This window comes from Eretmochelys imbricata, chromosome 8, assembly GCF_965152235.1.
Source record: "Eretmochelys imbricata isolate rEreImb1 chromosome 8, rEreImb1.hap1, whole genome shotgun sequence".
Classification (NCBI taxonomy): domain Eukaryota; kingdom Metazoa; phylum Chordata; order Testudines; family Cheloniidae; genus Eretmochelys; species Eretmochelys imbricata.
Window position 1 is genome coordinate 18,755,822 of NC_135579.1, and position 258,043 is coordinate 19,013,864.

The 258,043-nt window shown below is 44.1% G+C and overlaps 2 protein-coding genes and 1 long non-coding RNA gene across 3 annotated transcripts; 2 read left to right on the forward strand and 1 right to left on the reverse strand.

The window, feature by feature from the left end:
• Positions 1–5,670: 5,670 nt before the first annotated feature.
• On the forward strand, positions 5,671–9,079 carry LOC144268597 (uncharacterized). Its single transcript, XR_013346801.1, has 3 exons — positions 5,671–5,753; positions 7,439–7,539; positions 8,973–9,079. It is a non-coding gene; the product is annotated as an uncharacterized LOC144268597 (long non-coding RNA).
• Positions 9,080–56,609: 47,530 nt separating this feature from the next.
• Positions 56,610–114,087, forward strand: STK32A (serine/threonine kinase 32A). The gene is made up of 11 exons (XM_077824655.1): positions 56,610–56,660; positions 57,655–57,806; positions 65,296–65,469; positions 81,970–82,007; positions 95,231–95,320; positions 100,997–101,094; positions 103,296–103,412; positions 107,125–107,250; positions 108,156–108,284; positions 112,701–112,765; positions 113,994–114,087. Exons 2-11 carry the CDS (start codon positions 57,688–57,690, stop codon positions 114,085–114,087), a joined length of 1,050 nt encoding a protein of 349 aa, XP_077680781.1. The 5' UTR covers positions 56,610–56,660; positions 57,655–57,687.
• Positions 114,088–121,139: 7,052 nt separating this feature from the next.
• DPYSL3 (dihydropyrimidinase like 3) lies at positions 121,140–191,062 on the reverse strand. The gene is made up of 14 exons (XM_077823808.1): positions 190,832–191,062; positions 145,764–145,852; positions 143,737–143,921; positions 141,170–141,334; positions 140,086–140,147; positions 139,390–139,470; positions 134,913–134,981; positions 130,281–130,401; positions 127,947–128,103; positions 125,265–125,406; positions 123,801–123,971; positions 123,092–123,271; positions 122,136–122,298; positions 121,140–121,576 (listed from the first exon to the last, which is right to left on the reverse strand). The coding sequence occupies exons 1-14, from the start codon at positions 191,045–191,047 to the stop codon at positions 121,488–121,490; spliced, it is 1,890 nt and encodes a 629-aa protein (XP_077679934.1). The 5' UTR covers positions 191,048–191,062; the 3' UTR covers positions 121,140–121,487.
• Between the last annotated feature and the right edge of the window lie 66,981 nt (positions 191,063–258,043).

Genomic DNA, 258,043 nt, shown 5'->3' on the forward strand with positions numbered 1-258,043 from the left:
TCAATCCAGCTGCAGTAGTTTCCTAATGAAATTAGTTTCCTAATGAAAATTCTAATTGAAAATGGCCAACTGGCTGTAGTTAGCCAACTAAGTTTGGGAACAGCACTACTGGTCATACTTCTCCTTCACTTAAAATAGAAACCAGCAGAGACCTGTAGAAAACAAGAGGGACCAGAATTAGAACACCAAAGTCTTAATAGAATTTCCACTAAGGACCTTTACTCTCAGCAAGTCACATCCTGTGTTGAATATGAGAGATCTGTGATCTGCTGTTTTAGACAAACTTGTGTAATTGTGGGTGATGGATGGTGGACTTCTGGCAAGTCATCAAGACAACCCTCAGTTGGGTAAAACTCAGATGCACATGATCTGTCAGGAAAGATATTCCTTGGGACACAGAAATGTTTCATATGTATTTCAGTCAAAGTTTGTGTATGTGCATGTTACATTTAATTATATTTCAAATGCAAAATGTACTTGGGTAGACTTCCTGATAAGTGGTGGCTCTAGGAGTTCTGCTGTCTTAAGCAAACTGGCAAATGTCCATCTCCTACCAACTTGCAGCCTTCCAGACAAAGAGTTACTGAACTTATTCCTGCCCTGGTTTTTGGCATCCTAAAGTGATTCCTGTTGTATCTTTCTGGTATAGCCATTCCTGCTTCTGGCAACTCTTGTGATTCATAGTGTTAATTTTGTAGAGTGCACTGCTTCTTTGCTGATACAATAAAAACGTATAGCAAAGGAGGAAACAAAAAATCAGCCTAGAAAAGCAGATTCGTATCTGGAAATGTTAAAATCTTTTGAGCCCAACTCTGCCCTCAGACATATGCACAGACCTGATAGTAGGATTGGGTTGTACATATATCATATAGAGAAATGTGTTAAATAACATTAGGGGCCAAAGTGTGACTCTCCCCTCCTTACTGACACTGATGAGGAGCTACTCACAGTAGCTCATTTGAGTGGGTTTTTTAAAAGCATTGATGGGAGATAGGTGCTACCCTTAACATGGGAGTTTGGTGCCTAACTCCCATAGGAGTTTTTGAAAACCCAGCCAGCCGATTGACCTCATCTGGATTACTCATCTGAGTAACTACTCATCAGTGTGAGCAATATGGTTACAAACCAGCCCTTTGTGAAACAAATCAAAGGTGAATCAAGGTATCTAACACTGCAGGTTTCTTCTGACACTAGTGTTTCAGAGTGTTCATCTGAGAACTCTGCAATATGCTAGCATAATAGGGCAAGAGAAAAGATGGAGCATGGTAATGTTTTAAGGGCACATTTATTACTGAAAACACTTGGCTAAACTGAAGAGACTGCAATGTATTCTGTAGAAACAAACTCCCCATGTAACCGGGGTGGGAATGCAGTCATGACTTTAGCAATAGCAGCACGGAGGAAATGGTAAGACTAAACCTGGCTATAGTGCTTTTAAGGATAAAGTGTAGACTGGTGGGAAAACCTTGTAACCTTGTATACTTTTGTTTCCTTGAGGTTGTCTGTAAGCAAGTGGGCCATAGGTTCTAAGTGCTGTGTGCAGCTTAATGCTCCCAAAGGCTCTTTGACAGCTGTCAGCTGCTTTCGGAAAGCCCTGTGGATTTGCAAGAGAAAAGAAGAAGGTAGTGTGTGTGTGTGTGTGTGTGTGTGTGTGTGTGTGTGTGTATTGTCAGCTGGCTTACATTAGGAATGAACAAGGCTTCTCAGTACTTGTCTGCATTACAAAATTTAATCATGTTTGAACATGATTGTGAGTTGTTGAATTACATGATGCTAGGATAGGACAGCCATTGCATGTTGAACACAGGGACTGCAGTTAATGCTGGCCCTTGCATTGGGCATGTAAGTGAGAAAGAAGGCATCTTCCTTCCGCTTGTGCATAAACATGGGGGCCAAGAGCAATCTGTCCTGAACTGTTGTCACTATCAAAGATCTCACTATTCTTGATAGCTACAGTTTCAAAGAAGATCATACAGAACACATGGGGGAATCCGTTCACTTACATTGTTTTAGGCTAGAGTCAAATTTTGTTCTCGGTTACACTGTTATAAATCAGCTGAAGTCAGTGGAGTTACTCTGGATTTATACCATTGTAACTAAGAGCATAGATTGTGTTTAATGCCATTGAAGATAGGAGTCATTCCCTGGTTTAGAGTCAAAATGATCTTTGCTTCGAGTGGCATGTCAGCATATTAACCCTGTTGTGATTTCGTTTTTAGGCTTCCAGCTGACATATGTGGACTTTCTATCTTCTTTTAAAAAATTAAATAAGAAAGATGGTTTAAAAAAAAAAGTCCCTCTTCCAAACACACAATGTTTATCTTCTAGGAATTGTGGATTTCCGGGAGTTCCAAGGCTATTACCTGGCTGGCACGTACACGTCAGACTCCACACAGCAGTCATTATGGGAAGCCCTACAGCTCTGTAGATTTCAACGAAGCATTTGCAATGGAGTTGGGATGATCAAAGGAGAGTACAGAACTATATTTGCTACCCGAATTCTACTCATCATTGGAGCCCTTGGAGATGAAAGCACTGCATATTTGAAATCATGTATGCCAGAGTACTGAAGCATGTCCCTTGTGGGTGATGTACATTAACTGTGTGCTCCTTCTTGGATCTCAGGAGAGCTTCTTTTTGCAAGAGCCCTCTTGGGACCACAATATTGGAAGCGAATAATTTGGCTGCAAATGTTTAGCTTGCCCTGAGAAGAGTTACTCAGCCCGTGTCACTAGACCAGGGGTTCTCAAACTTCATTGCACTGTGACCCCCTTCTGACAACAAAAATTACTGCTTGACCCTGGGAGTGCTGGGGAGGAGGGACTGAAGCCTGAGCCTGCCTGAGCTCTGTTATCCTGGGTGTGTGTCAGGGGGGAAGCGAAGCCTGAGCCCTGCCATACAGGACTGAAGCCCAAGGGCTTCAGCTTCAGCCCTGGGTGGTGGGGCTCGGGCTTCAGCTTTGGCTCTGGGCGCTTGGGCTTGGGCTTTGGCCCCGGGCCCCAGCAAGTCTAATGCCAGCCTTTGTCACCCCATTAAAATGGGGTTGCAATCGACTTTGGGGTCCCGACCCACAGTTTGAGAACCGCTACACTAGACAATTACAGCAGCAATAATACATGTCACTGCTGTAAAATCAAACATAATTAAGAATGCCCTGGAATGTAAAGTTCTCATTACACCTAAATAATTCTGTGGTACTTGGTGATCGTTTATAGCCATTTGGAAAGCCAAGTAAATGAAGTGAGTTTTGCAGTTCTTATAAGCACAGCAGCATTGCTTGTGCTGGCAGAGGGCAGGATTCCTGGACCTTTCTCTGCCCGCCAAAATGAAACAGGTGCATGGAGTGGAGAGGGCTCATTGGGGTGGCATACACATGCATATACATGATCACATACATCTATAATAGCAAGATTTTCTAGCCTTGACAGTGTCCTTTAATCTACTGCTGTACCTATGTTTTACTAGCCAGAAATCGGGTTTAGTGTTACCTCATTAGATAGGGAATTGCATACCCTGAGATATGAAATAAATAGCCTGGAAAGAACTATTCTAGGTACATATTGAGTGAGGTACCCCTGGCCTCCGTATCCTGTCTCTTCTGCTTATTATTACAGTGAGCTGTAGGACTTTTACACGGGATTCCCTTGTGTACTATGCCATGGTTTCAATGATAATTTGTATCCTTTCCAAGTAAATAAAGTCTGTGCACATTTTCATGGTTGAGGCACTAATTGGTTTGATTTAGATTCTTGTCTCCATAGTAATATCTAAGTCTCTTTTCACTGACTATTTTTGCAGCTTGTGCCCCAGGGCACTATGGTCCTGAATGCCTGGGCAGTTGCACTTGCAGTAGAATTGAAAACTGCAGCCCCTTCACTGGAGAATGTGCAGAGAATTTACAGTGTTCTCAGGAATATGTGGCACAGCAATGCCAAAAAGGTACGTGATACACAACCCATCACAGTGGAGAAAGGAAAGCAGCTGGCAAAGAGAGCAACAGAGCTTATTGATTTTACTCACACTCCCATCAGAAGACATAGCAGAAAATTCCTTGGCTTCACTATTGTTTTGGTTATCAGCATGTTGGCCATGTATGCTATTAAATGTAGTCTGCTCAGCTATCCCCATAATATTTGTGATTCCCTAAGACTATTAATCATTGTGCCAGCCTTTGAGTAATTTTGCAGTTTCTGTTAGAGAAAGAAGCAGACAAACCCAGGAGAAAATGTGTCTAAAACCTTCTTTCATTCCTGGGTTTCATGCCTCACTGTGCACCAAGACTTGCTCTGACTGGCAGCTTCCAACCCATGTGAATGGTATATAAACAACACAGCAATTGAATGTCATGTGACATTTCAACTTGTGTCCTTGGCTTCAGTGTGTTCTGAATAGTAATCCTTTGTACTTCTGTGCAGCCTCTCATCAGAGGGTCTGAAAACACTTTATGTTCATCAATTAACTCTAACCATGTCTATGAGATAAGTATTAATATCCTCGTGTTACACAACGGGAACAGAAGCATGCAGAGGTTAAGAGAGAGACAAGGTTGGTGTCTCAAAAGGAGCAGAGGTAAAGCCAGGAATAGCATCCAGACCATAGCTCTAACCACTAGATGATACCAATTCCTTCTCTTTTTGTACTGTACTTTTGCAATACATAGCAATATACAGTAAAAGCTATGTTACTCGGCACTTTACCAACCGGAAAGCTCTAGAAATTGGCATTTCTGATATCTCCTAATACAAATCTTCAATCTAGTAACTGGGACCGATGCCGAAGCTACCTGGAATCGATGCTGAAGCTATTCGGAACCCAAGTATTTCCGAGAGTAGTCAGACTACGCTCAAGTTAGCCTAGAAGAGCCGAATGCTGTTCATTCTGTTTGTATCCGCCACTGTGATCCATTGGTTTATTACTCAGTGTATTGTCCTGTGTTTATCGTAAAATATCAATGCCATCCTACCGTTATGGCATCCAAAATACGGTGAAAAGCAAAGGAGAGAAGCATAAAAGAATTGTGTTATTAAAACAGAAAAGAGATATTTGTACATGTTTTGAAAAGGGCGAGAATAGGAATGTTTATTCATTTTATTGTATTCTAATTCTTTTGAAAATTGGTAATCCATTGGTAAGTATAACTCTTAGCTAACCGGAATTTTTGACTAACCAGCACCTCCCATTGTCCCAACAAAGCTTTTACTGTAATGTGAAAATATTGGTTCACTGAAAGCTGTACTGGTTTCAGTGAATTGATATTTGTCAAAGGGATAGTCACATTATAGGCAACTTCCAGTCTTGAGAGATCACCCCACAGCATTCCCAAATACACTGCCTAAACCAAAGCCCATTTGAAGCCAATGGAAAGACTTGCATTAAACTTTGTGAGTTTGGGAATAGGCATGTAGTGAGAACATTTAAGCTTTTATACGAAGAAGCAGTTAATTTCATTAGATTCAGTAATGGTCACTAAAGCCAGGTTTCACTGTGTTGAATAATGGCACTTCTTTAACAAAGCTCTGGGCTACTGTTTCCAAAAGTGAGATTTTATGAGTGTTCCGGTTGTTTAAAATATCTCTGTTTGTTCCTCAGGAGTGATCAATATGAAATGCCCAGAGGATCCTGGATGGTGGTACTGGAATGGCAGCTGTTATTATATGGAAGAGACTAATAGTTTGACCTGGCTGGAAGCTAAGAATTACTGCACTGCCTATAATGGCACTGACCTACTATTGCTGGATAGCGCAGAAGAAAAGGTAAAGTTTTTCAGTTTATGCATTGTTGAAAAGGTGGTTATTGATGGACAAATGTCACCTTGCACCTTCAGAGAGCTGCTCCCTATCTGTCTTCAAAGTTATCGATGCCTGGTTTACAGGGATAGCCAGGCTTCCATAGCTGTTAGCACAGCAGATGTAATTTACTCTAGCTCCATTAGAGCGAGAGCTGCCAACTGAGCTGTATTCTGCAAGTCGAGCTTCAGTGAATCAGTCTTTATTGATGATCGGGGTGTGTGAACTTGTGAAAATATTGTCACAGTTTCGTGTCAGGTTCTCTGCTGGAGCGAAATATTACTGTTTGTCAGAAAAGGGCTTTGTGCATTGAAACATAAGACAAATTCCAACTTCGCTAAGGGCGATCCAAACATTGATGTTCTTTTGAACATATCTGTGAAAAGTGAGGTTTCTCCGTTTTAACTCCAAAACAGTTCTACAAAACACAGCGACAACACTTAGCATGCCTGAAAGGATGATTCCTCCCTGTTACACCTTGTGTGCTGCCCGGTGCCTGGCTGGAATATAAGTAGTGACTGGGCTTTAGAGTTTGGCCTGACTGCACATACCAGTCTGTTATGGTGGGGCCATACAGCAGCAAATGGCTTTTTAACACTGCGACTACTGGTGAAAAGACACTGAGCCAGGTCTCACTTAAATAGTTTTACACCATGCACATCATTACAGTTACTCCTGACTTACAACAGTGTAACATACAGAAACCAGTCAATACACACGCTCTGTTTGAGACCCAATGCTACAAGTTCAAGCGTCGGGTCAGGTGTGTATATCCAGCCCAGTTACATAGCCTTATGGGGCAAGCTAATAAAAAATCTGACTCTTACCATCCCAGTGTCCTGCACTCCCCTGTCTCTGACCGTCACAGCATGAGCACATCAGCTAATCGCTGTATAAAAGAGGGTGCTGGACTATGCTGACAGTGGCTCTTTTTATGGTGCTGCTGCAGCACAGTACTGGAATACACCTAGAAAACGTTTCTGTTGTATGTTGTAAGAGTAAAATCTCCTCACAAGTATCACTCACTCTCCCACCCTTGGACTCTCGTAACTCTTTTATCCAGGCTCTTTGTGTTTCAGACAGCAAACTCCTGAATTGTCCGTTCCCAACATTCTACATCCTTGGTCTAATTGCCAGGGTCATGCTTCTCAGCTATAAAACACATTATTGTGCAGCACATGCAAAAAGCACATCATAAACCAAGCGTGGTGTGAAACGGCCTCCGTACAAAAAGATTAGTGAATGACTTGTGCACACCCTTCTCAGTTTGCCTAAAAAAATCTTTTAACCAGCTGCTGTCGTAAATTGTACTAAAGTGGTGATGTCATTGCTGTCTTATCATCTCTTTGTGGTACCCACATCTTTTCTGCAAAGTCTTTCGCTACAGGAGTGTTCTGTGTATTGCACAGATAAGAGCTGTTTGCCAAATTCAGATCTCGATTTGACTTTTGATTTTGAACCCCTCTCAAAAGTCAGAAGCTGTTCGGATGGTTTGCATAATTGGATACCAATACTAGTACCAGGACAAATGTTTACGACTGGAAATCCTGCCCTAGGATCCATCAAATAAACCTCTGCCATTTACCTGTTAATGGGCATGTCCTTCTTTATATACCTTAGTTCTCTAACATAAGTGTGCTTCTAACTTGCAGGCCTGGGTAACCTCTGTGTTACAGAAACCTGTTTGGATTTTCTCGTTGGGTGCCTCACAAAGCGATGCAGAGAAATCAAGCAGGAAGAATCAACATGTTACGTAAGGCGACCTTGCTGATTTCATAAAAATGGGGTTTAAACAGACTACGCATCTAATGGGGTTTTTAAAACACTTTTCACCCCAAGGGTCAGATCCTCAGCTGATGTAAATTGTCGTAACTCCATTGACTTAAATGAAACTGTGCCAGTTTACACCAGCTGGGGATTGCAGGGAGGTTTGCAAAGACACATATGCCATTTAGGCTCCTGACCACCAATGACTTTCAGTGGGAGTTGGCTGCCTAAAAGCCATTTGTGCCTTTGGAAATCGGCCTCTGTCCAGAAATTTCTACTGGCTTCTTTGTGAAGTGGTTTTCTGCACATGTCCCTTATGAGCACAGTTCCTCCCTTCATCCACAGAATAGGCCCAGCAGCGGCAGCAGCAGGGACCATGGAGAGACCACCTTTAGATGTAAGAGATAATGTAGTTTCCATGATAATTCAGGGCCAGGAGCCTTCCTTCCACACGGGGGCCAATTACAATTGCCATCCCTGTGCTTAGGGACCATGGCTTCATTGGGGACCATATTCTTGCCCCCTTTCTCCTTCCTGCACCGCCTCCTGGAGCATGCTGCTCTATCTCTCCACCTGAAATATGGGGAGCTCCCTCTGGGGCAGGACAGCTCCAGACAACTTGGCCCACAGTGTCTCTTCTTTCTCTCCACTGAGGCTACCAGGAATGGCTGGTTGCAAGGATGTATTTTTGTGACATGGATCATTGTCTACCACTGATAGCCACCTCCACTGGAAATCAGCTTCACAACATGGGAACTGCCTCTAGCCTTGATCTTGGGCCTGCTTATTTGCCTTGATCTTGGGCCTGCTTATTTGCCTTGATCTTGGGCCTGCTTATTTGTATGAGGAGTCCATAGCCATCACAGCTTTCATATTGGCTTTGTGTCTTGGTTAAGGCTCTGCTTTCTGGATCCCAAAATGTATATGGAGTTGGGTATCTAGAGAGTGGTTTGGAGGCTAAGGGCTAAGCTAGAGGGAGCTGCAAAAGTGGGTCTAGTATGACGGAGTGAAAAGAATAAGGGGTATAGGAACATCCTGGGGGAAATGTACTTGGAGTCATTGGGAAGTAAGTAAGATATCTTGGAAACTGAAATAATAAGAAAAAACATTGTGTGAGTATCACTCAGGAGAAAGAAATGGAAGGCTAAAAAGGCCTATAGAGGATACACATTGCTAAGGCAGGACCCTAAATCCTGTATGAGTGCCTAAAACAGACATTTGGGCCCTACTTGATGCTTTGAGTGCTCAAATGACAGACTGAAAATTTGTCTTGCATGGATTTGTTATGAGTCTTTTCATGAGGTTTAGTATAACTACAGTGTTTCTGAAATCATTTATTTTTCTTAGAGCCAAAACCCTGGCTCTCTTTCATCTGATGTGATGTTTAACATCCAGTACTGTGTGCTTTTGATTGTTCAGGCTAAGCCCCACCAAGAGTACTGCTCCAGACAGTTGTGATCAGCTGAATGCGAATGGGAGCTTGAACCAAATTAACTGTTCTTCTCTGGCTTTCTGGGTTTGTGAAAGAAGGGAAGGTAAGAGAGAATTCGGTGGGATAACCATTTGGGAGGTGTTCATCTTACTCTTCCAGGACAAAAAGCTCTGGCTGAACCGACTATACCATATATACTGTAGGTTCACATCTGTGTATGGCAAATATATAGGGCCTGATTCTGCCATTTACAAAGGTTGATCTGCTCACAGAGTGGGTACTTGGCACTGTGAGTAAGGGTGACAGAATTGGGTCAAAAGTGAAATTGATGAGTTTAGCTACCGTGTATAAAACGTGCCTGCGGCCATAGACAGCTAGTGCTGTGAACTGCACAGCCCTTAAAAGCTAAGCGGAGTCATCCTGGGTCAGTTCTGAAAATGGGAAATCTCTTTACAGCAACAAAACCAAAAGTCGAGGACATGGAGTTGGTGACTCAGTATGAACAGCCTTCTCGAGAAGGGCCAGATTGCACGTTTTATGCTCAGTACTGATGCATAGCTGCACTGCCACCAGAAGCTCCCTGGGAAGCAGCGTTCTGCAGAGAAGGAATTCTTTCCAGGGCTCCCTGTCCATGCCAGTGGAGGAGGAGAAATGTACTACAGTCCTTTTCAGGGTGCACCTAACTCCCTCCTCCCCCGTGCAATCAGACAGCTCCCCAGAGCACTGAAAGCTAAGACCTGGGTAGCCTTAACTCGAACCACTAAACAGTAGTGGTGGATATCCTTACTCTTCCACGTGACTGTGTGGGTCTAGTCACAATTAGAGTTGAGAAAATAATTGATAACATTGGTTTGGTGGCTGAACTGAAAATCAAATTCAGGTAATTTTGGACTGATATTAAGTGTGGTTTCTTCTTCGAGTAGTGTCCCTGTGAGTGCTCCATGTTAGGTGTCGGTGCGTCCCTGTGCCGGAGATCGGAGATTTTAGGTAGCAGTACTTGGTCGGGGCGTGCGCAGCAGCTGTCTCGCGGTGTCGTTGGCGCTTCTTGTAGTGCGCGCGACCTGACCCCTCCATTCCTTCTCTACGTCCTCGGCTGCAGCCACAGCTCAGTGGCCGTGCTGCCTCTTCGAACAGCTCTCGAAAAGAAAATAGTTTACGTCGTAGTTTTAGCGGAGACAGTTTGATTAGACTCTACTTAGCCAGTTATTTTTTACAAAAAGTTTTTTTTTTAATTTCCCTTCAGTTTTAGTTTCTTAGATTAGCAGTAGAAATAGAGTTTTCTTCTAACCAATTTCTACATTTTTCTTCACATTTCCCATCCCAGTTGTGGGAAAAATCATTGGACACAATGCCGGGCTCACCTGGGTTTAAGAGATGTGACTTTTTTTTCTGCCATTTTTTTTCAGTCAAAACTATTCACAAAATTCAACTTAAATTTGCAGCTTGTTTCAGGGTCTTGAAAAATGCATTTTCTTTGCTGAATTTCTGATTCGCCAAAAAAATGTCGAGAAGTTCTAGTCACAATCTAACACTAAGTTGGTACCAAAGCCTAGTACTAAGCCTAGTACTAAGTGACTATTCAGAATTGTCAAGCAGCGTCTGATTTGCAGCTCTTATTATCCGCACACACAAAACAGAAAAGCAAAGATCATGCTCTGGTAATTATATTTTAGGGCCATTTCTTACAGAAAAGCTTCTGAACTCGAAGTGTTGAATTCAAGGAAATGTCAGACTTGTTTAAGTCAGTCCCCGACTGACTTTATTTTACAGATCTTGCCACATTTAAATGAGAATGCTGAGCCTGGAGCAAACGAGGCTAATAGTATCCGTTTGTATTAAATTTAATAGTCTCACATTTGATTTATTTACCAAAAGGAGAAACATGACAGCAGTCTAGGAGAATTTAATGCATCCAGTCCTATGAACATGAACTAGACAGACAAGGTCACTTCAGTCTGGATTTTCGATTGTTAAAGGGAATGATGCCAAAGAACCTGTTTGTTTGTTTTTTTCCAAGGTAGAAGTGTAAAAAGTCAACAGGTGTGGCTGGCTTTGAAAAATGGTTTGCAGTGATTGCCTGTGATCCAGCAAACAAGCTGCATCTAATTATAAAACACCATTTCAGAGTGTTGTGCTTTGCACTGCTCAGGAAGACCATTGTCAGCTGCTGTAGTTCAGCAGGTCTCTGAGCTGATGGAGGAGCATGTGACATTGATCATGTAATTTGAAATGTTCAAAATTTGTGCCCATTTTTGAGCAACGTTGTTTCTATTTCAAAAACATGCAAACAAGTTTGGTTTTTGCAGCTAAATTTTTGATTTTGTGAACACAAGAAATGTGAAGGTGGGAATGGGGGTATGGAAATGGCAAAATGAAATTGCAGAATAGCTTATTAAAAAAAATTGTTCAGGGGATTTTTGTATAGTCCTAGAAAATGAATTGCACTTATTTGAATTGTATTGTTACATGTGCCCCGTCTTCCTTTCTTCGAGATGCATATGTTAACACTGCTAGATAGAATGGCAGACCTGCTTGAGTTTGTGTTGATCACATTGTTAAACACTGTCACACAACCTACAGCACTGTGTGCATGTGAAATTGTGATGCCATCTTGGGGTAATCATTTATTTTATTGCAAGTGTCACTGTTTCTCAGGTTATTATTGGTGGAATATTGTCCTGGTTCCTATGTGGACATAAGCTCTGAGGGGCTGAGATTTTTTATGAATTGACTGTTCATTGGTGTGAAAGCTGGATACATATATGGAAATAACACAGACCAGCAGTGTGTGTGTTCTTGGTTCCTGGATTTTCAGCTGACCCATCAGGTCACCCAGTGTGTCACTCTCATTCTTTTCCATATATTTATATTGCCATTAAGATATTTGTTACAAAAGAACAGAGAAATGAGAGCAGGAACTGGTGTCAAATAGTACTCTAAGTCTCAGGTTTGAAACCCCTAGACTCCTAGGAACCACAAGTTTGAATCCCAGCAAGCTTGGCTCAGCCCTTCATCCTTCTCAGGTAGGTAAATGGAGATCCATGGGTTTACTGCAGGGGTAGTCAATTATTTCTTGTCAAGGTCCAAATTTCTTGGTCAAGGTATAGTCAAGGTCCAGACTCCAGAGAAAAAAAATAAACAATAATAATGAGAAGTAAATCAAAAGATTTTGGGGTCTGTTCAAAAGCGTATGGTAGTCCAGATTTGGCTCACTGTCCTGCTATTGACTACCCTTGGTTTACTGAGTGTCTGTTTTTTAGATGAAGTATTTAAAGCAAAGGTCCTGTCTGATGTGCATTGACATGAAGGGCTGCACTTTCCATGTGCAGAAAATGTGAGAGCCATTGCTTGCTGTTCCTCAGCGCCCCCATCTTGCACAGTGAAGGAAAGTGTAGTACAGGGATTGGCTCTGTAAAATGCAAAGAGAAAGTTATGGATGCTTTTCTAAAAATCTTTCAGGTGACAGCATGTTTTGGAAATACTCCAGAAGGCTGCTCACTAAGCCTTCAGGGAGAGATACATATTCATCCTTGGAGTTTGCTCTGTCAGCCTGTATTTTAAAAGCAGATTGCACTGGAGTCACCTACTGGGGAAAGCGTTACATACCAGTCACTGGTAAAGAACTGATCTTCAGCAAAAACAGACAGGATGCTGTGTACCTGAGGAGTGGTAATTGTCGTCTTGTTTGTGCTATATATTAAGAAAAGGATAATGCTGTAGCATTGTAAATTTGTGCATAGAAAAGGAAATGAAGGCATTGCTGATTGATTACTTTTTAGTTGTTTATTTATTTTTCTGTGTTCCTTGGAAGTTTGAAACTGAAATGGAAAAAAATAAAATAATTCCTATAAAGCATGTTCACAGTATAAGTTTAAAGTTTAATATATCAAGCAAGTTTACTATATTATATTTCAAGGTAACCTGGCATTTTGTCTTTGTTTTTCTTTTTAAAAAACAATTCAAATTTTCAAGAGATGCCAAAAATGGAAGCTAAATTTAGAGGTGTGGGTTTTTTTTTTTTAAAATTACTTTCAGCTTGCAGCAAAGGACATTATGGTGCCTATTGTCAAAAGAAATGCCCCGCCTGTCTCAATCATACCGTGTGTAATAGACTCACAGGGCTGTGTGATGGCACAGTGACATGTCAAGAAAGGAAAAAATTAGAACTCTGTGAATACCGTAAGTACTGCAGCTGAGGAAAAATCAGCAATTGTTTTAAGTATTTTTAAAGAGTCAACTACTATCTAACAAGATACAAAAGGGCACCTTTTAGTGGCCTGCTAATAAAACACCAGAATGACTAAAGCACACCACAACTAATGGGCTACTAAAATAGACTTTGCCCTGTATTATGGTATACTACAAGCATACTACAGTTATATAGGAAATCAGGTGCAATATGTCTTTAAGTTGCAAACAACTATATAATATCTTTGCCTGCCTAATAGGGCATAGTGTGTGTTGCACCTTTAATTTGTGTGTCTGTATGTTTCAAAAAGGCCTTACAAGCAAGTTCTGTTTTGCCTCTTGGAAGTACTGGAATGGAAATTGTTACTATGTTCCTCCCTATGGGGTGCTGAATAAGAGCGAAGCAGAGTTCATGTGCAGTCGGTTCCCAGGGGCACAACTGATCAAATTAAACAACACTGAAGAACAGGTCAGTCATATGAATGTCAGATTGTTAATAGGTTTCAGAGTCGCAGCCGTGTTAGTCTGTATTCGCAAAAAGAAAAGGAGGACTTGTGGCACCTTAGAGACTAACCAATTTATTTGAGCATGAGCTTTCGTGAGCTACAGTGCTGTTGAGGTTTTTGCTAGTCTTTAAATTTGTATTGTTTTGCATTCCATTGTGTCTGAAATGTTGAAATAATATTCTCAGCTTATTGGATCCCTTTTATCTTCTTAAAGGAAAAACTAATCAGTGTTTTTATGTATTTTATGGATCACATGAGCCTCGTTCTTTCACTCATTTATCTGTGTGCCAACATCAGCTTCCATTTCTTTTTCACTTAAGGGAGCACCCCCATCCATAGTTCGGTGATGCCAGGATTTCTGGAGATAGGGTTTGTAGTTATCTTGTAATCCATCAGCCAACTGGCTGGATATGAAGTAACAGAACACAAACTGTACTTAAATTGTAAGCTTTCTGGGGCAGAGACCATCTTCTTGTTCTGTTTGGACAGTGCCTACGCACAATGGAGTCCTACTTCATGACGGTCTCCTACATGCTAACATAATATAAATAATAATAATAATACTGAGCTAAAGCTAGAGGTCCTTATTCAGGTAAAGTCCCGCTTGATGTCAGTGGGAGTTTTGCCTGAGTAGGGACTGAATAAAAACTAAACAAGGATCTCAAGATTTAGCTATGTAGGTCCTACATCAGAAGTGGTTATTTTTTAATTTGTCTTCAATTTCTCAACAATTGAATGGTGGATTTTTGCAAAAGTTCGTCCCTGGAGATAGAACCAAGTCAGGGAGAGCAGAAGACACCATGAAGTTCTCTAGAAACCTCACCAGTCATCTGGTAGTGGTTAGATGATACTATGGGGATGGGCAGTATAGACAGAGAAGTTAGATCATGCTGCAATCTGGAGAACATTCATACCCAACTAGAGCCATTATAAAGTAAATCAAAATTGGCCCTCAACTGCTTGACAGCACCCTTTTAACAATAGATACCAGGTTTAATACTTCATTATGTACTTGTAACTAATGTTTGCTTTGGTCACTGGTGAACTGTTACACAAAGTTAAACCTACTCCCATTTAAAACCAATAGCAAAACTACTTGATTTCAATAGGAACAGAATTGGGCCCTTAATATGTTAAGCTAGTTCTCAATACCAGTTAAAAAGAGAATCCAAGAGTAATGGGCCAAATCCTCAGCTGGAAATATGTCCACATATATGCCGTTCATCCAAAGAAATGAGGCTGTGCTTGATGGTTACCGATTGCATTTATTAATGTATTTTAGCCACAGTGTATGTCCCAACACTGCTTCTGCTAATTCTTTGCAGAGATGGATAGCTAAAGTCATCGCTAGAAAAAGCTGGCTTGGCAGCCTGAGCTATAAACTCCAGTCAAACTCCTGGATCATGCCTGATGGAGATAGAGCAGCCCCTCGTTGGTAAAAATAAGCAGTTCCCCTTTCTCATTCTGTTCACCTTTCCTTTATTTAAGGGTGATAAGATCATGGGGGAGTTTGTCTTGGCCATATTTCAGTTATTTAAATATATTCACCCGATACAGAGAAATAGATGTCTGCTCTTTGAGGGCTCAGTCCTGCAGTCCTAATGCAGATTGTCCCAAAACTCAGGCTGTGTACTCTGCCCTTCAGTGCTGCTGGCATGAATAGATACCTCTCTAAATCAGTAATTTTGTGGTCCAGGGTATTAGTTTCGTGGCTGCTGGGTCTGCGAGATACTAAGCAACGTGTCAAACTGCAACTGCATTGTTTGGTTTTATTGCTGTGGGTTGAGCAAATACCTTAGAAAGGATCCCATCAGGAACACATGGCTGCAGAATGATCTCCCATGAGGAGGTGAGATTACGAATTGCCTTTTGACCTGACTAAGCGCACCTGGATTTATTGTGTCTTTTCCAAAAGGCATTGTCGAATATTTTGATCAGAGTGGACTGAAAGTTCTGTGGAAATCGCAGCTATGGTCTAAGGTACCAGCTGCTTTTGGAAAAGGAAATCCTTCATATTGACACCACTCTGGATGCATTTGTCTTGAGATGGTGACAGTATTCAGCTGGGAAAGGACAGTATGGTAACAAATGAATGAAACTGATCTCATAGTCTCTGTTCAAGCATTTCAGAAAGTTATAGGGCCATATGGAGCTATGTCAACTTACTCCAACTGAGGAGCTGACCTGTCTTTTTATATAAGGTGATGGTGGTGGCTATTCTAAGAGCAGTCAGTGGAGAATGATGGGGATTTAATACAGCTGTCTTGTTTTTCACACATGACCTTTGTACCCTGAAATCTTGGGGGACTCTGATTCTCAGAAGGATTTGGAAAAATCATTTTCTGCACCTTCCTGTGCAAGCACAGAAAGTAAAATTTTGAAAGGTATATGAAGCTGATACAAGTGTGAACCTGCGGGCATGATCAAGGCCATGACAGCTAATGTATTTAATTAACTAACTAAGGGTGGTCATTGATTTAGATTTCTTTCTAATTGTGCATATTAAAAGTGCTCTAGGCCTAGTCCATGAGTTAAAAAGTGACAGTGGAAACACACTCCACCCATTTTCCCCCCCGAACCTCTTCCCAACACCCAACCAACTCTACCTCCTTTATCTCTTACCCTTTTCCTCCCCCCTCCCCTAGGAGCGCCATGGGGAATACAGATGAGATGTGTGTTTGCAGTGACTTTTGCTCATGAGTTGGAAATGCAGACTCATGTAAAAGTGAGTTCCGTTGCTTTGTTTTGCTTTGCAGGGGTTTCAGAGCAGTTCAAGATTTGTGTGTGCAGATTGAACCTGTATCTGGAACCTTAATTTCCTTTGCCTGCTCTGAACGGGCTTCGTGGATCTGCAAGGGAGCCCCAGGTGAGAGTGCGCCCTGCATACGATTCACAGTGTTTTTAACAGCTCTCCCCGTGCAGTGACATGTCAGAGGGGTGCCTGAGGTGCAGCTTTCCAAAGCTCGTCTGCTGCTCCACGCCCTGAGCAGGATTCCTCTCCCTCTGCAGGAGCTGCCTGCACCCAGCCAGAGTCTTGGGTTGGTATAGAGAGGAGTCCCAATGTGTTTTACAAGACACACCAGCCTCTACGCACCCTTGATCCTGGTCTGTGGGCATCTCTACAGTGCAGGTGGAGGTGGGATCACACTTGTTAGTGCTGGTACAGCTACACCTAGCTAGCGTGGCTGAAAAGAAGCAGTAGCACAGGCTAGACAAGCCCACTGAGAACTGTGGATATGTTCTAGTGTTGCTCGTCCGTGCTACCACACCTTCCCTGATATTTTGAGCTTTGCTAGCTACATTAAAGCTAGTGAAGGTGTACCTACTCAAGCCGCATTCGCCCCTCTGAGAGCACTGTAGACGTAGCTTTAGCCTAGCATAAATTACACGACTGCCAACATTCCCAAGAAGCTGGGATCGGTGAGGTGTAGGGAACCCTTGGCCGCACTTTGTACAATGGAGATGAGCTGTGTAGGACCAGCTACGCTGCTCTTATGCCAAAAGCAGCCTCACATCATCCTACAGTCTGGGCCACTAATTTACAAATTCAGGCCCAATCAGTGGGGCTAAATTCTGTGCTGACTTAGATCCTGAGTAGTGCCATTATAGCCAGTGGGGCTGGAGGGGAGTAGGGGAAACCAGTGCAGAGTTGGTCCAGAACCACGTCCTAGGTTTAACATCTTTGCTCTTTTTCCCTGTTTGTTTTGCCAGTTCCTGGAGCGCTGGATTCCACGTATAAGTGGTGGACAACGTTGACCTCGTCCCTTTTCGTTTCAGTTTTCGTAGTTGTTGTGAGTGCGTTTGTTACATTTAAAGCTGCCCAGTGGAGAAGACAAGTGCTGGTAGAAAAGACTGATGGGAAAGAGCAGAGAAGTAAAGTGGGGATGGAGATGACACAGCACCCCTTTCAGCAAAGCAGAACATCCCTAGAACATGACTAGTTAAACACATTTCCTTAAATCATCTTGCATTTCACTCAGAGACGTTTTCATCAGTGTTATTTCTTTTTTAAGCAGTTCAATAAACTCTCAAATAGAAAATATGGCTTTGCTTGCTAGATGATTTTACAGCTGTTCAGGGTTTTTTTAAGCTGTAGGAAGGGGTTAATGGACTCTAATACATTCAGCCTTTTGCATCATTTTATCAGATACTATAAGGCCAGATTCAGAGCAGGTGATGTAGCTCCACTGAATTCTTCTCTGTGTGTCTTGGTGCTTCACTTCTCCAGTTTACACAGCTAAGGACTTGGTCCTCAGCATTAAACACACTTGGTCAATGGTACAATATTTGTGAACCAAATTCTGCTGTCAGTTACAGGCATTTAACTCAGTTATGAACACGGTTGTGAGCAGAATTTGAGCCCTTGTATTATTTATGCAGTATGGATTGAAAGCTGAAGTCCCTTAATCAGGAAGAGCTAATTGATACGAGCAGACGTTTTCCCTGACTAAGGGCTTCAAGACTGTTTTAAATACACTGGGGCCAGTTCCCCTCCCGCTCCAGGTTTATGCAGCTGTAACTCTGGTGCTGTTACTTCTGACTACCAGCAGCATGAGGGGAGAATCAGTCCCACTCTGCGTAAGTAACAGAAAGACTGACAAAGTCATCAAGAGCCAAAGCAGCAGAGAGGCTGAAACTGGATAATAGTAACAACAGTAGGAAAGTGAGCACAAACTGTCAGATTTAAGGATATGCTGACCATTATCATAGAAACGAGGTGATACCGAGGACAAAAGCTCATGCTTACGTAAGGATATTTACCTAAGGGATCTCTGTGTTCTGTTATATAATTACCTATTTAATATTTTGCTGATCTGAACCACAGAGCATGACCAAGTTAATATGAATGTGCATAGTGTAAAATAAAGCTACTGGACATCTGCAGTTTCCACTTCTCAAACATTAATTAACTGAAAAGTCCAAACAAGCCTAAATCCATATTATCAGCTCATTGGTATCCATAGCACTGACAAAATGTCACTCAGCCCATTAGCACGACTTTGATAGCATCTATAAATATACTTCTGAGAACACCTTGCACGTATAATGCATAAAGAGTCAAGTTTGGAAGAAGAAGAGTAGGGAAGCAACTACTGTTGCCTCTTTCTGCTATGGCTTCCAAAAACAAGTGAAGAGTTTTCTGGTAAAGTGCCTGGACGGTAGAGATGTCACATTTGCTTGCAATGAGGACACTAAACAATGGACTTTCCTAAGTGAAATCAAAAGGAAAATTCCTAAACTGTAAAGGAAGATGCATAAAACTTTATGGAAAATGGATCTTAAAAAAAAAACCAAAAAACGTCCAATCAGAAATACGGGCCAGCATGGGAGTCTGCTCCATGCTGTTCCGAGGAAGAGCATTCGGATGATTATTCACTTTGAAAGTGCAGCTTTCTCATCTTAAAGGGGACATTTATGTGCAAATTTAGAATTGTGCGGAGTACTGTCTAACTAGAGGCCCTTGATCCATGCTACAATCAGCAGGAGATGGTTCAGCACTAAAGCATTGTCTTTTTCATGTCAGTGGGAATACTTAAGTGCCTCTTTTCTAGTCTTCCATTCTCTATTTAAAGACCCAGAAAAGAAATCTGCATAGTTTTTCAAAGAGTAAGATTGAGCTGTATAAATGGTGAAAGGAAAGTAGGAAAATGGTAGATTTCCTAGAGGCTAGAAATGTAAAAGTTACCTTGTCCCCTGAGCCTCTGGTTTCCTTGTAAATGTTAATACAGGATTTCATTTGTGCAGAGCTTTATTTTTGTGAGTTGGGTCTGCAAGACTGGGCCCTGGATCAAGTCTGTGAACACAGCAGACTGGCAACCTGGAAAATGAGACTTTTTGGTGAAATCTTTGCCCTTTTTTTTTGGTCAGAGGCAAGCAAAATTTGCGGTGAGTTCACTGGAGCCAGGATTTCAAAGCTCAATGTTTTTTTCCCTGAAATTAATAGACAGCAGGTTTAAAACAAACAAAAGGAAGTATTTTTTCACACAACGCACGTCAGTCTGTGGAACTCCTTGCTAGAGGATATTGTGAAGGCCAAGACTATAACAGGGTTCAAAAAAGAACTAGATAAGTTCATGGAGGATAGGTCCATCAATGGCTATCAGTCAGGATGGGCAGGGATGATGTCCCTTGCTTCTGTGTGCCAGAAACTGGGAATGGGTGACAGGGGATGGATCACTTTATGATTACCTGTTCTGTTCATTCCCTCTGGGGCAGCTGGCATAGGCCACTGTCAGAAGACAGGATAGTGGGCTAGCTGGACCTTTGTCTGACCCAGTATGGTTGCTCCTATGTTTTTGTTATGTTTCTGACAAAGCTCAATCCCACAAGATGGCCTCAGCTCCCAAGCCCTATTGGCTTCAGTAGGAATCAGTCACAGAATTGGGTCCTTTTAACAATTTGGTATAAATGTATTGTAATAATTGCAGCAAAAAACCAACCAACCATAGTTTTAAATTGTTTATATTCAAAACAGCCATGTTCACTGAAACTCACTGCCAAAAGCTTTGAAAGGCCTTTATTCAGACCAAAGATCGGAGTGTTTGTTTTTGACATTGGCAGCATTTCACATGATCTGCTGAAGACAATGACTCCCTTATATCTTTTCAAACTGAGCCCTGTAGCCTCGGAGAAGGAAACTTCTTTCATGATTCAGGTTTTAAACAAATCTCATGTCTTGTGACTTTGAGGGCTCTTCAGAGAGAGAATAGATTATCCCTTTGTTTTTTCTGCATTGTTCAGTAACAGATGAGCATCTATAATGGCCCAGATCACTCAGCAGCGGATAAACATTTTTATTTTTATTTTTTTGAAATACTGGGCTGGAGTAAATGGACATATCTCCATTGGAGTCAGCAGAGTTACACCAGCTGAGGAGTTGGCCCACTGAGGGACCCCGGTCCCTGCTGTGGAATAACATACCCATGAGGATCAATCAGAGGCATTTGCAAGCAGATCTGCTGCTGTCTGAAGCTCACCAAAGTCGAGCTCTGTGGGACCAGCAAAGGGAAGATTTCAGAGGCTTAAACCACAAGGAGCAGACACTGGAGTGATCAGTCACCACACGAGGTGGCAATGCTACTACTTGATTGAGATACCAGGTGTGTGTCGAGGGAAGGGTGTGGCTGGGAGCCTGGGAGCACTGGAATCGACTCCTGGATCTTGTCTTGTTCTTCAGACAGCACAGGGTGACAAGTATAGCTTTGGACAACATTGACCCCTTGTGGCCAGTGAGAGAATAGCATTGTCAGTTTCTGAAAGGAGGCTGGATGAGATCTCCAGGAGTGGAAGAATAACAAAAGCAACATAGGGTGGGACTTTTGTTCATAGGTGCACCCATGAGAAAAAAATGGGTGCACCCACCGGCAGCCCCAAGGATCAGCTCCTCCCCCTCCCCCACAGTCCTGCCCACCACAATCAGCTGTTCAGTGGTGTGCCAGAGGCGCTGGGGGGAAGGGAGAGGAGCAGGGGCAGGAAGGGAGGTGGAGATCAGGAAGGGGTAGAGGTGGGATCTTGGGGGAAGTGGTGAAGTGGGGGTGGGGCTTGGGGCGGAGTAGCGGGTGTTGAGCACCCCTCAGGAACTCAATAAGTTGGCACCTCTGCCTTTGTTACTCAGGGAGGAGCATTAAGAGGGGCTAAATGAAGGACTTATCTAGACACAGGTTAACATTCTTAAAATTGGTTAGGTAAATCTATCTCTATGCTCTTCATGTCAGAGATGGGGAGCATTCAAAACTCCAACTTCATTGGAAGTTGAAAATGCTGAGCATGTCTGAAAAATCAGGCCTTTGGGGCAGTAGGAAGGGTTGGCAGGTTTTCAGCAATACATTTAACCCCCCCCCCCCCAGATATTTGGAAGAAATATCACACTAAACATCCATGACCCAACAATTGTGCTAAATGGGTTCAGTCTTGCAGGACCTGGAATTCCAGGATCGTCTTGTTTTACAGCATCTGGAATTTTTTAAACATCAAGATTTTAATAGGACAGCAACTTAATTTTGGACCCAGTCCTGCAAATCTTTAGGGTCATGTCTACACTGCAGGCAGTATGACAGCACAGCTGCAGCTATGCCACTGTAGTTCCACAGCATAGATGCTTCCATGGCAACAGAAGGGGTTTTTCCATCGATGTAGGTAATCCACTGAAGGGTCAAAATCCATTGCTGCTTATGTAATAACCTGATATATGCATTGTGTCAGCTCTTTTTACAAGGCCCAAAGTCCAGAGTTTGGTCAAGAGGTCAGAGGTCTAGCAAATAGTGATCAGCTAAGAGAAGCAGAATAAACAAAAGATAACCTTGCTTTTGCGAAGATAAGCCTGGTCAGCAAAACGCCAGATGCTGAGAGCAATAATTGACTTATTTAAAGTTGCAAACAGAACAAGGAGGCCCTGTTTTTGTTGTGTTCGTTTCTTCTGTAGGGAGATATTCTTCTCACACACCAACCTTGCGTGTATGAAAGGGTTCAAGCAGGATATGGCCTTCTCCCTTTCCCAGAGACCAATGCCTGCCTTAAAAACACAAATAAGCAACTTGAAAGACAATCTTTATTGCCATATACTTTTCAATGTTTCTTTGCTTTTACCCCTAGATATGTACCTGTTGGACAAGCAGAGGAGTTGCTTCATTCCTTTGGACCCCAAATTGAATTCAACATACATATATTTTATACTAATACATTTTATTGAAGTACTAATTAAATGTTACTTGTTAACCTGAAAACCATGGGCGGAGACATTATGTAACCTTTGACCATTGGCTACTGTGCTTATCTTGTCTTGCCGCTAGACCTATCCGGGGTTTGGGACTACTTACCCAGTCACTTTCCCCCACCCATGGAGAATCCATATAATCCGTTGTAATGAATTCATTGACAGTGTCTCTGAGCCTGATAAGCAAGGTGACACTCCACCGGCGCTGTGCATAATAAACTCCTGTGCTTGACTTCTACACGGTGTGGATTTATGTTCCTTTTTCCACCTCCCTGAGAGGTGGTAGCTAGGTTGATGGCATATTTTTTCCATTGATCTAGCTGTGTCTATGCTGGGGGTTTTTCAGATTAATTATGGCGCTTCAGTGATTTAGCCAGGTTGATCTAAATTTTAAGGCTAGGCCAGGCCTTAAACTTTCCGATCATTTGAAACCCAAAATGTAGTTGCAGTTCTGTTAAAATCAAAGTACTAGCACGACATTACCAATAGTTTTAAAATAATCCTCTACAGCAGCAGCGTGATCCTGAATGTTCAGCCCCTACACAGGGCCTGCAGGATTCATTTCACTAATCATTCTAACAGCCACTTTTCAGATGAAATGTGCCACCGTTTAACAGCACGGAGCAACTGTTACGCAAGCAGTTAGGGCAGGAGTACTGTATCCCACTGAATCTGCACAGATGGTTTGACATGGGATAGTTGCCCGATTTGAGCAAGACACTGAAGTTGATACCCCTTCCCATTGCAAAAGAGTCATGGGATCTTTAATGACCACTGGGGTCAAGACCTTATTTTTGCTCTCTTTTCCCTCTGGACTCTATTCCTTGTGTCCAGCGTTTCCTCCGTGGAGAAGGAAAGAGATCATGTGGCATACAATGTTGATCTGTTTTTTAAATAACTGATCAAAATATAGGAGTAAGACAGAGACTATTTTAAAGATAAAGTTTTCTGAAATTTATTTCGTTTGCATCACTGCCTTGTCTCCACTAGGGGGCCCCAGAGATCTCCAGAATGGCTTCAACGTCGCTCCTTCTTCCTTTAAATTATTTGAAATAAGGTAAGAACTTAAAAGCAAATTTCTATTTTCTTTTTAGTGGTCGGTGCTCTCGTTAGTACTGTTCCCTTCCTTACAGTATTGCTTTCTCTTTGTAGGGAGTTTTAAATAGAGCCAATGTGGTCCAATGGCTATGGGGCATTGCTGCTCAGGGGACTTGGGTTCCATTCCCAGCTCTGCCACTGACCTGCTGTGGGGCCTTGAGCAAGTCACTTCACCTCTTGGTGTCTTTGCTTTGTCTATAGAGGCAGTAAGCTCTTTGAGGCAGGGACTATCGTTGACACAGTGCCAAGCACGATGGGCCTGTAGGTGCTACTGTAGGTCAGATGTTACTGTTTCTGCCTGCATTTTCTTACCACTTTTGGGGCACGTTTTACAAGTACCATTGGATTTGTATTTTGAGGTCAATGGGAGTTTGGGCAGGGCCCGGACTGCGGCTCAGGCACCATGGGTAGCAGTGCCATTATAAAACACCTACTGAGAGGCCTCTTCCATCAGCAGCTTATTTACCAGAGCCCAGGCTGTGACAGGATTAGGGGCCAGTTCTGAGTGGTATCCGCTACATGTGAAAGACCAGAGCCTGTCTCCACTGCCTGGCCAAATAGCCAAGTTGGGCAAATGTGTGGCAGGGGGAGTGGGGTAGGATAGGAGGATCACTGAGGATAATGGAGGATACAGATCATTACCCTGGCCTGTCCGTGCCCTAAACCCAACTCATCACACCCCTAACACACTGTCAGCAGAGGGTGCTTGATGGTAACAGTGAGTTAAGTAACTGAGCTCTAGTGTTGGGGCTAGTCTTTTCGTGCAGAAAGTCCTGGGTTCTATTCCCACTGATGAGTTCCTCCAGATGGGATCTGTCTAGTACATCGAATTAACTACTTTGGTGTAGAACCAATCAAAGAAATTTGAATTTTGATTTTTTTCAATAAGCAATAAAAATACAGTATTCATGAATGTTTTTGTGCAATAGGAGACTCTGTTTTCAGTCAAGGGGAAAGATTTCCAAAAGCACCTAATGACTCAGGTGCCTAAGTCCCTTACGGTATGTCTACACTGCAGCAGGAACATGCCTCCCAGCCCAGGTAGACAGACTTGGGCTGTCAGGGCTCATGCTAACATGCTGAAAATAGCGGTGGAGACATGGCCGCTCAGGCTGCCGCTCCGGCTCTCAAGCCCATCTGGCCTCCTAGAGAGCCTGGCCTGCAGCATCTACACAGGTACTTTTAGCATGCTAGCTCAAGCCCCGTTAGCATGTGTCTGTCTGGGCGGCTCATCCCAGCTGCAGTGTAGACAAACCCTTAGGCAGTTTTCAAAATGTCACTCTACCTCTACTTTGGAGCCTTTGAACACGGTGGGATGAGTCTGGTGTATCCCTGTAGACAGGCATCCTTGTCTCTGGGGTGCCCTGTGTGCCCAGACACAGCATTGCAGGGGACTTGGCCTCCAGTATTCTCTCTGACAGCCATCTGCTCTGCCGGTCCCTTCTCTGGACTCCCTTCCCGTGCTGTGGCTTAGCCCTCTGACCAAGTCATGTACAATTCAGTCCCCTTCCAGGGTTAATTAAAGGTCCAGCTCCAAGTCCAAAATCAAATACTCAAAACTAACAAACTAGTGGTTCTTCTGCCCCTCAGACTCCATCATATCTTCTGTTTCTTCTCCGGCTGGATTCCTCTGCAGCCTCCCTTCCCCAGGGATTCTGACAGCTGATGGATACCCTGCTGGAGTTCTTCTCGTAACTGCCAGTTCTTCTAGCCCATCTGGGCTTTTCTTCTCCTCATAGGTCCTGGTTACTCACACAGGAACCTACTCTGCTCCCTATGGGTCTCAGTCTGTCTCTTCCCGGAGGGGCCCTCCCCTTTTTCCTCCCTGCAGGGGCTCCTCCTCTCTGCTTGCTTCTCAGCTCTATTTAAAGTCTAACTCCACCTCTTCTTACCAGGAGGCAGTTAATCAATCACACTGGGGGTGGGGAGCATGACTGATTGGGGTCAGTTTCTAATTAAGCCCCATTACATGCAGCTGGGGTCACTAATTAGCTCTTAGTTATCAGCTCATGAGAGAAGCTGAGGGTTAGTTGCTAGGTCATGGGCAAGGCCGAGCCCAGCTTGCCTAAAAGGGCCATGACAGTCCAGTCCATGACAGTCCCGTTCCCTAGTTGAACAGAGCTGTGTCTGGTAAATGTGCCCGCTGCCCACATAGGATGGGCTGGGAGAAGTTGCATGGGGTTGCGGAAATATATCAGGAGAGCTGCCTTTTCTGGTATCCTGACTTCTGGCTGCAGGCCTGGCCAGTGGCCTTGTTTTAATATAGTTGATTGATGTTGTTTCACTGGACCACGAGAGCTGCAGTGAACAAACCTGGATCAATATTTATTTATTTTTGATTTACGAGAACAAACAAAACTCCATCCTGGTGTGGCCTTACGCCCCATATTCTTCATAGTAATATTATTATGATATAATTATGGCAAAACGATTATGTATTTTATGTAAGATAGGCCATGTGAGATATCATTGAATAGGTTATGATTCACTGAATATAATTATCCTATTTGTATACATGTATCGTTTTGATATCTGAAGTTAGGAATGTTGTCTGTGCATCTATTACAAATACCTGGGGAACTCCCACGAGGCAGAATGCGATCAGTCTAGATGGCTGGCTGGGAAGGGCTGTTAGGGAAAACAATAGGTCTTAGAAGATGCTAATATCCAACCAGGGAGCCTTCCTGAGGACATTACAAACAGCCTCTGACTCATGGTTGCTATGGCCCTACAGAGACATGTGACCCAGTCACCTGGTACTAGACTCCATCATAGAATATCAGTGTTTTTCCACTGAAAGGCGTGGGAACTAAAAAGCTGGAGACAAAAGGTTCCTGCCATATGCAAAAGCTATTTAAGGCGGGAGTGACATCATTGAGGTTCTTCACTGACTCCCCTGCCAAAGGAGACGCTTGGAAACACCTGAGAAACAAAAAGAAAAGGAGTACTTGTGGCACCTTAGAGACTAACCAATTTATTTGAGCATGAGCTCACTTCATCGGAGCTGTAGCTCACGAAAGCTCATGCTCAAATAAATTGGTTAGTCTCTAAGGTGCCACAAGTACTCCTTTTCTTTTTGTGAATACAGACTAACACGGCTGTTACTCTGAAAGCTGAGAAACAAGGACTGAACTGGGGGGAGAAGGGTTGAACCCCAGCTAGAGGAATTTCTAGCCTGGGAAAGGTTTAGCTGGGTTTTTTGCAGCTTGGCCTCAAGAATCTCTGCAAACTGTCTAAACCAACAATTAGGGTGAGAATTTGCGGGGGAGCAGAGCCACAGTTCCACCTTCTGTTCCTTTCTCCCTGCCCTGTTGGTGGTGAGCTGCCCCGGTGGGTGGAGGGGGGACAAAGTGGTAGCAGGAGTGCAGGGGGCTGCAGTTTTGGCTTGCCCATGTGCAGTCTCTTACTCCCTTTCCCCCCATTGCACAGTTGTGTAAAGTGTGTGTGTGGGGGGCATGATGATTCCTGTTGTGAAAAAATCTGCACCATATGCCGTCAGTGGGATCTCATTTTGGCTTCAGTAGTGGGCGGAGCTTGCTTGGACTGGGTTGGATTTGAGACTGTACCAGCACATGCCGTCTGACCCCTGAGAGGAAGGATAAGCCACTGGCTAGGGCATTAGCCAGAAACCTGGGTTCAATTCTCTGCTCTGCCAGAGACGTCTGTGTGACCTTGGGCAAGCCACTTTGCCTTTCTGTGCCTCTGTTTCCATCTGTAAGATGGGGATAATAGCACTGCCCTACCTCATGGGGGTTTTGTGGGGAAAGTATGTTAAAGGTTGTGAGGTGCTCAGAGACTAGGATGATGGGGGCCATATAAGTACCTAGGAGAGATTACAACAGCCATAGTGGAGACAGGCATTCTCATTTCGCTTCAAAGATAGGAGGGCAACCCAGCCCTTCTTCTGCAAGGCGAAAGGCACTATATTATTAGTGGAACAATTTATTATTTATTATTTGTATTCATGAGTGTTGGAAGCCCCATGGTGTGTCTGCTTCTTGACAGGAGTCTTGAACACAGGGATTTAGCTGGATAGTTAGGAAGAAGATGAGTATACTGGGCTTGATCCTGCAAGGTGCTGAACACTTTGGCCCTGATCCAGCAAAGCACTTAAGCATCTGCTTAACTCTAAATTTATAAATCATCCCTTTGACGGCAATGGGGATTACCCACATCCTTGAAGTTAAGCATGTATTTAAGAGCTTTGCTGGGTTGAAGCCATGGTGCTCAGCATCTTGCAGGATCAAGCCCTTTCTGCAGAGAGGAAGGCAGGGGGCAATTACCTGTTTTGCAAAGAGAAAGAGTGCATGGGTCAGGAAAATTCAGCCTAAGTCAGTGATCCTGACCACCCCTCCCTCCATGTGATTTTAAATCAGTAGCAGAATGTATAACCTCACATCTCTTAAATAATAATTTTCTAAAGCACTGTTCCAAACAAAGACAGTCCTGTTTCCATCACAAGTTGGGGGTGGGGGAATCCTGCCTAGAAGTAGCAGAGTGATCAGAAAAGATTGTCTTTGCCCTTGACCTGTGAAATGTCTCATTATGGGATCTCTGAAAAGTGCTGATCTGTTAAGTGTTTAAGCGACACAATGTGCCTTCGATGCTTCTGCAGTTGGAGAACCGGTGCCAATCTGATCAGCATTAACTACAGTTGCAGAGGTTTGCCACATCTTAGAGCTATCACTTTGCCTTACCTCACTAATAACACTCCCCATTTATTCCATTCTCCCCCCTCCCACCTTACTTCCTCCCTTGTGTCAGTGTGTGCATGCATTTGCATGTCTTTCTATCCGCTCTCTGGTGTATTTTACCTCTTGTGACAGCTGCAGGCTCCTCCTGCAGTCTGCAAAGGGAAACTTCCCTGCAATAGGCTTGGCTCTTCCGCTCTGATCCCAAGTCCACTTGCCTCAAACTAAGACTCCCCAGAAAGGAAACTTGTCTCCCTCCCTTCCCCCCGTCTGTCCAAACTGCATAGCAGTGCAGTGCCCACAGCTGCTATTTTTCCTGAGCTGCAGCTTCAGGTTGTTGCTGCCCTACTCCTGGCTACTGTTTCAGTCTCTTTGCTGCTTTCTCCCCTCTCTCAAGGTAGGTGGTTTCTTTTTTTTGACTCCCTAAGATCTCTCATCAGTAACTGCATCATCCCCTTACTGATCTGCTTTCAGCATGATTTTAAATCCTCGGGGGGGGGGGGGGGGACGACAGTGTAATAGTTGGCTAGTGCTTTGAATGTTTACATTTTGCAGCAGTATCTTAGTCACTTTCTGGAATATTGCAGATGTCTCAAAGCGTGGAAGCTGCAAAGGAAGAATGCTAAAGGAGCAACAGCTCAGGATCAGAAGCAAAGGTGCTTCAAAGTAAAGTCTGCTCCCTTCTGAACTTTCTTCTCTGTGACTAAGTGTTTGCAAGGGGGCTCAGAATACTGTGTAATTTCTTTGGGGGAAGCAACTTAGGGTAGTCAGTGGTCCATGTAGTCCTGTATCACAGCTGTGGTAGTGTCCAGTACCGGATGCTTCAGAGGAACATGTAAAAAACCCCTAATTAGTAATTAGATGATAATATACCCCTGGGGAAGTTTTCTTCTACTCCCATACACAGTGGTTGGCTTATGTTCTGGTGGATGTGTGTTTATAACCTTTTTTGAATGACTGTTCTAGGTAGTGTAACTGTGGCTATTCTCATTATTCATATACATCTGTAAACCTGTTCTTAATCCTACGGGGCTCTTGCTCCATTGTAGAGGAAGTGCTACTTGCACTGTGAGATTAAACCCCTTGAGGCAATTGTTAAATAGCTGTGCCTTTTCTTTTTCTTTTAATGGCTGTGGATAAAATAGCTGGTCTTAAAGAAAACAAAGGAGACAGGACAATGAGTCTGCAGGTGCTTTGGTGTCAACCGTCCCCTGTCCCCCCTCCCGCAATCCAAGTGATGCCTTCCCATCTGTATAAACATGCTGATGACCAGTGCTACTTTTAACAAGGCATAGGGCGCACTGGTCATTAGAGCCTTTGCCATTCTGTTAATGGAACAGTGAATGATTCGATCATGAAGGCTAATGCTAACCTAAAGCTATTAGCATAGCTCTAGGTCTAGGGAAAGATCAGTGGCTGATTTTCACGGTTAAGCAATGCTTGGTGAATTTAAAAAGGGAAACAGCAAAAAGTGTAGAAGGATTATCCTCTCATAGGATGGCTTTATTTTAAATAAATTACAGCCAAGTCTCCCATTTTACCCCAAACATCCTCTCTGAAGCCAGCTTAACTGAAAGCAAGACCTGTGTCCCTCTGGATAGGTCCTGCGGAGGTACTGCCAAGATGTAAATGAAAAAGCTATGAACTCCAGTACAACAAGGACTCATAAAGGATATGGCAACAGACCTCTAACAGTTGCTGGTGGTGGCTTTGCTATAATGTGAGGGCATCGCTATGGGATCCTGTTTTATGGCCATTATCACAACATAATGTCATATAGGCTGTGTTTTGAGTTTATTAGTAGATGTGAAGTACCTATCCTCACTGCAGCCTTTTACTGTAGTAAGAGCAAAGCATCCTTCTGATGTGTTCTTGTTTGCTCAGAGAGTAAGTTCTGTAGGTGGAAAAGAGTTGCCCTTGGGGATATGTTAAAGGTCTGGAGTGATTCCTCAGCCTGTTCAGTTTAAAGACAGCAGCAGAAATCATGCTCTGATTTGTTTTATTATTGGAGATGTTTTCAGCCCTGTGAAATGAGCACTTGGGGTTCAGAGTTTTTTTTAATAGTTTGCATCATTTTTAGCGTTTTGTGAAAAGCAAACTTTCTCACTCTTTGCTAATGAAAGTGAGCTCTGAGCGAGAGCTCAATTGCAGCAGTTCAAATGAATTGCCATTAGCTTGAATTTATAAAATGCTATGGAGATGGGATGCATTGTGGGCCTGATCCTGCATGGTGTGGGCATCCCCTGTGAGGTACTGAATGCTTTCAACTCCTGTTAACATCATGGGGAAGTGAGGATGCTGAACCTCTCGTACTGGTACTCAGCACCTCACAGGATCAGCCTCTCCTAAATTGCTGATGGTGATTAGTTCGTAGTAGTACAGGATCAGTGATGAATACATGTCCTATGCTGTAATAATTTTACTTCAGAAAGGGAAATAAAATATATTTTAGAAAAAGTACTATTAACTGCCAGATTTTGTTACCGTTACTGACATTAAATGGTACCTTTCTCGGCAAGTCATCCTGTGGAGGCCAGTGAGATTACTCATGGAGTAAAGCACTCTTTGACATGAGTAAGGTTATTGGAATCTGGCTTTAAGGTCAAAGATGAACCCAAATCAAATCTCCTGCTACAAAGGGGAGGAGTGGTTGTAATCCAATTGCAGATCCAGGTCTGAATTGCACAAATCGCCAGTTTCTTTAGAATGGGTTGAATCCATCCCCTAGAACTGACACTTCCAACTCCGAAATTCAGAATGTTAGAAATCCCAAACTAAAATGAGTGGCTTGGGCCCATTTAAGTCAGCTCTCAAGTCGGGAGAGACTTAAACACTTGCTTAACTTTTGACTTCAAGGGGACTTCCACACATTCTTAGCGTTAATCTTTCCTGACTCAGGGTCTGAGGCTGGCTGAGAGTTTGTGCTATTGCATCGCTAAGCTTTGGAAAGAAAAACAAAAGTTAGTGAGAAGAAGCTGGAGTGTGAAGCTGCGGGGAAAATGGAATCGGGCAGGAAAGAGGATGGGTTGGTGAGAGGTGAGCTAGTGTGTTTGTTTATGTGAGAGAGAACTCACAGCCAGGAGGGAGTCAAAAGCTTAGTCAGAGGAGACAAACCACATGGGTCAAGGTCATAGGAGCTGGTTGCCCTTCTTTCTCTGTTTCAAATATCTTTATTGATTGAAGATGAATAAAACAAGCCCCACTCCCACAATCAAGCCCCACTCATGAAGCCAGTCTCGGAAAGAAACCTCCTCTGTGTTTCTCTTTCTCTGTTTGCTGTAGCGTTCATCTCACTTTGTTCTGTAGTCTCCTTTCCAAGCTGCGTATGATCAGCACCCTCTTCCCACCTTGTTGGGTCTGCTCCTGCACCACAGCGCTGCCTGGCTCTGCTCCGTTTTCTGCCATGATCCCTGGATAATGAAGATGTCACAATTTTCCAGAGTTCCACATTCCATTTGGCCTTGTATGCGTTTCATTCTACGATGGGCATTTTTGGCCAACTTTATCTTTTTTTATTTTAAGCAGCGTTTGCAACCAATCCGTTTTGCTGCCCCATCTGTCTTCTTTCCCCCCATCATTCTCTCCCCACATGACTTCCTTTCTAACTTCATAGTGATTTACATCTGTCCAAAGAAGACCACATGAATAAAATGTTAACCATTTTAGCATCTGATCCAGCAGTCCTTACTCGGATACAAGTCCCATTGACCTACCATGGCAGTTTTGACTGAGTAAGGACTTCAGGTTCATATCCATAATCTTTCCTTCGACCTCCATGTATTGTGTTTTAATGATCCTTTCTTTTTTATGTTGCAATACTGAGAGTTTTGCCACTTTTAATTAAAGCATGTTGCTTGCTGAATCAACCTGTTAGTTCTGCTTATAAAGGGTAGTTCCCATTTTTTTAATTAGCTTGCGTTCTACCCTTAAATGGTCACAGAAAAATCTGAATTGCCTGCAAAGCCTCCCTTGCAGGGTTGAAGCCCTCCCACCCATGGATGGACCTGTACACTGTTATTCTCTCATTTTAATCTCTGTACAGTATCTACCTACGACAGGGAATAAGCGGTGTGTGTGTGTGTGTGTGTGTGTGTGTGTGTAGCTTGAGGTGCTTATATAAAAATAAGCCTATATTAATGGTCTATATGTAAACACATAAAGGATGAGCTGTCCAGTAGGTGAATTATAACATCATCTGCGGCTCATCCTGTCACCCTAGAACTCTCATTATCTGCAGTGGGAACTCTGGCTACCAAAAGAATAATGAATTGAGTTCCTAATGATTACAGTAGAGGGTCTGAGACTCAGGACTTGAGGGTTTTGTTCCTGGCCCTGCATCTAGCTTGCTGTGTGATTTTTAAGCAAATGGCCTAAATGTTCTGTGCCTCAGTTTCCCATCTGTAAAATACATAGAGAGGTTTATGATGAACAATTAATATTTGCAAAGAATGTTGAGGTCAGGGTGTGAAGTTCTGTGAAGATTTAAAGTGGGATTAGTCATTAAGATAGTGTTTTCTAGTTACCCCCGCCCCTCCCACATACACACACTCATACCCTTAAGTAACAGACATAATGGAATTGAAGCTACAGAAGATAAATATGAATAAGTTAAAATATTTCTGTGAAGGAAGTTGAAAGAATAATTTCTTTGGCATTCGTAAATAGTCAGTAATGGATGACCATGCCCACAGTAAATTTATTTGACATTCGTAATTAGTCAGTAATGGATAACCATGCCCACTGTAATTGAAAATCAAATTTTACAGTGGATTTATTAAGGGTAAAGAAAAATCTGTAACCTTATGTAATTCCTAAACTGAGTATATCATTTGCCATGAGCTAATTTGCAATTTCCTCTAATTTATTCATTAATTGAAGGAATTTTATTATTTTTTAGGAGGTTCTTTTAACTCTGACTTGACACAGACAGCTGTGAGTATTTGCTATCTGAGCTGTGTTGGCTAGTTGGGACTGGTCAGACAGGTGAGATGGTATTATTTCTGTTCCCGTGGTTGAATTGAGAATGTCAGTACTTCCAGTTTGTCTTCTCACTCCTGGTAACTTAAAACGCGTGACTTTGAAATTCAGTTCCCATGAACTTTCACGCAGTACAACTTGATTGCATGAAGGTGTGTGGGAAGCAAATACTTGAGGCATGGCTGAAGCAAATTCATTGAGGGCCAGATTCTGATTCCCTACTCACATTACTCAAAGCCCTAAAAATGCACAGTGATTATTTGTGGAATTGTTTTTAGTGTTCACTCAGCCCCACCCAGTCTTTCATGTGCCATAAAGTTCTTTATTTCATTCTCTTTCACACATGCTATTAGATTGCATTTTCAGTAAACACTATATAGAGGCAAGGATCTTACATTTTTTGTATGTAAGAACCCAGTGTTACAACTTATCTCCCTGGCATAGTAACATATGCAGCCAGCAGACTTAGAATAATGTTAAAGAGACTGTGGGCCTGATCCTACGCTCCCAGTGCACTGTCAAATCCTACTGTAGTCAATGGAAATTTGAGGTACATTGGGCGTATGGCATGAAGCCTGTGTAACATGTTTATTAAGGTTTATATGCAAACTTAACTTTCGTTTGGGGCCCAGCTGTCAACCCTTACTCATGGTGATGAGCATCTACCCTTGTGAGGAGACTAACTGAAGTCAATGGAACTACCCCTTGGAGTGAGGGCTCTGCAGTAGAAGGGACGCACAGTTGGATCCTTGACGTCTATTCCTCTGGGTTTGTACAGCACTTAGCACAATGGGGCCCTGATATTGATTAGTTGTGAGGGGCTGCTGATCAAGAATAATAATGATGTTCTTCTCTTTTCTGAGACTCACTTGGTTTTGACATCATACATTAACAGCCTGGCAAACGTGTGGCGATGAATTTGCAATGTTCCTTTGTCTGTGACAATGATGGCGAGTTGCTTCTTTTCTCTTTCCCCAGGTTCTACACATAGAAAGTTCCACAGATCTTCTGAGGGAGTACTAGATGGTAATGCTAACTTCAGCGCTATGCGTCCCAGGCTGGTGATGTAACTGCACGAGAGAACTTCGGGCAAACTTCACCATGGGCGCAAACACCTCCAGCAAGCCACCGGTCTTCGATGAAAATGAAGAGGGTAAGAGCACTTTTTTACTGTTCTGTTTAAACATGTGGAATACGCATGTTCACCAGGCACCGCACTTTCTTGTGAGCAGTGTCCATTGTCCTGCACCTGCATTGCAGCTCTCCTTGGGCTTCCACCCCTGGGCATAAAGGGCAGTGTGGGCCGACATCCCTCGAGTTCCTTCTTACCACCGCATGGTCTGGGTTGGAATCTTCAGTGTCCTCTGCTCCGTTTTGTTGTGTCATTCCTGTAAGAATTGCATAGAGTTCATTTTTTTTAGTAGTTTATCTACGGTATGCTATACTACAAGTTATATAGCGTATTTTCCCCTTCCCAGGGACTTCCCCCCCCAAGAAGTCTGGCATTATGCCCAGAGTCCTCGGGTTCAAAAACTGTGTCTCCTGCCCTCAAACCTTATCTGTGAGTGACTAACATGCCTGGGTGATGCTCACATTTCTGCCAAATGCAGCATCTGTCTCTCTTCTCCCCCCAGAACTCTTGAAGGTCAGGAACTGAGACTCAGAAAACACCTCATAGAGAAGGCAATGAAGCCCGGTCAGATCTGGGCTGGGGACCCTCCCCTATAGATTAGCCTCAACAAGCAGGCAGTGCCCTCTGTGCATGAGCTCAGGAATGGAGGCTAATCCTGTTAAGCCTGAAAAGATGGCTTCAGAGGAGAGAAAGGGGCACTCTCATAGACATAAGGACAAGTTATCTATGTCGAAGATTGCCCGGAAAAGAAGGGATCCTTCCCTGACCCTGTCAGACTCAGGAAAGCCAGCACACCTGGGTGCTAAGGTCTTAGGCCCAACTAATTCTTTACAACAAGAGAAGGAGGCGCCCAAGGGTATGTATTGAACAGTTCCAAAACCGGCTCTGGTGGTGAAGATTCAGGATAGACAGCTCCTGGTGCTTCCATCCACTTTGGGTACCTAGGCTGTACTAATAGCAACATGGCCCTGGTGGGAGCTGACTGCCATGGTGACCAGAGAGTCTCTGGCTCAGCCAGCTCCACCAGTGGACTCTCCTCATACTCCAGGACAGTCAGAGACATACATCTCCCCGGAAGACATATTTACCCTCCTCATTCGCATTCACAGATCCTGTTGGGTCCATGTATATTCTGGGATGTTGTTACACCAGAGGAGGAGTCTGCCACAAGGAGACAGAGTCAGTCTCCCATTCCACCCACCAGCCTTGAAACACAGTCCTCAGTACTCTTGATCCTGCTGGTGATGATCTGGCCTTTGCTTCCAATCAGTCAGCAGCTCCACAGGATTCTTTGCAGCACTGAGGAGAGGTGGCCCCAGACAGAAGCACTAGAAGATGAGGGTTCCAACCTCCAACCAGACACAACTGGCCAAGGGACAGGTGGTACCCTATACTGTGGGGTCCCCTCTCCATTAGTGGATCCATCTTATTGCCAGTATTGGGGATCATGGGAACCCTACCCCAGACACCCAGGCTCAATGCACAAATCCTGCTTGCCATTGCCTGGCCATATGCAACCATGGAGTATTTGGAGGAGGAAGAAGGATCTGACAGTTCCGATGGTTCCAGGATCAATCCCATCATTATCACTGGATGAGGCAGCTTCTCCATCTTCTCCATCTCTGCTGGATGACTTTAAACAATACCAAGAGCTCATGCAAAGGGTAATGGCAGAGCTACAAATCCAGCTGGAGGAAACTCAGGATCCTCAGCACAGCTTACTAGACATTCTGCAGCCCTCCCGTCCCACAGTGTCCTTCCCCATCAACAAGATCATCATGGATCTAGCAAAGGCGGTCTGGCACAGCCCTGCTTCTTGTGCTCCCACTCCTCAGAGGGCTAAGAAGTGCTACTTTGTCCCATCCCAGGGGGAACAGTTTTTGTTTTCTCACCCTCTGTCAAACTCCCTGGTGGTGCAGGGGGCTACAAAGCAAGAGCACTCAAAGGCTACTTCCTCTGATAAGGGATACAAGAGACTCAACCTTCTAGGAAGAAAGGTCTTCTCTTCCACCTTCCTCCAGTTCAGGCTCTTTAATTATCAGGCTGTCAGTAACCTCAATTTTCAATGGGATAGAAAAGTTCAACATGAACAAGATACCTAGAGTGAAATGTGACTCTGAGATCTACAGAACATCCCCTGTTCTGTAATCGCTGATCACCCAAACTTATTGGATAAGCAAAGGCCATTCATGCCTTCTGACTGCACACACCAGCTATGACTTCACTTGCCTTTCCCAACTACCAAATGGCTTATAATGTCCACCTGAGGGTGGCATTTGAAGAGTGATCCTCCCCTTGGGAGCCAGTGCTTTTGAGAAGTGCCAGGAGAATCCCCTGGTGATTTGAGGGTGAGAACTGCAGGGTTTTGGAAATGGTAAGAGAGCTTCTTGTGGGGTTGGCAATCACGAGAAGTGCTGGAGTCGCCAATCGTGAGCAGTGCTGGTTTGAAGGGTGGTGAGAAAACTGTTATACCAATAAAATAAAAACCAGCAGGATCTTATTAAAGGGAAAAAAGGCAAAATACCACATTTATTGTGAATACAGAAAGAATCATAGTAAGCAGTTAGTTATAGCTATAACATTCCATTCAATCTCATATTTATTCACACATTCATTCATACAAGCACACACACACAGGTTCTGCAAGGTTGTTACCATAGTTACCAGCCTTAGAGTTGCTCATGCCAAGCCACTGGCCAGGTGGCCTGGACATGAGGAGGGAGCAGGGCCTTGTCAGATGCTCATCTGATGCTCCTGGAAGTTCGTTTGCAAAATCAGACCCCAAAGTTCTCACTTTTTAGAGTCTATTTTTATAGGAATTTCTTCCTATGCCAGTCTATGGGAATTGCTTCATCATGCTGTTGCTGAATCAATCAGGAGATAGCACATTCCTGACGGCTCCAAGATGTTATCTTGTTCTTTGGTTCTCCCATTCTTGAGGCTGTTGGGTGGATTCCAGTCTGCCCTCCGGGGGGGGTCCTCTGGTTATTTCCACTTGACGCCTTCTTCAGCCGATGGACACTGGATTCTTAGGCTGGCACCTCCCTGATCATTCAGTTATTATCCACTCCAAGCATCCATCCACAGACATCCTCTATCTCTATTTTAATCACAATTGTTAATACAACAAAAGGGCGGGGAGTCTCTGGGTGCTGTTTCTGTTGTTAGAGTATTGCTTTGAGTCTCTCTCTCTGTGAATTGCTTTGAGAACAGACTGTCTTAGAATGTACTAACACAATTAGCAGCTTGCAAGTTTCACACACAGAGGGAGAGAAACAGTACCAAAAACCAAGAGACCTCTTAATTAGTAATACCCTGGAATTTAAACTATGGGGAATCAAACTCATTTGTGATTTTAATACAGAACTTCTTTAATATGATCCAACAAAACAACTTGAGGACGGGGCGTTTCCCTGCCTGCCTGCTTTGGACTTGGTGGGAAAGCTGCTTCAGGGGTGTCAGCATCCTCGTTGGAGGTTCTTGATAACTTTGCACTTCCAGGCCACTGTACTAGTTGTCACCATGAAACTAGAGCTCAGGGCTGGTGTTACAGAACATGAGCACGCATTATCCCAATATTAGCGCTGAGAGACAGTTGCCTTGGTGCTGCTATGATTATAGATGCAGCCTTTCAAATATTGTCCCATAAACTTCCTGATGCACAGCGAGAGTCAGTTTATTAACTGCCCTATATGCTTTCACATGGCTGCATTAAATGCAATACATAAATAAATACAATTCATAAAATACTGGTGATGCGTCATATAAGCTACTGGCCTAGACCGATAAATACTGGTCAAATACTGAAAGATCACAAAAAGAAAAGGAGGACTTGTGGCACCTTAGAGACTAACCAATTTATTTGAGCATAAGCTTTTGTGAGCTACAGCTCACTTCATCGGATGCATGGTGCCACAAGTACTCCTTTTCTTTTTGTGAATACAGACTAACACGGCTGCTACTCTGAAACCTGAAAGATCACAGTACTTAATCATTAAAATGCTCAGTTTATCCTAGCAAACTTTGACTTCAACAGGAAGTTTTCAGTTTGGTTCAGCATCTTATGAAATATATTTGATATTTATCAGTTGCAAAATGAAATCTTTGAAGTGCCTTTTCGATAACACTCACAATAACCTTTCATATTCTTTATGCATGATGAAAGACAGCAAAATATTAAAAATACTGGAATGGTTGGAACAATTTTGTTTACTAGTTGCTCAGACAAGGGGTAGAGAAGGAACAGGAAATTACATACAAACTGGTGTCCAATCAGCAGCCTGCTGCTAGTCCTCTGATCCCACTGAGTCAGGAGGTACAGCATCTGGTTGCAGCCGTAGTTGCAATTCCCTTATCTGCTTTCACAGTGTGGTGGCAGCTCTCGCTCTGTAACCCTATGGGCCTGGGTTGGAGCTCTGTGGAGGCTGGCAAAGGATGGAAGTGTTATGGGGGTTGCATGCCCTGGTCTCGGGTGAAGGGAGCTCCTGCAGCTAGAACTCCCTTTTCTGGTTATCAGGAATGGTGTTGATGGGCTGTACTGTATGCTCAGATGGGCATTCCTTAGCTAGCTAGAGAAATAGGGTGCAGGGGTGTGTGCTGGAGCCCAAGCAGAAACCAGTGCCACCCCCAAGTCTATTTCAGGCCTGTGCCTCAGAGCACAATCTACCATTCAAACACCAAATTCACGAAGTAACAGAAAACAGGTCTGGGCCCTGGGCACTGCAGGGCTCTGAGAGTCTCTCTTCACCTCCCTGAAAAGGATACAGCCCTTCCTTTAGTCCCCTGCTGAACCTGTCAGGCAAGCAGTCCTTAGCCGTTTCCAGCTGTTTCACCCTGCCACAGTGTGGAAATGGGGGAGCTGGGGAATACTGGCCTGCCTTGCTGCACAGCAATAGGGCAGAATGCCTGCCTGGCTCTCCGGAGAGCACTAGGAGAGGAACGTTGGTTGTACACCAGCTAACACGCCCTGGACTCAAGGACATAGAGCTGCCTGGGGCCTGCCAGCTCCTAAGTGTGCTCGTTGCAGTGCACAATGCACCCCAAGTGCTGACAGGCTGTTCCTTTTTAAAGCAAGAGCAATTACACCCAGCAGTGTATTCCCCTCCACTAACCTGAGCCATCCTTCCCTGATTCTGCAGCCCCAGTTTATGGCTGCTACCATGCCATTCCCCTACCCTCTGTTTGCTGTGTCTAAGACAGGATTTCACTCTCTGAGCTCGCTCAGGGAATGGATTTATGATGATGTTCTCCAAATGTTATGAAGTCTGATACATGACTTCCATTATTGCTTACCGGATTGCTGGTGTCATAATAAATGCTGTGTAAGTACACGGACAACAGTAACCTGTACTTGGGCTAAACTGGCTGCTGGCCTCACTCCCTGATTATTATTAAACTGCTGTTGGTTATTTTGCATTAAAGTAATTGGAAAAAATGGAAGACAAACTCCATTTTGAGATTCTCCTGGAGGTTGCACCTCTTATTGCTGTACATTCGAACGCTCAGTATTGGCTTCAGTCATAAATAACTGCCAGCACTGACTCTGCAGTATATATAGGTGGCTGATTTTCACTTTTCCCCTGGCCTTCCTTGGAGTGGCATGGCTGGGAGATTGTTGGTGACAAAGAGACCTATTGCATTAGCTGGGTCTCATTCATTTCCCATGGATTTGACACGCCTTGCACAACATCAGAGCCATTTGGCTTTGCTGATGGACACTTTTATTAACTGAAAATTAAATACATTAGTAAGAGACGCAGTACCCTCTGTAAAGCAACTGTCCTAGCTGCCATTAATCTTTCAGGACAGGTGCTTTCCTGTGAGAGGAGCATCAGTGTTTGTCTGGAATGTGGCTGGTTGTAATGGATGAAAGCTGACAGGGCATTCAGCTTAGATGTGTAGATCCATTATATGGCAAATGGAGTTGGGTTTTTCCAGATGTGAAGCACTGTTGCCACATGCCATGCAAGGGTCAAAAAGTTCAGTGAATTTGATTTGTATGTTAGTAATTACTTTCTTTTCATCTGTGGACAAGAGAAAAGCATTTTCAATTGTTAATGTCACATCTCAAAGGGTTAAATCAGTGTTCTCAAACTTTTATACTGGTAACCCCTTTCACATAGCAAGCCTCTGAGTGTGACCCCCCCCCCTTATAAAGTAAAAACACTTTTTTATGTATTTAATTCCATTATAAATGCTGGAGGCAAAGCGGGGTTTGTGGTGGAGGCTGACAGCTCGCGACCCCCAATGTAATATCCTTGATACCCCCCTGAGGGGTCCTGACCCCCAGTTTGAGAACCCCTAGGTTAAATATACTAGAACTATTCATAAACTGTGAGGGGTGGGAGACATGGCAGAAAGCTAAGGATTTCCCTGTTTAGGGGAGGATTCTCCAGGCATAGGCCCCAATTCAGGAAAACACTTAAGTATGTGCTAAAATCTTTCCCTCTTCAGGAAAAACATTTAAAGTATGTGCTTAAGTCCCATTGAACTCAATGGGATTGAAGCAGTTGCTGAAAGTTAAGTATGTGAGTAAATGCTTTCCTGATCAGGGAAGCTTTCACAGCTTTAATTCACACTGGAATGGCAAATCAAAAGTACTACTGCTATGGTGTGAGTTGAGGAGCGTAACTTAAAAAATAACATTATACTCTTTGCAGGCAGATTCTGATCATGCTACAACCTGCACAGCATCGTCATCATAAATGTGCATGTGCATAACCATTCATCCAAAGCTCTCAAAGCACTTTACATGTGATATTATTTCCATTATACAGTCAGTAAAAATGAAGCACAAAGAAGATAAATGATTTGCCCAATTTTACATAATATCTGATCCTGTGCCCACTGGAGTCAGTGACAATGATTCCATTGACTTCAGCAAGTGCAAGTCCATAATGAGCCAATGGCAGATTCAGAAATAGAGCCAAGGTGCCCTTCCTGTCTCCTAGCCAGCTGTCATGTCCAGAGCATCTCACTGCCTCTCTTAAAGTGAACTGAAAATTCCTCCTCCAGATGTGGACTCTAATAGGGACTGTGGCATGGACACTTTTAAAATCATTATCCCTATATGGGATGGTCTGTCCTAAACAGCAGATTGTAAAAACCTGTGCTTTTATTTCCCCCCAAGTAAAACTGGTTGGATGTTTTGTGCTGGGCAGTGTCTTTTATTACATTTTCTAGTTAAATCTATTTTTTTACAATCATAAGCTCTTTGGGGGGAGCAACAATCTCTTCCATTCCATTTGTGCAGTGCCAAGGACAATGGTGTCCTGATCCTGATTGTGATCTATGGGCACTATCACAATACAAATAGATGATAATGGTAATACTTAATGCCAAGTGCAGATAGTTGTTTGACAATCTGCATGAATCCCATAAGTCTAATGTTCATATAAAATAAGCATTCAAAACTATCTTTAAATGAACAGACTATCAGAGCTACTAGTTGTCAGGTTAACTCATGCTTGATAATGTTATTTAAAAGGAGTTTATTAGTTCTTGTTTAGTTGGTTCTTGTTTTCACTAAGTCTCATTGAGGATCTGATCTTCAGCCTACTGAAGCCAATAGAAAGACAATATGGCTTTGGATTGCCTCATTGCTGTAACCTTTGTTCTACCTCCTCCCATCCTCTCTGTGCTGTTTGTTAACCTTAACATCATGGAGATGTAGCATCACCACTTCTGTGTTGTAAGTCCTTTTTGGCAGGCACTGTGTGTTTGTGCTGTAAAGGGCCCAGCAACTTTGGGGCACTATAAAAAAAATATTCCTTGAAGTCATTAGGAGCTCAAGGTGCGGAGGAACTCAGCATCTCACAGTATTGGGTCCTAATTGCATCTGCACATCAGGTAATTGCTTGCTCAGATATATTCTCCTGCAAATGTTGTTGGGCTCAGTTAACAGGAGAGCTGTTGAAAGACCCTGAATGTCAATTGCGTGATAAATTACTCTTGGCAAATACTTAAATCCAATGACTTGCCTATAAATTGTATTTATTTAAGGACAGATTCTGTCACCCTTACTCACACACCAGAGTAGTACATTACTCTGTGAGTAATTACCTTGATTTCAGTAGGTCTGTTTCTGGAGTAATGTACTACTCAGCATGAGTATGAGTGGCAGAATCTAGCTCTCAGCGATTTGTCTGGCACCTATCACAACTGTAGGAAAGTGATTCTTATAACACAGAGGTTCTCAAACTTTCATTGTGTGGCCCATGCCTTAATACAGACATCTCATGGACACTTACCCTCTCATTTCTGATCTTATGGACTGTCTCTTCCCTATTTCCAATCCCTGGGTTAGCTATGGCCTTTACTGACATGGACAAGTGATATTAGGAAAGCATTTAATATATGCTTTGGGACTCTTAATGCGAAGTAGCAGCTGCAAACAATGAAAGCCAGCATCACATACCTGCCAAACTCTGTGGACAAACAGTAAGTGTTTCATGGACCAGGGGTTGACAGTCCTTGCCATAAACTGGTCCTCAGATCCCACCTTCCATTAAGGACTCACCTGCCATAAAATTGAAGCTGAGGCATGGAAAATGTGATGGGCCACAAAATGTCAATGTCATTTTTTGCAATAATATACACCCCATTAAAATGCATGTTGAATTGCATGGCTAACTGGGATATGCAGTGGTTCTGATTGCATACATAGATTGAGAAACTGAGTATGCAGATGGACCCTTAGGTATGCTGCTGGCTGTATGTTCAAGCAGGTTGAATTGCATGGCTAACTGGGATATGCAGTGGTTCTGATTGCATACATAGATTGAGAAACTGAGTATGCAGATGGACCCTTAGGTATGCTGCTGGCTGTATGTTCAAGCAGGTACCCGACATATTCATTGCTAGCACAAATAAGGTGCACAATTATGCATGCATTTTTCCCATGCACCTAATTTTGAAAATCACTCTGTAAATGTTCAGTCCAAGGCATGGCTGAACCAAAAAATAGGTACACTGAATGCAGTTTCATAGAGTAGGAGATCGTGGAGATGTAGGATAATCCCAAGCAAATCAGGTTAGAGATGAGGAATAAGGAGAAACACTGAATTCAGGGCAAAAACTCAAACTAATGGATTTAAGGGTGAATCATTCATCATTTTACAACATTGACTTTTCATGTGGTTAGCAAACGATGGCCTGATATCCAGCCCTGCACCCTAGGAAGATTAAAAATGGATAGTATGACACTATGCCCCATATTCTTCATAGAGATAGTGTTATGATATGAATATAGCATAATTAAGATGTGTTTTATGCCAGTTGGGTCTTGTGAGATATCATTGGAAAGGTTATGATTTACTGAATATGATTATCCTATTTCTGTGCTCTGACAAATGACCGATGTTAGGCTGGTGGGTCCTCGCTTTTCTTGGTGGGAAGCTAAAATACCACCCCTTTGCCTCTGTTCTTGGGGCATAAATGGCCTCACTAGTGGCCCAGGAAGCTGGTAAAGGAGGGAAGGGGTCTGGGTTTGCTCCTCACTCTGAGCCCCAGCCCCTTTCAACCCCTGTGGGTTCTTACTCTCTTCCCCCTTGGGTAGGGTACTTGCAGTCCTTAGATGCTGGGGAAGGAAGTCTGTCTCCCTCCCCTACTGGGCAGGATCCCCCTTATTTTGGGTCTCTGATTTTCCAAGTCTCACAGCACACCTCTAAGCTCCAGTCCTCTCCTCTTCCTCTGTATACCTGAAGCAGGGGGTTTTATTAGGTTCCTAACAGGGCCTTAATTGACTGCAGGTGCTCCAATTAACCTGCAAGCCACCTTCCCTAGTCTACAGGGAACCACACCTTAATTAGCCTTGATTTTATGTATTTGCCCTCTAGCACTCTCCCACTGCTCCCTGGCCTGCCTGTATCACAATGCATGTATCATTCTTGTATCCAAAGTTAGGAATATTGACTGTGTATCGATTACAAAAGTGTTTGCATCTGGGGAACGCCCACCAGACAAAATGCAATCAGCCTGGATGGGCTGTTAGGGAGAACAACAGGACTTTGAATTTACTAATCTCCCACCTTTCTGAGAAGCTTCCTGGGATACTGCTTTCTCTCTGCAGGGTCATGTGATCATGTCACCTGGTACTGGATCCCATCTTGGCCTACTAGTACTTTTCCACTAATAGGGGGCGGGGACCAAACTGGGAAACAAAGTATTCCTGCCATAAGGGAAATGAGTTAATCTTGGTCGTCCATTCTTCACTGAATCCCTGCCCAGGATGACTGCGGAGAACATCTAAGGCAGTGGCTCTCACTTTTGTACTGGTGACCCCTTTCACATAGCAAGCCTCTGAGTGTGACACCCCCCCCCCCTTATAAATTAAAAACACTTTTTTATATATTTAACAGCATTATAAATGCTGGAGGCAAAGTGGGGTTTAGGGTGGAGGTTGACAGCTCGCAACCCCCCAAGTAATAACCTCGCAGCCCTCTGAGGGGTCCCAACCCCAGTTTGAGAACCCGTGATCTAAGGCCTTGTCTACACTGCCACTTTACAGCTCTGAAACTTTCTCACTCTGGGGTGTGAAAAAACAACCCCCTGAGTGATGCAAGTTTCAGCACTGTAAAGTGGCAGTGTAGACAGCACTACAGCACTGGTAGCCGTGTTCCCAGTGCTGGTAGCTTCTCCCCTCGTGGGGGTGGGTTTCTTCCAGCGCTTTAACGTTGGTAGTGAAGACATACCCTAAGAAACAAGGACTTGGGGGGGGAGAAGAGCTGAGCCCAAGCTAGAAAAGGTGTCCTGCTTGTGAAAGAAATGCCTAAAAGAGCATTTAAGGTGAGAAATTACTACTTGTAACCAGTTTCTTTAATATATTGAGATTCGTGTGTGTGTTTGTTTTATTTGCTCTGTAATCTGCTTTGATCTGTTTGCTAACCCTTATAATCACTTAAAATCTATTATTTGTAGTGAATAAACTTGTTTTTGTTTTCTGTAAACCTGTTAGTGCAATTCATAACTGGGGAGCAGAAAGCTGTGCATATCTTCCTCCACATTGAGGGAGGGGGTGATTTTCATGAGTATACTCTGTACAGATTTCTGTGCAGTGCAAGACAATACAATTTTGAGGGCTTTGGTTTAGCAGGACAGGGTGAAGGAGCCCAGGCTGGTGGAGCAGGTGGGCTCAGTGGTACCCCAATATATCAGGTGGCACCCTGAAAGGGGGGGCAGCCCATCACAGATGGATGGATAATTACTGGTACCTAGATTGATCACTCCTGTAGTCCCTGGGGAGATTTGGAAAAGCATGTTGTTGGGAGTGGACAAGAAGTCAGCAGAGAGCTAGAGGAAAGGATTTGGCTGGGAGACTGTTCCATAGCGTAGGGAACCCTTAGTGAAGATCATTAACTACTGTTCAGTCACTATTGGAGAGAGGAATGTTACATACTTCTGGAGAGAGGAGCGTTACGGACTTTGACCTGAAATCAGGCACTGATTGTTGGACAAATATTATATTCCTGGATCATCATCATTCCAAAAGCATCAAGTAACTGTAGAGGCAGATGATAAAGAGTCAAGTATTTGAAAGGTTTCTGGATGGAGTTCTTTTAAAACAAGGTCATTTTTTATTGAGCTCGTGGGTGGAGGGAAGGGGGTTTGATTTGTTTGTGTTTTGTGGTGTTTAACTAATGGACTCATTCAGAAGAAACCCGTCTGTTTGTTTCTATCTCTAGAAATAGCTCATTCTGTACATTGGCCTAAATAGCATTAATAATGTATCCCTTGGTACTGCTAGCCTGACAACATCAGTGATAAATGTCAATTAGTACCCGGTGCCAGATGCCAAGACGTTTAAAGAAGAAAGGTGCTGGTGACCCCATGAATACATTAAAATGGTGGTTTGAAAGACTTTTACGAGGACGTTCATTGTGTGTGCTCAGTAGCCTGGCAAGTTCCATGTTTGTTGATCAGCAATTAGCGCAGGACTTGGAGTACATATTTCTGGGACTTGTTTGGGGGAAGGCACTGTCTCTTGTTTTTTTGCACCTAGCACAACAGGATTCTGATCCTGACCAAGCCTCCTGGGGCTAATGTAATATAAATATTGTACATATGTAACAGATCTGAATCTGACTCTACAGTCTCATCACTTTCTGTGCTGCACCAAGCACACTCACTGCTCAGCTGATGATAAAATAATGTGAATTGTTCCTTACCTGGGTCTGTTGTACAGTAAGAGTCCCACTGTCAAGCCACAGTGACAAACCAGTATTGTGTATGACTTTTACTCACTCCAGCAACCCGTACCATTTTGTTATTGTAATATCCTCATGGGTTTTTTATTTTGCTTTTAACAGCACCCAGGGATCCATTGTGCTGGGAAGGGCATTCTGTAAATAACTTGGTTGATAAAGGGGAGGATTTTCCATTCTGATAATTCCTAACGAGTAACCAGAATTCCTTAATGGCGTCTCTCTTCTGGGGTTTCATTCACAAAGGGATCTTTTTAATATTTCCTGTATGATGGAATGTACATTTGTCAAACGGTGACACATAACAATACATCGTTACTCCTGTTGTTCAGGAAATAAACATCTATTTGTAAGAAAGATGTGGGTATAAATAACATGCATCCAAATGCGTGCACCTATAGAGTTGTATCTACTTGTGCAGTCATTTAGCAGAGTTTCTGTATTGTGATAGTTCAGTATTTAATTATTCTAAAAGGTCTTCAGTTTTGCTAAGAATACGAGTGGCTTGAGAATACCCACCCAGTCAAAATGATGAATTTTGCAGAACAGAGACGTGAAGTCACTAGACTGGGGCTCTGGAGAGCTGGGTGTAGTTCCCTGCTCTGCTACAACCTTCCTATGTGACCTTGAACAAGTCACTTAGGGCATGTCTATACTGCAGCTGGGAGTCTCTAGCTCTCAGCCTAGGTCCACAGGCTTGTGGTAGCGGGGCTCACACCCGACCCCCCAGGCTTGAGAGCCTGAGCTCCAGCCCAAGTCGCAATGTCTACACAGCTATTTTTAGCATGCTAGTGCAAGCCCCACTAACACAAGACTGTGTACCTGTGTGGACTGTATTGTATTATGTGTATGTATAGTACCTAGCACAATGGGCCCTTATCTCAGTTGGGGTCTCTAGGCACTACCGTATTACACGTAAATAATGAAAATCCCTCCCTGTTTCCAAGCCCACCCATTCCTTGGCCTCTCTGCTAAAACTTCGAACACATAGGTTGGTTATTTCCAATTGTAGGGGTGTTTTTTGTGATGTGTGTCATGGGTTGGATCACAGAAACTCCCTTGGGAACTGCCAACTGATGTGCCAAGACTACTTCTGCCCCTGCTTTCCCTGCCAACTTGGGACTCCAGCACCCTGTCTTGCTGAGCCAGACACTCCAGTCTGCTCCAGCACAGACCCAGGGTCTGAACCACATGCCCCAAAGCTGCAGACATAACTGAAAGCAATTTAAGAAGTGTGCCTGTCTTTAACACTCAGATGCCCAACTCCCAATGGGGCCCAAACCCCAAATAAATCTGTTTTACCCTGTATAAAGCTTATAAGGGTAAACTCATAAATTGTTCGCCCTCTATAACACTGATAGAGGTGCACAGCTGTTTCTGCCCCCCCAACCCCCCCAGGTATTAATATATACTCTGAGTTAGTTAGTAAGTAAAAAGTGATTTTATTAAATACAGAAAGTAGGATTTAAGTGGTTCCAAGTAGTAACAGACAGAACAAAGTGAATTACCAAGCAAAATAAAATAAAACACTCAAGTCTAAGTCTAGTACAGTAATAAAACTCAATACAGATAAAATCCTCACCCAGTAAGCTTCCTTTTACAGACTAGTTTCCTTCTAGTCTGAGTCCAGCAATCACTCACAACCCTGTAGTTACAGGTTTCAGAGTAACAGCCGTGTTAGTCTGTATTTGCAAAAAGAAAAGGAGTACTTGTGGCACCTTAGAGACTAACCAATTTATTTGAGCATAAGCTTTCGTGAGCTACAGCTCACTTCATCGGATGCATACTGTGGAAAGTGTAGAAGATCTTTTTATATACACACAAAGCATGAAAAAATACCTCCTCTCACCCCACTCTCCTGCTGGTAATAGCTTATCTAAAGTGACCACTCTCCTTACAATGTGTATGATAATCAAGTTGGGCCATTTCCAGTACAAATCCAGGTGTTCTCACCCCCCCTCCCACACACACACACAAACCCACTCTCCTGCTGGTAATAGCTTATCTAAAGTGACCACTCTCCTTACAATGTGTATGATAATCAAGGTGGGCCATTTCCAGCACAAATCCAGGGTTTAACAAGAACGTTTAACAAGAACAGGGGGGTAGGAAAAAACAAGGGGAAATAGGTTACCTTGCATAATGACTTAGCCACTCCCAGTCTCTATTCAAGCCTAAGATAATTGTATCCAATTTGCAAATGAATTCCAATTCAACAGTTTCTCGCTGGAGTCTGGATTTGAAGTTTTTTTGTTGTAATATAGCAACTTTCATGCCTGTAATCGCGTGACCAGAGAGATTGAAGTGTTCTCCGACTGGTTTATGAATGTTATAATTCTTGACATCTGATTTGTGTCCATTTGTTCTTTTACGTAGAGACTGTCCAGTTTGACCAGTGTACATGGCAGAGGGGCATTGCTGGCACATGATGGCATATATCACATTGGTGGATGTGCAGGTGAACGAGCCTCTGATAGCGTGGCTGATGTTATTAGGCCCTGTGATGGTGTCCCCTGAATAGATATGTGGGCACAGTTGGCAGTGGGCTTTGTTGCAAGGATAGGTTCCTGGGTTAGTGGTTCTGTTGTGTGGTATGTGGTTGCTGGTGAGTATTTGCTTCAGGTTGGGGGGCTGTCTGAAGGCAAGGACTGGCCTGTCTCCCAAAATTTGTGAGAGTGTTGGGTCATCCTTCAGGATAGGTTGTAGATCCTTAATAATGCGTTGGAGGGGTTTTAGTTGGGGGCTGAAGTTGACGGCTAGTGGCATTCTATTATTTTCTTTGTTAGGCCTGTCCTGTAGTAGGTGACTTCTGGGAACTCTTCTGGCTCTATCAATCTGTTTCTTCACTTCCGCAGGTGGGTATTGTAGTTGTAAGAATGCTTGATAGAGATCTTGTAGGTGTTTGTCTCTGTCTGAGGGGTTGGAGCAAATGCGGTTGTATCGCAGAGCTTGGCTGTAGACAATGGATCGTGTGGTGTGGTCAGGGTGAAAGCTGGAGGCATGTATGTAGGAATAGTGGTCAGTAGGTTTCCGGTATAGGGTGGTGTTTATGTGACCATCGTTTATTAGCACTGTAGTGTCCAGAAAGTGGATCTCTTGTGTGGACTGGACCAGGCTGAGGTTGATGGTGGGATGGAAATTGTAGTCACAAAGTTCAGCCACCAGGTTAGCCGTGACATTATCAGGGATAGTGTTCTTGACGGCTTGTAGTCCATCTTTGTGTGGAATGTTGTTGTAGAGGGCTTCTACATCCATAGTGGTAGTGTCCTTTGTTCCAGTTTCTTTCGGGTATCCTTGGGGGTGGAGAGGCTCACTCTTCAGCCAGACCAAATGGAGGGGTCTCCCAGGGGTCTAAATAGATTTTCTCCTGTGGGTGGACACCTCATCCTCCCCCTGTGTAAAATCCAGCTACAAAATGGAGTTTTGGAGTCACATGGGCAAGTCACATGTCCATGTATGACTGAGTTTTTTTACCAGCCAAGCCACATTCCTGGGAAAGCTCAGATGTGGATTGGCGTCTTCAAGATCCATTGTCCGTTAAGTGCTTCTTGATTAGGCATTAAACTTGCACATTCCTTTCTCAAGAAGCTGACCAAATGCTTACTAAGGCTACTTAGAAATCAAGCAAGTCTGCAGCCAGTATTCATATCTTTGAATACAAAAGTGATACATGCATACAAATAGGATGAATAGATTCAGTAGATCATAACCTTCACAGAGATATCTTACATGGCATATGTATCATACAACATATTCTAGTTATGTCATAAGCATATTTCCATAAAGCCTTATGGGGGCACCATCACAATGTGAACCTCTTTCCAATAGTAACTGGGGTTAATCTGGTCCAAGTCATTCTACAAAGGCCACCAAACAGCCATCAGATGGTAACAGCCTTCTGTCACCTATCACTTGGGGCTGGGTTCAAGCCAACAGCCAGGAATTGGAGGAACTTTCCAAAGAAATGCAGTACTGTATTAGTATTATAAAATGCACATACATGAATGTGAGAGGTGTATGTGTATATACTGTACTCTAGATACACGGCTTAAATCTATTCTCCCATTGGTGCATGCACAAAACTCCCGTTAATGGAAATTATGAGTATATTTTGATGGAAGGAATGGAAGCCATTATATAGCATATGTTTCTGCTTCTCTAGCTGTACTGGGATGGGTGATAAGTATCTTTAAATCCTTGACTGCTGCTTAACAGATGGGGTTTTAACGAGGCTTTTGAGGGATGACGTGTCCTTCGTGAGGACATTTCTTATGCTTTATTAGTTTGCCCATGTTTTATCTAAACATTGGTCCTGGACTTCGGGTTCAGTTATGAAATACCACCACTTCTGACATTAAAGTGGCATTTCCTGCACATTCTTCAGCAGACACTTTAGAGCTATAGCAGTGTACACACTGTTCCCTGTCTCGAACTTAGTCCGTTTGTCTGACACTACGTTATAACCAGGAGTCAGTTTAAATCGTTAGTTGTCGCTAAACGTCCAGTTTACCCGACACACTGAAATAATGAAAAAAGAACCCATTAATAATTTTTGGCAAGTGCAGCATCCCCTGCACCTTGCACCTGCAGGGGTCCTGTGCTACCGGCTCCACAGCTGTGCAGAGAGCCATGTGGAGCCCTGCTGTCACTGTCCCAGTCACTCACCGGCTGGGAGTACAGGGACCATCCCCCTGCAGAAGTCATTCAGCAGTGGTCTGGCCTCCCCTGTACCTGGGCCCTCGTGTGCCTCTGCAGTGCTGGTCAGGGGTCTCTGCTCTGCTGGGCCAAGGCCGTAGCCTCCTCTGCTGGGTGCCTGGGTGTCTCAGAGCCCTCAGCTGGGCAAGGAGCCCCCTGCAGCCCCGTTGTCAGCACTGACCTACCCCCACCCTCCCCCTTAATTTCCCACAAGTGTGAAAATTAAAATTGCTTAAAACTGTTTAAAATAAAAATTGATATTAATTGTGGAAATTGAAAAAAAAAAAATCAACTTCTGCCAAGCCTAATTATAATATGAATTCTGTCTCCAACGTGGGAATGATTGAAATAGTTCCTTGTCTGATGGCATCTAAAATGAATTAAGATTTTTGATTATGTAGACAAGGGTCCAGACTAAAAGATTTGGATTTAGTTCCAGATTTTGGTTGCTAGTGTTTGCACCTAAGATTTTTGGATTAGCCCAGTGTGAGAGGCTAGAATGATAGGTAAGAAACAATGATCATCCCTAATGAAATCAGAAGTGTCATGTTACTTAGCGACAGGTTTCAGAGTAGCAGCTGTCTTAGTCTGTATTCGCAAAAAGAAAAGGAGGACTTCTGGCACGTTAGAGACTAACAAATTTATTTGAGCATACGCTTTCGTGCGCTACAGCTCACTTCATCGGATGCATTCAGTGGAAAATACAGTGGGGAGATTTATACACATAGAGAACATGAAACAATGGGTGTTACCGTACACACTGTAACCAGAGTGATCACTTAAGGTGAGCTATTACCAGCAGGAGGGCGGGGTGGGGGGGGAAGGGGGAAGCTTTTTTAGTGATAATCAAGGTGGGTCATTTCCAGCAGTTGACAAGAACTCTTGTCAACTGCTGGAAATGACCCACCTTGATTATCACTAAAAAAGATTCCCCCTTCCCCCCCCACCCCGCCCTCCTGCTGGTAATAGCTCACCTTAAGTGATCACTCTGGTTACAGTGTGTAAGGTAACACCCATTGTTTCATGTTCTCTATGTGTATAAATCTCCCCACTGTATTTTCCACTGAATGCATCCGATGAAGTGAGCTGTAGCTCACGAAAGCTTATGCTCAAATAAATTTGTTAGTCTCTAACATGCCACAAGTACTCCTTTTCATGTTACCTAGCGTTCACTCAGCTGGGTTAGCCGTATAGTTTGTGTTAAAAGTGTTAGTTGAAAATCTTAATACAAAAAATGGAGCTAGAGAATGCAAGTTTGTGAAAACTGGCTTCTGGTTTAGATTTTTAGTTTTTACGGACAGAAGGAACCTTATGATCATGTAGTCTATCCAGAGATGGATTATGGTTTTGTGGGACCCTGGGCCAGAGCAAGTGGGGGCCCATCCTCACCCCTTCCGCCCACAGTCATCCCCCCGTGGTGCTCCTGCTGGGGAGTGGGGTTTGGGCATGGGGGCTTGCCCCACTCCACCCGTCTGGAGCTCCTGCCAGGGAAGGGGTTGAAGGCACAGGGGCTTCCCCATTAGGAACGCCAGGCGGACAGAGTGCTTGGGATGCAGGGGCACCCATTTTTCTGGGACCCCCCCGCCCCCAATTGGTTGGGGCCCCTGTGCACGGGCTCCATTAGCCCAGTGGCTAATTCGTTACTGAATCTATCCTCCTGTGTAACATAGGCTGTGGAGTTCCACTGTAAACCATAGACGTTTCCAAAGCTTGTATGCGTTTGGGTCAAAGTGTTTGATTTAGATCCATCTCTGTTAAGTAAGCAACAAAAGAAGAGTGTGCAGTTAGATCAAGATAGCCTAGAAGAAGAAGCAGTAGCAATGAAAAAGGTCTCTTTGTTCATCTACCTTATAGATTGTTCTCTGTGTAGATACTCATTTAGCGTAAGTGCATTCAGTCTCTTGAGAGAAGAAGAAATTTACCGCCACCAACACTTCTAGTTTCACACTTCTGGCCAGATGTGTTATGGGTGTTTTCACCCTTTCTCTGGAGTATCATATATTGAACAATGCTGGAAGCCAATACCTGACCTGATGTCTGATATATGGTGAATTCTATGTAACATGTTGTTTGTTGTGAAAGAGGCCCAGTTTACATTACTGCCGTGTTAGTTTCTGTCTTTGGAAAACATGTTCATTTCTATATGAACAATGTTTTAAAAGTATGACGTTAAGCTGGGACCTAAATTTTGATGGCGTTCTGAGTTCTTTGTACTGTTGTGTACAGCAAAGCTGTAGCTTCATGTCAGTCTGTGTCTGTCCTGTTACCATAGTGAGATTCCCTTGTTTCAACTCTGAGACAGTGTATCCTGGAGAAAATGAATTTATTTCTGGCTGTTATCATGTGTGAACCCTTGGTGGGAGAGAATGTGTCTGTTGCTGGGGAAGAGTGATTTACAGCAGCATTCTTGCTGAAAATCTCCGCTGATAAAATGCTTTGGGGACAAATGGCTCTTGGTTTCTGTGCAATTCAGTTCAGCTAATGAATAAGGCAGCAGATGGCAATTAGAGGCAGCTGGGCTTTCCAAGGGAGCCTTTGGTCTAAGATACAAAGAAGAAGAGAGTTTAGTAGGGGTTGAAGCAGAAGGTGCTCACACACCAATGGTGCCGTGAAAACGAGATTTCCAAACTCACTACACTTATTTAGCCTTCAGACTAAGGGAGGGTAACTTAGAATCTCTTCTTGGGCCTTAGAAGCCAGTGCCAGTAGCATATTATGGAATCTACTAGGAAGGAGTTTTCACGTGAGAGGTGTGGTTGGAACCTGGGGCTGGAGAATGAAAGGATTAGGGGGTGTCGTCAGCATGGTGAACCTGGGCACCTAGGGAGCCTGGGATGGTTTCCTTGGTTGCACTTAAACCTGCTGTAAATCCTCTGAAATTGGGGTGGTTGGAGCTTTGATTGTGGATGGAGCCTGAGAATACCCCCACTCTGTCTTCCCAAATTAACTCTGGAATATGGGGTTTGGTTTTGTGCTCCTCTCTAGCTCTGATGAGACATCTAGGCAGTGATTTTCAAAGGGACCTTAGGGAGCTGGACTCCCAACTCCCTTAGGACAAATCCTATTGTAAGCAGTTAATGAAGCTTAACCTTCCTGGACCAGACGTACTTTAGTTGTAAGCCAGGTGCAATTTATTTTGGTTTTTAAGGCAAGCTCTTTCACTTTGATTTCACTTAAAATTCAAAATGGAATTCAGGTGGAGTGCCATTATAGAGGAGAGAAGCCTTCAGACTATGAAATGGCAATGTGTATTTAGACTGAAAGCCTTTCAGGTGCGGACTGTTTCTCGTAGAGCGATTAGGTGTGCCCGGTAAATGATGAGGACCATACTGGTTTGATCCCTGTATGGTGGCAGCAGAATGCAACTCTTTGTTGAGTGCTGGTCCCTGTGGGTACTCACTGTGCATGAGTTGGTGCACCATGAGCATGAAACCAGAAGACTTTTCAGTGTCCATTGGTTCATGCCTATGCCTTTATCCCTCCCTCTGTTGATCAGCTCTGAACTGGGAATAGAAGAGGCTGCACGGAGCAGCTGTCTCTCCAATTTCTTCCTATTGCTCATGGTCAAGCCTCCATATGTACGCTCCCAGAGCACAGTGCTGAGCAGTATGGGGCCAGTTGTCTTCAAAAGTAATTAATAAAACGCCCACCATCACAACAGGTGCTTTTGCTGGCAGGCCCACTACATCTGATACTAATTGGCTCCCTTGCTGTCAACCTCAGCAGCGAGGCCATTGATTAAATGGGGCATGGAGACTAAACTGTCCTCTCAGCCTCTAGGAAAGGCTCATGTTGATAGAGCTGTGTGGGGAAAGCTTGCAGTGCTGCTGTTGCCTATGTTGTCCTTGTTCTGTGGATAAACAATGGACGTTGGCATCTAGGGCTGTCAACCCAGCAAAACTAACTCTCTGTATAATATACAGAAATGACTCTTTTTTATAAACATGTCATTGTCTGACCCCAGTGCTGCAGTTTTATTATTAAAGCAATGAACAGTTTAGAATGTAACCTGCTGCCCAGCTAGTGGTGCAACTGTAAGGAAAAAGCTGGCACGAAGGAGTAATATGGTGTCTCGCTCTCTGTCACTTTCAATCCATCAAGGACGTTCTCACTGGCCTTTATTGTTCCACTCAGAACGGGTTTTCAGCAAAGCAGGTCAGACACGTGGTCCCCTCACATCCACTCACTAATTGACTGGAAATAAAGCAATGGACGAGACAAATTAACTCTGATTTCAAGCCCATCACTTCGGTGGTGCCTGATGGTTCTGGGGTCACAGTAATTAAGGCTAATGTGTTATTAGAAATCTACCAGTAGCTTTGATTTGGTGCCTCAAATTAACCACATAGTGAGGTTTAAGTTGCTTTAAAGCAGTGGCTGGTATAAGGAATGGATTCCCAATTATGATCTTTTCTGGCTAATGGCTGTATGGTATAGTGCTGTGGGACCTCGGGGTGTTGCTTCATACAGGTCTTGACGTGGCACTAGTTGAATTCAAATTCTGCAACTTAGAAATTACAATTATGGTGCCTTGTCTTGACTGCTGATCACACTCAATTTCCAATTGAAGGACCTGGGTGGCAGGGTTTGAACCCAAAACAGTTAATCTGCCTCTTTGCTTTGATCTGCTGTTCATGTGCAAATCCCTTTCTTGCTTCAGCTGGGACATAGCCTAGCACACTGGTTGATCACAAATGCTTGATGTGAACAGATCGTTCCAGTTAGTGTGAATGAGAGTCACCTGCCCAGCATTCACAGAAGGGAGAGAATATCCCAGGAACCCATCTCTGTTCAGAGGTCCCAATAGAGAATGAAATAGTTTCCTTCTTTTAACTAGAGTTCACATTCCATAAAGCTGCATGAACGGGGCTGGGCTTTCCCCTACTTTGCAGAGACCAAACAGTCTTGATTCTGGGTGACAGAAGATTTTCCAGCTTTTGGGGTTGGTGGTTTTTATTAGTAGTTCAACAGAATAGTAATCTAAAGCACAAGAAGAACCTTCTGTACCTAGGCTCCTGAGCCAGGTGGTGCTTATTTCACAACCATCAAAGTGCGTAGATCTTTGATGGAGTGGACTCAGTGGATGTTTTTGCAGTTGACTTCAGCAGGAGCAAGATCAGGCTCCCATAGCTCAATAGTTGAGGTGATGTGAAAGCATTTTTTTGATGGTTTCCTGCCTGTACGCCATTGAAGAATGGACATTTCCTGCCCCAGGAACTTGCTTTTACAGCCAAATGGGGAATAACATGAATAGCATAACTACTGTGGGTGGTGCCCCTACTGTCCATCAGCAACCGGAGCAGCATATCGCTTGGAAATCCTCCATTTTTATTAACAGTCTCGGTTCGGGGAGGGGGAAATTACATAATCAAATTGCAGCTCAAACACTGAACTTATGAACATATGTTGTTTCCTGCAGTGACCTTCGACCACTTTGAAATTTTGCGAGCCATTGGGAAAGGCAGCTTTGGAAAGGTAAGCTCCTCAAGAGTAAAACTACTGTGTTCTCAACAGAGACTGTAGCTAGCCAAGTAATGGGCACATTAGAGAGCTTAAATTTCAGAGCTTATTGCAGAGTAATGGAATATTGCTTGTCGATGAGATTTGACCTGAACTTCAGCTCCTAATAATCCAGGAAGAGTCTCTAAGTTTGACTTGTCATCCATTTGGAATCCACAAATCCTATTACAAGATATTAAACTGACGTTAATGATAAACCCAATCAGCTGAATTTCATTATGTTAGATGGGTAAACATCCTCTGAAGGGAGACTCCCCCACCAAAGCCCACTTGAGCATCCTGGTGTCTCTTTGACAAAGCACTATGATTCTCCGAGAGCAGCACTGCAGGGAGCAGAGAAACATCTGTGTTTGAAGTCCCACTTTTGGGAATTAAACATCCTGTTAGGGCTGTGGGTTTTTTCAGTATGGTGAGTTCTGTGACAAAACCCATGTCTGGAAGATGCCAAAAGCCCAGAGGTTTGATGGATCAGCTGTGCTACACTAGAAAGATTGTGCTGGTCCTTATAGATAGGAGATGCTGTCACACTAGTACTCACAAGTCCTGCCTGCAGGGAGTGAGGCTGTCTCGGTGAATGCCCTCAGCTCTTATCCTACAGTCCTGCTTGGCGAAAGGGAGGGTCAGGAAGCAGCATGCAACACATGAATGGTGGATAATTATGGGAAAAAAGAGATTTGTCAGTTACTTAATAAATCTGCGATACCCCAACTTTGCTGTGACAAACTCTGTACTCTAACTGTCATTCTTCTTAGCATGAATATTGACTGCAGCACTTACTGGTGATGTGCAGGGTTAAATCATAAGTGCATGAGGCTGTGACCTAGTGACTTGAATCTGATTGAAGTTAACAGTAGAGTGCTCATCAGGGCACATTTCACCTGCACAAACTTGCTTTCGAGATGTCACCCAGCTACTCTGCCCAAGCTAACATCTTGGTTTGCTCACTTAGGTCTGCATTGTACAGAAGAATGACACCAAGAAAATGTACGCCATGAAATACATGAACAAACAGAAGTGTGTGGAGCGTAATGAAGTGAGAAATGTGTTCAAAGAGCTGCAGATTATGCAGGGCCTGGAACACCCCTTCCTGGTTAATTTGTGGTAAGTCATTAGTACTTTATTTATACCTTTTTCCATTTATTAGGAGCCTGCCTCTCATGGGGGCTGAGCTCTGATCGATGTCAGTTGCAGCTGGGACTGCTCAGCAACTCCGAAAACCAAGGAGGTTTGTTTCTTTTTAAATCCCTGTTTATAAAAAAAGCTATGTTTCTATAAGATGTATTTTTGTTTCTTTTGTGGCTATTCTCCAGGGGTATCTCTGACTGCCCGTAACCCAGTTTTATTTGACCCAGCTCCTTGATAAAAACAACAGCTTCCATTTCTAGCTCGAAATACAGTTGGACTCGGATTCAAATGGTGCTCCCATAATGGGGCCCCCTTCCAGCTCCTATTTAATTGAATAGATACCCACTGGCCTGAGGCAGCAGGTGCCCACTCCTTCCAGTTTTATTCCTTTCACAGTGGAGGCTGCCATGTCTTGCCTGGCAAAGTACAAATGCAATAGATTTTGCCCTGAGCTTTCTTTTTGCTGTGAAACAATCACCTTTTGTGCCAAAGGGCCTTGGTGGATACCAAATGGGTTAGACAGTCACTGACTTCCCAGACATACAAAGGCTGAATATAGTCTTTAGAAAATTGACACGATTTGCTTCCTCTGTGGCATTTATAATGCACCAGTTTACAATAAATGAAACTTGATCCTGCGAGGTGCAGAGCACCGATAACTCCCACTGATTTCAACTCTGCAGGATTGGGCCTCTCAAGCTATTAAACAAGCACCAGCCCCATGGCTGGAAGAAAGAAACATTGCTGGCTTTTAATGCAGTGTGCGTTAACTTCCTGCACTAATGTGATTGATAGCCTTGGTGAAAGGATTGGATGTTATTCAAACTGGCTCCCTCTTGGCAGCAGATAACCAGAAATCTAATATTAAAGAGTGGGGTAGAAGTATGCATCGCCCACTAAGTACCTCGGTAGATCAATCTTAATCTCGATCAATGTTGGTCTCCATCTCTCCTGTCCTTCCCTTTGCTCCCCACTGCCTCCCAGTTGCTATTTTGTGGTTTATTCTGTGCCATCAAAAGTCTGTCTTAAAACCTTATTGATATTTGCTGAACTAATGCTATTCAGCAAAGATAAAAGCCTTTGTTTGGTGGATTTAGTGACAGAAAAAAAAATCCACCACAATTCAGATTTTATTTCAGAAACTCAGATCTCTCCTTGGAAAATGTGCGCATAAAGCAGTCTCTTTCCTTTAAGCATACTTGATCAATGCAGCCTACACAGTCTGTTTTCAGTGGTTTGCCAGCCATCAGCACTGGGATTGGTCAACACAATGATAAAAGACATCTTAATCCCTCCATCTTCGTTTGATTCAGCGTGTTTTCCTGCAGTAGCACAGTGGAACGAAGATTTAAATAAGGCTCTGTTACTGTTAAAGCCAGGTAATAATTTTATTAGGACATCAGTAACATTTCCAATTGTCAGGGGCTTAGATATCATGTGACTTTCCTTTAATTACATAGCAACTTAATAGAGTCCACTGGTAAATAACATACAACTAGAAGGTCCCTGCAGGATACTGGGTAATTACACTTATTAGCTGTAAAGGTAATTTTCGAATGGGGTAAAACATTCAAAACAAAACCCAAACCCACAGGAATCTTGCCTGGTTACTTGGAGTTTTGAGTTCAAAACTCAAAACCCACTGAGATCACACATTTTTGGAATGATTCTGAGTTTATTTATGGTTTCTTATTGAAATCCTCTGAGATATGTCGTTTCAGTGCTAAAGCAGGTGAAATGTAATAATTTTGATGGATAGAGAACTCAAAGCAGAACTCAGCCATGCAAACCCAAGTAGCTCAACATGAAAGGTGATGTTTATGCATAGACCACTCCAAAGCAAAACCTCGGAGTTTCCCATTTCTCTTGTAATTATGGTTACCTCCAGCTCCCATGTGGCCACATCCCCAAAATGTGACTGCTAAGCTTTGCTTGTGAACCATGGACCACATTTTTCACTGGATTATTTTGGTTGCTTGGTTTTGGTGATGCTTGCTATTCTATCAAATTGATGAGATGCCAGCATGAATAGCCAATAGAAGGATGCTGCCCACAGCTGATCAATAGAGTTGTCTTGTGGGATACTTGGGAAACCTTATGCGATAAATGAAGACATCCAGTGGAGCTACTTAAACTGGAGCAGTAAATAACATCTGCATCCCCTAACTATCTGAGCAACTGGTACTGCACTATTAACAAGGTCTTGGGAACCAGTCTCAGAAAATACATGTGAATTAATCATTCCTATACAAACCCAAACCTTACTTGTTGTGTTAATTGTGATTTTGAGTGCAGCCTTGTACACCACCTTATGGCTTCATGCTGTGTCATCTTCCTGATTTTGATAGGATTTTTTGGGTCTACATAGGAGGAGACAGGGTAGCCCATCATAATTGGCAGAGAGAAGCCAAAAGCAGGTACACTGCCAGTTCAGAGCTCAGGCCATATTGCTAATGACATGCTGCTTTTCCAGTAAACCAACCAGCTGGGGCTTAACACCGTTATCTGGGGAAATGGCATCCCTTTCCCCCCCTCAGGCTTCCAAGATATAGGAGTATTTGGGGTCCAGACAGCCTGGCTTTTACTGTCACTTTTTACCTAGCACCATCAAAGTAACTGCATTGGTGACTTGTTACAACTGCACCAGGGTATAGTGATCAGCAGTAGCCTGTTTACAGGTTTTTGTGTTATTCCCTAGTGCCTCCTGAGTGTACGTGCAGAATAATAACAGTAAAGTTCTCCAGAATGGATTTCATAAATAGAAACATTTTATTAGCTGATATAGATTTGCTGGCATCAATTCCTGATTACTGGAAAGAGGGAACAAATGCCTGTTGTATCCTGCATGGGGCTGTAGGAAAGGTTTGTAGGCCAAGCCTCCCAAAATAAGGGTGAGTTTAGGGTTCTACTCTGAACCTAAAACAACTGCACAGGTCCACAAATATGCAGCGGATCTAGTCAGACCAGCCCCACTACCTGCGCGATACGCACGCCCTGAGCTGCCAAATCAGTTTGCTCCTTCTCCCCTTGACTATGTTGCCTGGTTGGGAAGCGAGGCCATGCCTACGTCCTGGTGGCCTCCTCACTTGCCCTCACTGGACACTGGGTGGCCACTCCCTCTGTTACATAGTTCAACCTCCTCCCACCCCTCCCCAAAGGGAGTAAAAACATTTGGAATGTTGCTGTTCTTACTACTACTGACAGCTACACTGAGATAGGGACATATATAACCCACCCCACCTGGGCTGAAAGCAGGGTTTGAACCAAGGAACTACTTGTCTAAAAGCACGAGCCTCTAGCACATGAGCTAAAGGACTTGTGTCCCATAGCTAGCAGCAGTAGCAGTGGCCTGGTCAGCAGAAGGGGACAAAGAAAAACTCTTCCCTGATGGGAGAGAGGCAGATACTCCTAGTATGATGGCTAGTGGCTCTGGGCATCCTAACACAGTTCCTAGGGAATGCCCAGTACTCCCCACATACCATAAAAATTACAATGTGTCTATGTTTTATTACTCACTGTGTTGCAGCCCACATGACCCAAATTCTACAGGATTTACCTACCTCCTATTATGTACTGAATAGCAAAAAGGAGATGGATCACAAGCATCTGCATCTCATGCAGGAGTGCTGGAACAATTCGTATAGTGGGGATGCTGAGAGCCATTGAACCAAACTGCAAACCCTATGTATGATAGAAACCACTTCAGGCCAGAGGGTGCACCCCCAACACCCTTAGTTCCAGCACCTCTGATCTAATGACCATGTTCTTTAAGCTAATGCTGTCAGAGCAGGGAAGATAGAAAAGGATTGATCCAATTTCATAACACGCTGAGGACTTTGTCGAGGATTTGGAGAGAGATTACCTAAAGTAGACACAGACAAGAGAAATATCCGACTTCCCAACCTAAATAAACTTGGCTGAGAGCCCTGCTGACAAATAAGGCCTGAAGGGCTTTCAAGATCAGTGGGTGGAAAGATGACTTTTGGGGCTGATTGGTTAGTGAGGAGCCATTGGCTCTCTTTTTTAGCATAGACACCCAGGTTGTCCTGTACTGTTGCACAGACTGAAGAACCCTGTATGGAGCAGCATTGACAAGCACCAACTGAATTGCTCACTGGACTTCTCTCTTACAGACCTTTTTCCCAACAGAATTTTTTTTGTCCTCCGTAAAGCTAATCTGAGTCACACTCCAGATATGGTAATAATGCCACGTTGCTAGTGGATAAGTAGATACACCACAAAACTGCCCTAACTGGAACCCTCATTGGCAGTCCCAGCAGAGCCAAAGACTGAAACCTCCTCTCCACAGAGGTAGCGCCATCAAAACAGCTTTCGGGCAGGCTCTGAGGAAAGTTTGCACTGCTACTGCCTGTTCTGTACTTGTTCTGTGGCCCAACACTGGACTGCCTTGTCCAGCTGCAATTTCTTGCAAGCATAACATTCACTTAAAAACCCCTTCTTTTAAAAGGAAAAAAGTGACCATGATCAGCCACTCTTAGAGGCACACATGTGTGTTACAGAGCTTTTTGTGACACACAGTTTTACAGTGATTTAAGCCTTCCAATATGATGAAGATTTACACCACTCTGCTGCCTGGTTTGGTTGCTGAAGTTTGTGCAATCTGCTTTGCTTTTTAAGCAAGACAGAACCTGATTCAGCATCCTATTTGCTCATGCTGTTTCCTGGGGGGGACTCTCTTGGCACGAGAGCAGGCATTTTTCATCTCTCTATTCAGGAGCCTGCTCTGAGCACTGGCTGCTCAGCATCTGGAAAGTATTGGTGACTTGAGCCATCATTTTTACTCCCCGTATTGTAGGCAGACTAACAATACCCGTAGTTAAGGTTGCCTGTCACTTTCATTCTAAAACTTTGTTTTCAGTTACTTTTAACTTTGCCCAACTTCAACAGTTTGGGCTGAAATTCCCCATGCTGGACGTCTGCCTCATGCTGAATTTTTTAGGAAAACTTCAGGAAAAATGGTCCAGACTTTTCTGAGAATGAGGTTGGGGGACAAATACGTTGTTTGGTGCATTCTGGTTTTTTTAACTGCTTTAGCTGAGAAACTCTAATGCCTGCATGCTTTGGAGCAGGGTCTTGACATTTGGCAGGGTGTGGCCTTTGTGTCAGTGAGCTGCCTTTTGCCATCCCTGTGCCAGTTTGTCCAAATTTGCCCATGTTATAAGACTTTGAAAAATATCAGTGCATGCATGTTTAGTCAAGGCTGGCTAGAGTTTATCAATGAAATTCTCTGAAGACTGCTTCAGCCCCGAGGGACAATGACTGAGCAGGATTTTCTCTGCAATTGCTGTTCCTGGCTAATGTGAGCCATGTTAGGAATTAAGAGGCTGAGATTTTCAGGGAAAGGTTGATGTTGATGGTGGAGCTAGCAATATAAAATCAATGTGTTGTGCATTTATCCCCTCATAGTTAGATGATGAGCTGCAGTTCATTAACAAAGTCAGTACAACAGTCCTGCTGACTTCAGCATTGATGCTGTTGCACAAACTAAATAGAGTAGACAAATAAGGACAGGCTGATGTCAAATCCCATGGTTTGGAAGCACAACTGAGGCTGAGGTGGGGTTGAGAGTTTAGAGGCAAATGGGACGGGACATTGACAAAACAGGGAATCCGTGTTTGCCAAATGGAAAAGCACAAATTGTTAAGAAAAAATGTCAATTTCCTAAGCCCCTAGGGCACTATGGAGAAACTACCCAAAGCATTTAGCTATGTCCAGTCAAACATGCAGAAGTTTTGCATTTGAGCTTTCTTTCCTGTCTGTAAGGACAATGGGCTGATGACCTGATCTTAAGCAGAATAATTACTGTTCACTCCCACTGCTTTTAAAAGAGACAGAACTTTACCCAAATGAAATGCCTACTTTTTACTATGTAAAAAAAGTATCCTTCTACTTCAATGTTTGAAACACCTTTTCATCTAGAAAAATGGCTTTTTAGTACTTTTCAGTCACAACTTTACGCCGCACTTCATAACTATTAAATGTCCTCACAACACCACTATGAAGTAGGTAGTAATTTAAAAGATGGAGGAATCAGGCAGCTAATTTAGGTAACTTGTTCAAGGCTACGGGGGAAGTTAGTATTAGAACAGGGATGGCTTTCATTCCCAGGGCCAGACATCTCCTTCTCCTATTAAAATTAGATGGCACCTTTCTGTTTAAGAAAAAAATGGGCACGTTGTTGCCTTTTAGACTATCACCTTTGATGGCATCTGTAACAAGTAGCTAGTCTATGTTTTTCAGATGTATGTACACAGCACAATGATGTGGCACTCTCTGTATTCTTCTGCCAGTATTAACTCAGGGGCACCTGCACAGTATGAACTGCTGCTGTGTCTCTCTCTCACTGGGTGTAGTTAATTGGATAACCAAACAGATGTGCCCAGATCAATCCAGTCATGAAATTGCCACAGAAATGTAAATAGAAGTGTGTGTAATTCAGCCATAATTACATATACCGGTATGCATTGTGCCTTATTGAAATTAAAGAACACACTTTGAAAAATAACAGTATTGTCAAGGTCTCTTTTCAATTTGTTAAAAATATTTTTCCCTTCTTCCCTAAAATAACTCTTTGGAAGCTTGAAAACAAAATCTGCTTCTCTGTTGATCTTCCCTCCCTTCCGACATTTGTGAATGAACCAGCACAAGGCTGATTTATTATTTTACGGTTGCTCATAAGCACTGGATTGTTGACCCTGAGTATTACTTTCTTATTTAGAAATAATGACAGCTGTGAACCAATTCCTTTTTCAAAAATACATGTATAAAGATGTGTAAAGATGTACAGAGATATTTAGAGAGAGACAAAGTCTTCATCAGTAATCAGTACATTTATCTCAAATCTGATTAGTGTTAATACTATGAACTTACATACAGTATCAGACACAGACATTGATCTAATTTGAAAAATTAGGGACCCAGTCTCATGAGATGCTGAATGCCCTCAGCTCAGCAGGATTGCAAGAGTTCCCAGCACCATTCTGGATTGGGCCCATAGGCTAAGTCTACACTGCAATTAGACACCCTCCGCTGGCCTGTGCCAGCTGACTCGGGTTTGGGCTGCAGGGTTGTTCCATTGCAGTGTAGACCTCCGGGCTCTGGGAGCCTTCCAGGTCAGAGTACTAGAGCCTGGGCTCCAGCCTGAGCCCAGAAGTTGACACTGCAGTGAAACAGCCCCGCAGCCCGAGCCCTGCGAGCCCGAGTCCGCTGGCACGGGCCAGCCACGGGTGTCTAATTGCAGTATAGACATACCATGTGTGTCTGTAAAATGTAGTCTAGTCCACACATATGAGTGGGAGTGACAAAATCCCATATAAGTATGTAGCAGTATAATAATTTTGGTCAGATGTGGCGGTTGAGGGCAGCACTTTTGATCCCTTTTTCTTTGAACGTTACCTCTCCTGAGTCAAGACTTGGCTGTAGCATGGTGTTTTTGCTCTCTCAGGTACTCATTCCAAGACGAGGAGGACATGTTCATGGTGGTGGATCTTCTTCTTGGAGGGGACCTGCGTTATCATCTACAGCAAAATGTCCGATTTCAAGAAGGCACTGTGAAACTCTTCATCTGTGAACTGGCATTGGCACTAGACTATCTCCAGGGTAGACACATCATCCACAGGTCAGTCAGGGGCTTCAAAGGTGGGTTGATGTTGACATTCTGTTGTTGTGTCTTGTTACGCATTACCTTATGGCTGAGGCAGAACCAATGGAGGTAATTTGTTTTAAACTGTAGCTATGAGAAAAAGACGTCAGCTTGTTACTGAATATCTCTGAGTCACAGCTGCCAACTTTACTCATTTTTGATGCCATCCCCTAAGTGGAGCAAGGTGCATTCCATTCTGCCTCATGCATGATTGCTACAAAGTTAATCACATTTTGATTAATAATTTTTATGGCTGATGATATACGAAGCAGAAAGAACACAGCTTGATTTTCTGTTAGCAGGGGAGCCTGCTCTGTTAGTTGTAAGAAAAACGTTTTAATTTGTAAACTGAGGTAATTTGATAGGGAAATCATTGTTGGAAAGTAAATGGGATCATGGTCAGAAAATAATACCTACCCACATGTATGGTGACTTTTACTTGACAACCTCCGAGTGCCTTACAAAGGAAGTATTTTTATCTCTTTTTTACACAAAGGGAAATTGAAGCCTAGTGAGGTTAAGCACCTTGCCCTTTATCCTACAGAAGTCAGTAGCAGAATCAGGAGTCCTGACAAAGGTTTCAAGTTCTAACCACTTGTCCATGTATGGGTCCAAGTTGCATTGTTTTGAACTGTTCTTTGGCCAACTTTTCTTGGTTCAGGTCTTTCCCAGCGCTCAGGTTTGGGAAGCACTTTGGAGGCAATGTATATCTATAGGAATTAGAAGTGAAAAAGGTATGTTAAGTCATCTGCTTCATTCCTCCCAGGTCAGTGTGGGATACATAGCTTCTAAAACGTCTCCCATCGTTCAACAGTGAAACTTGTAGGAGCATGGACACTGTGAAAGAAGTCTTTTCCAGGCTGCCTTGGCTGGGAGGAGGGTGCCCATGATGTGGAGCATCAGGATGAGGTAGAGAGTCCAAGCGAGAGGAAATGTTCTAGTAAGGGATATAATAACAATATTCGTCTGTCTTGTCCCTCACTGATGTGGAAGGAGAAGCAGAAGCTTAGGGACAGGGCAGAAAACTCACATTTGTGTCTTCCTGAAATCTTTTCTTAGGGAAGTTTTAAGGTTTTACATATTTCTAATGCGTAGAGCACGTTATTTCCCTCCCTTGGGCAGATACCATAGAATATTTTTCCACTCACCCTGCAAGAAGATATGACTACTAGATTTAATTAGCTCCAGCTCCTCAATGTCAGACCTATCCATTGAAGGAAATGCAGTGGAGAAAAGACATCTCTATTGGGATCTCTGTTGCATTTGAAGTTGTAGACAGCAGGGCTAACTCTGTGTAACAAACAGAAGGAATAGGAATGGAAATAGATGCCCCTTCTCCTATATATGAATTAAATGCCTCTCTCAATGTTGGGAATTTCTCACTAGAGTTTGTGCATGGCCAATGAAGCACAATTTGTGTTCCTCCGACCAATGAAAGACCTTCTGCTATCTTATATCTTATATCTTATAGGTGGTATGTCCATTAGCATGAATGGTAGCTCCAGTAGGATATGGGGTGGTAGTATATGGCAGAAGGAAACTGCCCCTGCGGTTCACAGGATACCACCTGCTCTGCAAGGTATCTATCACAAGGGGGGAAAAGAGAACTTTGATAACAGGTGATTTTTGAAGGGGACCTTGAATTTCCACATCTCTTGTTCTGATCCTTTCCTTTGCTTGCTTTATTCAGCTATGTTGGATGACAGAGAATGTTCAAAATTTGGAGGAAGTGATTACTTGCTTTTAAAAATACCCATAAGAATAACAAAACTAATTACAATCAGCCCTCAGGACCTAATTGCAACCATCCCTCAGAAGAATAATTTCATGGAAACTAATTATTACAACTGAACACTACCAAAGACGAATTTATATTTGTCTTTTAAAGTCTGATTTTAAAAAAAATGTATTCTTGACTGAATTACTAATGTGAGATTAAAAGATAGTTTATGCAATACAGGGAAGTGATAGGTCACCTTCCATCACAATCCCATTATGATTGATATTTGGTATCTTTAAGCCCAAAGAGGCAGTAATGTCAGGTTCCAAATGCAGACATTACTGGTGGGGTTTTTTTTTTAACTTCTGGAACAATGGTACAGCTTAATTAGACAACTAGTTATAAAAATACAGTAAATGTGATGCCAGAGGGTGAATCTGATGCCTTCCTTTTCTATATAAAACTCACTGTTTTAAGCAAAATAATAGGAATTGGCCAATATGCTGCATTTGTACATCATGGCCATAGTCTCTGCTGGTATAAATGGATGAAACTCCGTTTAAGTCAATAGAGCTATGTCCATTTCTATGAGCAGAGAATTTTTCTCTGTTTCAGTTTATAACAACATCATACTTCTATTACCTCTCATCCTGAATGATCACAAATATCTTTACAAACCTAATAATCTGATATACAAACTGTGCACAGGGTTCAAGTCATTCTACATTGAAATGCATCCACCACAGGGGAGAAGCACAGCCGCTGTTTGTTTTTTCAGTGCACAGCAAATAACGTGCAACAATTTAAGTCAGGAAGTAAAGGATCCACCCTGTGCAATTACAATTGCTTTGGGAGCTTATGTAGATGCCTAGATGCTACAGTGATCGGTGGAGGGGGGGAAGGCATAGAAGTACCAAGAGAGAGAAGTGAAAATGACCTAAAGTAAAATGTAGCTAGGATCTCGGGTAGCACCCTACTCTTGAGAACAGTGCTATGGAATCTTTAATAGCCACACGTTATCCAGACATCGTTTTTACAATTTATCTCACAGATGCCACCTCCATCAACACACAGCTGCCTAATATCATGTTAGGACATTGGTTTGGTACTGACTGAGAGGAACGAGTGTCATCTACTGAATCACTAATGCCAGCCCCTGTGGTGCTCTGTGTTCCTTGGAGCTTTCAATAACTTTAATACAGGGATAGACCACCCTAATGATATCTTACATAAGAACGGCCATACTGGGTCAGACCAATCATCCATCTAATCCAGTATCCTGTCTTCCAACAGTGGACCGTGACAGATGCTTCAGAGGGAATGCACAGGACAGGGTAATTATCGAGTGATCCATCTCATCATCCAGTTCCAGCTTCTATCAGTGAGAAATTTAAGACCCCCAGAGCATGTGGTTGCATTCCTGGCCACCTGGGCTAATAGCTATTGAAAGAGCTATCCTCCATGAAGTTATCTAATTCCTCTTTGAACCCAGTTATACTTTTGGCCTTCACAACATCCCCTGGCAATGAGTTCCACAGGTTGACTGTGCATTGTGTGCAGAAGTACATCCTTATGTTAGTTTTTACCCTGCTGTCTATTAATTTCATTGGGTAACCCCTGGTGCTTGTGTTATGTGATACGGTAAATAACACTCCCTTATTCACTTTCTCCACGACATTCGTGATTTTATGAACTTCTATCATATCCCTGCTTAGTCATCTCTCTTCTAAGCTGATCAGTCCCTGTCTTTTAATTTATTCTCATAGAGAAGCTGTTCCATACCCCTCATCATTTGTTGCCCATCACTGTACCTTTTCCAATTCAAATATATCTTTTTTTGGATGGAGTGACCAGAACTACATGCAGAATTCAAGGTGTGAGTGTACCGTAGATTTATATAGTGGCATTATGGTATATTCTGTCTTATTATCTATCGCTTTCCTGGTGGTTCCTAATATTCCGCTAGCTTTTTTTGATTGCTGCTGCATGTTGAGGAGATGTTTTCAGAGAACTATCCACAATGGCGCCAATATCTCTTTCTTGAATGGTAACAGCTGATTTAGACTCCATAATTTTGTATGTACAGCTGGGATTATGTTTTCCAATGTGCATTACTTTGCACTTATCAACACTGAATTTCATCTGCCATTTTGATGCTGAGTCACCCAGTTTTATGAGATCCCTTTGTAACTCTTTGCAGTCAGTTTTGGACTTACCTATCTTGAGTAATTTTGTATCATTAGCAAATTTTGCTACCTCACTGTTCACCCCCTTTTCCAGATCATTTATGAATATGTTTAACACTTTCACTGGTGCCTCTTAATTTGTTTGACCATATAAATTAATTTGCCTCTCCAAGGCATTGTGATGGCAAAGAATGCAGGGAGGTTTTAATCAGTTAGTTGTAAATGATCATTTGGAATCGCTAGAGGCATAGGTTCCCCTTGTTCTTCCACATGACCTTCTGTTCTGGCAAGAGGCCTGCAACACTAATCATATGTTCCATTCAGTGGAATCTCACTGTTTGTGTATTGTTTTCAAATGACCAGCAGGTGCCTTCTGATTCTTTTGGTTGGCCTTGATAGCACATGAGTTTCTGGTGCAGTGTGTTATTCCAATGACCAGTTCAATAGAAATCCATTAAAGACTTGCAGTCTTTACTCAGGCAAAAAAACCCAATTAATCCAGTGGAATTTTGTTTGAGTAAGGACTGTAGGATTTGGCTTTAAAGGGATAAATTGGTTGCATCAAAGTGTTGTTACTTCCTGCTTCTGCTACTGTATGCATTACCAACATAACACACCAGAGGCCTTTGGAATGAATATCTGTTAATAGGCAACACAGCTAAGGAATATAAAAAAGGGAAGAAGAGAATGAATTTAAATATTGCTACAATAAGATTTATATCATAATAATTCCATGAAATCAGCTCAGCAAGAAACTCTGAGGTGTGAAGCTGTAGAAACAAGGCACTGCACAAAATTTGAATACGATATGATTAAGAACACAATATAGTAACAAAAAAACCCCAACCCAATATGTTAATGATCGTTAAAGTGAGTCAGCGTCACTAGAAAGGGAAGGAGCATCCTACACAGGAGCCAGTGAAGCTTAAAATACCTTTGAGTCTGATGTTTTACAAATGTGACAAACAGAAAAAGGCCTGACTTTCAATATTCTCATAGGAATAATTCATCCCTCAATTAAGAAGAATCCCAGCCCTGTTGAAGAGTTCAGCTCTTTCAGCTTGAGACTGGCTCTGGCATGTTAGAGCTCCTGTTTTGTCAGCAGTTTTATTTTTTTTCTTTCTTTTTCTTTTGTTTGAACACATGCCTGGATTTCTGCTTTGTGATGCGTGGATCTCTCTGCAACCAGGCACAGTTTAGCTGCCCCTTTCAAACTACTTGCCCACAGACACCACTTTGCTCTGGGAAACAAAACTGTAGAGTGGTAATGAGGGTATTGGGTTAACATCTCTACCCGGCAGCTGCTCACCAGCCAACAAATAATGGATGAGTATGAATTACACATTGTGAAGTAGGGGATAAGGTTTCTTTGGTGTGGACGCAGCGGCGAGATGAGGACAGACACATGGATGGATTTTAGTGGCAGCCGGCAACTTTTATTAAACATTAACCAGGGGAGGTGCACAACTTGCCTATTGCCCATAGAGCCAAAAGATGCTCCACATGGCTGCCGTTCCACGTTAAATCCTGGGAGCTGGGGAATGCTGGCCAATTAACAACCCTCCTCACTATCTCCCTCCCTCACTGCTGGGATTGCCCCCTTTCACCGCTGGCCCCAGCAAGTTCCCTCATCTGCTGGTAGGTAGCGTTGCATTTGTACTAGGGACGAAGTGCCAAAGCCTCAGGCCAGTGCCTGGTTTGAGTAGCTGGGCTGGGCATGTGCATAAGGGAGCAGTGGGGAGAAATCCTAACTCCCAGGTTGACGTTGTGACTATAATTTTTGATGTTATTAATTTATTTCTTTATGGTCATTCCGAGAGGCCCCAGTCAAGTGCTAGGGAGTGAACACGTTAGACCAAGAAGATGGGCCTGTCCCAAAGAGTTTACAGTATAAAACAAAAGGTGACAGGCAACAAAGAGACAGTTCACGATTTGTGTGATAAGCAGCGGTCACAGCAGCTGCCCCTTGACTTAACCACTGCTGAGGGCCGTGCATCCAGGTATGGGGCGTTTTAAGAAATTTAAAGGAAGACAATGTAGTGGCCTTGTGGATTTTTTCAGAGAGCTCCTCCCGTACACAAGTGGTAGCATGGGAGAAAGCAAGAAGCAACCCTCTGCTCCCATACATGCTTCCCACTATAGGGTTAGGGGCAGAGGATCCTTGGCTCACTCCTGCAGCGCCCTCACAAGTTGACAAAGCTGTGCTGTGCTCCTCATGAAGGGTTCGCATCACCCTGTGTGCTGCCCAGCACAAAAGAACCACACCAGTCCAACTTTCACAGGAGCCTCCATGGCCATTTTTTGTGGTTAACTTATATCAACAGCTGCTATTGGGACTCAACCCACCTTCTAATGACAATAGAAAAAAACAAAACTAAACCAGTCTGGCCTTGTTTTATCATTCCATCTCTATGAAAATCCACAGTTCATTGGAGGATGGCTAAACACTGCACACATACATGCACTAACTAGGAGTTCCTTGCCTATGGGGGGGAGTTTGCTTACTACCCTACATCAGACCTTTAGCAGAGAGGATATACTCTGGGACAGAAAACATATGCAGCAAAACTATGTCTCTCTTCCCAGTGACAGTTTCCACACACTTTTTTTTCAAATAGACTGCAGAATGCAATGTGTCATTCTGTCTTTCCAGTAGACACTGTTTAGGAATACAGAGATCTAATCCCTAAAATGTGCATTGTAAAAGGAAGAAATACTCACAGAAAACAGGCCTTAATCTAACGTAACTGAAACTTGTGAAGACTAAAGTCCAACAAGTATTTGATTTATTTGCTTCAGGTTTTTCGTATAAATTGCAGTGATGTGCCGACATCTGACCTTGGCTTACACTAGGTCAAGAACTAGCCCGCAGTCAGAAAAGTGACTGCAGGAAATACCATCTCAGGTTCCATATTTGTTCTTTTCAAGTGTCTTCAGAGCAAACACGTGCCATTTACAGATCAAAAGATTATATGTCTATGATCAGCCATCTTGGAGCATGGTCAGCATCCCAGCACATGTGCTGAAGAACTTTCTGCTATCCAGAGGCACTCTCTGCCTCTTTTTAAAGGAAAACAGCAGCGTACATTCCAGCCCATGTTTCCCCACCTGGGCCAGCACAGGATGACTTTTCAAATATATATGAGGCTCTGAACAAATATGTGTCCTGTGTAGCTCCCAAGGTTTAGGGCAAGATGTGGCTCTAAATTAGAAGAAAATTCCCATTTGCCTTCCTTTGCTATCCACTTTCTGCGCTCGCAGTTGAAAGTTACATTACAGTCAGAATTCCAGTGGCATGACCACACCATCTCCAAAGGGCTGGGAATGGCCATCCAGCTGAGCAATAGTGCAGTTGAGCCAGGGCTCCTTAATGCCTTAGAACAAATGCACTAAGCCCTGAAAAAAACAGCCTTTCTGCTCCAGAAACTTTCACAAGAAGCGGAAGCTACCCTTAAGGAGCGTGACATGCAATCAGAGCTGCAGCTGGGGCTGTTAGAGGTACATGTAATACGATGAAACATAGTTGGCCAGTTGCAAGATTTTGCAGGTCATATAATTATCACTGTACCCCGAGGGGATGACATTAAATTGATAGAGTGACTGAGCAGAGGAGTACTGCATCTGTAATTGGGAACCTCAGGAGATGTGCAGATAATTGTTTACTTTGTATGAGCAAAGCTGTGCCAAGGCAGCAAAGACAAAGACTGATGGCTTGAAATGTTGGTGCACGTATTTTTAAGGGAAGTGGAAAATATTAATTAATGCGGAGACATTAGGGACTGATTCTGATCTCACTGACGCTGGTGGGACCCCACAGATTGCATACCAGAGTGAGTGAGATCAGAACTGGACCCAATGGTAATACATCATATTTAACCCTAAATAATTAGTAAAGCTGGTCCAAAAAAAGAAAAACAAATTTTAATTAAATATTTCAAAATTTTGAAGGGGTTTTCATTCAAAGGGGTAGAAAAGGGCCCAGATTATAAAAAACCTTATTGAAAACATGATAGCAGTGGTTATTAAAATTTTTCATTTACCAAGAATCTACACTTTTGACAATCTGGCGTTTATGTTTTAAACTGTGGAGTAGTAGGTACTGTGCACCGTTGCATTGTTTAAGAAAAGAAAAAACCCACCTGCTGCATTTGACCCCAGAAGTGGCATTTCAGTGATGGCGAAGTGATCTTTATAGATCTCTTACCCATCTCACAGGGAGTAGCAACACGTAGTCAGTTGGTGTTTGTGAATCCATGTGAGTTGCTCAGATGAAAGATGCTGTGCTAGTGCAAATGATTAGTATTATGATTATATACATTTTCTTTTTCCCAGATACAGACGACTCTGTGAATCATACTTTTTTTTTAATAGATTACATTTTTAAAAGGCTAAATCCTAGCCCTGTAGATTGTTCTCATTGAAACCGCGGGCCTGGTTGAAAGCACCTGGCAGTTAAAGGGTTAGTTTCATTGTGGCTGAATGGTATTCCTCATGATTTCCATATGCTGTATTAAATTTCAAGGTGCATGGCTCAGTCCCAGAGCAAGTGAGGGATGTGGTGTAATTAGCCTATGAAAACCAGGTAATGTCTTGTAAAGTCAATCAAGTGCATACAGCAGGAATATCAGTTGTGAGTTTTCTCTTGCAGTAGGGAGTATTCCCTTTCTTCACTGGTTATGGAAATAGCTTTTCCCATTGACGAAACAAAATGGAATGTATTTTTTTTAAACAAAGATATTAAACAAACTGTTAAGAGATCACATCTGTAGGGGCACTTCTTTAATGGTGTTTTGTTTTGTTTTGAATGGAAGCAAATTAAAAAAGAAATCCACATATTACAGCAGCCTGTGTATTTTTCATTGGCAAACCAACCTTTACTAAGGACCTTATTTTTGCTCCGTCTATGCAGTGTTGACTTCTCAAATGTTTTATTTTCCTGCTGAAATTCTGTCTTCCACCAGGTGCAGATATTTTCTACTCAGATTCTTTTGTAATTTAACTCTACACTGAGTTTTGTGCATCTCCTTTTCTTCCCTCCTTGTATTTCTCTTATCAGCTCCACTAGAGCTCAGGTGAGATGCATTCAGTAATATGGCCAGGATTGGCAAATGACATAAACTAGGTCTGTCGATTTAATCACAGTTAACTCACATGATTAACTCAAAAAATTAATTGCGATTAATTACAGTTTTAATTGCACCATTAAACAATAGAATACCAATTGAAATTTACTAAAGATTTTGGATGTTTTTCTACATTTTCAAATATATTGATTTCAATTACAACACAGAATACGAAGTGTATAGTGCTCACTGTATATTTATTTTTTATTATAAATATTTGCACTGTAAAAATAAAAAGTATTTTTCAATTCCCTTAATACAAGTACTATACTGCAATCTCTTCTTCATGAAAGTTGACCTTACAAAAGTAGAGTTATGTACAAAAAATAACTGCATTCAAAAATAAAACAATGTAAAACTTTAGAGTCTACAAGTCCACTCAGTCCTACTTCTTGCGCAGCCAATCGCTAAGAGAAACAAGTTTGTTTACATTTATGGGAGATAATGCATGGCGTGATATAAGGGGCACCGCTGGCTCCCCCGACCCTCAGTTCCTCCTTGCCTTTAGTGATGGTGCTAGAATGCCTGCTGCTTCGGCTACCATTGTTTCATTCTCTGTTGTTGCGAACTTTGAAAACCTATATATAGTTAGTAGTTTATTAGTTACCCTTAGTAGTAGTTCTCAATTCTTCGTTAGTCCAGAACGGACTCAGCCAGGGGACGGGGCATACCACGTTTGCCAGGGTTGAAGCCCTGTGATCACTGCAAACAGCCTATGCCCATCAGCCATCCACATACCAGATGCCTAAGGTGTTTAGGCAAAGGGCACATAAGCGACAAGTGCCATATCTGCAAGTCCTTTAAACCTAGGACAAAGAAGGAGCGCGATATCCATCTAAAAGCACGCCTAATGGAGTTGGCACTCACTCAGACACCGGGGCAGCAGTCCAACTCCGCACTGAGCACCGTGACCTCTGTGCGCAGTGTTCCCCCGGCGCCGTCCACGAGCTGGCATTGGTCACCCTCCACGGCTCCGGTCACAAAGCCGAAAAAGACTGTGGGGGAAGATCTCCTACCTCCTGTAAGGGAAAGGAGAGGGCTGGGGGTGAGCCAAGACCCGTACCAGGCAAGGCCCCCTTTGGGAAGTTGGGCCTCAGCTCAAGTCAAGCGGTGCAGCCCATCCCATACTTCGCCTGCGACTCTGGATAGCAGTGCAGGCCCCAGCCAGCTTCCAGTACTGTCGATGCCTGAAGCCCTTCAAGTAGCTCAGGAGATCCTGACGCTCCCAGTGCTGCCCACACTGGCTCCAGCAATACCCTGGGGAGCAAGCTGCTGGACCACCAGTGGAAGTGGAGGTTCCATGGCACTGGCATCGTCCTAGTTATCGCCAGACGAGGCTATCATGGGGCCCCCTTACCCAGTTCCTCAGGACATAGCTGCAGACTTCTTCTGGCGCTGGTGGGTGCTCGACCCCCCTCTGCTCTTGGCCCCGCCCCGACTCCACCCCTGACCCACCCCCACCCCCATTCCAACCCCTTCCCCAAAGTCCCCGCCCCAACTCCGCCCCCTCCCTGCCCCATTAGACTCCTTCCCCAAATCCCCGCCCCGGCCCCGCCTCTTCCCCACCTCCTTCCCTGAGTGCGCCACGTTCCCGCTCCTCCCCCTCCCTCCCGGAGCTTGCTACAGCTATATGGTGGCGGCAAGTGCTGGGAGGGAGGGAGAAGTGGAGACGCGGTGCACTGGGAGGAGACATTGGAGGAGGTGAGGCGGGGGGGCAGGGCGGGGAGCTTGGCTGCCGGTGGATGCAGAGCACCCACTAATTTTTCCCTGTGGGTGCTCTAGCCCCGGAGCACCCACGGAGTCTGCGCCTATGCCTCAGGATGTCACAACAGCGCACCAGGAACTTTTGAAGAGGGTCGCTTCCAACCTGGGGCTTCAGGCAGAGGAATTGGAAGAGCCCTCGGACTCTCTGTTTGATATTCTCTGCTCCTCGACTCCTGCCAGGGTGGCTCTACCCCTTCATGAAGGGGTTTCCAAGATCACTAATGCCCTGTGGCAGACTCCCCTCTTCCCTGGCCCCTGTCTCTAAGAGGGCCGAGCACAACTACCTTGTGCTGACCAAGGGGCATGATATATACTCCCACCCTGCCCTCAATTCCTTTGTGGTCGAGGCAGTTAACCACAAGGAGAGGCAAGGACAACCCAGAGCCACCTCCAAAAATAAAGACTCAAGGAGGCTGGATCTTTTTTGATATAAGATTTATTGGTCTTCCAGCCTTCAGCTCTGAGTGGCCAAACCCTCCTTGGCCAATATGACTTCAATATGTAGCAAACCATGGTCAAGTTCGAAGGGTCGCTCCCCGAGGCTTCCAAGAATGAGTTATGAGCGATCCTTGATGAGGGCACGACCACGGCCGGGGGGCCCTCCAGGCAGCATCAGACCATGGTTTCCGCTAACTCCATATGGCAAGCCTTCTGCTGCTCTTCTCTGGGTTGTCCTCCGAGACCCAACCGTCAATGCAGGACTTGCCCTTCGACGTCTGAGCCCTATTTGTGGAGCAAACGCACAGCAAGTTGCATGGCCTTAAGGACTCCCGCACCACCCCAAAAACCCTGGGTCTCTACATCCCAGCCCCGGTGCGTAAGTGGTTCAAACCACAGCAGCCTCAGGGCCAGGAGAGCCAGACTCGGCAGTACTAGCCCCACAAATGAGCCATGGGCTACAAGCGCTGTCCGAGCCACCCGCCTCCACCCTCTGCCCGGTCAGGCTTGACCCGTACCAAGTAAGGGGCCAAATGGTCATTTTGAGGGTGTGCTCAAAGGCAACCTACCAGACTGTTCCCTGGATCCCTCTGTCCCAGTGTTCTCCAACTGCCTTTCCCTTTTCCTCCATGCCCGGACAGTTATAACCTTGGAATGTTGGGTCCTCAGCACAGTGGAGCAGGATTATACCCTCCAGTTCCTTTATACCCCCCTTCCCACCCGCCTTCCCCGTTCCTCTGAACGTGGCATCTCTCCCTCGCGTTTTTCCATACAGGCTGTCCTGTCTAGACTACCTGGTCCGTTTGAGGAACCAGGGCCTGGCACTCTCTTCCATTAGAGTGCATCTTATGGCCATCTCTGCTTTTCACCCACTGATCCAAGGACAGATGGTGTTTTCCCATGACAGGATGGTCAGATTCTTGAGAGGGTTCGAGAGACTCTTCCCGCAGGTACAGACTTCTGTCCCGCAGTGGGATCTTAACTTTGTCCTCTCTAGGCTCACCGGCTTGCCCTTTGAGCCACTGGGTTCCTGCTCCCTTTCCCACCTGTCATGGAAGGCTGCGTTCCTGGTGGTGGCAATGTTGGTGAGACGAGTCTCTGAGATTAAAGCCTTGACATCAGAACCACCATACACGGCCTTCTACAAAGATAAGGTTCAGTTGCGGCCCCACCCGGCCTTCCTGCCAAAGATGGTTCTATATTCCATGTTAACCAGGACATCTCGCTCCTGGTGCTCTGCCCCAAACTGCACCGGGCCAGTGAAGAAAGGCGTCTTCATGCCCTGGATGTCCAGAGGGCCTCGTCTTTTTACTTTGAACGTACCAAGCCTTTCTGTAAATCAACTCAGCTCTTCATCGCTACAGCGGATAGGATGAAGGGTCTTCCGGTGTCTACGTAGAAGATTTCCAATGGATCACCTCGTGCATAAGGACCGGTTATGACCTGGCAGAGGTTCTGCTGCCGCTGATGGTTAGAGCCCACTCAATGAGAGCGCGGGCGTCTATAGCGGCTTTCCTGGTGCACATCCCAATCCAGGACATCTGTAGAGTTGCAACGTGGTCCTCTGTCCATATGTTCATGGCTCATTATGCCATCAGTCAGCAGGCCTGGGACGACGCTGGGTTCGGCAGAGCTGTGTTGCAATCTACATGTCCATTAACTCCTACTCACTTCCAGGAGTACTGCTTGGGAGTCACCTAATATGGAATGGACATGAGCAATCACTTGAAGGAGAAAAGACAGTTACATTTTCCGTAACTGGTGTTCTTCGAGATGTGTTGCTCATGTCCATTCCACAACCCTCCCTCCTTCCCCACTGTTGGAGTTTCCGGCAAGAAGGAACTGAGGGTGTGGGGAGCCAGTGGTGCCCCTTATACTGCGCCGTACAGGCACCACTCCAGAGGGTGCCAGAGCTGGTCCCCTACGGATACTGTTAAGGGAAAAACTTCCGGCACCAGTGCGTGTGTTGAGCGCACACACCTAATACGGAGTGGACATAAGAAACACATCTCGAAGAACACTGGAAAAGGTAACTGTCTTTTATCTGTGTAGGTTCAGGTTATTTTATTGTTATTTCACCCTTCATCAACCATAATTGCATTGGTTTCATAAAATTAAAAGCAATGAAATAAAAACCACCACTTGAAGAAATTTACATTGCTCTTCAAGAGCCATTAAGTACGTCGTGAAATTCGATTCATCCTTTTGTGTGGGGTAAAAGTCTTTAGCTCCTGCCCCCTGTCATTTTTTGCTTTGCAGTTTTCATAGCTGCCATATTAGAGAATATCACACGGTTACTAGCAACTATTTCCCTACTTCTGGGAAACTCTTACACCATCTGGCTGGGAATTCCCTTTTGGCCATTCCTCCTGATAAACATATTTATGAATAGTCAACCTTCTGAGCAATCGAAAAAGCCATAACACAGCTAGAAAATTCAGGCTTTGAAACAATTACAAAAACTCTTATGATTAGAGAAGTAATTAACCCAGTTTCATGAGGATAAACACTGTCCTATGGTTCTTGAAACTTTGTAAAGTGCATGGACCACTGTGTTCCCTTCTAACTCTTCCCTTGATATCAAGGGCTTCTTCTGTTCTCCTCTCTTTCTCCTCTGAAAGTATAGCTGCTGTTGATTTTATTCACGGCGTAGTGTTGTCAAGAATATTCCAGGCTTAGTGATTAGCTGTATTCTCCTCCTTATGGGTTGAAATTCCCCCCTGTGCGAAGGGCCAGTATAAATCCTGTGTCTGATTTAAGCCTTGTTTTGGAGGATTAACAGGGCATATGCATCAATTAAATTCCATTTCTGGGCCTCTCAACGGGTGATTTTTACCCATGGACAGGGATGGAGTGTGGAACTAGTTCCAGGTGGTACATATCTGTCCCTTTTTTAGATTTGGGCCTAGAGCACTAAGTTCAGATTCAAATCCACTGAAAGTTTGGACTTGTGTTATCCAGGGTTTTGGTTTGGGCCATTCTTTTTTTCCCATCAGTAAAATATTTATTCCAAAAATTAACTACTTTTAGGATATATATTCCTTATGATTGCAATATAATTAATGTTAAACCAAAATGGGCTTACATAACTAGGCACTCACTTCTAAAATGTAATGGATGAAAGCAGAAACGATTCCAGTGCATTTTCTAACCTGTTTTGCCCTCTGCAGCTCAGCTTTTAAAATGTCTGCCAAAGTGTGACAGGGCATGTTTTAAAATGTTTCATATTTTTCATTTCATCATTTGAAAACTTTGAATAAATGTAGGTCTTCCTGAATAACTACACTGTCATACTGCAGTGTAGTTTTCTATTGCAAACTCTTGGTGGGTACTGTCTGGCCAGAGAGGGGTAACTGGTTCAGAGTTTATGGGCGGATAGTGTCTAAAGTATCACCCTACTAAAACCTGTTGAACAGCCATAAACCTCTGAAAAACTGGTGAACATTTCTTGGCAAAATTTTACAAGGAAACATTTGTTCTTACATTTCAGGAAATTTTGCACTCTGCTTTTTAGTTTGTGAAATTCAATCAAAGGGTTATTTTTACATCAAAACATGAAAAAATGTTGAATTTGGGATGTCAGATTTTGAATTCACCAATTGATTTGAATGCTCTAATTTTTGTTTGGAATGGGCTCATTTTAAAGGGGGACACTTTTAAGCAAAGCAGTGCAATTTTTACACCAATTTTCAAATTCATAATGAAATTTTCATAGTGAAAAAAGTCATTTAAGAGATCACTGAGAAAGTTGTGCAGCAGCTTAGTTACTCGTTTTAAAACCTCGCCAAGATATCCCACAAATAAAACATGCATCTGCCATGAAGAGTGGTTATTTTTAAGGAAGAGGGCATTGGTTTCAGATATGAAAACCGCGGTGTGAAAACTGAATATGAAGCAGAAAGCTGTACATCCTGACTCTGCTTGATTAGCGTCTCCTGTTCGGGTCTGCTTTATGCCAATCAGAATGTTCTGAAGTAAACAGAGCTTTTGCACTTTTAGAGCCTTCCTATGATTACACCTGACAGAAAGGGGAAAACTTCTGCTTTTCTTTTTTTGTTCCAAAATATGATTCTATAATGTGATTGAATGCTTCTTAGTACAATACTGTGACACACTGGGGAATAGGTCTGTGTCTAATTATGAATTCTGTTTGGTTTCATGAACACTATTTGTAATTGTAACAATCATTGTGAATTAGACCATCCATTTTGTAGTAAGGACTTGACATTTAGTGGGGAAATTATGTCTGGAAAGCATGGGTAATGGAGTGGAAAATTTGTGGATGACACCAAGCTGGGAGGAATTGCAAGCACTTTGGAGGGCAGGATTAGAATTCAAAATGACCTTGACAAATGGGAGAATCAGTCTGAATATCAGTAAGATGAAACTCAATAAAGACGAGTAAAACAGTTAGAACGGAAAAATCAAATGCACAGCTACAAAATGGGGAATAACTGGCTAGGTGATAGAACTGCTGAAAAAGATCTGAGGGTTGTAGTGGATCCCAAATTGAATATGAGTCAACAATGTGATGCAGTTGCAAAAAAAAGGCTAATAGCATTTTGGGGTGTATTAGCAGGAGTGTCGTATGTCTATGGTAAAAATGTTGAAGCAAGTAGAAGGCTGTGGCACTGGTTTCAGGGTCTAGGTGGCTGGACTGTAAGGTCACACTGAATGTGTGGCAGACATGGGGTCTGCACCTGGAGAGTGCACCTGAGAGACCCAGAGCTAGGAATAGTGATCAGTCGCTGTCCAGACCCAGGAAGCTTAGCAGCACGTGAGATTCAGCAGTTGGATTCCCCTCACAACAGACTGGTGTCCGTTCTGAGAGCAGGACTGGACTAGAATCTAGCAAATACTACTTCCGATGAAAACAAAGCTAATAGTAAAAAGAACCACTCACATCTAGCTGGACTATCAAGAACCAGACACTGCAAACCAAAGCAGCCACATGATCATATCATAGGAACTCTAGTCCTCCCTTTCCTTCTTTATCATCATTAATCTAATTATGTCTAAATTAAGGATCACCGGCTCACAGAGGAAGAAATACAGAATAATCCCACCCCAGAAGGTTTCTGGGATACCAGGCCTCTTACTCCTGCCTGTAAAATGCCAGTAAACTTGGGTGCTTTATAAATGATAATAATATATCTTGCACAAACCTTTCCCTAGGCTTGTACAGTCACATTATGTATCACCATTCTATGCTGATATCCCTTTTTCCCTTCTCTGTCATTTCTAGGGACATGAAGCCTGACAACATCTTACTGGATGAGCATGGTAAGTGCCAGTTGTTTTGCGGTAACTGGAACATGTGCACGTACAGAGCAGCACAGAGCGGGTGACTTGAAATGGGTACCTTCCAGCCTGGATTTGGAGCCTGGTATTATGCAATGTGTTGTGTTGTTCCTGTCCCAAACTGCTTACAATCTAACAAGACTGTCTTTTGTATTTTGTTTGTCTTCACCTGCTTTCTGTAAAGTAACATCATGTAATCTTCTGGTGCTATACAATTCTATGCTGTTGAACTATATGGCTTTCTTCTACATTAATGTCCCATAATTTACCTAGTCTATTCTTAAATACTTCCAGTTATTGTAATTCAGTGACATTTCTAGAAGTCATTATTATAGGTGACATAATTAGTGCTGCCTAGAGTTGATTGACTGACACTTCTCCTTAGAAGATCCTGTTTTCAGCTGCTTATAACTTTATCAAACTTCAACCATTTGGGCTGAAATTTTCCATGCCAGATCATGTAATAATAGACTGTATCATAATACAGACACACAAAGAGGGGATGATGGGTTGCACAGGCAACCTTAATTCTGTCATTTCCTAACTTTTGAGTGCTTAACTTTGCAACCTTAATGTTCTTTTAATGTAGTTTTTTGTTTATATTGTAGATACAGATTTTAATCCTGGAATCTTTACTTAAGCCTCTCTCAGGCAAAACTTCACATGAACTCCTGTATTACTCTCTACACTTTTTTTTACTCTGACAAAAGTCCCATTGAAAATGTCTGATATTTTTCTGCTTTTAAAATGTCAAATATCTGCTGAAAATCCTTGTAACCGGCTCATTTGTGAGAAATCTTTATTCGCACTTGCGTAAGCTACTTGTATAGTAAAAAGTTGTTGCAGAGAGCCTAGAATATATGAACGTCATTATCACTTCACAGGTTTGATGGGTTTTGGTGCAGATGCTGAAATTCCTAGAGAACTGCCATTGTTTTAGCTTGTAACTAGCTTTGCCTGGCATTACCACCTGTCCCCAGACTGTACGTGTTTTGCATATGACCTCTAATTTCAAAGTGCTGGATAATTATTTATTTAAGAACTGTCAGGAAAGCTTTCCCTGCCTTCCTTTACAAATACACATCTCTCCCTGTCTCACTCAGGGATTTCCTTCTGCCTCCTCAGACACAGGTGACATAAATAAACGGGCCATATTCTCTCTCTCTCTCTGCCCCGCATTCCAATCCAGCCCATTTGGATTCCTCAGACGGCACAAGTGGTCACCTATTGGCAATATCTAAGAATGCTTCTGGTGGTGGGGAGCTGCCAGCTAGCATTGGAGCTGGCTCCTACATCACCCTCTCCTCCTTGTCCTAGAGCGGGGAAGCCAGGTCCAGAAGAGACAGTATTGGAGGGGGGAAGGCAAGTTGACTGCTCCATTCTGGCAGTTCTTATCTAGTTGACTGTCCCTTGGTGACTGTTGCGAATGGTCAAAAGTGCTACTCTGGCCTATATTGAGACCACGGTTTGAGCTGTGAAGGGTAGATATGTGCTGCCTAATGTGTGCACTTTAATTGAATTCTTGTGGTACATCAAATTAGAACTGGTCAGGAAATGTCATTTTTATTCCCTTGAATTTCAAATTCTGTTGAAATTTTCCATCAAAAGTCCGTTTTCCTTAAACCCCCCCCCCCCCCCCCAAGTTGGTCAAAATTGAACATTTCCTATGGAAATTACTGCTTTGACGACAAAAAGCCATTTTTCACTGACAAATGTTTCAAATGACAAATTTCAATTATCTCTACATAAAATATTAAAATTAATCCATTGATATGTGCACAGAAATTTGATTCAATAGCTTTGTGCACTTAAGGGCTCTTTAATCAAGCGGAGGAAGGCATAACAAGAACTAATGTCTGGAAGTTAAAACCAGACAAACCTCAGATTAGAAAAATTTGTGCCGTCTTTAACATTGAGGGTGATTAACCAGTGCAACAAACTAGCAAGGGAAGGGTGGATTCTTTGTTTCTTGATGTCTTCAAATCAAGACTTGGATGCCTTTCCGGAAGACATGTTTTATCTCAATACAAGAGTAACTGGGTGAAGTTCTATGGCCTGTGTTATACAGGAGGTCAGACTAGATGTAATTGTTCCATCTGTTCTTAAAATATATGAACAATCAACATTTCATCTTTGGCTTTGGGACTGCTGAGGGATATCTTTGGGGGATATTTTATCAGCTTCCTTTTGTCTTTGCAAACGGTCAGCCCAGTAGAACACCTGTTTCTGTTCATTTTCTTGTATGATTGTAGGTAGGGGGTGAAGTTCACTTCCGAGGAGCTGATGCTGTTATCCCCGATTGCAAGAGTGATGGAGTATTTTGACAGTCTGACCCAGTAGGTGTCAGTCAGAGATGGCGTTCGACTCTAAGTGGTGCCTTTGTTCTCATGTTCCTCTTGTTGTCCATATGCAGCCCAGCGCATTGGGGTTTTTACTTCTTTCAGTGGGTAAGCTTCTGAGTTCCCACCTCTCCCAATGAAATTGGTGGCAATTAAAAGTGCTCATCACCTCGCAGGATTGGGTTTTACAGGGTCAAATTACAGAGAGGCCTGAGCACTAAATTCAGATCCAAAGCTGGGTTAAATATTTCCCAGTACAAAGTGGTGCATGGATCTGGGATTGTGTTCTGCTTGGTATCATAACTGCTAACTTCCTTAATGTCTGTGCATTTGGGGTTGTTTTTTTTGGCCCCATCTCTCATTCACTCTGAAATTTTAATTGGTTTCAGGTTGATGTTGGGTTTGTTTCAGCGTGTTCTTTTCTGGAGTTGTGCCCTTAACTCCAGTGCCCTCCTGACTGTGACTTTCTGCTCTGTGGTTTCTCTCGCTGTGTTTGCTTCGCCATGGCAGTAGAGGTGTGTAATTCTATTCATGCGTGCAAAAAGCTTTTTACCTGCAGTTCACATTTGTTTTCCCCTGAGCAATTGTTCTTGCAGCATCTGCATCTATATTTAGACTGGTAGATCATGCTTGTTTTCCAGTGGCTCTTCCCCTTTGGGACCGAGCTGCACACTTCAGTTCCATCTTACGTGTTTGCCAGGTTTGTGCCCGCACTACATGGGTACAGTCAGAGAAAGCTCTGTCTTCGGTTCACAGATGTTCTTTCAATTTTTTGTTGTTTTGGTTCTTCCTGTAGGTGTAAGGGTCAGATTCTGAAAGGCATTTAAGTGCTTAAAGATGCAAATAGGTGCTTCTGAAAGTCCCACTAGTCACCTAGCTGCTTCTTTAGGCACCTAAATACCTTTAAAAAATCTGGCCTTAAGTGTATTAATTTAGATTCTGCTTGCCATCTGTCTAGCTTTGGGCATCCATTCAGTGCAATGCAGGCCTTTGGCCAAACTGCACATCTGTGAAATATATTTCAACTACTAAGCTCTTCTTCCACGTGGAAAGAGATTAGTGTTTGGGTTACAAAGGGCACAGACATTTTTATTGATTTTGACCTTTAACTGGGCCAAGAATCCCTGACTATTCTGTAATCATCATTTTGTCTTTGTAGATAGGGCTTTCTTTTGTAGATTTTACTTATTCCTGATCAATGGACATACCTATTATCACATTACACATTAAAATAATTGTATTGCCTTGACTTGAATAAACTGAATATACATACGCAATATTTTTGCAACTACTGTAATTTGGTTCACTGTCTGTAAGGAGATGTTATGCATTGGAGATGAAATTCAGCCCAGTGCAGAGGGCTGGGTGAAGCTCTATGTAGCACTGAAGTTCCAGCCAAGGACCTATGTTGGGGCTTAAATGGCATAGGCTTTTTGCACAGGGACCTGTGTAGTCCCTAGAAGGGCCAATTCATCTCCCACTCAGGTCAGTGGACTTCAGTAAGAGTTGGATTGAGCCCTAGGAAAGAAGCCTCTTTCAACACCTGGTGATCATTAAATAATGATTCCAAGCTTAAGGTGATAGCTCTTGGATCAAAGAAACAGCAGGTTCATCTGAGAATGAAAGAATCCAACTAATGTAAATTTGCAGGAATCATGATGGTTTAAAAGGATTTGCTTAGTTTTACTACACTAACAAAACGAAGACAGAAGTGTCTCGTAATGGCCTCCGCTCACTTCTGTTTCCTCTGTTGCAGCCAGGAATTTCTGCTTCTCACATGGTTTGACACTGAATTATACTAGTTCATCCTATCTCATATATAAAATCAGGAGATCCTAGCATGTAGCCAAGATCCTTCCCTGGTAACACCAGTCTGGGATTTACCCGTAACTGTCCACGGTGAACTGTGCTAGCAAGCCATGAATACTAATTTGAACTTTTAGTTTTTAGACTTAAAACATCCTGTTCACACTCCTGGGGTTTCTTAACTCTTAAATTCCAGCAACAGCCATAGATGGCATGAACAGACTGCTTTCCTTCCAAATATTAGGCTGTAGCTACATCTCCAGCCTCAAATATTGAGGATTGAATGACATAGTTTATTACGTCAGGTGACGCTGCAACATTTTTGGCTTTTAGAACCCTGCTTCCAGCTTAGTATTCCAATCGATCTGAGCTCTTGAGAGGCTAAAAGTTTAGGAAACTTGATGTGTTTAAATTAATCCCTTCAAATAAATGATATATCCAGAGGAGCATGGATTTTGGCTCAGAATATCAATGTCTGAATAATAATTAATAATAGCATATATAATTCATATATATGTGATTTCCTGCAAAGAGGAGATGAGAGTGGGAAAGAGAATGAAAGCTGACACAACCAAGCATTTGTCTCATCTCTACACAGCTCCTCCTTCAAGTGCTCTCCAAGAATTCAGTGCTGGGGTTTTCTTTTTGGAGTGGGAAAGGTGGTCTGGCTGATCTTGGAAGGCTGTTGAATTGGTAAAGGCAACACATATTCTGTCTGCTAATTAGTTGGTGGCTGAAAAATGCACTCTGACATCTCAGTCATGTTCTTCCAGCATTGCAGATGGCAGGCCAGAGGGACAATGGCTCCTCAAGCTTTACTTTCTTCCGTCAAAATCAAGCCAGACTGAAGCCTCACAACATCCAGAAGGAAGCCTGTGTTTCTGTCAGCACTAACCCTACCTACAGAGCACTCAGGCACTGAGCGGGGTGTGGCCTTAATAGTGCTCTTAGCAGACAAGCAGTTATAGCAATCAGTGCAGAGAATCACGTTTCCCAGTTTCAGGCCAGGCAGACTGTCCGAGGAATATGAAACTGCTGAAACTCCAGAAAGTGACTTTTTTGGAGTTATTCAGCATTGTCCTCTCCCGATGAAGGGGGCTATATTAACCAATGAACTGCGACCCCATGGCCTTTATACTCAGACACTGTTTGGAATAAGACTTACCTACCTTTCATGCCTAATCTATTATTTGTATTACAGTAGTACCTAGAGTTATTCTAGTTGAGGGTGCATAGTGCCAGGTGCTGTTCACATACATCACAAAGAGACAGTCCCATCCCAAGGGGCTTACAATCTAAGCACTGTACAGTTAAATTTGCTTAGTGTTACCTATTTAGGACTTCATACTGGATATTCATCTTCACCTCCCTCTGTTGAAGCTCTGATTATTTTCTATTTTCATAGATTCTAAGTCCAGAAGGGACTGTTGTGATCTAGTCTGACCTCCTGTATAAAACACAGGCCATAGAACTTCCCCAAAATAATTCCTAGAGCAGATTTTTTAGAATAATGTCCAGACTTGATTTTAATAGTCAGTGATGGAGAACCCATCATGATTAATTAATTGCAGTGGTTAATTACTCTAACTTTTAAAAAAAAAATTAGACCTCATTTCCAGTCTGAACTCTAGCTTCAATTTCCAGCAATTGGATCATATTATGCCTTTCTCTGCTAGACAGAAGAACCTATCATCAAATATTTGTTCCACATGTAGGCACTTGTAGACTGTAATCAAGTTGCCCTTACCTTTTCTGTGTTAATATAACTAGACTGAGATCCTTGAGTCTATCACTATAAGGCTGGCTTTCTAATTTTTTAAAAATTCTGGCTCTTTTCTGAATAATTTTTTTAAACATCCATCTTGACTTGTGGACACCAGAACTGGCCACAGTATTCCAGTAGTGGTGACACCAGTGCCAAATACGGAGGTAGATTAACCTCTCTACCGCTACCCAAGATTCCCCTGTCTATGCATCCAAGGATTGCATTAACCCTTTTGATGACAGCTTTACTCTGGTAGTTTCTGTTCAGCTGATTATCCACCACAACCCTCAAGTCTTTTTCAGAGTCACTGAATCCCAGGGGAGAGTAGCCCATCCTGTAAGTATGGCCTACATTTTTTGTTCCTAGATGCATACATTTACATTTAGTTGTATTAAAACACATATTGTTTGCTTGCACCCAGCTTACCAAAACAGTCTAGATCGCTCTGTATTAGTTACCTGTCCTCTTTATTATTTACCACTCCCACATTGTTTTTGCCATCTGCACACTTTATCAGTGATGATTTTATGTTTTCTTCCAGTCATTGATAAATGTGTTAAATAGCAGAGGGCCAAGAACCAAGGGCAGTGAGAGCACTACAAACCCACCCACTCAGTGAGGATTCCCCGTTTATAATTATATCTTGAGATCTATCAGTAATGAGCTTTAATCCATTTAATTTGTGCCATGTTAATTTTATATAGTCTAGTTTTTTAATCAAAATATCGTGTGGTGCCCCATAAAACACCATACAGAAGTCTTAAGTACATGAACACTATTAACTTTATCAACCAAGCTTGTAATCTCATAAAAAAATTCACGTTAGTTTGGCTGGCTCTATTTTTCATAAATCCATGTTGATTAGCATTAATTACCTAACCCTCCATTAATTCTTTATTAATCGAATCCCATGTCAACCACTCCATTATCTTGCCCAGGTTCGTTATCAGACTGACAGACCTATAATACCTGGGTCATCCAGTTTACCCTTTTTAAATATTAGCACAACATTACCTTCTTTCCTGTTTTCTAGAATTTCCCCAGTGTTCCAAGACTTATTGAAAATCAACATTAATGGTCCAGCCAGTTCCGCAGCCAGCTCTTTCAAAACTCGTGGATGGAAGTTACTTGAATTTGCTGATTTTAAAATGTCTCACTTTACTAGCTGCTGTTTCTGACTCATGAGCCTGTTAATCTCCCATTGCAACAGACCCTGGGAGAGACCAAAATGGACACTAAGACTTCAGTAGATGATAGACAGATGTTGATATAAATGGGCCCTTCCTAGGGTCTCGGCCAAAGATGGTACTTAAAATCCTCACCTCCAGTGTGGAGGGATTCTCTGCAGAGAAGGCTGACGTTGTTTGGCCTGAAAGCAAATATCATATGCCTGCAAGATACACTCAGAGGGACAGTAGCACCAAACATCCTTTGCACTCATATTGCTGCGAACATTGAAAGCAACATTTATGGCAGTATCATGGTGCCAGTGGGCCTTCAGGAAGGATCATGGCCTAATGGGCCCATGACGACTCTGTCGGGAATACCTGGGAGCAAACAGGTGGGAACCTTCCCCCCCACCCCAGCTAATTAGAAATAGAGCAACTGAGTTAGAGGGAGACTGCTAGAATGCTATAAAGAGAAAGTTGCCCAGCAGAGAGGGGAAGCTCTCTCTAGAAAAGCTCTGTGGCAGGCTAGAGGAAGACACAGGAGGTGGAATAGGCCTCTTTGGGGACAAGCCCTGAATGAGGGTGTAGAGTTGACAGTAAGAGCACCCAGAGAACTATCGGGGTCCCTGGCGATGGGAGACAGTGGGGAGCTTCTGTCAGGAAAGCTCCAGAAGGAGAGCTGAAGACTGCCCCTAGACCAGAGAGCTACAGTCAGAGCCTGGCTCCTGGGAATGGAGTAGGAAGATTAAGAGACCCAGAGACCCCCTGGAGAAGAAGCAAGTAATTTAGAGATTAGCTCTCCAAGGAGAAATAGCAGGACAGGGACTGAACCCCAGCATGGGCAAGGGTGGAGCAGCTGAGTCTGGGAGGCAAGCAGGACTGCTGGTGATTTACTGGATCCTGCAACAAGGGGTGGCAACATTAGGGCAACTGAAGAGGGCATCTGTAAGGGAAATGGATACCTCAACTGAGCTACTGCTAGTGATCAAAGTGATAAAGTGACAACAGGACAGAGTTTGGCAAGAGCTCCAAAACACGCAGACGTGGTCTCCCCATCATGATTTTTCTGTGCAGTGTAGAGAACCATGGAGCCTTGAGGACTATGGAAGCTGGATGAGAGGAGAAACCCATGAAGGAGGTGTCTGCCTGGGGAGATGGGGCAGACTACCCCTGGGTGTAATCAGACTAAGGAACAGGGGGGTGCCTGTTAGAAAATGAGATTAGAGGGGTCTTGCGGGAAGAACCTCAGAGCCTACCAAAGAGGAATGCCCTCACAACTGCTGGGGGGAACTCTCCCACTGTGATGAAAGGGTGGATGATTCAGGGTCTTGGAGACAGCACCCATTAGGAGAGGCTCTGCTAGTAGGCAGCACTATAATAGGGAAAGGAGACAGGTTCCCAAATGGAGATTGTGATGGAGGGTGGGTATGGAGGAAGATGGCCTCCTGGTTCAGTCCTAAAGACTAAAGGGGATCTATATTGACTGTGCCTTGGTGAGGGTATGGAGTGTAGTGTGGGCCACACTGCACAGGATCTGAAATGGCATGGACTAAGGACTTATTCCCTCCAGGACTGGGTTTAGGGATTATGGGGAACTTGTGGGGAGCAGGGCCAGTGCATCTGTGCCTGGTCCGCTGACCCCAATTGATACTGAGCTCATTCAATCCTATAGGATCATCACAGTGCGGAGGCAATATATGGGGGGAGGGCATGGCGGGTTAAGTGCTCCCCCCAGATTGGCGGGGCAGGGAGGGAGAGAGGCTCTGTCCTTCTCTCCCTGCATTACTATTGATAAATTATTTTCCCCATCTAGTAAAGGACCAATATGATTGTTGGGATTCTTTTTGTTCCCAATATATTTTTTAAAAACTTCTTATTGTCCTTAACTCTGCTAGCCATAGAGTTCTCCTTGTGTCTCTTTGCTTTCCTTATCAATTTTCTATTGTTTCTACTTCTGATTTATATTAATTACTATCAACTTTCCCTTTCTTCCATTTGTTATATATTACTTTTTTATAGCTGCTTTCATTTCCCCTCTAAACCAAAAAATTTTTTTTAAACTAATATGGCCTTCTTCCTCGATTGTAGCTTTTTGGGCATCTATTAAAGTGTTCTTAAACAGTTGCCAATTATCACTCACATTTTTCTGACTAAATTCTTCCTCCCAGCTGATTTGGCTCATAATTATTTTCAGCTTTGTGAGCTTGACCCTTTTAAATTTCAAAGTTATATTGATTAGTGATCTGGACTTTATTCTATGTTGTTTCCTCTCTACCTGTGTGTTTCTGAGAGATATTTGTATAGAGCTTTATATCCTGATCACTACATGATCTTGTGAAAGTCTCATAGGCCCTAATTTTGGTTTTTAATTTAGCCTGTAAGCCACAGAATACCTGTATCAAGTAGCTCTATTCTTGCTTCACAAGAAATATTTAGCCAGGATTGTGGAGAGGCACATAAAACCCTCTTGCATCATTCAGGCCAGAAACTCATAAGTAGAGTCTTTGTTCTTGCTCTTCAGAAAAGCTGATCTTATTTTACTTATATGGCTTTAACACCGGACATAAAGTTGGCAATGAATTCCTAGCTATGCATAAGCAATAAGATTTGATTTCATGAGCCCGTAATAACTCAGTGAGGTGGAGGTTCTTACTGGTGTGGGCTTGATCTCTGTGGCAAAGGAAGAAGAAGCACTTCAACGATGTTCCAGTGTTTCAGAAAATAGGCTGAGGAGTCTGAAACATCAACATGCACAGTTCCTCTCTATGAAGCTTGCCATTCCTGATACAGACTCTGTTCCTGTCAAGCTCGGCACTCTGCATTCCCAGTGAAGTCTTTGGGGACTGAGAGGCTCAGGAGATGCTTGAACTCAGTGGGAGTTGAGGGCACCCAGCACTTCACTGGCAGCCCTCAGCACCTTGCAGGGTTGTGCCCACGCAGCCTACAGGGGTTCAAAAGGTAAAATTCACTGCAGTGCAGAGGGTCTTGCGTGGGTGTTCGCACCACTTTGTATGGGAGGTCTGCCAACTGAACGGCTGCCTGACTGTCCCTTGTATGCTACAGGAAGGGTCTTGGCTCAGGCTCCACATGGAGTGCCATGAAAGGCCACATTGGGGGAAGGCTGGGGGAGGGGGGCACAGGGGAGAAGTTACAAAGCCATATTTAAGGCCACTGGATCAGCATACCACCACCTTCAGTGGGTGCAGAGGAACTGTGCCTGCTAATCCAAGTCTCAGCAGACGCTGTGGATTTCACCTCCCTAACTGCCCTGTGCTCCTTGCACATAGAGCCCAAATACTCAGGTTCCACGTGGTTGCAGTGATTTCACCCTTAATGCACCTGCTTTCCTTACGCCATGTTGGCATTTAGGTTTGCAAACATGTTTGAGCTGTAGCTCATGAAAGCTTATGCTCAAATAAATTTGTTAGTCTCTAAGGTGCCACAAGTACTCCTTTTCTTTATACATGTTTTTGTTGCCATTTTGGGGAGTAATATTACCTTAAAAGTGTCCTCCTTTGGATTGAAGCAGCACTGCAGAAAGGTGCCAGATTGATTTGCCTGCTCCATAATTGTGGTTCTGAATTTAGCCAGGAAGCAGTAACGTACAAAGTGTATGCAAGAAAATGCATGTATTAAAGAGAGTAGATGAAACAAAAGGAAGGGAAAAGCCAGACGAACACATTCTTAGCAAGTGGCAAAACCCATGCGTCAGGCTGCCTGAAATTTTATACAACAAACTTTGCGTGCCTTCTGCTGGGAAGTCTGTATCTTTAAAGCCAATGTTTTCAGGGTTAGAATGTTGAGATAAAAGATTGAGGTTGGTACAGAATGAATTTTTCAGTAACAATTACCCAGACGCCAGTTTTAATCCGATGGATCAAATATAATCAACATAATTTTAACATATGAATTGTTTCTTACCGAAGAGCTATGTGTACCTGCCTCTTTGGGCCAGGTACAGCTGCCCTCACTGAGTGGCCCATCAACCCCTTATGGAAAAATTTCTCCCATTTGAGAGGAGCGGTCTGGTTTACTTACCTAAGATAGAAGTTGGTGATTCTCTCCCTTTAATCTACAGGTCCCTGTGGTCTGCTCACCAGCTATTGAGTTCACTCACCTATAATTTTTTTTACCTTTGGGAAGGGAATCATATTTGCCACTTGCCTGTATATAGCCCTTCTGAACACTCAGGAATAAGACAATTACAACCAACCACCTGCCTTCCCATCCCTCCAGAAATTTACTGCCCTCCCTCTTTATTTACTTTTGTATTTTGAAGGGGATGACTGTGGCTATTTCCAGAGAAATAGTAATGAAACTGGCAAATTATCAAAGAGGATAAAAACTTGGGAAATATTTTCCCGTGTGGTTCCTCACCCCCTTACCCCAAGAGTGGATTTCACCACATTTAACAAACTTCCCATGCCAAACATCCCAGTTTTGCTGCTAAGGTTTCATGAATATAGAAACATTTGGTGCAGATCTCGCTATGTTCTGCTGGAGGAAGATTGCAAGACATTAAAAGCATGAGGTTATAAATGGGCAAGATTTTAGCTAGGCTAGAAGGTCTGTGCTCAAAAACCTGAAAGCAGTGCAACTTTAAATGAATGTTCACTTGGAATGGGCTGAAGACCTTAGAAATGAGCTACAATTCTGGCCATGCCAGTTGAAGGTCACTAAGATAGTTGAAATCAGCATTGCTGTAACAAGGTCTGGATTACTGGTTCTTTCTCAATAGCGCAAAACATCATCTTGGGTGTCTTTGAGTGGGTAACAGTATTCCGAGCCCACGTGTTACAATATGGTTGTGACATTAACAAGGTGAACAGAATCAAGGCCAGAAGGGACCACCAGATTCTCTAGTCTGACCTCCTGCACATCACAGGCCACTAAACTCCACCCAGTTACCCCTGTATATGAAATATGCCAAGAAATGAATTTACCTTGAACCAGGTCTTTTATTTATAATGATCCAAGACAAAATGAAAAGGGGAGACAGTAAAGGGAAATGTGTGCTCTTATTGCCGTTTGTTCTCCCATTTTTGGGAGTTACCTATATGCATCAAGGAATAAAATCCATTCCTGTTAATCATTAAGGGACTATATTTATTTAGATGAGATTTGTAAGAGCATTAATAATTTCACAATCGAAGGTGCTTCCCATGTGAATTTCTTAAGAAGTGGGCTGCCGCATTCTGCCCTAGCTTTAGTTTTTGAGTGGTCTTAATGAGGAGCGTCATGCACAGCACATTATGGTAATCTAATGTTCCGGACATTAAACTGAGTGGAGTCATGTACTTGCAGTTTACCCCAATTATGAATAAGAGAGCGTTGTGCGCCTCCTGTTTACCAAAGCTTTGGGGGCCTTGGTCTCACTTGGAAGAGTTATGTTCCCAATGGGTTACATTCCCAATGAGTTGGATCCCCTTCTATACAGGCACCTTCCGTGTCTCCAAGAAGGGTCCTGGTTAGTTGAATGGGATGATTAGACTATTTAAACACTAGTTGATTGTCAAAGACTTGTTTCTTGATAAGTGATAATTCAGTCATCTATAACACTACTACCATGATCTTAATGAATGAATTTTATTCTATGAAATATAAATTAATTGCAGGGCTTAAGTGTAATTTGGACCTTTTAGGTGTAATTGCTTGGATTCTTAGCAGGTTCCCAGTATTATTATTTATTTGTTTGTTTACATGTATTGTGGTAGCACATAGGAGCCCCAGTCATGGCCCAAGGCCCCATTGTGGTAAACACTGTACAAACAGAGAACAAAAAAAAGGCAGCCCTTGCTCCAAAGAAAGCTTTATACTTTGTTGTCCAGACAGCAGCAATTAGCTGTTTCCATGAGCCATTTATAGTAAATTGGAGGGGTGAGCCTTATAGTTAACTAGCAGAAAAAGTATTGTTTCCTTTTCAAAAACGGTTTTGCACTGAATGCCGAAAGGGATGTTATGAAGAAGGTTATGTTGCCTATGAAACCCCCTTTCCGCTCCAAACCTTCATACCATTTAAGAATGTATAAAGCAGATTAGGTCTGGGTTTAAAAATCTACTGGCAGCACCAGAATTGAACACCAAATAGAAATGAATTATTTATTAACTCTAATTTCTTTCTTTCAGGACATGTGCACATCACAGATTTCAACATTGCCACAATACTGACTAAAGGGATGCAGGTTACCACTGTTGCTGGCACAAAGCCATATATGGGTAAGAATTCATAAAGATCTAGGCTACTTAAATGGCCATTCTTTGTTTAATACCTTCCCTTAATTCAAGGGATATATGAGGATAGAAGTGAAATCCTTTCAGGAAGTTTTAACTCTTTCCACTCCTGCCAGATAGGAATGCTATGGTTTTAAGTGAGACAAGCCACAGATGGAAAAAAGAAGATTCTTTTTGCCAGGAATTTTGTGTCTCCTATCTGTGAAATATTTTCTCATACTGATTTAGAATTGGGACCCATGCAGTGATTAACTAACAAAAAAGGTGGGGAGCCAGGAAAGATCTAATGGAGGCACTAATTTCAGTTACAATATTGTCATGCTACAAAGCGTTGTGCAAATTTATTGTGCTCATGTCAGATAAGTGTTAAATAAAATGTTTCTTTTTTGAGGCTCTAAGCATTTTACAAATTTTAGTTAAGCTTCATATCATCTCTATGAGGTAGGTACTATATTATCCTCATTTCATAGATGGTTAAACTGAGAGCTGTAATAGGCTGTCTGTTACACCAGTGTAATGACTCAATCCTGCAGAGGGCTGAACATCACCTGTGAGTTGAGAATGGACTGAGTACTTTGCAGAAGTTGCTCAGAGGCACCTCTCATGATTAAGGTCTCAGTCTGAACTAACTACACTGAAGTCCATAGTGTTACTCTGGATTTAGACCAGCTGTAATGGCAAGCAGAATTTGGCGTGTAGAACTTGCATGAGCTGCATAGATGAAATAGCGTGCCAGGAGAAAGAATACAGGGTCTCACATTGTAAGTTACATTGGGATATCAACCCATGGAAGGAAAGGATGAATCAGGCTCCAGGAGTCCTAGTTACTAACCCAGTGCTTTACCACTAGCCCAATATCCTCTGTTTAATATTGCAGTCCTTTGCAAATATAAAATTAAAAGGACAGAGGAAAGCCAGTGTGGCTGCACAGTGGTATATAGGCATTAAGATAAAAAATGCACTACACTTATATACTGGGAGCATTAGATAGATGCAAACATCACAGCCACAACAGGCAGGAAAGTAATGAGAACAGTTTTCAATCTCATTTTGAAGATGCCTTTTAAAATTATTTACCCTGTTGATATGAATGGATTTGTGCCCATCTGTACCAAACAATCAGCCCAGCTGCAGTCTAGAAACTGAGGTGCACGAGGGAAAAAAGCTTGAAAATAAGCCGGAGGGAAATAAGGGCCGGCAGGATGAGTCAGTTCCCTAGTGCATGGCACATTTGTGCACTGACCTTCTGCACTTCCATGTGTTAAGTGTTACGCTCTTGCTAGGAAAATGTGATGCGAATCTTTGGGTTCCCATTGTGCTGGTAGCAGGGTCAGTTGCCATGGTGACAAAGGGAGTAGGGACACCATTTTTTTTTCTTGTCCTTGGTTAGGAGAAAGAACAAACGTACACAAATATTGTATTATGTGCTCTCTATAGGGCAAAGGCACCAATTTGGTCCCAAGCTAAGTAAAATAGCAGGGCTACTGTGTGTATGAGTGAGGAATGTTGCTGTTGAGTGGTGGCGCCACAAAGTAGAGCAGTGGTTCTCAACCAGGGCTCCAGGGCCCTCTGGGGCCTACAAGCAGGTTTCAGGGGGTCCGTCAAGCAGGGCTAGCATCAGACTCATTCAGGCCCAAGGCAGAAGGCTGAAGCCCCACTGCATGGGGCTGAAGCCCAAAGCCCTGAGCCCCACCACCTGGGGCTGAAGCCGAAGCCCGAGCAGCTTAGCTTCATGGGTCTCCCTGTGGCATAGGGTCCCAAGCAGTTGCCCTGTTTACTACCCCCCCAATGCCAACTCTGGCTTTTATATGCAGAAAGTCAGTTGTTGAGATCAGGTGGGCATTGGGGGTTTTATAGCTTGCTGGAGGGGGGGGTGGGCCTCAGAAAGAAAAAGTTTGAGAACCCCGAAGTAGATAACAGACTTTCTGCTGCTACTACCACCAACTATAGGAGCTACTTTAGATCAAGCAGAAGTGCCCTCAGTTTTTGAAATTGAAACCAGGGTTCTAGTCCTGGTTCCCTGGATACATGTGACATTGCTACAATAATGGTATCAACAACATATGGTTTTACTACATTGGAGGCACACACTAGAATCAGTTTGTTTATCTTTTAAGTCACTAAGTATTAAAAAAAAGGAGTACTTGTGGCACCTTAGAGACTAACCAATTTATTTGAGCATGAGCCCATCCAAAGTGACCACTCTCCCTTCTCCCTAGGGAGAGCAGTCGCTTTGGATAAGCTATTACCAGCAGGAGAGTGAGTTTGTGTGTGTGGTTTTTGGATGGGGGTGGGGGGGGTGAGAAAACCTGGATTTGTGCTGGAAATGGCCCACCTTGATTATCATACACACATTTTAAAGAGAGTGGTCACTTTGGATGGGCTATTACCAGCAGGAGAGTGAGTTTCTGGGGGGAGGGGGGGAGTGGAGGGTGAGAAAACCTGGATTTGTGCTGGAAATGGCCCAACTTGATGATCACTTTAGATAAGCTATTACCAGCAGGAGAGTGGGGTGGGAGGAGGTATTGTTTCATGGTCTCTGTGTATATAATGTCTTCTGCAGTTTCCACAGTATGCATCCGATGAAGTGAGCTATAGCTCACGAAAGCTCATGCTCAAATAAATTGGTTAGTCTCTAAGGTGCCACAAGTCCTCCTTTTCTTTTTGCGAAGACAGACTAACACGGCTGCTGCTCTGAAACCTAAGTATTTAAAATGCAGCATGCAGGGCTGGAGGTGGGTATTCCCCCTCACTGATGGGATTCAGTTTCATGTCTGGATATTGCTAAACTATCACTGCCACAGATGCTGTTTCGTTCTTCCTCCTAATGCTGTTCAGAACAAACTTTTATGGTCTTTGGAATGTACCATATCACACCAGTAGCAAATGGAGAAAAATGTGTAATGTTCTATGTGGAATGACATTCTAGCTGTCACTAAAAAGGCTGCATCTATAACCTCCCTCCAAATCTCCTCCATCTACCCACCCACCCAAGTTTGTGTGTTTGGAGCAAAAATACCCAGTCTGTTTTTCAGACAGAGCTTGCTTACTATTCTTGCTGCTAGAGAAGTTTCATCTATTGATTTTCCCCTGCCACTAATGCAGAAAATTCTTACTTATGCCCCTTTCGTTGCCAAACGAGCAAAATACCTGGTTATTCAGAGACAAGAGGAACCTGGTTTTGACCTCACTTTTACGTAGGGTTGCCAACATTGTATTTCAAAAATAAGGAACTGTTTTCTTAGCACCCCTGTCCCAACTCTCCTCCCAATATTATCATCATCAATAAATAATAATAATACTAAGCAGTACTCACCTACATTCACCAGAGGTATTGCTCGCTGCTTTTTGCGGCACTCAGCAATGCCCAATCTTGTTGTACAGAGATGAAAAATAAGGGACATCCCTTGAAATAAGGGACTGTTGGGAATCCTCTTTGTATGGGTGAAGTCAGAGGGGTTACACTAGGGTAACCCCAGTGTAAGTAAGAGGAGAGTCTGACCAACAGTGCACAGCAAATGGCTGACAAAAGAAGGTGCCAGAACTAGGGCTGTTAGAACTGAGAGGTTATTTAAAGTTAAGAAGTGTCCATCTGTAAAATAGGCTATAAATCTAACCAACCGTAACAGTCATGAAAGTATTTCACTGCAGATAGCACAAGGACCCTCACCTCACACAGCAGGGATGGTCTGTACAGGAAAGTTAAAGCGTTATCTAAGGTTTTCCCCTTACTGCTGCCATCCCATCATAATTATTCCTTCCCTCCATGGAAGGCTCCTTTTATTGGCATAACAGAGCTGACCTTTCACCCTTCAGATCACCTGATTCAACCCTGTAGTATAAAAAGAAACACACAAACAAATGCCCCCCACCCCTGCCAGATTTGCCCCTCTGTTTTGTTTTATTCCTTTGACAATGATCCTCACCCTCCACCCCTAAAAATCACTGCTTTTCCTTCATCTTTCACATGGAGCTAAGAAGGTCAGGTCATCTTCTGACCCTGCCCTATTTCCTGTCAGGCTGGCAGCTTTCAACTATAAAAGCAAGGGCTGTTGGGCCCACACCCAGCTAGAAGTCACTCCCTGCTTTCCAGAAATATAGCTAGTATAAGGTCTATGTTTGTAAGTTCCAAATGCCGTGTTCACAATTTACCCTCTTCAGTTCTGCTAGACAGAAAGTGTTTTTGGCTTCAGATAAAGGAAGGAGGATATGAAGGAGGAAATTAGCTGACCTCTCAAATAAAAAAGCTTTAACTTGAGAGTGAGGACATTTCCTGCAGGATATTAGCTTTGGACTTGATAGAGCAGGGTTCAGTTCCCTGCTCTGACACAGACTTGCTTGGGGAAGACACAGAGCCTCTTTATGCCTCAGTTCCGCATATGTGAAATGGGGATAATAGCACTGCCCTGCCTCACAGGGGCTTGGCGTGTTGGGAGGACAAATATATTAAAGATTGTGACGTGATCAAATATTATGGTGATAGAGGCTATATAAGAACCTAAGATAGATTGAATTCCCAACCCCTAGTCAGTTATGTAATATTAGAAAACTAGTTTACCCAATGAGTGGCATAATTCTTAGGAGACATACAAACACTTTGTAACACCAAATTAATTAAATTATTTATCTATTATACATTGAGTGTTTAAGTAATACTTCAATTTCTCCATCCAAGGCTCTCAAAACTCTTACATCCATTAATGGATTAAATCTCACAACACCCCTTTAGGGTAAGAAAATAGTAATAGTCCTATTTCCCACATGGGGGAAACTGAGGCAGAGAGGAGTTAAAAGTCTTGTCTCGGATCACAGAGCAAGTCAGTGACCGAGAATACTTCACACTGATTATACTGTCCATATCATAAGACTGCAAAGTCCACATATCAATCTGTGTTCAATTCTCAGTGCAGACATATATGAAAAGTTGGGTCACACTATTAAATGAGTCAGATGCTGGTTCCACACCAAAGTGCAGTAATTTCCTAATGGATGGGAATTGGCCTCAAGTAACCATCCCACTGAAATTACAAATAGTAGTTATACATTATATAGAGCTTGTCATGTAATGACCCCAAAGCATTGTATAAACATCAGCATTTAACTTCACTTCCCACCTTGATTTTTGAAGTAGCTGAATGTTACTAAAAAGAAAAGGAGGACTTGTGGCACCTTAGAGACTAACCAATTTATTTGAGCATAAGCTTTCATCCGATGAAGTGAGCTGTAGCTCACGAAAGCTCATGCTCAAATAAATTGGTTAGTCTCTAAGGTGCCACAAGTCCTCCTTTTCTTTTTGCGAATACAGATTAACACGGCTCCTACTCTGAAACCTAAATATTACTGTAGATTATGAAACTGAGGCCAAGAGGTTAAGTGACTTCCCCAAGGTTAATAAGCATAGCAATGGCAGAGCTGGGAAAAGAACAGTATTTAGGTGATGGGAATCCCAACCAGCCTGTTACTGTCATCACTTGATAAAAACCCAAAAATAATCAAGTGAAAGACTGGGCAAAGGGGAACAAATTAAATATATGGTAACTAGAACAGTCTGGAATGCTTTTCACACCTTAGGACCGAAACATTATATACTGCTGAAAATAGTCAATGATTACTGTTTGAGACTCTGAAATAAAGCAAACAAAATTTTTCTGTATTTTTCAGCACCTGAGATGTTTAACTCAACAAAATCTACTGGCTATTCCTTTGCTGTTGACTGGTGGTCTTTAGGAATTACTGCCTATGAGCTACTTAGAGGCCGGGTATTGTATATACAGCTGCATTCATTTGTTTGGGGTAGTGTTTTTTTTTTTTTACTCTTTACTGTTTTCAATACTGTATTGAAATTATAAGTGCTTTTTAACAGCGATGAAAAAAAGACGAGTAGGAATCTGGGCTTCAAAATCTATTATAAAACGGGCAGCAGAAATCAAATCTCCATCAAGATTCTTATGATGGTCTCATAAGAATTTCAAAAAGAAACCACTGCAGTGCAGAATAACTCAGGGTGACAGGTTCTTGGAGTGTCCAAAGCTCTGTCAGTTAACATAAGTTAGGCGGTAAAAACTGAGCCATCTAACTGATGGCTAAGAATTCCAAAAGCAGGGACTGTAATAGAATTTAATCTGAGCTCAGAACACGCAAGAAAAAAAATTTAAATCGTTTTACTATTGCATTAAGGCTCTGCAGTCTGAGAAAACATGAACCACTGTGTGTGAATTATTAATACAACACTATTCATGCCCTGTCATGCCTCAGTCTTTGGCTGTAACTTACTTGCAAAATTTGGTGCATCTTGGATAAGTCCCTTTAAACAATTTTGTAAAAATAGGTGAGCAAAATGGAAAGTTGCTTAGCATGAAATAAACGGTATTTTCCAAGCAAAAAGATTACATAACAATTTGTGAAATTAAAAAAATACTCTTCAAATACTATTTACATTTCCAGGATATAGAACTTTTTATCTTTTAAGGAGCTGTGTGGGCAGAATGTATTTTAATTTATATCTATATATAAACTGGTCTAAATTTTAAAGTGAATTTTGGGTGGCTCAAGTTTCGGGGTCCAATTTGGACAGGTTAAAAGGATATCGTTCTCAGATGTGAAGTGCACCCTTCCTGCAGCTGAGCACTCAAAACCAAAATCTCTAAACACTTTTGAAAATGTAAATAATAAATACTTACTTTATAATTAGAAAATAAAATGGATTGCAACACTGTTGCACTTACTATTCCAAGGCTTTTGACTTTGTGTTATTTCCAAATCTAGTGTAGAAAATACTGCAGTATTTCAAATATCATATCACAGCAAATTGATGGTATTAGTGGTGACCACAGTATAATGTGACAAACTTTTAGAGGAAGACTTGAGTTCCCCTGCATTGTTTGCAGATATTCAGTGTAATGCATCCATTTCCATATATTAATTTGTATCTGCTCGCATATATTTTTAAAATGAACACTTATTGTCAAAATATTTTAATAAAAATCTGGGAATTAAAAACAACTTCAAAAACAAAATTATACAGCAATCCTTCCCTTGTATACACAAACATCTTGTATTAATTTCAAGTTAAATGTTGAGATGCATGCAGTTGGACGTACCAGTCAGATGTGCAGTTGGTCATCTACATGCATCGTTACTATGATTGGTTTTTGCCTGCTTGGTTGCACATTTTATTCTGGAAAAATTTAGACTTGGTACGCTCCAAATGCAGTGATCTGTCAAGGATGTTAAGAGGGGCAACGTCCTCTCCATCTTGCATCTGTATCCTAAAGTTCTCTGGCCAGAATTCAGGCTGGCATCTAAAATGAAAGTGAAGGGTTCATTTATTCCTACCTCTAGGACATTCTTCATACATAAATGAACAGCCCTTCTGCACCCTGAGCCGTACCTATGAAACTCTGTTCAACTACCTCTGCTGTGAGGTGTTATTTTTCATATTGTTCTTTTTTCCCTTTGCTGATGTTGTTATCTTTCCAAAGGAAAGAAGAAGCAGAGAGAAAAACCACTAGCCTCTACTTTGTCAATATCATCTCAAACTTGAGAAGCGAACAGAAAATATCATTTACTTTTAACAGAGAATGTTGAGAAAGTACTGGCCTTTGCAGTACCACTAAATTAATTTCACTTTAGTGGCCTTTTTAAGTACAAATACTGGCTTTGCCAACGGAATACCAGCAGGGTGACAGCTCTACCCTTTGCTTTTCCCTCCTATTCATCTTGCCATTTAAATGTTTCATTATTATTACTTGTCATTATTCAGTCCTGTAGTAATCTATTTACTTCAATTGAGTTAGCCTCTGCAGTGACTGACTTTCAGTGGTTCAATCTAGAGCAGCAATGCGGGGGCTTGGAGAATGGCACAAAGAGACTCTGTTTGGAGACTTCTTGCCCTAGGAAGATTTCCAAAAGACTTTTTTTTTTTTTTTAAAATGAAATGGTTTCCTTGTGTTTTTCACAGAGGCCCTATCACATTCGCTCCAACACATCTACAAACGAAATTGCTCACGTGTTCAGGACAGCTACTGTAATGTATCCTGCTGCTTGGTCTAAAGAAATGATGTCGCTACTCAAAAAGGTGAGGGCAGGTGGAGAAATGGGATAACTCAGGGGAATGGATATATTCGCATCTAAGAGTGCATTGTGCTCACTGGCCCTTGGATTGCTCCTTAGGCATCCAGTGAAAATCCTGTCCAGGTCAGGTCCAGTGTTAGTGACCTTATTATGGCTCTTGGTGCGCTCTTTAAAATGACTAAAGGTATCCACACCGATGTAATCACTATCTGGAAGCCTTACTGACAGTGTCACATCCAGGTCAGGCCCAGTAACAGGGAAGCTTGCATTGGTGTTGCCCCTGTTCTCAGGATATACGCAGGATCAGCGTCCTTCAGACTTGCCCAGTAGCCTTCTTTGTCCCTCTGAAATCATCGTTGGGAATTAGAGAGAGATAAATAGAGATAGTCAAAATTTTTCACACAAAACTTTCTATTTTGTTGAAAAAAACATTTTTTCCAAAATGCAAACTTTTCACAAAAAATGCTGATATTCTCACATTGTTCCATTTCCCATATCATTTTCTGAAACCGTTTTTCCTCGATACTTTCACTGACATTTTTATCAACGTTGTTTTCAAAATTGTTATAAATACTGTTTGTTAACCTGAACCCATGATTTCTTACTGAAGGCAGGTTTTCAGGAAGCAAAACATTTGATAAGGATTTCAGAAACAATTTGAATAACAGTCTTAGCGGAAGATATCATGAAAAAGGGTAACTAGTCCATTTTGAACCCTGCTAAATGGGAACGTCAAGATTTTGAAATTTTGTGAGAAATATTTTTGGGGGTATTTTTTTCAGACTAGCCCTACATCTGAATAGTAAAAGAATCCCTAGCATTTAGGACAATTTTTCTTCCTAAAGACTCTGAGTACAGTTATCCCCACCACTGAAAAAGACATGGGCTAGGCTACAGACATGGGAACAATTCTTCATTGGTAATGCAGCACAGCAGTGTTTTTAGGAGGAAGATTGAAAAATACCCATTTAATTAATATTAAATGGGGGAATTTAAGAAAGAGGAATAGTTAATACCTGAGCTAGAGTTTAACCAGGCCAAATAGCGACATAGGGATCTTCATGCAGACATCCTTTGTATTTCTATATATTTTTACCTTTGCTAGAAGTTTTATCCTGAACCACAACATGCTGTAAATCCCACGGGCTTGAATTAATAATGCAATATCACAATTTATTTAAATTTCTGTGTGCCCCTTTGCATCTGGTTTAGCAGCAATATTTATTATATATGAGGCCAACTGGGATGTTAAGTTTTGTCCCGTTCAAATATCTCAAGTGAATTTCATATTAAGGTTCAATGCGTTTGATCATTGGTAACAGAGCCACATTACTTGCATTTTGTGTTTAAGCACAGTACTTGGAATGGGGAAAATGAACTGTGAGTGATGTTTACACTCAGCCTGCATATCATTCACACGCTGACAGTATAGATTTTGCGCCTCCACTTAATATCATTCACACTCTGGTTGCAAGCACTAACACTAAAATGGTGTTTCAAGTTGTCAGCGTATTCATTACATTTGAGGAAGTGTTTTTCTGGGGTTATTTTAGAATGTGCTACCAGAAGTTCTTGCAATCTTGAACCACAGAACTTGAAAGACAGAATTCAATCGCTAATTTGTATTATAGCTAATATGAAAAATCCCCACTGGATTCATTGAAAAACATGAAGACAAGTAGGACCACTGCCATGGTTTTAGACTCATAGATGTTAGAAAGGGAAGATGGTCCAGCAGGTAGGGTATTAACCTGGAAATTGAGAGACCTGAATTCAGTTTCCTGCTCCATCACAAATGACTTTAGGCGAGTCATTTAATCTCTCTGCGCCTCAGTTCCCCATCTCTAACGTGGGGGTAATGGCCCTTGCCTACCTCCCAGGGGTGTGTTGTGAGGATAAAGCCACTGACAGTTGTGGGGTGCCCAGATACAATAGTAAAAGGAAGCATCAGCATTCCTCAGTTAAATAAATATTAAAACAGCCAGTTGTTTCCTAACAATATAGAGCACTATCCATTGTGACATTCACTGGTGTCCTTGGAAGACTATGATACAGCCTAATAGAGCTCACAATTAAAAACTTCTTAATATCCATACCTTGCATTTTTTTTTGCATCCCATTTCTCTTAATTATACCCCCTTATTAACACTTTAGCCAGTCCCTCTGCCTCCCTCGTGTTAACTGAGTTTTCTGTGCTGTGATTAGATATGTCTTCTTTGGAAAGATGCCTTTTTAATCTGCAGTTTCCAATTTCACTGTTGTGTTGGAGACAGGAGACTAAAATGCCAAATACATATACATTTTCAGTAGAGTTTGGTGGGGAAGTGGAGTGAGGAAATCAGATCCAAATACTGAGAAAGTGAAGATGAAGCTGGCCCCGCTGGGATTTTATTTAAATTGGAGAGAGGGGGGAAGAAACACTGTAGAACGTGTTCCATTTTTCTTAGTCTCCCTGTGAAAGAAAAGAACCTGTTAAAACAGACCATTTTGGATGACTTGTTCACACTCAAGGACATCTGGTGACATCTCAGTGGATGCACTGCTTAACTTGCTAATAAGAAAGAACTCAGTGAGTCGTTACTAAAGGAAAATCTTCAGTTGTAGCCAAGTAAGCAGCCCAGTTGAAAAATCATTAGCAATGAGATTACTTTGGCTCTGATGCCGGAGTTTGTGTGTTGCACCCTGGACTGAGTGATATGTGGGACCAGAGATCTCTGTGCTCTGAGCTTCAGGCCAGCACAGATTAAACCACTTGGCTTCTGACCAAGATTAAAAAAAGACCCTGCACTAATGTGTACTGACCTGTAATGCCAGGTTGCTAACACAACCCTCTGGAGTGGTGCTGGTGACTCTTCCTGCTTGTACAGGAGGGTGGACGCCTGGAGCCATAGTCGGGCTGTTTAACTCCTGCAATATACTCTCAATGGGAGGGTTAAGGTTAACTCCACCCATCCAGGCACTGCAGTCAGTTACAACTGCCCGAAAGCTAATGGAGAATGGAATCTTAACTAAGAGAGGGGGGAGAGAGTGGACAGATATAGACAAGGGGCTACACATTGTGCCAGTAGGCACCACTCTTAAGAGACGGTGGTACATAAACTGCCAAATCAAGAGTAACCCTCTTTGAGGCACCACTCCCTCCCTGCTTCCCTTGTGCTCTGGGAATGGAGGAAATTTGCCATTGGCCTACAGCATAACAAATTACATCACCACCCACACCAACTCACCTCTGCTGGCTGCTGTGTTGGGGAGCAGGAGAAGAAAGACTGCCCATTGCCCTCTCTCCCTACCCACTTTATTGTGTGGTCTATAGTCAATAACAATGTAGCCTAAATTCTGTCTTCTTCCTACGCACTGATAGATAGCAAATAACATTGATATTCCTGGTATAACTATAGGCTTCAGGGTGTGCGTGTGTGTATATATTCCTGTATAAACACAGATTGTTGCTCTTCAGAACTTTTCAATTTCCTTTGTAACTACATAGCATTACTACTGTAGTATTGGAAGCATTCCCTAGGTATAAAGAGAATAGGGTGAATATCATGGGATCGGTATCAAGTTATCAAAGGCAAAATTGGTACATTTTAAAAAGGCAACTGGTGTACATATAGACAGATATAGATTCACAACTGTGTGATATATATACCCTTTTTCTCCTGATTGTCTTCCCGTGGCCTGGCGTCTAAACTATTGTGTTTAATTCCCATTGCCAGTTGCTTGAGCCAAATCCCGAGGCACGGTTTTCTCAGTTGAAAGATATTCAGGACTTTCCGTATCTCGCTGATATTAACTGGGATGCAGTCCTACAGAAGAGGATAATGCCAGGATTCATTCCCACTGTAAGGCAATTTTTTTAAAAAAACCATCATTTAGAATGTGTCACGATCAGAGTACCCTCCTATACACTGCACCTGATTCTCCACTACTTTGCACTAGATCAGAAAAGTAATGTACTTTTGCACATACTTTGCACAGGTATATATTACTATACAAGGTGCAAGGCAAGGGAAAATCCAGGTGAGAATTTTCATTTTATGATTAAGACTATTAAAGGGATCATTACAAATGGTCGATGCTCACGATTTGTATTATTGTTAGTTTTGTAATGTCGTCATTAATTCTCTGTGTATTCAGAAGAAGTGCTCTAATGCACTTACAAGAACCTTTGTATTTTCAAAACTATGTGCAGAGGATTCAATGCTCGTAACCAACCCTATCATAACAAACTAGCGTACCTAGCCACTGTGCTCATGAGCAATCCTGCAGTAGCAAACGGCTGTGAGCAACCGTGCTTGTGATCATTCTACAATTTAAAAAAAACATGCACAGCCCAGAACTCTCAGATAACCCTATGTGTATAACTTGGTTCTTGCCAGCCACTTTAGAATAACTGCTTATCCTGACAAATGACCCTTAATAACAAACCAATGCATATATACCTAAGGGAGAAGATCATAATTATGGAAAGGAATATTCTAGATTTCTCCTTGAAGCATTCAAGGTTTCAGTATAAACAACAATGAATAAATGAGAAAGTGATTTTTAAAATGATGCAATGTACCTTGACAGTGTCCTTCTAACCGAGGGGAGTGATAAAATATGTAAAAGGTTCAGCAGGAGCTCTGGCTAGGTTATTGTTATTGGTTTATTCATTAGAGAGTTATTTCCCAGGTTCTTTCCTGTTTGTGAGAGCCTCTTCAATGCAGGGTCGATTCAGCTAAGGTGACCTTTCTCTCCCCTATAGAAAGGTAGACTGAATTGTGACCCAACCTTCGAACTTGAAGAAATGATCCTGGAGTCCAAACCGCTTCATAAGAAAAAGAAGCGCTTAGCTAAGAAGGAGAAAGATACCAACAAAAGCTATTCTTCACAGGTGAGAGAGAAAGAGAGGCAGGCTCCTAGAGTCCTGGAAATCTCTTTCTTTACACAAAAATTCACTTGATATTTCATATGGATGCAGCAAAATGCAAACTTGTAAATAGTCTGATTGTTGCTGTTGGGATGGCTTTGTTCACAAAACCTCTCTGTACTAGTGACAGAGCGTACACCAGGGACAGCATGATATTGTAATATGAACATTAACTCATGCATTTCCCAAATTGCTATCTAGGTTATGTAATTTTTATGTTTTATAACATGAATTTTGCATTTAATTTCCTTCTTTAAAAGTCAGAGGTGGGTGGGGGGGAAGGAATTGCCCATGGTGGCTAATGTTGGGATTTAAACAGTCCCAGATGGCTTTGAATTTCAGGGAATGGAGTACGGGAAGGACTAGTTTCTGACTTTGCTGTTGATAATGTTTTGCTGGAGATAATTTACTGCAAGATTGGGTCAGAGTGGTAGGAAATGGTGCCGCTCCAGTTTCTCACACCTGGGCACAAGTCACGAAGGTGTTTTGCAAGCTTCTCCCAAGCAGTGCTTCCAAGGTACCAGCAAACTCTTATGACTCCCCCAGTATTCCAGACCTTGGCCTCTCTGCAGCCAACATGGCTAATCATGCTCCATTATGCTAAGCTTGCAGCAGGATTTGCAATCTGGGCAAATCTTCATTATGGGCTAGGATCAGACCATCCACAACCTCATTTTCAGTTGTGATCAAACTAAACCAGGCGTTGAATCTAGGTCTCAGGAAGTGGAAAGCCAGTTTTTAAGGCACACAATGCACCACCCAGTTTATTTGTAAAATGCTGAAGGCCAATTTGGGGTAGGAGCCTGTCCTCCCTTTCAGTTCAGTCATCTAAAAGGTGAAGTGTTTCCAAGGCCATGTTTAGACTAGGAAAATCAGTTGTGTTTAAAACATGTTGGCAGGTCATGATAACATTAGGAGGGAGCCTAACGAAGTCCTAGAGTGAAATCCTGCCCACTGAAGTCAATGTCAAAACTCCCATCGACTTCTGTGTGGCCGGAATTTCTCCCCTGCGTTGATGCCATAGGGCTTTGTTAATACTGAAGTCTCCCTCATCCCTCTTCTATGATAAAGATCCTCTAATTAAATAGAATTGGATTCTTTAAAAATTAAGTTATTTTGAAGGTCAGCTGAATCTCTGAGCATGTTAAATATTTTATCATGGCCTGGGATAAGAGTTCTTTCATTTACAAAACTGATCCTTTTTAATACTCTTCATCAGTGGAAGCAAAAGCAGCCTGATCCCCACCCCTTCCCAATCAGCTGTGCAGAATGAATGTTGCCAGCAGGTCGAGTGCCGCCAAGAGGCAGCAGAAGCCTGTAGAATGCGTTGGGTTTTGTGAAAGCACTAGGAATTTGGAAAGTTTATTCCAAAAAACATGTTTTTTAAGTAAAATTTCTCAAGAAACAAAATAAAACAGTGTTTTCTAAGGAGGTTTGACTGACAACCCATGGCATTAAACATCAATGGTCTCCCTAGATGTGATAGTGGGTCATGCTTTGGTCTTAACTGCACCCTTCCCCTCTCTTTTCGTCTTTGGCACCCATCTCTTTCTTTGCTGTTAGGACTCTTTGTGTGCTTCTCCTCTCTGCCTACATATTACCTCCCTGCTATAAAAGGCCTTTCTTTCCTCCCTCCAGCCCCACTACCTGTTTCCTCCTTTTAAAGGTTCAGGTTCCCCTGCACACACTTTCCCTTGCTGTAGGCCTCATTCTTTTAGTACCTTGAAAAGTAGGAGGTGTGAGGTGGAAGGGTCTGCAGCGATCATCTTTTTGGCTCCCATTCCTTTTTGTTGGGAGGACTCTTTGAGATCAGAGGTTGAGGAGGAATGTACTGTCTGGCCAGTTCTCTCAGAAGCATCTTTAAATAAATTTAGTTTATAGTAGTTCAAAACCTTGTGTGTGAGGTCAACATTACAATATTCTCCGTGTAGACCAGGGATGAAAGTAAAATTGAACTCTTACTGGTATGGGGTCAGCTCTGTGCCCCGCCTCCAAAGGGGCATGGCTTCAGATGGAAGGGGGGGGGTCAGTGTCCCCCAGCCAGGCAATCCGCACTGCTTGGCCTGCGCCTCCCAAGGCTTCAGTGGTGATTGAAAGGGTCCGGAGCCCCAGGCCCCTTTTAATTGCCAGCCCCAGGGCAACTGCTCCTTTTGCGCCCCCCCCCCCCCCACCCTCATCGGCAGCCAGGCGGAGAGGGGGGCAAAAGGGGCAGTGACGTTAAAACGCTGCCGTGGCAGCCACTTCTTACCAGGACGCAGTACCGGCCTGTACCGCCTTACTTTCACCCCTGATGTAGACCATGGCTATAGGGTTTTATAGGACATTTTATGTCTGCTGTATTGATTTTCTTTGTGCATTTAGGTCAGGAGTTTACTCTCACTAGTTTTCATTCAGGGAGACCCTCAGGGTAAAGTTCGTTCTCAGCAGGCAGTCACAAAGCCAGAGATATCTCTACTGTTCAAATCACTGCCACTTTGTGTGTGTGTGTGAACGATGGCTCTGAGGACAGCAGCTGTACGAAGGAAGCAACAGCTGAGCATAATGCTCAGAGGAAATTAAAAGTGAAATACAAGGTTATGAATTCTTGGGATCGCATTAAACCGGAGCCTGTGTCATACATAGCAAGGAGAGGTGCACTGTTGCTCACGGCTTTGGGGAGTACTATGCTGTGACAGCTAAATTGTGCTAGAGCTGTGTCTCTTTAAGGAATCCTGTCAGTGACTGACTTGTACAAACGGTTTAAAGAAGGCATCTGTCACTTCTTTTCCTTTTACCATGCGCTGGTGACTGGAATGCAGGTGGTGTCTGGTACCCCAGTGAAACGTCTCTGTGGTGAATGAAGCAGCCAAACTCAAGAGCTATCAGAACCGATCTTGCCAGTCAGAGTTAGGGCTTGTAAATAGAAAAGGAGTACTTGTGGCACCTTAGAGACTAACCAATTTATTTGAGCATGAGCTTTCGTGAGCTACAGCTCATGTTTTATTTGCCTTCAGGCAGGCTTTTTCCCCCCTTTGTTGTTTGTAGGCTGTGTGTATGGCTGCTGATAGACAGTGATAGAATGGAGTATGTGTAACACTGATCCTGGCCTGAGGCTTGCCCACCTCTTCCATCAAGCTTCACTGAGCCCAAATGAGGCAGGCTCTCGACAGAGCTCTGTCACCTGGCCGCAGCATAAGGAAATCTGTCTTTCCATACTGATGCTTTGCCATCCATCCTAGGTGCTAAAAGCACCTGACCAGCACTCTTGGAGAGTGGGTATCATTCTCCCCACTTTACAGCTGGGGAAACCACAACCCAGAGCTGGGAACAAAACAGTTTTGAGACAAGGCATGCACATAACTAACTGCATGAATCTATTTCCATTGCTCCTTTCCCCCCACCTACTGCTTGTAGCTCTCACATGTTGTGCCCTACCTACCCTTAAGCTGTAAGCTCTTCAGGGCAGGGAAAAGTGTGTCTCTGTATATTTTGTAAGGTGTGTAATGCCCTGTGATTAAATGGTCATCACAATAACGTGAACCCCCTAATTCTGTGCTTTAGACACAAGACTGCTCCTCCTTCCATCTCTCTTTATCTAATGAAAGAGGAGAGAGAAGAAGGTAGAGCTTTCTGTACATTTTCAGCTCGCTCCCACTCCGCAAATTCTCTCTTTCAGACAAGAGGTAAAACTGAGGCCTCAGTCGCTTGTCGTTATGAAAGATACTAATGGCACATTTGGGACTATTGAGGAATATCAACCTGTCTGCCTTGGAGAAATTCTAGTTTGGGGATTTAACCTTTTGTCAACTTCAAATGCCTCCTGTAGAATCAACTGCTGAAATAGTTATTCCCAACTTCCTGCCCAAAGCAGTTGTGTGAACCGCATCAGCAAAACCAATCATGCACCTTATTTCCCTTCCCTAAAAGTGTGTGGGAGGTATTTCAGGAATGGATGGAGGAATCCCTCTATACATTCTGCAAGGCACTTTGGGTTCATCACAGCATTAACTGAAGCAATTTACACTTAACTTGCTTCTTTCATATTTGCCTAGCACGAGTGAGAAGAGCCAGCCTGCACAATAATTCTCTAGTTGTAATACCCTGCATCCACATTGGTGCTGCTCTCACTCGTGTGTGGTGCTAAGACTTCTGGGCTCACATCCCATGCTTTGTACAGCTACGGTAAACTGAACTCTTCTATGACTCCTTTCTCAAAATTGGAGACCTTCTGTGATGGAATAAGTGCTATTGAATATAATACGTTACCCTGATTGCCATTCTTCAACCTGTAGGGGCAAACCCATTTATGCCTAATGGATGGGAACACCTCAGATACTGTCCTGTGTCAGTTGTGAACTCTAACTGTCCTCTCCTCTGCTTTTCCCTATTTCAACATGGAAGGGCTGCCGTCTTCAGAAGCACCTGGAGTCACTGCAAAGGGACTTCATTGTTTTCAACAGAGAAAAGTAAGTAGTAACATAGGAGAAGTGGACCACTCTGGCAGGTTTTTCAGTGTGTTAGTAAGACCTTTGACAGGACTAACTCTCCATCTGCTCAAACCGCTATAGGGTTCTATTATATTTTTAAAAAAACAGTTGAAATAGCAATGGAGAGAAGCAGATGTTAGTGAATGTTATTTAATCCAGGATCTGAAGGGGAACGGAGTGGCATTTTTACTCATGAGATAAAGAGTAAAGCCCACAGTACTGAAAACTGGAACCCATACTGCCTTAAATTCCAAATGAATTTGGATAAAATATTGTCAGAGATTGCATGGGATGTTCCCTGATGTTTTCAATGGAATTTATTCTGCATCCATGTATGTTGAATCATATAAACATCTCCAAATAGGGGACAAGGCTGAGGAGGCGATAACCAGTAAATCAATAAAAGAAAACCAAATACCCGGAAGTGTGCTTCAGCTTCATAAACCCCGGAGTGGGGACTGCCTCCCTGTTCTATGCATTAGCCATAGAACACAGCAGGACCAGTTCTACCACATCTAACCAAATCTCTGCCATTACAAATAACCCCTCATCATCTGCTACAGAGCTGAATCTCGAGCCTAGTTAGTATATCTTAAATGAATGAGAAGTGAAGTTGGAATAAATTCCCTTGAAATGCACTGAACATTAGATGAAATTAACATACCAATCCTATGATATTTCATGCAAATTCATATGGATTTAAGAGTACATGCCTGTAACACTTGCTCATACAAGTAGAACCCATGGAAATCAGAGTCTACTCCTGTAAGTAAGTATTGTTCATGTGAGCAGGGATTGCTGGAGTGGGCCCAAAGTTTGTAATGATCCCCCTGAAGTAGAGCCTCCTTTTGGGGGGATGAAAAGAGCACTCACTCTGAAATGGCCAGACTCGGCCCACCCAGGACCAGGGAAGAGAATATGGTAGGTGTACTCAGAAAATGGGTGGGGAAGAGTGCTGATAAGGGTGTGCTCAAGACAAGGGCTCAGGAGGCATGGCTGTTGCACTGTGCTAGCAGAAATAATGTAGCTAGCCGAAATGCTGTAGCACTCACTTAGAGGAGAAATCGGCTGAAATCAAGCTTGTGTATGGGTTAAGAATTGACCGGTAAAATACACACTGAGCTGGCGGTGAAACAGTCATAGGCTGCTGCCTCATGCTGGCTTTCTCCCTGGGGTTTTGACTCTTCATTTCTTTTCTTTTTTTAAGGATGAGGAGACACCACAATGAAATCCAAGAGAATATAACACTGGCACAAACCAAAGACCCGGAAGAAGAAGACAACCAGAACAACAACCTTTGAGCTCACTTAGCCTCTGCCCTGGTGTGTTCCCCAAGGGTTCACTGCACACCTACACATGTTCACGGAGCTTGGTGAATAGAATTACCCACTGATAAAAGGACAATGCACATACCCCAGCACAGGGCGTCTAAGCCAGAAATGTGTGCACCTTTCTTTTCCTCCTTCCACCTTAAGTCAGGTGGATACAGGGGGCCAGGGAGAGGTCTTTAGTACTGCCCCTGCAAATAGCCTGCCAAAATAAACAAGAGTCAGATCCTCCTCTTCTGCCAGAGATGGTTACAGGAATTTGAGCACAAGAAGATGTGGTCTCTTTTTCAGAAGAGACCCTGAGTGCAGGAAGGAGGAGCTTATCCTTGTGGGGCAGGATGCCTGCTGGCACAACATTTAGGTATTGAGTGCCTAGTGTAAATCTGGGCGAGGGATCAGTTGATTGCCAGTGGGAAGCAACAGAAGGGTATTTAATGCATAATTAGGTCTGTCACATAGACTCAATATTAGAGATGAGCCGGCAGCAGAATCAGAGACCCAAACTCTTTGGAAGTTTGGATTTTGACATGAGCCTCATAGCTTAGACTCATCTCTAATTGTTAGAGGCAGAAGGGGCTGCTCTCAACTGCCGGGCTTGTATTTAATCTGCAGCATACAGAAGACAGGACCTTTGGTTCCAGCAGGGTCTCTTTCTAATATTTCTTTAGTCTGTGGTAGGGAAATGATCTAGTTCCTCAATATGGGGAAAAGGCAAAAATGGTTTCTTATGTTTCTATTTTGCTGTCGCTGATGAAATTCCCTAGCTTCCCTGACTTTATGCTATTGGGCAGGGCTGGCTCAGCAATGGCTAAGAACATATGAACAATGGGGACTGGGATGGAGCCTACTAATTTGGGTCAGAAAAGGAAGAGGTAGCAGTTCTCTATTGCTGGATAACACGCTAGGGTGGATGCTTCACTAGCAGATAAAGTTCACCACTGGCATAAGCAGATGCAACTCCATTGAATCCAATGGGATTGTGGCCCCCTTTGGTCCCCTTACACCAGAGGTAAATTTGGTTATGCATCTTTAAGTGTGATAGAACATCAACTTTGTAGTCTCAATTTCCCTTTCGCTAAGGTGTTAGACGTGAACATTATGGACCAAATTCAACCCTGGTCTAAGCAGCCACAATACCCAATGGTAACTGCACCATTTTACACCAAGGCTGAAATTGGCCAAAGCACCTGGTTTATAGTCATGCTGTGATTGACACTATCTTTTTAAAGCATTAGGGCCCTGAGTTCTCACCTTCTTGTTTTGCTTGTCTTACTCTCACTGTGTGTTAAACTGTCTCCCATCTGCCCAAAGCCGTTCTTTGTATCCCCCTGTGACTTCCTTTCTCTCCCTGTCTGAATCTGGTCAAGTAGAGGTCTGAATAAAAACAAGATATGAGACTTCTTCCCAGACAATCAAAAGCCAGTGTAGTTTCTGAGGTCACTTGCATTGCAAGCCAAAGTGTGAGTTTCCACTGTTCTGAGCCAACTGGAAATCTCCTTGACTTTTATTTTAAATGTGTTTTTCCCCTTCGCGAAGCTGTTTTAAAAATCCTTCGCAGAACAGCATCTGCACACTGCAACCTGGAAGGAGGCTTTGGTTCCATTCTCTGATGCATTCAGAAAACTTAAGAAAAGAGCCATCCTTGCTTTACATATTTAGACCACCTCGGGCAGGATGGATGCCTTCTCACAGATGCAAATGATTTATTAGTATTATGAGTAAGCCATATTCTCTTGATTAAACAGTGGCTGTGTGGTTTGGTTTTGGAGGATGTAGTTTATCCTTACACATTAGCAAGCAGCTGCCTCAAGGAGTGCTCAGAATGGCCTGTCTCCAGACCCTGTGAGCATGCTTGAGGCTGAGTTGAGGTAGCTGTCATCAGAGTGAGCAAATAGAAAATAAAGCCCTTGTCTCAGTCCTGCTGACTGAATCACTCCCATTCCTTTGCATGGCGCCCCAGGTCTCAGCACCAGGAGTGGCTGGTCCACTATTCCTTTTTAAAAATTGTTTAGGTCTCTTGAAATAAAATAGTCCCAGGTAGGTGGCAGTGATTCAGCTCTGCGGATCAGGAAAGGACTAGAAGCCAGTAGCTCACTCGGGCTGCAGCATGGCTGTAGGAATAGATTACTTTGTCAGATACCTTTCACCCACAGCTCTCCCATAGCAGCAACCAGTTGGGAGGCTGCTGAGCTCCAGGGAGTGTGATCAGTGTATGCAACATTAGAAGTAGCAGCAGTTATTGCACCAGTGCACAATCCCTTTCTGAAAATCTTGGACCCCGCCAGACCCAAACTCCAGATCTGAATGTCCCTGAACTGTGGGTGTGTTTGGAATCCGAATGCAGCGCTGTAGCCTACAATTAGTCCCCATCTTCATAAAGAGGAACTTTAGGGGGAGGAATGAATGATCTGAATGCTGAGGCTTGAGCACATCACTGCTTTTAGCAGACAGTCTCATAGCGGAAAGATCTAGTGAGAATGGCCCCATCCTCACAGTGGGGTGTTTTGAGTTTGCTTTATTTTCCCCTATTTCATAAATCTTCTATGCAGTAGCCCTGGCCCTCTTTCCTTCACAAGAAGTTGGATACCATTCAAGAAGAATAATCACCAAATGATTAAAAACAGGCAATGGTATGAATTGAAGTCAAATGAAGCTAGTAAGCATCTTCTGCCCTCTCAAATGGTCACCCAATGCTCTCTCAAAAGTGGTAATTCTCCAGATTCCCTACCACCTTCCCCATGGAATCAGCTTCAACATTGATCCAATGAAAGCAGGATGAAAAAGACCCCCAGGAAACCTAGAACATGATGGCTGGATGGCATCAACAGACACCTGTCCCTCACAGGCATCCTACCCCATAACATGCTCAGACACAGCATTGGGTTTTCAATCAAGTCCTTACTTTGACCCAGTTTGGATTGACTGATGGAATTACAGGGGGATCAAGTGACCACCCACCCACCACATTCAACCACACTATCGATTAAAAAGTCCTGGCTCCCAGGCCCTTGCTCTGACCAATCTCAGTATTAGTACTTACCTTAAAGTGCTGTACAAGCATTAAGTAATGAATCCTTACAACACCCCATCACAGAGGTCCTGACACCCTTTTACAGATAAGAAAACTGAAGCAGACAAACTATGACTTACAGCGGGCCTTTTGCTTACAGGAACTGGACACGGCTTCAGGAGCTCCAGATTCTATTCCTGGCTCTACCAAACTTCCAGTGTGACCTAGCCCAAACTGCTTCATATCTCAGTGGATCAGTTTGTCATCTGTAAAACAGGGATACACCTACCTCAGAGGGGTGTGGTGAGGCTAAAATGTGCTCTTTGTGGTGTACTCAGATACTATGCTAATAGGTGTCCATATAAGTACCTAGTTGAAATGCCACAGGAAGACTGTTGGAGAGCTACGACGAGTATACCAAGCTACTTGTTTTATGTAGCACCCTGGTATTTCAAGCCTTGCTACAGACTTTATTAGCAAACACAGGTCAGCGTTTGTGCTTACCCCCACCCCCAGTGTTTTGTCAAATCTGTTTTTTTGACAATGGGAGACTCCTAACAGAGAACCTTCTAAATGCCCCATAGACTAGCACTCTAAGTACTTTTGGACAGAACAAGCATGCATTGATTCAGCCCGCAGCTGCCAAAAGCCCCACGTAACCTGAGTGATAGGAATAAATGTCTCTTTCAACCCAGATGCCCACTTTTCATCCCTGACAGTGGGATCAGCTTGAGTTTTGGTTCTCACACAATTGGTTGCATTCATCTTTCATCTACAGGTGTTAGCCCCAACCAGAGCTAATGCTATTACTGGTCACTGCTCTGGCACCAGAAAGGAGCTGCTTTGTTTTGCAATGGGCCACGCACATGGATGATGCTAAATAATTAAATCATAATCCCAGCGTTCCTGCTATCTCTGATGGGGTTTTATTTGAGTAAATTAGTCTGCCATGAATGATTTCTGCCTTCAGCACACAGTATCAGCTGTCTAGGTATTTTTACCACCTGTATCACAGCAGTATTTGAGCACCCTACCACATACCAACAAGAACTTTCCCTCACCCACTGATTCCAACACATGAAGTGGAAGGAGTTTTTTCCCCATTGTAATGGATTATAAAGGAAGCCTTTGGAAGCCTTTGACCTGTGGGTGTGTTTAACATTTCATGGCAACTTTGCTCGTGACCATTCCAAGTTCCACAGTCAGTGGCCCGATCCCAAGAAAGCGTTGTCCCCCTCATATTAGTTCCATTGTTTCTGCTGAGGGCAGGTCATCCTTTCAGAGGTAAGGGAGGATCTAAGTTCCTCGGGCCCCACACCAGTGGACTTTGTCCAGGATCAGGAAGGAGTGTGAAGGGGAGTCAACGTGGAGTCTGAAATACATGTAGATAGAGTAGGTGGATTGCTGAGGTCTTTCAGCCTTTTAGAACTACAGCTTCTACCCTCATTCTAGATGAGGCTCCTGGATTTTGAACTGAGAGGGTTGGGATCCATCTTGCCCATTTACACAGCCTAATCAGCTAGCTGACTCCCACTCCTCAAACTGGCCTGCAAGATTTCTGTTGACCACTGAAAAGACCAGCAGAAGGATCTGCAGACCGCGACCCTGAGGCACTGTACACCGTGTGTGGACGTTAACAAAACCAGGCAGCTCTCACGAGCTGAAAAATCTAATTGCAGATTGAATTAGTGTTGAAAGCTCACCCAACAAGTAATTTGATATAGCATCTAATTCAGTATAGGTGCAAGGGGCAGACAAGCACACGTTAAAGGTAAGTTGCCATTTCTTCAAGCCTGTGGATGCTGGCACATTCACAACTATCAGCCAAATGAAGGATTAAGACAACTTTTATACATGGTCTCCAAAAAGGACAACTGTGTGAACAGCTGCAGCGCCTCAAGGTGGATGAGAGAGATCATTTCACTGGGTGATTTGTCCATCCCTCTGGGCCATCCACCTTTTCCTTTTCTTCCAGAAGAGCCCAGTTTCTATTAGTACTAAGAAAATCTCAATGATATTTTTCTCTACACATCCTAAAAAAACAACACTAAATTCAACAAAAAAAACTCCAAACAAACCCCTGAAGGTTTTACATTTTGACTCAACACCTGAGCCACTTCAATAACTACTGTCCCTTACATAGTGGGGAGCTGAAAGTTTTACTATGTTGCCAACTTTCTCAATATCTTTTTTTAAAGACCCAGCTGTTGAAATCATATGAATACACAACACTGTCAGTTTTCATTTAAAATTAAATACAATTTCTAGCCCTTAGAGCTGTGGAGGAAAGCTTGAAACCATAAAGCAGGTGCCACCTAATGGTTCAGAAACCATAAAACAAACAAGAACCAATTTAAAAAAAATTAAGTCAATCTCAATTTTGGGGGGCCTGGCTCATGATTTTGGAATGCTTATGGTTGGAAATACTGCATTGCTCTTAATTCTCCCTCAACTCTATAATTAAGATGACAGAGTTTATTATGAGAGAGGAATGGAAACTGGAACTTTCATTGCCCCAAACAGTAGCAGCTAAGTTTTCAAAGTGAGTCCTTGATTTTGAAATGTCTCAGTTCTTGTTGCCCAGTGTGAATGATGGTAGCCAGGGCCTTCTTTTTAGAAGTGTTGTATATAACTCCCATTGATTCCAACTGGAGCCGTAGGGGCTCGTTTATCTGAAATATCAAGCCCACAATGTTTAAAGTTGAGCACTCAAAACCAAAGAACTCAAAGTCAGTGGTTATTTTTGAAAATTTGGGCCTAGAAATGTATCCAAGTTGAGTTGGTTCTTCTTTCTCCCGGCATTGGTAACTGCAGGGTTACCAAGTAGTGGGAGAGGTCTAACCTGCTGCTACTGACCCAGCTCTGCAGTGCGATGGTGGAGACAGGCTGGTAAACACCACAACATTTTAACTTAGTCCATTTTGAGTGTTTGCAACAGGTGTCAGCTTGGCAGCCCTGAAGGTAGAGATTGAAGTCCTCTGTTTATCCCTGGCTTGGGCAGTAGCAAGACAGGCTTCTCCCACATCTCACTGCCAAACCTGTTCTGGAGAGGCCATATCTCAACAAGACGGGATAGTTCAGTTTTCAAATCCATTTGGTTCCTGGCCTCTCTGAGACTGGCAAGAAATGTATCTCATTGTGGTATATTTAAAAAACTTGAAACGATCACTTTTCAGGGTCACTCTCCATTGGATTTCTCGCTCCCTTCCAAATACAGGAAAGCCGCTGAGGAGCTAAGTAACCTGCAGTTCTTCATTTCTGATATCCCAGCACCACCTTGTGGGGACAAGTTAGTATTAAAAATATAAAAAACAGAATCCACTCCCTAACATTCAGCAGGATCCAGGAGCTTCATGTGATCGTGACTGTTTGCTGAAGAGGGCGGAAGGAGGCACCACCATCTCTCAGGCTCCCTGTTGTGAAAGGGGAAGCATTAAGGTCACCTGCAATGAGCACCTTTAGTAGTGCATATAAATGTGTCTAACATGTCACGCAGGGTTCATGGCAAAGTCTTCAAAAGGAGACAGGAGCGTCAGTGCTGGGTCTTAAGAGAGTAAAGGGAGCAGGGAGAGGACCAAACAAGGATAAGGCTGTCTCAGGAGGCGCCAGAGTATTAGCAGGGACTTTTTCACGACTCCCTCACCTCCCAATCCCTATGCACCCCCCCTCCCCCGCATGGGAATCTGCAGCCAACAGAGTTTCCCCTTTTACGGCAGAGGAGAAAAAACAAACTGGTGCAGCAAGTTATTTGGAAGGAACAGTTGCTTTCTGTTTTTTAATAAAATGTACAAAGTAATAAAGTCTTACATGAGGCGATACAATAGAGCTGTTACAGAGATGACTCTGAGCTTCCCGAGGGGCCTCACAACACAAGACGGAGGCAACCATGTCTGACCAGCATTGAGTGGAAACAGATGAACATTGACACAACACACAGACCCACCTTGCCCCTATTCACCTCCCACGATCCCTCCCCACAACCCACCCTCCCCGCCCCCACACCGATTCCTTCTGAATAACCTGCCTAGCTAGTTCGTTCATGTCACTGTCATCCCAGCTTTCTCTGCCCCCTCCTTACAATGCAGCATCACACAAGCACTCAACACGTATATTACAGACTCTTAACTTAGTGACCTGTCAGATTTGCATGCATGTAAAAATGAAAGAAAAAAATTAAGGCTATGCATAAACAGAAACCAAAGCAATATTTTTAAAGCTAGGTAGCAAATAGCGTTTGTGAAACATAAGGCTTGAGGCTTATTGATTCTTCAGCTCTTAACGGTTTTTAATTGCTTTTCCTTCTTAAATACCAATGTACCATTTTCCCCCTTGAATATTGGTGTTTCCTTCGCTGCTTAGGTGCTTAACTCAGGGAGGTTATATTGGAGCGGCCTCCAGGGGGCGCTACAATGCGCTTGCTGGCTGAACGAACACCTTCGTCGACCTGGGTACCTGAAATTAGGACATGACCACAAACAAAGGGAGGGGAGAAAGGGAAATTAGACAGTTGTGGCTCACAGGCCAACCAGTCAGGAGGTCTGTGGTCTCTGAGAAGGTCCCTACACGCCTCACTGGGGGCAGATTGTTCTTAAGAGACCTACCCTGCTGCTTCTTCACTTCCCTGTTCCTCCTTTCAGTCCAATAGTACCTCAGTGCCCTCAGGCAGCCAGCAGCTGCAAAGACCTCCCTGTGGAGCCTCCCCACTGGAGCTGCGCTGTCAGGAGTGAGGGACTAGGAGGCAGTAGCAGGTCTCTGGCATTTAATCCCCTTTTAAGTCTGCACGGGAAAAGGGGCTCGGGCAAGCTCCAGCCATCCCCCATCTAGAGGCCCCTCCGTGCAGCAAGCCCCACAGACTGGCAGGGTCAGCTCTCCCCAAGTCATCACCACAACTGTTTGTATGAAATCTAACCCCAGTCCCACCCTGTGCCCAGCCCTCTGGGACCTGGTACCACTGGGTTCTTCAGTCCATGAGTACGCAGCACTTTGCTGCGCAGAGGCGGCTCCCACTCACCTGACAGGCTGAATCCAGACTGATGGAGATTCCTGACGGGAGGCGTCTGCCGGGTAGGGGATCCCCTGGTGGAGCCTGCAGGGGTTCCGCCTTTAGGCGTGGCTGTCAAATCGAACACGGGCCCATCATACATGCCTCTGGGCACGGCATGCATCTCGGCCATCTGTTGTGAGAGAGAGGGCAGGGGAAGCAATGACGCTGCTTCTCTTAGTTACTGAGAGCACTGGCACTGGGAAACCGGGATTCCCTGAACAGCACAGGAAGCCCCTCGATCTTCCACAGCCCTCATCTGATTCAAGGCCACCATGCCTACTGCTGAGGTCTGCAGTGCTCTCCCCCACCTCACAGGGCTTGCCGTGCACCAGACCTCCCCAGCACAGATGCCCACATTCCTGCTCCCTCACACTTCCTGTGTGACCTTGGGCAAATCCCTTAGCCTCTCCATGCCTCAGTTCCCACCTGTAAAAGAGCCCTAGGTCCAGTGCAACAGGCAAATCCTTCACTGTGGATTACTGCCCCCCTTGATGGGGAGAAAGGTGTTTGCCCACTCCCCAGCCTCGTAGCCTTCACTTTCTTCAGTTGCCTCCAGACTGGCCTTCCCACCATGTACAGCAACTTACAAGCTGCTGTGCAAACAGCCCAACATGCTACCTCTGCTGGTTGCATATACCAAACATGCAAGTCTACACCCTTCAATGAGGCACCAGGGCCCAGCTCCTCCCCCATTGATTTCTGATTTGAAATACACTAACCGGGCAGCACTCAAGGGGCACAGTGACCAAAGCAGGAGAGTCCACTACTGGGGAAGAGGGCGACTCAGGCATGCAGCCTCATTGGCGGTACCATTTCAACGATGGGAGTACAGCACGTGCACACACTATGCCCCTAAGGAAGTTGCAGTGTTTTCCCACACCTACGGGACTCATTCTCCTAGCCGGGTCTCCTCAACGCCTTACCTTCCTCCTGGCTTTAATGCGCTTGTAGACATAGTCTGCAAAAGGACTGCAGGGAATGAAGCGCCCAGCTCCCTGTGTCACATGAAGGTTGCCATCCTCCAGCATGATCTTCCCCTGGCATATGACAACCAGCGGAGCCCCACGCAACTCCATTCCTTCAAAGATGTTGTATTCAGCTGCCTGAAGCACACAGGGAAGGGCAACAGGAGCATGAAGCCAGGCATTCTGCACCAGAGCCTGGCCAATTGAGATGATGTCCAGACTCTGTCACTAACCAATATTCACACTGTGTACGGCCAGAGACTGGAAAAGCCAGGGGTGTGAACAAGGACTGTGGCTAAGGACTAGAGCTCCAAATTGGCATCTTCCCGTGCTATTCAGGTGAGCATAGAGGTGCACCAGTAGAGCCCTGTGGTGAGCCCAGGCCTGGAATACTAACTAGGGGAGTTACAGGTCAGGACAGAGGGGTGTTCGATGCTGTATTCAGGCTCAGAACTAGAAGAGCAAGAGGTGCTGCCACTCAGCATTCAGGAGAAGCATGCTCATCTCCTAGAGCCAGGGGCTGAGTGGTCTAACTCTGCAATCCAGGACCGAGTTACTGTCTTACATCCAAGTCTCCTACCTGGCAGTAACAGAGCAGATAACCTTATCATGCTGGCCAGTTACGCCAACCACCTCCCAACACTCCCCAGGCCAGCAGCTGACTTACCGACTGGTGGCTTTTGGCTGAGACAATCTTCACTGCATCAGGATCCCATATGACCAGGTCACTGTCCGACCCCACCGCTATTCTCCCTTTCCGTGGATACATGTTGAAGATCTTGGCAGCATTGGTGCTCGTCACTGCCACGAACTGGTTTTCGTCCATCTTCCCTGTGGCCTGTTCAGATATAAAATGGGCGGGTCCTCAATCTAACTGCATTCATAGCTCCACAGTTCAGTGGGATCATGGGGAGGGAGAGGATGGTATCCAGGGAAACAGTATGCCCCTTGTGTGAACTGTGAGATCAGAAATTTAACGAGTCCAGACTAAAATGTCCACCTCCCTCTAAAGCTGGTAGGATCGACTAAAGGTCAGCCGCTGAAGCCGAAGGGGAAAAACCACTCACTGGAATTTGTTTAGAAAGGAATATCCCTGCATTAAAAATTACCTGGCTTTTGAAAACTGATATAAGGGGAACAAACAAGCTAGGTGAAACCTGGAGTCTAGCAAGCCTTGGGTATATTTCCCTTACACAGATAACAGTAATACCCAGCTCTTATACAGAGCTTTTTATCAGACACTCTCAAAGCCCTTTACAAAGGAGGTCAGTAGCATTATCTCCATTTTACAGATGGGGAAACTGAGGTACAGTGCCTTGCCCAAAGTCAGCCAGCAGTCCACTGACCAAGACAGGACTAGAACCCAGCTCTCCTTGATCCCAGTCCAGTGCTCTATCCATTAGGTCACACTACCTCTCAGCACCGCTGCATAGTTCACAGGTCCTGGCTCCTCACCCTCAATAGGGTGCAGTGGGAGCAAAAGACATATCTGTCTTCAAGACTAAGCTTGACAAGTTTATGGAGGGGATGGTATGATGGGATAGCCTAATTTTGGCAATTAATTGATCTTTGACTACTAGCAGTAAATATGCCCAATGGACTGTGATGGGATGTTAGATGGGGTGGGATCTGAGTTACTACAGAGAATTCTTTCCTGGGTGTCTGGCTGGTAAGTCTTGCCCACATGCTCAGGGTTTAGCGGATCGCTATATTTGGGGTCAGGAAGGAATTTTCCTCCAGGGCAGATTGGCAGAGGCCCTGAGGGTTTTCTGCCTTCTTCTGCAGCGTGGGGCCCGGGTCACTTGCTGGAGGATTCTCTTGAAGTCTTTAAGCCATGATTTGAGGACTTCAATAGCTCAGACATAGGTTAGGGGTTTGTTACAGGAGTGGGTGGGAGAGATACTGTGGCCTGCGTTGTGCAGGAGGTCAGACTAGACGATCATAATGGTCCCTTCTGATCGTAAAGTCTATGAATGTGCTCCACTCCCCCCACAATTCGCTCTCTCATTCCTGCCTCCTTGGCTTATGCAAACCTGTCATTGAGAAAGATGTCACCATGCTCAGGACCATGCCCCCCTCCTCTAGGGGGCCTGGATGAATTACCCTCCCCTGACCCCAATCCATTTCTTACCACTGCCTTGTCCCAGATGACGGACATCCGCTCCTCGATGCCATTGGTCCCTTCTGGGATTGCTGTGAAGTTGTCCTTCCCAATTGCTTTCTGTGCGGTGCTGAATGTGCAGTGAGCACTCCCCGAAAGCTGCAGGTCGCCACTGGTCGAGTGGGGACAAAAGGGTTAATGTAAGATGTTTTGTTGGCCTCAGGCACTATGTGCTCCAGTGTAAATGGAGAAGAGGGTTAGGGGTGACCTCTATGCATGGGAAGACCCTGATTTTGTCTGTTTCCTTTCCCCAAGTCCTGTATCTATGGCCTTTCTACTTTGGGGATATCCCTGTATTTTCCTATGTAGCCACAGCCAAAGCCACTCAATGGACCAGCCTTTGGTGCAGTGCAGAGTCTTGTGGCCCGAGCACACCCGCTGCAGAGGGTGGAAGCCACACTGGGTGGCTTGTAACAGACAGGATGGAAAACTGAGCTCAGACATTGCAATTAACCCAAAATGTGGCCAGGACACTGAGGTTAGTAGCCCAGCCCATGGGGAAAGTGCCATGGGATCTTTAATATCCACAAGTGGCCAGGAGCTTAGTTTTATGGTACATCTGAAAGAGCCAACCCTGAAAGATGCTCACCCCCTTAGTGGATCATCAGCACTATACTGGGGCACAGACCTCACTGGAAGAGTCAAGTCTGACTGCCTGCCGAAAACAGCCTCATCCTAGGCCTTACCCCCTTGTCTCTGGCGTCTCGGGCAGCAGGCACAAAAGCGCCCTCCTCTTGGACATGCCAAGATTATCTCCATTCTTGTAAATGTGCCGTATCGCTGCACATGTGACATCTCCAGCAAAAGTAACCAAGCCAGGAGGCTTGCTTCAAGCCCATTTCATCTCAGCTGTTCACAGAAGCGTCATTATTATTAGATTCCATGTCCCTAAGCCTGTTTAAAAAGCACCCCCAAAGAGCTTGCAGGGAATGAGCTGCGTGCTCTAGTCTGGTATATTTATGTGTAAAGACACCAGAGGGCAGCAGCAAGCACCTCCAGTGACTGAACCAGCAACTGCATATAGTTCTCTGGAAACTTCCTGTCTGCTGGGTATTCAGGGAGTGGAGAGGGTGCAGGATAATAATGAAGTCATCCTAGTGGGGTGGGGGACAAGGTGGAAGGAAACAATCCTCAAAGCCATGTCTAATGATAAGGAGGAAAAGTACAGGGATTGCTGGGTTTCCAGATGGACTGGCCGTGAATCTGAAAAGCACAGAGACACAAATACGCTGAGCCTTGTGCCCTTGGTCTGGGCCTAGGAACCTCAGTTCTAATCCACTGATAATCTCTATCTCCCCTTCACAATTTCTGCCATATGTCTGACCTACTGCCCACACAGAAACCCAACCAGACGACAAAACATGCTTCCTAATTGCCACCAGCTTTGTACCAGGAGAAGAAAACAAGCCAAAGAGCCCAGCTGGGATGGGAGCGGAGATTCCTTTCATCTCTGGTTGAAGAATCCTACAGAAGAATATAAGGGGCTGCACACAGAGGAAATCAGTGCAGTTTGGGACAGGCACATGTGGGTCCCAAGGCTCTTCATACAGTTCTCCTTTTGGTCAGAGGCAGGTAAATGCAGTGCTCTTGTGAAGGGAGCGGTTGATAAGTCTATACAATGGGCTCTGCACACTTTTCCACAACCCACTCAGCAAATGCACCTTAAATCTTGATCTGCAGCTATTTCATTTCTGGGACCTCAACGCAGCTCTGCCAGTGCACCTCAGTGCTGACCTTGGGCACATGCTGCTAACCCAGTCTTGGAGCTGCCCAGGCATCACGAAGTAGCCACTTCCACTCCTGAACTGCAGCAGCACCCCATTATTTCAGACATGCCCCTCCATACAATGCTAGCAATGCAACTCAATCCTGGCCTGCAGTCTCCTGTTAACCCAGTTTTGTGCCAATACACAACTCTATCTACACACCTCATTCCTGTTCTGCAGCCCTGCTTATCCAGTCCAAGGTTTTTCTTCAGTTAACACAGGAATCAATACCATTGCTTTGAATGGTAAATATCCTCCACTGGCTAACAAGGACCAGCCACCATGTATATCGTTAAATATACAAACACTGGGGTAAAGCCTTTAACTTCCTACATGATGGACAGATCTGGGTAGCAAATGCCCAGTGTCCGTGTGCACTGTGTGTTGTAGCAGCAGCAGTCACTCCAAGTTGATAATTTTGGCACCATCCTTCATGTAAAGTGTTCTTTTCAACGGGGCCCATGTGAAAACAAGGGGACTCGGATTGTTATTATTTGCTCAGTATTTTCAACATGGCAGAACAGGAGTTGGAGAATCAGTTCATTCTGCATCCTACAAAGCCTCTCCCTTTTACTTTTAGAACTGTTAATCCCCTGGATCCAGATACCCCAGAACTTTGGGGCATTTCGAATATCAACCCCAGTTTTGCAACTTACAACTCAACAAATAGTCCAGTGCTTCCACTCTTCCTGCTGTGCCTCGCTGCTGAGTCCACAGCCCCCTCAGTCACTGGCCCATTCAGAGTCAAGGTCCCCCTAAACAACCCCAGACCCACAGCAGTCTCAGGTTCCTGGGATGGAACTTCACTGGCACAGCCCCAGCAATTTCTTCAGTGCAATTCTTGTGGGGAAAAGGGAGAGGTTTTCTCCCACTGCAAATCACGCACCTGGCCAGTAAGGAGTTGATGTAGTCGGGGGTTGTTGGGTCTGGACTCAAAGGTGGAGAGGTCACAAATGCAGCAGCCTTGGCCCAATTCTTGCTCCAATAGTGTGTCCCATCTGTGCCAAGACTGGCTGTGATAGGCTCACCAAACACCACATTCCCTGTAGAGAAGAGAAGAGGATTATGAAATTGGACCTTTAATGGACAGATCACTTGGTTCATCTATTTTGATTTAGGATATTGGCCTGTGTGGATCAGACTGGGTGTGACCCCAAGTGGGAATGTACGGGGGCAGGGAGAGCAAGCAGTATCTAGTCTTTGCCTGTGGCACAGGTGCCAGGCATGATCCTGGTCCTGCCACTCAAGGACCTGGGGTCTCAAGTTGCTGGGGTGAAACCCCTGTGGGGTCAGTGACAGGAAAGGAAAGAACTTTGGGGACAGGCGATGCCGGGAACACCCACTGAGACAGCAGAAATCACGCTACTCAGGTTTATTGAGTCCCAACTTCGTCTGCGTATTTTCAGCTCTTTGGTACAGAGGCCGCATTTTCCCTTCATTTGTACTCAACACACTGGCGCCACTCAGCGACCAACAGCATAAGTGTAGGAATCCTGTTAGCTGGATGCATACCCTTTGTGCCTGTTGCCTTCATATCTAGCCCCAAGAACAACAGCCACACAGCTACCAGAGTGATTGGCACCCTAGAAATACCTGACAGGAGTCAGGAATCCCAGTGGACGGCAGCAGGGTGCTCTATCCAGAACAGATCTTTCAATGCAAGCTTCCAACCTGAGTCAGGTACACACAGTGCAGCTTGACACACCAGGCGAAGGGTCAGACCTCTCAGGGTCTGTTCAGTTTCATCTGCCTCATGTTCTCTCTCCCCCACTCCTCCCTCTCTGCACATTTCAGACAGGTAAATATTTACCAAACACCATCAAAGTTCTGGCCACCTCTGCACTCCACAGATCCAGTTTCGTCACACTGATAACAAGCCGGAGTGGGGGCAGCCAAAGTTTTCTTCTCTTCCCAACCTCTCTAGACCTGTGTAAAGGCCCCAGACAGCTCAGACACATGGAGATCTGCCTGCTAGTGTGAGGGGCTGGCTCAAGCGAGCCAAGCTTTTCAAGTGTGTGTGTGTCTGTGACTCTCTCTCTACTCCCTGTCAAAGGCAGTGCTGAGGAAGGTGAGATATGGGTGCCAAACTTGGACAGACAAAAGGACAATGGATACAGATATTGTATTTAGCATCTCTAGGGAAGGAGTTTTCCTCCAGGGCAGATTGGAAGAGGCCCTGGAGGTTTTTCGCCTTCCTCTGTAGCATGGGGCACAGGTCACTTGCTGGAGGATTCTCTGCTCCTTGAAGTCTTTAAACCACGATTTGAGGACTTCAATAGCTCAGACATAGGTGAGAGGTTTTTCACAGGAGTGGGTGGGTGAGATTCTGTGGCCTGTGTTGTGCAGGAGGTCAGACTAGAGGATCATAATGGTCCCTTCTGACCTTAGTATCTATGAATCTATGAAAACAAGGGAATGGTGAGATTACTAATGCACGTGTGTGTATACCCCTCTGTGGGGTGGGGGAGTCACCTCTATCTGCCAGGAGCATCCAGCCTGCCAGACGGGGCTCCCCACACATCTAAAAGGCCTGATACCTGAATACAGACACCCACTGAAAGCGCCAGCACATCAAAAGGCAGCCAGGGGATATTTTTAGCAACGCAAATCACTTGCACATGGACGATACGCCTCTGCTTGGCAGAGAGAGCATTTTATGGTCGGAGATAAACTCTGGTATTTAAACCAAACCTTCCAGCCCTGATGTGCTAGCAGCTGGCACGCAACCAGAGTCAGCTCCAGCTGGGCCTGGTACAGAGGGGCATGCATCAAACTAGCCCCATATTAGCCAGAAAAACGCGCAAGCCAGAGATTCATCCCATGATGGATTTCAAGTTCTGAGTCAAACTTGGTCTCTCACTCATATGCACACTCTAGAGCAGCAGCTGGCCAGCTAAGTGCACAGAGACCATGGTGAGGGGCCCAGTTCAAGACCATGGGCAGGCTGGATGTAAGTAAGCAGGGATGCAGTCGATTTTTTTCTACCCCAATTGTTTCCTGCTAAACCCAGTTTCACGCAAGGGGCAAGAGGACTCCAGGATACCCCACTTAACAAAAGTCATGAAAAACCTCACAGTGGCTGGGTGACACTTGGGGAAGCAGGAGGCATTAATTTAAATTAGCTCAAGGGTTGTGTCTCCTTGCTAGCAACAAACATAGGCCCTCTGCAGAAGGTGTTCCAGCTACACACACTCGGGGCAAGGAGGGTGCAGCCACTCACCTTTCTTCCTGGCTTGCGAGATGAGGTCAGCAGCACTCTTGCTCATCACTTTCGTCACATACAGAGGGCAGTTGGTCTGGCTAGCAATGGTGATGGCGCGGAAGACGGCTTCTGCCTCCAGCTGAAACATAGCAGCGACACAAAGGTTGCAAACAACACATAGGGAGGAGTTGTTACCAACCACCCCACGATGTGGTGAATCCCACCATGCTGTGTCATTTCACTGGTCACGGGTGCCCTCTCTCTTAACCTCACCATAAGATCACCCTCTCCCATCAGGTTTCAACAGGAAATTCCAAGGTCTCCATATAATGGGGACAAGTGCCTATGAAGATGTCCAATTCTGTCTCATTGTTTCCTTGTGCTCCCTGGCTGGTCACTCTGTATCCACCTTCTATCTCTTATCTCATACTCAGAATGTAAGATCTTTGGGACAGTGATTGTCTTTTTGTTCTGTGTTTGTACCGCACCTAACACAATGGGGCCCTGGTCCACAATGTGCTCCTACTACCACAGTGCAAATGATAAACAACAAGACGATCAGAATGAGATCATCTGAGGCTGAAGTCTTGTAAAAAAAGCTTGATAGATCTGAGTGCTACAGAATCAGATGCCCAGCCCTGAGTCACAAACCCCAGCTTGCGTTTAATCTAGATCCAGATATTTTGCTGCTCTCCATCCAAATTCACCAGCTTCTCAGCCCATCTAAGCTTTTAATATTTTCAAGCAGGCTTTTAATAATATTTTGCACTTATTATGGTATTTCTTATCCATATAGCTGAAAGAGATTCCTATAGGGAGTATGCATCATTATCCTCATTTTACAAAAGTGGAAACAGAAGCAGAGACCGGTTAGCTGACTTGCTCAAGGTCATAGAGCAAATCAGCAGCAGGATCGTGATTCCTGGCTTCCAGTCCAGTTCCCTCTCCACAGGGCTGAGTTGCTACCACAGGCTTCATCATGCATTTATTTTAATATTAAAGCTTGGTTGTCTGTGTGGGCAATTCGCAGCTGGTTATTTTGCAGGTAGTTCTGCTCCTGTCTGAGTCTGTTTGTGCTGTTACTCTGCTATTGGCTACTTCAGCCTCCAAGATTATCAGCCCTGGACTTTTATATCTTGTTTGCTGTTGTAACGGTGAATTTTCAGTATTTCAGCATGAGGGATATCTTTAAAGAATTACATCATCCCCCTTTCAGCCCGACTTCATTCCAAAAAGCCTTCCAAGATCTTGGTCAACAGTTTGGCTTAAGGCTTCAGTATTAAAAAAAAAAAAAAATTATGGAAAAGAAAAAGAAACCCCAAACCTTAAAAAGGCAAGGGTACCAATAAGCATATAATACAAATTCCCCTGGGGAACTAGAGGCTGCCTTCTGCAGACAGCACTTCTTGCTGAATCACCCATTTATGCAAACCTGATTTCTCCCACAACTGGAAAACTGAGCAATGCACACAAACCCATTACGCTATTGTCCTTATGGTTACTGGATTCAACAAAAATGTTTCATATGGGTGGTAAAATGGTCCTTGGGGGCATAGAATGAAAAATGTGAGGAAGAAAATGTTATACAGTATACAAACTTCTAAGTGTGTGTAAGTCCTTATGCAGAGATGGGTCAACCTCAGCCATTACAAAATATTCTTACCCACCGGATATTGCAAACCACTGGGATGACATTTTGGAGCAGTTCACTGTGTAGTATCAAATGATCACTGACATGACACCCTTACATTTCAACCCTCTTCCCCTCACTGGTGATTATGGTGAACATTCCACACACACAGCTTGTCGCACTCTAGATTGACCTTTCAAACTGCAATGACACAGGACAAGCAACAACAAGCTCCAAGGAGTCCCCTGGTTAACTATTCCTAGGAGCAATGGTTCCAGAACAGTAGGATGCCTTCACAAACCACAGCCACAAACAATGGGTCTAGAGCACTTTAAGTGGGTATTATGGGTCAGGCGGCAAGGGATATTTGTTCCGAGAACCCTTGTGTCTATTTTTATTTCCAGCCTAACAAATGCTTACTAGCTTGTCATGAGGTTGTACTTCTGCATGTAACATGTTTGCACATGCTAAATGGAGCTCTAAGAGCAGAGATACCTGAAACCCTGTCACAGAGGAGCTGTGCTTGCAAACAAGTATAACTTGGTCTGTGTATATATTTTCTAGGTACACAATCAGCTTCATCACCTACTCCCTCTTCCCCTCCATCTTGCAAAATGATACTAAGAGTGCTACTTCTGCTCCTATATCATCTGGCTATAAGATCAGATGTGTCCTGAACATCCATTTGCTTATGCTAACCTCAGCCAAATACTCAACCCTTTCCCAGTGGGTCTGGATGCATGAACTATTTCTGAGTATTGGTTCCCATGATGAAGGCAGCAAGGGAAAGACCTTGAGAACTAAACCTTCAAAGCAGCGAGGAGAGGAATATTTAGCTTCATGAGTCCCATTTAGGTCAAGGGGAGCCATGCAGTTAAACCCCGGCACAACAGATACTCATTGGTATTGGGGGCTTTTTAAATGACTTACTTAGTTCTAACTGTATCCCTCATTCTCCAGATTTTTGCAGGGTTCTATAGCGTTAACCACCCCACTCAATTCCTAAAAGCCACAAAGTGGCACATCTGTAATATGGCTGCAAACTTTAAGGACCAGACGGGCTATGCTGAGTGAGTTCAGGCCACACGTGCCATCTGGACTCATGGTGAGGAGACCATGTTGGTGGTTGGTGTGTAATCCCAGCAGACAGCTCTGTGACAGAAAGGATGAGATTGTCTGTGTGGCTCTGTGTCACTGAAACAGCGGAGGCACCTGAGAGACACAGATCACGTGGACATTGGAGAGTATGCAGCCTGGGCTTCCAAACTTTGTGGATTTGGGGGGTGGAAATAGAAAGCATAGGAAGTGTACAACAATATGATTTTCAGCTGATAGTGGCAGTTAGGTCACAGGGAATAGAAGAGAACTTCCTCCAAACAACTGGGAGACACGTTAGCATTTAGAATTCTGTGGCCAACCTTTCCCTCCCATTTAAGGTGTAATTATAGTAATTAAAGCGATGATGTACAATGGCAGCTCATTACTCAACATCTCTGCTCCCTGCAGGGATCCAAATCTCATGTGAAAAGGGAGTTTTCACTCGTTAGAGCTGCACACCCTATACAGCTGTGCTGGGGTTACTTGTAGCCGGGGGATTCATTACTGCGTCATGCAGCCCTCCAATTTCCATTCACTCTATGTTCTGACTGGGGAATCTTTGTGCCTGGCAAGGATGGAGGAGGCAGGAAGACCCCAACTGACTTTCAGGTCCCAGGCTGAATTTGATGAGCCAGCAATTTGTTCTGTGTTTGTATAATGCCGAGCACAATGGGGTCATCGTTCAGGACTAGGGCTCTTAGGCCCTACCACAGGACAAACAGTAAATAATAATTAAATAGAAAAAAAGTATGAGTGTGTATTTGCTGAACCAATGAGATCTGGAGCCAGCTGGAGGGAATATGGAGCCTTCCAGTGCTATTTTTAGTCATATTTCCAGCCAATCACCCTTCAGGAACAAAACATTCCACAGCCCTTAACCAGCCTTGGACAATGAAAGCCACAACATTTGCCTTCTGATAACAAAGAACCAGATCCCCAGATGGTGTACATCAGCCTGGCTCCACTGAAGTCAATGCAACCATGTCAATTTTCACCAGCTGAGGATCTGTTCCAGTGTAGTTAACATTGGGCCTTTTTTCTGGGGAGACATTTTAATGTCCCACATCTCAAAGTGAATAAACTATACATTATATAAACCTCGTCGGTATACCATTAATTTAAGCAGATTTATTTTATTTCTGATCGTAAGTCTGAAGTACAAATCTTCTCATCTACTCCCCTCTCCTCCCTGTGACTGCAGCAGATTTCAGTTATATTTTCTCTCGCTTGCTTCCATGTGTTGTAGAAAGTTAAAAACAGTTCTGAGCACACCGCTACCGCAATCTGACATTTATAAAATAATCTAAAATTAGACTGAGCTCAGAATAATGGGCAAATAAAAAGAGTAGACATAATCCAGTTAAATGTCTTGACAGTGATTCACAATTGGGAAATCCCCCATTCCGACCACCAGAGGCTTTGTGTGTCTCATTTTAACACATTCTAGACCTTAAGTAGAGATTAGATGAGGGAGAAGCTGGAGGTACAGTCTGCACTATTTTCCTTTACAATATGAATGCACTTTGAGGTCAATGGATGATGCCCTTTTTTAAAGGTACTCTCATTTTCAGTGCACTGATTCTCTGATCTCAGGCTTCTTTCACCACTGGAATCACCTATCAAATGTGAATGCATCAGAAGTAGCACTAACTGCAGCCTGACAGCACTGATTTTCTATGGCTACTGTATTTCAGGAAGACCCATGGACTCCTGTCAATGCTAGGAAACTGAATCATTATTGAACATGCTTTATCACCAAAGGCCCCTTCCCTGAACGGATGAGGAGTATGGTTGAACTGCCAGTATAGATAAAATAGAACTGTTAGACACCAGTATGTTAAGTATGGCTGAAACTCGCGAGGAAAGAGCCTCAGTGTAACAAGAATGGTGCACTGTTTATCTTTTTTTCTTTTGTCATTTACCTCCTCTGGTCTACTCAGCACATGGCCCTCTGGGCCAGTTATTCCCATCTCCAGCATCCTGGTTTGTTCCTAGAAGAATTAAAAGACATGGGGAAGTTCAGAGACTGAATTTGATCCGCCAGTTATGTCAAAAAACAAATGCCACCTTACTCAGCATTTCGTAAGGATTTCGATTATCAAATAGCACAGCAGATCTCTGTGGATTTGCTGCAAGTGGTTCACAAGACTACCAAGACACACAGAGAATACAATGGGGAAGATACGTAAATACATAGGTTGAGAGTAAAATAATCTTCCTTTGGAAGTGATAATTCAGAATAAACAGGTCTGAAATAATTGTAGAACAGGTGAAAAACAACAAATACAATTCAGGGGAAGACATGTGTCTAATTTTCTCTGCCTTTGCTATTCCCACAAACATCCAAGCACTACTGAGGAAGAGATCAAGAAAATTAAAAGAAATCCATTTTGGGCCAAATTCTCTTCTCAGTCACACCCATGCAGCTCCATTAACATCAATAGAGTTCACTGGCGTCAATGAGAGCAGAATCTGGCTCTATATGAGAATGTTTTAAAATGTGTGATTGCTTCTCCCACCCCCCCCATCAGCAACACATTTTACTGCTATAATGAGGGACCACAACCACATACAGTACAATCAGACAGGTATGTACATGAACTTAATGGTATGCCTGATCCTTGGCATTCAGAAATTGTTCAGCTCAGTGGAAGATCAATCCTATCTGACATCCTTATCAGTGTGCTATCATCAGCCCACAAGGGGCTTGCAATCCGTTACATGGGGGATACCGAGCTTGGGACTTGAGCACCAATCTGTCAGACACCCTCAAAAATTGACCATGTCATGAATGAGTCTGTTACTGCAATGTGCACATCTGTTGCATTTTGAAATATTATCCTGTAAATGTCTTTCAGCTTTTAAGCTCTTTGGGGCACGGATTGTCCTAATTTTTGTGTCTCTCAGAGCACTGAGCATGCTGTTGGCACTACAAAATAAAAAATCACATCTAGATGAATAGTGAAGGTGGGCTTCCAGCAGCGACAGTTAATATCTGTATAACACTTGAAGAGGTAAATTGCCATATATATAATTGCCACACATTTTCGCCTCCTACACCTACCTTCTCAGCCACAACACAAAGAGCTGACAAAATAATGACTCAACAATGTTCCTTTCATTTCTCAATCTTCACCAACAACAAGGAACATACTCCACATCCCCGTTTCAGTTTCCACTGCTTGGTGCATCCCCCTTACTCTGCTCTATGTACCCCCTCTCCTCTCTCTTATGTGGATCAAACTCATACGAAACACGGGTGACCTTAGGATAGTAAAGAGAAAACAATTCATGACCCGGAATAGAGGGGTTGGGGAAAGTCCCCTAACCTTCCTCCTAGGAACAGAAGCAGGATCATTGACCAGCATCCTCACTTGTACAGCCTAATCTAATCCCATTCTGGATCAGTCACCAGTTTCTGACATTTTGTATCAATTAGTTTGGAAGGCAGAAGTAATTTTCAAGGCTGCACAGCACCAGTAAACCTTGCACACAGCTCTGGAGCTTTTGGTGGTTAGGGTGGGACTGAAGTAGCAAGAACTCCTAGTCAACACTGATTCTTCGATCTCTCCATTTTCGTAGGAAAACAGACATTGACTAACTTTGGGGATCTTTAAATCTGTGAAGAGAAATTGATTCTTGCAGTCTGCAGGGTACTTCGGAGCTTAGTTTAGAGACTTTCCTCCTAATCCACCCCCTCCAAAGAAAGGGGAAAGAAAAAACTGAGGATGTGCTACTGAGTAAAATTGAGCAAATTTGTCCCTGGTTCTTCAAAATCACAGAGGTACTATTCTCTGTATCCACGACACAAACTACAAGGCACTGTAATAGTTCAATCCATCCATTTAAAATAAAACAGTATTTTCCCCATTCTATACCCCCTCAAATCCCATGAATCCAGCTCCATAAGCTGATTGCTTCCTTGTATTGGGCAGAAATTCCCCCTTCCCCTTTGGCTCTGGTATTTTGCACACCATATTATAACATAACTGGTCTTGCGCATTGTGAGGGTCTTTTCCTTTTGCTGCAGCTTTTCAGCATTGGCTGCTGTTAGAGTGAACATACTGGACTCAATGGACTGTTCTGTTCCATTAGGATAATTTCTGATTCACTGCGTATCCATTTCTCTAACAGTGAACGGAAATGTCTTCTACTGACTCCTGGGTTTAGCAAGGAAGATAAATTAGTCTTGTTTCCACATAAGAGTGACATGCACAGGGTACTGTGTACCTTTATTTCTGCTCTTCAACCCAAGAGAAGTCAATATAAAACACGAGAAGCTCATCCAGTTGGAAAATATTAATCTTTTCCCGATAGGGGTTAGCTTTTCTATTGCTGGCCACAGCATGTCTGGAAAAACCAAACAACCTCCATCCAACACTCTAGCACAAAGGAGTCTATAGAGAGGAAAGCAGCTTCCATATAGGAAGAGCCCAGGTAGAAGCCATTTTCCCAGACATGTTTGGTTCCAATGAAGCAGACATACAATCTAAAAGCGGCAGACTCCGGGAAACATGACCAGCAAATTCCCTTCTCAGTGCCGTTCGGCTTTCTTCCTCAGGAGCAAAAGGTACCAAAGCATTTCTGAGAAACTGTCTCACTTCCTCTAATGAGAGGAGGAGGCAGACTATAGTCCAGGGTATCAAATTACACAGAGCAAATGAATAAATTCTCTGCAGCATTAGCCCCAGTACTGCTGAAAATGAAGCTAGGGACTCTGCATCATCCACCACCAGGGTGACAGGCTGGTACCCACTGATAACAAAACTTCAGAGGTAACACTATTTGGAGAACCTTCATGTTACGATACTACTAAGCTTCCTGGGCCTAAATCTGAAGATACGTTTGGAGGCATGGGAGGAATAACATCAGTTAGTCTCTAAGGTGCCACAAATACTCCTTTTCTTTTATCAGTTTCCAAAGTGCATGAGAATAAAAAGTAAAAAAACCCCACAAAAGTACAAAATTGGCTGGTGCCATGGTGTCTTATCAGGAATCACACTGTAATCGGATAGGAATTGCTGTATCAAACCATTAGTCCATTCCTCCTACAGTGACCAACACATACCGTTTCAAGAGAAGATAAAACCCTCCATAATGCACACTGCCAATTGGGCAATTCTATACAGGGGGAACACCCACCCCTTCCCCATAGTACAAGATTTCATTATCCCGCCTATCAGTACCTTAATTTACATAGTTGCAAAAGTTTTTAACAGTCAAATAATTAACCAGTCCTCTTTTTAAACCCAGCTTGTAAGATGTTTTTAAACCCAATTTGGTAAACTCCCCTGACTGCAACTCTACATTGCATAAGGAAGCAATTCCTTTAGCTAGTTTTAAAAAGACTGCCCACTAATTTCAACAAGTATTCCAGTCAATGTTTCACCAAAAAGAATTTTTATTCCGAGCATGAAATGCTGCAAAAAATTTTCATAAAAGGGCATTGACAGGCCAAAATTAAAAACAAAACAAAACCCATTTAAAAATAAACAAACAAAAACTTCATCTATTCTAGAAGTTATTGCTTCAGATTAAGTGAAAGAACAATGCAAAATCTCACTTTTCACTGTTTAATTTCATTCAGTTTGAAGAACAAAAATTGATTAGTTAGTTTGTAGGGCTGGACTGCCAACACTGCAGAGAAATGGCTATTTGTTAAGAAAATTATTACCAGGGGAATTTTCATGGAAACACTCTCATTGTTCTTCAGTTTTATAGTACAATGATGGATGGATTTTTTTGATTTTTTTTTTTAAACAAAGCCTAAATGTTCAGCTGTGTCTGAAATGGCAGTCTCCCTTAAGTAATATATATATATTCTAGACAGTAATCTTTTTGGGTCATTTAGTATGTATTTGTACAGTTCCTAGCACAATGGGGCCCTAACTTGGCTGGTCTCTAGGAACCAGATTTACGAAGGCATTTAGGAACCCTAAACACTCAAATAGGTATCCAGTGAGATTGACTTCAATGGGAGTTAGGCACCTAACCTGCTTAGGCACTTATGCAAATCCAACAAGGCATCTCTCTGCATCTTTAGATGCCTAAATACTTCTGAAAATCTGGCGCTAGGTGCCATCACAGTATAAAATATTAAATAATAATAATATATTAAGAACATAACATAAGAATGGCCCTACTGGGTCTGACCAAGGGTCCATCTAGCCCAGTACCCTGTCTTCTGACAGTGGCCAGTGCCAGGTGCCCCAGAGGGAATGAACAGAACAGGTCATCATCAAGTGATCCATCCCCTGTCACCCATTCCCAGCTTCTGGCATTCCTGCCAGAAGATGTCTGCACAGCTTCAATGCAGTATCTTTCCTCTAATGTACAGCATCAAAATCTTTCTGTCTATACCACACTTTTCAGTGGCAGCATAGGTAGAATAGTATTTACCTGTTCAATGATATCCCCATTTTCGGCATGAACTTGAGCTATTGCACCTAGATCTCCCAGGCAGCTAAATATCTCATACAGCTGAAACAGAGTGAAAGAGGAAACATTATTCTACTCAACCATTTTCACTTTGTCTGTGCTTGACCTTTAAAAAGTTCCCACGCTGTATCTTTCAACCGAAAACTAGACAGGCCTTCAGGTAAGAACAATAGAAGGTTGGAGAGAAAGAATTTGGTGTCAGCACTACACTGACCTCATTCACAGTCAGAACAAGGTGTGTGAACATCCCATGTCGCCCCTTTCAGAATGCCTCTCTGCCATCCACTGAAGCACTCAAAGATTTCGCCAAACCTTTGGAACTTGTATCTACCACCTCTGCAGGTCCTCCCAGCCACATCATCACATCTTTAAAATGGAAGTGCAGTCTGCAAAGACTATGCACCCCAGCAAGCTGCTGACAGCAAACTGAAACACTGCATTTCGGGATTGATAGAAATAGACTCCAAGGGCCATGCCTCTGGATTAAAACCAAGTGTGGCTGCAAGCTGCACTGTAAAATTTAGCAACTTGAATCATGATCATCCTTGCCCTGCTCTGATCACTCAGTACACTGCTTTGTTTCCAGCTACTGTTCTAACAAAATAAAAGGGACCCAACAATGATTGCACACAAACAAAGCAGTAATGTAGCTCTTACCTCTGTGTTTGACATCTGGTACAAATCCTTGTAGGCCATGTAAACCATGAAGGCATTAACTCCTAGGTGGAGAAGCGGGAAAAAGAAGAAAGAGTAATGATTCTATTCCAGCTCTCTCCCCCTTATACATTCACAAGGCATGTGATAATTACACAGACCCAATGGAATGGGAGCCTTTGGCAGTAGCTAGAGGTAAAGCAGACAGTTTTCTGGTTTTCTTCTTGTTTGTTTATTTTCGGGGCATTCTAATTCTCCATCTACGGCTACACCGGATCCCAAGAGATGTTAGAAAACAAGGGGACGCAGAAGGCAGTTCGCCAAAACTATACCTGCCACTCATTTTAACCCCTTCAGCACGGTCTAAAAAGGTCTAATAAAGATGGTGGAGGGAGTGTGCTCAAAGCCACAGCGAACCACTGGTCTGGAAGCACATGTGCAGAATGTGCATGAGACAGCAGACTGACGGGTGCATGCACAGCTGACTTTCCCACTGACTAGCATAAGCATAAATGCTGTTATCGTACCTTCATGTTAGGAAATTCTGTGCCCAAGTCATTTAAGGGCAAGATTTTCAAAAGCATGTGAGTGTCTCAGGCCCTTTGTGAGACCTACTCAAAAAATCCAATGACTGATGTGTTGTAATGATGAATGGACTGTAATCTGAGAATCTCATGGTGCTTTATAAATATAAGTGAAATAACTCTCATAACTTCCCTCCCCACACGAAGTATTATCTCCCTATTTTACAGATGTGAAAAACTGAGAAACAGAGCCTTGCGTAAACTCAGAGTGAATTGGTTGCAAAGGCCTAGATAGAACCCAGGAGTCCCGAATCTCAGTTCTTTAATCACACTTCATGCTCTTTCCTATGCCACACACACAATGGCCCAGATCCTCAAAGCTAATTTTCATTGACTTCAATGAGCACTAGGTGCTTAAACAATTTTGCAGATCTGGGTCTATGTGCTAACTGAGTCACCAGAGCTGTGGGTGATGGGAACATTCCCTGGAAAAAGGAGATTAATGTAAAGAGACTTGAGGAATAAAGGGCAAAGACCAGGAAGCCCCCCATCTCTCCACAAACCTTTTTCTTTGATGAGCATCTGTACTTCCTGTTTGACACTGTCGTTCCAGTGGGTGATGTCCACATGCAGGGAGTAGTCACAGCAGGTCTTCCCATCGGCCCACTCTCGCCATTTCTCATACGCTTCTGTCAGGCTAGCCTCTGGCTCAGGGATCACATGGTCAACTGGATGTGGACAAGAGAGGCTAGCAGAACTGAGGGTGTGAAAGAAGGGCTCTTCCTCCCCACGCTATGTGCCTACCATCCCATTGGTTCCTCATGTGCTCAGCAACCCAGTGACTGCTGGCTTCTCGCTGCACCCTTTACTGGGTCCTTCTCTTAATCTGCCTCAGGTCTCTGCTACCTTAGCGCCTTACTGCCCTCCCACATCCCAACCAGATGAAATCAAAACACCCTGATGGGTCCAAACTGCTCTCCCCAGCTCCCACAGAGCACAAGGGGAAATGAAAACAGCAAGCAGCTCTTCAGAACTTCCCCCTCCATCATTTTCTCAGATACATCCAAAGTGCATTTACCACAACGGAAATGCACTGAGCCTTGGCTTAATAGCCTTTGGCATTGCACCAAGGGCTTTTACAGGCTTCTGCTGAGAAATCAGCTGGAAGCAGTAGGACCCTCCTCTATCCCCACCCCTACTTCCACCCCATTAAAACTTAGTCTCCTGCTAAGATGCAGTCCTAATGCACCTTTTATTGCCACTGACGTAATCTGCTGCCGCAGTCCATTTTACACAACAGATGCTGCGACGAAGACCATTATTCCATCGGGAAGGAGAGCAGAAAGAAAACCCAAACTTTTCCAAATTTTTCTTAAATCTTAAGAAGCTATCCAAAGCACAGACAGCTGTGACCGCTGCAGTAAAAGCCCAAGTTATAAACCAGAGCACATCTCTAGCATCCTCGAGGGCACAAATCACCAATTCTGATTCCTTTTTCATTAGCGCTGTTTATTTCTTTGGACTGCATGGGATACTGGGGTATCATTCTGTCCCTGTGCTTGAGTTCATCTGGGCATGCTGCCCTATTTGTGAAGAATATTGTGTTTGTAGTTGTTCTGTTAAGTTGCCCAGAGGCCCTGGCTGTGGGCACTGGAGCTGTGCAAACTTCATGATGTGGATTTGGATTTCAGTATGTTTAAATGACCCTCACCTGAGTTCTGGGTTCAAATGAATTTACCTCCCTGATGTAAGTGAACCTCAATCAAAACAGCATGAAAACAGGAGTAAGTGCTCATTTCACCTACTGTTGGACTGAAATGATAACCCTACCTATGTCTGCTCCAAGCTGGGCCAGGGATCACTCAGAAGATTCATGCACCATGGTGATCTTTCAAAATCACTTGGCTCAGTTGCAAGATGGTAACAAAACTTCAAAGCAGGAAGTTTCACCTGGTTTGGGGTTTCACCTGCAGTGGGGCACCTAAATATTAACATGGCTAATATGTGACACTTAAGAGCAATCAGGATGAGGGCCAACAAAAATAATACTCAGCATTTAGAATGTGTATTATGGGCCAAATTTTGCTCTCAGCTACACAAATGCATGCTCACTGGCGCTGCATACCTGTAACACAGCAGAATTTAACCCCACATTCTTCAAAGCATTGTACTTTCATCAATCCTCTAGGAGAGTTTGAGGTGCAATATGTTAGGTGCTGTGGTTTATTGGTAATCTAGGGCAGAAGTGTTTCTGTGGCACTCAAGTGAGCCTCTTCTGAGCAAGGTAGGGTTGATGCACTAATAAGCCTCACATTTCAATATCCAAAGGCATATTCTGTCCATTGATCAAGGAAATTTATCTTCACAACACTCCCCAATCAATAGATTAAAAAAAATTACTACTGCTAAACTCTATCAAACAGTCTGATGACCCTGTCTGCTGGTAGCAAATGCTAGAGTTCAGGCTTGGTTCCACTTTCCATTCTAAACCCCTTTTTAATTGAAGATGTCAGCAAGACAGGCCGAGAGGTGGGATTGCATGGCAGGAGTCAATTCAGTCGTGGAGAGAGAGCGAGAGATGTGTTTCTCCCTCTGTTAGATAGCAGGTTACTACTACTGGCTGCATGGGCATGGATGCTGACAATTTGTTGATTTTAGCTGCTCAGGTGGCAAGTTTTCTGTTAGGATCTCCTAGTCCACCTAGATCCTGCTATGGTTCTCCTTCTATTCAACCATTCTTTCCTATTTTCCTTAGGTCTCCCCCATATCTACTGATGCTCCCCATTACCCCTCTTTGACACCAGTCCTTTTCCCTCAGTTCCTCCTAGGGTCTCCTCCAGCTGCCCAGCTCCTTTCCCCTATGCCCACATAGCTCCCACACATTTCTCCCCAAATCCCATTCCAACAGCTGCCTTCTCCTAATTCATCCCTCACCCTTCTTGCTGCATAACAATACCCCCTTTCCATTCTCTCTCTCGCCAAAGCTTCTTCTGCCAAAAAAACAAAACCTCCAAACCCCAACCACAACACACACCTCTTCTCAGGAACCAAGAGAGCCAAGACAGTAAACAAGCTAGTCTTTGGCAAGTATAGGATGCTGAATGTGGCAGGAACTACTCAATGGACTTACTGATCATGGTGGTTCCGCCAGCCAGGGCTGCTTTCGTTCCCTGGAAGAAGTCATCCACAGCAGTCATCCCCTTGTATGGCATCTGCAAGTGAGTGTGGACATCGATTCCTCCAGGGATCACCATCTTCCCATTGGCTTCTATGGTTTTAACTCCGCCAGGGACGATTAGATTGTCTCCAATTTGCCTGATGAGATAGTAATCAGGATGGTGAGCCACACACATATGAAACTTGACTAGAACGTACTCTACCAATAACCTACCAAAGTAGGGAAAACCCCATATCAGTACAAGACAGCAGTGGACTTGAGACAATCTGAACACAGAAGACAGCAAAAACCTAAATCATGTGAACAAGCTCTGCAGAAACCACCACACAAGGAGTTAATTCAACAGGACCACTTTACTGTATGAGTGACTGGGAAGGGCTAGAAGGGGTGAATGGTTTCAAAATCCCTAAATGCCAGCCCTGCCCCCAGTAAATATTTACCTCCCCACCCCACCCCTTAAGGCTCAAGTCTGAGGCTTACTTCTTACAAAGAATGAGAACTCTTAAGAGCAATGATACAGTTGCTGGGCCAGCCCTGGGTTTGCAGGGTTTTGCCATTCCACTCACATCATAAGGTCCCTAAAGTAAACAAAGGCCTCTCTCACAGACACGGCTGGCTGCAGCTTTTGTGAACTCAAGTGTGGTTTTCAAGCCCAAGTGTGTTCACCATGCTTCAGTGTAATTAGGGAAGATGCCTTCCCACTCAGGGACATTCCCTTTAGGCCCTGTCCTTCTTGGAGAGGAAGGACACCTTTGCTAACTGCAGTACTGCATTGTGGGCAAGCCAGCTAAAATCCCAGTTCACTAAAAATCCCCTCTAAGACCCTGTGCACCTAAACCCCTCCACTGTGTATGTACCTAGAACCTAAAACGCCCCTTCACTTCTAATCCCTACAATCCTGGAACTCCGTATCCTAGATCCACATAACATTCCCCTCCCTAAATGCACCCGAAGTATAAAATCCTCCTCCCCACGGCCATAAAAGACGGGCTGGCCTCATCAGGGAACTTTCAATCTCTTTGGTGTATCTGGAAAGGAAGTAAAATAGAACTATATCCCTGCATTTCAGCGTCAGCCAGCCTAGAACACCTCTCACACACCAGTACTGAATATTCGGTAAACACTACTTCTTTCTATGACTCCTTCATGGCACCAAACCAGTGGTTAATAGGCTGCCTTTATCTTCAGGCTTAAAACAGACATAAAAAAATGACTCTTAAAAATTATTTTCCTACTGCAGGTTTTAAAAATACATTTCCATCAAGGGAAGGCTGAATATTTTCTTTGTACCACAGGGCAAGGAATGCTTTTTTTGAAAGTGTTTAAGTTCCCTTGCTATGAACTATCCCAGGGCCTGCAATCCACCAAACTGGGATTTAGTCCCATTTCATATACTTTACACATTAGAACAATTTCAGCCTTTAAACAGTGGAGTCATTATTGCGCTCCATAACACACCCAGAAGCCAGATGAAAAGCTGAGTTCCACAGTTTTGCCTGAAATCTCTGAGAATTTTAAAGACGTAGCTTCTCAAAAGCACATATCCATCCTCTTTAGCTCTAACAAATGGGATCTTGTATAATTAGGGAAAGTGTCGTTCATGTGACATATAATCCTGCTGGATACTGGACAAAACAGAAACTAAAAGATAATATCTAACTGCGGTGGGAACAGGAATTATCTCAGCATACAATGGATACTGTGTCATAACCTATCAGTTTAACTGAATTCTATTCACTGGAGTTATTGTGCGAACATGTCATGAGATTACACACACACACACACACACATATACACGCTCCACCGAAAAAGGGGAAGGAATTCAGTGTTCCACCGGATGGGCAAGCAAACTACAGACTCCACCCAACCTGGACTGGCATACAATAGCCCACAGACCCACAACTCCTGCAGTCAAGAGGTAAAAAGACTCCTGCCTCAAAAGAAGAGTAGATAAGATAATATGGGAATCCTGTACATACTTTATGAGACCATCCTCCATGTAAATGTCAGCATAGAACGACTGGTCATCATTGACGATTCTGCCTCCTTTAATAAGAAGACGATCACTCTGTGGATGGAGAAATAAAGCAGTCATGAGTGTTAGAAAATATATACTTGTTACTGCAAGGAGCCTTCTTACTGCAATACAGCTGTGCTTAGCAAATATATTATCTTCTATACAACATATGCAGTGTGAATTAGTTTAGATAATAAATTCTGACTATTTAGTGATGTGCTGAGGTGAAGTAATGCCAAAGACTCGAAAATTCAGGTTGTATTAAGCTATTTCTGTATAAAACAGGTTTAACAGTGGCAAATAGCTTAATGCAACCTGAATTTTCGAGTCTTTGGCATTACTTCACCTAACATATAGGACAGGGGTTGGCAACCTTTCAGAAGTGGTGTGCCGAGTCTTCATTTATTCACTTTAATTTAAGGTTTCACGTGCCAGTAATACATTTTAATGTCTTTTAGAAGATCTCTCTCCCTATAAAAAAGTCTATTATATAACTAAACTATTGTTGTATTGTAAAATAAACAAGGTTTTCAAAATGTTTAAGAAGCTTCATTTAAAATTAAATTAAAATGTTGATCTTATGCTGCTGGCCTGCTCAGCCCGCTGCTGGTCTGGGGTTTCGTTGGCTGAGCGGGGCCTGCGGCCGGGATCCCAGACCGGCAGTGGGCTTAGCGGCTCAGCCCGCTGCCGCTCAGGGGTTCCATCCGCCGGCTTCTGCCAGCTGGGATCCCGGCTGCTGGACCCGCTCAGCCTGCTGCCGGTCTGGGGTCCCAGCCCTGCCCATATAGAGTGGGTACCTACCTTCTCCCTGGTTCTGGCCCATTCTCGTCCTCTCTCTCTGCACTGAGCTGAGGGTGGGAGTGCACTGAGCACAGGACTGGGGGTGAAGGAGCAGGCTGGGGGCTGGGGTATAGGGTCTGGCCAGGAGCTAGAATGAGGGAGGGGGCTCAGGGTTGGGGCAGGAGTGCTTACCTGGGCAGCTCCCATTTGGTGGGAGGGGTGCAGGTGGGAATATGGGGGGGGTGGGTACAGGAGCTCCTGTTTGGTGCTCAGGGTGGGGGAGGGAATGTGGGGGTACAGGAGTCAGGATGTGGGGGGGCTGGGAACGTGGGGGTTGCAAGAGTCAGGGCAGAGGGCTGGGGGCCTGTGAGGCGGGTGCAGGTGTCAGGGCATGGGGTGTAGGGGGCCTGTGTATGTGTGGGGGTGCCAGAGTCAGGGCTGGGCTTGTGGGGGGCTGAAGGAGTCAAGCAGAGGGCCGGGTGTGTGTGACAGGGGTACAGGGCTCAGGGCTGGGGCCTGGGGGGTGTGCGGGGCTGCAGGGCTCAGGCCTCCTGCTTCTCTGCCTCCGCCTGGAGCTGCGAGCACACTGACCCCACCCTCGCAAGGGCCATCAGCTGATCTGCCAGCAGGGAAGACAGAGAGGAGGAGGAGGGGCAGCAACCCAGCACACTGCGGGAAGAGGCAGGGGAGCCAGCAGGACCAAGCTTCTGCCCCTTGCCCCCTGCTCCCACGGGAGGGGGCTGGGGGCAGAGAAGAGTGGGCCGGGCCGGATTTTTAATGGCACGCTGCTGCTGCCCCAGAAGGCAGCAGCGTGCCATTAAAAATGGGCTTGCGTGCTGTCTTTGGCACACGTGCCATAGGTTGCCAACCCCTGATATAGGACATAACAGATGAGTTACACAAAGCACAGGTGTTTTTTCAATTGTTGAGAAAGAACTCAATGCTTCCTAAACATAGTATGCAAATGATAAATATGCCTATACTGTCCATACCACATACCAATATCTAATGTGAATTCAGCAGTAGTGATGAAGTATTGGCCTGATCTAATGCCCAACAAAAATCAATGGGCGTTTTTCCACTGAATTCACTGGGCTTTAGATCAGGCTCTGTGTCAGTAATTGGCATAAAGTTATAAGAAACACATTCCCATTTCTTTGGATATTTGTATATTATTAGACAAAGATTAGAAAGTTACCAAGATTGTGAAATAAACCCCAAAGCTCAAGGATGAAAGGTTTCTCTCTCTAGCATAATCAAGCTCACTTTTTTGTCCTTAGAGTGATATTTTGCACAAGGGGAAAAAATCACCCTTCCAAAAAGTCATACTTTTCTCTAGTTTTTCTTTTTAATATATAAGTAAAATTCAGGACTAGTGAAAAGTACAAGATAAGGTACAAGGTAAAAGCTCTAGATGCGGAAGTTCTGCACTATTTACAGTACCTCTATGGGTAGCTCAAGTCTCCATAATCCATTCAATCCTGGGTTTCTATTAACACTTCAAGACTGCCAAGAAGCTCCAGCTGTGCTGGTGGTTTTTGTGATGTGAATATGTGTGTCCAGTGGAAATGGGAGTGGGGTCCACCACACCCATTTTATATTCCATATAAGTAGAGTGACCAGACGTCCCGTTTTTAAAGGGACAGTCCCGTATTTAAGCCCTCCTGCTTTTTCTTTAAAATGGGCAAATTGTTCCGTATTTTCTGTCTCTCCCTCTCTCCCCCCAGATAAGGTTGTGGTTGATCCTTATCTCAAATGTCAGAGGTCACCCAGAGTATTAGCTTTTGAGGTTCATGGTCTTGAGAACTACTTGCCCTTTCTGTACGACCCATTAATATTTTGTTTTTTCAACGGTTTTCCCCTTACTACTGTTGTGGACATACTTCCCCAGAAGAAAAAAACTAACGCCACCAAGCCAAAAGCGACCCTTGTGTAATGTCAGGTCACATGAGCTTGTGTTGCCAGCATGGATAGTATCCTTTCAGGTGCAGATGGAAGTGGAAATGTAGGCCACCAGCTATACAAGCCCCCCTCCTCAGATTTCTGCCAAGGTTCACACCAGAATGTGGCCAGCAGCAGCCTTTCTGCACTGTGCGGGAGGGAAGGGTGGGGGAAAGGGATGACCTGGCCCTTGTCTTTGCAGAGCTCATCTCTTCTCTCCCGCCCCTGTGTGTCTGGAAGCAGCTTATCCCTTCTTGCTCGCACAGTGTCGAAAGGCAGCTAACACCTCCAGGCTGCTACTGGCCATAACCCAGCTGCCTCCGGTTACAGCACAGGCAGGAAAGGGTTAAGCCCTACGGATGATTGTGCACCAGGGCCCAGGGAATCTGACTGCAGGGGCTTTGTGGAACCTGGCCAAAGAGGTGGCTCAGCATGGTAGGGTGCCTAGGGGATGGAGCAACCCCGCGCTCCCTGGGGGTAAGACCCGAGGGGGGAGGTGAAGAGGGTGCTAAGCCCCTGTCCCGGGGGCTGCTGTAGAGCCTGCAGGTTTAGGGTGGGAACAGGCTGGAAATCACTTCCCCCCACTCTTGCCTCCAGAGCTTAGCTGACAGTTGAGTCTAACCAGCCCAGCTCCAGGGACAATCAACATGGACAACTTCTAACGGTCTTTTCTGGGGATGCCATACAAGATTTAGTCTTCTCAAAAGAAGATACATGGGATCTAAACAGTCCCCTTCAATCATCAGATTTTTTTTTAAAACTAATCTCCAACCCTGGCAATGTTCTTATCTGCCCCATCACTTTTCAAAACCAATCCCTCCCTTACTGTACTCTCAACCACTCAGTACCAACAGCAGCATCTTCCTCTATTTCCACTGGTAGGAAAGTAGCATTTTAGTATCAGACCCCCCCAGCCAACACTGACTGAAGGTTCCATCCGCACTCACCAGCCAAGGTCATTCTCAACTCTCGCTCACAGCCCTTCCTTCTACAGCAAGTTCAGAGTGTCCCCCCTATATCTCCCCACCCCCATCCTCTTCTTCAGTTAGTGAACTCTGGAAAGATCACCATAGTGATTGCAACTGGCAATCTAGCGTAAAATGAAAGAAATATCCTCCTGGGGGCCTCTTCTGCATGCAACAGCCAAATCACCTGAGAGCTGCTTGTTTGTACATTCTCAATCACATGCAAACAAGACAAAGAAACAGGATGAGGAAGGGGTTTTAATGAACAACGCTCGGAACTCTGACTGCACCTTGGCTCTGGGTCCTGGAGAGAAAAATCTTGGAAATTAGTCAAGGTTTTACCTTGCAAAGGCTCTCCATTATTGTATTGCCTAAATCCTTGATTACCAGCAGCTGAAATAGCCTCACCCCTCTCTGCACCCTAAATATGGGGCATTAAAATAGGCCTTGAACTCACATCCCACATGGAAAGTCAAACAGACACAGACTGAAGGTGTACCAGCCCCCCGCACCAAAATGGCCTTGCAGTGAGAGGCCTTGCAGCTTCCCCTGCTCCCTTTCATGATTGACTTAAAGTTCAGACAGCAGAACTAGGCATTTTAAAAGGTTCACCTGCTAGAGAAAGTATTTGGGAACTGGGGTGTGTCCACCGGTTATATATCTAGCTGTACAGGTTAGCCCAAGGGGAGTGTCTAAAGGGGCTAAACAAAAGATGGAAATGCAGCAGTGCTGAGAGGGCAAGAGACCGACTATGTTACCTCTCTTCAAAAGCAGCAGGAGGTTAAGGCAGTGGTTACAGCACTGGGATGGAGTCAGGAGACCGGCTGTTACTGACTCTCTCTGCAACCTTGAGAAAGTCACAACCTGACTTGGTGTGTCAGTATCTTTATCTGTATAGTAAGGATATTAAAGCTTCCCTCACCTCTGCAAACACTTAGAGATCTCTGGATAGACCAACTAAATATTTAGTAACCGACACTGATTTTGGTGAATAGCATCAGGAAAGCCCAACATGGAGATTACTACTGTTATTATAAACATACATTAACCAAATGTTTATTTCCCATCTCTGCTGAGTCCCGAGTTCCGTGCTGCTGCTCTGCTTATATTGCATTCTGTACAGTCCTAGCAGTTAGTGACTGAGTGTAGTAATTAGTGGGAAAGCAGAACTTCAACCTGATCTAATGGGTTCAGAATTTATCCTAAATGTAGAAAAAAATGAATGTCTGTCCCTAGGGACCGCAAGGCTCTGGCAGACACTGACATGGCAAGGAAATTCCCACCAAAAGCTCTGCCTCCTACACTTCAGTCCCCACCAGCTTGTGCCTAGGGATGCACACAATGCAGTGGAAGAGCACACACCAACACACATCCCTGGTACCCTTAGACAGGGAGTTCGGGAAGCCCCAGCTACTGCTCAGAATTGCTTGGCTAGAAGTTCAGAGAATCTGGAATAACTGAAGTTATTAAAGAAATAAAATAGTTGTAAAAATCACCTATTTTAATTGCCAAAAAAACATGCAAAAATAAACCAATCAACTGGAAAAAAAAAATCTGGTCTCCTTCCCCCTGACCCCTCCAGGACAGTTCTCCCCTACTTGCATACACTAGCAGCTTGTCTACACGAACAAGCTAGGGTTGCCAGTTTTGGTTGGACATATTTCTGGAGATTTCATCACATGACAGTCTTTAATTAAAGAAAATTAATCTTTAATTTCTGGAGATTCCAGGACAATCCTGGAGGGTTGACAACCCTTCAGCAAGCTGGGGTGTGAATCTATCCCGTATTAGCCTGTCGTGGACTAACTGTCCATGGGCACCTTCCTGATGCGTGCAAACAGTTTGTTAAAGCACTCTGATCTAGTCCTCTGAAAACAGGACTAGCTCAAAGTGCTCTAACAAACTGTAAACACGTGTCAGCACAGTACACACAGAGGGTTAGACCATGGCAGGCTAGTAGAGGGCAGATTCACACTCTTGCCACAAACTAGTCATTTATGTAGATAAGCCCTATGGTTTCTCTCCCTTCGCTACCTGTTATGGCCTGTTCCTTTCTTTTAAATGTTCCAAATCTGTTCTAGATTGCAGGAATGTTCTTTCTTTACCTGCTTGCCAAGCACACCCATGTACCTACCCAATCAGCTGTAGCTCACGAAAGCTTATGCTCTAATAAATTTGTTAGGCTCTAAGGTGCCACAAGTACTCCTTTTCTTTCAGTGAATGCTAGTGACTGTTTATATCCTGTCTGAAGCTGAATTTCCTATGAATTTCTCCTGTCCTTGCTAAATGACAGGACAAAATAAAATACTGATTGATCAGCATGTCTCTTCCAAATGCCACCACTTAATACATACACATCACGGTGCTGCTAAGATTTGTTGCAGCTGAGAGTATCACAGCTGTGGTCCTGAACCTGCAGAGTTTTACTTGGACAAAACTCCCATTAAAGCAGAGAGTCGGAGTTTTGCCTGACTCTGATCCACAGGATCAAATCCCGCCCTAAGTGCTGTGACTTGGATGTGAGCACACACAAAGCCTGAGCCCCAGTGAAGTCAATGGGAGTTTTTTGACTGGCTTGTATGGGTTTTGGACCAGTCCCATGAATGGAGAGTGTGCTGAGTGCAGAGAGCACAAGCCTGTGTATTGAACACACATGCTGACCATTGTTCAGATTTGGTAGGGTTTTCTGAAGGATACCGAACCCCCATTTCAACAGCTGCTGTGGGCAAGAAGCTACTCTGTGCTCAGCACAGTATGCCTGGTAGCTCCTCCCTACTGGAGCTGCATAATGTCACTAATATAGGTTAAAAAAAAACTACAGCATGATATGGACCAGCCTTCTCAGGCCTGCAAACCAAATGCAACTTCCATAGTCATCCTAAGGAAACCTCAGCTGTGGGTGGCAGCCAGCTGAACTGATTACAGGCAAGTGAGGAGGGAAGCAAAACACCAAGGCCCAAGGATAATACATTTTGAATCCAGATCCAAACTTTACCAGCATTTTTTCACTATTTGAAAAAATATTAAGTGGTCCCCCTCCGCTATAGGCAGTTCTCTGATGAACTCTCTTCCCTCTTCTATCCCCCATATCCATGCTCAGTTTTGGTGCTTGAGAGGCAGGGGGCTATGGAAAAGCAGAGGATTATAATTAAGGCCCTTCATTTCTGGTTTTTACTGAAAAAAATTCCAGGTTTTACAAAAGCTATTATTTGGTTTTAACCAACTTTCATCCCAATTTTGGACCACTCAAGTACATGAAAATCCTGATTATGTAAAGAAAATCCAATTCATTATATCAGGCAGACGAGTTTATATCAATGATAAATCAGTCTAAGTGTAAATGCGAAGCTGCCTACTAAAGGAAGAGAATGTCATGGAAGATACTGACATGCATACACATGCAGGTGTATATGTATACATACTGTTAAGATTCAGTTCGTGAAATAAAGCACAGCATCAAACTGCTTTTACTTTCCAGACTCTTACAATTCTCTATTTGTTGCTTTTTCTTCTGTCCTCCAATATTAGAAAAATGGTTAAGTTAATTTTTTGCACAAATTTTCACTTGATTATTTTTGTAACAAACACCAATACATTTCCAGGAAATTTTAAATAAAATAAAAAACAAAAATAAAGAGCCCCAGTAATAATGCAGGGTAAGAAGATGGAGATTAGATAAGTACATAGCTGCTTAGAAAGAGCTCAAGGGCATCCAGGAATCACCTGTTCTCTATCATTAGCAAGAGGAGGAAAAATCCTTCAACCAAATCTGAAAGGTGGCCAAGCTACAGTCCCCAGAGACAAGGGATCTGGACTTTGGAATGTGTCAGTGGGAAATTCAAAATTGCAGGCAATTGTTCATCATCTATTTGTGGAGGCAGCCCGTTCCAAAGCTGACCTTATACTTTCAAGCTGGCAGCCAGCGTTGGGGATTGTGGCTTTAGGCACATAACCACCAAATTATGCAACATTCTAATTCAGACCAGCCAGGGTGTGTTTTGAGGGGCTCTGTGCCTGAGCTGTTCTTCAGTTTACACCATGTTTACAGGCATCTGTACAAGATGCAGGGGGATGGTCCCTTTGAGTTAGCAGGTGAAAGGCCAGACTACTTTGCCTTTCGGTTCTAAGCACTTGGAAAGACTTTGCATTTTACATAAAATAAGCCAAACGCCGATGAATTGCTCAACAGGCACAGGCAGAATCTAGGGCTTTCCCTGCTTCTAATGGTTTGGGCTGAAACAATGATTTCCAGGTCTTCCTAGATATTCAATGGCATTAAATACATTCAGCTCATTTTGTTTTGCAGTGTTCGCTCTCTCATTGCCTGTAGTGCTCAAGCTGTGGTCTGAGACCCAGACTGCGAGGCAGGGACTCTGGAGTTTGAATCCAGGCTCTGACACTGGCTCCCTGTGTGGCCTTGGGCAACCTGCTTAACATCACTATGCCTCGCATCTGCACCCTGAGAAATTACAGACTAGGGCCCAAGGGTAATACATTTTGAATCCAGATCCAAACTTTACCAGCATTCAAAGACTGTTTGGATTAGAGGTTTTGAATCATGCTTATCTCTACTTATTTGCCTGTCTAACCAGAGTGTTGTGACGAGGCATTAGTGTTAAGCTCCATATATACGTGTACATGTATCAGTGTACCAGCCCAAGCTGAGGTTACTTTGACTTTACTGGAATACATGCCTAATTTTCACCCTCCTCTTCCTTGTTCCTTGAGCTCATCAAATTTCCTTAGCTGTCTGCTTTATCCACACATTCCTTATAGCTAGTCACCTCGATGCTAGCTATGCTAGACAATATCGTTAGGCTGTAGGATCCAGCTACTGCTGTTGTCAAGCCCAGAGAAAAAAATCATCAAATGCTTCTGATCTTGAGGACTTCTTGGTCATCACCTTTCCTCCCCCACATAGTGAATGCAAACACAGGTTAACAGCACACACTCCATTATAAGCAGAGCAGGCCTGGCAGCACCTCATCATACAGAGCTCATGTACAGCAGGTCTTGCAGACTGAAGCCTCTTTAGAATGGATTCTTTAAAAAAAAATAAAAATATATTTGACACCACCTGCCCAATGGCACCTTAAATAAATAAGGCATCAATGTTTTATGGGGACAATGACAATCTGGTCGGGTGATACGTTGCCTAGTGCACTCATCCTATACTGCTGGGTACCAGAGAGAAAATAAGAGAAAGAAGCGAGTGAGACACAACTGAAAAGAGAGAAACCACAACTGGAGAAGTCTTAGGGCAGACAGAAATGGGACACTCCAAAAGAGACAGTCGGATCAGTCACAGACACTAAGGGCCAAGTTCTCAAAAGTGCTCCACCCCCAGCAGCACTCACTGTGACACTAAGAGCCAGATTTCCCAGAGAGCTCAGTGGCCAAGGTGCTGAGCTCTCTTTTGAAAGCGTGTCTCCAACTGCGAGTGTTGAGCTCTTGGGACAATCTGGCTGTAAGTGCTGTCTCCTGAAAGGCAAGAGGAACATTGGAACAAGGCCAGAGAAGGGGATAAGTCAATGGGTCTACCAAAGAGGTCAGAGGAGATGTGACTCTGTAATGTATGACAGCATTTACACAGCATTGTAATAAATGCAGGTGACAATTTAGAAGAGTCAGCATCAGACACAGTCCCTGTTCCAGAGAACTTGCAGTTGCTAACCTGCTCTGATAATAAGTCTATTACATGAACTTCATAGTCTTAAGTGTATGGTTGCTCTTCTCTCATCCATACCCTTAAAACCAACAATAAAAAATAAAAATAAATACCTCACATGCTGATTAGGGGCATCATCCTAATGAGTCCCCCTCCAGAGGAGAATTTATCATTTAAAACTAACAGATCTGGTCAGTAACAAGACTCAGTTTTGTGGCAAGTAACTTATCAGCGTTTATCCTGTCCAGCTAAAAGGGACTCTGTCCAGATCCTCTGGGGCCAAAGTTTGATCTATATTTAGAATTTGATGGGGAAATATAAATGTCAATTCCACTGCTAAGAATCTGAATAAAAGCTTCGTGGCCACCATTTGTGTGTGAAATACAAAAATACCATCCCCACCCTGTTACTCCTGCAGCACCAATTCACTAACACCACACGATTAACTGCTCCAGAGCCCATTGACAATGCTCCCAGTGATTTCAGGAGCAGAGTCACTTGTTCTCTTACTCTGAGCAGGTAGTTTATCACTGCAGCACAAATATGCTACATGAACTGACGTGCTTTTTAGACACATTCATCTCAGCAACATTCAAGACGCTGGGAGGTGGAGGGAGGAATCAGCGTTTTCAGAATTGAAGAAGTATGTCCGTTATGGGAAAGGGAGCAGAGTGTTTACTTCTTAGCTTCAAACAGAAGACAGTAAACAAAAAATAAGAAGTAAAAAAACGATCTGACAGCATCATTCTCTTGAGCTATTTGGGCTCCAGTTTTGAACATTTGTTACCGTAAAAAAAAAAAAAAGGAATCCCTACAAAATACAATAACATTAATGGAAACATTTGGCATTATTTGCCAAGAAAGGCAAAAGAAAGGAAACAAAGGTTAAGTGGGAAAAAGGAATTAGAATTTTAAAACTCAGATTTGCAACCTAAGGGTCAGTCCTGTTAACACTTGCTACCAAACCTACCAAACGTTCACTAATCAGGACCTGGGCTAACGACACAGAAAAGGACATTATTTTTAAAAAATCCCAAACATGTGTCCCAATCCTGAAATCACATCCACACAGGTAGACCTATGCGGAACCCCACTGACTTCAAGAGGACTTCATTGCAAGGACATAAGGATAAACCTGCCAAGAGCAGATTGCAGGACTGGATCTGCGATTTTTATCTTAACCACATCCTTATAAATTTAATCTGACTTGTTTTCTCAGCAGGCCCCTGGGATTCATTCCTTCTAGAAAGGGGAGGGACAGTCAATCAGTGACAGCTGAAGACAAGGCAGCTGAGGTGGAAGAAAAATGATTCTACATGCCTTACTCCACTGACTTGAAAATATAAAGAGAGACAAATGACTGTTACTCAAATAAGGAGACGAAAACACTTAAACCATTAAGGGGGGATTTTATTACAATTACTGGATAAAATGATGACATAATCTGGGGAACTCTACATATTTTTTTATTTAAATGGCCATTTTGTTGCAGCTGTGAAGGGCTGCTCATTGCTAATAACTGCTAATGACCCTAATGACTTTATTTGTATATTATATGCTAGAGGATGAATGAAGCCTCAATTAAAAGGATATAGCTTTATCTGGGGTTCATCCTGGGCATTGGTGCCAGACACGCTCCCCATATGAATGAGAAAGAGGAAGATCTGCATTAGCTCCTATCCATTAGTTTCAAGAAAAAAAATGACCTCATGTCTATGGGCTCTGGAATCTGTTTAGGAGGTGTCCAGATGTAAGGGGACTTGGGGGGAACGGACTGAAACACTTTTGAGGAAATGGGCCTGAGTAATGGCCGGGCTTCTAAAGCATGTTCACTCAGAGCAGCCTCAGATTACAATAAAGACACTGTTCGCCCTGCCAAAGCTCATTTGTGCTTTTCCACACCCACCGAGTCTCCTTGCCAGCCAGCGTCAGGCTGCTACATTAGCCATTGTTGGCCAAGGGACATTTATCTGTAACGTGCAGAGAACTGTGGAGAGAGTATGGTCATAGGGTTACATGGAGAAGACCAAGAGTCTGGATTCCTGGGCTCTCTTTCAGGCTCTGCTAGACTTGCCACGTAACCTGGGACAAAAATGCACTTCTCTGCTCTGTAACCTCAGTTTAGTACCCTGTGAAATGGGGATATGGCTAGATCTGTGGAGAGGTGTGGAGAGACTTGCTATTTGTAAGGCACCATTAGATCCTCAGATGGTACGGGCTCTGCAGGTCATGTTGTCAGCCCTCTCGTCACAGATACAACTCTTAGCTGTTGCACATCTCGCTACCTCATTGCAGGCACAAGTATGTGGCCTAATTTTCAGGAGTTGCTGCACACTCATACATCCCAAAGAAAGTCAGCGACAGAATCTCTGAAAACCAATCCTATAACAAGCTTTGCACAATCAGTTCCAAGTGCATTTCTTTTGCAGGCACAGACTATGTGCCGAAACCCTAGTTGAATCTAAGCTTGGCTCAAAGTTTCCTCCTAGTGCAACTTTGCCAGAATCCTTGGTGAGACAGCAGACATCTCACTCCTCAACTCCTTTATCCTTTTCCTGCATTCTTGACATTAGCATTTTTGATTGAGGGAATACATTTTTTTTAAATAGTTACATTCTATCATGTCCATACTCAGCTCACATCCCAAAATATTGGGTATGATCGTAATGCTTCACAGCATGATGCTTCACAGCATGACCAGAGGCAGCAATTCCAGAAAGGCACGCAACCTCTAGGCAGGGGCAGCGGCGCTCACCCTGTTTACAAGACACAAAAGCATAGGTAAGCATTCCATGGAAGCAGATGTGTGGCTTTAAAATCTCCTCTCATTAAAGGAACAAATGGTCTTGCACCAGTGGTTTGATGTCCCCCTCTCATAGGCGTAAGTCCCAATTTTGTCCCCTCCTACCTATACAAGAGCCCAGTGGGTGCCATGATTTGGAATTGTAGGGGTGGTAAATATCTATCTACCTCTATCTATCTATTTTCTATGGGTCATGGGTGGTGTATGTTTCAGAGTAGCAGCCATGTTAGTCTGTATCCGCAAAAAGAAAAGGAGGACTTGTGGCACCTTAGAGACTAACAAATTTATTTGAGCATAAGCTTTCATGAGCTACAGCTCACTTCATTGTAGCGGCTGGGGGTCTGCAGAGACCTGGCTGGCCACATGGTGGTGGCCCTTCTGCTCGTTTCCACCTGCTAAATCACAGTAAAGAGGCTAAACACAGGTTTTCCACATAAGCAATTGCTGTAGTTGCCATAAAAGGTGTTAACGCAATCATGAGTGGGAGGCGGAGGATGAGTGGTACCTGCAGTTGTGAATGGAACAGGACTGGCCACAAGACAAGCTATCTAGTACAACATGGTCCATAGTATGAAAAAGTTTGAGAACCCCAATCTATGCTATCTGGAGAGGAGGATGGATCTAGCCGTCAAAGCACAAGACTGAGAATCATAACATCTGGATTCTATCCATTGCTCTGCCAAATACTTACTGCATGATTTCAGGCGAGTCACTTCACTTCTCTGAGCCTCAGTTTCTCATTATGCAAAATGGGGATAATCATGCTTATCTACCTCCTAATGGGAAGAGGAGTGAATTATCTTTCTTATATCTAAAGATAAATTTGGGGGAAGGAGGTGACCAGGAGCATCTCTGCTCATAGAAATTGAGGGGCTGAAATGACTTTCTCCTGACATAGGGTCCAAGAATTATTACTGACATGAACTATTAGTTCCTCATGGCAGGGATCATGTCATTTATTGATTTCTAAAGTGCCCTCAACTTCTATGGCATTGTATAAGCAGCAGCACTTACAGTCCTGAAGAAGGAAGTAATATTTCTGGATGAGCCAAGAATTATCTGATGAACCTCTCCAGCTGCTCAATGTTTGTCCCCACATCCTATAAAACAGACTCTCTGGGCACAACCAAATCAACTGCCCCAGGTCTCCCTCTGGTCCCCCTTCAGAGTTCATCACACTTTAGCCATCTCTAACCTCTCTACAATCCTTTACTATGCTGTCCTTCCAGCCCATGCTGACATGTACTGTACACACACACTTCACTAACCATCTACCACTCAAATGCTTGGCTCCTCCTTTGCACTGGATTCCTTGCCTATCACCAGTAGCCCTTGGAAACAGATTCACGAGGAAAACTCTGGGCCTCCTAGAAACAGTCGCTAACAATAATAAGATGGTCAATCCAAGAGACAGTTTATGCTGCAATTTTGCTGTTTGACATGGGGGAGGAACCAAAGGGCTGAGGAAGAACACGGAGTCCCACAACTAGATCCCTTTGATTTCCAAATGCTTGTAATTCCGAAGCACTGTATATCCTCTAAATCCCAACACATCCTTCTGGAAAAAACCCACTAAACCAAATTTCCTCCTGCCAATTGCTAGTGGTTCATGAGGGAACAGCTGAAGCCACTGCTCTCTTGAGAGTGAGAGATACAGTGTTATGCCCATTATTCTCTCTCTCAACAGACCACATTTCTCATGCGCAAGACTTCAAGTGAGCTACCTTGGAGCACTGACCAAGAGCTGCCTTTGCCTTCACAGCCACAGCATTCATGTGATCTTAACTGTGATGCAAGAAGGTACTTTGAGATACTTCATTTCCAAATGGTGTTATACAGCACCAAATTCTATTCTGATAAGATGTATAGCTCCACTGGTGACCACTTACCCATAGATGCTGCTATGCGCCCTGGTGGGGACAAAACAGATGCTGGGATGAGACAAATTTGGACTCTTAAAAAAAAAACAAAAGGAACTTGTAAAGTGATTGAAAGATGATATGCAGGGCCACAGCCCTCAACAGCTAACAGAATGACTGAACAGGCTCATTTCTCCCTGGGAACAGAAGCAGTTGAAAGTGGAACTACCAACCAGAGATACAAAATATGCCTACATTCATTCCTTCATTGCTTCCTCTGGAGCTCAAGGAATTTTCCCTGGTACAAGGGCCATCTGAAATCAAGAACTTCAGAAATAGTGCCTCACTCCCCTCCACCCCAATTAAAGCTGGGGCTGGCTTTCAAGAGAGGGCAAAAAAGCAGAGTCCTGGAGAGCAAAAATACTGCAGTAATTACAGAGCTTTAAAAGTGGCCAAGAGGGTTACTAGGAAAAGAAAGTCAAATGGTGCACTCACAATTGACCATAGCCTTTAAAGCTTCAGTAGTTTGATGTCAGGATTTAGTGGAGGGAAAAATGTAGCACTGTGAGATTTATTAATAATGAGTGAGACCCTGCTCTCAGTAGCAAAAATTCCTACTGAATTCAGGAGGAGCAGGCCCACCATTTGTAAAGTACTTTGAGATCCTCATATAAAAGGTTGCAGAAAAGAGCAATGGGTTGTTTTAAAATAAAGACAAATTCCCTTTGTGCCACTTTTTTTAATGTCATTCAGACAGGATTTTGTTTGCATTTGGATGTTGAAGAAAATATTTTAGCTCTCAAATGGAATTCTCCTCTTTCATCTTACAGCCAGAATCACTCCCAGGAGGAAAGCAGAGTTATACACAATTCAGGAGGAAAACAAAACATCAACTAGGTAGCCAGCTGTGGAGCCCAGGATCACCTTCACAGGAAGAACATCCACACAGCCTCTCATTTTCCTGTAGTCCAGAAACAAATGAACCTACAACAGAGATAGAGGCTGTGTCCCAAAAAGGAAGTAGCAGGACAGATCAGAACATGAAAAATCCCATAGAAAGCCCGGCATCTGGAAGTGTTGACAGGACTCCCGTGCAGCAGGCTTCCTGTGGCTTCTGAGAAAACATGTCGTCCAAGCCTCTTTCTCTTTCCTGAGAAGTGGCATGATGAAGGCACTCTGAGAGTAGGTGTGGTCACCCTGTGCTACTGCACAGCGCTTCAGACAGTGAAAGTGCTGCACCTGATGCAGCAGATAAAGGAGCAGTATAGCGAGTAATTTAGTTGATAATATTTTACATTTAGATAATACCTTGTAGTCTATGGATGAAGAAAAGCCACTGTGACTGTAAAACACACTCTGTTGTTTAAACCTTGCCTGTCTAATATACAGAACCCTTAACTGCATTGATCTTTAAAACCATTTCAAGACAATAAGAATTGGATTACGTACAAAGACATTTACACACACACACCAAAAGTGTTTTAATACATTAAATAATCTAAATTATTCTGTAACACTCAGGAATCATAGCAGTATAGACTACGAGTATCAAACAGACACCATCTCTATATTAAGTCTCCATATCATTATCTCCTGCAGCCCTAGACAGATTTCATAATAGACGACATTTAAAATTATAGAAAGGCTTAATGTGATGAGAGTCTGTCCCTGTGTTTAGAACTGTACCCTTCAGTGAAACTGCTTTGGAGACTATAACACCTTAGTGAAATAGTTGGGTTTCTCCCAGTGAAATTTACAAGCTTGCTCCTTTGAGAGGCTCAAAGGTACTAAAATGTACTTGCTCACACACCATAGATGTCATTAAAATTTATATACGGACACAAAAATAGATAAAGAAGATGTTCTAAATCCAAGGATCTCTCAGGTAGGCTAACAAAACAAAAGGCTCTGATCAATAAAATGTTCTGAAACAGTGTAATTTATGAACAAATAAAAAGGTAGTTTAGAGAATTAATTATCATTTAAACAAGTATATTTAAAGGCCAGGCATCTGCAAAGACTTTTTTTCATCTGCTTATGCTTCCTTTGTCTGCCTTACAAAGATGGAGTAACCTCCCATTTCCCCAATACACCCCCCATACCACAAAGGTTTAATTAAATTCACTGGAGACAAAGCACAGCTGCACTCCTTGCATGCATTTAAACCAGCAACAATAAACCCCAGCCAAGGCCTACTAGAGACCAAGAGAGTACCCTTACCACAATGCATTTCATTGCACAGACAATAAATCAGGGTAGGATATTTAACCACTGGAAAGGCACTGGCAGGGCACAGCAAGAGGGATGCAGCTACTGGGTCTGATGATTACATTTCATTGCATTTTTCCTCCCACCCTGCCCATCTGACACCTACCCCATCTCCCCCAACACAAAAGATTTGTAGTGCATCTGTTTAGTTGCAAAGGAGGGGGGAAATTGCTGCTTTTATTCTTGATCAGTTTGGCGATGTTCCTTATTTTTAAATCATGACTTTCGCTTCTGCAGATGAATCAGTTCCTATTTTCACCTCATTTGCACCAGCAAAGCACATGACGCACCCATATATGCAGTAATGAAAAGAAACTGCAAAAGAGCAAGACAGAAAATCCTGTCTCTGCTCAAGATAAGGAGTGACATAATCACAAAATAGCGATCAAGTTGTTTCCTCACTTAAAAATCCAGCCCGATCTCTGAAGTGAAAGGTCAATTCCCCCCCCCCCCTTCTTTTCCCCTCGTCCAAAAAGACAGCGGCTGTCCAAAGAGGAAGGAAAACACTGCAAAAGCCTCTTGCTGTTATGCAGTGGGTGTGTGAGGAGGGGGACATACACATGTTCCATTAACTGAACGTCAGTTAATCCACCGCACACAGATGCACAACCAGGCACAAACACACAATCCCTTTTGCTAATCACAGGGGAGTCGACTGCAACACAGTTTGCAAAGCGACCATCGGTTTATGCCATGCCTGACAACAGCATTCAGTCCAACCAACGGGAGGTGGTGGGCACCGCGCACCACAAATGGGTTTCACTCCAAGGAAAATCGGTTGCCCCCGAAAAGAAACTGCAGGATTTTAAATTCTCTCCCCAACCCTTTGCAAGCTGCAAGATTTACTGCCCCCAGGAAAACCCAACAAGTAAAGATCACATTTTACACTGGGTTCTTTCGAGCAATACGGGGACAGGGAGGAAGACAGTGGAGAGCTGATACAAAACATACAAGAGGAGGAATAAGGGAGGCGTAGGGTGGAGAGGGGTAAGGCACTCACTGTTATCCTGGGGATGTTCTTCTTGCCTTGGTAGGACATGGTGATGATCTGCTGCAGGGACAGAGCCGGCTCCTACCCTCCAACCTGAGCCCCTTTTGCAAGCTGGCGTCTGTCTAGACTGGTGCTTTACCCAAGATCAGGTGGAACAAATGATGCTTCGTGCCCCCCCCTTCCCCTCTCTCCCCCCTTTCCTTTCTCCTTCTGTCTTTCCCCCCTCCCTCCTGTTTTACACAATAGTCAGTCCTCACACACACCCCTTTTCCCCCGTGCCAGCTGGGACCCTGTGAGAGACGAATGGCTGATCAGGCGGCTCCTCCCTCCCTGAGTCTCTCCCTCTATTGATTTTTTCCCTCTCTCTGCTTGTTTCACTTGCCTCACCCACTTTGCGCGGCTGCTGCGGTGGGACGCGGCGGCCGCCAGGGGGAGCAGCGAGAGGCATGAGCCCTGAGCTGCAAAGGAGGGCGGGGGCAGTCACACAAAATCCCCAGGGATGTAGCTGCAGAGGGCGCGCAGGCGCCGGAAGAAAGAGAACTAGCCCTCTGATCCCTAACAGCAACGCATGGAGTATTAAAGACAGACCAGAGAGCAGCAGTAGCGGCTGGATTCTCATCTGTTATGCTCACCCCTCCCTTTGCAGGGGAAGATGCATCTTTCCCTCTCACCTAGACCTAGCAAAATTCCTCGTGTTCCCATTAGCAGACGGCTGGCTGCACCCTCTCTGCTGGTCCTTGACTCTCCATGCACAGGATTTGAATCCGTTTGCAATGCTAAAATAAAGTATGTTGGGGGGGAGGGGGGTCATATGTCCTTGATATTAATGCAGCAGGAATTGTTTTGCTCCAATTTGTTAAGAATCCTGTACACTGTGTGTGGATAGCTTTCTTTCTCCCTTCCCAGTACCTCTGTCCCTTGAGCATTTAATCCTGTTCTTTAGGCGCCTTCCCAAATATATATTTATTAACTGAACATTAGGGCATGTCTACACGGAATCTGAAAGTGAGCCTCGCAGCCTAGTTCTGTGATCTCACCGTATGGGGCTCGCATGCTAGCTGGCTACAAATAGCTGTGTAGACATTGCAGCTCCAGATCTCCAGCCTGAGCAGCAAATTCTACACATCTATTTTTAGTGCAAGCCCCCTTAGCACAAATCTGTGGAGCAATGCTCACTCCCAGCTGTAGTGTAGACACACCCTAAGGGCCTGGTCCGAAGCCCACTGAAGTCAATGGAAAGGCTCCCATTTACAGTAGAACCTGAGAGTTATGAACACCTCGGGAATGGAGGTTTTTCGTAACTGAAATGTTCGTAATTCTGAACAAAACGTTATGGTTGTTTTTCAGAAGTTTACAACTGAACATTACCTTAATAAAGCTTTGAAACTTTACTATGCAGAAGAAAAATGCTGCTTTCCCCTTTTTTAAAGTAGTTTACATTTAACACAGTACTGTATTTCCTTTTTTTTTTTTAGTCTCGGCTGCTGCTTGATTGTGTACTTCTGGTTCCAAATGAGGTGTATGCTTGACTGGTCAGTTCATACCCCTAGTGTTAAAAACTCTGAGGGTTCTACTGTACTTCAATAGGCTTTGGAACAGGCCTGAAATTTTTCCCCTCTGCTGACAGTCCCTAGCTCTGTGCTCTGAGGGCTGCCCAAGGCAGGGCATTTCCTGTGGAGGGTTCCACCTGTACAGCTTATCATGCCCTAGCCCAGCGGTTCTCAAACTGGGTCCTGACCCCTTTGAGGTCACCAGGGCTGGCTTAGACTTGCTGGGGCCTGAGGCTGAAGCCCAAGCCCCACTGCCAATGGCTGAAGCCAAAGCTCTAGGGCTTAAGCCCTGGGTGGCAGTACTCAGGTTGCAGGCCCCCTACCTGGGCCTGAAGCCCTTGAGCTTCAGCTATTGCCCCCCTGCCCAGAGCGGTGGGTCTCGGTCTTTGGCCCCCGACCCACCCAGGGCAGTGGGGCTTGGGTGGACTCAGGCTTTGGTCCCCCCTTCTGTGGTCATGTAGTAATTTTTGTTTGTCAGAAGGGGGTCATGGTGCAATGAAGTTTGAGAACCCCTGCCCTAGCCAGTCACTGGGATGCTTGTTGTGATTGGTTGGATCAGCACAGGGAAAGGCTGTGGGGCTGTTTGTGTTAGCTACTGCAGACAGTTCCATATTGGCAAGCTCTCTGTGGGGTGAACTCTACTGACTGCAATGGCAAAGGCTTCGAGGATCAGACCTTTGAAAACTTTGTTGCACTTCATTTTTCCCTCACGTGCCCAGCCACCATGGGGATGGTAGGGTTACCACCTTTAAAATGCAAAAAAAAAAAAGGGCACCCACCCGCAGCACAAGACAAGCCCACTGCAACCCCAACCACAAGGCAACTACCCGCTCTCTTCAAAAGCCACTTGTAGTATCTAGAAAGATAACACATAGAGATAAGATTGATAACATCGCAGGTCCTCACTCTCATGTGACTCAAACCCTCTCTCACACACACCCATGGTGCGCTTGAGTATTGGTTTTTCAACAGTTTTGATCTGTTATTGCTTGAAGTGTGGAAGTGGGAACACTGCAGCATCTTTAGCTGGACACAGAAACTTTAACATTAGATATCCCAGTGTCTTCTGATAACAATGCAAATCTTTAGACCTACGTAAAAAACTTGGCATATTAAATTATTTTTCTGGCAAATCCATAAAAAAACCAGCCATGCTCGTCAAATACCAGCCAGGTGGTAACCCTAGGGGATGGGCAAGTAAAAACAAATAAAGATTCTATATGCAGATTCTAAGAAAACAGAGACAGTGAACAACTTGCCTAACCCTATTTACATGATGAGGCATTACTCAAAAGAGAATCTCTATTTGTGAGAGTTAGGACTAATCATGCGCAGAAGTATTCAAGGGGTCAGGGTCCTGTATAAATACAGAGACCACATAAATGCAGCTAATCCTGAGATAGAAGAATGGCAATGGACCCACATATTGTAGGGTATAAAGAGAATTTCCAACCAAGCACACTAAAGGCAAACCAGGCTTCCTCCAAAAGATCTACATACACCATGACCAATGAGTACAAAGAGATCAACCAGCCCTCCAGGGTTTAAACTCAGTGTTCTAAGGAGTTTAGGCATTTCAAAACCCACTGCTAAGAGCATCTCCTCCTAGGTATACTGTAAACATACATGCACATGACAGGTATTGTCAACTGTAAACATTCAAAAATCATGAGTCAGACCCCTACAAATCATGAGATTGGCTTAAAAATCCCAAGATTTTAAAAAATAATAAATGTGGGTTCTTTTTACTTAAATTCTGTTTTTAGAGCTGTTAGGGTGTGCTTGGGTCACATTTGCAAAATTTTCTGTGCAGCGACAAGAACTACAAACTTACTTTGTCTAAAAAAACTCCAAAAGATGAGATTCTCATAAATTCACCCATCTCTTTATGTAAAACCCCAAATATCACAAGAACTGGCAGAACCAAAAGCATTTGCACTTTCTCAGCTGGCTGCAGGATCTTGGTTTATTCATTAAAAAGAAAAGGAGTACTTGTGGCACCTTAGAGACTAACCAATTTATTTGAGCATAAGCTTTCGTGAGCTACAGCTCACTTCATCGGATGCATACTGTGGAAAGTGTAGAAGATCTTTTATACACACATTAATATTTGTATTATGATAGTGGCTAGGAGCCCCCTAGTGCTAGGCACTGTACAAACACAGAACAAAAAGGCAGTCTTGCGCCAAAGAAGATGGCTGGTTTAACTCTGTGCACTGGAAAATTATTCAGTTTGTGCATTCAACCACTAGGGTAAATGTCTGAGATAAGCTATCCTGGGCCCATGATCCCAACGAAAGCGAGCCAGAATTTTTCTCTGTCAGGCCAAATGCACAATTCTTGCCTTTGCTAGTGCTCTGGATGTGCAGAACAATTTCCTATAGTTCATGTGACCTGATGACATGAGGAGGTGTCTAAAGAGAGAGAGAGAGGTGTCATCTGGGTGTTTCATCCATTAGCTTCCACACAGCTAAAAGTGGGGAAAGCCCAGTGCAAATTTCAGGCTCAAAGCTCAGAGAATAGAACATGCATTGCATAGATAAGCATCAACCTCCACCCCATCCTCTCTCATCTTTTGTTTTGTTTTCAAAGCTGGAACCACTATAAAATAGCTGAGCATATCCAAAAAGTGTTCTAGGTATTGGCATACAAATGATCAGAGAGATCCTTGTAACAGACCCCCTGATCTAACCCGTTAGGCCCCACTGAGGCCTAACCCGTATCTGCAGCCTCCTTTATCATGTTAAAATCCTGCCTGGGGGGGGCAAAGTAGAGAAAATATAGCTATGAACTGTTTGGTGTGTATGAATACCATTGGAGGGAATCAGTTGTTCAACTGTGTACCACAAACCCGCTAGTGCTAACTGATTCTCTTCTTGCTCGAGTCTCAGATACCTGGGTTTTTAACCAGACCGATCAGCCTCCTAGCCCCATTCTCACTGCAATCTGTGTTGGCGTCAAGGAGCTAGGGTCTAACCCAAATATTTTAATCATATTTTGTTCTTCTATGGGGCCCTTTGTCTGATGCTCGCAAAATGTTTTACTACACACATTAATTAATGACAAGTCAAAACATCCTTCAATGACTTAGAATAAAGGTCAACAGATGACAAAACTATTACAAGATCTACAGTCCAAGAAAGTTGCAGTTAATCAGTCAATAAAGAAGTATTCAAAAATGTAAACAATTGCTTAGATGGAAACTGATGATCTGAACACTGTCGACAGTTAAAACAAAAACAAAAATAGCATGGGGTACCCTGTGTCTCCTTGCCAAATATTGTGGTTGTACAAGCAAGTTTTCATATTTTCAATATTTTTTCTCTCCCTGTTACTATGTGACACCCACACAAACAACAAGCACAAAGTGCTGTAATATGGTGCACAGAGTAAACAATATGAAAAGAATGAAGAGTTTTTTTCCCTGTCATCTCTTTCAGTTACTGTCATCTAACCTGGTTTCAGAGTAACAGCCGTGTTAGTCTGTATTCACAAAAAGAAAAGGAGTACTTGTGGCACCTTAGAGACTAACCAATTTATTTGAGCATAAGCTTTCGTGAGCTACAGCTCACTTCATCGGATGCATACTGTGGAAACTGCAGAAGACATTATATACACAGAGACCATGAAACAATACCTCCTCCCACCCCACTCTCCTGCTGGTAATAGCTTATCTAAAGTGATCACTCTCCTTACAATGTGTATGATAATCAAGGTTGGGCCATTTCCAGCACAAATCCAGGTTTTCTCACCCTCCCCTCCCCCCCCCCCAAACTCACTCTCCTGAGTGAGTGAGTTTGTGTGTGTGTGTTTTGGGTCTCTGGATCCCGATTGGATCTCTGCTGAGATATTCATGGGGTCACTAGAGGTGGTCCCTGGGGAACCACTGGTGCCCAGCTCCCAGCACCTCCAGGAGCCCCAATATCCATAAAGGTCCCACAGAAGAGCTTCTGTGGGGTCCCTTGGAGAAGAGGGTTGATGCCAAAGAACTGTGAGGCCCCTTCTTTTGCAGCCTCCAACAGGAATCCACAGGGTCAGGAATTTCTGTGGAATTGCTTGTGGAAGCAGAGGGGACAAGCCAGCCCTAAATGATTAGCACTTCCCACCAATGTTTTTGATCATTTAGGGCCCATTGAAGTCAGCAGCTAACCTCAGATCTCTCTGCTGCCATTTTGAAATTTAGGGCCTGATCCAGACTAAGTGTGTGAGGTGGGAGTGAGGCTATTGTGTCCCACCTTCATAACACAACTGCCTAATGATCAGGCTGGCTTCCACACCATCTCCATAGTACAGGCCATCTCCCAGAGGCAACATAGAGTATGCACAGGCATCACAACCTTTACAAATCAGACTTCAGAGCAAATGCGAATGGGGAGGAACTTGAGATGCAGCCATTCATGCTCAATGCACGTGAACTCCGACAAAAGAAGGAAGGGGGGACAGGAAGGGGGAGAAATGACCCATGTTTTCCTCGGTGGACAGGCTCTGCACAGTTCTCTCCTGACTGGAAAACACTTGTATTTGCTTTGGCAGTGAAAACAAGGAGAAAGAGCAACCAATGTAATACTTTGAGCAAACTCTCCTCGTATGTCGGACTTACTGTTTTAAAGGAAATATCACCCATTTAAAAGCACTAGGGCTTTACCACTGCTAAACTCCAACTTGGTTAATATATTTTTCAGGCCAGGAGATACATGTAGATTTTGCCTGACTGCCCAATTCATTGCTCTGCAATAACTACTCCTGAGGGCATTCTGCGCCAAAAAAATTAAAATTCTGCCCAAAAAAATTAAAATTATGCGCACACTATTTTAAAATTCTGCAAATTTTATTTATCAAATAAATGTGGAGTCTCCAGCATGGCACTGGGGGACACTGGCCACTAGCTGCACAGAGGTGAGAGATCACTGTGCAGCCTCCCCCCCCAGGACACAGACTCAGCGGTGAGGCTGCACCCAACCCTGACACAGTGCAAGGACCAGGCCTGCCCCTCCATGCCAGGTGCATCAGGTGTGGGCAGGCAGGCTCAGCAAGGCAGGATCCAAGTGTGGAGGGGCTTAGTGTGGGTGAATCCAGGTGTGGGTTGAGAGGGTTCTGTGTGGGGCAATCTGGGTGTGGGAGACTCAGTGGGGGATTCGGGTGTGGAGGGGATCTGGATGCACAGGGGTTTGTTTGGGGGGGTTTGTTTGGGTGCAATGGTAATGGGACTCTGCAGGGGGCTCCAGATGAAGGTGGTTGGGGCTCAGCGGGAGGGGGGGCATCTGGGTGTGGGGGGGATAGAGTTCAGCAGGGGGTTCTGGGTGTGGGGGACTCAGTGGGGCATCCAGATGCTGGGGGAGTGGGGCTCAGTGGGTTGGGGACCGAGGTGCAACTGGCTGGGGCTCAGTGGGGTGGGGATCTGGGTGCAACTGGCTCATCAGGGTGGTCCAGGTGCAGAGGGGTGGGGTTCATGAGGCGGGGTTCTGAGTATGGGTGGGTGAGGCTCAGTGGGAGGGTCTAGGTATGAGGGGGTCTGGATGCACGGGGGTTGGATCCCTCCCCCTGCAGCTGAGGAGTAATGGGTGCAGGAAGCAGGGGCGGGGAGTTTGCAGAACTTCCTGCAGCTGGGGGAGAAATCTGTGTCATGCAGGGGAAGAGGAAGTCCTGTCCTCCACAGCCCAGACTAGCAGCTGAGCCCAGAGCAGGGTAGGAGCCACCAGCCAGGTCTTCCCCAGTCCTGCCTCCTGTCCCATAGTGATTTACCTCTCTGCCGGCTGCCCTGGGCATCCAAAACATACTGCTGGGGAGGGTTGCATGACCGCTCTTGTGGTTTCCCTTTGCTTCCTCGTCAGAAAGTCATTTTTCTGCAGGAATGCAAAGAAATCTGCGGGCGGGGAGTGGGGAGGGGGATATAAATTCTGTGTATGTGCAGTGGCACAGAATTCCCCCAGGAGTAAATAACAGACTTGATAATTGCTAAAAGCAAGGGCTTATCCACAGCTGATTTGGGGTAACTGCCAGGGAGGACAGAGGGACATGGGCGTGAACAGACCCATCAAGAGAAATTTGGGGCTCTGGTACATCATGTCTGCAGGGGCCCCACCCCTGTCCAATTCACTTTATTTATGCAGATTCTACAGATGTTTTGGGGGAGGCCCCTGATGGTGGGGCCCCAGTACAACTGTCACCCTTTCCCCCCCTCTTGTCAGCTCTGAGTGTGAATATCTTTTCCCTGCACCAGAGACAAATGAGAGTGAAACTGAACGTGACAAATGGAACAAGCTTGTGTGTGAATGAGCTAACGCTGCTTAAAGGCTTAATTCACATAGGGCTTAATCCTACAAGGTGCCAAGTACCCTTGTCTCCTATTGACTTCCCCAGCAGTTGGGAAATGCTCATCATCTCTCTCAGGATTGGGGCTCTGTCACCTCAGGGGCTCTTGCAGGCAGCGGTAGCGGGCACCTGCCGGTGCAGCAACTTACACAAGTCCGCATTAGGGCTGCGAAAAGCCATTCTCACTGTTCAGTGATACTGTTAATTTCAGTAGCGTCTGGATGAGAAATTTCACCCCTGCTGGCTTTGGAGAATAATCATCATCTCTCTCTCCAGCCCCTCCCTTTAAAAACAAGTTTGCAACAAGGAGAGTGCAGTAGATCTGAACATATGCCTTGATTTTATTAGTGACTATGTATATTAATGATTCCTGCCTTTCCCTCTCCCCCTCAAGCTCCCTGGCTTCCTTTCCCTCCCTCCTCCCCCAATTCTTTTTTCTATATGCTGTTTGCCTGGCAAGCCTCAGAGAAGGCAATCCAGTTTAAAGATTAAAACCTAGCTGAGGACATCCATCAAAATTCCCAGGGGAGCAGCTTATGGCGAGACACTGCAGATGCTCAGAGGAAGCAGAATTCCCCCTCCTCTCCCAGAGCAGGTGGCCAGCTCATCAGACTTGACACAGCTTCTAATCACAGCGGGAGGCTGACATTAACCTGCAGTTGTGGGGAGCTGCACTAAACCCCTGTTGGAAAGGGCTTGGCTGTGCAGGTGGAGCACGAGCACAACCCAAGACTGGTACAAGAGAACAACTATCACTAATGCATCCTACTAATTAGTACTATTCATTATTTCTGTAGTGTCACAGCATTCAAATCCCAGCCTCCCTGCAGCAGGTTGGCCCTGTGGGGTGAATTCCATTGAAGAACACTGAGTTCCTCCTGCAAAGACACCCTTCCTGCAGGAGGGTGTTGAGGAGGGATTGGAGAGGTGGCATGGCATACAGGAGTTTGAATGTGATGTGGAAGTGGCTCCAGAGCCAGCACAGGGATTCAGGGGAAGGCAGGAAGCTGGAGGACGCAGTCAGCACGTCAGGCAAAAAATGGAAAAAACTAAGATTGTATATTGACATTTCCTTTAGTTTGAGGGGGACCTGCTGTTCCCTCCCCTTCCTGAGAGTCCTCTAGGATCACTCAGTTCTCACACCCTTAATAGCCACCCCACCCCATGTCAAAGCACCACCAGCATTCAGCTGGAGATGTTGTGGCGGCTGTCACTAGAGAGCAGAGTGAGAGAACTCCTATCACCCGTTCCCCCAGAGGTTGAGCATGCTGAGAATGCTGCCAACCCTTGTCCCCCACTGCCATGGGATTTGATCTCAGGACCCCCACACAGTGGTGCTGTTAGACAGCCCAGGCACACTCTTACTACAGGCTTATTTCTGGAATATTCCTATCAGCAGTGACTGGACCTGAATCAGAAAGGAGCTGAACTCACAGTTCCCACTAATAGTTGTGGGATCACAGGCCCTCAGGATCAGGCCCTACATTTTAGATAGCTGGGCTTGAGCGTGCACACTATCCCTATACCTTTAAAATTAGACTACCCAGGATGACTCTTGTCCAATCAAAATATAAAGTTGCTATCATATGATCCCTCAATGAAACCACTGCGCTCGTGAATGAGTAAAGACATCACCACAATTCTCCCTCCCCATGCCCCTTGTTCTATTTTAGTCAATAACTAGCAGTTTCCCCAGGCTCAGTCCCCAGGTCCCACCAGAAACCCCAACTGTCTCTCAGTTCCCCTCTCCTCTGTAGTACCCTTCATAGTAAAGAGGAGACAGGACTCACTTATACCTAGGCTTGGAAGGATTAGATTTTTATCAGTAAATGTTGGTAAACATCAATGATGTCACCAGACTCACAAACTGACTGTCACCATGATAGTCGAAATTTACAAATAGGCAAAGTAAGAAACATGCCCCTTGATAACTTATTAGAGTCTAAGTCCCATGACTTAGACTTATGAATTAGGTTTGTTATGAATGGACTAGCAAATGAATAGTAAAAACAGGCATGATTTTTTGATTTAAGGAGATCTATTTTGTATATTTTGACAGGTGATGTTGACAATTTGTGTTTTAATGTTTTATAAAGCTTTAAGTTTTTGAATTGCAACATCTACTGTCATTAAGAAATTCTCAACCTCCCAATGTTATGCAAATGTGAAAATTTAAATAAATAAAAACCAAAAAAAATTTCTTAAATAAACATTGTATCTGCCAATTATCAAAAAATAAAAAAATGAATTCTGCCAAACTGACTTATACTGGACACAACAAGGATTTTCCCCATAATACTAGAAAACAAGGAGCCTTAGCTAAACTGAAAGATAATTTCTTTAAAACAGATCAAAAGAAACACTTAAAAAAAGATACAACACATCGTTAACACATGGAACTCACTGCTCCAGGATAATATACAATCATAGCAAATAGCTTACAAAAGACCCAAAGTAAGGAATAAGAACAGAATCAGAAGTGACACTAAGATACAGATTAAATGATACCAGTGCTTCTTCCTGTATCCCAAAGGATTTCCAAAAAATTGGTCTTGTGCCACCTTGCTGGCCTCTCCACAATATACAATGGCAGCTGAAAAGGATGTTGCAAAACCCTCCTGACAACTTTCTTCTGCTTGCTTTCTACCCCAGAAAAATATATTCCAGTTTCATCCTCCTGGCCCCACTCTACTGGCCCCCCTACCAATTCTCCAAACACTAGTGTTACCCCAAGGCAGACAAGACAAGACTTTTCAATAAAAAAAACAAATCCCAGGCAAAATAAAAAATTGCTTCTGGGAAAATAAGTCCCCACCTATCACAAAGCAGGGCACAAGCCCGTATTCTTTTCCTTGCATGTCTCCTTTGAATGCAACAAGTTGTATGTAACAACTTGGGCAGTAAATATGTCCTGAGCCAACGTTTTCATAATGCCTCATTAATTTTGGGTGCTCGACCCAAGATATTCAAGGACCTGATTTTCAAAGGTGCTGAACAGCCGTAGCTACCATCTATTTCAGCTGGAGCTGTAGGTGCTCCAGGCTGCTGTAAATTAGGTCCTTAGGGGGCATATTTTTGGTCCACGGGTCTCCATCAACGGGATCAGGTACCTAACTGCTATTTGTGCCTTTGCAAATCTCACAGGTTTGCTGTGAAGGTGCTTCGCAGTGGGCACCCCAAATTAGTGAGGCACTTGTGAACATTTGGTTGTAAAGTCTTCTAGGCAAAGGACTGCTTCGATTCACAAAAACACCATTTAAAAACTAGAGTTCCTTGCATGTTAAATCATCAGTAGACCAAAATTCTGCCACACGACTAGGAAATTCAATGCCAAATTCAGTTCATCCATTGCTTCCTTAGTGCTTATGTTCAGAGCCAGGCTTTTCACTAGCTCAGCACTCTGAGGAAGATTATGGTTTACATAGATTTCTCATTCTCGTCCACTAAAAATTCTCCATTCTGTTTTGGATCATTTCTGAAGGGTTGTTGCACTGCTCGGACTCCCCATGCCTCACACACGCAGCATGCTAGGAGTCAGGCCCCAAAAACCATAAGACTGGTGTAAAAATCTTTGGGATTCTTCTTTGCCTTCCGGTTTCTGAGCCTTTAGGAAGCACTCATGTCCTATTTTCAAGCTTTTCTCTAAAAACCCAAGGACTAGAGAATTACTCTTTAAGCTGAAATTCTCAGGTAATCATGTGACTCCATTAGCTGGGGCTTTATGAAAAGTACCAAAGAGCATGAATGATGGCAACACTGGCCTATATGCTAAGCCCAATCCATTAACATGACCTCCAAACACTTCCCCTGTATTGGCATGTGCTGCTTTTAGTTCTTTCTGGGCCTGTTCATACTCCTTTCACCCCCATCCCATTCCAAGCTTTCCATGTATGTCACTAGCACTGAGTTTGTTTGTCTTGTTTCTAACAAATATCACTCCAAGCACTCTCTGTGTTCTCTGCGTCAACTCAACGCTGCTGATGGCTTCTTCCTGTTTGGTGCAGACTCTGACTACGTGCACCTTGCCAGAGGCTCTCCAATTTGGGATAGCTCTCCGGGGACGTCCCTGAAGTCAGTGCTGATTCTTCACTTGCTTGACGTTTCATTATATTTTTGGCCAGTAATGCTACCTGTCTTCCTTCTCAAGTTAGAGGAAGCTATTACGTTTTCTACTGTAGAGTACAACAGCCCCCGGTCCTGATAATCCTGTTTTATCTGAGCCATCAGCACAAGATGTGCGGGGACCAGTGTTTCAATGGATGCTTGCTTCCTCCAACCATTCGGGGGGTGGGAGAGGAGACAGATGCCAGAGGTGGGAGGGATGGCAGTAGTGATAATAAGAGCTGTGGGAAGGTTACATGGGATCAGAAGCTAGGGCAGCAGGAGCTGGGCTGGTGATACAGAGGATCAGGAGTTGAGTGTAGGGGACAAGGATCTTGGGGGGATGGGAAGGAGAAAGATTCCACAGATGCAAGACATGGGTTGTAGTAGGGGAGCAGGAGCACAGCTGAAAGTGAAGGAGTTGGGTTGATGGATGTAGCAGGGCTGGTACAATGGGACAGCAGACGGTGGGTGTGGGAGGACCAGGATAGTACATGTCCTAAGGGACTCGTGTGTGTGTGTGTGTGCGTATGTGTGTGCACATGCAAGTGTGCTTGTGGACTCTAGAGATTTACAAACTGGCATTATAGTCGGGGGGCGGGAGAGGGATGTATGTCAGGGATGGTGCTGGAAGGAGGTATTTCAATGATTGATTCTGCCCAGAAAGTGGCACCCCTAGGTATTTCTTGCACTGAGAAGATTGGTAAGCGCAGCTCTGCTAATCCAGAGTATGTAAAAGCCTTTCTCAGCTGGGATGGCAGTTCCTAGTATTGTCAACTTTTGTGATTTCATCAGGGTCTCACCATATTTTTTCTTAAAGCCCCAGCTCTTGGAGTCATGTGACTGCATGAGGACCTCCTCAGCATTCATTTAAGAAAGTAACAAACAAGTACATTTCTAGTGTTCACGATTATGAATAAAAACTGGAAAACATGAACCTTAAAAGTTCAGAAACCAGAAGGCAAATAAAAAGAACCCAATATTTATTATTTTTTTAAATCTCATTATTTTTATTCCAATCTCATGATTTTAGGGCCTGACACATGCTCTTTGAATGCTTGGAATTGGCAGTACTGGGTTCCCAATGTTCCAGGGCATAAGCCGACCACCACATTCCCCCACTATGATATCTTTCAGCACATCCAGGTGCATTCTGGAGCTTTTACACCTCTCTCTGCAGCCTTTAGCCATGGGCAAAATTAGAGGCACAATATCAACCTAGATGGACAGGTTGCAAAATACCTTAATGTTCTGGTAAGGCAAGTGGTGCAATAAGGGGCCTGTCAGACCTCAGCTCACTTCTGACTGGTGTCCTGCCAGCTGCTGTGACTAAACAGACTAAACATGGGACTTCAGTCGGCTAATATGGGTGCTTCTGGATTTCCACTACAATAGCTCAACTTCCTCACAGAGCTAAAGGGTGACGCCAAACTGATAAGGCATCTGTCAATTCCCCCTTAATTACATGCACAATGGAGAATGTAAAGAGAGGCTGAGTTTTCTGCTCAGCGTCATGTCTTTTCCCCCTTCAGCTGAATGGAAACACATGTTATTGGATGCAAATCTATCTGTGTAAAAGAATCATGGCTATTTCCCAACTGAAGGATAGGAAAGTCACTGCTGGACACTGACTCACAGCAGCAAGGCAGCCTGGCCTTAAGAGCCAAGCGCTCCAGTTATATTTTCCAGCCTCTCAGTCCCGTCTCCAGGAAGGGAGCCTGGATGTTTGGTTTTTGTTTCTTCCTCCCATTTCCTCCATCCATCCACAGCAACTGCTCCTTAGCTGAGGAAGTTTAACAGGCTCCATCTCCCATCTCTTAAGCAGGGGTAACAGCGGAGGAACTCTGTCCAGATTCCACAATAGGTCGTCACCCTTAGCAAAGCACACTCAGGAGATGCAGGCTGAGAAGTCAGACGGTCAGTGTGTTTCTGAGGCTGCAGAACGGGAACATGGCACTCTGTTAAGAACTAAGCCTTCCTTGTCAGATAGATTCATGCCTTAGACTTTTCACTTCTGGAAACTTAGCTGCAAAACCTTGGCTAGGCCATAAGTGAAATGAGTTTGCCAGGTCTTACACCATTCCTATTGTGTGTTTGTCTGCATCACAAAACCCTTTTGTGCTTTGATACAATTCGTAATGATCAGATATTTCTGCTCAAGCAGAGCCCAGGGTGAAACAGCAGAGGTGTGCATTAGCAGAGCAGTTGGGTTGTCAGGCCTGAGTGGCGATGACAAAGTTCTTTTGTGGGCCCTGGATAAGAATAGGAGCAATGCTGCTGGTCAGGATTGAGATGCATTGGCAGAACTATACATGGGAAGCTTGCAGTGCACCTCCTTGCAGCATTTCTGGCTCTAACCAGCATTTTTAGCTTGCCACAAAAACACCAAACCCACCCATAAAATTAAAAAAGGAATCAGTCAATGCTACTCGGCATCACCCTTTACAAAGCAGATGAAGCACAGTTTAATTTAAAAAAGAAATCTTTTTGCAGATACAGATTAACACAGCTGCTACTCTGAAACCAGTTTAATTTCAGATTCTCTCAGCTGATACTATCCATTAGTGCATTGACTGCTCAGATATGCAGCCCTTTGCCATGCTGACGGGCACATGATAAGACCCTAAAGGGAAATTTGCCAGTCTCCTTCAATATTTCACACCTGTAAGGTCTCCCTTTAGCCCTGTGATACGTGCACTGGGGTCTCTTGTCACTGGTTGGGGAATCTCTTCTCTTATAAACCAACTGCAATGGAGGGCAGACAGGACAACATTTTAACTTAGGCTTGAATAGAGACTGGGAGTGGTTGAGTCATTATAAAAAATAACCTATTTCCCCTTGTTTATTCCCCCCCCCCCCTCAGACGTTCTTGTTAAACCCTGGATTTGTGCTGGAAATGGCCCACCTTGATTATCATACACATTGTAAGGAGAGTGATCACTTTAGATAAGCTATTACCAGCAGGAGAGTGGGGAGGCGGGGGGGGGGGGGGAGGAGAGAAAAACTTTTGTAGTGTTAAACACCCATTTTTTCATGGTCTGTGTGTATAAAAACATCCTCACTGTATTTTCCACTTTATGCATCCGATGAAGTGAGCTGTAGCTCACGAAAGCTTATGCTCAAATAAATTGGTTAGTCTCTAAGGTGTCAAAAGTACTCCTTTTCTTTTTGCGAATACAGACTAACACGGCTGTTACTCTGAAACCATTTTATCTTCAGACATTCAAAATACATAGTGACACCCCCCGCCCTCCCAGGCATGATTTGATGGAAACACCAATGGGAAAGCTTTTACAGTGTGGTCATGGTGGGTGAGGTGGGTGCATCTGAGGATAAAGTCCAAAGCTCTTAGGAGTGCAGAAAAAAAGTATTTGAAAAGCAATGGCAACTGCAGAAAGAATGATACTATAAATAGGGAATTCTGTTACCATGATGATGTAAAGGCCAAGAGATGACACACAGAACTGCAAGAACTTGGAGACCTTGGAGAAAAATCACCTTTTGTTTCCTTCAAATGTGACCAGACTTTGAGGAGAGTCACTCGTAGCTTCTGTTTGTTGTGGGATTAAATCCATAGTGTGTACTGAATACCCTCACTGAAATGGTACAGTTGGATTATAGCTACCTATTTTGTATTGTTTTTATGTTTTGTAGTCTCTCTGAAATTAGACGTGGGCAAGACCAATTGGGTCACTAGCCCATTCTCCAGCTAGAGAAGGATTGTTCCCTTCACTGTATTCTCAAGTGCTTTGTCTAGTCTGTCCCAGGCAATCAGGTTTGCTCCTCTTTCTTTAGGAGATGATTCCACAGCTCAACTTCATTTTTAAGATATTAACCCTCATATTCAGGGCTTGATTCTTCAACCACTTATACATTGCAACTCCACTGACTTCAGTGGAGTTGTTCCTGATTTATTACAAGGTACAGAAGGTTAAAAACAGGCTCCCAGCTCAGACCACATTTTCATGTACTCTGTTTCACTCTGCTACTCTGTTATATCTTCTTGTATCTGCCACGCCTAAACAAATCTTTTCCATCACGCTGATAATTATTCCTTTTTATGGGTCAATTAGCTCCACTCCACCTAATGAGCTGAATTCATGCCTGTTATCATGCCTCTGAAACGTATGGAGTGACATCAGGGATAAATTTGTCCCATTAAATTCTTTTAGTCTTTCCTCAGATCAATATCTCTAACCCTTTAATCACATTTGCTGCTCTTCTTGGAATTCTCTGCAATTTGTCAAGATCTCTCTAGTACTGAGGCACTCACAACTGAATGCATGTTGTAGGTTTAGTCCCAAAAGTGCCATACCAAAAGGAAAACCATATCCCCACTTTGGCTTGAAGCCCAAAATCTCACTGGACTTTTTGCACACCATATCACTGCGGAAGGTTGTAAGCAGTTTGCTCTCCACCATCATCCATAGGATTTCCTTGGCATTAGTGTCTTCTACATACACAACATCTGTATTTTGGATTATTTTCCCCTGTTGTCCTTGCATTTTTCCAAGTTGAATCTCATTTTGCTGTTTCTTGCCCATATTTCTTACCTCTCTATATCCCTCTGTATCATTACCCTCCTTTCTTGGTGTTCATAACACATCCCAGTTTACTGTCATCTGCAAATGTAATTAATGTACTATTTATCTCTCTTCCAGCTCATTAATAACAGTTTAAAACAAAACTGCCTCTAGCACTGATGCCTGCAGTTTTCCACTGGACACCTCCCCTAGCTCATTACATCGTCATGTTGTTATTCTTTTCAGCCAGTTCTCACTGAGCCACGTATCCAAGCCAATGTCACCGTGCTAGTATTCAAGCCAATATGATCCAACTTTTCCAGTAAGATTTCCTGAGGCACTGCACACACCTCTCCTGACCTTCGCTTGAGGTAAATCAAACCACACTACAATTATGTGAAAGACAATGGAAATTTAGGATGGCAGTGGGGTTGGAGCAAAGGGCCAGGAGTTTCTCCCAGCAGCTAGGACACCCCATTCAAGTCTAGGCAATGCTGGGGTCGTTCCCTTTTAATGTTTTGGGTTTGTCCCAGTCAAAGGAAAATGTCGTGGCAGCATTGTACAGTGGGTAATGCATGGAACTAGACATCAGGAGATTGGGTTCCATTCTGACTCTGCCACTTACTTCCTGTGATTTTGGGGAATTTGCTTAGCCAGCCATGCCTCGGTTTAGCCTTCTGTAAAATGGGCAATAATGGCACCTTTGTACAGTGTTCTGAGATCTAGAAATTATAGGTGCTAACATGTTTTCTCACTCCATGCCCCTTTTGCGTTCTCCTCTTCCCCTAAATTAAACCCCTTCCAACTCTGTTGTATTTCTGAACAGGGTATGTGAGTAGAAACCCCAGCATCACCAATTTTAGATCTGATATGATTGCACAGGGGGATAGCAACTGCCACAAGAACGCTCTGTGGGTTCCCAAGAGGTTTGGGTATATTCAAGATGATTCCCTTGGTGGTGTGGGACTGAAACCAAACAGTAAAGGGGAAACTCCACTAATGGGAAAAACATAGGAGCCAAACCCCAAGGCCAGTTCTCCAGGAAACCAAACCCCCACCCAGATAATCAACTTGGTGGTGTCTCTGTGTGCAACACTGACCTCTACTGGAGGCAGACTGGAGCTGACTTTACAGTTAATGGAGGGCTGGTTCCCTCCCTTCTGTCTTGCTCTTCCTACTCTGCTCTCAGCTCACCTAAGCTGCATGTGATCCTCCAATCAATGCCCCAATCTGTGAATCCTCAGTGCAGGGCCAGGAACCGCTCAGTTCTGCTTCTACAAGGCTGAGTCTGCCCCTGTGACACATCTAATCTGTGCCCTGCCTGCAGTACATGTATCAGTGCAAAGAGGAGAGTGGAATAGTGTTGATCAGAGGCCCTGCAGTTGTGGGAGCTGCGTTGCCTCAAGGCAGGCAGCTGTACAGGAACATGGACATTTTGGGGCAGGGAGCATACTCTTACTGTCCCAGAAAACAGGCCAGAACACCACTCCAGACATTGCCTTGCAGGAAGAGAGAGACTGAGTGGAGCTGGCATGGGACAGGTAGGAAGGCAGCCATTATAGGACTGGCTCTGCAAGAGGAGAAAAGTGTTGTTAGTCAGTGGGGAAAGGAAGATCCTGAGCAACTAACTAGGGCTCCTCTGTATCTTGTCACAAGGCCTGGCTCTTGACAGATGCTTGCCTGCCGGCAAGACCAAGTGTGCAGAGGGAACTTAAGCCCTCCCCAAGCCCTGATCAGCACTGCCAGACTGTATCAGCTATCCACAAACAGGGGAGTTCCATCTACTAGCTGCATCAGGAGAGCTGCTCAGAAAGCTCAGTAGGTATCTCCCTCTGGGCCGTAAGTGCTATCCCTGATTCTCCAAGCAGTTTGACAATCCTGGTGTCTGTCTGAATGGTATTGCACATGCTGCCCAATCTCACCTGGGCACTTGAAGTAACTTCAATTGCAAGCAGTAAGCCCAGCAAGAGAGAGGCCAGGGATGGGCCTAAGGAACTGCCCCTTGTGCATGGGAAAGGTTCCATCGTGGGATTTGCACTGCAGCTTCCTAACACATCCCATCTTCCTCTAGTAAAGCAAAATGACAGCGGGCGCAGAGAGCTGGTACTTCAGAACCCATCCAGCTCTCTCCTGCTGACAGCTCTCCTCCCACTTGCCTCTTGCTGTTTCTAATGCTCCCTGGTGTTGTGTGATAGATCATTGGACCCTGGGAGGGTCCGATTAATGGGCTCAGTGAGAAACTGTGAGATGTGCGGGATTTCTCCAATTTCTAATTAAAAGCATCCAGGATTGGGAGTCCCAAATGCAGATGTGGAGGGAGTCAGTCTTAGTAAGGGACTCTTCTGTGCATTCCTCAACCATCTGGGCACAATGAAACTGAAATATTGGAGTGGTTTTGCTTAGAGATTGACTGGTTGCCTCAGTGGATGTTTAGCGAAAACGAAGGCCAACGTTGGATGCATCTGCCTTTCTGAAAGATGATCTCATCCCCATCCCACAGACAAGGAATCTTGAACTGGGTGGTAGCTGGTTCCTGAAACAGCTTTGCAGATTTCTGTAAGGTTTCTTCGCTTTCCCAGGCTATAGGTCAAGAAGCACCATTTGCCCATCCTAAACCATTTGCTTCATGTTTAACCTAATGTACACAAGGGACACATCTAGCAACTGGAAATCCATCCATTGGCAGACCATCCCTTTGCACCCATGCCTTTCCTGCCCTCTGTAAAGTGATCACCTCCCTGGGTGTTGAATTTTTTGGGCACGTTTTGGCTTTCATGGAACTTTTTACTGTTCCACAGAATATTTCCCTTGCTGCCTTCTCCTACTTAATTAAAACCATTGTTTTTCTGGGGAAATGTAATTGAAAGAACATGTATTTCTACCTCTTCTTTGGAAGAAATAAAGAGCCTTCATACTTGTGCTGTTCTAGTACAACTAGGGGAATACAATAAAATCACAGCAGGACCCAAAATAAAGCCTTATATTCAGACACTGATGTACATATAGCCAAAACGTTGTGATGCTTGAAATCCAGCTCCATAGTTTGCACTTGATTCTAATCTCTAAGTCAACAATTGCAGACACTCTTTCTTTGTAACTGCAGGGCAAGGACATAGTCAGCTGCAGGTTTTTTATAGCTGGTGAAATCAGTACAAACAGCAAGAAATTTGTTTATCAAGGAAGATACAAGTATGGGAGATGGCAGAATGTATAAATGGGTTTGGATTTCAAATACCCACAAAGTTCTGGGGTATTCAGAGTATTCTGGGTTTTAGTTCAAAGCCTATCTTTAACAAGCATTTGCAAATACTTTGACTTTGTTCAGGTTTCAGAGTAACAGCCGTGTTAGTCTGTATTCGCAAAAAGTAAAGGAGTACTTGTGGCACCTTAGAGACTAACCAATTTATTTGAGCATGAGCTTTCGTGAGCCACAGCTCACTTCATCAGATGCATACCGTGGAAACTGCAGCAGACTTTATATATACACAGAGAATATGAAACAATACCTCCTCCCACCCCACTGTCCTGCTGGTAATAGCTTATCTAAAGTAATCGTCAGGTTAGGCCATTTCCAGCACAAATCCAGGTTTTCTCACCCTCCACCCCCCCACACAAATTCACTCTCCTGCTGGTGATAGCCCATCCAAAGTGACAACTCTTTACACAATGTGCATGATAATGAAGTTAGGCCATTTCCTGCACAAATCCAGGTTCTCTCACTCCCTCACCCCCCTCCAAAAACCACCCCCATACACACACAAACTCACTCTCAGTTATTTTTCAGTAACAAAATGTATGTTCAACACTGTCCTCTACTGGATGCAATCAGAATTGCTCAACTATGTGTCATAACCCTACACTGTTAACAATGACTCACCTCTAGCTCAAGTGGCTAGGGCCTGCAATTTTGGAGCAGGAGAATTTTAGTTTCTTTCTACTGCTGCTGTGAAGTTCTGAATCATGAATCGCCAAGTTCCTAGATTACATGGATTTGATCTTTCAGCTCTAAGGATTGCACTTCAAGATACTTTACAGACTGTGTAATGTACACCAATATATTGAGGGCTGGTGGGCTCTTTCGGAGATGCAGCTGTCTCTGCAGTGTCAACACAACACAATGGTTTAGATCAGGAACTGAATGATGATTTATCCAGTTCAGACAACAAGTGAGAATTTAGGTGGGAAGAGTGCATTAATCTGAGTTGGACTTTAGCCCAGACATCAGACACCAAGACTAATTCCTAGTGGAAAGAGCACTGGACTAGGACTCAAGAGACCTCAGGACTTTTACTTATATAGGTGCCTATTACCCCCCGTTCCCCGTCCTGATTTTTCACACTTGCTATCTGGTCACTCTAGAGCTAGGTGTCCATTATTCTTATCACTGAAATGTACCACGAGATCTTGAATAACCACAAATGATTAGGAGTCAGTCCTGGTTTATCATCTCACCCAATACCCAGCATCTTGGCAGCAGCACAGCACACCCTAACACCATATTGGGATATTGATTCAGTACTGACTCAGAGGAAACAGCAGACCTATTTCAGACCTATTGATTCACTGAAGCCACTTCCTGGTGTAGCTGGGTTTCTGATAACTTTCATCCAACTACTGATTCAGATTACACCTGCTCCAAGGCCAAGAGAGGAACAATCACAGGTTGGTGTGTAAACTGTTGGCAGAACATAGAGAACTTTCTTTAAGCAGCAGCCGCACATATAATGTGTGCGCACATTGGTGCACTTTATAATAACCTACAAAAATGTTGTTACAATTGGACTTGTTGTTTTAAAATAAATGTCACCTCATTTACTATTCCTATTCTTTTAACTCCCCGCTGGAACTGGTGTTATTGGAAAAGGCCATTTCTTTCTCTGTCCTCAGACTCTCTCTATGGGATTATTCTCCCCAAAGTTGCTATGTGATATGTATAAGATTGAGATGAGAGCTGTTCACAGGACAAAGAAAAGATCTGAGTGGTAGAAAAAGTGAGAATATGTGAGGGACTGAGTACAAGAAACCGTCCAAGCGAGTTATAGTTTAGGTGCCGGGCTCCCACATTGTACTACATCTCCTACGATGCACAACAGCCTCCTCCCACTTGGGTGAGTAGAGGTGGTCACATCATGGGAGTTCCTGGCCCTGGTGTATCTTGGGTGAAGTAGTTCGAGTAGGGAGCTGAGTCCATAAAGAAGAATGGCGACATGAGGAAGCTGAACTACAACTCTCATGAGGTGTCACAGCAGCATATCGAAATCAAAATATTTCAGTTTTCTGCTGAACTATTTTAGTTTTGGGACATCTCGATTTTTTGATGAGAAAAGAAAATTTGTCTATGCAAAGCAGACACTTTTTGAGAAAAACTTTGTTTAGTTAAAATCCAAGTTTCCACCAATACATTTTAGATGAAAACTTTCCTATCAGCCCTAGTATTTATACCATGCTCATCATTATGGTATCCAAATGCCCAGTGAGTGATATTTACCAGCCTTCATATTCATCCTGGACAGGGGACTGTTGGAAAGAACTTGCACCCTGGCATGGATAGCTCGGGCACTGACTTCTGCTAACTATGCTTCAGGTTTTAGCTCTCTTTAGAATGTGATTGCAGGATTCTCTGAGGCAAACACAGGCTGTATGCAGCAAAATCAGAAAATTAACTTTTGTTTTACAATCAAAATCTATGATTTAACAAGACAGATTTTTCTGTCACACCTGTGTCACATAGGCAACCTTTTCTATGGCCTTCCTGCAGGAGAAAGGGCCTGATTCTGCTCCCATTGTCTTCAGGCTGAGAAGACCCTAACTGGTTTCTCTGAAGCACTACCAATTTCTCAGAATACTGTAGAATAGGTAAAGCTGGGCCAACCCAATCCCCCTCTGTAAAATGAAGAAAATAATACTCCCTACTGTATGGGGTGTTGCCAGGGTTTACTTACTTACATAATTAATTAAATAAATAAATAATGGTATTAAAGTGCTTTGAGACCCCCAATGAAAGGCCCTATATTAGTAGAGATGTGCAAATAACAGATTTTCCAGTTCACTGGCAATTATGAAAAATTGTGGACAATAATTAATTTCAGGTCAAACCAAAAATTAATTTTTTTTGAAATTTTCAATGAATTGAAAAGTCAGAAAAAAATGTGTTTTGGGTCAAATAAAACAATGTTTTGGTTTGGTTTCAATCTCAAAATGAAAAGTCATTTTGAACAGAAAAGTTTCATCTAGAAAATGTTGAAACAAAATATTTCAACTTTTTGCAGAATTTTCTTTGTTTTTTCTACATGAACAAGTCATCCAAACCGACATGAATTCACAAACTGTTTCAGTGTATGCAAATCTGCATTTTTCAGTAGAAAAAAGTTTTGGTTTAAAAATTTTGTCCAGCTCCGTGTTTAAGTGCAAAAATGTCATGATTATCATGCTAAACCCACAGGTAAAAATCTGCTGTGGTCTCAGTGAGTCTTCTTGTAAATTATTGACAATGGAAATACAAAAACTTGAAACTGAAGTTATAAAATACTTGTGACAAAAAAAAATAGCCTCATTTTCTTTCAAGCTACCTCCTTTCTTCGGGTCTATCTGATAGTTGAGTTTGGGATTTTATCACATATTAAACATGTGTGGTGGCACACAATTGGGTTTTCTAAAAGGAATAATTACAGCAAGACTTTACTTTGTTGGTAGTCTTTGTCAGCCCCTACTAAAGAGTTGGAGCCTTCTCCCTTGCAGCCCCAGTGATCTTCCTGCCTGAGCCTTCAGTGAAGTTGTTGTTATCCTCCATTTATGGACATTACAACCAGTCGCCAAGGAAATCATGACTTCACGGCAGAACCGTGTAACAGGATGGGATGAGAATCCTGGAATAAATATAATTGGGCCAAATGTTTCTTCTCTTCTTCCTCTAACAGCAGGGAGCAGAAATTAGTGGAGCCTCAGTGTTGGGTAAGGAAGAGATACATGAAAGAGGTGACTCTCATACAAACCCATGAGCTGAGAGGGGAAGCACACTGCCGTACAAATGGAACATCACTTCCAATTGCACCTCTCCATTTCTTCTTCCCTCCTTCCTGCCCTCCCCAATGCAACTCTGTCTCTGCAGAGGCAAAACTGAAAGTCAACAGTGAAGTAGTGTACCATGTGAGAGCTGGATACGATGCACCACTGTTATTTCCTTTGGCTAAAGCGGAGTCCAGTTTACAAGGTAATAATCTCAGCGAGCATCACCAGGACATAATTTCAGAGGGCGTTGTCAGAAAAGTCAGGGGTTAGAAAGAGATGCTATTTCACTTTGTTATGGTAAATTAAATGGCTTATTACAATTCCATTAGCTGAAAAGCAGGGCTGAACTTGGAACAAACGATGGAGGCTCTGATCTCAAGGGACATTATTTATAAGGACCAGTGTTGAGCAAGATGTGTGCTCAAATTTATTGTCAATCGAAAACAAAAAGCCAATGGCAGGCTTCGGGTTGTGTGTACACCTGAAAATTCTCAGCCAAGAGGGGAACCATGGACCTGATCTGGGCTCCCCCAAATCACATTAAATTCTATAGATGTTCTATGAGGGCTCTGCATGCTGGACCATGATGGCATGTCCCTGCATCAGGGAGTGTGGTCACCGTATTTATAATATGCCTTAAACACACCTCTCTGGCTTGGATTGCTCATGCAGTAGGACAACAGTGTAACAGCAGCAATTTAATGTGGCAGATTTCTCAGGCCCTGTAGTTCGACTACACTTTATTAAAACGTGATGGGGAAGGAAGAGGAGTTCCTCTTGTTAAACCTTTATCTGGAAGCCAGAACTGTAACAGCCAGGTGATATGCAGTAAGATGTAATTTCATGATGCAGTTCTAATGCAGTTATTTCACTAGTGAAGTGGTGGTATTACTAATGCTTAGTACAGCAACTCTCATGGTGTGTTGTTAAAAAAAAGCAGCCATTTGTTGACATTGTGCGTCCAAGAATCTGTTCACAACAACTAAACGTAAGTGAGAGCATTAAAAGCAGTACACTTGCACAGGGTCTCCATCTTTGCCCTCACCCCCTCTGACCACCAGGAAAAAGAAAAGAAAAGAAAACTGACAGGTTGCAATTCTGTTCAGGGGCCCCCAATTTCCATAGTGCAGAGTGCCCCAAAATTCTTTATCTGGCCCTGATTAGGAGAAGCAATTTGGCCTAGGGTCTTGTGACCAGGACTATGAACTGGGAACTTCTGTAATCCAGTTCTGTTTGTGATTGCCTATATGGCCTTGGGCAAGTCACTTAATGTCTGTCTGATTTCTTACATGTAAAATCATTATTAGAAAAAAATCAATTTGTACTGAGAAATAACCATGTTAGGTGCTGATCTTGAAATGAGCTCTACATAAGCAACCCCTTGTGGCTCCAAAGACAGGACTGGGGCCATGTTGCGACCTTGTGCCCTTTAAAAGTGGGAGATGTAGTTGTAGGTCGCATGCTGGCTCCTAGTCATGTGCTCCACAGGAAACTGTATATAAGGCTTCCTGCCTCCTTAGGCAGAGATGCAGATAGGAGAGACCCAGGCTTAGGGAACAGACTCAAATGTGTGTGCCTGCCAGGTGGAATGCCTGAGAAGAAGAAACCTGCCGTGAGCAGGAGCCAGCTGGAGAGGGTGGGGAAGCCCTGGGACAAGGACCTAGACAAGACCCTGAGGGATAGTGAGGCTCTTTTGAATCTTTGTTTCTATATTAATAAAGAAAAGAATTGAGGAAAGTCTGCAGACAGGCTGCTCCAGCATCTCAACTGCTGCTCAGAGTTTCCCAGAGCAGGGGCAGCTTGAAATTAACAATACACTGGCCAGTTTCACTGTCACTATTCAGAATCTTATGGGCAACTGTGAAACTGACAAGAATAATGTTAATTTTATTCCTGCCTTGATAAAGCTATGAGCAGCAGCTGTAGCAGACACTTGGGAAGAGACAGAGGAACCAAAAAACAAAGGCTAAAGGACTTGGGATAGAGTAGTGGAGATATCTCAGAACATGCTCTCTGCAGGGAAGGAAGAAGAGAGCAAACGCTCCTTTCCAGCAAAAAGGAAGAGGTGGTTCAAATGTATTGGATACCTGCTAGGAAGAGATTGATATGAACAATGGAGTCAATCAGCAGAGACTAAGGATAGTGCCCCTGAAAGAATGCCCAGCACCTTCCCAACAGCTAGGGCTGTGGGGCGGGCTGGGCTTCTCACTAGGGCCCCTCCTTTCATTTTGCTGGGGAGCCTCTCAACCTAGTCAGCCTTCGGTCACTTTAAGTTCTCTGGTTCATAAATATATGTTGAATACATCAAGCCTGGCATTCCATGTTCCAACTTGAGCATATGTAAACTTCCCAAATACCAATTGTACTTCTTAATTCTTAAAGATTTATTGTGCAGCAAAATGAATTTTCCCCATTTTCTTTAAAAGCACACTTTACTTTTTCTGCCCATGTTGCAAAGAATCGTTACTGACTGGCCCAGCCCAGAGTATAAAAAGGTAAACACTTCTGGCTATTATAATAATTTATTATAAGATTCAACCCCAAGTGTTGTCACTGACCTACAGGAATAATAATAGTCAGTCTCATGATCAAATCACTTTACAAAAGAGGAGCCTGATTATGATAACATTTGCATCAAGTGTAAATTAGCAGTAAGCCCATTGAAGTTAATGAAGGTGAACTGGTGTTCAGTGATCTTACTGCCAATTTACATAGGATCAAAGCCAAGGAAGTGAACATTTTTCAACCTCTGACAAAATCTCTATGTTGCTGAGCCTAGAGGAAATTCTATTTAATACTATATAGGGCAATATTTGAGTTTAGACCCAGTCTGGAAACTTTGGGCCCAATGCCAATCTCATTGACAGCTCTTTTACACCAGTGTTACATCACTAGTTTGAGTGGAATTACTCTTCATTACACCAGTATAAGTGAGAAGAATGAAGCTCTTTTGCTTTAGATAACACTCAAACTTAGATTTGAATTTAATCCCTTTTGAAAAAGCAAGTGATTTCCTTTCATGACCAGCCCTGGTAAAAGTTGGCAGCTTTTCTTCTGATGTGCAACTTTACCATCCTTGGTAACTTAGTGGACCTTTTAAGTCAATAACTCCAAGAAATGCTGACATCCTGTTTCTTAGACAGGAGCTTTGTACTGTACAAACTGACAGCAAAAGGCTTTTCTTTCTCTCCCTCTTTTTCTAAAGAAACACAGGAGAATGCTGTAGATCCTCCTCTTGGTTAACCACAGATTCCATGAAAAAGATTAAAGTTACAGTATGCACTGTCTGCAGTTCCTCTGAGTAAGAGATTTCCATTGCAAATTATTATCCATCATACTGGTGCATAATAATTATACTATATCCATTTGGTCTCTGCAGTCAAGACCTGGAGAGGAACAAATGTCTGAGGAGTAACAGTATTTATCTACTGCTCTTCTTGGCTCCCAGTCTGAGCATCTTTTTTGAACTCTGAACCCTCCGACTTCCAAGAACTACAAAGGCACCATCAGAAACACAAAACAAAACAGGGTTTAACTTCTGTCAGTCTTCTAAAAGCCAGAAATTTCAGAAAAGAGCAAATACAGAACTGATCTGCTTAGCTTGTGCTAAAAAGTAGACTATGTTTTTTTTCAGTATTTATTATTTTTAAAATACTACAGTAATTCCAGCAAAGAACCCAAGTCCTGCAGTAACTCTAGAGTAAGCTGTAAAGGTTTGGGCCAAGTACGAGAGTACGCCTTTCAGTAAAAGTAAAAAGTTTAACACTTTGCAGCAACTCTAGGCAACAGTTCATTAGGGCAGGATAATTGCAGCTATGTAACACACACTCTTTATTTAAGATCACATGAAAGCCCTAAAGTGCCTCTAGGTAGCAATTAGCAAAGGGTCATTCGGGTGTTTATATAAGCGTTTCTGTAACGAGGATGGTGGAGTCCTGCCTCTCTTCCCTGCATCCCCGTGATGCCTGCAGCCCAGCATGTCAGTTTCAGAGGCTCCAGGCAGAGACACGGCTGTGGGACAGGAGGGATGGCTCAGCCCCAGCCGCGGGATGCCTGCAGCACTCCCGGTGCCCAGCTTTTCGGATGCCCGCTGGCTGCTGGCACCTTCACGGCGGAGAGGGGCGGACCCAGCCCAGGGAGCTCACCTCACACTCAGCATTTCACATCGCCCAGGATGGCCCCTCCAGGCTGGCTCTGAGGGGGCCCCACCCCATCCCCTGTGCAGAGTAGCCTGGGGTGGCGCGGACCCCCCCCCCCTTACCTTGTCCGGCTGGTGGCCGAGGTTCTGCAGCCGCTCCTTGTCCGAGCCGCTCCGGATCTCCACCCCGGGGGCGGCGGCGGGGGGCTCCCGCGGGGGCTCGGGCTCGGGCGCCGCCGGCTGCGGCTGCCGGCTGCCCCGGGCTCCGCGCTGCCCCACGCTCAGGGCCCCGAAGTCCAGCGTCTTGCTCTCGAAGGCGCCCTCCACGCTGCAGAACATGCCGCCGTACTTCTGCCGGGGGACCTGGGCCGTGGTGCCCGGCCGCGCCAGGTACACGGGCAGCTCGTCCTCCTCCCGGCCCCGCCGGCCGCCGCCGCCGCCGCCGCCCGAGGCCATGGCCGGGATCCGGAGCGGGGAGCCGAGCGCCGCGTCCTGAGGCAGGGGCAGCAGCGAGCGCCGCGCGCGGAGCTGGGGGGGGGAGGGGGGGTCTGAGGCGCGGGGGGGGGGCTCTGCTGCTGCGGCGCCTCCGCCCCGGCTGGGAGCGGGACACGCGGGCTCAGCAGGGGGCTGGGCAGGGCGCGGGGATTCGGAGCCGCTCGCGGCGGGCTGGGCACGGGGCCGGACACTCACACGAGAAAGGGGCCGGGCCCCTGGCGCGCTCTGGGCACTAGCACTGGCCGGGGCTCCCGCTCGGCAGGCCGGCCGGGCACTAGTGCTCACAAGTGCTGCCCCTCAGGGCGGAGGGCTGTGCGCTTGCACTCCCCCCACGCTCGCTCTGGCAAAGAGCAGCTCTGTGCACACACTCCCTCGCACGGAGCAAGGGGCTGCACGCTCCCTCGGATCTCCCCGGGCACCCGCCCTCTGTGCACACAGCACACGTATCAAGACGCATGGATGCACGCGGGGAATGGGGCTGGATCCTGCGATTTCACTGAGACTAGAGTTCTCTGGTTCTCAGTGTGAATGCTCGTGCCCCTAGGCTGCACTGGTGACAGCCCCACTCACTGAGTTTGGGGGCTCGTGGGCAGCTGTGTTCCCTGGCTGTGCTCCTGCACAGCCCCCTTTCTCAGCGTGGCTGCTGGGGAGTGCTAGAGGACTGCCCCACCACTGCGAGTGGGAATGCGAGTGCCCAGCTCTGCAGCCTGTGACACATTGCTAGAGCAGCTTTCCCCTTCCTGAGTGTTCACACGGGTGAATAGAGAGCTGATCCGAACCCAACTACCGGTATGGTTTCTGCTCACCTCCTCCTGCCCGCGGGCCAGGGTCCGCCGGGCGGTGGCTGTGGGCCCAGCTCATGCTGGTCACTGCCACCTTGCTGCACTCTGTGTGTGCAGCAGAGTGAGTGTCCTGATGAGTTGCAGCGTCTCCCACTCCAAGCACACTCAGCACTGCCAGGTGGTGGTCACCGCCATGCTGATCCCACTGGTAGGAGGCAGCTTGAGGTGGATTTCAGGCATGGGGAATGGGAAGGTCCCACTAGGCCGAGCTCCAAGGAAGTCGGGGGAAGTATTGGGTTTGGGTCTGGTCAGTCATGAAAATGACTCAACAGTCTCAGGGCAGGTCCAGATCGAGGTTGGGCTTTAAAATTAGGCTCCAGTAGACCTCTGCTGAGGAATATTAGTAGTGCCCAGCCCTACTCTCTAGGAAATGCTAATGTGCAGTCCTCACTCTGGAATGAATACTGGAACTACTCATAGACTATACTCACTGAGCGGAATAATACTTAGTTCTTACACTGAACTTTTCATCCATAGATCTCAAAGCACTTTACAAAGGAGGTCAGTATCCTTATCCTCATTTTACAGATTGAGAAGCTGAGGCACAATGAGGTGAAGCGACTTGCCAAAGATCACCCAGCAAGGCCAATGGCAGACCTTAGTCCCAATCCAGTGTTCTGTCCGCTAAAGTGGCAGAATCTAGCCTTGATTGGGGCAATCCACTGTTTTTATACTGAGTGGGCTGTGCATAAGCACTTGTTTGCACACTCAGGAAGTGGTCTTGTGCACTTGTACACACTCACAAGCACTCACCCACACAACGATCATACCTGTGCACTCATAAGTCACTTCGTCACACTATTGCATAGTCACACACACAGGCGTAGTCATGCACATAAAAACACTTTCACACTCGTCAGCTACATAGAGACTTACAATAGACTTGTATTCACGCTACAATTGCACATAGGCACAAGCTCATAAACACACCTTCAGCCCCATTCGTACCATCTCACTCGTGCACGGGCACATACGTGCTTGTTTACATTGCATTTTGATGATCACAGTGAGGCTTTTGTTTAAAAGCATAGAACTTAAGGACAGTTGTATGGCCAGGATTGGGGTTTACATATTTCAGGCGAGTATTTAACAGAGTAAAGCAATAATCTGCCAAGTCTCTCAAATTCTAGCAATTGTGGTCAAACTTGGTTTTTTTCATTCTTTTTCTGATCAGTGATCACTCTATCAGGTATGTTAATGTCTATACACAGTACCAGGGCTTTACATCAGATCAGCTGACTTCAGACATACTGAGAATACACCTATATGTGTTGCCAGTTATCATTTCTCCAATTTTTCACCACAAAACCCAATAGTTTTATCTCTCTAAATTCATAAAATGAGCCCCAGGTCTCAAGGACCAGGATGTAGGGTCCTTAGTAGCAAAACATCCACCTCGAGGGGGAGTGCTGTGATGCAAAGCACCTGCAAACCCCACTTGGTTGCAGGACCCAAGTCTGATGACACAGCCCTAAAAGTGGAGGAATGTTGATTCAACACGTCCCCTGTGCATCCTTCCCTGTGCTATCCACCTTCCTCCAGGATAACACCTTCCCCTGGACAGACAGGGCTTGACCTCCCTTGAGGATGAACACATCTTAAGGTGCAGCAGTTCCCATTAATGGAAGTGCAATTTATAACACCGCCCTCTGGCTTGCGTGCCAGCAGGGGTGACAGGAGCCCACTGAATGCAGAACCATTTCCTTATGGAGATGTCTGCAGCTCCAACAAATGCTGCTTAGGAGAATGGGGGCGGGGAGAGTGGGGAAATGTTTTTAGTTCCTGGTGTTGAACAGGCTACTGGAAAACTCGGCAAAGCCATAGTGTCCGTGTGATCAGTAATGCAAGAGCCGAGGGTGAAATCGCTAGGGACAATCCAAAATACTACAGGATCAAAGAGATGCTAAAAACAAATATGAAGCCAAAAGGTTTTGGTGAGCTTAGGTGAGCTATGCTCTCAGGTTCACATTTCTCACTCAGTAGTATGCACTATTGGCACAATTCTACCCTCAGTTACACTAGTGCAGCCCTGCAGAAGGTTGAATTTGGTCTTATTTGTTTCCTGATCATAGCTACCTTTGAAATCAAGCTACATCTAGCTTTGTAACTCTGTGGAAGGTTATCCATGTCTCTTTCATCTGTGCAGCTTGGTTAAACATATACATGCTCTTTTGATGGCAGGAACAGCTCCCTGGGAAAAGCATTCTGTGGTGCTTTTGCACATATTGTGCTATCCATCACATTATAGATAAGGTGACAGCAACAGTGCCTAAAAGTCTGCAAGTGACTGAGAATGAAGGATTGGTTCTGGGAAGCAGCATGAAGAACTTCAGGATTTTGCTTTATAGCTAATATCCATAACAAGCACATGACCTTGGAAGGCACTGTGGTCCACATAAGGGGTTCTCAACCTTTTTCTGAGGCCCCCCAACATGCTATAAAAACTCCATGGCCCACCTGTGCCACAACAGCTGGTTTTCTGCATATAAAAGCCAGGGCCAGCTTTAGGGGTTAGCAAGCAGGGCAGTTGCCTGGGGACCCATGCCAGAAGGGCCCCTATGTAGCTACATTGCTCAGGTTTCAGCTTCAGCCCTGGGTGATGAGGCTCAGGGCCCTGGGCTTCAGCCCCATGCAGTGGGGCTTCTGCCCTGGGCCCCAGCGAGTGTAATCCTGGCCCTGCTTGAGGCCCCCTAACGGGCCCTGACCCCTGGTTGGGAACTACTGGTCCACAGGACTAGGAACCAGGAGAGCTGGATTTTATTTCTGTCTCTGCTACTGATTTTCTGTGTGCCCTTGGGTGCATCATTTCACCTGTCTCTGTTTCCTCATCTGTAATAATGGGGCTACAATACTTACTTACTTACAGTGTTGTGAGACTTAACCCACTAACATTTGCAATGTGCTTTGAGATACTCAGCTGCAAGGCACTATGAAGGGCACTAAACCGTTGTTATTACTATGATACTTAAAGTGTTGTTACTACTATTTTACTCCTGTTCCTCAAAAAAGTTTTCAGTAATGTCATAGCCCATCTGTGGCTACCATGCAGCCAATGCACTTTGAGGTCTTACTAACCCTTAAATAATATGTGCTTATGATCAGTCTGACAGAGGGACCTCTGAGTCCCAGTGTGCAAAGACTTCTGAGTCCCAGTGTGCATCTCATTGCAATAGTTCAGACCAGTATAATTGGAAATACTGATCGTCCCAGGAATGGTCATGAGAAGATGGGAGACAGGGCCTTTTCTGTTGAAGGGCTGTGACTTTGGGGTGCTCTTCCCAGCACACAGGCCAAGCACGAGAGACTAAAGAGGATTTAGGTTCCGTTTCAGATTTATTTGCTTTGGGATTGTTTTATATTCTGTCAGCTGAGATCTGACCTGGCCTTTCACAGGAATCAGGGATGGATGTAGGAACCCTTTACTCTTGCGTATGGGATGCTGTATTGGCTTGGCTAGCACAGAAGGGGCTGAAGAGCAGCTCTGCTGCAGCCTAATAGTTGGGATCAAGGATGTGGGCACAGAACGTTCCCCCGTGAGAGATGGGGTGGTTGGAGGTGATTACAGAGTTGTGCTGTTCTTTTCACCTCCTGATTGCTCAGGGTTGGGGAGCTCTTCAGCCCCAATAAGCTCATCTACTCCGTGCTCCATTCTGGATCTGCTTACTGGTAAGAGTAAGCCATCTCAGCCAGCCAGCTGGGGAGACCAGCTTCCACCTCTGTGGAATTGGAGCAGCTTTGAGCATATGCAGAGCATCTCTGGCATCAGCCCCCAAAGGCCAGGAGTGGGGTGGGGGGGTTGGATGGCAGGGGGGTAATGGCAGTGGATACTGCCCCCCTGCCATCCGACCCCCCCACCCCCTGGCCCCACCCCACCCCGCATACTCTGGCTCCCTGGCAGTGGGCTGGACGCATTGCCATGCAGTCATCATATAGCAGCGTCTGGGGAGGGGAACCTTTCTCAGGATTGAAACTGATCCACAGCCACACACCTCCAGGCAGTTCTGCTGTTGACAGTAAAGTCAAGATTTGCCTCTAAATTTGGGCTGGGTGTGTAGCATCACCTAGCCCTAGAATGTAAGTTCTTCAGAGCAAGAGAGCCATGTTGTTATGAGTCTTAACAGAACCAGACACATTTTCAGTATTGTATATACATTAATTAAAAACTATCTAGTCCAGATTCTAATGTTCTTACATATATTGAGTAGTTCCTTACTCCATGAATGGGCTCATTGAAGTCACTGGGACATCCATGGAATAAGGTGCTATTCAGTCAGAGAAAGGGCATCAAAACATCTCTTGTATATTGCTCAATACCGTGTGGGGGACAATTCTTGGTTTTGTTTCTATACCTTCTTTAGTATTAGTTCAAGTTGCCATTCACTTTTAAGATGTATTTTTGTAACATTGATAATAGGTGCCCTGAGGCTTTTAATTAGAAGATGCCATGGAAATTAAAGTTTATTATGATTAATATTTAGTATTATATGTACATCAGGGTACTTTTTATTGAGCCCAGCAAAGAGTGCTGTCTAAAGTGCTGTATATGTATACTCCAGACCTGGTTAAAGGCTTTTAATTACACAGTTGTAAAATTACCATATTAATTAATTAAATGGATTTAATTTTATTTAAATAATGTATTGCATGCTTACTGCCAGAAACAGATAGTTAAAATCATGAGTCAGGCACAGTGGCCAGGCTACAAAGCCCTATCACCAACCCTATCTCCCCTGTGTCATCTGCACAGGATAGTTGGAAACAAGGGAAGTGAAATGATCATGGATATAAATGACCAGTCCCAACATGTTTTGACAACAGTCATGGGGGGATACTTACCAGTTTCTATGGGGAGAGAATTCCTCTGAAAAAGCCTTGTTTCCAACTTGAAGCCAAATGAATCTTGACATGGCAAGGAAGGACTACTCAGGTGATCTCAGTTGTCTTTGAGTTCATAAGGTTGCACAGTTTAGGCACCTTAGTCCTAGAGTATAGTTTCTTAGTCCAATAAATGAACAATTCCTTGGTCCTAGAACAATAGTGCCTTTGTCCTAGTGGACAGGAGTCTAGGTCTCAGCCTGCTAGTTGGGCCATTTTGGTCATCCATTGAAACAAATAAATGCAGGGAACAACATTATTTTATGGGAAATGATCCCCTGTATTGACATGCATATATCTGATTTTATAATTGATAATAAGTAGCCCTTTTAACTGGGTAAGAATAATATTTTCATTAAGCCAGACACTCAAAGAAGGAAACTAGTCACCAGTTGTGTTACAGGGCTAACGCGATAATTATGAATGAGGGATGAGGTGCAGCCTTCTTAGAAATGCCCTTTAGGTAAATCCCTTTCAGATGCAGGATTAGTTAATGAGATAGGACATAATCACCCTGCCTGGTGTGAATATTTTCTAATTTTGCATACTGGGCCCCTTTGTTTGTTTCCTTTGTTGTTCTTGTCCTCTGCTGTCAAAGCAGCAGTTAGTACCGAGTTAGGGAAATCTCTGAGTCATAATGATTACTAACCAATATGCTGAAAAGGTCACTGTGATCCACAAAACACAGTGCAACATTCATGTGTATTTTTCATTTGCACTAACCTGTTTGTAGAGTGCAATCTTTTAAATAACTATTTGAAGGGGGGATACAGCTGCTTAGTGAATCATACAAACTGAGAAGTTATTCATAAAGAAGTTTTATTAGGTCATCTAGTCCATCTGCCTGCCAAGACAGATTCGTTCCCTGACCCTGCTGTATATTTTCTAGTGTTTTGTCTAATCCATTTTTCAATGTTTCACGCTGTTGGATGATTAGCTGATTCATTAAACTATGCACTATCAATCAACAAACTTTTTTTTTTTGGTAGCCCTTTTTCCCAAATGCTCTATTGAAATGAAATCATCTATAATAAAAGTGGAATGGCACTTTAAAAAAAGACATTTCCAAATCATTAGCTTCCTCTTTCCATTACCATGGTCTCTTGTCTATTGGAAATTGCTAAATGCACCTGGAGGTTAGGATCTGATTTTCTTTTCCATTGTCTCATTAACAAAATGAAATACATGTCAGCCCTTGTTCTTGTTTTAAGGTACAAGCACATTTCTGTACTGAGAAACAAAAGCACTTCATTAAACTATAGTGCTGAGCACTATAGCCAGATTTTATAAAGGGAGGGGTCATTTTATGACCTATGAGACCATCGGTAGTTCTTTAATGAGATGATTTTCTCTGTTATACCGTGATCAAGTCACCCCTTACATTTCTCTTTAATAAGCTAAATAGATTGTGCTCCTGGAGTTTCTCACTACAAAACATGTTTTTCAGTCCTATACTCATTCTCACAGTTCTGTTTTGAACTCTCTCCAGTTTATCAACATCCTTCTTGAAGTGTGGATACCAGAACTGGACACAATACTCCAGTGGCAATTGCACCAACAAGTATAGCGGTAATATAAGTTTCCTACTTCTACTTGATACACTCCTATTAAGCCCTTTTAGCCACAGCATCACTGTGCCATGCTGGCACTGAAAGAATTAACTAGATCTGGAGAGCTCAATTAGGGCACCTTGTTGCACCTGGAGGGTGGGCCAAGTCCAATTAAAGATGAGTCACAGCTGGTGGGGTCACAGCTGCTGGAGGGAGGGGACAAAGATGAGTCACAGTTGCTGTCTTCTTCATTATTTACTACTTCTCCAATCTGTGTCACTTACAAACTTGATCAGTAATGATTTTATGTTGTAGTTTTTTTTAAATAATTGATAAAGGTCATTGATAAAAATATTAAATAATGTAGGACCAAGAACCTAACCTTGTGGGTTCCCATTAAAAATACAGGTTTCAGAGTAACAGCCGTGTTAGTCTGTATTGGCAAAAAGAAAAGGAGTATTTGTGTCACCTTAGAGACTAACCAATTTATTTGAGCATGAGCTTTCATGAGCTACAGCTCATGCTCAAATAAATTGGTTAGTCTCTAAGGTGCCACAAGTACTCCTTTTCTTTTTGCGAATACAGACTAACATGGCTGCTACTCTGAAACCTGTTATTATGCAAGGCACTGCATTTAGCCGTATGGAGTGGAAATCTATCAACTGCATCCGATGAAGTGAGCTGTAGCTCACGAAAGCTCATGCTCAAATAAATTAAAAATACACTTACTTGATGATAATTCCCTGTTTACAGCTACCTTTAGAGACCTATTAATTAGCCAGTTTTTAATCCATTTTAGTATGTGTCATGTTGATTTTGTATCATTCTAGTTTCTTAATCAAATGTGGGTATCAAGTCAAATATCTTATGAAGTCTTAGGTATATTACATTAACATTATTATCTTTAGCCACCAAACTTGTAATCTTATTTAAAAAAAAAGTTAGTTTGACAAAATGAAGTTTCCCCCATGTCGATTGGCATCAATTATATTACCCTCCTTAATTCATTATTAATCGAGTCCTGTGTCAACTACGTATCTTGTGGCTCAGAGTGCTATATTTCTGCTTCTAACAAGAAGAGTGATTTTTGATAAAATGTCTACTAAATTGCTCCCTTCCACAGCATCATTGCTTCAGCCAGTTGCAGACTTTGCCCTCTGCTTCTCCCCACAACAAACTCTTCCTTGGGCTGTGTATACCCATGGGGGAAGGAATGTGGGTACAAGCAGTGGCTCACCATGCTGAGCATAAGGTGCATATCACGATTGCATATCACAAACTACGTAATTGTATGTGTATGACATTTTGCAGGTGCACATCTCCCAAAGACACCATTTAAGCATCTATAAGGTTACATTTATTTTCATGGTAATTTTTTAATTGTTCTGGGGAGGAGAAGGAAATGAGGCAGCTGGGCCATGAAGTAACTCTCCCACAAGAAAGTGGCATGGTTTTCTAAGAGGAACTTGAAGCACCTTGGTTCCAGTTCTGGAAATGCATGAAAATATGCATTGAAGAAGCTACTAGACTATGGGAAAGGCTGCTTCTCCAGCTGTGCTGTAGAGGCATATGTGAGGAGGAAATACTTCCCCACTGTAATGATTCCCAAGATGATTTGACATCTAAAAAGACGCTGCACTGGTCATGTTCACTGCAGGCTCCAAAATCTGTATTGAATTCAGTGGGAGAAGGAGCAGGCCCGTTATTGTTTAGTTGTATTGTTGTAGACATGCCAAATATGGCTAGATATATAGTACACACATAGAATGGAAAAATGGTCCCTGCCCCAAGGAGCTTTCATCTGGTTCCTGTGTTTATATCAGGAATGTCTCATTTCTTTTTACCATCCCTGCTATGCAGGGCCGGCTCCTGGCACCAGCGTTCCAAGCAGGTGCTTGGGGCGGCAGTTCGAAAGGGGTGGCAGTTCCTCCGGCCATGGTGGCAATTCGGCAGCAGCTTCTCTGTGCCGCCCACTGTGGTGGCAAATCGGCGGCAGCTTCTCCCCTTTGCGGCCGCAGTGGCAAATTGGTGGCAGGTTCTTCCTTTTGCCGTCCACGGCGGCAGTTTTTTTCACTGCTTAGGGTGGCCAAAACTGTAGAGCCGGCCCTGCTGCTATGTCTGATACTCTCAGAGCTGGTCAAAGTGGGGCTCAGAACATGTTCCACCATTAGAGGTCTCCTCCCTTCAGTGCTAGGGAAGCGCTGCCAGAAGCAGCTTGCTAGTGTAGAGTTAAGTCTGCTTATCTTTGTTGTTTCATTCAACACCTGGGCAAAGCACTGTAGAGGAATCCACCAGCTGGTAACTATTGTACTGAATCATATTAGCATCTGTTCTGACTCAATCATCCTCTAGATTATTTTCTGCATAAATGTTCTTTGATGTTAATAATGCTACAGTATTTGAAAGCAATGACCCAAACTCTGTTGCCCAACGATGTTACTACAGGGCTTTGGTTCATTACTGTAGAACAGTGTGCTGGGTATGCTTTTTTTTTTTTTCAAATAAGGTAATGTCTTGCTCAGTTATTAAGGTTCAATCCTGCAAGACTTTGATGTTAAAGGGAGTTCTTGCATGAGTATGAATTATTCCTGTGAAAGTATTACCCATGAGGTTACGAGTCTGCAGGATCTGGCCCTTGATTTGTAAATTAGGTTAGTTAATGCTATGAATTTCAGCAGCAGACCCTGCTAGTGTTGTTGTGTTCATTATATTGTTATTACAGAAAGGTCTGAGATGCCCTGAACCAGAGTTTGGGGAAGTTTGAATTCAGACTTCCAGTTCAGGCTTGTTATACTGGTTGGAACTGTACATCAAGCCAAACTCCCTCAAAGTCCAGGGCACTTGATACAGGTTTCATAATTGTCATTCCTTTTACTGGTTTCAGAGTAGCAGCTGTGTTAGTCTGTATTCGCAAAAAGAAAAAGAGTACTTGTGGCACCTTAGAGACGAACCAATTTATTTGAGCATAAGCTTTCATGAGCTACAGCTCACTTCATCGGATGCATTTACTATTACTACTTCTAATACTGAACACTTATGCTGAGGCAAAAATGTCCTCAGGCTATACAAAACAGAAATTAGTAGACCTTCCCTGCCCAAAGATCTTATACTCTAAGAGCCTCTTTTACCTGCAGCTGAAGTCAATGACAGTTTTGCCTTTGACTTCAGTGGCTACAATGGACAACACGCAATAACTTTGGCTTACTAATAGTAGCTGCTGTGTGACTAAGGCCTGACTTTTTCTCACAGCTGTCATATGAGTCTTTTTTACAGAGATCCCATGCTTTTCATATCCATGGCTTTAGCTATTTCTAAGTTGCTTCATGCTGGCTTGCAATATTTGGATCCACCCTAGCATTTCCTAGCTCCCTGTTATCACAGAATATCGGCTGAGCTTGTCCTTTACATCAAAATGAGAAAAATAAAGGTTCTGGCAGGTAGCAAGTCATGCCTATGACATGTAACTCTTTATTTTTGAGTTTTAAGTGTCTTTCTGCAGTTACTCCCTTCTTTAGAGGGTTTAGGACAGTGGTAGGCAACCTGCGGCCCGCGGGCTGCACGTGGCCCATCGGGGTTAGCTGATTGCGGGCCGCAAGATGTTTTGCGGACGTTGCCTGTTTGCAGGCATGGCCCCCTGCAGCTTCCAGTGGCTGCGGTTCGCCGTTCCTGGCCAATGGTAGCCGCAGGTTGCCCACCACTGAGTTAGGAAGTTACATGGATGCACTTTACAGGCACCATAACTGTTTTTTCACAATGATCATTTGACTCAAAGAATCTTGTATTATTTAAGGGAAATAGGCTGTTGACATTAGTTGAGATTTGACCCCTCCCTCACCCAGTCCCCCAAGCCTGAGCTCCTGACAGTCAAGTCCTGAGTGAGGATGTTTTCCTTGATGCCAAATCAATGTAAAATGGTTTTACCCTGGTTTTCCTGTAGGCCTGGAGACAGCAGACCTTTGTAATTGTGCATGGAAGGAACATAATGATGACATAACCTTGTTAGCATGGTTGTTATACATCTGGCTTCATAGATCATTTGCTGCAGCAGTTTATTTGAAAATGCAATAAAAAGAAATTGGGGTAGGTAGGAGGAAGAACCATCTCCTCTTCCATAACTAGTATGGGACTATTTCTAAAAATGCCATGGAAAACTGTACCCTACCTGTCAGTGTCACTATTAACCATAATAAAAAAGAGAGTTATTTCATCCAATTCTAATTTGGAACCTTCTTTGCAGTGATGCATCCCTCACCATATTATTTTGTGCAACTGGGTGTCAGGTTCTAGGAAACTGCTTAGATAAACAGTACTGTTCTGCTGACTCACTCTAGCAGCCAGACAGAAGACCCTTCAGCACTGGGTTTTGTGTGTCTTAGAAATCAGAACTAGGGAGAGAGACAGGAGTCCTCTAGGGAGCAACTCTAAAAAAAAACCCAAACAAACAAACCAACAAGCAGCTAGGAAGTCTGTTTGCTGTTATTTAAGTTAAAAGTAAAGCAAATCCCTGGAAAGGGGTAAATTTTGACCCTATCCAGGCTAAGTGTGAGTCCATCTGTCCTGTGTTAGGAGCAGGGTGGGAATGCCACTTACTTAAAGGCCTCTTGCCAGATCCTTAACAAGTGTAAATCAGCATCACTTCACTGCCTTCAATGGGGCTACTCTTTGTAGCTGAGGGTATGTCTACACTACGAAATTAGGTCTATTTTATAGAAGTCGATTTTTAGAAATCAATTTTTATACAGTTGATTGTATATGTCCTCACTAAGCGCATTAAGTCGGCGGAGTGTGTTCTCAATACTGTAGGTAGCATCGACTTATGGAGAGGTGCACTGTGGGTAGCTATTACACAGTTCCCGCAGTCTCCACTGCCATTTGGAATTCTGGGTTAAGCTCCCAATGGGCAAAAACATTGTCGAGGGTGGTTTTGGGTACATGTCATCAGTCACCGCTCCCTCCCTCCATGAAAGCAACAGCAGACAATTGTTTCACGCCTTTTTTCCTGGGTTACCTGTGTGGATGCCATACCATGGCAAGCATGGAGCCTGCTCAGCTCACCACTGCTGTTGTGAGCATTTTAAACACCTCGCACACTATCCTAGAGTATGTGCAAAATCGGGCTAAGAGCACAAGAACAATTGTGATGAGGACATGGACACAGACATTCCTGAAAGCATGGGCTGTGGCATTTGGGACATCATGGTGGCAGTGGGGCTGGTTGATACAGTGGAACTCCAATTCTGGGCCCGGCAAACAAGCACAAACTAGTAGGACCTCATAGTGTTGCAGGTATGGGATGATTCACAGTGGCTGCAAAACTTTTGCATGTGTAAGGCCACTTTCCATGAACTTTCTGAGTTGCTTTCCCCCCCCCTGAAGTGCAGGAATACCAAGATGAGAGCTGCCCTGGCAGTTGAGAAGCGAGTGGCGATAGCCCTGTGGAAGCTTGCAATGTCTGACTGCTACCGGTCAGTCGGGAATCAATTTGGAGTGGACAAGTCTACTGTGGGGACTGCTGTGATCCAAGTAGCCAATGCAATCACTCAAGTTCTGCTATTCACCGACATCAACGTGGGATGGCTGGGAAAGGTGCATGACACTCGCATCTTTAGGAACTGTTCGAGCAGTTGCAAGAAGGGACTTACTTCCCAGACCAGAAAATTACCATACGGGATGTTGAAATGCCAATAGTTATCTGTGGGGACCCAGCCTACCTCTTGGTCCCATGGCTCATGAAGCCGTACACAGGCAGCCTGGACAGTAGTAAGGAGCAGTTCAACTATAGGCTGAGCAAGTGCAGAATGGTGGTAGAATGTGCCTTTGGACTTTTAAAAGCTCGCTGGTGCTGTTTGCTGACTAGGTTAGACCTCAGTGCAACCAATATTCCCATGGTTATTGTTGCTTGCTGTGTGCTCAACAATATCTGTGAGAGTAAGGGGGAGACGTTTATGGCGGGATGGGAGGTTGAGACAAATCGCCTGGTGGCCGATTTTGAGCAGCCAGACACCAGGGCGATTAGAAGAGCACAGCTAGGCATGCTGCGCACCAGAGAGGCTTTGAAAACCAGTTTCATGACTGGCCAGGCTACGGTGTGACAGTTGTGTGTTTCTCCTTGCTGCAAACCCGCCCCCTTTGTCGATTTTAATTCCCTGTAAGCCAACCACCCTTCCCCCTTCAACCACAGCTGGCAAAGGAAAGAAAGTAACTATAGTTTTGAAACCATGCATTCTTTCTTTATTAATTAAAAAAAAAAGTGAAATAACTGACAAGGTAGCCTGGGTGGGGTGGGGTGTGGGAGGAGGGAAGGACAAGGCCACATTGCTTATTGTAGCCACACTACAAATCAAAACTGTTTGAATGACAGCCTTCTGTTGCTTGGGCCATCCTCTGGAGTGGAGTGGCTGTGTGCCCGGATCCTCCTCCCCCGCCCGCCGCGTTCTTGGGCATCTGGGTGAGGAGGATATGGAACTTGGGGAGGAGGGCAGGCAGTTATACAATGGATGCAGCGGGGTTCTGTGCTCTTGTTGGCTTTCCTGCAGCTCCAACAGATGCTTCATCATGTCCGTTTGCTCCCCCATTAGCCTCAGCATTGCCTCCTGCCTCTGCTCTTCATGTTCACTTAATGCTTTCCTGGCCTCTGCCACTGAATGCCTCCATGCATTAAGCTGTGCCCTATCAGTGCGGGAGGACTGCATGAGCTCAGAAATCATGTAATCGCGAGTGCGTTTTTTTCGCCTTCTAATCTGTGATAACCTCAGGGATGGAGATGATAGGGGGAGCATAGAAACATTTGCACCTGGGGGGAGATAAAAAGGGAGATTAAAATTTAAGATGATACATTTTTGAGAACAAAAGGGAGACTCTTTCACAGTGAATCAAGCAATTCACAGCAGACAGCACATGTGCTTTAGGTACAAGGTCGCATTTTTCCTTTTATATTGAGTGCCTGCCGGTATGGTGACACATCACAAATGGTGGGCAACAGAATTTGGTTTCCAGGCAGCCATGGTAAGCCTTTTGGTACACATGGTTGGCTTCTTATGCCTTCATAACATGTGGGAATGGTTTCAAACTGCAGTGCCATCCTTTCCCATAGCAAGCAATGCCGGTTGAGTTTCACATTTAAAAGAAGGGGCTGCGGTTTTCAGGTGGATGTGCAGCACACACCTCCCCCCACCCCGCCATGTGGCTATTCTCTGGGATGATCCCTTTTAGCCAAGCACAAACAGCCAAGCATGAATGGGGTCCTTTTACTGTTCCCTTACAAAAATTCCCCTATTTCAACCAGGTGACCATGAATGATATCACTCTCCTGAGGCTAACACAGAAAGATAAAGACCGAATGTTGCTTGACTGCAACCAAAATCCAGGACCATTCGCTGCCATGCTTTGTGCTGCAATGATTCCAGACTACTTGCTACTGACTTGGCGTGGTAAAGTGTCCTACCATGGAGGATGAAATAAGGCAGCTCTCCCCAGGTACCTTCTGCAAAGGCTTTCAGAGTACCTCCAGGAGAGTGTCATGGAGATGTTCCAGTAGGATTCCTGCTCCATCCCAGACACGTTAACAGAATTTTCCAGTAGCTATCCTGGCCGCGAACGCATCCCAATTCTTCAGGACAAATCAAACATTAAACACTGTCGCTGTTAAACCCTGTATTGTAGTTACAAATGTGCACTCACCAGAGCTGCCTTCTCTGGCTTCAGGGTCGGGGATCCCGCCTTGGGAGGATATTGGCTCCAGGTTGAAGAAAAGGTCCTGGCTGCCGGGGAGAGCGGATTCACCGCTTGCCTGCTGCGTATTCTCCTCCTCCTCCTCCTCCTCTTCCTCATCCACAAAATCCTCCTCCCTGTTGTGTGAGACTCCCCCCTTGCAGGTGTCCACGGACAGTGGTGGGGTAGTGGTAGGGTCCCTCCCTAGAATGCCATGCAGCTGATCATAGAAGTGGCATGTATAGGACTCTGACCCAGAGCGACCATTTGCCTCCTTTGTCTTTTGGTAGGCTTGCTTGAGCTCCTTGACTTTCATGCGGCACTGCTGTGTGTCCCTGTTGTAGCCTCTCGCCACCATGCCCTGTGAGATTTTGGCATATATATTAGCATTTCTTCTTTTTGATTGGCCTGTACAGATTCTTCTCCCCATACAGCAATTGGATCCAGTGTCTCCCTTTCTGTCCATGCTGGAGCTCATTTGTGATTCTGGGGAGACTACATGGTCACCTGTGCTGCTGAGCTCGCCACGTTGACCAAACAGGAAATGAAATTCAAAATTTCCCAGGGCTTTTCCTGTGTACCTGGCTAGTGCATCGGAGTTCAAAGTGCTGTCCAGAGTGATCACATTGGAGCACTCTGGGATAGCTCCTGGAGGCCAATACCATCAAATTGTGTCTGCACTACCCCAAATTTGATCCAGCAAGGTTGATTTCCGTGCTACTCCCCTCGTCGGGGAGGAGTACAGAAGTTTGACTCCAAGAGGAGATTCTACCATCTTTGCTATATGCATACCAGTTTTCTTCCAATAATAACTCTTCAACTCAAATACTAAAGGATGTGGGGGGCTTCATTTCCAGTGTGTGCTGACCTTTGGCTTAACTTCATTATTAGGTTTACTTGCTTAAGAAATGTCATGCTCACAAAAGGCAATGGACTAATAACCCCAGAAACTGTAACCTTCTCTTTATCCATGAAAAAGCAGCGGTGTAAGTTTTCTCCAGCATGCTCCAGACTTCACTTCTGACTTGAAGGAATCTCTTTTTGAGATGACAAGAGAAGTTCATTCTCCATAGTCGATCCAACCTTCTGCCCTCTGGATGAGATTGCCAACTAAAGGCGGTCAAAGTGTCTCATCTAACCTTTTTTAAGCTAAAAGTGGCTTTTTTTAATTAAATGGAAATTTGTGGGGAAAAAAATCAACTTTGGAATTTTTCGTCAAACTGAAATTTCAACATCCAATACCTGCAAATGTTCCCGTTTTCAAAACTGAAAAAAACAATAATGGTTTTGGTGTTTTCATCAAATTCCTCAAAAATTTTAATGGAAAATCAAATGGGCCTTTGGAACAACTCTTTTGCTAGCTGTCATTCTTGTATCTGTCAGTTTCTTCAAATTATGGCCAGAGTCATTTGATAGTACAGCAGATGCCATTCAGGCTATTTTATAGCATTAGGACACATAATTGAAACAAATTCACTAGGATTAACACAGTTGTTAGGGGTGTAAACAGTGTCTGATTGCTAGGTGGGAAAGAAAATTAAGGACCTCTAGGCTACAGTATGGTTGCCTCAATCTGAGTCAGTATTTATTACTTTCTTAACAGAGTTCAATAACTGAGTCAATATATTATGTACGTTATTGTAGTCAGATAACACATGCATTGGTATATGCCAATTTTATGTCATTTTAAAGTTTTGCTTGAAAATACTTTAAAAGAGTCTATATGGTATTACAAAGACTTGTCTTGAGGCTAGAACACTAGATTTGAGACAAAAGTAGAGGCATCTGCCTGGCTTTCCAGATTCCAGTTCAGAGGCCCCAATCCTGCAGTGGGATTATTCCCATGAGTTAGAACAATTTGCATAATTGAGGATTGCTGGATTGAGCTATCTCATGACTGTGATGAATTTGATTCAACATCTGTGTAGAAAATGTACCTAAAATCTATTGCATATGTATAGCACATGAGTTTAAAATACATATGATTCATTCAAATCAAAACCATTGGAATGCTCAAAGGCATGTCTCAGTGAGGAGTATTTCCATGCCAAATTTCAGTTTTCTACCGCCAGCCATTCAACAGTTCAAAAAAAAAAATCACAATTTTTTACATTGGAGGAAGCTTTTTGGAGTTATTCCAGATTTACACGGAGAATCGTAAGAACTCCCATTCAACTGTGTCAAATGCTTTATTCAGCATCTAGTGTCAAAACCACAGGGGAATGTGCGTTGTTAGCATGTTGGCTTATGTAGCAAAATGTTGCTGGGCTAGCCACATCTAACATTTTTTCTCTTCAATTCTATTTTATCACATTGTACTCTTTGAGTATTTAATACTGACACATTTGCATAGATTATACAGACTTGATGGGCAGTAAGTTAGATCTGTGACAGGTTGGTCCAAGAAAACTCTATTGGTGTTTCAGAAATGGAGCAATGACTCTTCTTCTTTCCAATGGGAAATTCTGTCATTTTAACATTTGTTCCCAAACTGGATGAAATGTTGAAATTTTCTGTGGAATGGAAATTTTGAAGAATTTTCTATTTAGAAATGTTGAAACGTTTAATAGATATAGATTTGAGGCCAAAATGGACATTGTGAGCATCTAGTCTGACCTCCTGTATAATACAGGCCATAAAACTTCTTCAAAATAATTCCTAGAGCATGTTTTTGAAAAACATCCAGTCTCTGGTGCATTGCCTTGTGGAACTTGTATTGTGGCCCCCATTCTCTTATAAGCCAGGCTTCCTGGTTAGACTAAATCTCCCATAATGCACTGAGAGTCATGTAACTCCTCAGAGCTCAGTCAGATGGAAATCAACACATTACTTTGAGCTGTTGGCCTCCAGGGAGCCCAGCCCATAAGAGAAAATATGGACCTCAACTACAACTCCTATAAGGTAATGTGTGCAAGGAAATGCAGTTTAATGGTTTTTTGGAGCTGATTCAAAACAAAACTCTCTGGGTCAGTTAAAAACAAATGAAATAACCTGTTTCAGATCAAACCTACCAAAAATGAAATATTTAATTTCAATTTTCCCAATAGAAAATCAAAAAATTTCAGCAAAATCAAAATTTTGGAAAATTTTAATCTTGTGGAAACTGCATTTTATGTCAGAAAATCTTTGCAACAGGAAATTCTGGACTAACTCTAAGTGCTAAATAGTAATTTATAAAGCTAAGGGGTCATAATGTAGGGGAATTAGTCACTTGAAACTCAAATTGAAGAAACTTTTGTAAAGCTTAATCAGAAGGCTGATTTCTCCTATAAAAAAAGCCCAAGTTATTTGACATTCTGTATAGCCTAAGATAAAGGACTCAAGACTCTGCCCATGTTGTTAACTAAATTCTACTTTAAGAAAGCAAGAAATCAAAAAGCAGATTATATTACAACACAGTGCACTTTTATGCTTCATACATTGCCCTGCCAGGCCTCCAAAATTCATTTTAGGGAGCATTTCACGTTTCATTCATTTACAGCATTCATTGTAGGTACAGAAATAACAAGTTCCACTTATGTAAAAGTTCCTTACTGTATTACTCAAATGAGACTTAAAAGTTGTTTATTTTTTAAGTTTCTCATGCAGGCTGCAATGGCTTTCAGATTACAGCTCTATATGTTTTAAAGGATTATTAGCTGGAAAATCTTAGCTGTTACTTCAGGTAGGCTTTTAATATTTAGTCTGTGTCCAGGTGTAGTCCCAGGTACAAGGTGAGGCAAGTGGCTGAAGATGTCAGACTGTGTCTTAAATTTGGCTAGACTAAACTTTCCTCCCCCAGCTAGTCTCAGGAACTAAGTGTACAACTTTCCCCCTCTGGATTTAGTCCTGGACTCAGTAAGAACTATTGGACACCCTCAGATGCTCAGATAAATTTGCCAAGGTGCCACAAGTACTCCTGTTCTTTTTGCGGATACAGACTAACACGGCTGCTACTCTGAAACTAGAGACAAGGAGGGTGAGGTAATATTTTTTATTGGACCAACTTCTGTTGGTGAAAGAGACAAGCTTTTGAGCTACAGAAGAAGAGCTTCTGTTTCAGTCCTCTCAGAACTAGCTCTTTGCTCTTTTCCTCTTCCCCATGAAACACTGAGTTATTCAAAACTGATAAGGTCTTATTTCCTGTGGGAAAGGTGCAAATGGCCTTGTTTTAATCTAGGAACATTCCATCCACTATACGCCTTAAATTTTGCAGGATAAACTCATGCTCCTTGTTCTCTGCTAAAACCAGTTTATACTAAACCTAGGGTCACACCGATTTCATTCAACCCAGCTAAAATTATTTTAAATTATCATTTTGCTAGTTTTGATACTTTTTTCATTAGTGTTATTCACCACCTATAATAATTACATTTTATGTCATACTAACTAGAAGGTCCAGATGACTCAAGATTAGTAATGGGTTACAGAACCTTTCACCCCGGATTTTTGGTTTGAATTTATCCCAAGTCTGTAGCAATCAAAAGTGTGACTGACTTTATATTAAGGTTTCACTAGCAAATAGTTTATCAAGGATAAAAAATTATTAATAGGTATTATAAACATGCTACAGATACAAGCAGCACATGTTATAGGTACCTATATGCACATCAGTATAGGGTGCTTTACATGGTTATAGGCAACCTGTTGACTTCTATAATCTATAACAATTATCCATTTTTAACACATCAGCTAATTATGTATTAACCCTTTATAAATTGTTTATAAATGGAGCCTTAATGTCAAGTTTGATCCAGAAGGCATTACCAATTGCTGGTCTACGTAGAATCAATGGGCAATCTACATAATAAAATCCCAAATGGCACCCTTTTGCAGTCTCAACAGAGTGGCCAAGGGATGAACTCATGGACCCTTTCACCAATGCAGGGCAGCATGTTGATGGTTGCAATGCCACTCCCTTTGGTATACATTTTTGGCCCAGCCTTGCATTCCTCAGGCACTGAAAACTACAACTAAATTCAACAGGTATATTGGGTGTGTAAGGAATGTAGGATCAGGCTGTAAATCCTGCATTAAATTCACTTCCAAATAGTTTAGAGGAAAACCATTTTCTATAAAATAGAAGGATACATGTCACAATGGGGTTAGACTCTGTGTCTGCAAGGAACAAGATTCCTTGTTAATTAGCCAGTAATTCAAATGAGAAATTACTGGAATGGGAAATAAATAAAGGGATGTTATCTGATAACATCCAAAGCCAGACTACACTTACTTAACAACACAGTACCCATTGTGCCAACAGAGATTAATCCACTGTCCGTCTGCATTGCAGTGGTATAAATTTCAAGGTGGAATAAGAACAGTCTGCCTGCCCTGGAGTCTTCAAGCCTGGCTCAGTGTTCATGACATGTGAAGTCACTGAGAACAGCTGAGAAAAGCCAATCCATTTGAGAGGAGCAACAGTCCACACTACTGTTCCCCGGTGCTGAGCATTTGTTATGATTAACTTTAATTGAAAACATAAATGAATGGCTAGCGGTTGGCATAGCACATGCAGCAAGCAGGCTTGTCATAGTAACAACTCTCTTCAGAACAATCAGCAGATTAGAGCCAGTTCTTTACTGAATAGAGTGACTCAGAAGACTTCTTGAATGTCAATACAATATCACTTCCTTTCAGTGAATGTCCTATGCCTTAAAAGGAGTTCATGTTATCAGGGAAACTCTTGTAGCAGGAGGAAGCAATGTTCCTCACAATCTGGGTTTGATATAGGACGAAGCCATAACAGACTGTATAGTGCATTCCATAGAAAACATGCTGGTGAATTTCAATCACTTATAAAGAGTGGGGTATGGGAGTGCTGTTTAATGGTTAAAGCACAGGACTGGAGTCAGGGTTTCTCAGGTGAAATCCTGACTCTTTTGAGTCTATGGAAGAACTCCCATATTTTAGTGGGGCCAGGAATTCATCACTGGGCTGCATTTTTAGCTCTGCTGCTGACCCACTGTTTGAATTTGTGCAATTCTTTCAATCACTCTGTGCCTCAGTTTCCAAATCTCTAAAATGGGATTAATTATAATGACCTTCCTTGCAAGAGAGGTTTAAGCAATAAATAATTATTTGTAGAGATGAGTTATTATTAACTTGAACTATTAATTTATTACTAACTTATGAAAATTATTAACTTTTTTGAAGGGCAGGTTCCTCCAGGATTCGCTCTTTCTTTCTTCCATTCTTTCTCTTAGGCTTCATATTATAATCAAACCCCTGTCCTGCTCAGGAGGGTCAGTGACAGCTGTTTCAAAAGCAAACATAAAGGATGGCTCAAGTATGAATCACTCCCTCCTAAACGGGCCAGCTACACGCTGGCCCAACCAGTGAGCGTCCAATCTCAAGACTGGAATTTATCCACATGACACATATTATGCTGTCTCTGGACAACCAATCTTGCCCCATCATGTACTATGTTGTGACATATTGATTTGCCATACTGCTGTCTAAGCTTGTGTCTCAACTCTGCGATAACTCAGCTGAGGAGCTCAGTCAACCCCTCTGGAACACTACATAGCAATGTTAAGGCCATGATTTCCAATGACAACTGCTCACGAGTATTGTGCAGTGTATCAGGAACGAACAAAATACCCAGTTCTCTATTTTAATTTGCTTTTTTAAATTAAATGATAACAGCAAGCTGCAGTATTCCCTATGGCAGGCCACTTATGGCAATTGCCTGTTACATCTCTAGTCACCTCTTCTCAGGCCATAAGCCTCTCTCTGTCTTAGTGGAACAAACTACAGGGCAGGGGGAAAGAAGATTGATAGGAAATGAGAAATATGGGCCCTGTCACATCACCAATAATATGTGTGCATTCCTTGAGGCAGCAACTGTAAGGGGGTAAAACAATGCCTGCACCACTCTGACTATGTATATGAGGGTCAACATATTCTTTATGGGTTATTTGCTTTTACTAATGACTTAGGGTTAGGTCCTGAGTGGTGTCCAAGCTATGCTTGGTATTACTCAGGAATGGAAGACAGTGGAGCAAAGGTGGCTTTAAGGATCGTCATGGCTCCTGATCCTGGAGCTGGACCTCTCCCTGGTGAAGATAGAGCAGCATTCAGACTGCTCTTACTAGTTGCCCACTATTTCAAGGGGTGTCCTAGCTGCAAAGAATTGCCTTGGCATAGGAATGCCCCGCTACACCACTTTTCCTTTGGGAATGGTCCCTGCAACAAGGACATGGCAGGAATTGGCATAGGGGCATACGCAAAAGTCTCTTTGATTTTGGGGGTAGTTGGTTTTTAAAAGAAACCTAAGATTTTCTTAGGATTTGTGGAGTTTACTTCCACCTACCTGGTGGTGGTAGGTGGAATGTGAGGAATATTTTGCCAACAAGCATTATTACCAAAATAAAACCCTATGTGACGTGCAATATGAGGCCCTTAGGACTGGGATGTAGAGGATTCAATACAACCAGAGGTAATAAAAGCAAAGCCTGTCCCAGCTTTAAAACTTGCTACTGGATCCAAACTGGCAAGAATTAAGATACTTCAGTCTCTTTCCAAACCCTGCAAGGGAATCATATACTTAGCACTCTGGTTTTGTCTTCTAGCCATATGAAAGCAAAAAGAAAAGCAAACACAAGAGATGTTTATACTTGCTTGGCCAGAGAATGAACCTAAATACTGGCTGAAATTGCTGTTTGCTGAGATAAAACATTGCAGGACAGAGTCATCACACATGAAAAGAAAACCTTTTGGTGTTGTTATTTTAAAGGAAAGCAGAGTCTTTGGGAGATTTATGTATTAAGGAAAGCAGAAGAAAAAGAGAAAAAAACAGAAGTGATCCTCCTTTTAGAACCTTAAATCTCAGAAATGTTAATCTCTGATCAGTGGGAAGTGCTACAGAATTTTTCCATAGTGTTTTGTTTCATGTAGCTAGCTGGCTGAGGGAACTTAGTAATAACATACAGATGCTTTCACCTTTAAATCACTGGTTCAAATCTAACCAGCTCCGTAATGATCACAAGACCCTATAAAAATATTTTGCACTCATTTACTGAGCATCTCTCATCTGAAGATCTGAAGTCTTTTGCATATGTTGTTTGTTAAGCTTCATGAGACCCATGTGTGGCAGGTAAGTCTTATTATTGCCTTTTTTATGGATGTGGAAACGTGGACACACTGGCCCAGTTCCTCAAAGGTATTTAGGTATCTAATTCTCATTGTTGTAGATGGGAATTAGTTGCCTACATAGCTCTGAGGAAGTGGGTCAGTGTGACTAAAACTATGTCTACACTGCAATTAAAAACTTGCGGTTGGCCCATGCCAGCTGACTGGGGCTTGCAAGGCTCGGGCTAAGGGGCTGTTTAATTGCTTTGTAGACGTTCAGGCTCAGGCTGGAGGTCGGGCTCTAGGACCCTGCGAGGTGGGAAGGTCCCAGAGCTCTGTTTGCAGCTGGTCTATGTGGCAATTAAACAGTCCCTGAGCCCAAGTCTTGCAAGCCTGAGTCAGTCTGGGCCAGTTGCGGGTGTTTAATGGCAGTGTAGATATACTCTAAGTGATTTGTCCAAGGTCACATGATGAGACACTGGCAGAGCTGAGAAAAGGACCCAGGAGCCCTCACATGCTGCCTCCAACTTTGGTCACTAAGGGCATAGCTCCACCTAAAACACTACATGGCACAGTCACAGTGCTGCAGCTGCACCTCTGTAGGGCTTCAGTGTAGACTCACTCAACAGCGATGGGAGGGGCTCTCCTGTCATTGTAGTTTATCCACCTCCCCAAGAGGTGGTAGCGAGGTGAATGCATAGGCGCTGATTCCGTGGGTACTCCGGGGCTGGAGCACCCATGGGAAAAAATTAGTGGGCACTCTGCACCCACCGGCATCCAAGCTTCCCCTTCCACACCTCCTTCTCCCCCCAAAATGTGCTGCATCCCCGCTTCTCCCCCTCTCTCCCAGCGCTTCCTGCCCTCCCCCCCCCCGCTGTATAACAGCTGTTTGGTGGCACTTAGCATTTTTCTGGAGAGCGGGGGAGGAGTGGGGATGTGGTGCGCTCAGGGGAGCAGGCGGAGAAGGGGCAGGGACAGGGACTTGGGGGAAGGGGGTGGAATGGGGGTGAGGCTGGGGTGGGAAAAGGCAGGGTGGGGACTTTGGGAAAGGGGTGGAATGGAGGTGGGGCGAAGGCAGGGCAGGGGCGGGGCTAGGGTGGGGTGGGGGTCGAGCACCCACTGGGCAGAGGGGAAGTCGGCGCCTATGGGTGAATGGAAGAATTCTTCCGTCAACCTAGCACTGTCTACACTGGGGGTTAGGTCAACATAGCTATGTCTCTGAGCGGTGTGGATTTTTCATACCCTGAGGGACGTTGCTATGCCAACGTGAGTTTTCAGTGTCGACAAACCCTAAACAACATCTGTTGATGCTGATGGCTGGTAGGTGGAATGTGTGGAATGAGCTCATAGGTCTTAGTCCAGTTCTTAGAGGGCAAGTGTTCATATCAGAGAGCCCACCATTGCATTTGGCACCTTTCTTGTCAATCTGACCAAAATGGCCAATTATTTAATGAACCCTGGAGGCAGGGCTGGTGCAAAGATATTTTGCGCCCTAAGCGAAACTTCCACCGTGCGCCCCCACTATATATCAAAATCTACTACATTTTATTCTACTTTTAGAATATCCAATTATTGTTATTAATAACATTTATAAAATTAGAATGGCAGATACTCCATCATACAACAACTGACAATATCAATATGACAAATTTCAACAACCTACACACGCATATTCACACATGATAAACATGTACATTCAAATACTGAACATACACATGCAATTGACACAAAGTATTAGTGAAATGATGCAGCAGCAACTGCCAGAGTCTTAGATCTGAAACAACTCAACAAAAATAGTTAGCCTCAGTCGACAACCTCTGAAAACTAGTAAATTTAGCCCTATAAACAGCCTGTCAGAACGGGTAATTTCTGCTCGCGACGAGAAAAACGACGCCCTTGCTATACCATAGTGAAGCAGTACGCTTGTGCCCGCAACGCAGAGCTGGCGTAGGCTATAGCTATAATGTATGAGAGAACGACAAGTTAAAATGCAAGTTCAATGACGTTTCTCTTTTCTTTATTAATTTGTTTTCCAGCAAAAAATTTTGGGGCACTGCTTTTTGGCACCCCCAAATCTTGGCACCCTAGGTCGCCGCCGAATTCACCTAGTGTTACATCAGCCCTGCCTGCCTTAGACTTGCTCTAAGGCAGGGGCGGGCAAACGTTTTGGCCTGAGGGCCGCATCAGGTTTCGGAAATTGTATGGAGGGCCCGTTAGGGAATGCTGTGCCTCCCCAAACAGCGGGGCGGTGGCCTGGCCCTCTGCCTCTTATCCCCCCCTTCTTCTTGCCCCCTGATGGGCCCCTCCCCAGGACCCCGCCCCATCCACACACCCCCGCTCACTGTCCCCTGACCGCCCCTGGAACCCCCACCCCTGACTACCCCCTGCTGCCCCATCCAACCCCTCCTCTCATTCCTGACTGCCCCCCCGGGACTCCTGCCCCCATTCAACCCTCCCTTCTCCCTGTCCCCTGACTGCTCCCAGAACCCCTGCTCCTGACTGCCCCCCGCTGCCCCATCCAACCCCCCCCCTTCCTGACTGCCCCCCCGAAACCCCTACCCCCATTCAACCCCCCTGTTCCCTGCCCTCTAACCATCCTGACCCCTATCCACACCCCCACTCCCTGACAACCACCACAAACTCCCCTGCCCTCTATTCAACGGCCCCTGCTCCCCTGCCCCCTTACCGCGCTGCCTGGAGCACCAGTGGCTGGTGGCATTACAGCCGTGCCGTCTGGCCGGAGCCAGCCATGCCACCGCGCCGCACAGAGCACCGGGTCAGGCCGGGCTCTGCAATGTGCTGCTCCAGGAACTCGCAGCCCCCCCTCCCCGAGCATGGCGCCGGCGGCGCAGTGAGCTGAAGCTGCGAGGGAGGGGAAACAGCAGGGGAGGGGCTGAGGGCTAACCTCCCGGGCCAGGAGCTCAGGGGCCGGCAGGAGGGTCCCGCGGACCATAGTTTGCCCACCTCTGCTCTAAGGGATGGTCCCTTCACATCAAATCAGAGGTACAACGCTGTAGGAATGCAGCGCTCAGGCAGCTGTCACTGCCTCTGCCCATGTTATACTTGCTTCTTGATTAAATACAAGACCTCGTTCTCAAATCCTGGCCCTTTGACACTTTTCACCCCAAACTAAATTCACTTAAAACCGCACTTTGAAATTTTAAAAAGCCTTTGATTAAGAGAAAGGAAAATACTGGGAAATGTAAGTGGACTTTGACACTTTAACCAAATCATATCCTGTTTTTGTTTTTTGAAAACTCACAAATGTACTTGGTGCTCCACGGAAACCATACAAAAGACTGGTCTCTGCCCTGGGGAGTTTACAGTCTCAGGTCCCAATCCTGCAATGGGATGTGTGCCGGGGTAGGAGTCCAGCTGTGCAGATTACATCACAGGATAAGGGCCTCCCTCCTGTAGAAGCTAATGACAGTGATTCCCAGAATGAAATGACAGTCTCCTTTTGAGGCACCAGGACAACAATTTGTCTTGGTTAGTAGGTGTGATCTCTACCTGAGAGAGGTGACAGTTCTGTAGTCTGACAAAAAACAATGGCTCTAATTTCGTTAGCAGGACACAAAGAACCAAAGCAGAACTGTTGGATTTATTCTGATTGGATAGTGGCGGTTTTTTACTCCCACTGCCACCATTTCCTAATGGCTTCTTAATGAAGTCCCTCAACAACCAGCCGCCTGTTTCTCTTGTGGCAGGACCAAGTTGGAAGAGGATGCTGCTATCTCTGAAGGAGCTGACTTTTAAAATTCATGCTGAGTTGTAAGACTTACCAGCCAATGTTTTACTTCCATTTTGCAGCTTAATGATTTACTGTCAAAAGAATACATAATCAGAATGCAGCCTGGGTAGGAGAGTGACAGTCTTGTAGTTCGCTGACCTGAGGAGGGGGAATTCTGATCTTATTTACCTACTGGAATGAAGTAAGAGTTTGGGGAAGATTCTGATTTCACTGGGGTAAATCAGGAATAACCCCTTGAAATCCCCATTCATTGAGCTCATTCCTTTCCAAGGAGTCACTCCAGATTTATACCAGTGAAAGTGAGATCAGAATCTGTCCCACTGGAATTACACCAGCGTAAAATTGGTGTACATGAACTCACAATCAGCCCCTCTATGTTTTATGGGAAGCTATGGTAACATTCACTGGCTTCTGATTATAGCAGCGGATGAAAGCTGTTTGACTTCATCAGTCAAGCACAGCAAGGAGGCTCTGAGATGCAGTGAGAAAGCACACAGGGAAGAAGTGAATGAGCTCAAGGTTCCTGGGCATCTAGGGTCCTCCCTTTGTGTTGTACCACTCGATGCTGGGCACAAAAGCTTGAAAGATTTTACGCAGTATAAAAAGCAAAGAAATAAAGCAGAAAAACAAGAGTTCACCCAGCCGATCCATTCACAGCAAGCAGCAGCTCTGTGTTAAGTTTGTCCTTGTTTTACTTGTGTTAGTGTTCTTATTTATTCTGTACTCACTTTCCATTGGCGTCTTCTTTTGAAATGGTTACCAAAGGAGTGCTAAGGACATAGATCAGTGGGTCATCCCTTCAGAGACGTTCAAATCAGGACAAACATAGACAATTCCCCTTACTTTACCTGCAAGACAGGTAGTGGAAAGAAGTGAACTCACGTCCATCCAACTTATGGAGTCTGCTTTTCAGGGAACACTGGAAATAGGTGTCTCTGATGCCAAAAAACCCCCCTAGTGGGAGCATGTCTTTCCCAGTCTCTTCTTTATAAGTTCCTTCTGGAAGGATTTTGTTCCCCCAATTACTTCTTCTACCTCCCACACAAAACTCAGGCCTTTCTCACATTGTCAAATTCTAGTCTCAGTGGCAGTGGAGTGAACCTGGACTAACTCCACAGAATTCAGTGGAGCCACTGCAGATTTCCTCTAGGGTAACTGAGTCCAGTATCAACAGTGTATGTTGGGAGCAGGTGGAGTAGAACAGGCTCTGCCAGCTTTATGCCACCAGGGGATTCCCACATGCCAGGGAAATCCTCAACTGTTTCTTTAGGAAAGCTTTCCAGCTGCTTTGTGCCACTCACAGTGGCTAAGGATTTGGCCCAATGTGTATGAAAATAAGATCTGAACAATACATTAGAAAAGAAGCAGGACAAATGCATAGGATCATACACCTAAGATCTGTTGTTTTGGGGGCCAGCAAGGAGCAATATACTATTATATTCAGCCAGGTGGCCCTCTTTTTGCTTTTCACCAGTCTCTGTTCAGTTAAGCTGTCACTCAGTTGCTTTGCCTGTGATTGCAATATCCACTCCAGCATTTTATCTCAAATCATCCTCTGATGATAGCAGGTTTCCGTGAAGAGACAGGGAGCTTATGTCACCTGGAGCCTGGCACCACATGCGCTTTCCTATCCCCCTATGGGTGGTGATGTTGATTGTGTTTAGTGGGCCTGATGCTCCGCAGCTTCCCATTCCGTCATTTACTCCAGTGCCAAGTGGGTGTAAAATGCTCTTCAGATCAGAATATTTGGATTTTACTCCCACATGGCGCGAGTGTAAATCACTGCACATGTGGGAGGCTGAAGCGAATCAGTATGCATTTCAGGACTGGTAATTCAGCTTACAGTAAGGTAAAGTTAATCATAGGGCAGGCTCTGGTCCTCCAGAATCTCCATGTCCCCTTGCCACATAACAAATAAAGCTCTTGCTGCCTGTGTGTGCTCTTCCGTGAAACTACATGCCTCTCTCTGTACCCTCCTTCCTCTTCAACTGAAGGGCCTCCTCATAGATTCCTGCCTGTCGTTGTCATCACAGCTGCTTTTATCCCTGCACCAAATAGCTCATCTGTATACTATCATCTGCAGGCTGCAATGAAGGGAACTAACCTAATTCACCATGCCACAAACCTGGCCCCATTTAGTAGTGGATTGCGCGGGTCACCACAAAATACCATTATGCTGAGCACCATTTCTCTGTAAATGTTCTTGTGTGTGGGATCCGATATAAAGAGACAAGCCCTTGCTTTGAAGGTTAGAGCCATATCCAAATTGGAGGGGTTCTGAGCTGGGATTTTGATTTGGGCTCATTACAGAGTGTGTGCAAGCTGCAAATTTCAAATGTGTAACTGGATCTGGACTTTGAAAATATACGGTAGGGCGAGGGGTGTTGTGGATCTAGAATTCTGGTTCATGTAGTAAAGTGGTTATCAAGGGGTTAACCTGTTTAGTTAACAGTGAATCCCTCGCATGCACACACACACTCTTCTGATGCAATAAAGCAGCAAGTTCTCAGCCTGCAGTAGACATATGTTTGTTGCACTGAGCAATCCCTTCACAAAATTGGTGAGGAAAACATAAGAATGTCAATTTATGGGAAAATTTAGAAGTTTAATGAAGAAAATGAGGATTGGCAGCTATATATTGAAAGACTGGGCCACTACGTTCTTGCAAAGGAGATTATGGATAAGGACAAATAACAATTTTCCTCTGTGTCTGTGGCAGTAATATCCATGCCTTCTTAAGGAGTTTGTTACTGTCTCAGGGCAGGTCTACACTACCACTTATGTCCATATAACTTACGTCGCTTGGGGTGTGAAAAAGCCACCCCCCGAACGACGCAAGTTACAGTGACCTAAGCCCTGTCCACACCAGCACTATGTCAGTGGGTGACGCTCTCCTGCTAACGTAGCTTCTGCCTTTTGCAGAATTGGAGTAATTATGCTGATGGGAGAGCTCTCTCCTGTCAGCATAGAGAGTCTTCACCAGATGCACTATAGTGGCACAGCTGCATCAGTGCAGCTATGCCGATGTAGCACTTCTAGTGTAGACTAGCCCTCAGAAACCAGGACATAAAAGTTCAGAAGACCTGAAAATGATCTTAACAGAGCATTATGCGCCAAAGCCAAGGATTACTGTAGCATGTTTCCAACTTGTATAGTAGGATGAGGACACAAGGTGAAACTGTAGCTATGTATGTGGCAGTACTAAAAAGATTAACTTAATATTGCTAATTGGGAAATGTCCGAGAGGATATGTGTGAAGTTATATGATTTTATGAAAATATGCTAATGAGTGTGAATATAATGTAACTGAAATATACTTCATGCAAAAGGTCTCTTGTAAGGTATCATTACAAAGCTTATAATCTACTGAGTGTGGTCATCCTATTTGTATAAATGTATCACTCTTGTATCTGAAACTAGAAATATGAAATATAACTCTGAAGGCCTATTGTAATTATGCAAAGTGTGGGCCATTAATGGTGGTTTGGAATCTTGATGGCTCCCATCAGCCAGGACAATTGACTGTGGATGACTCTGTTTGCAGGCAGGCCCTCCTGTGAGTCAGGCTGGGAGGAATGAATGCTTGGAGTCTCACAGGAAATGTGACCATGTCATGTGGTACTGAAATCCATCTTAAACCTGGTGCTTTTCCATTTGGGGCGGGGAGGGGAGGGGAGGACCCAGAGAGACAAAGGATTCCCGCCTTGTGCCAAAGCCATATAAGGGGGTGAAACAGAACAAAGGGGGCAGCCATCATGAGGAATCTCCTAGATACCACCTGAGCTGGAACAAGGGCTGTACCAGGAGTAAGGATTGTGCCCAGACTAGGAAGGTGTCCAGTCTGTGAAAGAAACTTATTGTAACATCTCTAAGGGTGAGATTTTATCTGTATTCCGTTTGATTAGACATAGACTTGCGTGTTTTATTTTATTTTGCTTGGCAATTCACTTTGTTCTGTCTGTTATTACTTGGAATCAGTTAAATCCTACTTTCTGTATTTAATAAAATCACTTTTTACTTATTAATTAACCCAGAGTATGTATTAATACTTGGGGGGGAGGGGGGACAAATGGCTGTGCATATCTCTCTATCAGTGTTATAGAGGGCAAACAATTTATGAGTTTACCCTGTATAAGCTTTATACAGGGTAAAACGGATTTATTTAGGGTTTGGACCCCATTGGGAGTTGGGCATCTGAGTGTCAAAGACAGGAACACTTCTGTAAGCTGCTTTCAGTTAAGCCTACAGCTGTTAGGGGACGTGGTTCAGATCTGGGTCTGGGTTTGCAGCAGGCTAGCAGGTCTGGCTCAAACCAGGCAGGACACTGAAGTCCTAAGTTGACTGGGCAGGAAAGCAGGAGCAGAAGTAGTCTTGGCACATCAGGTGGCAGCTCCCAAGGGGGTTTCTGTGATCCAACCCGTCACAATATGCTGCAGGACAGATTCATTTGTTGTATGAACAGAGAGAGAATTCAAAGATGAATGGTGGCTGAAGGGAACTTAAGCTTGCCCAAAGCAGTAAAACTGACAACAGCAATGAAAGCTGCAGTGAAAAACTTACAACATTTGCACTTAGGTTGCAGGGACAATCAAACATTCAGCTCCATCCCAGAATCAAAGTCAGCATATCGTACTGGAAATCAGCCTGCGCCCTAGATGTGATGAAGTCAGACATATTCTTCTTTGCAATATGATATTCAATAAGTCATTCAGTTCTTCAAAAAGAATCAGAATCATAATTTTGAATGATCAAGAATCTGATTCTGCAACCCTGTCTGCTGAACCAAGATCACATGAAGCTAAAGTCACTGTTTCATCTACATTTGATTTGGTATTGCTTAAACCTCTTGGTGGTAACTAGGAATAGGTACATACCAGTCCTGAAGCCCTAATGTCCTTACTCCCATAAAACTCCCATTGATTTCAGTTTCAGATTTGCTTGGCCAAGAGCTGAGTAAAAAGCTTCAGGAATGGGCCCTATATATAGAAACCCTCCAAAATAATTCACAACTGATTACTTTTTGAGTTTGGTCTTTGTATCTAGTTGTAAAAAGAAAAGGAGGACTTGTGGCACCTTAGAGACTAACAAATATATTTGAGCATAAGCTTTCGTGAGCTACAGCTCACTTCATCGGATGCATTTTTTCTTTGGACTTTTTACCATTTCTCATGTGTATGGCCATATATATATATAGGTGCCAGTGTGTCCGTTTCCATCCCCTTGAGTGTGTGTGCTTTTACAGGTCCCAGAACTAGAGAATCAATCATTCAACCATTCAAATCCTTCATCCCATGGTAGGGCAACTCCTTAGAAGTCAGGTGGGGATACCACAGTGAATTTAGGATGTTTCGACGATTCTATATTCAGAATGTAGGAGAATGTGAAACAGAGACTTTTCTTTCTTGCCAAGCCAGAATTTCTGAATTCTTTTTCACAACCCATGTCTGTAAAACAACTGCAACTGTGCTGGCCTGTTAACATTAGGCTTAGAGAGGAATTTTAGGAGAGCTAGTTATTTTTAGGTTCTCCCCTGTCATATACAAAGGAATCCAAACTATTTAACTATTGTAGGTTGTTGTTGTTTTTAATATAAATATTTGGCACATATTGCCATTGCTAGGAGCTTAAACAACATGTTCCGAAGATTTATCATCTCCTTCGTTAAATCTGTATTCCCCATAGTTATAAAGAAAGCAAAGACCGATGCTTTCCAGTTATGTCTAAAAACAACAGTGCTGTCTGAAAGAGTGTTTTGACCCTGAATGATGGGACTTCAGAGAAGAGCTTTGTGAACTTTAGTCCTGGAAGTCATAACATCTCAGGGACATATGAACTCCAACTCAGATAACTAATCACTGCTCTCCTGTGGCCCATTTTAAAAGCATGGAATATTATACAGTACCAAAACCACATTAAATGATCATGTACATTTTCTGTATTTCTCCTCATTGGTGACTGCAGTTTATTTGTATCTATATCTAGAAACTTATACAGTGATAATAAGGTACACTTCAGTAGTGCCTTCCATCGAAGGATCTCAAAGCACTTTGCAAAGATGGGTCAGCATTATTATCCTCAGGACAAAATGGAAGTACCGAGGGCTGGATTAGTTCTCCAGGACCTGAGCAGGAGGTAGTCCTGTAAGGGTGGAGGTTGTGGCAGTAGGTGGGGTGGGGAGTATGGTTCAAAAAACTGCTGGAAAGGGGGATCTGGTTGTGGCACCCTGAGGTTCTGCTGATTCAGAGAATTATAAGAGACTAAGGCCCTGATCTTGCAAACATTTATGCATATGTTTAAGCACATAAGCAATCCCACTGACATCCATAGGAGTATGCCTATGTTTTATGTTAAGCATGTACATGTGTGCTTGCAGGATTGAGGCCTAAGAGCTGTATGTAACCAATGTTACCTCTGGCCAAATGTTCACACTGGGGTGTCTGAAGTGAGGCATTTAAATCCCTGTTTAGGCACCTAAAAATGGCATAAAATGGCCTGATTTGCCTTCAGGCCCCTTGATTTCAATGGGAGTTATGTGTGTGTGTTTCAGTACTCGAAAAGCCACCCCCTTTTATTTAGGTGCCTGGACAGGGATTTAGGTGTCTACCTTTAGGCAGCCCCACTGGAAAATTTTGGCCATTGGCAGTTATATTTTTGCAAAGTCAGTGAAGGGTTTATGGTGGAGGGGCACTCTTCTTTCAGTTCTTTTGCTTCATTCTTCATAGCTGATTCTGAGGCTACATTTTGCTCACATGGAATCTTGCAAAGCAGATCAGTACTTGTATCTTTTTATGTGCATTTTGTATAATGTTAATATTACTGAACTTCTGTGGTGGTCTAAGGGTATGTCTACACTACGAAATTAGGTCGAATTTACAGAAGTCGGTTTTGTAGAAAGCGTTTTTATACAGTTGATTGTGTGTCCCCCCACACAAATGCTCTAAGTGCATTTAGTCAGCATTTAGTCGGCAGAGTCTGTCCACAGTACCGAGGCAACCGTCAACTTCCAGAGCGTTGCACTGTGAGTAGCTATCCCACAGTTCCCGCAGTCTACGCCGCCCATTTGAATTCTAGGTAGAAATCCCAATGCCTGATGGGGCAAAAACATTGTCGTGGGTGGTTCTGGGTACATATCGTCAGGCACCCCCTTCTCTCCCTCCCTCCGTGAAAGCAATGGAAGACAATCGTTTCACGCCTTTTTTCCTGGGTTACCCGTGCAGACGCCATACCACGGCAAGCATGGAGCCTGCACAGCTCATCATCACCGTATGTCTCCTGGGTGCTGGCAGATGCAGTACTGCATTGCTATACAGCAGCAGCTCATTGCCTTTTGGCAGGAGACAGTGCAGCATGACTAGTAGCCATCGTCGCCGTACTCCAGGGTGCTCTTTTAGCCGACCTTGGTGAGGTTGGTCAGGGGCACCTGGGCAAACATGGGAGTGACTCAGCCAGGTCATTTCCCTTTTAAGTTTCGTCTCATGGCGATTCAGTCCTGCCGGCAGTCCTACTGCACCGTCTTCTGCTGAGCACCCAGGAGATGATGATGGCCAGCAGTCATACTGCACCGTCTGCTACCAGCAAGATGTATAAAGGTAGATGAAGTGGATCAAAACAAGAAATAGACCAGATTTGTTTTGTATTCATTTTCTCCTCCCTTCCTCCCTCCCTCCATGAAATCAACAGCCTGTTAAACCCAGGGTTTTGAGTTCTATCCTTGAGGGGGCCATTCTGTTTCTCCTTGATGCAAAGCCACCCCCTTTGTTGATTTTAATTCCCTGTAAGCCAACCCTGTAAGCCATGTTGTCAGTCACCCCTCCCTCCGTCAGAGCAATGGCAGACAATTGTTTCGTGCCTTTTTTCAGTGCAGATGCCATAGCACTGGGAACATGGAGCCCGCTCAGATCACCGTGGCAATTATGAGCACTATAAACACCGCACGTGTTATCCAGCAGGATATGCAGAACCATAACCTGTAAGAAAAGCGAAACCATGCGAGGAGGAGGCAACTGCAGCGTGGTGATGAGAGTGATCAGGACATGGACATAGACTTCTCACAAAGTACGGGCCCTGCAATGTGCACATCATGGTGCCAATTTGGCACATTCATGGTGTGGAACGCCAATTCTGGGCCCGGGAAACAAGCACAGAGTGGTGGGACCACATAGTGTTGCAGGTCTGGGACAATTCCCAGTGGCTGCGAAACTTTTGCATGCGTAAGGGCACTTTCATGGAACTTTGTGACTTGCTTTCCCCTGTCCTGAAGCACAAGAATACCAAGATGAGAGCAGCCCTCACAGTTGAGAAGCGAGTGGTGATAGCCCTGTGGAAGCTTGCAACGCCAGACAGCTACCGGTCAGTCGGGAAACAATTTGGAGTGGGCAAATCTACTGTGCGGGCTGCTGTGATGCGAGTAGCCAACGCTATCACTGAGCTGCTGATATCAAGGGTAGTGACTCTGAGTAATGTGCAGGTCATAGTGGATGGCTTTGCTGCAATGGGATTCCCTAACTGTGGTGGGGCGATAGAACCCATATCCCTATCTTGGCCCCAGAGCACCAAGGCAGCGAGTACATAAACTGAAAGGGGTACTTTTCAATGGTGCTGCAAGCACTGGTGGATCACAAGGGATGTTTCACCAACATCAACGTGGGATGGCCGGGAAAGGTACATGACGCTCGCATCTTCAGGAACTCTGGTCTGTTTCAACAGCTGCAGCAAGGGACTTACTTTCCAGACCAGAAATAACCGTTGGGGATGTTGAAATGCCTGTAGTTATCCTTGGAGACCCAGCCTACCCCTTAATGCCATGGCTCATGAAGCCATACACAGGCACCATGGACGGTCGTCAGGAGCTGTTCAACTATAGGCTGAGCAAGTGCAGAATGGCGTTAGAATGTGCATTTGAGTGTTTAAAAGCGCGCTGGCGCAGTTTACTGACTCGGTTAGACCTCAGCGAAACTATTATTCCCATTGTTATTACTGCTTGCTGTGCACTCCACAATATCTGTGAGAGTAAGGGGGAGACGTTTATGGCGGGGTGGGAGGTTCAGGCAAATCACCTGGCCGCTGATTACATGCAGCCAGACACCAGGGCAGTTAGAAGAGTACAGGAGAGCGCGGTGCGCATCAAAGAAGCTTTGAAAACCAGTTTCAGGAATGGCCGGGCTATGGTGTGATAGTTCTGTTTGTTTCTCCTTGATTGAAAACCCCCCCCAATCCCCCCGGTTTCACTCAACTTTCCTGTAAGCTAAGCACCCTCCCCCCCTTTGATCACCACTTGTAGAGGCAATAAAGTCATTGTTGCTTCACATTCATGCATTCTTTATTTATTCATCCCACAAATAGGGGGATAACTGCCAAGGTAGCCTGGGAGGGGTGGTGGAGGAGGGAAGCACCGGGTGGGGTGGTGGAGGAGGGAAGGACACAGCCACACAGCACTTTAAAACTTATTGAATGCCAGTCTTCTGTTGCTTGGGCAATCCTCTGGGGTGGAGTGGCTGGGTGGCTGGAGGCCCCCCACCGCGTTTTTGGGCATCTGGGTGAGGAAGCTATGGAACTTGGGGAGGAGGGCAGTTGGTTACACAGGGGCTGTAGCGGCAGTCTGTGTTCCTGCTGCCTTTCCTGCAGCTCAACCATATGCTGGAGCATATGAGCTTGATCCTCCAGCAGCCTGAGCATTGACTCCTGCCTTCTTTCAGCAAGCTGACGCCACCTACCATCTTCAGCCTGCCACCTCTCCTCGCGGTCATATTGTGTTTTCCTGCACTCTGAGATTGTCTGCCTCCACATATTTTGCTGTGCTCTGCCAGTGTGGGAGGACAGCATGAGGTCAGAGAACATTTAATCACAAGTGCGTTTTTTTCACCTTCTAATCTTTGCTAGCCTCTGGGAAGGAGAAACACATGCAGCTGGTGGAGGAAAAAAAAAGGGAGAGTGGTAGTTAAAAAGACACATTTTATAGAACAATGAGTACACTCTTTCACAGTAAATCTTGCTGTTAACATTACATTGCACATGTGCTTTCATTACAAGGTCGCATTTTGCCTTTTATTGAGGGTATGCCGGTTTGGTGTGAGAGATCACTCACTCAGGGCTGGGCAAGAGAATTCGGCTTGCAGGCAGCCATGGTAAGCCACAGTCTTTTGGCTCCTTTAACTTTCATAACATGTGGGAATGGTTTCAAACAGCAGCGCCCTCATTTCCCATACGAAGTAGCCATTGGGATGGCCATTAAAAATGGGTTGGCAATTTAAAAGGAGGGGTATGTGTTTTCTGGGTTCATGTGCAGCAGAAACCCAACTCACCTCCTCCCACACACACACCCAATTCTCTGGGATGATGGCTTCACCCCTCCCCCCACCGCGTGGCTAACAGCGGGGAAGATTTCTGTTCAGTCACAGGCAAACAGCCCAGTGGGAACGGGCACCTCTGAATGTCCACTTACTAAAGCCACCCTATTTCAACCAGGTGACCATGAATAATATCACTCTCCTGATATCACTCTCAGAGAGAGAAAGAACGGATGTTGTTTGAATGCCAGCAAACACTGGGACCCTACGCTGCAATACTTTGTTCTGCAATGATTCCTGACTACGTGCTACTAGCCTGGCGTGGTAAAGTGTCCTACCATGGAGGATGGAATAAGGCTGCCCTCCCCAGAAACCTATTGCAAAGGCTTTGGGAGTACATCCAGGAGAGCTTTATGGAGATGTCCCTGGAGGATTTCCGCTTCATCCCCAGACACGTTAACAGACTTTTCCAGCAGCTGTACTGACCGTGAATGCCAGGGCAAATTAATCATTAAACAAGCTTGCTTTTAAACCATATATAATATTTACAAAGGTACACTCACCAGAGGTCCGGGAGTCTGCCTTGGGTGGGTTCGGGGGGTACTGGGTCCAGGTCCAGGGTGATAAATAGATCCTGGCTGTTGGGGAAACCAGTTTCTTCGCTTCCTTGCTGTGAGCTATCTACAACCTCCTCCTCCTCATCATCTTCCTTGCCCCCAAAACCCGCTTCCATGTTGCCTCCCAGTCCTTGGACAGAGTCAAAGCACAGGGTTGGGGTAGTGGTGTCTGCACCCCCTAGAATGGCATGCAGCTCTCATAGAAGCAGCATGTCTGGGGCTCTGAACCGGAGCGGCTGTTTGCCTCTCTGGTTTTTTGGTAGGCTTGCCTGAGCTCCTTAATTTTCACACGGCACTGCTGCGGGTCCCTATTATAGCCTCTGTTCTTCATGCCATTGGAGATTTTTTCAAATATTTTGGCATTTCGTCTTTTCGAACGGAGTTCTGCCAGCACGGATTCGTCTCCCCATACAGCGATCAGATCCCGTACCTCCCGTTTGGTCCATGCTGGAGCTCTTTGGCGATTCTGGGACTGCATGGTCTCCTGTGATGATGAGCTCTGCATGGTGACCTGTGCAGGTGAGCTCGCCACGCTGGCCAAACAGGAAATGAGATTCAAAAGTTCGCAGGCCTTTTCCTGTCTACCTGGCCAGTGCATCTGAGTTGAGAGCGCTGTCCAGAGCGGTCACAACTGAGCACTCTGGATAGCTCCTGGAGGCCAATATCGTCGAATTGCATCCACAGTACCCCAAATTCGACCCGGCAAGGCTGATTTCAGTGCTAATCCCATCATCGGGGGTGGAGTAAGGAAATAGATTTTAAGAGCTCTTTAAGTCGAAAAAAAGGGCTTTGTCGTGTGGACGGGTGCAGGGTTAAATTGATTTAGCACTGCTAAATTCGACCTAAACTCGTACTGTAGACCAGGCCTAAGACTGGAAGCCTTGTGAAAACAAAAAACACCTCCTTCTGGAAGCTCCTGGACCAAAATGCATCTCAGCACATAACTCAATTAGGGCATTATAAATAAATAGAAGTAGATGGAGCCCTATTATATGGTCATTATTGAGTTAGTTTTGCTGTTTGTTTATATAATGAATGGGATGTTCAGTTCTGAACCATCAATGCACCTGGGATTCAGCAGTCACTAATGACCAGATGTGCTGCTAAACTGAGAAGATTTAGTAACCCGCTGGTATAGTTCTCTTAAAGCCGGAGCCTCTTCAAGTGTTCTCAACTTATGAATGCAGGCTCCACTAAAGGTATTGTGTGTTTGCCTGCATCCTACATTCAAACATTTACATAACCATGTGTTGGACCAGCCTTGGTCATTAACCACTGGAATTATTCTCTGATTGCTATGAAGGACAGTGACTTGTTACAATCCGGATAAGATACACCACTTCATAGTCAGACCTAATTTATTACCCTGGTTTCTAGCTTAACTGATATGGAATTCCCATGCTGGCCTCCCATAAGACCTCTTCTTATTTGGGTCACTTTTCAGAAAGTCTAATTAAGGTACTGATATAGCAAGGCACTTAAGAGCCTGCCTTGCTTGAAGTGCATGAGCACTTCCACTAACATAAATGAGACTATTCAAATACTTAAGGTTAGGCAGATGCTAAATACCTTGCTGAACTGTGGCCTAATTGAGGGAAATTTGCCTTTTTTGGTGTATGATATGTGCCCTTCAAAAAAGTTGCACAAAAATCTCAAACTCTTTCACCTAATGATCCAAATTCCTGCAATGATCCCTTGTTGTGCAGAGCATTTCTGTGGATTACTTATTGTAGTGATGTTAGTATTTCCTCTGAGGACAATAATAAAAGCTCCTCTCTGGAGCTTTTTATTTTTAGCTTAAATATTCAGCAGAATTTAGAGTAGATGGAACGTGGCTAGTTTCTGAAAGTCCTGGATACTGAAGTCCTATGTTTAGGAACATAGGAATTGCCACATAACATTAGACCAGTGCCCCATTTAATCCACTATTGTGTGTGTGGGACTGGGAAGAACTAGAAAATTCAAAGGAAGGTACAAGCTTTCCATACACACCACTGGTTGACAGGGTGCTTCAACCTTGATCATGGGCAGCCAAGGGATAGTTCAGAATGTGTAGGCTAAAATTAAGAACAAAATAATTAAAACTTTGAGATAGTAGAGGAAACTAGTGACTTTAATGCCTCCAAGTAGAAAACATAGAGGCATTACAGGTCCCTCCAAAAACTGGAGAGGGGTATGAGACAGGATTTTGGAGTTAGGGTTGGATGCAATGTTTGATGATGTTTCAATCCAGGTTTTCATTTGAGGCCAATGTCTGCTGGAAAGGTATAAATAAGAAGGCAAGCAGTATGTTAAGGGTGTACCGTTCATTTAGCACTGGAGATATTTGATTAGGTGACAGGAAGGAAGAGAGTGAAATGAAGAAAGCATACTGCCCAACTGCTATGCAGTGTTTTCTGAATTCTTTCCCAAATGTTCTGTATGCAGTAGGCCAGTCCCTGCAAAGCATTCAGTAAATGATACTTGGGGGATTCTTCACAGAACTACAGATGTGTCTAAGCCACAAAGTTTGGAGGTGAACTTCCGCAGTGCTTGGGGATGGCAGAGTGTTTGGATCCAGAAGTTGGGAATAGGCTGGTGTCTCCATAGATTAGAATTTAGATTGTAAACTCTCGGGAGCAGGTATCATCTTTTTGTTCTGTGTTTGTAGAGCCCCGAGCACGAAGGGGTTCTGATCCATGACTAGGGGTCATAGGCGTTACAGTAATACAAATTAATAATAATAATGAAAGAAGCTGAAGGAGTTGGGACAGGAGCAACTGGGAAGAAAAAATTGGGCTGGACTAAGATATTTCAGAAGAAATTCTCTTTTTCTATGCAAAGAATGTTGAGGCACAGGAGTTCTGTGTCCTACTCCATTGGCCTCTTACACCAGAGGAGGAATGAATGCGTTTTGTGAGTAGGTCCCTGACTGTGCATTTGTAGCTTAAAGAAGTACTAAAGCAGTTAGCTCATCACGGTGTGGTCTGGCTGCAGGAAGGGAATTTGTGTGCATGGTGGTAATGAAGTCATTTCCTCTACTGCAGGCTAATCTGTGAGCTATTTAGGAGATCATTGTTAGTTTGATGAGAGTTGGAAAATCAGAGAGACTGCAAGGGCTCCAGATGTCATTGGCATGAGAGGATGCCCTATCCTATCTATTACGGGGGATGGGAGGGAAATAACTCATTTTACAGTCTCGTTTCTTGTTTTGAAATGAGAAGGCTTTGAGTTAACTGGCTCATCATAAACTTGATTCCTTTGCTGTAGTGTAGGAGTTAAGAGAACAGTTAAGAAAAAAACTGTTGAAAAAACAGTTAAGAAAAAAACTTGAAAACCCAATACAATTTCATGGGAATTCGTTGACACTTTTATTGGTTTATTTTTTGAAATTTCAAAGTGTACAAAAATGTCTAAATATCAACATTTTTGAGTTGTCATAAAGTTTCAACCAAATCCATAGCTCTCTGGAAAATCCAGTGTCTTTTGAGGAAATAGGAAAATTTCAGCTTTTATATCTTTATCTTTTAATAAAAAATTGAAATTTTGCCAAAAAATGTAATCAGAAACACTATTTCGGGAGATTTCTACAAGATATAATTATTTGTCTCCTAGCACCTCCACTCTAAAGGCCAGATGGAAGCCAAGATGTCATTCTCTTTTTCCCACCATGCCCCCCTTCCTTCCTTTCCCTCCCCTCCCCTCCCCTTTCTTGTTCTCTTATTTTTGGGGGTAAATCAATAACATACAAATTAAAATAAAATAAATAAATACATTATGTATTTTAAAATGAGGCTTAACTTGGCTTGTTAAGGTGAACACAGTTTTGAACATTCAATTATTTTTAGGGCTCTCGGTTAATGGCAGTTAACTCATGCGATTAACTCAAAAATTAATTGCTCTGGGGCTGGGGAGTTTGGGGTGCAGAAGGGGGTGTGGAGTTAGGCAGAGGGGTTTGGAGTGAGGGAGGGGGTGTGGATTCCGGCTGGGAGTATGGGCTCTGGGGTGGGGCTGGGGATGAGAGGTTTGGAGTGCAGGAGAGGGCTCCAGGCTGGGGCAGGAGGTTGAGTCCGGGGGCGGGGGTGAGGGCTCCAGCTGGGGGTGTGGGCTCTGGGGTGGGGCTGGGGGTGAGGGTTTGGGCTGCAGGAGGGGGATCAGGGTTGGGACGGGGGTTGGGGTGCAGGAGGGGTTCGGGGTCCTGGTGGCGCTTACTGTGGCTCCCAGGAAGCAGCCACCAGGCCCCTGCCACCCCTAGAGGCAATGAGTGGCCAGGGAGGCTCTGTGCGTTGTCCTCATGCCCATAGGCGCCACCCCCACAGCTCCCATTGGTCATGGTTCCTGGCCAATGGGAGCTGCACAGCCGGCCCTTGGGGCGGGGCACCATGCGGAGCCTCCCTGGCCACCCATGTGCCTAGGGGCTGCAAGGACCTGGCAGCTGCTTCTGGGAGCTGTGCAGAGCTAGGTCAGGCAGGGAGCCTGCCTTAGCCCTGGGGCCCTGCTGCGATACCGACTAGACATTTAAAGGCCCGGTCAGCAGTGCCAACCAGAGCCGCCAAGGTCCCTTTTCGACTGGGCATTCCAGTCGAAAACTGGCCGCCTGGCAACCCTACAATCAGATGTGTAACTTGGGCCTTGTCTACACAGGAAACTTTTACCAATTATACCAGTATAGTTATACAGGTATTCACACCATGTGGATACTTTTACTCTGATATAACTATTTCAGTTTAAATTCATACTTAGATTATATGGAAACTTCCCAATACGCAAGGTCTTTCTGCCTCTTCTTTCTTCATCAGAACCATCATTCCTGTCTTTCTTCTCCTTCTGGCTCCTATTGGCAATCTAAGCTTTAGAGCACCCAAGGAGTCAGTGTCCAAAGGCAGTTTAAATTGTCTCAACAATAACTCATGGAAGAAGCCACTTGTTTTATGAAGGGAGGTTTTCTCTTCCATCTGGAGAGGGAGAATTATTAAGATTATGAGCAGGCCAGTTCTTGGAGGTTAACGAGACTGTTTGTGGGAGTTGCTGTGGTGACCATGAAATGCTAACCAGGAAGCAGAGAACAGTCAGCTGTGTCTCTGGACTTAATATTATGATTTCATGTAAGACATCAAAGAAGAATGCAATAACTCAGCAGCTGTGCTTTGTGGATCTAAGGGAAACCAGATGAAGCAAGGCAACATAGATCCCTTTTGCAAGTCACCTTGTTTTATGATGTACTGCTCTTAGGGTGCATCTACACTGCAATAAAAGACCTGAGGCATGGCTGTGGCTAGCCAGGGCCAGCTGAGTAGGTTTTGCGGGGCTTGTGTTAAGGGGCTGTTTATTAGCGATGTAGATGTTCCAGCTCTGGGATCCTCCCACCTCACAGGGTCCTAGAGCCCAGGCTCTAGCCCGAGCCTGAACATCAACACCACAGTTAAACAGCCCCTTAGCCCAAGTCAGCTGGCACAGGTCAAGGGCAGGTATTTAATTGCAGTATAGACATACCCTTTGCGTCCTTTTAGCATCAGGCACCAATGAACTTGTATGAATTCATGCTGGGCTGAGAGGCCTGAATGCTGATGTTCTCAATACAGAGAACAGGCACAGCATGCCCTACATGCTGTCCCAACAATATGCTTTGTCCCTGATTTGCAGCGACTACCTTGTGCTGGAGGGGGGAAGAGAGGAGTGCAGTATACATAGCCCATACAGTCCTTGGCTGACAGTGGGGACAATTTTGCTGGTCATTTTCTCAATTGATCTTTATCCATTGGGAAGTGGCTGGAGATCCCCACGCTCCCTTCAGATAGAACAGAAGTAGACAAATACCAGATAATATTACTTTTATTAATATTCGTTCCTATTTTTAATTTCTAACAGTCATTTTCATGTCCCTTTTGTATTTACGTTCCTCATATACTCAGTAGAATGAACTTTACTATTACAAATACTTGTCTTTTTATGTAAGTCTGAATGCTCAAATGTGAATTGCAAATATTTAATACGAAACTCAGATATGCAGCTTGAACAGCTCAAATTTCATCATATAAGTTTCCAGTTAGGGAACAGAAATAAATCCATGTGATTTATGTAACTAACCTACTCTGCACAAATTTCAGTTTTCAAATATGTGCAATGAATGGTTCATGAACAGTCTGCAAGCCAAGAATTATTTGTTGAAGAAACTCACACTAATTTTGAACAATGACTACATCCATATGTGAAGAATTCATGAAGAGTAAAAGAGGCAAAATTTGTCATCGAAACTATTCTTTATGAATTATTCTCTCATCTATACTGAGCAACAATCAGAGGATAACAACTTTGTCACTCCTGAGCATGACTAGATTTGAAGAGGTGATCAGAGGTAAAAAATATATATTTTATAGTCCTTTGAACACTTGAGTGTTTATAAATCCAAACTGATTACTATTCCTATTTACAATTTTTTAATAAACACAGAGAAATACCATTTATGAAAAGCATATCCACTGTCCCTTTTGTAATGCAGTACCATGTCATTGACATTTGGACTACATTTCAGAGTAACAGCCGTGTTAGTCTGTATTCGCAAAAAGAAAAGGAGTACTTGTGGCACCTTAGAGACTAACCAATGGGTGCCACAAGTACTCCTTTTCTATTTGGACTACAGTAACTCCTCACTTAATGTTGTAGTTATGTTCCTGAAAAATGCGACTTTAAGCGAAATGATGTTAAGCGAATCCAATTTCCCCATAAGAATTAATGTAAATGGGGGCGGGTTAGGTTCCAGAGAAATTTTTTTCACCAGACAAAAGACTATATTATATACACAGTATAAGTTTTAAACAAACAATTTAATAAGATACATTGGAATGATAATTGTGAAGCTTGGTTGAGGTGGAAGTCAGAGGGTGGAAGAGGGTAGGATATTTTCCGGGGAATGCCTTACTGCAGGGGTCAACAACCTTTCAGAAGTGGTGTGCTGAGTCTTCATTTATTCACTCTAATTTAAGGTTTTGCGTGCCAGTAATACATTTTAACGTTTTTAGAAGGTATCTTTCTATAAGTCTATAATATATAACTAAGCTATTGTTGTATGTAAAGTAAATAAGGTTTTTAAAATGTTTAAGACTATTTAAAATTAATTTAAGATTATTTAAAATTAAATTAAAATGCAAATCTGATCAGTTTAGTGTGATCCTTGCCCTTGCTTTTCCTTGCTGAGTTTCCCAATGTCTGGCATGTATTTGGATACTTGAAGCTGCACACAAGCTTCTGAGTGATCAGTTGTTAACCGCTCCGAGAGGGACAGAGGACAGATTTCATGTGTGAAAATACCTGTTCACACAGCTATGTGGATCCAAATGCTGAAAGCATTGCAAATGCAATTTTCTTCAAACAATTAAATTTCACTGGCAGGGACGTCCAGCAAGTCAGAATAGAGGCCCCATGATCTCTCTCTGTAGCTTCAAGTGCACTCCGCAGATCTCCAAACTTTGATGCCCACACTTCTGAGCTTTTTAACTGAATAAGATGCATTTCAAAATCTTCAACACCCATCCACTGAAATACAGACAAATCCAAGGTTTCAAGTCACTTTCATTGAACTTTTCAGGTTTAATTAGAAAAGAAAGCATTGGGCCAAATCACTGGAAATCTTGAAATCTGTCAGAAGATTGTGATTCCAGTTCTTGCATGTACATTCTAATCTCAGCGTCAAACGTAGTGCGCTGTTCCACGTGGCATGAGAGTGATGTAAGCAGCAAATCAGGACTTAAAAATATCCCAGTACAGTGGTGCTGGAACAATTGTTAAGGTGGGGGTGCTGAGCTGTGCCCCTTCTTGCCCCTGTCTGCACCCTTCACTGCCCCAGGCTGGGGCCAGTGGGCCACAGCTGGGGGTGGCTGCAGAGCCCTGGGCCGGCAGCCAGGACCCCAGGTCAGCAGCGGAGCCCCCGGGACAGGTGGCCAGGACCCGGGGCCAGCAGCGGGCTGAGCAGGGACAGCGGACAGAACCTCAGCTGGCAGGGGGCTTGCGGCCAGGACCCCAGGTCAGCAGCAGAGCCCCCGGGACAGGTGGCCAGGACCCGGGCAGTGTGAGTGCCACTGAAAATCAGCTCGCGTGCCGCCTTCGGCACGAGTGCCATAGGTTGCCTACCCTTGCCTTCCTGCTAAATGACCAACTAGCACTCGGCTGAGCCCTCATTGTTGTTAATGTAGCCTTACACTCTACAAGGCAGCAGAAATGGAGGGAGGGGAGACAGCATGGCAGACAGAGACAGAGACACAAACCCTGTGTGTGTGTGTGAGAGAGAGAGAGAGAGAGATGCGCATTGCTCCTTTAAGTACGCTGACACCACTCTGAGTACATTGCCTTTTTATGTAGATCAGCAAGTTGAGACAGCAGCTGCTGCCAGCAAACTCCCTCTGTCCTGAGCCCTGTCGTGTCCCCCCCTGCTCTATGGAGGTGGGGTAAGCGGAGGGGGACACCCTGACATTAACACCCCTCTTTCCCCTCCCTCTCCCCCCCCCCACAGCAAGCAGGAGGCTTCCAGGAGCAGCTCCAAGGCAGAGGGCAGGAGCAGCACATGGCAGTGGGGGGAGGGACAGCTGAACTGCTGGCATTTGATAGCCTGCTGGGTAGCCGCTGCACAGGGAACTTAGGGGAGCGGGGAGCTGATAGGGGGCTGCCGGTCCACCCTGGTTCCAAGCCCCGACCAGCTCGCTCCAACAGGCTGCTCTTTCTGCAAGCAGTGGACAAAGCAGGCAGCTGCCAAACAACATTATAAGGGAACATTGCACAACTTTAAATGAGCATGTTCTCTAATTGATCAGCAACGTAACAACATTAACCGGGATGACTTTAAGTGAGGAGTTACTGTACAGCTTATTCCAACATCATTTTTATTATTATCATTTATTATTTGTAGTATAGTTGTGGCCTGAAACCCCATTTAGGATTGGGACCCCGTGGTGCTAAACAATAGGAAGAGGCAATCTATATCCCGAGGAGCTTACACTCCTGAATCTGAACTGAGCTCCATGCAGACGAACCCCTCCTTGCAGATATGCAGAGCACCATTGACTTTGGTTTAAGACAGGGTGCAACAAACAAGCAGAAGGATTGGGGAAAGGAGAATGAGGAAAACCTTCCCTTTGCTATAAATTTGTATGATGCTGGCCCTAAAGCACAATGGGGCCCTGATCTCTAGGTGTCAGTGTAACACAAATAATGAGGTCAGACTAGATCAGGGGTTCTCAAACTGGGGGTCAGGACCCCTCAGGGGTTGCGAGGTGTGAAAGTAGAATGAATTATATTGAAATTATAATTCATTGGAGAAATGCTACTTGAAGGGTTTGTTGAAATATAGTTGTCAGGAAGAGAAACATTAAGGAGTGTGAGACAATGGGTCCTCAAACTAATTAACTTAGCGCTCCTACTGAACTAGGAGATTGGTAAACGTTAGTATGCAAATAAGATATGTATGTATATTTGTCAGTTTCTGCTTTCTTTTGTCTCTTATGTTAAATTGGCTTTGGCTTAGCTGTATAAATAAGTTATCTTGAGCCTCAGAGAGGGGCTCACATCTGGGTGCATTAGCAAAGCGCTTTGCTAATAAACAGAGTGGTCTGACAAATTATGTGAGTCCTGAATATGACTTTGACAATTTGGAGGTTCCACCGAGATGGCAACCGACTTCTCTGGGGCTGTGTGACTTCTGACTGTTCTTAGGACGGCTGTGGCAAGCCGGCACCTGGGCATTTGGCCCGAGCGGTCCTCTGCCAGAATGGAAGGATGCATGACCACAGTGAAGTCTACGCCATCGAACCTGTTGGTTCCCACTCTGTTCTGGTAGGGATCCCGGGATCTGACATCAGGAATCTGGTCAGGTAATTATTTCTGTGTTTTGTCCGGACTGAGGACTGTCCTGTCTCTGTGTCTATCCGTCCTCCCGTGGTGTGTTTGAGTCTGGGCGCCATCTTCGTCTGGGGATCGGCTGACCAAAGGGTTCCTGTCTCCACGATCTGAGTGAGTGAAATCTGCACAATCGCAGCCGCACCGCGCCTTGGGTAAAACTCTTGATGTGAAAGCCAGGGCGATTGAGGCAGTAGCCTGTGGTCTCCTTTTGTGTGTTGCACTGGGCATCACTCTGACGAACCCGACTTTCCTTCTTGTGTGATTGGTGTGTAAAGTCCTCCTGTATGGGTAACCAGACGTCTAAGTTGGGACAGTTCCCTAAAGGAATGCCGGCTCAGTTTATGTATTTTAGGAAGAGTCCGGACTCCTGTAAATTTCTGGAAAAATGGTCTAGGCTAAGGGGGTCAGGTAGAGTGGCTACTACCAGCACTACGCTTCTGTCCCCAGAAGCCTTTACCGCTATTCTGAGGGAAAATGGGCCCTTTTCCCACAGAAATGGTCTATAAGGGACTGCTGCAGGCAGAGAGAGAATCTGATCAAAATTGTTTGACTATTGGGTAATGTAATCAAAATCACTAAAGGATGTAAGGGGTTTCTATTGGAACTTAACTTGGCTGCTCCTGGTTGTGTCTAGTTGTACAAGATGGAAGTGTAATTGGGGTACAGTTGTGTAAAAGAGTAATCACAGTGCAAGGAATGTTAGGCAAAAGAGAATTTTGTGTGTGTGTATAGTTGTCATAAATATAAAGGGAAGGGTAAACCCCTTTGAAATCCCTCCTGGCCAGGGGAAAGCTCCTCTCACCTGTAAAGGGTTAAGAAGCTAAAGGTAACCTTGCTGGCACCTGACCAAAATGACCAATGAGGAGACAAGATACTTTCAAAAGCTGGGAGGAGGGAGAGAAACAAAGGGTCTGTGTGTCTGTCTATATGCTGGTTTCTGCTGGGGATAGACCAGGAATGGAGTCTTAGAACTTTTAGTAAGTAATCTAGCTACGTATGTGTTAGATTATGATTTCTTTAAATGGCTGAGAAAAGAATTGTGCTGAATAGAATAACTATTTCTGTCTGTGTATCTTTTTTGTAACTTAAGGTTTTGCCTAGAGGGGTTCTCTATGTTTTTGAATCTAATTACCCTGTAAGATATCTACCATCCTGATTTTACAGGGGGGATTTCTTCATTTCTATTTACTTCTATTTTTATTAAAAGTCTTCTTGTAAGAAACTGAATGCTTTTTCATTGTTCTCAGATCCAAGGGTTTGGGTCTGTGGTCACCTATGCAAATTGGTGAGGCTTTTTATCCAACATTTCCCAGGAAAGGGGGGGTGCAAGTGTTGGGAGGATTGTTCATTGTTCTTAAGATCCAAGGGTCTGGGTCTGTAGTCACTTAGGCAAATTGGTGAGGCTTTTTACCAAACCTTGTCCAGGAAGTGGGGTGCAAGGTTTTGGGAAGTATTTTGGGGGGAAGGACGCATCCAAACAGCTCTTCCCCAGTAACCAGTATTAGTTTGGTGGTGGTAGCGGCCAGTCCAAGGACAACGGGTGGAATATTTTGTACCTTGGGGAAGTTTTGACCTAAGCTGGTAAAGATAAGCTTAGGAGGTTTTTCATGCAGGTCCCCACATCTGTACCCTAGAGTTCAGAGTGGGGGAGGAACCTTGACAATAGTGCTAAAATCTGAAGCTGTGTCTCAGCTATTACATGAGAATAAACTTATAGTTTGGTACAGCAGAGAAACTATTGCAAACATGGTCTGTCGCACAAGAGGGGAAACTGAGGTACACCACCTCATGAATTTCATAAATGATCAGTGAGTGGGGTAATTCACTAGCCTGACTATAGAACAGCCTGACTATAGAACAAAATAAGTACAGCCTGGAGGTAATTCTTCTGTTTTTCCTGCAATTAGCAAGGAAATTTGAAAAAGAAAGTGGTATTATTATTAAGCAATAATCTGTCCCCACCAGGGGCGTGGAAAGTGTTTCTTTTGTTTTTAGACTCTACAAGCAAGCTGGTGCCAGCGGAAGAATAACTCAGAATACCATGGATCTATGTTTTGTGTTGTTTGTCTGTGGTGTTTGTCTTGTTGCTAGCATTGTTGTGTTTTAATGAACAGAAAACCTCATGACATGGGTGGGGGATGGCTTCAAAAGGCTGACCTGGCGGAGGGGGGGGAAGATGTGTATGGGAATGCAAAAGGCTAACTCAGGAGAATCCCAAAATTCAGTGGCCACTGTTAGGATCTTGGGACAAAGACTGAGTAGACGTCTTAAAAGACAAACTCGGCCAACCTAAAACTAAATTGGCAAAATGAGATGTTGATTGTTTCATGCAGTGGTGGGAAGAGGCAAATCATAGGTGGACAGAATCAAAACTTGCCTCTCAAAGATTCTGGCTTCTATCCCACCAGATGCAACTCATTTTACTGTTGTTGATTTGTGCTCTGCTTTCTTTTCTGTCCCGGTTCACCCTGACTCCCAGTTCCTGCTTGCCTTTTCTTACAAGGGGCAACAGTACACATGGACCACACTGCCCCAGGGGTATACTGAAAGCCCGTCATATTTTTCCCAAGCATTAGCCCGAGACCTTGCTGACCTTGTTTTCCCGTCCAGGTCCACACTAGTCCAATATGTAGATGATCTACTCCTCTGTTCCCCTTCATTGTCTGCCTCTGAAACTGACTCTTTAGTGGTCCTTACTGCCCTAGCAAATAAGGGTCATAAAGCTTCTCGCTCTAAACTACAACTCTGTCAAACTTCTGTCACATACCTTGGCTTTCTCCTCTTCCAGGGTTCCTGTGCACTTTCTCCCACCTGCATCCAAGCTATCCTTAGCTTTCCCAGACCCAGCTCCACACGCCAGGTCCGGAAGTTTTTAGGCATGGCTGGATTTTGCAGACAATGGATTCCCCAATATGCCTCCCTTGCAAAACCTCTCCAGGAACTCACTCCATTCTTTGTGTCTGACCCCATGCCGTGGCCCCCTGAGGCCAATTCTGCCTTTGTTTCCCTCAAACAGGGTTTGGCTTCTGCCCCTGCCTTAGGGCTGCCTGACTATTCTAAGGCTTTTACCCTTTTCTGCCACGAACAATCTGGGTGTGCACTTGGAGTTCTCACTCAGATGCACAGAGAAAAGAACCGCCCAGTGGCTTATTTCTCTGCCACTTTAGACCCTGTTGCCCAAGGCTTACCCCCCTGCCTGCGTGCTGTGGCTGCTGCAGCGTGCCTAGTCGAAATGTCTGAGTCCCTTGTTCTCCACTCTCCTCTTACCCTCCTGGTCCCCCACTGACCTCACCCTGCTCCAAGACTCTGCCCCAGAAACCGAGAGAGAATCCTGGGTTGCCCAGGGGTTGCTCTCTACATCCCGATTCCTTCTGGCGCTTGCCTACTGGCACCTTTGTAGCCCCCTTTTCACTCTACCCATCTCTGGCCACCCTGCTACACGGTGTTTCGCACGTCGGAAAGGAGGGGATGGTCTCTGCTGTAACAAAGACAGGATGGTGGGCCCCAATTTTAGTTCTTTTGCAGCCCGCTACTGTGCAGCCTGTACCATTTGCCAAAGTCATAATATTGGTAAACCTGTAAAAGTGGCCCAGGGGTTCCGGGGCCTGCCTCAAGCACCGTTCTTGCACAAATGCCTAAGTGTCAACAATATGAATTTATATTGGTTATGGTATGTTTATTCTCCGTTTGGACTGAAGCCTTTCCTTGTCGCAAGGCTGACTCACTGTCTGTTGCCAAATGTTTGTTAAATCATATTATGCCTGCCAAGGGAATTCCTGCTTCTCTGTCCAGTGATTGGGGTACACATTTTACTGGACAACTTGTTCAACACCTGGACGGTATATTGCACATCAAACACCTGTTGCACTGTCCCTACCACCCGCAGAGTGCAGGTGCAGCTGAAAGACAAAATGGTGTACTTAAGAATAAGCTTGCTAAAATTTGTGACTCTACAGGATTAAGCTGGCCAGTAGCCCTTATGGACATGAGATCCACGCCATTCCAAAGGCATAAATTAAGTCCCTTTGAAATTGTTATGGGACGCCCTATGTGAGCTATGATTACCATTACTCCCGTTCCAGATTTGAACTTGACTCACAGTGCGCTCCTTCAGTATTGCAAGGGACTTATGCAAGCTGTAAGTCACTTCCATTCACAGGTTCGAGTCGCCTGGCCCATGGAACCCACCTCCGATGCTTGCCACAACTTCAAGCCAGGTGATTGGGTCTATGTACGGCGCCATCATCGAAAGCACACCTTGGAGCCCCAGTGGAAGGGTCCTCATCAGGTACTGCTTACTACACAGACGGCTGTTAAACTATCTGGCATCGCAGAGTGGATACATGCTTCACAGTGTAAGAAGGCACCATCCCCAGAGAACCAGTCATCACCTCAAAACAACGCAGAGTCAATTTTGACTCCAGAAGAAGACGTAGAGGAACAGTCTGCAATACCTTACAATCTACGCTCTCGTAAGGGATTCCAGAAGCAGACGACCAACAACAACAAAAAAGCAGTAGCGAGCCTAGCGCCTACTGCCTGGTGGGCATAAAACCGTGACTGTGGTTCCCTCAGTTGAGGTTGTCAGAACCAGAAGAGCCTTGCCTCCAACATGCGCCTCTGCCTGTTCCTCGGCTGCTGGACGGGGTCTGGGGAGACCACGATGACAATTCTTTTATCCAGCAGCAGGTGTGGATAGCTCAGACCCTTAATATTTCTAATTGCTGGGTCTGCAGCCACATCCCAGCCCACCCTCAAACTGGTGTTCCTGTCCTGGGTATCCCACTCAAGTCCCCAGACCTCACTGGAGGGCCTTGTCCGTTTAACAAAATATGGAACAGCAATGACTCTTGGGAAGCGGTGGGAATAAATGCATCTAAATGGATAAGTATGGTGGAGGGAAAAGGTCATTGGTGTTGAGTGTGTAATGGGACAGGGCTGGATCTGGGGAAAAGCCGTTGCCTTCAGCATATTGTGGCCAATGGTGTATGGGATTATTCAAACAAAACTAAAAAATGGCGGGCCGGGTATGGAGATATGAATTTTTTTCTCAACCTGGGATCAAACAGAGAAATCACTCATGTTCCCTCTACAGTAACCTTAGTGAAAACAATACAATCTTTCAATGTCATGCAAATAACACCACTCCTCGTAAATACCCTGTACCCTTTGGGGGATACTACTCCTCCTTTGCAAACACCTATATGACAAATAGGTGCAACTGACCCTTCCTGGCCTTAATAGGCCATCACTGGGTGTGTGGGACCAGAGCTTATACCGCACTACCAGCTAATTGGTCAGGAATCTGTTATCCCGCCCAACTCTTCCCACAATTCCGAGTGCTAGGAACCTTCCCTCGAGAACGCCTCCGCAATTTCAGGCGAAAAAGAAGGGACTTAACAGATGCCCAATGGTATGTAAATAACATAAGCCCCTTAACCTGGGAAGAGGCCATTGGCGGTTCCTTAATACCATTACGGGGAGTAATACATCATGCAAAAAGGCTCCTAAGGTTACAAGCGGTAGTTGAAATAATGGCAAATGAAACTGGAGAAAGTTTAAGAGCCCTGGCCAAAGAAACGGGCAATCCGACAGATGGCCCTCCAAAACCGTCAGGCATTGGACATAGTGTTGCCGGCAAAAGGAGGGACTTGTGCTCTCATTGGAAAAGACTGCTGTGTGTAAATACCAGACAACACCAATGAGGTAATAGATTGTGCTAGCCACTTAGAACAAATCGCATATCTTCCCCATGAAGAGCCAAGTTCTTTATGGAAGTGGCTAAGTAACCTTTTCAATTTCTCTGGCATAGGAAACTGGTTGTTTCAGGGAGCCTAACTCTCCTGTTTGGAATCCTAATAATTTTTGTATGTTTTCAGTTACTTTCCTGTTGTATCCAAAATTGTGTCAGGCATGCTACACAGATAGCTGCCCCAAACCAGAGTGCTAATTTGATGATTTTAAATATCTCTGATGAACAAAGAGATAAAGAACGATTGATATGTGGAACCCAGTCATTGTTGGTCATTGCGTAGCTTGACCAAAAGGAGGGATTGTGAAAGTAGAATGAATTATATTGAAATCATAATTCATTAAAGAAATGCTACTTGAAGGGTTTGTTGAAATATAGTTGTCAGGAAGAGAAACATTAAGGAGTGTGAGACAATGGGTTCTCAAACTAATTAACTTAGAGCTCCTACTGAACTAGGAGATTGGTAAACGTTAGTATGCAAATAAGATATGTATGTACATTTGTCAGTTTCTGCTTTCTTTTGTCTCTTATGTTAAATTGGCTTTGGCTTAGCTGTATAAATAAGTTATCTTGAGCCTCAGAGAGGGGCTCACATCTGGGTGCATTAGCAAAGCGCTTTGCTAATAAACAGAGTGGTCTGACAAATTATGTGAGTCCTAAATCAGACTTTGACAGAGGTTATTACATGAGGGGGTTGCGAGCTGTCAGCCTCCACTGCAAACCCCGCTTTGCCTCCAGCATTTAGAATGGTGTAAATATATTTTACAGTGTTTTTAATTTTTAAGGGGGGGTTGCACTCAGAGGCTTGCTATGTGAAAGGGGTCACCAGTACAAAAGTTTGAGAACCACTGGACTAGATGATCTGATTATTCATAGATTCTAAGGCCATCTAGACCAACCTCCTTTATAATGCAGGCCATAGAACTGCCCCAAAATAATTCCTAGACCAGATCTTCTAGTTAAACGTCCAATAGTGGTTTAAAAATCATCGGTGATGGAGGATCCACCACAAGCCTTGGTAAGTTGTTCCAATGGTTAATTACTTTCACCTTTAAAAATGTATGTCTTATTTCCAGTCTAAATGTGTCCAGTTTCACCTTCCAGCCATTGGACCATGTTATACCTTTCTCTGCTAGAATGAAGAGCCCATGATTAAATATTTGTTCCCCATGTAAATACTTATAGACTGTAATCAAGTCATCTTTTAACATCTCTTTGTTAAGATAAATAGATTGTGCTTCTTGAGTCTTATCACTTAGGTTTTCTAGTCCTTTAATCATTCTCCTGGCTCTTCTCTGAACCCTCTCCAATTTATCAACATCCTTCTTGAATTGTGGACACCAGCAGTGGATACAGTATTCCAGCAATGGTCAAACCAGTGCCAGATACAGAGGTAAAATAACCTCTCTACTCCTATTAGAGATTCCTCTGTTTATGCGTTCCAGGATATTTTGGCCACAACATCCCAGTGGGAGCTCATGTTCAACTGTTTATTCACCATGACCCCCAAATCCTTTTCAGAGTCACTGCTTCCTAGGGAATAGTCCGCCATCTTTTAAGTGTGGTCTACATTCTTTGTTCCTTGGTGTATACATTTACATTTAGCCCTGTTAAAATACATTGTTTGCTTGTGCCCAGTTTACCAAGCAGTCCAGATTGCTCTGAATCAGTGACCTCTCCTCTCCATTATTTACCACTCCCCAATTTTCGTGTCCTCTGCATTTTATCAATGATGATTTTATGTTTTCTTGCAGGTCATTGATAAAAATGTTAAATAGTATAGGGCCAAGAACTAATCTCTGCAGGACCCCACTGGAAACAGTTTTGAGTGTGTTAAGGTGTATATCCTGGACTTTCTCCTCAGAGCATATTGTATGATACCAAGTCAAATTTTATTATTTATTATTTAACTGTAACAGAAACATATAGTTTAGCTACATGTACATCAAGTGATCTTTTTAAAATAAATGTTGTGATATCAACAAACAAACAAACACAATATTTACTAGTAGTCCTTACTAGTTTACAGACTTCTATGTCTGCCTTTAAGATTCTTAATGGATGCTGTCATAAATATAAAGGGAAGGGTTACCACCTTTCTGTATACAGTGCTATAAAATCCCTCCTGGCCAGAGGCAAAACCCTTTCACCTGTAAAGGGTTAAGAAGCTAAGGTCACCTCGCTGGCACCTGACCCAAAATGACCAATGAGGGGACAAGATACTTTCAAATCTGGAGGGGGTTCTGTTCAAATCTGGAACAAAGGGTTCTGTCTGTCTGTCTGTGTGATGCTTTTGCCGGGATCAGATCAGAAATGCAAGCCTTCCAACTCCTGTTAAGTTAGTAAGTAACCTAGCTAGAAAATGTATTAGATTTTCTTTTGTTTAATGGCTGGTAAAATAAGCTGTGCTGGAGGGAATGTATATTCCTGTTTTTGTGTCTTTTTGTCACTTAAGGTTTTGCCTAGAGGGATGCTTTATGTTTTGAATCTGATTACCCTGTAAGGTATTTACCATCCTGATTTTACAGAGGTGATTCTTTTACCTTTTCTTTCATTAAAATTCTTCTTTTAAGAACCTGATTGCCTTTTCATTGTTCTTAAGATCCAAAGGTTTGGGTCTGTGTTCACCTGTACCAATTGGTGAGGATTTTTATCAAGCCTTCCCCAGGAAAGGGGGTGTTGGACTTGGGGGGATATTTTGGGGAAAGACATCTCCAAGTGGTCACTTTCCCCGTTCTTTGTTTAAAACGCTTGGTGGTGGCAGCATACTGTTCAAAGACAAGGCAAAGTCTGTACCTTGGGGAAGTTCTTAACCTAAGCTGGTAAGAATAAGTGTAGGGGAACTTTCATGCAGGTTCCACATCTGTACCCTAAAGTTCAGAGTGGAGAAGAAACCTTGACAGATGCTTAAGGCCACTGGAGTTTCAATGGAAAGTGCTAGAAGTGCTAGCTAGAAGTGCCACAGCGCAGCTGCACCGAGGCAGCTGTGTGGCTGTAGCGTGTCTGATGAAGATGCTCTATGGTGGCGGGAGAAAGCTCTCCCATTGGCTTAATAACTCCACCTCCGCAAGAGCTTGTAGCTGTATTGGTGGGAGAAGCTCTCCCACCAACATAGCACTGGCCACACTGACACTTAGGTTGCTGTAATTTATGTCACTCAGGGGGTATGGATTATTCACACCCCTGAGCAATGTAAGTTATCCTGAAGTAAGTGGTAGTGTAGACAAGGTCTAAGAGGCTAATTAGGCAGAGGATACAAAAGGCACAGGAAGGAAGAGGGAAAAGAAGCACAAAGAGAAGTAGAGCTTTTTCCTGCTTGCCTCAGGAGGCTGCCTCGGACTAAAAGGCTATATAATGTATAAGGGGGGCGCGGGGGTAGAAATGAATATTGTAAATAAACTGCACTAGGTGCTTTACCAGCAAAACGGTGTTTGCCTGTCTGTGGTCTTGAGCGGAGGCAGGAGCGAGTGGGTTTAGTCCACGTCAGAGATTTGCAAACCAGGCACTATTAGTCCCACATAAGTAGGCAATAGAATCTGATTTCCTTGATAACGAGACAAGATTTCAGTGGCTCTGGCACCATTGCTATTCTTCCACTGAGATTTCAGCTCTATCCTGGCATAGACATGGACTCCTTCCTGGAGATGTGATACACAGCCATATTAGTGCAGATGCAGGGAGTCCTTAATCTGTGGATTATTGCCACACAAGAAACTGTCACAGCAGTGAATCGGTGTGTATTGAGGAAGTGGTGGATCCACAGGACCTTCCATTTGGATGGTAGTGTATCACAGAAATGATAAGTACTGTAATGTGTTTGAAGGATCTATGTAATTAGAGAGTCTCTAATCCATAGATTATTGATTGTTAATTGTAAAGCCACTCTCATAAATATAAAGGGAAGGGTAAACCCCTTTGAAATCCCTCCTGGCCAGGGGAAAGCTCCTCTCACCTGTAAAGGGTTAAGAAGCTAAAGGTAACCTCGCTGGCACCTGACCAAAATGACCAATGAGGAGACAAGATACTTTCAAAAGCTGCGAGGAGGGAGAGAAACAAAGGGTCTGGGTCTGTGTCTGTCTGTATGCTGGTCTTTGCCAGGGATAGACCAGGAATGGAGTCTTAGAACTTTTAGTAAGTAATCTAGCTAGGTATGTGTTAGATTATGATTTCTTTAAATGGCTGAGAAAAGAATTGTGCTGAATAGAATAACTATTTCTGTCTGTGTATCTTTTTTGTAACTTAAGGTTTTGCCTAGAGGGGTTCTCTATGTTTTTAATCTAATTACCCTGTAAAATATCTACCATCCTGATTTTACAGGGGGGATTTCTTTATTTCTATTTACTTCTATTTTTCTATTAAAAGTCTTCTTGTAAAAAAACTGAATGCTTTTTCATTGTTCTCAGATCCAAGGGTTTGGGTCTGTGGTCACCTATGCAAATTGGTGAGGCTTTTTATCCAACATTTCCCAGGAAAGGGGGGGTGCAAGTGTTGGGAGGATTGTTCATTGTTCTTAAGATCCAAGGGTCTGGGTCTGTAGTCACCTAGGCAAATTGGTGAGGCTTTTTACCAAACCTTGTCCAGGAAGTGGGGTGCAGGGTTTTGGGAAGTATTTTGGGGGGAAAGATGCGTCCAAACAGCTCTTCCCCAGTAACCAGTATTAGTTTGGTGGTGGTAGCGGCCAGTCCAAGGACAACGGGGGGGAATATTTTGTACCTTGGGGAAGTTTTGACCTAAGCTGGTAAAGATAAGCTTAGGAGGTTTTTCATGCAGGTCCCCACATCTGTACCCTAGAGTTCAGAGTGGGGGAGGAACCGTGACATGCTGGCATAGTGGTGGGATTAACCTGAAATCATTTTGAGATCCAGTTGAGATTTTTTGAACTAGAAATACAGATTTTAAAAAGAAATTATTTTTTCCTTTGGAAAGGAAGTCCAGAAAGCAGTTGAAACTGAAAGCAGATTGTTTTTTCTCTGCTTTGTGGCCAAGCAGAAACAAAAGGGGATTATTTTGTGAATTGCAGGTTTTCTTTGCCTGGAGGCAGGGTACTTAACTCCTGCAGGGAAATTCACAGTCTTCCAACCCAGAGGTTTTTTTTTTCTTTTCTTCCTAAAAGTAAATAGGGGGTGTGTGCTCTACCCATTTGCCTGGAGACAAAAGTGGCAGGGTTTTTTTTTTTTAGGATTTTGATTTTTTTGTTTTACAAGGAGCACAGGTTTGAAAAGGAATTTTTTTTTCTTTGGGCTGGGTAAGCAGGTTTCCAAGTAGTTGGAGGTTTTTTGCTTTAATTTGGGCCCAGAGCAGAGACAAGGGAATTGTCTTTTTCTGTAGGCTGACAATCACTATTAGAGAATAGGTATTCTATTCCAGCACAGCAAAATTTTACAGCCAAGTTTTGTTTGTTTATTTCTAAACCTCGGGTGTAAAGTTAGTTAAAAACAGAGAGGTTAGAATGGCAAAATCCGCGGCTCGACTACAGCTCGAATTAGCCAAATTTCAGGCTGAGGAAAGACAAAGGGAACATGAAAGACAGATAGAACTCATGCGGCTGAAGAAGGAACAAGAAAGGGAGGCAGAATAACACCAAGCGGCTGCTCACAGGAGAGCTATGGAAGCGAGGGACAAAGAACTGGAGGAGAAGGAAAAAGAGAGGAAGTATGTGGAGGAGATGGAGAAGATAAAGGCTCAGCAGAATATCCCAACAAACCCTAGTAATCCTTCTCCAAGTACCACTTCCCATCCCAGAAAGTTCCCCACCTACAAGGCAGGCGATGATACTGAGGCCTTCCTGGAAAACTTCGAAAGGGCCTGCCTTGGGTACAACATCTCTACTGACCAATACATGGTAGAGCTGAGGCCGCAGCTCAGTGGACCCTTAGCTGAGGTGGCAGCTGAAATGCCTAAAGAACACATGAACAAGTATGAACTGTTTAAATCCAAGGCGAGAGTCAGAATGGGGATAACACCCGAGCAGTCTCGTCGGAGGTTCAGAGCCCTAAGGTGGAAACCAGACATGTCATTTACCCGACATGCCTACCACATTGTGAAACATTGGGATGCCTGGATATCAGGAGCAAGTGTTGAATCTCCAGTAAATTTGCCCTTCCTAATGCAAATGGAACAACTCTTAGAGGGTGTTCCTGAGGAAATAGAAAGATACATCCTAGATGGGAAACCCAAAACTGTAATTGAGGCAGGAGAGATTGGAGCCAGATGGGTGGAGGTGGCAGAGAAGAAGAAAACTGGTCGCAGTTGGAGCGGAGACCAGAAGGGACCACCCCAGACCACACCCTATTACCGGGGGCCGCCCAAAGCCCCACCTACCTCCCAAAGAACCCTCCAGACCCCTTATCGTCCCACCACCCCGTTCTCCAGCAACCCTCCTCGCCCCAGTGACCCGTCAGCTGGACGATGTTTTAAGTGTAACGAGCTGGGGCATGTAAAGGCCAACTGCCCCAAGAACCCCAACAGATTACAGTTCATTGCACCGGAATCACACCAGAGGTCCACAGGCCCAGATACCTCCCAGATACCCTTGGAGCGGAGGGAAACTGTGAGTGTGGGCGGGAAGAAGGTCACCGCGTGGAGGGACACCAGAGCACAAGTGTCAGCTATCCATGCTTCCTTAGTGGACCCCAATTTAATCAACCCAGAGATCCAAGTGACGATTCAACCCTTCAAGTCCCACTCTTTCAATTTGCCTACAGCCAAGTTGCCTGTCCAGTACAAGGGCTGGTCAGGAATGTGGACTTTTGCAGTCTATGATGATTATCCCATCCCCATGCTGTTGGGGGAAGACTTGGCCAATCATGTGAAGCAGGCCAAGAGGGTGGGAATGGTCACCCGCAGCCAGGCTAAACAAGTCGTGAGGCCTAGCTCTGTTCCGGAAACTTCTATCAGGACCCAGTCAGAGGTGATGGACCCGGACCCCAGGCCAATGTCTGCAACAGCAGTAGTGGATCCAGTCCCAGAGACCCAGACGGAACCAGTCCCAGAACCGGAACCAGCCAAACAACCAACACCAGACCCCTTGCCAGCACTGAATCCAGTACTTGCAACCTCAACACCAGAGGGCCCCACTGAACCTGAACTGGCAGCAGCCGATAACCCTACACAAGAGGCTCTGCCGGAGCCTGAATCCCAACATAATGCACCAGCGGAGAGCGGTTCACAGTCAACAGAAACAGCTCCATCCCCTATATCGCTTCCAGAGGGATCAAGCCTAGGTCCACAATCCAATGAGGAACTGATGTCCCCAGCATCAAGGGAACAGTTCCAGACCGAACAGGAAGCAGATGAAAGCCTCCAGAGAGCTTGGACGGCGGCACGGAGCAACCCACCGCCTCTCAGCTCTTCTAATCGATCCAGATTTGTTGTAGAAAGAGGACTTTTATACAAGGAAACTCTTTCTGGTGGACACCAGGAAGACTGGCATCCTCAGAGACAGTTGGTAGTTCCAACTAAATACCGGGCCAAGCTCTTGAGCTTAGCCCATGATCACCCTAGTGGCCATGCTGGGGTGAACAGGACCAAAGACCGTTTGGGGGGATCATTCCACTGGGAGGGAATGGGCAAGGATGTTTCTACCTATGTCCAGTCTTGTGAGGTGTGCCAAAGAGTGGGAAAACCCCAAGACCAGGTCAAAGCCGCTCTCCAGCCACTCCCCATCATTGAAGTTCCATTTCAGCGAGTAGCTGTGGATATTCTGGGTCCTTTTCCGAAAAAGACACCCAGAGGAAAGCAGTACATACTGACTTTCATGGATTTTGCCACCTGATGGCCGGAAGCAGTAGCTCTAAGCAACACCAGGGCTAAAAGTGTGTGCCAGGCACTAGCAGACATTTTTGCCAGGGTAGGTTGGCCCTCCGACATCCTCACAGATGCAGGGACTAATTTCCTGGCAGGAACTATGAAAAACCTTTGGGAAGCTCATGGGGTAAATCACTTGGTTGCCACTCCTTACCACCATCAAACAAATGGCATGGTGGAGAAGTTTAATGGAACTTTGGGGGCCATGATACGTAAATTCGTAAATGAGCACTCCAATGATTGGGACCTAGTGTTGCAGCAGTTGCTCTTTGCCTACAGAGCTGTACCACATCCCAGTTTAGGGTTTTCCCCATTTGAACTTGTATATGGCCGTGAGGTTAAGGGGCCATTGCAGTTGGTGAAGCAGCAATGGGAGGGGTTTACACCTTCTCCAGGAACTAACATTCTGGACTTTGTAACCAACCTACAAAACACCCTCCAAACCTCTTTAGCCCTTGCTAGAGAAAACTTACAGGATGCTCAAAAAGAGCAAAAAGCCTGGTATGATAAACATGCCAGAGAGCGTTCCTTCAAAGTAGGAGACCAGGTCATGGTCTTAAGGGCGCTCCAGGCCCATAAAATGGAAGCATCGTGGGAAGGGCCATTCACGGTCCAGGAGTGCCTGGGAGCTGTTAATTATCTCATAGCATTCCCCACCTCCAACCGGAAGCCTAAGGTGTACCATATTAATTCTCTAAAGCCCTTTTATTCCAGAGAATTAAAGGGTTGTCAGTTTACAGCCCAGGGAGGAGACGACGCTGAGTGGCCTGAAGGTGTCTACTACGAAGGGAAAAGTGCTGGTGGTGTGGAAGAGGTGAACCTCTCCATGACCCTTGGGCGTATGCAGCGACAGCAGATCCAGGAGCTGTGCACTAGCTACGCGCCAACGTTCTCAGCCACCCCAGGACTGACTGAACGGGCATACCACTCCATTGACACAGGTAATGCTCACCCAATTAGGGTCCACCCTTACCGGGTGTCTCCTCAAGCTAAAACTGCTATAGAATGGGAGATCCAGGATATGTTACAGATGGGTGTAATCCGCCCCTCTGAAAGTGCATGGGCTTCTCCAGTGGTTCTAGTTCCCAAACCAGATGGGGAAATATGTTTTTGCGTGGACTACGGTAAGCTAAATGCTGTAACTCGCCCAGACAACTATCCAATGCCCCGCACAGATGAACTATTAGAGAAACTGGGACGGGCCCAGTTCATCTCTACCTTGGACTTAACCAAGGGGTACTGGCAGGTACCGCTAGATGAATCTGCCAAGGAAAGGTCAGCCTTCATCACACATCTCGGGCTGTATGAATTTAATGTACTCCCTTTCGGGCTGCGAAATGCACCCGCCACTTTCCAAAGACTTGTAGATGGTCTCCTCGCGGGATTAGGAGAATATGCAGTCACCTACCTTGACGATGTGGCCATATTTTCGGATTCCTGGGCAGACCACCTGGAACATCTACAAAAAGTCCTTGAGCGCATAAGGGAGGCAGGACTAACTGTTAAGGCTAAGAAGTGTCAAATAGGCCTAAACAGAGTGACTTACCTTGGACACCAGGTGGGTCAAGGAACTATCAGCCCCCTACAGGCCAAAGTGGATGCTATCCAAAAGTGGCCTGTCCCAAAGTCAAAGAAACAGGTTCAATCCTTCTTAGGCTTGGCCGGTTATTACAGACGATTTGTACCGCACTACAGCCAAATCGCTGCCCCACTGACAGACCTAACCAAAAAGAAACAGCCAAATGCTGTTCAGTGGACTGGAAAGTGTCAGAAGGCCTTTAACAAGCTTAAAGCGACACTCATGTCTGACCCTGTACTAAGGGCCCCAGACTTTGACAAACCGTTCCTAGTAACCACAGATGCATCCGAGCGTGGTGTGGGAGCAGTTTTAATGCAGAAAGGCCCTGATCAAGAATTCCACCCTGTAGTGTTTCTCAGCAAAAAACTGTCTGAGAGGGAAAGCAACTGGTCAGTCACTGAAAAAGAATGTTATGCCATTGTCTACGCTCTGGAAAAGCTACGCCCATATGTTTGGGGACGGCGTTTCCACCTGCAAACCGACCATGCTGCACTAAAGTGGCTTCACACCGTCAAAGAAACTAACAAAAAACTTCTTCGGTGGAGTTTAGCTCTCCAAGATTTTGATTTCGACATCCAACACATCTCAGGAGCTTCTAACAAAGTGGCTGATGCACTCTCCCGTGAAAGTTTCCCAGAATCAACTGGGTAAAATCGTCCTTGAGATGTGGAAAATATTGTTAGTCTTTATGTACTTGGTAGTATATTTAGAGATGCATGTGTCTTATTAACTCTGTTTTCCTAGAGCTCCAGGAAGAAATCCCAGCCAGTGTTTCACCCTAGCTGAGATTTGGGGGGCGTGTCATAAATATAAAGGGAAGGGTAAACCCCTTTGAAATCCCTCCTGGCCAGGGGAAAGCTCCTCTCACCTGTAAAGGGTTAAGAAGCTAAAGGTAACCTCGCTGGCACCTGACCAAAATGACCAATGAGGAGACAAGATACTTTCAAAAGCTGGGAGGAGGGAGAGAAACAAAGGGTCTGGGTCTGTGTCTGTCTGTATGCTGGTCTTTGCCAGGGATAGACCAGGAATGGAATCTTAGAACTTTTAGTAAGTAATCTAGCTAGGTATGTGTTAGATTATGATTTCTTTAAATGGCTGAGAAAAGAATTGTGCTGAATAGAATAACTATTTCTGTCTGTGTATCTTTTTTGTAACTTAAGGTTTTGCCTAGAGGGGTTCTCTATGTTTTTAATCTAATTACCCTGTAAAATATCTACCATCCTGATTTTACAGGGGGGATTTCTTTATTTCTATTTACTTCTATTTTCTATTAAAAGTCTTCTTGTAAAAAAACTGAATGCTTTTTCATTGTTCTCAGATCCAAGAGTTTGGGTCTGTGGTCACCTATGCAAATTGGTGAGGCTTTTTATCCAACATTTCCCAGGAAAGGGGGGGTGCAAGTGTTGGGAGGATTGTTCATTGTTCTTAAGATCCAAGGGTCTGGGTCTGTAGTCACCTAGGCAAATTGGTGAGGCTTTTTACCAAACCTTGTCCAGGAAGTGGGGTGCAGGGTTTTGGGAAGTATTTTGGGGGGAAAGATGCGTCCAAACAGCTCTTCCCCAGTAACCAGTATTAGTTTGGTGGTGGTAGCGGCCAGTCCAAGGACAACGGGGGGGAATATTTTGTACCTTGGGGAAGTTTTGACCTAAGCTGGTAAAGATAAGCTTAGGAGGTTTTTCATGCAGGTCCCCACATCTGTACCCTAGAGTTCAGAGTGGGGGAGGAACCGTGACAGCCACCATCTGTTATGCCAGTGTGCACATTGGTTCTTATAAGGATTTTATTGGTCATGCAAAATGGCCTGTTGTGTCTGCCAGAGTGGGTAGTGTCCAATCCTCCCTCCCCAAGGGCTGTGCTAGCTGGAAGCTGAACCATCACTGGAGGGGAAGTTGCAAATGCCTTACAACTCCAGCCCTTCAGTTTGACTGTATCTGACAAGGCCCGGCACACAGGATTATGCTGTCAGATGATGGTGTAATCTAGGGCTGCATCTAGCTAGTGGCAGCATTACACTGAATATAATTAATTAACTGGTAAAAATGAGGAGTCCAGTTCTAGATGAACATTCAGAAAAATTCACTTTAAAAATAGGACAAAACATTTTTTTAACAATAAGAGCTGGTCAGATTTTAAAACTGTTTTGGAAATGCTGACAAATATTTTGAAAGAAATATTTCAAAATTCTTTAAGAAAAATGTTTGGTTTACTGTTTTTGACAAGCATACAGAGTGGTCAACATTTTGAAATTTTAAAAGAAAGCTTCATGAACTTTATGTGAAAAATTGTCTGCATTTTTAACCTGCTCCTCTTTGCTCTTTTGTCTGTATCAGCTGCTGAATTTCCAGGACGGCTAGAAAAGCTTTCACAGGTTTCCTCCTGGCTTGAAGGCCAATACTCTTCTGTAAGTCGCCATCTAAGACCTCCTGGGATGATTGACTCTGCATCGTCTTGTCCTTTGAGTGCATCCTTGTTCCAACAGGACCTAGGAGCTGCCTTGACTTTTGTTTTAACTGCCTCACTGTTGAGGAGTAGTGCAACAACAGCTTCGCCAACCTCAAGTAGGGGTTTCCTAACTAGTAGAGGGGGGTCTAGTATCTACTTTGAGAATTGAGATGAGCTTTGCTCAACTAATTATCATGTTTGAGGGCATGGACAAATGGTCAAGTGACAAACGAAACCTGCCCCTGGCAGTGAAGGCGATTTCTATGTTGTGTTCAGCCCCAATGAGGACTGGGGGTGGAGGTTCCATCTCTCATGTCCTAGGCTGATCAGAATGTAGCATGTGGGCCACGGGTCTTGCCTCCACTCTCCCACAAGTCCTCTTTCTTACCCATTTCTTCATGTGTCTGTCAATATTTTCACAGATAGACTGATGGATACGCTCTAATTTGAACACGAGTAAGCTACTAAGGCTTGGAAATCCATTTCTTTTCAGTGTTAGGTGGTTCTTCCAGCCCAATCTAGATGCATAGCAGATGGCCCATTGACAATCCTTAGGGCATTTATTATATTCAGATAAACATCCAAACAGTGGAAAGTCATTGCAGTCAAAGTTAGCTGGGGAGGCAACACAGAGAAACCTTTTATCGCACATAAGGAGTGACTACACTCCTTTTTACACAAGCTCTTTATATTGCTTGTCACTATCCATGACAGACACACTATTTACTTTGATAAGTTGTGGTGACTGGGCTAGAGCTTAGCTATTTAAGGACTTGCTCTCAGGCTTGCTACAGGTTTCTTTATCCTTGCTATAATCCTCCTGTACCAGGACAAGACTTGGAAATTACTTGTTGCTTGTAATAATATTAGGGACACACCTGAATCAAAATCCTGAATCCAAACATCTCTTAACTCGAGTTGAGGGTTAAGAATCTGATCCTGACTGGATCTGAATTGCATAGTTGTTCTCGGTGTCTGTAAAGACCCAAAGCAAACCTTTGGATCTTTTCACATCCAAGCTTTGGGGAATTCAAAATTGGGCTCCATAACAAACATTGGGACTTACGCCCATCTTTAGGACTTGATTCTGATCTGACTCCTGTTATGTTTGTATCAGTGTCACCTGTGTACTTCAGTAGACGTACTCCTGATTTACACTGATGAGCAATCAGAATCAGGTCCTTAGTTAGAATAATACCTACACTCAGCTCGGGAGTGGATTATGAGCAAGAGAACTCTGCCCTAAAAATATTTCTGTTTTTATCATACCAATCCTATGTGACAAGAGCAAATGCATTTAAGTATATTGATATCCTAGGCTGATAGGTGTCTGGTTAGCTGCACAACATAGCCCATAACTTGACTAACAGAGTTGATGTTTCTTGGCACTGTAAATGTTGGCTTGGAAGCTGGAGTCTGCTGCCTTTTCTTGGAAGGCACTGCTGAGTCCTTCTGCGCAGCCCATGCTATGTGGTAGCATGATGACTGGCAGCTTGTTGACTGGATCTCTGGGGAGGAACTTGTCCGCTGTGCTTCTGCAGCATCCATGGCAAGGTTCCAAAACTGGTGCTTTTTATAAACGTAGCATCTGGCTGGTATTTTAAGTGAAACAGACTGGCGAAGCAGGGCAGTCTGTAATCATCAGGGCAGCATCATGTTGATTCATAGTCAGAATCTCTGGAACTTCAAAGTTCCTAACCTATCTTTTCTG

Bases quoted from the DNA above. Each gene is read 5' to 3' on its own strand.
- STK32A (XM_077824655.1), top strand. From the start codon at position 57,688: ATGTACGCCATGAAATACATGAACAAACAGAAGTGTGTGGAGCGTAAT. The intron at 103,413-107,124 runs GTGAGGGCAGGT...TCCCATTGCCAG, and splicing joins TGATGTCGCTACTCAAAAAG to TTGCTTGAGCCAAATCCCGA. The intron at 108,285-112,700 runs GTGAGAGAGAAA...TCAACATGGAAG, and splicing joins ACAAAAGCTATTCTTCACAG to GGCTGCCGTCTTCAGAAGCA.
- DPYSL3 (XM_077823808.1), bottom strand. From the start codon at position 191,047: ATGTTCTGCAGCGTGGAGGGCGCCTTCGAGAGCAAGACGCTGGACTTC. The intron at 140,148-141,169 runs GTTTGTGGAGAG...TTCTCCACCTAG, and splicing joins GATGCTCATCAAAGAAAAAG to GAGTTAATGCCTTCATGGTT. The intron at 123,272-123,800 runs GTAAGTCAGCTG...TGTGTGCTTCAG, and splicing joins CAGCCAAAAGCCACCAGTCG to GCAGCTGAATACAACATCTT.